The 283,083-nt window shown below is 40.1% G+C and overlaps 8 protein-coding genes and 2 long non-coding RNA genes across 10 annotated transcripts in view; 6 read left to right on the top strand and 4 right to left on the bottom strand.

Moving 5' to 3' along the window:
- Positions 1-1,508: 1,508 nt before the first annotated feature.
- Positions 1,509-16,031, bottom strand: LOC116706414 (uncharacterized). Its single transcript, XR_004336229.1, has 3 exons — positions 15,895-16,031; positions 10,450-10,452; positions 1,509-1,521 (listed from the first exon to the last, which is right to left on the bottom strand). It is a non-coding gene; the product is annotated as an uncharacterized LOC116706414 (long non-coding RNA).
- nudt14 (nudix (nucleoside diphosphate linked moiety X)-type motif 14) lies at positions 11,730-36,963 on the top strand. The gene is made up of 5 exons (XM_032543232.1): positions 11,730-11,956; positions 22,012-22,055; positions 27,061-27,125; positions 28,863-29,163; positions 30,936-36,963. Exons 1-5 carry the CDS (start codon positions 11,876-11,878, stop codon positions 31,183-31,185), a joined length of 741 nt encoding a protein of 246 aa, XP_032399123.1. The 5' UTR covers positions 11,730-11,875; the 3' UTR covers positions 31,186-36,963.
- A 12,458-nt stretch (positions 36,964-49,421) lies between these two features.
- jag2b (jagged canonical Notch ligand 2b) lies at positions 49,422-102,141 on the top strand. The gene is given in 26 exon segments (XM_032543094.1): positions 49,422-49,804; positions 50,596-50,898; positions 71,867-71,921; positions 76,696-76,953; positions 78,148-78,208; positions 80,253-80,383; positions 83,354-83,473; positions 84,488-84,601; positions 86,174-86,287; positions 88,190-88,236; positions 88,398-88,596; positions 91,464-91,511; positions 91,514-91,600; positions 91,691-91,849; positions 92,668-92,781; positions 92,958-93,071; positions 93,265-93,378; positions 93,968-94,084; positions 94,763-94,790; positions 95,354-95,439; positions 96,836-96,949; positions 97,090-97,205; positions 97,776-98,033; positions 98,145-98,276; positions 98,805-98,955; positions 99,099-102,141. Coding segments are annotated over 26 exon segments (3,657 nt in total). The 5' UTR covers positions 49,422-49,729; the 3' UTR covers positions 99,641-102,141.
- A 15,813-nt stretch (positions 102,142-117,954) lies between these two features.
- On the bottom strand, positions 117,955-135,936 carry LOC116706633 (uncharacterized). The gene is made up of 3 exons (XR_004336288.1): positions 135,797-135,936; positions 119,514-119,517; positions 117,955-117,965 (listed from the first exon to the last, which is right to left on the bottom strand). It is a non-coding gene; the product is annotated as an uncharacterized LOC116706633 (long non-coding RNA).
- A 484-nt stretch (positions 135,937-136,420) lies between these two features.
- On the top strand, positions 136,421-156,529 carry esr2a (estrogen receptor 2a). Its single transcript, XM_032543569.1, has 9 exons — positions 136,421-136,605; positions 144,459-145,272; positions 146,720-146,886; positions 148,188-148,304; positions 149,072-149,371; positions 151,801-151,939; positions 153,745-153,878; positions 155,655-155,838; positions 156,082-156,529. The coding sequence occupies exons 2-9, from the start codon at positions 144,875-144,877 to the stop codon at positions 156,287-156,289; spliced, it is 1,647 nt and encodes a 548-aa protein (XP_032399460.1). The 5' UTR covers positions 136,421-136,605; positions 144,459-144,874; the 3' UTR covers positions 156,290-156,529.
- A 2,598-nt stretch (positions 156,530-159,127) lies between these two features.
- On the bottom strand, positions 159,128-252,847 carry syne2a (spectrin repeat containing, nuclear envelope 2a). Its single transcript, XM_032543624.1, is given in 123 exon segments — positions 159,128-160,289; positions 160,407-160,468; positions 166,009-166,200; positions 166,284-166,412; positions 167,289-167,465; positions 167,550-167,752; positions 167,872-167,998; positions 168,147-168,283; positions 168,937-169,005; positions 169,800-170,088; positions 170,746-170,937; positions 171,319-171,456; positions 171,611-171,793; positions 172,390-172,540; positions 173,120-173,310; positions 173,688-173,850; positions 177,215-177,381; positions 178,519-178,677; positions 181,048-181,203; positions 182,585-182,683; positions 184,938-185,135; positions 185,280-185,511; positions 187,048-187,142; positions 187,878-188,025; positions 188,347-188,501; positions 188,734-188,847; positions 189,080-189,262; positions 190,379-190,568; positions 191,161-191,294; positions 191,533-191,697; positions 192,467-192,622; positions 192,713-192,868; positions 193,269-193,445; positions 194,631-194,780; positions 195,808-195,990; positions 196,335-196,467; positions 197,510-197,709; positions 198,235-198,366; positions 198,499-198,669; positions 198,938-199,123; positions 199,642-199,734; positions 200,041-200,241; positions 200,376-200,507; positions 200,821-200,907; positions 201,283-201,424; positions 201,538-201,641; positions 201,912-202,349; positions 202,924-203,001; positions 203,503-203,604; positions 204,591-204,692; positions 205,007-205,189; positions 206,338-206,460; positions 206,770-206,955; positions 207,750-207,887; positions 208,148-208,330; positions 209,052-209,183; positions 209,279-209,422; positions 210,277-210,427; positions 210,509-210,768; positions 211,533-211,733; positions 212,259-212,403; positions 212,528-212,862; positions 212,982-215,019; positions 215,353-215,594; positions 215,720-215,875; positions 216,873-217,043; positions 219,839-220,281; positions 220,284-221,592; positions 221,692-221,862; positions 223,852-223,981; positions 224,319-224,455; positions 224,570-224,899; positions 225,093-225,196; positions 225,199-225,256; positions 225,934-225,962; positions 225,965-225,985; positions 225,988-226,047; positions 226,050-226,127; positions 226,130-226,245; positions 227,033-227,221; positions 227,657-227,929; positions 228,683-228,734; positions 228,737-228,789; positions 229,307-229,512; positions 229,760-229,963; positions 230,089-230,190; positions 230,322-230,489; positions 230,812-230,970; positions 231,201-231,351; positions 231,462-231,541; positions 231,543-231,621; positions 232,040-232,884; positions 232,973-233,123; positions 234,017-234,183; positions 234,417-234,537; positions 234,961-235,076; positions 236,034-236,355; positions 237,445-237,599; positions 237,714-237,869; positions 238,215-238,349; positions 238,847-239,626; positions 239,718-239,876; positions 240,403-240,570; positions 240,877-240,978; positions 241,100-241,237; positions 241,469-241,621; positions 241,772-241,962; positions 242,107-242,203; positions 242,936-243,104; positions 243,277-243,389; positions 243,588-243,752; positions 243,927-244,064; positions 244,165-244,278; positions 245,019-245,108; positions 245,675-245,775; positions 245,981-246,180; positions 246,771-246,967; positions 247,218-247,310; positions 247,391-247,468; positions 247,638-247,733; positions 249,953-250,014; positions 252,229-252,333; positions 252,663-252,847. Coding segments are annotated over 122 exon segments (23,067 nt in total). The 5' UTR covers positions 252,305-252,333; positions 252,663-252,847; the 3' UTR covers positions 159,128-160,081.
- Positions 252,848-254,177: 1,330 nt separating this feature from the next.
- Positions 254,178-256,992, top strand: atp5mj (ATP synthase membrane subunit j). The gene is made up of 4 exons (XM_032543571.1): positions 254,178-254,440; positions 255,633-255,756; positions 256,160-256,180; positions 256,859-256,992. Exons 2-4 carry the CDS (start codon positions 255,633-255,635, stop codon positions 256,870-256,872), a joined length of 159 nt encoding a protein of 52 aa, XP_032399462.1. The 5' UTR covers positions 254,178-254,440; the 3' UTR covers positions 256,873-256,992.
- Positions 256,993-258,820: 1,828 nt separating this feature from the next.
- Positions 258,821-273,886, top strand: gareml (GRB2 associated, regulator of MAPK1-like). The gene is made up of 7 exons (XM_032543567.1): positions 258,821-259,201; positions 262,118-262,258; positions 265,731-265,861; positions 265,959-266,124; positions 266,885-267,735; positions 270,109-270,278; positions 272,284-273,886. The coding sequence occupies exons 1-7, from the start codon at positions 259,090-259,092 to the stop codon at positions 272,891-272,893; spliced, it is 2,181 nt and encodes a 726-aa protein (XP_032399458.1). The 5' UTR covers positions 258,821-259,089; the 3' UTR covers positions 272,894-273,886.
- On the bottom strand, positions 273,455-278,091 carry hadhaa (hydroxyacyl-CoA dehydrogenase trifunctional multienzyme complex subunit alpha a). The gene is made up of 4 exons (XM_032543623.1): positions 277,955-278,091; positions 277,649-277,815; positions 276,344-276,488; positions 273,455-273,494 (listed from the first exon to the last, which is right to left on the bottom strand). The coding sequence occupies exons 1-4, from the start codon at positions 278,089-278,091 to the stop codon at positions 273,455-273,457; spliced, it is 489 nt and encodes a 162-aa protein (XP_032399514.1).
- A 2,258-nt stretch (positions 278,092-280,349) lies between these two features.
- Positions 280,350-283,083, top strand: part of hadhb (hydroxyacyl-CoA dehydrogenase trifunctional multienzyme complex subunit beta) — a 9,810-nt gene continuing 7,076 nt past the window's right edge. Inside the window, exons 1-2 of the mRNA XM_032543568.1 lie at positions 280,350-280,414; positions 282,945-283,017. Of these exons, the coding sequence (XP_032399459.1) occupies positions 282,951-283,017 (67 nt within the window). The 5' untranslated portion in view covers positions 280,350-280,414; positions 282,945-282,950. The remainder of the gene's footprint in view (positions 280,415-282,944; positions 283,018-283,083) is intronic.

The following is a 283,083-nucleotide window of genomic DNA, read 5'->3' as shown; positions in this document are numbered from 1 at the left end:
TACATGTTCTACTCTTTCCTATGACAACCAAGTTGGCAGTTATCTATTGAAAACTTTATTGGATTAATTATCATTGCGTGTATTTGTATCTCAAAGGGTTAAACCAATGATGAGCCAAGAATAACACTTTTTGGCTCATCTGGTATTGCAACAACAGATAATTTAAATGTATGTAGTGCTTTTCAAGGACCCAAAATGTGTCTTACAGTAGAATTAAAGTCACACTTAAAATATGGGTTTTTATAATGAAAGTTGTATTTTAAATCTCATTCAAATGGTCATTTAAGCATAACCTTACCTTAGCAAATTAGACCTCCAACGAACCTCCTGTGTCAAATGCTGTACCCGGGTTGGGCTTCAGAGGGCACTGTGGGCCTGTAAAATAAAAAAATAAAAATGCAATTCCAATGCCCACTTGGGTTTGTGAGCCATTAAAAATAATAGCTACTGCTACCACTTACGTACTTACATCCTCTCATCACAGAAAATTGCCTAATAGTGGATATGAGTTGATATACTCAATCCTGCTCAGATTGTTTCATTTCATGGATTTAAAATAAAAGAAGATAAACATAAAATTGACATAATTTGTGCAAAAGAAATAGAGAGTTTAGAGACAAGATTTTCTTTCCTAATTTGTTTAATCATTGTGTGACCCTCTGACCTTGAGTTTGGCAACTACTGGATAATATTAGATTGAATGTAGGATATAGATTTTAAAATGTGTAATTCCGAGGTAAGAATAAACAGTGCTGTGAGTGACAAATAATTTTGTGCAGTACCACATTTTGGTGCTGTAAATGTAAACAACTTCGTAACAGAGAACATCAGACGTGGTTTCGTTCGTGAACTTTTGCCTTTTTGTTTGTTTTTAACAACGTTTCATACATTTTCAGACAAATAGACAACCTTTTAATTAACCTTTTAGCAGTGATGCACCTCGGCATCGAACAAAGAAAACTCATCTGTGTAGACTGGGCTCCGACTCCGATAACCAACATAAACCTGATGATATTTAGCTGTAGATCTTGCTGCTGTTAAAAGCTCATGGGCAACAGCCAAGCATGACTGACATGGACAGCATCCACAGGCCATTGGAAAGGTCAAACAGCCAGAGACAAGCCTCTGAGATGTGTGTGTGTGTGTTTGTGTTTGTGTGTGTGTGGGTGTGTGTGTAAGAAGCCCCGACGTCAAAGGTCAAAGTGGACTTTCCAAACGGTCACCCTTGAGTGAGCCGTCAGGGAACATGAGTTCCTCCGTCCCTCCCCCAGTAACAACGGCTGCTGTCAAAAGAGATAGAGGACTCACAGGGTGTCCAGGCGGGGGTTTGGTTTGGCTGAAGCGGCATTTGGGTCACCTGACCTCCGCCTGGGGGTCATCTCAATTCCATTTCAATCGATCTGCTGAAGAATTTTTTATCATTTGCAAATGTGAAACGGAATCATTCATTGGATCATCTAGACAACACAACACAAACAGGTATTAGGTTTTTACTCCAGATAAGTACATTTGAATTTTTGTCTTTGCAAATAGCTTGGTAGTGTGTGGTTGGGTCATTGTCTTTTCCATTAAAAAAAAAAAAATACTTTCTTGGTCTGATAAGAAAAACTCAATCAAAATGCACTTATCAGAGTGAAAAGTTTATAAATGAAAACATAATTTTATGAGGATTTGGACTGTTTAATCTCTATTGCTTTTCTTTTAGCAAATTGGCATGCTAACATTTGCTAACTAGTGCTAAATCCTTTTCTTGACTTTGGATATTGACATCACAGTGGCTAAACCGATTTTTCCCATTCAAAGTGCATTAGAAGAACCCGTCTCCGTTGGTTCTTTTACAGTTTGAACTGTGAAGCTAACCCTGGCCTCACTCTTACATTGTTAGTTTATATCAAGAGATACAGGACGCTGGGAACATAGCGATGACGCCGCACTAAACACAAAGTACAGATGAGGCTGATAGGAATTTGTCCTTAGATATTTGGACATAAGTTACATTTTATGACAAAAAATTGGATGAAAAGAGTTGACACAAAAAGTTAACACAAGTCAGTCAGTATTACAAGAACATTTTTGTGGCAATCCATTAATAGTTACAGCAATCAATGTTATTCAAAACCCTAAAACATCAACCTCATGGTGGCGCTAGAGGAAAAGTCAAGGGATCACAAAGTCAGTAGGATTCATCCTCTGAGTCTGAATGTCTGTACAACAGTTCATGTTATTTTATCCAACAGTTGGTTACATTTTCCGTCAAAATGGTTGCCCGATCCATAGAGCCATGCTGCTATTGTCATCTACATTTATTTTAAATTTTTTTTACATTCTAACATAAAAGGGAAACCTGTAAAACAGCTATGATCTCAACGCTGCACAAAACAATGAGTTGCAAAATGACATCAACTGTCTGGATTAGATAAACGTGCTGTTGGAAGGGTGGATACAAAAAAGTCAAAACACAAATTCATAAACTAAAGAAGAAACCAAAAAAATTAATAAAACAAGAAACAGAATCCCTCCAAGTTAAATAAGTTAAGACACGTGTATTGCCTAATGATGTAAAGATAATATCCACTTGACATTAAATGCATCATAAAGTACCAAACACCTTTCTGAGTGACAAATGTAACAGTTTATTGTGATTTAGGTGAAATTAGATGGCAACACTCCGAATGTGTAATTCTGTAAAGGGGGACATTGGGCCTCATGTAACCTGGCTCAAATCTGTTTATCCACAGATCCAGGAGCAGTATTTCACCCGAGTAACCTCATCAGTGTCATCCACTGACATCAGCAGGAAGGGAAAGCTTTAGAATGGTATTAGGAATTGGTTTTGGAAGATGGAAACATGCTTTAAGTTTTCCTTTGTATTAAAGTCCACTCATGACCACCTGCCAGACACACTGCTGGATATAAAGAAAGGGAAAAGAAAAACATAATTTTACATTGGCACGTTATGATTGCATTTGAAAATAATACCTAAAAAAATCCACAATTGAATCAGCATGGAATAACATGTTAGAGTACCAACAAAATGTTTGGTCCATTGCAGGACGTGGAGCGCCAACATTCAGCTGCGGGTCCTGTTTGGATAATTAACTTATTAACTAAAAAGATTTGGAGACCTAAAAAATGGTGTTGAATTATACTTCCATATGAATATAACATGGGGTCTCCCAAGGCTATATTCTGGGATCACTGTTGTTATATATGTGACCAATTACAGAAAGAAAGAAAATACTACAGGTACCAATGCTCCATAGTCCAATTAGTAAAAAAATGAAATATGGTTTTCAAATGAAATGCAAATGAAGCATATGAATGTGCAGAAGCTCATTAGCAGAGTTTCATTCTCAGTCACTGAAGAAGGTCAGAGTTCAACAGAGCTCATTTGCAGTGAACCAACAGCCAATGCTGTAACTGTAATGACAGACTGCCAACACCTCCGGCATGAAGTAATTTGCCTTCATTGTTCCTCCCATCCTCTGGCCTTGGTAGCCATGTTTGTTAATAGAACAACTCAGCCATGTCTTATCGTAATTATCTCACAGTGCTGCTGGGAGTCCAGCTGTGACAGCTTCACTCGTACAGTAAGAAAAAAGATAAAGGCAACACAGTCTAAACAAAGTGTTGGGTTCCACAGCAGCTCCAGAGGAAAGGGCTGTATTGAAGCCAAAACACAATGGATTATTCCTAAGGCATTACTGTATATTCACAACACATAATACTTTCACTAGAGGTCTGAGAATGAGAATGAAACTGCCTGTTCCCAAGGTACACTGGAGTTTATTTTAATCAGCCACTGGATATGTAGAAAATATGCCAGTTTTTAATGTGTGTTCCCACCAGATTCATGCGGTTAATTATTTTTTTTTTTAAGTGTTTTTTCAGCAGATTAATTGGCATTATTTAGCAGATAATGTTGCGATCCGAAAGGCCAGTCTGTATTCTACAATGGGAGAAATTGGTGTCACCCTGTTAAGCCTAAATATCACTGGTTGACATTTTTGTTTCACTTTATATAACCTTGCAGATACCAACTTTAAATGTATAGAATAATCTAATAGAGTACGGAGATCTGGAGAAGCACAGACGGGTGGACACTTTAGTTTTATCCATTAAAACAATAAATCTTTGCTACGTGGAACCTGTTTATACCCGGTCAAGAGCACAGGTGCTGTTTCCAGAGGCAAGTGGTTTCAAATTTTCAAACTATTTTCAAAAGCCTATTTATTTTCTCAGGACCTCTTTTATCAGACTATATTTGAGATCAGCTCAAACAGTTATCCCAGGAGAACAGCAGGGGTTTCAATAATGACTTAACAACATTTGTGACCAACTTCATAAAGGTGAGTTGTTTTACTTGTTCATCTTAAATCATTATTCATGCCAGAAATAGAGTTTTAACACTTAAGCTACAGTTATTTATGCTTAGGAAGTCATTGGCCCGCTGATTGTATTATCATTCCTATCAGGCACACATCAATCACAGCCATTCTCACATCAAGGTGGTGCTTTTAAATACGACTCCCTCCTCGCTGATCCCTGGGACACTCTGCTCTGCTCACTGCGGCTGCTGGCAACGCTTTGCCTCCACCACCCCAGCCTCCGCCTTCCTAGTCCAGAGTCCTAAAATGGATTTCAATGCCTTTCTTTGGGCACACTCTTGTATACCAATTGGGGTTTTCTGCATGGCGCTCCGTGTTTCAGCTTAGCCTGCTGATTGGCTGGTCCAGGGAGCCATCAGCGCCAAGCATAACTGTACATAACTTCCTTTTGTTGCAATAAATGGTTAAGTCTGAGACGAGAGTGTTCCTGACTGAAAACAATCTAAGAAGAAATGGTTCGTGACAAAGTTAAGAATTCAGTGCAATAAAACAGTTTTCAATGAATTCAATCAAAACAGGTTCAATGAATTCTTTCAAATTAAGGTTTAATGTCATTCATTTTATGGAACCGATACAAAGACAGTGGATGAGCACACACTTTTGAATTTTATATTACTTAATGTTGCTGCATCATTATATGTTTAACATATTACTCCACTGACAAAAAGCATGGCGTGCTGAAATATGGGAGACTTTCTGGTGTGCCCCCCCCCCATTAGATTGAATGTTTGTGTTTGCGCATTTGTCTGTGCATTGGTAGTCTGAAACAGAGACAAACAGACACATGTCTCTACACAGTTGATTTCAAATGTCACTGTCCATGCTACTGTCCTGTTCATCAGTCCTCCCTACTTCCCATCCTGCACTGCTGTAAGTCTTCTGTTGTATGTTACCTTGATGAGGGGCATTTCAATCAGGGGACACATTTTGCTGCAGATATGCAAAGATTTATTCTACACATGCATAATATGAAATGTACAGGGTCTTTAGAAATTAGATTCCATTGTTACAAAATCATTTTTAAAGGGGTAGAGAAGCTAAGACATATCCCCCCGATGGAGTCTAGACACTGGTGATGGTGGTGAAGGAGCCCGGGGACGAGGAGGGTTGCACTTATGTCTGAAATGACAGCTGACTGCAGAAGAGAGAGAAACAGATTTAAAGCCGAGATGTAACGCTGTGATTGGCCCGTGAAGTTCATCATTCATCTGGGTGGAGGCAGCTGATCAATTTAGGAAGAGAGGGGATTGAAGTATTAGAAGTCTTCCTGAAAGAATTTGCACTGAGCTTCATTAGAGGGCGTCTTAATTGGTCCTTCCAGGGAGGTAATTAGCTCTGATGGCATGTGCTCCTATAGTGATGCGAATGACAGCCACATCCCACCCCTCACCCCGATACACACACACAAACACACACACACACACACACACACACACACACACAAGTAAAGACTATGTGACCCAAGAAGTTGCCACATTCTCTGGCCATTCTTGGGAGAAGACAATAGGTCTGCCTTGTTAAAATAGGCTCTCTCTCAGCAGGGGGACACAGCAGCTGTCCTATAGTATCAAGATTCAATGGTCCAAGCGGCCTTACAACCCATCCAGCCAAGAGGTTGTTTTTTAAACTGGTGTGTGTACATGTTACATCTCACATTAGCAGGGAAATACAAAAGAATTGTTAATGTAAAAGTTAATTAAGTTAATTCACTTCACTCCATGCTGAAGGTTACACAGCATTCCGACCTGTTGAAAATTAGATATAAAGAGATACGATATGATGTGAGTTATAAAATACACTTAATCAACATTAATGGTTACATGCATTTACTGCAGCCAATTCAAAAACACTACCTTTGCATACCTGATACACACAGGGGTTTCAAAGCGAAGCAGAACTTGAATACATCTGAAAAACTCTCCATATACACAACATATAACCAGGGCCACTGATACCACTGGGTGTTAATTGAGGTAACATGCATAAGACTTTGATATAATGTATAATGTATTGTTTTGTGTTTGTAAATGAAATATGTACAATTTGGCAGTTATCCTCCTTAAAAAAAAACTTCAGTGTCTAAAACCGACAGGCAGCTTAAATATTAACAATATTACTGCATTATTATTCCCTCATAAACTCATTTTAAAGAACTATCTTTTTGTCCCCTGCTCCATCTTTAACCAGTGACTTCAGTGTAACCTCCAGCTGAGGTAGACTGAATCCAAACTATTCTCTGCCACAATAGCTTCACTTAGTTTCGGCCAAATTCCATTTCAAGTCTATTTGTATCCATGAAAGACAACCAAATACCAGGAACCCCAGGAGCACAAAAGCAACAAGGGAACAGAATAATAATAGCTTATTACTAAAATTATAAGGGCTTGGATCTTGGGAGAGGAGGAGGAGGAGGAGGGGATTTCACTTATTACTTGGAAGAGAAGTACTGATGAAGCTGACTGGTCCAGTCCATGTGCCAAACACCCGGCTGTGTTGTTTACCTGTATAACTGTTTTCTATGCACCTCTCTGGGTCCGATTTTTGCATTGATCATTGCCAATGAAAATTTTCATGAAGATACAGTAAAGTTGATATACGGTACTGCAAGCAATATCTGCAGAGTCGTTTTAAATCTTTTGGGGCAAGTCACCAGTTGTCACGAGCCAATCGAAAGTCTTCCAAGTATCTGCATGCTGAAGATGTGCCAAATGACTTGTAATTTGGATATTTTCTGCTGTACTTCACTACTTCACTACTTTGTGCTGTAGTAGTGTTTTCACATTGTTCATAGTAAGTCGTTTCAATGCTTAATTATTGGGTGGTGCTGTGGTAAGCCCTGTTGTCTCACTGCGTTCACCATCTTGTTGCTAACGTTCTAACCTCGGTATGTCCTGTTTGGTGATGAGCAGGTAGTGTTTCCTCAGTTTGTCAGAGCTTTTTTTGTTAAAAACAGCTTCCTGCAGAAACAACGTCCATGAGAGCTGTGAGAGTAAACCAAAACAATAAAAAAGCCATATAACAGGCCATAAAATCTGACTTGAGTCCAAGTTTACAACTCTGAATGTCTGTAACAAAAACATTTACTGAAATATACCACAGTGTTACACCTTATGTCTGATCAGTTAATGTGTAACTTGATAAGTAGACCACCGTCACCATCGTGTCTTCCTGTCTTCACCATGACTCCTCCATCAACACACCTCCACCACACAAGATGTCGTTGCGTTATCAAGTGCTCCTTTGACACATGACGCTATTTTGAAATCCAAGCTCCCATGGGAGGATACGGGAGCTTCTCCTGGACAAGGCAAGTGGCGGCTGAACGTCCAGACTGCTGGACGGGTGGATACCGGCCATCTTGACCCACACCCCGAGACCGCTAACAGAGGTACAGCAGCCACCTTGGCTAAGTGCATTCTCCGAGCTCCTTGCCCAAATCCCTGCTTGACCCTGGCTGATAAACTATGCTATGGATAGACCACTGGGGAGTTTTCCCTTTAAAATAAGGGTTAGTAAAAAGTTTCCACAACATTAATAGTTCTATGGGCTACAGTGGTCCATGGTGTGGGCCATAAAACCCATATGTTCTTTCCATTTAACTTAGCATTTAACTTTAACTTAGTCTTTTATGTATCAGTCAATGTCATTATTATGTATATAAATATGTATATACATATATATGTATATATATATATATATATATATATACTGTATATTTGTAACCAATTTCCAAAATATGAAGAAACCTCATCCAATTGTTCTTTTAGAGTTTATCTACATCGCATATACGTTAGGAGATTTTAATTATTATTATTAGGACGGAATTTAGAGAACACACTAAAAAAGTATCACACATAATAATGAATAACTAAGTTATTATGGATTGTATACCAACAAGTTGAAAAGTATTGAACTGTGGTAAAATAACTGTAAAAGTCATGATTTGATGAAACAAAAAAGCAGAGAAATGAAAGTGAGATTGATGGAGATCGTTAAAAAAAGAGACAGTAAGACATAAAAAGACACTACATGACAGACAGAAAGAAAAGGTTCGGTGGCTTCAGGAGGCTCCAGGTTTGGAGCTGAGCTAAGCCCGGTGATGTCTGGCCTGCATCAGCCGCCTGCAGGCTGTAATTGGCCGTGACTGTGAGGAGCCTGCATCCGCGTGTTCCTGGAAGGATGGGATTAACACGTTACTGGTGCCTCACAACCTGACTGGGGAGCTGATAAGCCTTTAGGAGGCCTTTCTGTGGTGATGCTCAAATGAGGCCCAAGAGAGGAATCCGTGTCAGGAAAGTCCTCCATGAAATGAGAAAGGTTTTACAGTTCTGCTGCTGACTATGTTCCGCTGAAAGAAGTCCAGATGCATTTTGGAGTTCACAAAGAAGTGTGTTATACAGAGGTTGTTTCATACAGAATGTAAAAAGACAATACTAAACTTATTATCCAGCAGAAAGGATACAGTCCTCTCATGGCCAGTAAGCTACATATTGTCATTTGCTTTCTTCTCGGCTGTAATTTTATTGTTGAATCAGTCCCGAAAAGTCCAATGTACCAATGTGGTGAAAGTGACTAAGTGCATTAACTCTAAGACTGTATAATTTTGAGGTACTTTACTTGAGTATTTATATTTTATGCTACTTTATACTAGAAGTTATTGTACCTTTTACTCCTCTATGTTTATTTACAGCTATAGTTACTGTTCAGACCCAGATATGGTATACAAACATAAGATTCAATTATTAAATGCAATGCATTGTTAAAGTTTAACAATGCCACACACACACACCACAAACACACACACACACACACACACACACACACACACACACACACACAAAAAGAAATCTGTCTGGTTGAAGTCTATGAGTTGTTAGCAGTCACATTTCCCCCTAATATTTCACAAAAACCAATAAGAAAAGTCGTGTATCAGAACTTTTTTAACTTATTTCCTTTCCTATTTATTTGTCACATGAAAGTCGCAGAAGTCCTACATCTAATTGAGCACAGATTGTCTCAAATGAACAAAAAGTTAAATCTGAAAATGACAATATTTACAGTTACCAACTCCAAATAAAGATTTTATTGAGGAGAAATACGTGTTTTGACAACAGGCACTATTCTTTATGCATTAGTCTTATTTCATCCCCTTATTCTTCTGCCATAGTTTCTTTGTGTTCAGCAAACCAGAGCAGTTGACTCCTGTACAATGCTTCAACTCCCTCCGTCTTATCGTGCCCTGCAGCTTGGCTGGATTGGGCAATATAAATTGGACGTGCCCAGAGGAGAGACGCCGGTTCCTCTTTTGGGTCCGCACATTGTTTCGTCTAGGCCAGTATTTGGTATTTATTCAGATGTAAATCAGCTCGCAAAAAGTGTTACGTCCTGTCCTTGTGTAGTGGGCGGTGGACTGGGGCTCATTTGGTGGAGGAAGTAGGCCCGGTTTAGATAGGAGCTCTGCAGATTGTTTTCCATTATAAGGCTGTTATTGATGTGAGGGGGTGACATCATGCAGCCTCACCCTTCAAGGCAGGGTTGGTGAGAAAGAGCACCCACACCCATTTCTACTTCATGGCTCAGCACAGTGAGGACGCTGGACTTCTCATCATGTTTTGTATAAAGCTGTGTTGTTGGTCATTTAAAGCTGCACCCCCGACTCAAAACAGTGGCTCAGAATCAGCTGTCAATCCCAAATCAATTGATAAATATTACATTGTCATGTCTGTCATGTTGTCGAAAGGAATAAAGCAACATTTTGGGAAAGAAACTTAGTGACGATAAAGCCAGTTAGCTTAGCTTAGCATAAAGAATGGAAGCAGGTGGAAACAGCTTGGCTGGCTCGGTCCAGAGGTGACCAAATCCTCCTACCACCTCTGAAGTCAATTAATTAATACGTGATATCGCGTTTGTTCAATCTGTGCAAATATCAAAGTCCAGAAATGACACACAGTGCTGGACATTTTTTTTGGCCAGGAACAGTAAATTCCTTGAGTCTTCAATAGTTGCCAGGCAACCTGTCCCAGCCAGGAAATTGTCTGGCAAAAAAACTGCGAGTGGTAACAATCTTCTCTTACCGAAATCTCGGCAAGGAAGCAAGGAAGTGGATTTCCCAAAGTGCTGAACTATTCCTTTAATATTTTTCTGAAGTTGATGACATATTGAGGGGAAAAATTCATTTGAGTAGTTTGACAAAAAAACTATCTTACTAACTTGCTTTTTCTGATGCGTATAACTGCATCTCATCTCACTGTCTTAAATCCCATGAGGACCAGTTTAAAATCTCCACATAAAAGTTTGTAGGTAGATCTAGATTTTTTCCATGGTAATATTTATATAATATAGATCAATTATCAGTAAATAAGGCTGTATTTGAGTAATGGTCTGTTGAAAAACACACATAATGCAGATTTTTCATCATAAAAAGGCTTTTATTTTATACAATATGTGGAAACACAATTTCAATGCTCGAAAAAACCTACACATTGGTTTGTGTTACATTGATTTTGAAGGAAAATAAAAATACTTTCAGCTTGTTCTATTACAGAATAACACACAAAACACTAAACATGCTGTCCTTGATGAATACCGCACTCCTCCTTTTCTAATTAGTTACAGTTACGTCACCTTTAGTTGACCTGTGACTGAGCCAATCAGTGTGATGTTACAGACACCAAAAACACAGGGACGAGATGCAGCATCATTCCATCGTCTTCGTCGTTATTTCTTGGCTGTAATCTGTGTTAGATTGTGTTCATTTTATTTGCACAAACAAATAAAGTAGACTACATACAACAGATTAAAAAAAGAAGACATATTATTGAGGCAGAAGAAGCCTGAAAGGCTATATGGATCATTTTATTGCAGACTTTTTGAGGTAATGCCGAGGATACAGCCCCCACTGAGGATTTAAATGTGTTGTTGTTGTTGTTGTTGTTGTTGTTGTTGTTGTTGTTGTTGCAGTGGATCTGTGCATTAGCAAGATCTAGGTTCAACGTCCCCCTGCTCTGCCTGTGTCTGTGTGGCCCTAAATCACCCATAGGTGGGAAGTACTTAGGCTCAGTACAATAGGTCTACTTGAGTAAATACCTAGTTACATTCCACCACTTATTGTATGTATGAAACATGCTATGCAAATAATAACAATAATATTAATAATAACAATAAAAGGCTAAATTAAAATGGCAAGCAATGTTAAAAGACAGTTTGAATTTATACATTAAGCAAGTAGCTACAAAAGAGAATAAGTTAAACAAAAAGTACCCTTTACTACTGTGTGTGTGCGTGTGCGTGTGCGTGCTTGAATTAAGAGAGAGTCCATTCACTTCCCTCCATTCCTAATAGTGTCCCTTTCGCTTTCACCTCTCATGCCAGAATCACAGTTCAGTCACATGTCCTCTCCCGGCTTCCGTAGACATTCCTTCACTGTCAATTCTGTGCGGTGTTAGACAATCCTCGGTGAGCCAACAATCCAGCTCCAAGTGTAAACTATGGAAGAGATTAATAACATTGAAGTCACTCCGTGCACAGAGTCCGACTATCTGAAACCGCTCAGGGTGCACTATAACCAGGTGAGTTATTTCTGTCTGAAAACGCTTGATACAGGCTGCAGGATGCTGTAGGCTAGCCCAACCCCCCATTCATTTTGCAGCCAGCATGCTAGCATAACAGAAAGGCTAAACTGACCTTAAACACAGACGTTGACCGGAACAATTGCTGTTACTTTGACCACAATGACTAAACAACCGTGTTGGCTTTGTTTTCACGGACTGTGTGTTTCTGTGTTTGACATGAACCGGAGACAGCTAAGAGACAGCTATACGTAGCATGCTAACGGTAGCTTGCTGAAGAGGTTATTAGACTGAGCATCACGTTAACGTTAGCACATGCTTTGCATTAGTATAAGGAGGTGTTGTTTACACCGTTTACCAGTGTTACGTGACAAGGAAACATGTTTTCCGTCTAATTAGCAGGTCAGGTGAGACTTGTTGTTCCCAGCTATCAAATTGTGGTGTTAGTAGCCTATCTGTGGGTCAGAGGTTCAGGTTTACACTGAGAGAAATTGCCCATTTATACGTGGAACATTGAAGAAGCTTGCCTGTTCAAATCCTATGGGAATTTAAATAGTTGAAAATACTCCAAATGTCTGTTTCCCTACACAAAAAGAACAGGTCCAGGATATAACATGAATCACTGCAGAGAAATATGCACATAGCTAAGGACAGTTTTTTTTTTACACTGTCTCAATCAATCAATCAATCAATCAATCAATCATCAATTATTATTTGTCACATGAAATTGTACGAGGTACAATTCCAGTGAAATGCATCAGCTCCTTAACTTGTGCATGATTCATCATTAAGCAGAAGGCGGCCGTCAGCTCGGCACAGAAAAAAAAGAGTCACCCAATTCACTGGCACTCGTACTCCAGGAACCCGCCAAGTTTCTGTGAAAGGACGCCGCAGCTCCTGAAAACGCCCTTGAAAGTGATGCAGGCACAGAGGCCATCTAGCTCACCATCCGACGCTTGCACACAGGCCACCAGGATGCCCAGCAGAGATGGTCTTGCTTGTCCACACTGTCTGGATCATAGCCATTAGTAGTAGTATTAGTAGAAGTATTTTTATTTGGTGATTAATCACTTTAATCTTGCTTGGTTTTTCCACACCGTTATGCAGATGAAAGTGTGAAAGGGTAAAAAGATAGATTCCTAAAGTCATGTTATCAGACAAGGAGATAACCCGGAACGGCACAGCCCTCCAGAGCAGATATGCAGAGCTTCCGTTATAGAAATAGGAGTGGGAGATAAGGATCTTTGCCACACAAACACATTTTTGGCCTTAAACTACTGCTCTTTTCTAAACGAGTGGGTGGTTTATTTGTCTCTATTTTGGCAAGACTTGTGGATTTCTTTAAGGTGGTTTTTATTTAGACATGTAGATCAGTGCTGATACTTACCACGTTACAGATCCACATTAAATATAGTTTCTTTGTGATTATAAAATGTAGAGTTTTTTCAGCTAATTCCATTCATTTGTTTTCGGTGATTCAGTTTTTAATGCCACAGAAAGCACTGGAATATGTTACCTTACATGAGGTAAAAAGATTTAAAATTGGGTAAACAAGAGAGCCGTGGATTTGGAATCTGTACCGGGAGGAAAATATCTTTCTTCACATGTGTTTATGAAAGTGTAGCCTATATTTTATATGTTGGCTGTATATTGCATGTTAATTTAGGTTTGGTGTAGATGTTGGTGGAGTTCATTTTGTTTACTTGGACATATTGACGACTGTATATTGCCTCGCAGTGTATCGGCTCATTAGAAATGAATCACTTTCTGATATCAAACGTCTCCTCTTATATGCTTTTTTTGTTCTTGTTCTTCTTATATGTATTCAGTAGTCCTGTAGACCGACTTTGGCACATTCATACTAGCATATTGTTATATAGGGCTTCATTGGTGCACGTGTAGTCGCTATTCATCTATTCATTCATCTGTCTGTCCATTTTTAGCTGCCTATCCAGGTCATGATGGCAAACAGGGCGTGCACAGTGGATCGCCTGTGACCGAAATCTCGTTAACTGTATACTTTTATCTCAGAAGATCAAAAGCTGTCAAATTTCACATTAGCTGCCTAAGCATGGTTAACTCGGGCCGGGCCAATGGCCCGGGGAGTATTTGTGGCCCCCTACTGGACATCATAGTTAAGTGTTAGTGCGGCCCCGCGTTCTGAACTTTGTCTTTCGCATATTATGCTACCGTAGTCTCGGACAGTGTAACGTTGCAACTACTAAGTACCTTTGTGCAAATGCCTGAGTTGACAAGTGATGTCGTGTTGTGAAAAAGCCAACCTATCAGATCTAGGGTTAAAGCCCGGCAGTTCCGCCCCTTTTGAGAAAAGGGGTTTTTGGAATACTTGATGTGGCCCACCTGACCCAGACTCTACTCCAGGCCCCCAATTAATTGGTTTGAGACCCCTGCCTAAGTGGTGCAGCAAATGCTTAATGTTGTGAACTGCAAACTGGAAATTGAAAGGCACGAGATAGTGATCCGGCAACATGAGTATACTGCTTTAGTTTGCATTTTGCATAGGTTCATTATTACAAATATTAGATTATTTTTTTAATATAGTCCACATGCTAAACAGAAAACGCGACGTAATGACTGTGTACCCTGATCTCCAGCAAAGTGAGAAATGCTTCCTCACCCGAGCAGAGGCTGCCTCCAGAATGAATTTATCTTTAGGTTTCAAAATGTTTGTGCAGTTTCTCTGTTCCTGCGTTATAGACTTAGCTTCTGTTGTGTAAAATCAGGAAAATGACAGTGGTGCAGAAGATGCATTATTGTAATACTCACTGCTAAAATGCATTACTTTACTGTGGGTGACTATTTAACCTGGCCATTGTACACCTTGTACTGGCCATAAAGTACAGTTAATTTCAACAGTACATACGAGATAAAGGCTATTTTAGTCACAAAGGGCTGGTAATCCAAAGTGGAAAATACCCTTTAAACACAAAGAAACAGCAACTATCTGTAATTTGAAGGTGCTCTTTTGTAGTGTTCCGCTTAATTTAAAGAAACTCAAGTACCAATGCGCCCATGTTAAGGGGTCTTGTGTTTTTTCCCCCCCTTTCAATTTGGGGTTTACACCTGTGACAGCGGGGGAGGGGGTTAAGCATGTCAAGAGAATGGCGGAACGGCTAAGACAGCAGATGGACAACAAAAGAGATGATGGTGGACTCCCTCTCTGTCCTGTCCTCCCTTTCATCCTCGTCATCTCTCCTGTGCAGCTCGGGGGGGGGGGGGGGGGCGCTGGGTTGGTCAGGGATTCCCCACAAAGGCCTTTCAGTCAGATTGAGGGAGCATCTCTTCCCCAAACCTTTTATGTTCATCGGTACATCTGCAGCTTAGCCACTGGCCACTAAAACCTACATACACACACACAGAAACACGCTCTATAAGTAGATAATGTCGTGTGAGAGGCTCTCTTCATCATTAGTTTTTACTGGTGTTTTGTCTCCTCTCCCTCGCGTCTCTACAAAGCAGGTAATTGTCCCTCGTTGACTCTGGGAAACCCCTCTTATCTCTGTCGCCTTGTGCTTACATTGATTCACAGACTGCTACTTGGAGCAGGATAATTACCTTCCATTTATTCATTATAATGATTTGAATTATTCATCTGGAATTATTTATCTTGTATAGCTTACAGCCAGTGGCCCTGGTACTCCTTCAATGAATATGAAATCCATTATGATCTTAAAACACACATTTTCCCCCATGAATAGTTATTTATAGGCTCCAGCTTGAATCATGGGAGTAAAATGAGCCTAATTTGTATGAGTGTGTCTGCAGGTGGAGACCGGATTGTCTGCATGTTTTAAAAACTTTGGTTTAGGGCATGGTGATAATTCAGTATGACAATGTATTACCTGTGTGTGGAAATGAGTTCTTGTTTTGCCCCGTGAACATTCCTGTATGAAGTAATGAAGAAGAATAGAATTCACTAGGGGTGTGCAAAAAATTGATTCACATTTGTATCGCGATTCAAGCTCCACAGATTAAAAATCAATTCATAGAATTCCAAAAATCAATTTATATATTTTTTGCTTTCTCTCGTTTTTTATACTATCACATAGGAAAAGTAACTAAATTCACATACTGTCAATTGTTTTGTTTTTTAAATAAAATACTAATTTTATAGTCTTGATCCCCTATGGGGAAATTACAATTTACACACAGGCCTGAAATACACACACATACACAGGTCCTATACATGCACTAATGGAAGGATGTCAGAGTGAGTGGGCTGCAAGTGCTAAACAGGCGCCGTGAGTGGATTTGGTACCTTGCTCAAGACCACTTTGGCAGTGCCCAGGAGGTGAACTAGCATCACTGCAGCTACCAGTCCACACTCTGTACTTTGGTCCGTATGGGGACTTGAACCAGCGACCCTCCAGTTCCCAACCCAACTCCAGACGGACTGAGCTATTGGCACCCTAATTTTCTGAACTGTGCACCCCCAGAATTAAATCACAAGTGCTAATTAGCAAATGTTAGCATGCTAAACCTAAGATTATGCTCATGATAAACATTATACACATCAAGGTGTTAGCATGATGACAGTATGACAGTATGTCTAAGTACAGCCTCACAGAGATGCTAGCGTGGCTATAAGCTCTTAGCATTGTTCCTTGATTACTGACTTGACTCATACCCCCAAGGTGTTTTACCGGGCGGCCCAGGAGATCCTTTTATTCAAAACTTTTTAACTCATCAAACTTTTTAACTCATACCCACTATGTTGCAGGCTGCTGAAGCAAAGTGTAATACATCTTTTGTACGATATAACTTATAATAACCTCCACTTTGCACACCCAGTGAACATCCACTTCACACATTGTATGCATGCACGTTTAAAAGGCATACTTTATTTTTTAATTTTTTTTTACTTTCACCTTTTATATTAGGCCTAGTAGTTGTGTTTTGATATTTGATTCTCTGTTCAGAGGTTTATCCGCGTACTGCTGCAGACAAGTGAGTTTAAAGTATCTATCTATCTATCTTAAGCAAACAGAGGTAAAAAAAATCTGAAATAGGCTGTGGTCAATTCCTCCATGTAGTATCTCCGTCAGTTTGCCTTGACAGGACTAACATGTAAACAGACTTGATGGGATTTGAGGTCTACATGCTTTCTGTGGATTTCACTCGAGGACACAGTCACAGGGGTGTGTACTTGAGGAGTGTGTCCTTGACACTCTCTTTGGCACTCGTGGGTAGGAACCACTTACCAGGTGGTTTTAATGCTGCAGATCTGTCCTTTTGCCATTACTGGTCGATCAGTTTGGGCAGGTGCAGTTGCTTTTTGTCATTGTCATTTTTCAACTCTGCTGATTATTAGTTCACTGGTTCTAATGTGTGTGTGATAGCCCAGCTGCCTTTGTTCGGGGTGGTGAGAAGACAGACACTGGAGCAAAAAACAGAAAAAAAACTGGAGAGCACATGTTGAGATTCAAAGAGTGCTATTGTATTTGAAGACGGTAGTTGATTTTTTTTTTTTTTCTTTCTGCTGCAGCTGCCGGCTTGATAGTGTATGAAGGTGTGTGAGTGTGAGAGATGGTTATTAGACTTTAAGCACATAAAAGACCATACATCCCTCCCTACAATAGGCATTCACGCAGGAGCATGTCATTTCTGATGCCCAAAGCCAGAGGGACCACATTAATTTCAAGGTCCTGTGTAGCCTGTTCCTGCTTCTCTCTCTCTTTCTCGCTCTCTGTCCGTCTCCCCATGGGCTAATCTCTCTGTCGTAATCCTTGTCAGCCATGATTCTCCTTCTCCCCTGGGCCATTCAAGCCGCTCCCGCCCCCCTTCTCACAGCAAGTGGCCCAAGTAATGAGGGGAACCCCACCATCTGTGAGTGGTGACAGGATACTAGAGAGAGAATGTGTGTTTGTGTGTGTGAGAGTAATTTTACCTTGTATAGTATATGGTTGCAGGAAATAAATCCTCTTTTTCCGTATTTGATCAGTGTAATCACTCATTTCCAAATGAATTGTGAACTTTGATATGACTACTTCAAACAAATTAGACCATAATCAAGATGGTTGTTAGTCTTTCTCTTAGTTTCTAACTGATATTTACTGGTATTAGGTTTGTCTTTCGCTTTTCTGAATAGATAGACCAGGTATGGGAAGTGATTTTAACATCATCAACTTTTTACACCTTCAACTGCTGTTAAGACAGATCTCTCAAAAGCTGTACCTCCCATTTACGCTGGAAGGACGCCACACTCTTCCTGTTTGTGCTGTAAAGCAATCTCACATTACGTCTATTCAAAGGGCGCCAAATTTGATCTTTTTTCGCTCTGTTTTGGGTTTATATTCCCTCTAAGCTTGGGTTTTTTCACTCTTAAAAAAATAACTTCTGGAAAAGAGTGGATAAATCTGAACGTGAGTCTCATGTGTTTGTGTGGATAAGAAAACAGCTGCACAGACTGGAAGTAAAGTTAAAGGTGACCCATGACAAGGTGCTTTTTGGTTGCTTTTATATAGACCTTAGTGGTCCCCTAATATTGCATCTGGGCAAATTCTCTGGGCTTGCAAAGCAGAGAAAGGGGAGGTTACCTTGCCCCTTATGACCTCATAAGGAGCAAGATTCCAGATCGCTCCATCTGAGCTTTCATTTTCTCAAAGGCAGAGCTGGATTTCCAGGGCTCAGTTTAAGCCATTTCATTTCTAGCCACTGGGGGAACCATAGGCAGGTTGGGGGAATATTAATATACACTATATATATAATAATGTTAAAATACCTCATAAAGTGACATTTTCATGCCATGGGACCTTTTTAAGAACAGAAATCTCTCTGTTTCAGCTAAATGCTCACTTTACATGCCAATATACGAAATCACACACCAGGTTACAGCCAATATTGAGCAGTAACACATTACTGTAATGTGATTACTGTTGTCAGTTACTAGGGCTGTAACAATATGCAAAATAAAACCAAAAACAAGACACGCAGCTCCACAAACCTGTGTCGCGGTTGGAGAAGGGGGGTGACCCGGCAACACTAACGGAGGTGTAACGTTACGAGTGGCCGCTGTTCGGGTGCCTGGGTCTTTTTCCAGACGGTTCAGTGAACTCCCGTAAGCGTCCTTAGCACTGGAGTTAAGTGCTGACCGGGCAGGCTGCTAGCTGGCTGGGGGCTGGCTGTGGATATGTGTCCCCGGGGCTGTAATGATAATTGATGGCTGCTAGTCGTCTATCTATACAGTTAACGTTACTGATGAATTCGTGGGTTAGCCCAGAGTTGTTAACCGTGGTCAAAACAATCATACTAAAAATAAATGAGCGTGTTGAACGGTGTTGTACTGTTATGTGTTTCACAAAGAATTACATGCATACTTATGCATATATTACATACAGCCAGCACCTTTACAGTAGGCACCAAAGCACTTTTCCTCTCCGGTCTCCCTACATATATTCGTTCTGTTTTGTGTGTGTGCTGTACTCTCCACAAAGTTCATTTTATTTGCTAAACATTTCTTAAAACAGTTATTTAAAGAATATCAAGAATTGTCCCAAATATTCACATGACTACGTTACTATTATCAGGGTATTTTTCTCCAAAAGTATCCTAGTTATTTTATTATTTGCTTTAATGCAAATTATAATGCAATATATGGTGTCCGTGCTTTGCAGTAACAATCTGTTGGATAATATAAACTGTAGTTTTTTTACATATATAGGACAGCCCTTGTGTACATCTATGTTTAGAACCTGCATGAAAATACCCCACAATTTACCTGTAAAAGGTTCACTGACAGAAAAAATGCTCTGTCTCATACATTATTCAATAAGCATGCTTTACTAAGCAACAAGCCACAAGAAGTGCATATCAGCCTCAGTCACAACAAGTGATTTATTACACACACACACACACACCTTTACTCACTAGTTTTGCTTTCACCAAGCAAAAAGCGAGAGCGGTGTGGCTGGCTTGGCCTTAAGGAGGAACGATGGTGTGTAAGACACTTGTACACTTGCTGACCTGAAAGGTTTTTGATAGAGTCATTTTACTAGGCAGAGAATATTTATGACATGACTCTACAGCGAGGAGTTTTGATTATGACAATTCCTTACTAATAGCTGACAGCTAGAGAAAAGATACCTGCTCCTCACTGCTGCGATCTTTCTGGCTTAATATGTAAATTCCTGCAGTATGAGCCAGCGCTGTTACATTATGGACAATTGAAACATTATGAACAGAATATTTCTTAATATAAAAGACAGAGAAAAGTGTTAGATCGGCAGATTAGAAAGGCTGAAATCAGTGAATAGTTGATATCTTTGCTTGATGAGTGACTTAAATGTTGGTGCTTAGTTTTCTGACTGTCTGCTTATAGTTTCAGCACTATCTAAGCTTGTTGGGGTTACACATTGATATGCATATCAACTTCAATGTGGCATACCCACTGTAAGTAGTGGTCAATCATTGAATCAATTTTAAAGATTAAAAAGGTTAGAATTTGCAATTGTTTAGGACTAATATGTTTTATTCAATATCAATATAGATCTGTCACAGTACATGTTAGCTATACATTGATAAATATGTATGCTAGAAATGGTGACAAAGATTTATTTTTTTTAGACCAAAGTTAGTTGTTTGATGAAGAGTATCTTTTCAGCTCTGTATTAAATGTGCATATAGTAGGCCTTTATCATTGACACTGACATAATAGCTGTTAAAGGTAATACAATTGCAATACCATAATGGAACCTACACAAACGTTGGCGTCATGCTCTCATTTCACACCACAACATGATAGTTAATGATGCATGAACGGCATTATGCTAGCTTGGCTTCACATTGAGGCCCTGTGGCTGTGACCTGTTAGGTCACGCACTGCTCCTTTGACCATTTGTTGAGATTATTCGAGGACTGAAAGAATGAGTATTTTTTTTTATGGATGATATACTGTATAAAAGTAAATTTTGTTGATAAATTAGGCTAAACTGCATTGTTGTGTGTTCTTCACTGTTATGTTATTAGCTTTGTAAATAGAGGTAATAATTCTGATATCCACTTGAAATGCCACTTAACTAAATGTATGGAGTGCAGGTTAGCCTGTTGTTGATGGAAGTCGCTGGTCATAGGGCTGTCTTGTCAGATGTTCCTGACATTTTTCTCCATGCTACTAATTTCTGACTATTATTGCCAATGTTTGCCGTAAGTTGTCTATTTAGTTAGGCAGTCACATCAAGTGTTTATTTGGAAGCACATCAAACATTGCTATTTTTCATGCCAAGTGTTGGCTACTGTTTTAAATGTTATTCATTATTTATGAAGTTCAACAACGTCATGAATGGTGCATGCACAATGCTTTTTAAGTTGCATCTGCAGATGTTTTGGTAAAATGTGGTTTGAGATATTACTTCAACATGCCCAAGTAAGCATCAGTTGTGGGCAGTGTTGGGGAAAATAGAGTTTGCTCGTTACTTCTTTAAAAAGTAATCCGCTGCTTTGCTTAGTTACCCCCTATAGAAAGTAACTTTTTACGTTACTTGTTATTTTTATGTTACTTTTAGAAGCAGGCGTCTCTGGCAGAGACTGAAGTTAATTAAAAAACTATCTTTGACCATAAAGTAGGGCTGGGCAATATATTAATGTTGTATCGATATCGCGATATGAGACTAGATATTGTCTTAGATTTTGAATATTGTAATATTGTAATATGGTAAGTGTTGTCTTTACCTGGTTTTACAGCTGAGAAGGCAGTGTTGTCTTTCAAATCTGTCCCTGGGAAAAGTAGTTAAGCCAAATTTTTAGTAGTAGCGCGTTTTTATCTGGAAAAAGTAGTTACGTTACTGTAATGCAACACTGGTTGTGGGGCAGCAGATTGCCTCTACAGTAATCATATTAAATAAATTAACGATGATTTGACATCCCGCCATACAAGTCAAGCGACAAAAGAGTCTAACGTTTTGTTACATTGAATACACACTGTGTACACACATTTGTATACACTCTGAACACACAGTGTTTAAGGACTATTGAAATAGTTTGGGTTAGTATTAAATTCTATTAACAGATGCTGTCTATTTTGTCTTATTCCCTCACAGAATGGCACAAAGAAATCCTGGGACTTCATGCGAACCCATGACAGGTAAAAACCAATTTTATTCTCTACTGTTGGATGGAAGCTGTGCTCCTATCTACTCTTATACACACACACACATACACACGTACACACACATTGCATGGCACTGTCTTTGCGGGGACCCGTCATTGGCATAATGCATTCCTTAGCCCCTTACCCTAACCTAAACCATCACAACTAAATGCCTAACCTCAACCCTCACCCTCACCCTTATCATAAAGAAAATGGTACAGCTTGCTGCTGAGCTGTCAAAACCATGTTTCCCACAAATAAAACCAGCTCACTCAGGATGGGTTGTAAATATTGATTTAGAAGCAAGTAGTCTAAAACAGAGTAAAGTTTGGTTTGCATAGCCAAGACTCTATTCTTTGCCTTTTTATTTGCAGGATATTTGTTCATTTTAACTGTTGTACAAATTTCAAGAGAAGTGGTTTCTTTTCAAACAAACAGATAGAAACAGACACATTTCTGGCGCACCATGTAATATATAAATGTTCCTGTGTTTTGTGCACAATAAATCAAATAAGTTGTATGACTTTTTACTTGTTTTTTGTGTGTCCTCTTACCTGTAGCCATTATCAACACCTCTCACCCATGGTACTTAGATACTTTCTCAAGCATCTTTAAATGATGCCAAATACCTTCAGACAGTCAGACCAAAACAGACCTTGTTTTTTGGAAACTGGCGCCTTGTTATTCTACTTGGCAATGGCAGTAAATGTCTTGAGCTTCACAGGAGGCACTTCAAGAGAAATATCACACATTTGTGTCAAAACCCCAGTTCCTACTTCCCGTTCTGCCCGGGGTACCATAATGCCCTGAGGTAAGTCTCAGGTCATTTAAGCCCTCTTTCCTCCACTTCTAACCCCAAAGAGAGGTCCCTGTGAAAAATAGTTCCACTGAGACAAAAGCAGTAAACCTCAAACATGTACTTCCTAAAGAAAATAGCCCAGGGGAACACCGAGCTTTACCCCAGGTGGAAATTTTGCCAAAGTGTTATTCCCCCATCTACCTGTATTCAACGGATCCAGGATTGTTTTTCATTTTTGTTGAAGTGTGCATAACATTATTTTTCTTAGCAGGACAACACTTCTTGTCATATTTCAGGAGCACTAGAAAAACATTATGGAAGATAGATTTGTGTGTAACATACTGTAAAATATCCAAAAAAAGATAGTCCTTTGCTTGTTCTTTAAATGCTTCCAGTGATCAGTTTGTTGTGCGCCTCTTCTTGTCGGTTTTGAAACCCAAATTACTGTTCCTTGTAGTTAAATGACAGTAATTTGGCTGTAAGTTTCACAAACATTCACCTGCACCAGGACTTGTGATTACTCATTAGTTGGTAATTTGTAAGTGGCAGGATAGTTAAATGTGGGTCTGTACGCTTTGGTGAATGTGGCCATTCAGATTTTTTACACCATCCATTCATTCTCCACCACTTATCTGGTTATGGGACCACTGACAACATAGTAATCAAGGTGGCCCAGGTGTCCGTCTCCCCAGCCATGTCCTTAAGCTTCTCCTTTGGATTCCAAGGTTTTTGCAGGCCAGAATACTTTCAAAGGGAATTGTCTAAAAGCATCCTAATCCTATACCCAAACCCCTGAATTTTGCTCCTTCCAACATGAAGGAGCAATGGTTCGACTCCAATCCTCCTTCCGGGCTTAAGACTCACCTTTACGGACTAGGTGAGGAGTGTGAAGGAAACTTCTCTTATTTTAGACACTTTCATCTTCAATCTAATTAATTATTAATTTACTACACAGAGCTCATGGTCATAAGTAAAGCCCTGGAGGGTAGATTGGTATTGCTGCACCTTAAAAAACATAAAAAATACACCAATGCGCTCATTGATCTCACACCACATCTTATCCTCATCATGCAATACTGGAGGGACTGGAAATGGGTAAATCACCCATTTTTTTTAATCTCATGTCCTAGACCCAGTGTCCAACTGGGAGTTCCTGACCCTCAATCGCCCTAGTGTGCACTGGAGGTCACAGCCTGATGAGGCCAAACTGCATCATTGGCAAAAAGCAGAGATTAAATATTCAATTCTCCGCCCACCAAGAACTTCCTTCACTAACTGCCACAAATGCAGAGCTTTCAAGATGTCTTCAAATCTACAAAAATACACAAAAGCTGGATGGGAATCTCCCATTGCTTTGTTTTTTTGACACCTATGTGTTTATGGGATTGTTTGCATACTGGTGCTTGTTATAACTGGAAGTGACATTTAATGACAGCCGGTATTTTTAGTCAGCAAGACATTTAAGAGGCCATGGACGTGTTCATTTGTATGTGTGAGCTCTTGCTGAAGTCCTGCTCATTCCTTTGTTCACTTCCATGCCTTTCACTTTAAAGAGTTTGATTATGTGTATGTTTGAGTTTTCATCTATCCCTAGCCAGCTAGTCCATGTTGATGGTACACATTATTTTGTGTTTCACGCCTGGGATTACATTGTAAACAGAGTAACAGAATCAGTTTAATTTCCCACTGGTAGGTTTAAAAAACGTTTTTAGGGAATCTCAAAGATAATTTAAAGGAAATAAGATGCACATTTACCCAAAATTAAAGGGATATTTCACAGCTGGAAAGATGAATATGTATTAAATTGGGTTATTTATGCAGTAGACAGAATGCACTTGCTTCACTTCCCTACAAGTCCACTCGCAAGCCACGTCTACCGAAAACAGACATAATAGACAGTCAAGTCAACTCAAATGTGTTTTACCTTGCCCAAAAATGTCCAGAGGCCATTTTTGTTGGTCCTGCCAAGCACCATTACATCAGTTCTGGTGTGAGAAGATGGATTGTTTAGTGCCCAATTATTTCCTTGTACAACAAGGACCTGATGGAAGTGTTAGTGTCTTAATATCATAAGCTTTGCAGCACAACCTTAGTCCTGCTCCTCTTGTGTCTGGCATAACCCAGTTTCCCGCTGTCTAGCCATAAGCCCCGCAGAGAAAGCTTAACCGTGCATGAAAAGTCCTGAGCGTCCGTTTAGCCTGCTTCTTGGTTTAACCATTAGGGCATTTTTCTTCAGCGGGAAGCTGTAGAACAGCTGTAATGGTGTGGAACAGCACAACAAGAGCCAGGCGTGCCTCAGGGGACAGCTTCCATGCCTCAAGCCTATGTATTCCACTTTTAGCCCAAATCTACCACATTATCTTAGCCATCATCCATACTTCTACTCTACGGTGATACGATATCAGCCCTGCGTGACTATCTTTTACAGCTGTAGGCTGTTCGCAAAATATGTGAATCCCATCTTTAAATGTGGTGGCTACTCTTTTTGACATGATCAACATAGGGAAGAAGTGATGGAGGGATGTGGATGAACAAGTGATAGAGGTTTCTTAGCTGGCTGAGCCCAGAAACAAGGCCCTTAAAATGGACAACAGGCTTTTTAATCAGCAGCCGAGAATGAATGTTTTCCTACTACACATCGAGAAGCTATTGATCTAGTGTTGTTAGGCATTTTTTCCCCCAAATGTATACTTGTGTTAACATAGGCTTCAATCCCCAAAAGCGTGATTTTAGTCCCAGTCTGTGTGTTTATGATCACCAGAGCCTTAAAATGCTTGACGCCCGCGTCAGCTGACATTCTTACATATTGTTAGAATAGAACTGAAAAATAGACATTGGACTTTAAATATCTGTATTTAAATCTGTATCAGTCCAGGCGCTGTAGCTACACGTAGAAACAAGTTGTAGCAATGTCCTATAATGTCCTGTCACCATGGGAAAGACAGGGCAGGGCTTCCTGCCCGCCTCAGACACATCCGCTTTCCCAACACCGACCCCGGGCCTCAAGTCTCCACTGGCAGCGCTCACACACAACACAACACAACAGTGAACCACCTGTGTGTGTGTATACAATTCACTGGGTGCCAGTGGTGAAGCATATCTCACCGACCTTCCTTCTTATTTATCACCACATCCTGCTTGTTGAAAGTCATTGTTTAAATCTGGAATTATGTATCCATTAATTGGTGTTCCATTTTGCGGGGATTTTAGTTTCAGTATCATTTTTTTGTTTTTGTTTCATCTTGTTTCGGCATTTAGTCAATCACACATTTTAGATTTTCATCACATAGTGTAATGCATAACTTTTACAAAGAATTCAGTTGACAAAAGCGAGTGGTTTAGGGCAACACTGCATCATCTCATGCACATAGCGCTTACGGGACGTGCCATACATACAGTTGTTGTCAAGCTGAGGCAGTTGTCAGCCCTCCGCTTTGCGTCAGGCCGTACAACGCCCCTTGGTTGCGATACAGTCTCAATTATATTGTGCAGCGTCGCTGGGAAATAGGATAGTGGTGGATCTTGATACAGGATGCGTCTGGAGTATTGGTTAGCATTAAAACAATGGGCAGGGGTGTTTTGACATGTGTTACACAACCTTTATTTTTTGTTAAAATTTAGCCCCTTGCTTATGCTTTAATTTCAGGTAGTTTAGTCAGACTTTTAAGCCTCTATTTTGAGCCCGAATTATGCTGTCCACATACGCGTTGCCACAAGGGTCCGTGTGACCTAAATTTCTGCCGATGTCCAGTGGCCCAGTTTTTGGATATCTGCCCTTTTACTTGCTGTCCAATAGGAACTGTCCAATAGAAAGATAAAGTAGACGGGACATGGTATTCTGATTTAGAGTTTCAGTTAAGGGTTAGCATGTCCATTCATCTTAACAATTTTGTCATTTTTGTGAAAGGGGCTTGTCCTTGTGGTTTCTAGTGTTTTCTTATTTTGTCAGGTTGATCTGAAAAACGATTCAGATGCCTTGAGTACTTCTGGACACCACCATCCCAAAATGCTGGATGTTCCTCAGACACTTGTTTTAACCCAGTAACCCTTGACCCCTACTCCGTGACCGGCTGCTCTCCTGGGCACACATTCTCCTATATGCTGGAAAACATTACCATGATGTATAAAAATGGATTTAAAATGAGAAAAAGTTGCATGATTTTACTTAAACTTGACAATTTTTTTCTCTTTACCTTTTAGTGTATCAGTGCTGATCTTCAACACCAGCTCACACTGTTTTGTCCTTGTCAAGCAGTTCCGCCCAGGTATGTTTTAACCGCACAAAGCAGGAGACTTTCACTGTGCTCTGTAATCTAGTTAATTCATTTTCTTCTTGTCCCCCAGCTAGATCTAGATTGCTGGATATCCTGTGGGCACTTTCACTAAAAAGGCAGTACATTACAATCCTTGTTTATTCTACTGGATCTTAGTAACAATGCACACTCATAAATAGACCCCAAGAGGCCCTGTTACAAAGCAGCCTAACCTCCTTTGTTAGAAGTCGCCAGGGACTGTTCCACACCACAGTGTGCTAAATTCAAGGAAGTCTGGGCATTGATATTTCTTTTTCCTCTCCTCTCTCCTTGCTGTTCTAAAAAAAAATCCTTTATCTAAAAGAAATCAGTCTGTTCACAACCCTAGAATGCCATGGTTTTTTTTAACAGGGAGTGTACGATGTGTTGGTCAGCTTATTGGTTTTGAGCAATAAATGTTTAGCACTATTAAAAAAGAAAAAAAAAGAAATAATGCTGAAAACCCTGATGTTGTACTGATTTGGAGGATTATATCCCGATTTGGTACAGATTGTCACAAAAAATCACACTATAATCTTTTCAATTTCAATTCTTTGCAGCCCTAGTTTGTGTTTACTAACCCTTACCTGGATTGGTTGTGGCTCCCTCCGTTGCGATTGTTATGCTAGTTGTGGATGATTAACTCCACCTGTGTGGTGTATTTGCCTGTGCACACACTGAAGATGGGCTCCACCCGAAACGTTCATTGTGCGGCAATAAAAATCTGAAATTGCAGTGCTGTCCTAGTAACTATTGAATTGATATTTCCAATTTAATCAACAGTGTTAAAACATTTTACCTGGAAGCTTTCATTAATTAGCATGCATCCTGTGGGGCTGCAACTGTTACAATTGTTGAAATGTCAATTAGTTTTCCATTTAAAGGTCCCATATTGTAAAAAGTGAGATTCCCATGTATTTTTTGACAACAAATCACCTCGAGGTGCTATATAAATACTGTGAAAATATCAAAACCCCCAGTCTTCAGAGAAATGCACACATCCCATTTTCAGAAACTGTGCCTTTAAAGGGGCCGTCAGGACTTTTTTAACGTTGTGATGTCACAACTATACTATATATAGGTAGAAAGTGCCGCTACAGTGTTGTTACAGTGTTGTATCATTTCACGGCTAAAATGACGGTGGAGACACTTCAAAAGTGCTGATGCAGAAGACCTGGAAATGCTAACCAATCAAAGCAGACTGGGCTTTTTCAGGAGGGGGGGCTTAAAGAGACAGAGACAGAATAATGTTTTTTAACATCAAAGCAGGTAAACATGTTCTAGTAGAAACACAAAATACCAGTATGAACCAGATAAATGAACATAATAGGTCCCCTTTAATTAATGAATCATAGTCTTTAAAATGTAAAAAAAGAAAATAGCACTTAGCAATAGCAATTTTCAGCAGCCCAATGTTCAACATCTTAAAATAGCTTTCTTATATCTGACCAACAGTCCAAAGCCCAAAAAACTGCAAATCCAGTTTAGGAGCTAGTAGTAACTCAATGAAATGTGCCCAAAATGAAATTTCTGTAACATGTACAGTATATATCCTCATCCTTAATTTTAAGTCTTTGTTAAGAAAATGTTTTTGAACGGTGTGGCAAAATTGATTTAGATAATCCAAAAAATGTTAAATAAAGATGTGTGCAAAAATGTGATGAGAATAATTTCAGGGATAATAATATTTTCTGTCTTTTCCACCGCCAGCTGTATACATGTGTGAGTGGGAAAGGATCAAGACGCAGCCGCCCAAGTCTGCTGAAAAAACTGAGGAGGGGGCCTCCGAATCGGCCGCTGCAGCCCCCGAGTCTCCGGAGGGCCAGTCGGCCTCAGAGGGGGAGAGCTCTTCACAGTGGCCCCCGGCTTCAGCAGGCATCACCTATGAGCTCTGTGCCGGTCTGGTGGACAAACCCGACCTATCTCTGGAGGAGATCGCCCGGCAGGAGGTGCTGGAGGAGTGTGGCTACGATGTGCCTGCCTCTAAACTGAAGAGGATTACTTCCTACAGGTTAGCTGATTGCAGTGGGAAATATCTTAGATGAAGTTAAAGTTAAGAAATTCTATTTGTAGATAAACTTGACAGAGGCCTTTTACTCACGACCGGCACATTCCCAACACAAAAAAGTTTTAGGACAAGGATTTTTATCGTCTTTGGAACATCTGCTTTAGTCACACCCACTGGATTTCTCGTCCCTTAATAACTAATATCCCGAGGTCTTTTTTGATATCATTTTCATTTACAATTTCTGAACCTCCTTGAGTTCACTCAGCAGTAACCCACATTTGCAGATTTGTTTCCATTTTTTTTCAGTTCAATTCCAGCAATCAAATGCTTTTAAAAAAGTGATAGTCCATTCCAAACCTTTTATGCATCAAACACTCACCCCAGTAGAGTAGAAAAGCTCTTCATGGATGAGTTCCTCAAGTTAGTCATTTTCATGGCGTTAAGGTTATTATAATATAGTTTTACAGTCCACTGTCAACGACTATACTCAGGATGTAGACTGGTTCCAGACCTCCTCCTCCTCTGAATCGCTTTTTAAGCAATTCAGCTGGGTTTGGTGTTGTTTTTGGTTGGAGTATTGCTTTAAATGTAGCTTTCTGAATGTCCACATAACACGATGCACCCAAAAGTAAAGCATTCACTTGATATAAATCCAGGGAAGTAAGAAAAGAAGAAAAACTACAAGTGCTGAGTTTATGTAAGCTGGAAAGCAGCATTCATCTTTGTCAACATATTATTAGCTCACTATATCTTGACATAGACACAGAAGTTTCAAATTCCAGGAGATGAACAGTCCCACATTAAACAGCAGCAGCTGGACACCTTTGACTGACAGCTCTTATAACTGTGCTTTTGATTTGACTTGAACACCTCCTCCGACTTTGTTGGTGTTGTCTATGGCGGTTGTTATGTGTGGGCTGCTTCCATTAAATAGATGGGTATCACCTTAACCCTCAGGACCCCTATGAGGGTGGTTTTGACTGCAGCGCATGGTGTGGTGAAGTTCTGTGCTAATAGTAGGCAGTCTGAGGTCAGTTTAGTGTAAATGGCAAAGAAGCTCCTGGAAAATCCTGGTGTTTATGTGTGTTGTTTAGCATTCAAAAATCAAATTCTAAGCAACTGGGGGCTAGAAATAAAAAAAAAAACTAAAAAAACATGGGTGTTAACCAGGCAGGTAAGGTCTTAACCCTCATGTTGGGTCAAATTTGACCCGTTTTCAGTAAAAAAAGAAAGAAAATTGTCACAAAAAAATGTGCCATCAAAATAAGTGCTGAAAATGTCAACATTAAAAATATCAAAAAACTCAAAAAAGCACCCACAACATTGAAAAAAGTGACAAAAATGTCAGAAAAAGCAAAAAAAAAATGTATGGTTGACGGGAAGACAACACAAGGGTTAAGAAAGACACTATCACGTTGGATTATGGGAACTGTAGGGTCCATGGTTTTAGGAGCTTGAGCCATAATAGAGACTAAAACTCGGGTTATTTCTGTCTCTGCCACACAAATTTTGTAATGTAATTTTTATAATTAAAGTCTCTTGCAAGTCTCTTATTTTATGGAATTGACAACTTGAAACACTGATTCATTTGGAGAAAAAAAGAGATCCCAAAAAGTAGGGTTTTGTTTTGGCACTGGTAGATCCGGTTATCTTACCCAGTGTTAAAGTTGTTTCATGATATCAAGCCCAGTTTAAAAATGAGATAAATAATTGCACACATACTGTACCTAGATACCAATTTATTATTTCTTTCCCTTATTTCCCCCCATTTACAGGTCGGGCGTAGGTGTAACAGGCGCCAAGCAGACCATGTTTTACGCCGAGGTGTCTGACGACAACTGTGTGAGCGCAGGTGGAGGTGAGCCAAAGGAGGGAGAGCTTATCGAGGTGGTCAAAGTCCCGCTGCATGAGGCCATGACGTTTGCCTACGACGAGCGTATACCCAAAACCATGGGCGTCATATTTAGTTTCATCTGGTTCCATAATAACATGTCTCCCAAGTACAAGATCTCCACCAATGTGTAACTAGTATTAACCAACCCTCTTTATACTGTTTATTCCAAATTAGATCAAACACAGGCCCAGCACATCCACACTTCCCCACATGGCTCTTCATCCTGTATTGCCTTTTTGCTTATTGGTACATGATGAAAGGTGGGCCCCTTGTCTCGTTGCCAACAGGTATCTTTAGGTTTTGTCCCGTTTACCTTTTTGAGTTTCAGGTGGTCTTAATATTTTGTCATAAAACAAATTTGCCATAGCTGGTTGTCACTGGCACATTTATCTCTTCTTGATGATTTTTTTTTTAAAGTCTGTTAATCATTTCATTTACTTTGCCATCTGTTATAAATGGCTGCATATCACTGATTTCCTTTGCCTGCCCTTGATTAAAGGAATACTCCACTGCTTTCAGTGTAGGCTCTTGAATGTTACTTGTATTTATAAAAATAGTATAGTATTTTAAATACACCTGATACTGGCTAAGAAAAAGCCATTTATCAATCTGCTTTTAGGCAAATTCCAACTTCTTTCAAGCATTCATACAACACCCAGCATTCATTGCAAACTCTGGGATGCAGACCAGCAGTGTGATGAGCGGGTTAGCCTCGGTTTGCTAACATTTTAGCAAGTTAATATTTGCATTGGAGTTGATGCAAACAGTTGCCTAACAAAGTGTGCCAGAGGACATCTGCATTTAAAATGACAATACACATCATATGAACTATAACTACCTTTTTGTACTGGTCATTACTTGAACCATTAAAGATATAGATAATGTAAAAAAGCAGAATGGTGGAGTATTCCTTTAATCCGTGATCCAGTAATGCAAAAACTATGCTAGTCAATGGTGGGGCCTTGCAACAATTGAGGTGTTCGGTGTGTTTTAACCACCACTTGTTCAAGCACGCCTCAGTTTATTTCTCTAATCCACAGCCTTTAAGCAATACTTATCATAGTAACCCGTGCTAAACTATCACTCAGTGTCAATGGTAGAGAATCTTTACAAAGTCAAGCCAGTGGACATATTAGCAGGCTTTTTCTTCTACAGGTGAAGTTAGGTAGTCTCACACATCACCGAAAAAGCATTCAGCTACCCATCCCTGCACCAAGGGCCTAATCTCGGTTATCAATTTGTCATTTTTCTCAAGCACAATCCTGCAATGAGTTACCGGTATTTGGCCTGCAACATGCCAGTGAACAGTACTGATTTTACTTTTTGCGCTTTGAATGAATTGTTTTCTCTCTCTTTTGCAAATTTCAAAATACAGTAGAGAAGACACTGTATAAAGGCTAAATCCTCCATTTGTTTCATCATTTTTGTTACACTCGAAGTCATTTCTAGAGTTCATTTCAAACGGTTACATTTTGAACACGTTAATGCCCTTGGTCATAATTCATTTCGGCGGTTCTGTGTTGTAAATCTCGGATTGTCATTAACACGCAAACCTAATCTCACAAAGTGAATCTCAGCAGCAGTTTGCCAAAATCTCAGGTCCATATAGTCAAAGTTTTGGTCATATTCAGGTTGGATCTCTGGATGTGATGATGACCAGCATTTTATTATATTATTATATTTCAAAATCACTTGCGGTTTAAAGGCGGCAACGTTCTTACTATATGTTAGTATTTTTCTTCATTCCAAAAGGGCTGGTACTTCATTTAATAATCAATATGTAAAAAAGAAGAAATTTCCCCACCTTGTAGTTTTCCTAAAACATATGCAAGTTTTAAACCAAGACAATAGTGTTTTTAGAAAATGACTGCTCACTTCCAACCCATCTCATTATTTATAAAGAATTACAGGTAGATAATTAGAAAAGTACCCTTCTTGGTGCACCTGCTAAGTTTTGAAGTATGTGAGGAAAAAAATATAGCGAGTACAAATAAAATCGTTATTTTAAAAAAACAAAAAGAAAAAAAAACGGCCAAAATAACTTTGTTGATTTCAAGATAAAACGAGAAAGTGCTGTATGTTAGAGTTCTTTGTAAGAGTTCAAAGGTAATAACACTTTGAACATATTGGAGGTGAAATCTTAAACCTGTTAGCTAGTCCCCAACAAAACCACTTACTGTTGATGCATTTGTCTAAACTGACAATCAAATGTGAACATTTGACTTCTTTTACCCATAAAACTTTGTGTTTTTTTGGTCATTTCCATGGGTTTGTTAGGTGTATGTACCTTTCCATCCTAAATCTCACAGAGGTTCTCTTAGAAGAGGACTGAGCATCAGTTTCAGGCACATCGACGCAGTTATCTGGTGCTGCTTGATTTCAAACAGTTTTGTCTGCATGAAACAAAATGAAGAATTTGAATGAACCAAAATAAATATGTGTTACACACCGAGTCAACTATTCGCTCCCAGGTCGTGTAGGAATATATGCAGAACCGGTAAGCCATATTTATCTCCCCCTCCTTTGCTCTCGTTGAGCTTCTTTGTCCTTCCGCCCATCAAAGATCATTCCTTGATGTAGGATTTTATATATTTGCTCAAACTGCTTGAATCATTTTTACTTTGTTTATTTTCTTTGCAAAAGGAAACCCGACTCATTTACGTAATTAATTTACATTCTTACAAATTATCACCGAAACCTGATGTCCAACACTAAATCACATTTTCTGTGTTATTGATATCATTTATAAATTTGGATGCAAAATTTCCAACATATACAAAACTACAGGATGTCTCTACTTTATGTTTATTTATAAGTTTGGAAAAAAATTGGAAGCACGTTGGGAAACCCATGAAATGACCAATGGACAACTTATGTGTAGAGTAAATTAGAAAAGGACACACATTGTAACACTAAAGGGACTTTTAAACAACATTTTCTTAACAACTTAATTTTTTTTTTTTTTTTTTGGGCACTGTATCCTCATTAGGTCCCTTCCCCTACTTATTTCCTCCATCTTCTGCCATGTGATGTTTTCTCTAGTCTTAAATTGAATAAGGTCTAAGTGAAGTTTAATGGACAACCTTACTAAAAGATTCCCAATGGTGCTCAGTTTTCCATCCTGTCTAGTATGAGATGAACCCATCGTGGAAAACAATGAACATGGTCACTTTTTGTCTTGGAATAACTTATTAGAAACTTATTTGTTGCCCACATTTAAAACAGGTTAGCCATAATCATTTAAAAAAAAAAAAATCATCTTGTGTATTTAAAAAGAAATCTGTTTGCTGAAATGAGGCCAACTGCTTCTGATTTGGCTTGATGTAAAATGTGACAAAGCCATCTTAACTTGTAAGGCCAGTCTGTAACTTCATGTGCCTGTCAAATGTGGAGAATTGCCATGTGACTTCTCTTTTGGCTGAAATAGTTTTTCTATTTGAGGAAAGTTATAGCAAAAACACAAAGGCTTTTCTTTGCCTTTTCCGTTGGCTTGTCACTGTGGGCGGCATCAGCCAACAAACCAACCCCGGTACATATTTCTCCGCGCTTTCCCTCCAGCTGTTAACTGGAAGTCGAGTGCATTTAGTGAACATCACAGAAGAATTACAGCAGCCTTACTCATTGACAAAACAAAAGTGGCAAAACAATAGATGGCAGCTGCAAGTGGGAGGGATCAATTCTAACGTCTGAAGATGTTGTGATTTCAGCTCGCTTGTTGCAGAAAATTCAGTTGCCAAAAGACACAACCAGCGTGGCAGCACTTCAGGTTCAGCTGGTCCAGCCAGCTTCTCTACAGAGGCAGTGAAAGATATGATGGAAAGTTCAATTTACTTTTATTCCGCCTGTGGAGGCTAAACTCACGAGTTGATCTGTTATCAGACCTCCAGTCTATTTTATACTATTTTTTTATTAGTTTTTATAAGCTATTCAGATGTGTCTGGCTATGTTTTTATAATCTAATTTAGTTTTAAACCTATGTGTTTGAGGCCAAACACTGAACTCTGATATGGTCGACTTTATTCTAATGGAAGCCATGTAAAGGTCGGTAACACTGGTGATTGGCAGTGTTCTTGGAGAACTTAAAGATAAAAGTTCAACCTTTTAGAAAATCTCCTTGTTTTTTGTTGTTTTTTTGCTGAGAGTATTACGACAATATTTAAACCACTCTCATGTCTGTACGGTGAATATGAAGCTACAGCCGGTAGCTGGCTAATGTAGCTTAGCATACAAACTTAGCCTGGCTCTGAGAAAAGGTTACAAAATCTGCCAACCCGCACCTCTAAAACTCAGTAATTACCACAAAAAAGTGTAAACATTTTTTTAATAGGGGATCAATACCAGACTTGGCTGGTATTGATCCGTGACTGCTTTGGTTGCCTGGCAACTGATCCTGGCAGAGAAAAGAATTAACAAATAACCCCTTGTGAAGTGAAGAAGTATCTCCTTTAAACTTTGGTTTTTGTATGGATTAAACAAGATTCAGTTTGTTAATTAGTGAGCTTTAGCTGTTAGCTTTGGCTAGTTGTTTCTAGTCTTTGTGCTAAGCTATGCTAAACGGTTGCTGGCTGTAGCATCACATTTACTGTACAGCCATGAGAACGATATCAGTCTTCTTATCAAACTCTCGGCAAGAAAGCAAATAAGTGTATTTCCCAAAATTTTTGAATTAAACCTTTAAGTCTCCCACCGAGCGACAAGCCCCTTTACGACAAAAGTAAAAGCACTTTTGACAGTCCAGAGTGAGGTTGCAGACTGTGCCACTGGTAAGCCATATGCTACTTCTATTGAATAAAACACTAATATATGAGGTCATTAATGGTTGTATAATTCATTATTTCCTATGCTGGATATTAACCATTAGCCCAGCATTGGACATTTCTACCTCCATCACTCAGGCACATAGCGACAATATGTTGTGTCCGTTTGCTCGGCTCCAAGGCGCTGACATATCAAATTCTCAGCAACATGTCAGAAATGTCAGCACTCAGTTGTTCTCTGTGACTGAATACTTAATTCATTGGTACCAGACTTTTATAGATGTACCCCCATGGCTATGCTGTAGTTGCTTCTTCAACTGTGATCCTTTTTTGTTCTGTTGATGGTTTGTGCACTGTTTGACAATTTCTTACTGTATTTTCAATGATCATGAGCTGAGCAACAGTTAATCCTGAACGTGTTTTTTTTAAAGGTGCTATGTGTAGTATTCTCTAATTACTTTTAAGTTGTAACTTGAGCCATTGATGTGGCCGTTTAGACATGACCTCTGGTGATCGACTCAATATTGCTTTGTTGGAGAAGGAACTTTTGATTTTGGATAAAGTCGGTCGCGTTTGCTTCTTTATTGGCAGACTGGTAGCTGAATATTCAGAAGCAACACGGGGAGGATAATCAGATCTGCTGCTGTCATGCTGTTCATAGTGACTTTAAAGTGTAGCACATGTTGTTCTCTTAGGTAATGTAATATTCAGTGAAAATTCTACACATAATACCTTTAAGTGAAAGAAGTATTATGATGTTTTCATGGTAAAGACCTGAAGAAATTTGTCCAATTGTGATTTTTTTATTTTTTTTTATTTCATTTCTGGTGTCTTTCACTGAATTTGTGTTTTAAGAAAAATATTTTCTGGAGAAAAAAAAAAAAAAAGTACAAACACGAACATTGCAGTTTTACGAATTTATCATGTATTTATTCTTTATTAAAATTGTATACTCATTGTGGGCAGTGTTTTCTGTAAAGTTTCAATTTTGTTAATTTATTACTTAAATGTTAAATATTAAAAACTTTAAAAAAAACATGACACTTGGTACAAACATACGGTACATATTTAAATATGATACTTTGCATGTGCACTAACTGTGTTGGATTAAACTGCATTAAGTTTAAATAAAATGGGTTTGATGCCCAAAACTTAATTCTTTTGTCCTGTAATTATTTAATCACTTCACTTCATAGGAGAGTTTACCAGAATGTTACAGTCACCACAGATTAAGGTTAGTGGTATAAGAGTAGTAGAAACATGCCACTCTTATTTGGTCGTTAAAATTTAATTGCAGGTCATATTAGGAGTGTAAAGTATTACATATAGTTCTTGAGTCTTGCACAGGTCCCCTCATTAATAAAGGAATATTCAAATTAGACCACGCTTGATATTAACTCCCCTATTTAGTATTTATAAACACTATATGAAACTTTAATAATTGCTGTATAACACACTATAATGTAGCTGTAAACTGATATAGGTTTAATATCAGCTATAACCCCTGTAAACAACAAGTGGAGGCTCGTGTAAGAACAGAAAATAAATGATAATATAGTAAAGCACAGTTGTTATAAAACAAAATATGTCTTCATAAGACATCAAGGAAGAAGCCAAATACATATAAAATGCCTTTAATGCATCTGGCACATTCTTACTGTAACTTCCTGAAGAAGGCTGAACACATTGAAGCTGTTTTTTATCTTATTCTATTCAGAATGTGGCAGATGTATTAAAGGCGTTTTATATATATTTTTTGTAAAAGACGAGTGTCTTGGCTTCTTCCTTAATGTCTATTGGATTTGTTCGTGCCCCCTTCCAAAGAGCACGGCCTTTTTATCACTAATTCCAAGAAGCTCTCCAGTCTCTTCCGTTCTTCACGTCTTCATAAGTAGACGAATATTGTACAATAATAGACACTTCTTTGTCTTTATATCTGCTTACAACAGCATTATAGGGTATTATTTACTATTAAATGGCTGCTGGGGGACTTAAACTAGTGTTTGCATTAAGTGGTGAAACAGTTGACTTCACTTCCAAAGGACACTGAAAGAACAGAGCTCACCAAGTACTCTGTGATTGACTAAATATCCCCAGCACTCTACCTGCTGCTTACATGAATCTGTCAGCAGCCCGGTGATACACATCATCTCTCTTGAGCAAACATCCTGATTAGAGATAACCCAGAGCAAATGTAAATTCTACAGACCATCTAGGTGGGCATGTTGATTTATGGTTTCCCAGAAATGAAATGAAAGCGGGGGTTCTCACATTTAGCCAGAGAGAAAATAAAAACTGCTGTACTGTAGAGATGATTTCATCTAGCAGAGGTGTGTACGAGCGCGAGTGTGAGGACACCTGAACTACATGTTCTTTCTCTCACAGTTATTGTTACAAAGACAAAAATGACTCGTCAAACTGCACATTGTGACGAGAAGTCTTCGTCATTTTATTTTACTTATCAATAAAAAACAGTCTAATATTTGCTTCGACTTTATCGCTAAAACTTGTCTGCCAAGCATGACTATTTCTACATCACTTTCACTTTATATACTTTTCTTTCTTTTTTTAAATGCCAACGCCACACATCTGTTGCGATCTTAAAAGCATGTTGCTTGGCAACCAAATGACAACAGGTCACGCTTACATTCGCCCTCCCACTTTAGTCTCAGATCACTCTTCTCTGGTAATTCACTCTTGCAAAGAAGCACACTATAGAGCAACCAGATTAGATACGTGACAGGTTTTTATTTCATTTTCATGTGTAGCTTTTGACCTTGATGACATTAAGAAAGAGAAGAAGAGAATCGTTTAGCGCTCTGCTTCTTTGCTGAGTAGTTCTGAAACGCGAGTCAGTTGTGTTGATGTTGTGAAGTTGAATGCAGGGTATCAGCTTAAAAATATCTGCAGTTAGACATTTACACGAATATTAGGGGTCATTTTAAGGTTCTAGATTTGGGGTTTGACAATCACTTCGCACCATGAAATGCAGAGGGATCTGATTTTAGAGTATTGGTTTTTTTTCCACTTTTGACAGTTTGGGACATACTCCTATACGCTTTTAAGAGCTCGTTGTAATGACTGATACTGCTTGTGTTTGATAAAGGTGCTCTAAGCGATGTCTTGCGTTTTTAGGCTAGAACATTTGTTGTCACATACCGCGAACATCTCCTCACCATCCGCTAGCCGCCTGTCCCCAGAACACACTGGAAAAAAACCGCGGCCTCTAGACAGCCCAGGCTCCACAATCGCCATTAAAAACAATCTGCGCCATCCTGTACCACGATGCATAACAAACAATGTTCCTGGAGACTGTGGGGCCGGCAACCTGTAGCTCACCTGAGACCTTGGAAGTGGCCCGGGTTCGAATCCGACCTGTGACCCTTTGCTACTATCACTACCTAAAATAAGTAGACAGAGACTGTGTGTATAGCAAAACAATTCTGTTAATACATCCTCCCCTCATCATCCATCTTTAAAAAGGATGGATGGATGGGGGCTTAAATTGTGTCCCTGTTGCTTTGAAACTGGACACATGGGACGTCTCTCTTCTCCAGAGACCATCTGGATGTGTGTGTGTGTGCGTGTGTGTTACCACAGCAGATGGATTACCACCCCTCTGTCTGAATGCAGTCCATTCACAGGTGGGAGCTACAACCTGCCATTTGAATGAAAGACAAGATCCAGCACTGCAGTGAGAGGAGACACTGCTGTGCACAATACCAGAGTGATTCCAGCACACTCAGTCGCACTCTCCATCTGTATGCAAATGAGGTCTTTTACATATGGGAAGGTGTGCTTTTTAACCTTTGTCAACCTTTGTATCTTAACAAATCTACTGTATGTCATCTGCAGACATAGTGTTCATGCACTTTGATTTTCTTCGTTTTCTATTTTTAGTATACTTAGCAGCGTTGCCAGCTGACAAGGTACACTGGTGATAAGTTATTGAGTACATTTACTTGTTTGCTGTACTACGGTACAATTTTAAGGTACTTGTATTGTACTTGAGTATTTCCATTTTCTGCTGCTTTACATTTACAGTATCGGTCATTAGTTACTCTGCAGATTCAGATTATTGATACAAAATATAAATCAACTAATAAATTATGGTGTATTATTATGGATTAAGCTTTCAGGCAGCATATTTATATATATATATATATATATATATGTATATATGTACTTCAAATTAGCTCCAGCTTTACCAGCTGAAACATTAAAGTGATGAACACATTAATGCATCACTAATTGTGTGGTATTGGGATATATTTATTATTCTGAAATAGACCCTTCCGCATACTGGGTACTTTTACTTGGTACGTTAGGGGTTAGGGGTTAGGGTTAGGATAGGGGGATTTAACCAGACTGCCCCCGGGTGCAGTTTTTCTTTGGCCTATAACTTTTGACAGGAATGTGCCAGAGGTATGGCAGTAAGACCTACCCCCCAAAACCACTTACTGGCTTTCCAGTGGTGCCAATCTGAGAGTTTTGGAAGGGTGGAGGGGGTTTTTTTTAGCCCCGTTTGCACCATTTGAGTTTGACTTACAACACAAACGGAAAACCAACAACCCCAACCACACACACCCCAGAGGGGGCCCAACAACACACACACACCACAACCAAACCACCAAACAGGCGAGGGCGGAGACTCCAGAGAACACGTGACAAGTGGTGCCTGGAGCAAATTTCACAATTTTCAAAGTCCGGAGTGTTTTGTGTCCCCGTGCCACCAAGCGACACAAAGGGGTTTGGGTTAGGGGTTAGGGGTTGGGTAGGGTTTGGGTTGGGGTTAGGGTTTGGGTTTGGGGGAGGGTTTGGGGGGTTTGGGTTAGGGTGGGGGGGTTGGTTAGGGTTAGGGGGGTGGGTAGGGTTAGGGGGGTTTGGGGGTTGGGGTTTGGGTTTGGGTTAGGGGGGAGGGTTGGGGTTAGGGGTTGGGTTGGGGGTAGGGTTAGGGGGTTTGGGTTAGGGGTTGGGGTTGGGTTAGGGGGTTAGGGGTTTGGGGGTTGGGGTTTGGGGGTTAGGGTTAGGGGGGGGGTTAGGGGGGGTTTGGGTTAGGGTTGGGGGGTTGGTTTTTAGGGTTAGGGGGGGTTTGGTGGTTAGGGGTTTGGGGGGGGTGGGTTAGGGAGGTTGGGGGTTAGGGTTAGGGTTGGGGTTAGGGTTTTGGGGTTGGGGGGTTTGGGTTTGGGGTTTGGGTTTTGGGGTTTTGGTTTTGGGTTGGGGGTTTTGGGGGTTAGGGTTTGGGGGTTGGGTTTTGGGTTTGGGTTGGGTTAGGGGGGTTTGGGGAGGGTTTTGGGTTAGGGTTGGGGTTTGGGAGGGTTAGGGTTGGGGGGTTAGGGGGAGGGGTTTGGTTTTGGGGTTTGGGGTTAGGTTAGGGGGTTTGGGGAGGGGTTGGGGTTTTGGGTTGGGGTTGGGTGGATGGGTTGGGGGGGGGGTTGGGGTTAGGGGTTTGGGGGGAGGGGGGGTTGGGTTAGGGGGTTGGGTTTGGGTTTGGGTAGGGGTTTGGGTTGGGTGGGGTTTGGGGGGTTGGGGGGTAGGTTAGGGGTTGGGGGGGGGGTTAGGGGTTAGGGTTTTTTAAAGCAGGAGTTTTTCTTTAAATATTTTTTCCCCGTAGTTTGCTCCCTTTTCCCAAGAAAAATCTGCAAAACCCTTTCCACCTTGCTGGTTGCCTCTTGACCCGCTCTCTAAGGGTTTTGGGGGACCCCACAATTTTTTGATGTTGAAAGAGTTCTTTCTTTATGTGGCTAGTTAGTTAAACAAGCTAACTGGTATCGACCTTTTTTGGGTACAAACCCCTTAAAAATAACAGTCCCAAAAACAACTGACTGAAAAATCTGACCAGCTCTACGAATAAACCAATTTTTTCGCGAAGTCTCTACGGTTAAGGTTTTGGTTTGGTTTAGGACAAAACAATTGGAGGCCCGAAGTTTGGTTGGTTAAAAAAGGACTTTGCACGTAGGGGGGCTTTTGTCATGGTTTGAATAATAACCCCCAGGTTTGGTGAGGGAAGAGCTGGTTTTGGCTGAAAGAACCAGGTTTTGGGGTATAACAAAAAAAAAACCAAGAGTTTGACCCTCCATCCCCCAACCTTATTCTCATTCAGATCTGGGCACTTTATAAAATCATCCTTTGTCCTTTGTCGTGTGGCAGGTTTTGGAGCATTTTCTGAAAAAAATGAAACTCTTTTTAGGACGTTCCTTTTTAAAATTACTTGTTACTTGCAACCCTTTTGGGATCCGTATTCCCCAAAATTTTAAAAAACCCCCCCCATGGTTTAAACCCAAAAAATTGTCTATGTTTTCATTCCCTTGATGGGGGATGCTCTGGGCTGCAGAAAGTTCCGCAGAAGGGATGGATTTCCATTTTTTTTTGCTTTTTTTATTTCGAATTTTAAAATTTGGTAGTTTATGAGGGCAAATTTTATCCCTCCCATCCGCATGCTAAAATGGGACAGTTAGTTAGACTATCAGATCTGTTTTCCCCCGCACAACTATTTTGCAGCGGCTCTGTGCGGAGTTTAGCGCCGGCCATGACGATGCTCAATGGTTTAAAGAAATGCCATTAAACCAGAGCACGTTCTTCCTCCCATCCCCGAATGCTATGTGGAGTATCCAGACCCTCCCTTCAGCATGCTTTGGAGGAGGGCCTGGCAAAGCAAGACAAACCAAAGAGGGAAATTACAAAATGTGCCAGAGTGGGTTTGTTTTCTTATTCCTAATGATGCTTGGAAACTCACACCCTTTCATATTTATCCTGCTGCTCTTTGAACAATAGCATATACAATTGAATCTCCTGATCGGATGAAGTAATCAATCAGTTTTGCTTCTACCTTTTCAGCAAACCGTCACTTGAAATTACTACAAGATGTGCTACTCTTCTCCCTCCATATCCCGAACAGTTAGGTCATAACCTTGGATTAACATGGCATAGTGCTCTGAAGAAGAGCAGGAGGGGACTGGTTCAGACTGATAAACAGTCCTTGACAGGAACCAGGTTAATACCCACAACCTGTGTCTGTTTTAACCTTGTGAGTACTTATCAGTGGCGTATATTTACGAGGTCCCGGGCTGTGAATGCTGGGGTGGATTGGAAGGTTTAAAGCAAGTCTCCCCTTAGGTATCGCCATATGTGGAAATAGTCTTATCTGCCATATTAACACTGACAAGAACATAAATCTGAACAATGTCCTGCAAATCCTCTTTAATAAGTGATTCATAGTAATAAAGACGGCAGGCAGCGTTTAGGTAATCTGAGCATCCGATATCATCTCTCACAGTTTGGTGATAGTGGTGGGGAAGAAGCAAAAACAAGCAATAATTTAGGTCCAAATGATCGGTTAAGTTTTAACAATAGAATATGAACAGTAAAGTATTAAGTGTTGCCATGCCATCACAGAAAAACACACAAGAGGAAAGGGTGCCTTGAGTAAGCAACCGTTTTGTCGTCATGTGTCAAATATCTAAAAGGTTAAGTGGGGACTGCCACTACTGAAATCAGTTCCAAAGAATGAACAGGAAAAACAAGACATAAAGTATGAAGTACCATTAAACCTGCCCAACTGGTTAACATTGTAACTGTGGTTTTTCATTCTCAAAAACGTGTGTGTGTGTGTGTGTGTGTGTATACTTTGTGTGGGTTGAGTATTTCACTGTTCGCCTACTGTTATTGAAACCCAACAGTGTATTTCCGGATAGTTTAGAAATGTCTGTCACTTTTCCTCTTCCCTGAACAGTAACAGACTGGCGTGTATGAAATATGAGCTATCCCCATGAGAAAACACAAGGCATACAGTACTATCAGCAGAGCAGAACATGAGGGTATGATAGAGGTACACTTTGGTGTCTGTGGTGACTGACATGTCTCATCTTATCGCGGCGGAAATGCCCTTTCTACACATTTGATAGCTCAGTCCACCATGGGAACCGAAGGAAAAAAGTGGGTTAACTAAAGTCGCTGAAACACTAGGGCCTCATTAATAAAAAAACTTGATAACTTTATGGATAAAGCAGCAGATAAAACACAACAGAATCTGTAGCTACAACACTTTTTTCTCACCTGAACAGTAAGGAATATAAGGTATAAATGCAAGAATCATGTGTAAGAGATGATATGCTTTTATCTGCAATATCTAGATTTGTTAAAAGTGCAGAAGACAAATAAACTGGACGTCCGTCAATTCTGGTTATTGATTTGTCTATTCTCGCCCCATGGTCCCTTTCATTGCAATATCACAGATATAATAAACAAGGACAAGAATAATGAACAAGTAAAAAGATGTCACCAGATACCAGGTTTGATACGTCCAGTGACTAATTTGTTACGAACCCTCCCTTTTCTGCCTGCTGTTGGCTTCTTCTCTGGCTGAGCTGGCAGTCTGGGAGGGCTCGTTAGTTGATTGGTGGACACCCGCTAGGCCTCAACCAAGACTATTTATACAAGTCATGTCTGATTGTCCTCTCTCTGACTTTTGGTTTGTGGTTTGGATGTGGTTTATGTCTTCTGTTGCAGTTGTCAGTCATCCACACACTACTGATACCGTTGATTCAACACATGTTTTGACTCTTTTGTTAATAGTTCTCTAGTTTACTTTACTTTATAAAAAATTAATTGGCATTTTAACCTGTCCGGTCTCCCCTTTTTGTCACGTGTTGAGCCTGTTTGGGACAAATTATAAACATAATGGGATTTCTGAGATGACAAACCTCATTGAGCTTTAAATTGACCTTTTCCAGCGAGTCACATACAAAGACATGTTTTTTTCTGTTTTATGATGACAGATGAGTTTAGTTTGGGTTAGGTTGACTATTGAGTTCATCTAACAGGACATGTTCCTGTAAAATAATGCGCGACGTGTAAAACAGGACTCACTCTGCGTGGCATTTTGGTATGAAAACTTTCATCACGTATATTACAGTAAAATAGATAAACCACAAAATAAGTGATCAAGTGTCACACCTGCCCACCTCTAGTCCATACAGATGATGACTTTAATGTTGAAATATGTTGTCCGCCAATCTAAACAGGAAATAGAAGAATAGTATTTTGCATGGTGATAATGATGTGTTTCCAGAGGAAGGGTGGAAGCCAGGAAAGAAGTTCATTCAATCATGGTGAACCATAGAGGTCACAAAAAGAAGTAATTCATTATTCAAAGCCTCTTTTAAAAGGCATATGTGTGAAGGCATAAGACATAGAGATTCACATCATCCCCCCCACCCCTCCGAAGGCCACCAGACACACATACTGACTCCCCAAAAGATGCTTAAAGATAAAAGAGAATCGACCCGGCAGCCGTATGTACAGAGACCGGAGATCTGAAAGGAGAAAAGCCATGAAAAATGGATGAGAGAAGAAATCCACTTCACCTCCCCCCTGGAGGCTCACAAACCCCCCACAGCGCTCCCACTCATAATCCCTTCTCCTCCTGCACACACACACACACACACTCCTCTCTCTTTGCCTCACACACACACGTATGCAAACCGGAGGACAAGGTAGTCACACACCACCCTAGGCCCTTTGTTAGTATTCAGGAGATACTATAGTTTGGTGCTGTGTCGGACTAATGTTAGTCTCTTAAATCTAAAATCTAAAATCATCAACTTAAGGTATTTTGCATATTTCCTTTTGAGTTTCTTTTTTTTTGGAGATACATTTTTAACATAAAGGCAAAACGTATCCAGGTTTTATTCTGGTGAATCACTCAGGCTTAAAGAGACTCAACTAATTTCATTAGTCATGGTTTCAATAGTGAGGCTCGTATTAGTGATGGATGAGGTCTAAATGCATTCACAGCGCATTTTCAACCTAATTTTAAAAACTTTCGGGTAAGCCAAAATGTTTAAATTTTTATGGGCATTAAAACAAAAAAAAAAAATTAAAAAAGGTTTCACAAAAGTATGGGGTTTTTAGATTTTTTCAAGGCAGGCGAATCTATACCCATGCTAGCTCTTTTGAGGCTTTTCTTTTTTAAAAGCAAAAGCTCGAAGGACAATGAAACATCCGAAGTTTAAAGGGAATGTTTACCACTTAGTGTGTTTTCTCTAACGTAAGCTAATTGACAACAATGGGTAAATTTTTTACAAAACACCCACCCAAAGTTTTTTCAATCCACCGAGGGGAAATTTAACCCTTTAGATAGATAAAGATAGTAGGGTAAAAGATGAAATTTGATGATAGATAGAAATAGACAGACAGATAGATAGAAGATAAAAGATAGATGATAGATATAATAGATAGAGATAGATAGATAGATAGATAGATAGATAGATGAAGAAGAAGAAAATAGATAATAGATAATAACAGATAAAAGATAGAAATAAATAGAAGATAAATGATAGAAGATGATGAAATAGAAGATAGATAGATAGATAGATAGATAGATGATAGATCTTTATTTTCCCAAAAAAAGGGAAATTTCGGGTTAGACTGTATTAAAATTTTGTCAACCAACCCATTTTTCTTTAGTCTTTCACAAAAAAAAAAACATTTTAATTATGGGAGGTAGAGGAAAGGGTTTTAAGGGGTTCCTGGGGGACCAAATTAAAGTCAAGTTCCATAGCCAATATCCGTAGCCAACTTGCCCTCCCAAAAGCTACATCTTTGCATGGCTCAAAAAAAATGTGGTCAACACTAAAATGAAAAAACACCCTATCCACACGTTTCCCTTTCCCACCGAGGCCCCTTTCTGGGGTGATCCAACTTAAGGCACTCAGGTACGGTAAAAAGCTTTGGAAATTTCCGTCAAAGCGTTAAGTGGCTTAGGCTTCAGCGGCCCCCTTTTAAGGCCTTCTGAGGGGCGGGCAGTGCCGGGGAAAAGGGAGACAGGCATGGGGGTGGGGAGGGGGGGTCGGTCAATACATTTTGACGGCAGTCCTTTGTCTTCCTTGCAGAAACAGTAGTAGAAAGCGGTTTCAGTTGCATTACTCCCTGAGCAGCGTTTTAAAAAAGATTTGGTCTTTTTTTTCCAGCCCATTTATTATATTCATTCACCCATCGTTTTGTATTCATTTATGCATGATACAGCTTTTTATTCACAGGGAAAAATGGATAAACTTACAAAGGATGGTTTTGGTCTAAGTTTTAAAAAAGATGGTACAGGGCACGGGGTTGTGGTTGTTTTTTTCTTCTTTTCATTAGGATGTGGAGAATGGTAATGTAGGAATGGGGGCACAGTCCAGAAAACTTCAGTCCATTAAGAATAACATATTTTGGCACTCTGGATGAGTCAGGCCTTTGCTGAGGAAGCAGTAAAAATGTCTGTAAATTTAACATTAGATACTAGGATAATGCACTGTCTAGTCTGAGTGCTGGTCCACCTATAAAATAAGCTGTGTCACCTTTTACTCTTTTGACACTTGCATGCCTTTGGAGGTGTCAGATATAAAGACTGAGTGAGTAACAGGTATAGGCGGTAGAACAATACACAGTTTTTATGTTTGAAACAAAAGAAAGATAGAACGCACTACAGCATGCTTTGGGAAATGTTTATCACTTCCAGTATAATGGGCTCTGTTGGAACTACAACATGCAAAAACACTGGTATGTTCCTTTTGACTGGGTACAGCCACAGTAAACATTTGGCCATCTGTCAGCAAGAATCAGCCTGACAACGCTGCCAGGTGATGCAAATAACTTCAACTGAGACAGGAGGCTTGTGCAAATGTTCACATCTGTCTTTGTGTATGTATGTATGTATGTATGTATGTATGTATGTATGTATATATGTGTTGCGGCTGTAAGCAGTCCAAATACAACTAGTACTGCAGTTACCAAATGTATAATTACTTTGTGTCAACATAAGTGCGTTAGTGCGGCGGTCAACAGAAAGTGTTCGCTCCCAGGCTCACCCCCTCTCCGTCAAAGCCCAAAAACCCAAGTGAACAGGTTAAGCAAACAAATGTGTTATCACTTCCGCTCAAACAGCGATGAAAACGCCCACCACCTACAACATAATCAATAAATAATAGAAATGAGACCATAAACAACATACAATATGTGGCTCATACAGTATGGATGTATGGATGGATGGATGGATGGATGGATGTAAGTATGTATGTAGGGATGTATGTATGGATGGATGGATGGATGGATGTATGGATGGATGGATGGATGTAAGTATGTATGTAGGGATGTATGGATGTATGTATGTATGGATGGATGAATGGATGGATGGATGGATGTAAGTATGTATGTATGTAGGGATGGATGTATGTATGTATGGATGTATGGATGGATGGATGGATGGATGGATATATGGATACATGGATGGATGGATGGAGGATGGGAGGTAAGGTAAAAGGCAGAAGAGCACTGGTTGCTGGGGTCACCAATACAAACAAGGATATTTTCAACCTGTGTAATACGGAGATCAGCTGAAGGCAAACCAGCTGCAACTTCCAGTGGCATGAGCAGTGGGTCCAAATAATATAAATATGCTGTAGTTCTGTATCTTTAACACTGTGGGACAAGAGGAGATATTTGGTTGATGCAGCAGCAACAGCATACTGCAGAGAAATGTTTAACCAAAATGTTTGAATTTGAATAAGACAACACAAGACTGGGAACTGGTAAAATTGAAATATGTTTGAACAAATGTATAAAGTGATAAGTATTTTGCACCGAGAGTAGAGAATAAAGATTAACCTTTTTTTGCCAACAAGTTACATTCAATATCTCACAGATGATGGAAAAAGCAGAATATGAACAACAGAAATGTGTGACATGACTGCATATCTAATTTGATGTATCTAATTTCTTCACATTGCAGAATCATATTGAGAATCAGGTTAAATGGGGACTGATGCGCGGGCAGTAGAGGGCGCTCTAAACTGCTGCAATTTGTGGGGTTGAATTGAGGAGAGCTTATTAATAAGTCTAGTCTCGTTACTGAAAAGGTGGTGTGTTTTAGAGCCAGTTTTACTTTCAGCAGCCATTAATACTGCAGGAAGAGATGAGTGAAACCATGTTTGTGGCAAGAGGCTTGAATGTATTGATATTAATCTCTATCGTCAAGTAAATGTAGTTTTTGCAGCATGATTATAATTCATCATTGCATCATTATAATTAAAAGCAACCCCATTGAGAAGGGCAGTCCAACTGGCTGCGACATGTAAGATACAACATACTAGGAGGCATTCAGAACCAATGTTCCGTGTAAACTGTTAATGTAATCTAAGATGTAACCATATTATCATAATCAAATCCAATGAGAGTCACCAGCAATTAGTCCACTTTGACCTCAGAAATTCAGTCTGCTTGTGGGACTATTTTCTTTCAAGTTATGTTAGATTTGAATGATTTGAATATAATGACGGCTGATATAAAAACAAGCACACGTTTTCTACATAAAGACTGTAATTAAATTCAAGACAGCACTTTTGAGTATATTAATTTAAAATAATAGCCCTACTTATCAACATACCTTTGCGGGCGCGTTTTAATTAAAGTGGACCCATGCTTTGTTCGCATGCTGTAATGCGGTTTGTCCAAATGAAGCTCAATACAAACCCAGCATAGGCTGATTCAAGTTTTGGGAGGAGGAAGAGCAGAGGGGGGGGGGAGGAGAAGGAGGAGGGTTAGTGAGGGGGGGGGGGGGGGGGGTTATACTATTGTCCGCCCCTTAATCCGGTTGGCTCAGAGACTGCCCGCAGGCCAATTTGTAAGTGGTTTGCGGAGCTGCCAATCAAAGCAGACATCCTCTCCTCAGGCTGTGGCCACGAACATCTCAGTTGCTGCGTGGAGAGATTTGACGGAGGGGCACTCCTGTGCATGGACCATCACTGTTCTGCAATCCGCCGCCTGCTCAGCGTTTTTTGTTTTTGCATGTCAGGAGAGGAGGAACTCGTCGCCGGGTCCGCGGCTGTTTGTCTTTTCGTATCGCTTCTCCCCTCCGATGTCACTCTAATTAACCGGAGGCATGTGGAATCGCACCGGGATTAACGTTAGGAATTGCTTGCCAATATTGTGCCTCCTGTTAGCGTTATGGACAGAGGTAAGACTGCTGTTGTTTTTATTTCCAAAATATTTCATTCTGCTCTACGTAAATAAAATAAATGTTTGAAATTGCAAATGTCAAAAGTTGGTGGGCGTGGGCAGATGTAGCCTATTTGCTCTCCGGCGCTGCATATTCGCATCACATTAATCGATAATTGAATTACGTAGCCGTCAGTTGTGGAGCATGTGATCATGTTACCATGACAAGATTGAAGTATAAGGAATTGATACATGCTTCTCTCCATTTTGGTTACATTTCTGAGATCCCTTTACGTTTCTTTTTTTGAGAGAGCGAGAAAGAGAGAGAGAAAATTGGGCCTGAACCAAGAAGTTGTAGGTTAAGTTGCATTTGTTTGTTATATATATATATATATATATATATATATACACACACATACGTGTGTGTGTGTGTGTGTGTGTGTGTGTGTGTGTGTGTGTGTGTGTGTGTGTGGTGGTGTGTGTGTGTGTGTGTGTGTGTGTGTGTGTTTAAATTGCATTTCATCAATTGGCTGCTGCAGTGGTTAATTTGCCGTCAGAGAGTAACCTGATTGGCTAAGACACCAGCCTGCAAACTAGCCTGTTCACCCATTCATGATGCATCAAATTATTTTGGAATTACCACCCAATCTGCATTAAGGTTTTAGAATGACTTTTTAATTGGAGTTCAGGCTCTGTTTGGCCAGTTGGCCATTTTTACACCCCAATTTAGGCAGCCCAAACAATGCCAAGGTTGTAAATATAGGCCTATGTTTAAATTTGGCCTTTTTTTTTTTTAAATGTTGTTTCTAGGTGTCCCAGTCAACCGGCTATTTCGAGCTGCAGCTGATCTCCGTGGAGAATCTGAATGGCGAGTTGGCGGACGGGGAATGCTGCGACGGCACCAGGAACTCCCAGGACCTCCGCTGCACTCAAGACGAGTGTGACACTTACTTTAAAATCTGCCTGAAGGAGTACCAGATGGAGGTCACCACCAACGGCCCTTGCACGTTCGGAGCTGGATCTACTGAAGTTCTTGGTGGAAATATGTTTTCTATTACAAACGCAAAGATGAACCCAAATAAGATTTTGATCCCCTTCCAGTTCGCCTGGCCGGTGAGTTGTGATTTCTTGGCCCAATTAAGCCTACAATGATGTTTTCTTGCCACGCTCTTCACTGGAGAGAGCATAAAACCAAACCCCTTTTTTTTTTTTTTTTTTTTTAAATTGCTCAATTTAATGTTTATGCTTTGTTGGGGAACACATCATATATGAATGGTTTCGACTCACTCTCCCATTCTGCATACATCCACAATATTACACTGATCTGGATAAAAGTTCACACTTTCAGTTATTTTCTCTCATTGCAAACCAGTGCTGCAGGTAACAGTTTCCCCTATAAATGTTTCTTTCCATTAAACATTGGATCTATATAACATCAGAAAGCAGTGGACAATGCAGTGCACGCATCACAATATACTAATCATCAAATGTCTTCTTTTGTCAGACCAACAGTCCAAAACCCACAAAATAATTTCCTTTACTAACACGTAAGGCCAAGAAACATAGCAAACTCTTAACATTTGAGAAACTGGAACCATTACATTTTCAGCATTTCTGCTTGAAAAGTGACTTATTGACTAATCCTTGCAACTGTAATTGCAACCATCTTCTGCTGCAGAAGAAGAATCTACAGCTCTGCAGTGGAAGGCTTGCCAGAAAGAACCTGTTTTTTAAAAAGTAGAAATTTCGTCCAAAGAAACTGCACTTTAATGGATTTACATTGATGCCAAATTAACCACAAATCCTTTTGATTTGGTTTTGCTTTTGGTTCAAGTGTATGCGCCTTTTGCAGGGAAGACAGACTTCCTTACATGAGGATTCTTAGCAGCATCCTGTCCTTGTTAGAATAACACGCATTACAGCTAAACGATTGCGTGCTTCACAAGGATCCGATTGCAGTTACAGTGGTTCAGTGTCATCTGGGTCATTTTTTAAAGTTGCCCTGATATATGAGGTTTGGCTTTGTTCCAATCCACCAGCTTGCACCTGCCAAGGCCATGATAGGGTAATTAGACTGGGGGAAATGCTTTGATATGTAGAACCTGGAGGGGGAACTCTGGTTACTCCTTGTATGGAGAAGCGGTTATGGCAAAGCTTTTACTTTCTGGAGAACATTTGCTGATTCATAAGGGTTTTAAGGGCATTTTCATCATCATGCAATGATTCATGACTTTGGTTTATTAAGACTTTAGGATTGGTTCACATTGCTCACTACTGTCAGTTTTATGCAAGGCGATGTTAAGCAGCCAAATCATTAAAGGAGTCTGGTGTGACGTATGAGAACAACATGTACCTTATGGAGGTGCAGCCTGGTTGGAGGTGTTGGAAGGATGCTCCAACTAATTATCTGATCTAATGAGTGAAATATGTGTTTGATGCCTTCGGGCAGTAGTTCAGTGTGTACTACTGGCTGGTTTTAACACCTCTTTCCCCCCTCTGCACCTCACAGCTTCCTCTCCTGCTGTGGGTGCCAGGTGGCCCCTGGTGGCCCCTCCAGGGCTATTAAGCTCCTCTGACTGCAGATGACTGATAGCTAATGGATTAGGCATACGGAAAAAAGGTCCTATAGCACTGAATGTACCTTTTTTTTTTTTTTTTTTTTTTTTTTTTTTTTTAATATGACCTCTACCTCCTGTTGCCATTGAGTTTAGGTGAATCTATTAAATTATTTTGGACAATGTAATGTTATAAAATAGCATTTTTTTTTTTGGAATTAAGCTATTGTCATGTTGTTGCTTGTTTTGTTTTTTTTCCCCAGATTTGTAATGTTGTGGTCAAAGGGACTGCAATGGGAATGGTAGGCAGTTGTGCAGACCAAATATGCACTTTGTATTTGGAAGTAGAGATGATTAGTTGATGGACAGAAAAAGTCATCTGCAACTATTTTGCTAATTGTATTAGTATTGGTCTTTAGTTTTCTTAGCGAAAATGGCCATTTTGTAGTTCCAGCGTTTTAAGTTGTCACAGTTTTTTGGGGGGGTTAGATTGTTGGTTGGACAAAACAAGACTGTTAAAGACACAACTTTGGACTATAGAAAATTTTGATTGTAAGAAATTTACATTTTTACAGACAAAAATCCACAGAATAACTTCTGAAGAAATAATTGTTGGGTGCAGCCCTAGGTTAGATTTGTTTCATTCAAAAACTGAATATCTCTGGGTATTTAGTGATAGGTCAGACAAAACAAGTAGACTACAAATAACCAACTGAGTAATTGATTCATCGAAAAAATAAATACATCAAGTTGCATACAGTCGTATTTTGAACAAAAGCTGATTAAACTTGATTTCGATGATAGGTAGGTCCAAATAATGAGGAGCTCTGTGTACTGTTCTTGCAGCCTTTTGTGTTGAAGGCATCATGTTTGATTCAGGTTTTGTCATTGTGTATTTGATGATTTCAGGGTTGCCCGCGGCTGTTGAAGGCGGTCCCCCTTTAGTGAATTAACAGCCACCCTTGCTAGCGTTTTTTAAGCTTCAGTGGGAAATGGCAAAGGTGTGATTTCACAGAATAAAAGCCATGTATTAAATGAGGGGGGCTATTGTTGAGACCATCGGGTGGGTTAGGGGTAACGGTTACCTCCTGATCTAATGCCAGAGCTACATGTATGTAAAACGCCACACATGCATCACATAGAATATTAACCAGTGGAAGTCTCTTATTGGACTCATTGACTTGACACCTCAAGGCAGAGGTGAAGAGGGCTATTCTGGTGTGTTGTCTTTCTGTTAAGTGGTCGGGCTGATAACGGTGCACTATTCCAGTGCCAGATGTCACAACAAGCCTGCTGCACTTGCTGTGGCGTTGTCACTTTCCTCACTGAAGAAACAAAGATGCAGTGTACTATTGGCTGTGTAATCTGGACAACTGCCCATTTTAAGCCCCAATGGAAACTAATGAGGGCTGGACTCTTCTGTCGTCCTGAGACCCAGCGTCTGAGACAATCGGCTAAAATAAATTCAGGAGTTATTTTACTAGGTTCCAAATTTGGAAATATTACATTTTTTGTAACTCATTAAATGTCAGTGTGAACAGATTAAAGCTGGATGGGTTGAATATCTTTCCTACAACACTGTGATTTTCAAATGGACCTTGAAATCTTACGTTGTGATAATACCCTTTTGATGCCTTAATTGCCTGAATAGGCACTTCTTAAATTCTCAAAGAGCACTTTTCATCTTCCAGTCGAGTGTTGTGCAGTCGTTTTGCAACAGTGAAAATCAGCCTGCGTTTCTGGGAAAGGCTGCTTCTTCTGTGAAGACACAGACATCATAGCCTCCTATCTTCTTGGCCCAGTTATCATCACAGTGTGATGCAGTTGCTAATGGCTGATTTTACTCAGATTGCATGATGCTTAATCTTTCTTTGGAAGTCATCCAGTGATTCCCTAGCTCTGGCTTGTCTTGCCAGGAAAGAGACTGACTATTGATTAGAGCCCAACCGATAAAGGATTTTTAAGACCGATAATGATTATTTCAAAATCCGATATGCCGATATATCGGCCGATATATATTTTAAAATAAAATCCAGTAACTCATTGCATAACAAACAGATTTCCCTAACATTAGTTATTTGTAGTTATTTGAGTTCTCACTAAAATAATGACAATTTGTTTTTGTCACAACAGAACAGAGGAACATCAAAATATATTAAAGTTCTTATAAATAAAATGTATAAAAACAAATGCAAACAAAAGATGTGAAACTTAAAGTCCTTTGAACAAGAACACATTAACAACAAAAATCAGTGTTGTCAACAGGGACGTTGTAGAGCGCCCTCTGGTGGACAAACTACCCAACACTACGCACATAACATAATTGAAAGTCCGTTTTTATTTTTTCAATACTCATTTATCAGAATCATTTTTTTGTCATTATGAATGATTCTGATAAATGAATATTTAAAAAAAAAAAGAATCAACCATTATAAATGCCGAAACCGATAGATCAGAAAATGCCTAATATCGGCCCGCCGATATATCGGTGGGGCTTTACTATTGACGCTGCTGCCACCTCTGACTTCCGCCTATAGTCAGTGTTTCCCCACAGATTAGAATTTACAGTAAATGCACACTGCTTCTGCTTTCGACGCTGAGGGAGTTGCACTTTCACGGAGTTTGAAGAATGTTATTGAGTATTTAGCGTTGATTGATGAAAGAAACTAGAGGCCTGTACTACAAATCCAACAACAACTAGTTCAATCTACCCAGGGTTTCCAAATCCAGCAGCACGCGCGTTCACATAAAAGAGGCGGTGTTTGCACAGCATGACCAATCACAAACATCTACCAGAGCTGCAAAATTGACATAAGAGCAAACTATAATTCTCCATAAATATGAAGAACACAGACAGTTTTACAGGTGAAAACCCCTTCCTAAAACAGGCCGGAAAGCTATAAAAAAAAAGCAGACGCTGTAATTGCGTGAATCACAACGCTTATCAATATCACTTCTCCATCAGTCAGGTCCAAGATCTAACCATAATTACACTTGTGCTTTCCATAAACTGTTGTTGCTTCAGCCTATTTCAGTTTTAACTCTGGCATTGGGAAGAGATCTGAGGGCAAATAAAAAAAAAAAATATTAAAACATAATTCAAATGTGCGCATTGGCAACACACGGCTCAAGAAGCCGACCTATTTGTAATCTTGTAGGCTAAACTCACTCAGCCAATGTTTTGAATATGTTTTTATATTTATGTATTAATTTAAGGGAAATCACCATCATCAGACCCCATTTAAATAAAGGCCCAGCTGATCTTCTAAGAACGGTGACGCTGTTATTGACCGAGTATTGATTGGTCAGTAGGCGGTGCTTTTACACCGGCTGATCTATAATCTCCAATTTAACCTGCTCCCAACCAGCTTAGGTGTTCAGCATAAGTTACCACGGCAGTTTAACCTGGTAACAACTGATCCAACATTGCGATACAGAAAACCCTGGGTTGAACCTGAAGTTACTTCAATAACGCCAAATCTTGATTTGAATTATAGGCCTCAGGCTAGCTAAAAACTTGTTTACTGTTTTGAATAAGATTTTTTTTAAATCTTTACTTATACATTGTCTATCTACGTATAAATAGTGCTGATATTCTAAGGAATAGTTAATTTTGGGTAATTAAGCTCATTTGCTTTCTTTCATGACCTTAGATGACTACCACTCGCATGTCTGCCAAAAGGACAGAGGGTAGCTGGCCTGGCTCTTTCTTAAGTTAGTATACAGCCCTGCTAGCAGGTCTGTGAGGCTATACCTTGGCACAACGGTGCTCTTAGCTAAATGCTAATCTGGCTCAATGTATGTTCATTGCTGGGATAAAGCCTGACATCCGGTGCGTCTGTCACACGTCTATTATAGACGAATAGATAATCAGCAGTGTAGCCAGACCATACCCTGGTAGTATGGAGGTGGGTCTTGTAATGCTAAATGCTAATTTTGCAGTGGCGGTTCTACATTGAATTACATACACCCCAGGCAAGACCCTCTTTGAGGGCGCTTTCAATGAACTAGCTTAATTGCCTTGTCAACTATTTGTCCAATATGCCTACTGCCGCATTTTAATGTTGATTTAGAATTCAAGTGTCGACATTACATTACGAACGAAGCTTCAAAGTATTCACTACGATCAATTAATCAATTGATCCGACTCCCATAAAAGAAAATAAGTATATTTTTATTTTTTTTAAATGTTTGATCTACTTTTTTGAGAAAAGTGTTCAGATTTAGGTTATTCAGTGTCAGTACTTTAGTATGTGGATCAAACTGTACCATTGTGGCCTAGCTGATTAAGTTTCCATTTTGTTGACCTATGCTGTGTAAGCACTTGGGCCAGCTAGAGAGAGAGAACCTCCATTTGATCACTAATGAAATTGCCGGTGGAATTTCTTTGCCTCTCTCCCCGGTCCCCAGCTACATTAACCGGACATCCGTTTGATGTGAGCCTGCCTGTAACTGGATCTGCTCTGTACTTGGATATGTCCAAGACCTCCCTGAGCTAGTAAATAGATGCATGTAGGCTAGCTGATCTGCAACAGCCACCAACCTCAAGAAGCTTGAACTGTTGAAGATTTTGAATTAGAATTAGTTGTAGGGATGTTTTAATAGACAGTTGTGACAATTAAAATCTCTATATTCCTGTAGTGATCTGTGATCAAGGGATGAAGTGTGTTTGCTTATTGCTCATGCACTCGCTTGTGTGGCGTGCTGTCAGTCTCATGAGGCTGATCATCTCAAAGTGTGGGGTGTGGACAATCTCATTCACAATTAAACGACTAGTCAATCTGCACCGACCTGCTGAAGATTGTTAATCTTGGAACAAACCCAAACTATTTAAATTGTTTTGGCTTGCTGCTCTGCTCTTGCTGTTCTTTTGAATTGTTGCAAAATACTGTAGAAAGTGTAAATCTTTCCACCAGCACCATACTTAGTTTTAAGAAGTAGGACAAAGGCTTTAACAGTAGCTCATTCAAAGACTCTGCACACGTACTGTAGGTCTCTCTGCCTGAGGCTAGTTGTAGTTTGGATGTGCTAACACTTGCTGAACCTGAGGCTAACACAGGCTGCCATGGTTAGCCACACCTGATGCGAAGCTTGTCAGAGCTGTTGCTAGGAGATGGCTACATAGGCCTCTTGTAAACAATTATCTTTCCTTTCTGTGGCTCCCTCCCCCATCCTTCCTTCTCTGGTCCCAGGGCTGCAGCGTTGAAAACCACTCGCTTGCCGGGTCTCACCTGTGATTCCACTCAGCTCCGTATTGATTAGGCAATTAACTAGTCGGGCTGAGCTGCCAAGGTGAAACAACAACAACAACATTTTCTAAGAACGGTTTTCTTTAGCTAATTTTTAACTTGTTTAGCAGACAAGAGTATAACAATTGGCACCATACATGTGCATTAAATGATGTCTATAACAGCTCTGGCAAATGTTAAACATAGGTTGAAACATATATTTCAGGTATGCATTCATGTATTATATGATCGTGGAGCTGCTTTTATAGTAACATCGCGGGTCTTTCTGCAGCTTTCAGTCTCTAAAAGACATGCTCACCCTAACCTTAGACACAACTAACAAATAAACTAATGGTCCCTTTTTTGAAGTATTTAGTGCTGGAATTTATATTCCTGCCTTATGACTAACTGGATTATTAAAACATCTATCCCACTCTTCAACAAAACTGATTGCTAGAATAGTGAAAGTTGATACTTCGGTCACAAAGACTGCGATCATGCAAACGCATTGGTCTGTGCTTTTCCAATAGTGCACTTTTTTTCAAGATCCGACCTTTTTATTTGGGTTGAAGTTTTTTCCTATCAATGATGGTCAATCGTCACGTATATGGCATAAAACACACTTGTTTTTAATTTTTATTTCAAGACCCACTAAAGGGTCAAAGTTCTCAATTTACTACTTGTAGTACTTATTGTATACATTGAAATATAGTGTTTTAATTGTGGTGCTCTTGATGACCTTTTTTGTCCCTTAACATACCCACATGGGCTTTCTACACATGTGCTCTGTATTACTCACAACATCCTCATGATTGAATAGCATTTCATCCTAACCAACAGTTGCATTGTGTGAGACTTGGTCAGACAATTCGCTCACGGCTGGACAATATGACCATATATATTGTCAAAACAATATTAAAAAGTTTATATCTCAATGTTGAAAAAACAGCAGTTTGACACTTTATATTTTGATCCTTGCACATTGATAGGGCTTTCATTTTGCAAGAGTTACTTATTAAAATGAGAAAATACTTACTGAATTGGTCAAGTATTTAATGCACACAGACATAAATAGGCTTTACCATGTGGTTATTTCATAAAGTTTATGTTCTTTGACTTACCAGAAACATGCTAGATTGTTATCGACATATGAAATCACCTATATCTGGATAGAAGATTTCATATCACCCAGTCCTTATCCGCAATGACAGTCAGATTTCTGCAAAGAGCAGATCATTCATTCAAAATGTCATGCTCTTCCTTGCCAGAATCAATCATTAAAAGTAACTTGAAACTTTGTGCTGTTACATCAAGTACTTCTCATGTTCGCTATAGTGTATAGTCAGTGAAGGAGTGAGAAGAAAGCCACTATCACTATAACCCCATGCCAAAATTTCTTCCCAGCAAAGCCTTCCCCCTCAGACATGGCACGTTTTGTATCTCAGAAATCTGATGTACTGTTGCCTGTCGTCAACAGTTACAAGGCTGACAGACATCTGTGTTTTTGCTTCGCTCATCAATAAGATGCAGTGTAGTAATGACTGTGTGAAACCTGCGTGGACTGAACTCTTGTCATTGGCATCTGACTCTGACTACATTCTTGATCTAAAATGGTGTTTAGTGTTATGGTGTTGCAAAGGAGGCGAAGGCAGGGATTTCCGTTAAGAACACTTTGTTTTGTTCATCATGTGATTTCACATAAGTTACAGCGTGTATGAGTGGGAAATAACTGCTTTTAGGGTCCATTAATTAAAAGCTCTTTTTTTCTTCCCACTCAGTGCCTCGGATATAATGTTTAACTTGTGCGCCCAAGTTTGAACAAATTTGTTTGGAATTGACTGTTTTGTGGAAGTAGTTTCACATTACTTGTCTGAACCATTTTTAGTGTCAACCACCATGAATCTTCAACCTAAATTAAATCTTTTTAACTTTATTTTCATGATTTGGACTTCTTGTAATGCAGTTAGCTGTTTTTAGTGACTTTCTACTAATTTTGGACATATTCCGCCTGTGCCAAAATGCACCAGTTTCCCTCTGGTGCTGTCCTACTTACCTAGTTCACTTGCAAAGCTGCTAGTCCAAACTACATCCAGAGGTTTGTGTATATCAACAGTCTCGTGATTTTTTTCAGCATGTCTATTTTCAGGGCTGTGGTCAAGACCACCTAGGTCCAAGACCAGGACTAGTCGAGACAGTTACAAAGAGGTTTGAGTCCAAGACAAGACAGAGTCCAAAAAGGTTCAAGTCTGTCCAGGACAGAATTATGTCTTATGCAGGACAGTATCAAGACAATAATTTTGGGTTATTTGTTATTACAAAAGCAAAAACAGTGTCACAGCACCCAGGATTTTTAAGTTTAGCCATTCCCCTTGATATCATATAATCTAAAGAAAACAGAATGACATACAGTGATACCTCATAAGAGCAGTGTTAGAACTGCTACAGTAGGTAGTAGTACTGAGCATTTCAACAACTAAAAGACATGCATTGTCAGAAAATATTCAAGTTTGTTTAAACAATGAACAGAGTGTAATTTAATATGTTCATTTTTATTTGAGAGAATTTTAAAAATCTGTCGGGAAGTTGTTTTGGGAAGGAGCAGGTTGGGGCACACAGCACTCAAGATGCTGGAGCAAAATCATTTTTATGTACAGGCTAACTATAGCCAGTTGTCTTTGTGTGTAACGTGAAAAAACAAACACCCATCTCCTAGGAGCAAAGCTTAATATTTAATTCAATAAAATTGTTGTACAAAAGGAGCACTAACTCCACAGGTTTTATGTTGACAACGTGGACGCAGATATAGGAAACTCCGAAGGCAGTCGCAATATTTACCTAGCAGGCTAGGCTAACGCTGTTGCGCAAACGTCAGCGTAGCGTTAGCTAGCTGTCTAAACTTGTGAAATGCCGAACAACATCACCGCCTAAACTGTGTTTCTCTTTCCCTCCAATATTATAATAAACTTAATAAGACACCTGGACTCGGTCAAGACCAAAAGCCATATTTAGCAAGACCAGTGTCCCAGACTGGACTTGAGTACTACAGCCATGGTCTATAGCCAAGACCGGAATCGAGTACTACAGCCCTGGTCTATATCCACGACCTTCTGCTTCTGGGATTGCTTTATTGGCACTGAAAATTTCACCACGACAGTTACCTTAGGCTTTCTTTGTGTTGGAGTTTTAAACTCCGGTCAATTTTCAAGGACTATGGTTAACTGCTCCTCAGATATCTGCTGGGTAAATCAAGAAGCTGTCAAATCTGAGTTTTCTCTTTCACGACTAAAACAACTTTTGAGTGTACACACGTAAACAACTGTCTTTTCCAAGGCAATTTTGCAGAGGCACCAGGCCTCTGTGTGCCGCTCATGCCAATTGTGACTGGTTTAAAGAAATGTCAATAAACCAGAGCACGTTTCACTCCCATCCCGGAACGCTGTGGACTAGCCAGACCCTCCTCCGCAGCCCTGTGGTGGAAGGGCTGGCAATGCGAGATTAGCTTTCAGCTTACTGGTCTGTTACAGTGATTGGTGACTGAAAGGTAGCGATGATGGAGCGAAGTGTCTTATGTTTAATCTTTTGTTGTGGGGCCCTCTTGCTTTGTTGGTGTCCATCATGTCCGTTCCCTCCAAATGCACGCTACCAACAAAGGTATACAAAAGCAAAATGAATGAGTATCCTGTAACAACAGTGTATGAAAATACACTTTTTGTTCAGCTTAGCGCCTCACTGCAAACCAAAGTTTAAGTAAACTACTGCACTGGGAAAGCCAATTTGAATGTAAACCAACATTAAAATTGGTTATAGGCTGCTGTACTGCAATCAGCATCATGAGGACCTTAAAGATGATGTAATGTGTAATGAAGGTCATGTGCACCTGGTTTGTCCAAGAGACAGGTTTCTTGCTTCATGATAAATTTACAGCTAGAGGTGTGAGATGTGATGATAATTACAGATCGACCCCCCCCCCAGGCATTGCCACCGTTTAGCAGTCTTTTATTGGCATAGGTGGAAAAAGTACTTAAACATTGTACTCAAGTAAAAGTACCAGTACTTTAACGAAATATTACAAGTATACCTGCACAAGTAAAAGTAATAAGTAGTTCATTTAAAACGCACTTTAAGTAAAAGTTACTTACTTACGTTTTTTTTTTTTTTTTTTTTTTTTTTTTTTTTTTAAACTGTAAAACGGGGCGGGGGAAATCTCTCCCATGTAGTGAAAATAGATCAAGGGGTCATAAATCCCAAACTATTTTGTTTTTAATTAAGAAAAATCTATACAATGTATGAGCATCCAAACACATGAAATAACACCATAACACATGTCACAAATGGCATTTCATGCTACAATCTTCTCTAAAAAAACTGCGCTCTCCCTTTTACCATTCACACTGCTGATACATTTGACTAAAGTTCACAACCCAGACTTGCAGCTAGCTTCTACACACCTAAGTAGCCCGTATGAGCTAATTAGATGTATTAATTTAGCCAGTGTCGCATATACATTGTCCTATGGGTTGCTAGTGCTAGACAAAAATTAGCAATGCCACAAAAAATGTTGTTTTGAGCCTGGTAGGCAGCCTACATTCGTCACTGTAGTGCAGGGGTCATTTTTCCAGGCGCCAGAATTTTTCTAAGCAGATACTAGGAGGCAGTTCACTGAGTGATAATGGTTAAAGTCTGGGATTACTGAAACATGGCTGTAGTGTGCAGCTTCCTGATTGGTGGAAAATGCAGAAGGAAACTGTTGTCAGGTAAAAATGTCACTGTCAAAGAGGCTGAAGTGAAAAGTTGACACGGAAAAGCCCAACTTAAATGATGAATGCACTGATAAGCAGGCTATGCATTTGTCTTGTATGCCTCGTTTGCAATGAAACAATGCTGTTGCAAAAATAATAACAACCAGCAGCATCCTCATCAAGAATGGAGAACGCCAACATAACAATTGCGTCATTCACATGCATATTAAGTAGCCACATGCATCTGTTTTGGTCTTGTAATACATCCTTAGATTTATCAATCCAGCGGAGAGGATGGTTCGTATAGCCAGCAGACAAGTAATTAATAAGAAAGTATTATTAAGTAATAAGAATTATGGGTTTTTATTTTAGCTGAGCTGTACTAGAGAATGTTCGGCTAAAAAAAGATCAATGATGCTGTTTTGCTCTCACTTTTCTCTGTGAAGTTTACTGGAATTTATGTGGAGTGAGCACTAAAAAAAAATAGCCTTTTCAATGCTGTTCAGTAACTTCCAAAATAGCCTAAAAAGCGGCCATAAAAAGAATTGTGATGAGCTCATAACCCTGCTTTGTGAAAATCATGATATATTTTTGCCATATCGCCCACCCCTATGTACTGTACAGTATGTTCTAATTATTTTACTATAGCACCACATCCTTTGCTGACATCAAGCCCCACGATGTGACAACCAAATAAAAGAAGGGAACATGTTCTCGCTTTCAAAAATACCTGAAGCTGCATGTTATATTGACATTTGGAGGATGTTGCGCAGATTGTTTAACTTGAAACGGGACCTTTTTTTTATGATGGTGCAGGTATTCCTATGGGTGCATTCATGTTTTAAAAGTAAAAGTGTAGCTGCGAGTTGTGCGTATTATATCTCTGCATTGACTTGTGCGTTTGAAAACAACGTTCCTTCCATGTCGCTGTGGACCGCTGCGTCCCCTGCCTCTTGTTAAATGAATGGGATGCAGGTGCTAGAGGCTCCTTATGGGGGTAATTAAAGCATGTCATTACATAGCAAGTTAAAATGTCACTTTACGGTTGAACCTGTTTGAAATGATAATGGGGCTTGGCTGGAGACGGTGCTGGATTGCTCTCCAGTCAGGCTGGATCAGCAGTTAGCCTGTCAAGGTTCCTGTAGCATGTCTATTGCTTTAGTAGCTATTTGACTTAAGGCAGATTAACTTTTGAGGAAGTGACAAATATCCACTATTGTTTGAAACCTTTAGTTGTTTACTTCTTATAGAGCTTCAAACATGAATCGATAAGTTGTCAACTATTAAATTAATCGCCAACTATTTTGATAATTGATTATTGGTTTGAGTCATTTTTAATGAAAAAAAGTAATACAATTGGATGATTCCAGCTTCTTAATTGTGAATATTTTCTAGATTTGTGAACTGAATATCTTTTTGAATTGTGGGCAATAAAAGACGTTTGAGGACGCCCTCTTGGACTTTTTCAGCATTGTCTGATCTTTTACAGACCAAACAACTGATCGGTTAATCGAGAAAATAATTGACGGGTTAATCAACAATGAAAATAATCATTAGTTGCAGACCTAGTTTCATAGCACTTTTCATGTGATGAGAGGCCCTGAGCGTAAAAGGTACTGTGGCTTGATTGTGTTGTGATTGCCAGTCTTGTCAGAGTATATTTTTAGAGGAGAAGGAATACTTCCATGTTTTGATACAAGAGCAACCTGTTCTTGATTTTAAGGAATGAAAAACTTTGTTCGCTCAGTTTGGTGCATCATTTACAATTCACGAGTTACGCGGTTTGTTTTTGAATAAGTGGGTAGCGGTAAATTACTTGATGTCAGTTTCGACACATCTATTGTTGGCATGTGAAATCATTTAGCTTTTTTTATGCAAATGCGAATGTGTTGGTGTTTGTCTTGCGTGTTGCATACTCTTGGATCATGCTGGTTAATTAGCACCAGGAGGGGAGGGGTTTGTTGTATTGGAAGTGCATGGGTAATGGACTCTGTTGGCATAGTAGCAGCATGCTCAATGGGCCTTGCGTGTGTGTGTGGTGTGTGTGTCTGTGGTGTGTGTGTGTGTGTGTGTGTGTGTGTGTGTGTGTGTGTGTGTGTGTGTGTGTGTGTGTGTGTGTGTGTGTGTGTGTGTGTGTGGTGTGTGTGTGTGTGTGTGTGTGTGTGTGTGTGGTGTGTGTGTGTTGTGTGTGTGTGTTGTGTGTGTGTGTGTGTGTGTGTGTGTGTGTGTGTGTGTGTGTGTGTGTGTGTGTGTGTGTGTGGTGTGTGTGTGTGTGTTGTGTGTGTGTGTGTGTGTGTGTGTGTGTGTGTGTGTGTGTGTGTGTTGTGTGTGTGTGTGTGTGTGTGTGTGTGGTGTGTGTGTGTGTGTGTGTGTGGTGTGTGTGTAGGGCCCGGTGTACACCAGCAAGCCAAATGCCTAGCTTTCAGTTCGACATCTCTTGGCACACGACTCTGGCAAACAAGTTGTGTGCAGCCCCCACATCTTCACCCAGCAGAAATATGACCGCTTTCTCAGCCACACGTTGTAGCTGTAGAATATTGATGTTGATATAGAAATTAATATTGTCTTGAGGTCATTAGTCAGTGGTGCTTGTCTTGTCTGCAGGCTTCCATTCAAATTTGACACCAAAGAAATCAATATTAATACTGGTTTGTCTACTTTCTCTCTCAGCTTGCATTGTTTTGTATGAGTTTTGATGCACTGGCACGTGGTGAAAACAATGGGGTTGGGTCAGTTGCACATACTGTCCAATAATTGCAGACTGTCCCTGGTATTTGTTTGGGGAAAAGGCACACTGGTTGTAGTCAGAGCTAAAACGATCGGTCCCTAACCAATTTGTCACCCGACAAGAAGTTAACTGATCTCATTCAATCAAGCAAAAACTGCTAAATGTTAAGTAGTTCAAGCTTTTTCAATGTGAGGATTGTTTTTTTTTCCTGTTTTCATATACTGTAGTTTAAATGTACTGTGTATCTGGATATCATCAGTACACAAATACTTGACAGTTTATGACACAATAATGAAACTTGGCTATGAAACAACAGATCGACGATTCGACCAAACTGAGGGCTGCGAACGATTCACACACACACACACACCACACACACACACACACACACCACACACACACACACACACACACACACACACACCACAAACAAACCCTGGCGCACACACCAGACACCAGCCACTACCTTCTGTTTACTGATAGCTAGCGATTGCCTCAGGCTAATTAATTAAAATGGCGATGTTTGGCAGCCAGCCTTTCAAAAGAAAGCACAATGAAATGAAATGTTAACCGACCGTTGACCGACAAGCAGGAAACGGAGTCTCATTAAACCCGTCCGGGAGGCTCTGACACGTTAAGCACTCCATGTCCGACTGTAGCAGTGTATGTCCAAGCCTGTCTCCGCCACCTCCATCTGCAGGTTGTCAGCTGTGTGTCTGCCTGGCAGAGTCTCGGACGGCCGATTTTAACTCGGCGGTTCTCATCGATATATAGTTTAATGCGTCACGTAGCTCTCCAAAATCAGAAAAAACACAACATGCTGGTTCAAAGTTAGGACTGACAAGTTAATTAGCAGTTAAGAAATGGATTGTATTGCCCATTTACACTTGTATCATGCAAAAGACATTAAAAAAAAAAACCTTTATAAAAAAACATTAATTGCAGTGTCCGTCGTCGTATCACAAAAAAAATATCGTTCATTTATTGTTATTGAGGTAAAAATGCAATTCATTGTGATTTTGATTTTGGGTCATATCGTGCAGCCCTACTAAATGGTCAAAACAAAAATAATCATCAGAATAATTGATTTAAAAAATGCAGGCATGTTTCACTACAAGACATCAATCCTTATGTAGGATGCTCCGATGTCTTGTCTGTGTTTCAATGGTGGAACAAGCTCAAGGATACAAAATTATAGAAGTGAAGTGGTGGTTAATTATCATATTTATGAGTGTTATTTTGTATCTAATGCATTTTAATGGTTTTATTCTACATATGCAAGACTGTTGAGCTCCAATTCTGTCTACCTGAAATCCTGGGACAGGCAAAGTACAAAATTGTTAAGTACGGATATTAAAAAGGGTCAAAAACCTTCCAACGTGTACTTTTCTGCCTGCCAACATCATCACCCCATTTGCAAGGATTTTGCCACTGGAGGTCTTTGATCCTTGTCTCTGAACAGATTGAGGAGCTAGGCTGAGAGAGAGTGGCATTTGGGTCCACCCTCCAGGCAGACGTGATGGGGAAACTGGTTCAGCTCACAACTACCCCCATTGGAAACCTCTAAGGTTGTGGTCTCCTAGGGTATCTAGACTTTATGACATTCAACCTGTCCGGTGTTAATGCTTTAATTAGCCTCAGTGTCGTGGGAGTTAATGATATCAAATTATTTGGCTTCCAGTTAGTCAGCTAATTAGAATAAAAGAAGCAACTGGACGTTGGAGAGTTGATTTAATATATTTGTATGGGATCTCTTTCATCCTACTCATGGGACTATTATTCATTACTTCCCATTAAGAGTGATGGAGTACCGCTGTTATTCATTCATAATTTCACTACTAACTCCAAAGATCAGTGTCCAAAGAAGGTAGAAGGTGCATTTTGCCCATGCACTGTCCTTCCTATTCAGCAGAGAAGGCGTAGTTTGATTGCCCTGTTGAACTAGCGTTGTAGACTCTGCCAGAGTAAAACCAAAAGCTGGGATTGACATCATAGATTAATGAAGATTACATGCAGCGATTACTGGCCACGGGATGAATCGCGATGACCTCATGTCCCATCAGAAGGCAATAAATCAGGAGATGTCAGGGGAACTCTCCGTGGAGGAGTCAAGAACTGTGAGGTGGACATTACGGTCACCTAATCCCGATATGGGAACATAAATAGCTCAAGGTTACAGAGAGGGCTTTTATAGGCGGTACACATCTGTGAATTTGCTAGTCATTTTATGAAAGGCAAAAAAAAAAACAGCTCTTACTAGGAATAATTCAAAGAGCTCAATCAACATTTGAGGTCTAGACTTTACCCAAGATGCAGTAATGAGTCAATCCAACCTCAGATCCACAATGTGGATGCACCCCTCCATTGATGCATAATTCTTGGCAGATTTAGATCTCCCATGGGATTACACACCAGGCCTGGATATCACATTCTTAGTATTCTTCGAATGCAAACACGCACATCGTCCCACATGCAGAGGGCTGACCCCTCTTTTGTAATAGAAGCGTGCAGATCCCATGCTTAGTGACCCCAACCTGCCCCAGCTTCCACTTCCCACTGCCACCTCTCCCTATTCCCCGTCTCTTTCTTTTATTTCAATGGCCACCTTCCAATGACCCAGCTACCCCTCATCTGGCGTGGGAACCTACACCTGTGGCTCTCCCCAGGCATCACCACCACATACTCTGCATTCACTAAAAATGGCATTTTTGTGTTGACTTGAATACCTGAATTCAATGAATTGATGAGGTTTAGTCAATTTGGTTCCTTGCAATGCAAAGTTGGCACTTTAAAGCAAACACAGAGTCACTGAGTACATGGCACATAAACATCCAATTTTTTTTTTCACCGTGCCCCCCTTCTTGACTTGAAAACTAGGATTTCTCTGAGTAAATCCTCTAATCCATTAGGGGAAGGGTTGGGTTTTGGAGATTTGACTGGCAGGACGATTCTTCTTGGTCTCGGATGAAGCATTTCACATTTTCAAATGTAGCTGATGTGTTGTTGTTTTTTTTAAATTGAGAAAACGGGCTGGTTAATGAAATTAGGATATTTCCTGAATTGGATATAAGACATAAAAAAAAAAAAGCTACCAGTGGTTCTTTTACTTTACCCATGCAACTGTCCTGCCCAGGCTCAGCAGCACACATGCTGACACTAATTGTCCTCATGCTGACTGTGTCTCTTCATGGACAATGGTTTTGATTGGGATGGGGGTGAGTTATGATGTTGGGACAAGGGTCTTTGTTCAGTAGCCTTTGCCCGTTCCCTCCCCCACACCTCCCCTTTATCCCCCTCCCCATCCATCTATCTTGTTCCAACCATTTGGGCAGCTGTCACTTAATCCAGCTAATCACAGAGTGGGATGGTCTGTGGGAAACCAGACGAGTCCACAGCTTTGCTCAACCCCAACATGCACTGAGTCGGGAAACTATTTACCCAGACAATTACAACATGTCGGCATGCAAGCAAGCTTGGATTTTAGGTAAACCCAAATATGGCAATATGGCCACCTGTTCTTTCTTTGATCTTTCGATTCTGCCTCATGACAAGGTTTGTCTGTCACATTTGCATAGTCTGAAGATACAGGCAGGCGTTATTCCAAGATCTCCTGCCACTAATTCATTCATTGCTACTCACAGTTCCTCTTGAATGCATTGGCGTATGCATACACACACCCCCATGCTCAGACTGGGGCAGCTAGCACCCACCCCCTTTTGTGGTGGGGGGAGGGGGACTGGTTGGAAAGGTCAGAAGCCGAGCTACATTTCGTGGGATGATCCACGTTCATGTCAAATAATACATCTTTGAGGCCGCATCTGTTATGCGTCTGTGGTCGTATGGGTTGGCAGAGTTTCCGGAAATAGCAGCACGAGTGTCGACCCTTCGCCAAAACCCCAAGACTCACTTCTCTCTTCCGTACCCCTTACCTCTTAACTACAGCTGTACATGTTACCCACCTCCCCTACCCCAGCCTAGTTTTGGCCTCTCATGTCTTACTGGTAGCTACAGTCTCGTACAACTGTACTCCCACCCGCCCGTGTCCAAACCCTGACTGAAGCCCTTTGGCTCTCCCCTATCCTGTCATCTCCTATCCCCTTCTCTTGTCCCATGTGGTCTTCCCCAATAACACTCCCCTCCCCTTCCTCCCGCCACCACCCACAGCCAGACAAGCCTACTTAATCCCATAGCCCAGCAGCAACCAGCCTACCAGCTTGTTGGTCCCCCAGATCAACAACACAGACTGAAACACACACATTTTCCAATCCCCCTCCCTGTGATTTGTCTTTCCCGCTTCATTGAAGCATTGAAGTCCCTTAAATACATGCTTTTTTTTGTACTACCCCTCCCAGGACAACATCCTATCAATGACATTACAGTAGAGGTCATAGCGGTCACACTGTGGCTACTACAACTGTCACTGGTGGTGACGTAATGAGTGTTATTTAGGTCAGCTGGTTGCCTAGCACTGTGCCTTGCAGCACACCAGCTAGATTACTTACTGTGTTGATGGTTAGCTTGCTTAGGTCGTGAGTCATGGTTTTAAGAGCAATTCCCCCCCCTAAATTGACAAAATGTAATTGTTTTTAAATATATAAATAAAATGTAATCATTCAAATGCTTGTTGTATTGCAAAATAAAAACATAATTGTTGTACTTGAGGCACAGTGAGGCGTAAATCAGAAAGGGGGCTGCAACTAGTTATTATTCCTTTATCGACTAATCTATTTTATACATTAATCAATTACTCCACATTAAATCAGATTTAAGCCAATAATTGCCATCTCATTTTACCAGAGCTCAAGGATTTGTTGTGAACAAAGAGTCCAAAACCAGATATATCCAATTAAAGATCATATAAAACCGAAGAAAGCAGCAAATCCTTACATTTGAGAAACTGAAAAAAAAATGGTTTTGCCTAACCTTGTTAATTCCTTTTCTGTTCATCCACTAATTGATTGATAAACACATTTTCAGCACAGGGTAGAACTAATTTGTCAATGCACCACTACTGTTCTACTGGTCAACTGTTATACTCATAATCCCCTTAGCTGCTGATTTACCTCAGTCTGAGAACCAAGGACAAAGCCAGGCAGAGTTCATCTCACACAGCTAATATTGGCAAAGTGACCTTCTTAATGAACATTATACCTGCTCAGGCTTTATTATTTTTCCTCCTGAAAATGTGGTAGAAGACCACCTGCCTTTAACATTTATTGATTTGTTTTATATATTGATTGTGGAAGAGGAAAGCTGAAGCCGATATAAGAAAGAGACACCGGAAAACTGGTCAGAGCGAGTTCCAGTGGTGGGTTGTCAGAAAACACAGTGTCCAGTCAGTGGGGAGAATGTCAACCATCACATCTGGGTTTCAATTATACTGCTGCGTTGTTAAAGGGATAGTTTGGATTTTTTGACGTGGGGTTGTATGAGGTTTATCCATAGTCGGTGTAGTAGATGGCGGTCAGCACGCCCCCAGTATGAAGAAACAGGCAGAAGTAACACGGAAGCTAAGCAATGTACTGCTGTGGACGGGGGCGTGGCTAAACATATTTTAGACATCTAACAAAACTCCATATCAGTTTAAGTGTTTGCAGTATTTAGAAAATATATTTAATACATCAGATTTACCCAGTTGCTGACATTGAATGGTTAGAAGATGTCAAAGGAATAGTTCAGTAGTTAGTAGTAATAGTAGTAGTTTTCCATCTTGGAAATGGGCTGTGCTGGTTAAACTAAATGTAATGTAACATGTCTATAAGTGAGCTTTTGAGGTGCTGTAAATTAAGATTTCTCTTTATCTGCTTTTGCAAGATGTGTAAAATTTCTGCATTGGAAATATTGAGTAATTTCAACTTGCACCTTCTGTGGCCCGGTTCTTCAGTTGCCTGGATTTTTGTTTCAAAGCTTCACTGTAGAGTCATCAGAGTATGTGCAGGTTCAAACTACCACATTGCATACTGAGCCAAAGGAAAGTTGGTACAGCCCAGGCTGTTCCCTTGTGTCCTCCTCTCTCTCGACATCTCAGTCATGCAGCTTCTTTTGGCTTCTTCCCACAGTTGTACTTACCGTATCCTGCTCTCTTATCTTTGAATCATTGGGTTTCATTGGCAGCGTAACTCAATCGCACCTCCGAGTAACGGGGCCAAGTTGCATAGTCTGTAGTAGCAATGACATCGATTTTTGCATCATCCGCGTGCGTGCGTATGTGTATGCGCGCGCTGATGCTTGTAGAAGAGTTGCATGACTGGCTTTAACGAACATCCACGTTATTCTTTCTTCATTATCAACACAACCCTAACTTCTTCATAAATTTAGGAACAAAATAACAAAGGGTCTGTTGTTAAATGTTCCTTTTTTGTAGTGGAGAGTAAACAAGGCATTGTGCAGTCATTAGCAATGAAGTATTTAGAAGATATTAGAAAGTAAAAACTTGCCATATCATATTTAGTCCAGTGAAATGGAAATGTTGGACTGTAAGTGAGCTGGGACTAGTTCCAGTGCCCATTCACAGTAAAGGCAGCAGGTGGTACAGTAAATTGTTGTAGTGAGGTGTATGCTCAATAGTTGCAAATGTTATGTTTCTTTGTGCTTAATAATATAATTCCTACCATGCATTCACTCTATAGGTCAACTGAAGACATTGTTACTCTAATGGACAGCAGTCTAATTGCTCAATAAGGCTTGCTGGCACTGAAATGAGAAAACTCTTACACATTGCTTTGGATCTGGAGAGAGAGAGAGAGAGAGAGAGAGAGAGAGAGATGCTATTTTGTCCACATTTTACCTGACCTATTTTTTCTTTTTTTTCTTCTTTCTCCTTCCCTCCAGCGGACATTCACCTTGATTTTAGAGGCCTGGGACTGGGACAACGGCACACGAAACAGTAAGTCTAAACTTCACACACATCTTAGTGCCTTGGCTGCTATCTGATTCAGATGGAAATAAAAGTGGACATGGTTGCCAACAAACATCTTTCATAACTGCTTCGAACATGTGAATGTGATATTTTTCTTAGTTTTATTTGATAGTAATGGAATATTTTTGTATTTTTTAATAGGGATGTTAATAATTAACTGTTAGCCCGACAATACGATCTCTTTTTTTTATTATTTTTTTTTTTTTATAATTATTTTAATCAGTTTAACAGTTAGTTTTAAGTCATTTTAAAAAGTTTGCTGTATGGTAAAAGAAAAAAAGGCTATTCAGTCGAGTTCCTGACTGCTAAGTGACTGGTGTTTTAAGATCTTTTTTCCTGTTAAGTTCACGGCCCACTGCTGGAAGGTGCTCACAGCGGAGGGCTTCATGACACGATGTTGAGGAGGACTGGTGGGTTAAATTGGCCGTCGTGCACACAGACACACAGCTGACGTACGCTGGGCGTACGAACGCCTCTGGAGCAACTAGGGGGTTAAGTGTCTTGCTCAGGGACACGTTGGCTGGTGTATTACAGTGGAAATCCAACCCAGGTCGCCCACACCATAGGCATGTGTCATACCCACTGCGCCACCCCAACGTTTACCGATCATTAACCGTTGACCGACAAGCAGAAAACGGAGTCTCAGTTCACCGTGTCCAAACAGCTGTTGGCTTGTAGCGGTGTTGATGTTTTGTGCGCTGTTGGACACATGTAGCCACTTTCCTGAAACCGCTTTCGGGATCAACATAAGTCCACAGCAGCCCGCGGCGTGTATGTCCGAGCCTGTCTCCACCGCTGCCATCTGCAGGTCAGCTGTGTGTCTGCCTGGTTTACGCTCGGACGGCCATCTTAATCAATATAGTTTCATGTGTCACGTAGCTCTCCAAAATCAGAAAAAAGAGGAGCTTAAAACGCAACTTGCTAGTTCAAAATTGGGATTAGCAAGGTAATTAGTAGTTAAGAACAAGATTCTACAGCCTATTTACATTTTTATCATGCAAAAGATGTTTTGAAAGCTTTGTAAACCCAGTGTCCATTGGAAAAATGAAATTATCATCATCGAGGTAAACTGTTGGTCGGACATAACTGTTATGTCAGTTTGGTCTCTGGTGAATTCTTTGGGACGTTTTTCATTATTCTGTGACGATCCATAGACGGAGGCATTAATCCAGTAAAATAACCTGCCGTTTAATTGACAATAGACATAATTGCTGGTTACAACAAGTTGAAGTCCTGTTCACAACTTCAAATCAATTTCATCGTGTTTTGTGTATTAAGGTTGTAAATGGAAACTTTCTGCTTTAACACTAAAGGTATACAGGTTGAAAAGACCCAAAAGACGCTTCATATAGAAAACTTTTCTTGGTTCTTCTCAGTTATGTCGGCTGTGGCGGTCAGGTCTGACCAGCTGTATCCTGTTTTCCTTTGGTTATGTCCGCTGGGTGGACTCCTGTATAACCCCCTTTTTCCCGTCTGAGCAGTAGCCCAGTCTGGGAGGAAGAGGACCAGTTGAGGACTGTAATGTATGTGTTAATGTAGCTTTTTATCTGTGGACAGGCTGGCATATTTCACAAGTCTCTAATACCTTTCCTATGCATTTAAGCATGTACAGGAATTTATATTCAGGACCATACTGTCCTCTCCAGTCTAAACTTGCTCCTTCTTATTTATATGAGGTCATTGCATCCTGTTTTGTCCATAACATCAAACGCACTTCCACTCGCAAATGCAGACAATGGAGAAGAAATAGATTTTGACATCAGAGCGCTTTGATTAGACTTGCATGCCTTGTGTAGTCGCCGTTTCTCCATGTGGGCCCCCAGTAATTGTGTACATTAACAGTAATTAGTTTTGATATTTCTGATGGATGTAAGGCCTCAATGTTTCTTCAGAAACCGTCCAGTTGATTTTCTGCCAGCTGCTTGCACTACAGTCTCAGCCAAATTGCTCTAAAGTGGCAAAATAGATGCGTTTCAGATTTAAGGATACAAAACCTAAGAATCACATTTTCAGCACTTCCAACTTGATTTATTTTACTGGCATAAAATGAAGAAGGGGACACCTTTGTTGCTCTTATCTCAAAGTATAGTAGGAATGTGATAGACTTCGAAGCTCACGCAGGTTTGATTCATTCTGTGTTGGATGTGGTTTAAAAACAGCAACACTAGGTCGCAGACATCAGCTGACTTCAACCTTAAAGTCATCGGTTCAAGAAACACAAATGTCTTGAACAAATGCTTCTTTCAACCTCGCTGGGAGATCACAAGGGAGTCTGCTTGCTTCTGTAAGGTCACACTGCTCCAATCCCAAGTCCGGACTCACGAACTTCGGTGCACGGTTCTCGCAAAATTCATCAGGGCTTAGGGTTGTCCCACTGTCGAATTTCAAAGGGCGTGAGGGTGTGAGTACACACTTACCGAGCCCTTTTCGTGACTCTGCATCGTTGCAAACTTCACCGAAGGGAATTACCCACAGTTCAAAGCAGTGTTCCGTTCACCACAGAGACCATAAGGAAATCCGGTAATTACAAAGGTAAACAACAGCACGGCACATGACCACGGAACGTGTGGAAAGCAGCAAACTTAAAATGAAAATACCCAAACCGGCAAGAGTCAGCAACATCTTTGTTATTAAATGTCACCAAGGTAACGTGATCTCATGAAGTGCTGTCCCAATCCCAGTTATACTTGTCTGAGCCCATGTGGCTTCACACACTCACTCACTTAGCACCTGAGATCAATTAAGTCTGTGAGTCTTTAGTCCTCAGGGCTCACTTTGGGATTGGGCCAGTGAGTTGCAGTAATGATTGTACCCTTTGCTTGGCAGGTGGATCGGACAGGTTGCGCTCATATTTTTTTTTTTTTTTTTTTTTTTTTTTGATTTGTCAGGGCTTGGTTTTTACAGTTTGTGGTCAAAGACATGTTTGAGATATAGACTATGTATGTATGAACAAAAATGTCCCTGTGACCAATTGTTGGCTGGAATGGCCAGTTTTGAAAATGCACTTTTGAAAATGCATGTCATTATTTACTTTGACCCTGTCCCTGTTGTCTTTCTTGCCATGACATCCCAAGTAAAACACTTGCTATGTGAGTTGACAATAAACCCTTGAGGGGATTTGTTGTGGCTGAAACGAGACATGAAAATCTTGAAATAAATGACCCTGTGCATCTGTAAGAAGAATCTGGAACTTGGTCTTTGGTCTGAGTCAGCACCAGCCTCATGTCGAGTCAGCACCAGCCTCATGTCTTGTCCTGCACAGGAGCCTACCAGTGCGTTGGTCTGCCAGTGAGATTTCTCTCCTCTGGCGTCATGTCCTCCGGTGTGCCTCTCTTCCCTTCCCCCTTGTGTTCTCAGGAAAGGCAGCCGGCTGTTTTCCTTGTGTTTATCGAACAGGAAGTGGAGTGGACTGGGAGGCCGGGCTCGGTGTTTAGACACCGAGGTAGCGGAGCCCGGCTTGGGCCCGGAGCCCATTGTTCTCTATCTGGCAACTGCCGGGGGTTATTTCTGTTATTGTTGCCTAATTCTGTCCGACATTGTGTCAGTCCCCCAGCAGAGGTGTGTGTGTGTGTGTGTGTGTGTGTGTGTGTGTGTGTGTGTCTGTGTGTTGTGTGTGTGTCTGTGTGTGTCTCCCTATTTCAACAGAGATTGTTTGCCAGCTTCGATCCCACTGTGATAAAGATTGAATTCCTTCTGGAAGCCGGTGCTGCAGTGAGCCCCACCGAGGCAAACAATGTTCAATGCAAGCGTGCTAGAGGCTAAATGGTTGCAACCTCCCGACATGATGGTGCACATACCGACAGCTCAGAGGCGCCACTGATGTGGGCCATCACCAGAAAATAGATCAATTTGCAGACAATGAATTTCAATTGCACACTTAAAATTCACTGGGTACTTTTCACACATGCACACACACACATAATGTGATATCCAAGTGTCTGTCTGCTGAATAAGAATGCACTGCACTGGGAGTGCCTTTACATCAGAATAAAGGAGATTCCACATCTTTGTTCTGGGGCCTTCTGAGTTCTTTTGAGTGTTTTGTTTTCATCCTTTGGGGAAGATGGACAAAAACGCAGTTGTGAGGACTCGTAGCATTTAGCTATACGTTAACTTGTGTCATGTTCTGTGACCGATTTTGTGGTTTTCTGCTGAAAGTCTTAAAATGCTATCCCATCCAGATCCTGATTCATGTCATCTTCTGTTTAATTCACTAAGTTGACAACCAAGCAAACCTCTTGTGCAACCTGCAACAACTGTTTTCTTTGGGCCACTTGGGCGCAGCAGAAACAAGTTGTTAGCACAGCATTGACATATCGTCACCTTTTAAAGTTGATATGGCAAACGTTCAGCAAACAATTGCTCATTTACACATCCAGCAATTCCAAAGCAACATTACCTTTCATTTGGAGTCATGTTTCTGGCGACCCAGGACAGAAAAATCCTTTAATCAGAATTTTTATTATGCCAAAAAATAATGCCAAGACTGGCTCGATTGGACCAGAGAATATGCAGTAAAAACAGATCAGGGGATGCTGTTGTGAAGTTAGCTTTAAGTGATGTAATTAAGTGTTTCAATTGGAGAAAGCACTGTGCAGGACTCAGTTTACTAAAAATAGCCTTTTGCTAATGGTCAAGCACATTTCCTAAAAAGGAAACAATTGAATGTGAGTAACCGGCTAACTGGACAACAGCTCTAAAAGTGACCTACGACTGATTTGTCTTCTGTTTTTTGTTTCAGTTGATGAGGAGCTGCTTATCGAACGCAGCATTCACACTGGAATGATCAATCCCGGCGACCCCTGGCAGACCATCCCGTACGACGGGCCGGTGGCTCGCCTCGTCTATCGTATCAGAGTGCGGTGCGATGACAACTACTATGGCAACAAGTGCAATAAGCTGTGTGTACCACGTGATGACTACTTTGGCCATTATCGCTGCGAGCCTTCAGGGGCCCAGGTGTGCCTGGATGGCTGGATGGGCTCCGACTGTAGGACAGGTGAGATGCGATTGTCCCACACAGTAATTATAAACGTTCATATAGACGTTGATGTTATTTCTTTCCGTCAAGCCAATCCCACAATGCACCAAGCAGCCTCAAAGCATCACAAAGATACTGTGATCATCTTTCTAGAGATGTAACGATTATCGATTTAGTCGATCGACGGAAGTTCTTTTCTGTCTTTCCGATTAATCGTGTTAGTCACTGAACAAAGGTGCTTTTCTTTGTCGTTTATGATTAGTAAACTGAATGTCTTTTGGGTTTTGGACTGTTGGTCAAAAGAAAATTAAAACCGATCACCTTTTGCGGTTGGAAATTTTATCAGGCATGTTTCACTATTTACCTAATTCATTGACAAAATTATGAAGAAATTATTGAAGAAAAATAATTGGATTAATCAATACTGAAAATAATTGTTAGCTGCAGCCCTGCTTCTTTCTATCAGAAAAGTGGCAGACTTTGAAATGAGGCAAGTAATTGAAACATCAGGTTATCTAATGACCATTATCAATAAAATATCAAATAGTTTCAGCCCTATTTGTGAAAAGTGCTCAGATTCTTTGCTGTAAGTCTAAAGTTATGTTATTTACATTGCATGAATATTAAACATATCATGTAAGCTGATGTGCACTTATTTGTCACATCCACTCAATTTCTATATTCTTTAGCAATGCATTAGAAAAATTGAGAATGCACAATTAGCCAAAGTTATTGTCCAAGTCCCATTTTTAAAACCAACAAATGCAACGTGCGCTGCCTGCTTATGTTGAAACAGAGCAGCGTTGTGCTTGTGGGTGGTGTTAGATGGTGGGGGGCCTCAATAAATCACCCAACTGACCTTAGAAGACGAAGGGTGAAAAGAGGAGGGGAGAGGAGAGGGGCTGGGTTGTTTTTAAGAGGGGGTAGTTGTACATGCAATTCTCCTTCCCCCCCCCCCCGCCTTGGTCAGGGTGCCATGAATTCTCACGTCTTGTTGCACTTGTTAGAGAGATGGCAAACAAACAAGCTTCTCCTCCTCCCACCTTTCCATATCGTTGCCTCCCTTCTTTTCCCCCCACTTCTCGCTGGCCCTTTTTATGTTAAGTGAAATGTATGTTTTTAATGGAAAGTAATTTAATCATAAATGTCTCCTCGATGTAATTTAAATTGTTGTTTTTTTAAATTGTTTCTCTCTGTCTTACTTTTTCTCAGCGATCTGCAAGCAAGGGTGCAACCTGTTACATGGCAGCTGCTCTGTCCCAGGGGAATGCAAGTAAGACTGCTTTTTTTTGCTGCTACGTTGTGCTTAGTCATATTATACATGCAGTTAGATTTGTTGCTTTGGTCTGTTTGTAATAGAGGTTTCTGTAACGCCATATGAAAAAGGATACTGTCGTAGTGTTAGGCCAAGCTGAATGTGTGAACGACAAAAAGAACGATGGATATCAGATGCCAAACGGAGGCACCTTCACTTGTTGTAGCCTGTTTTTTTAATAATGTCAGCCTTTTTCCATCCCTTGTGGGCATCTCCATCTCGTTTTAGGAGAAAAGGGCAATGTCGCACATGCCTTCTTGTATTTTTAGCCACCTAAAATCCTCTACAGAATACCAAGCACCTCATCAGCTCTCTGCTGCTCGGACCGAAGAAAGCGAGTCGTTGGTGTGTGAATTCGACCACTGGTAAACGTGCTGGGAATTGTCATATCCCCTCCCATCCCCATCCGCATTGCAGTCCTCCTTGAAGGGCAGGGGGCAGGAAAAGAAATTAATATCCCACTGTGTTATGTACATTTCCCAAAGTGGAAATGACAGTCAGATAAAGTGACGTGGAATGGCCCCATAGGTCTGTGTTTTCAGGATGTGGTGCATCCCGTCGTCATTTGTAAACCCCCTCCTCCCACCTGCCAGATGGAAAGAGACTCTTCTTCCATTATTAGGAAACAGGGTTTGGCTCGGAGCCGAGGAATAACAAGGGGATGACCAGTTTTAGGAAACCGCTTCACATTTTTTCGTGTCTGCTTCAATCATTGTCTTTATTTAAGTTAGCAGACAGACAACGGAGGGAAGTAGCTTATTCTTTCCGAAATGTCAAGTCCCAGTCAACAGGAAAAGTGACATGAATAGCAGAGCAGCAGTAAAGAATCTTCCTGCAGTGGCACGAATTTAATAAAGCCTCAGGTCACAGAAAGCTGGTATTTAATCCATTGCTGTCTCCTTTCATTGCTTTTATTTCATCACAGTTTTATGGGCTTTACCTCGTTTGCCACAGGCTTTTAAGAAACACAAAAGCTGGTACGTGCCTGTTGTTCCGCTACTGCATTGAGGCTTTTCATTAGCACACATTAGGCTTGTTCTGACTTATCTGTCAGAGGCTTGCCGTGTCCCAAGCCTCTGACGAATCACTTGTGTAAGCAATGTAACACATTTTTTACCCAAAAAAATGTCAACGTGCCAAGATGTTGGAATCCAACTCGGAAGAAACATCACGCCCACACAAGTAAGGGGCTGATGAGTATCACAATATCATTATGGCCAAGAATTGAACCACAGAAAACCCCTTTTGATAACTTTTTTTTTTTTTTTTAAAGGCAGTAAGCAAGTCTCTTTGCCAAAGTTCTGTGTTATTGGTACATTGCTGTCAGACCCTCTGAAGCTTATCTTCTACAGTGGAAGAAACGTGCCAAATATTCACCAATGTCGTCCCCCCCCCCCCCAGCCTGAGAATGACAGAGATATCTGAAGGCCTCGTCTCATGGAGACAGCGGTGCCGTCTGCAGGAGACTCAAAATAGCAGTCAATTGACAAGACAGCTGGCGCGACGACACCACAGCCTTGGAATAGCCGAGCGCTGCCATGAAGCTGCAGGCGCGTGCACGTATTCACTGTATACACACAGTTGTCTCCAGCCACTCTCTCTCAGAACCACCGCGCCACCCTCGTAGCCCTTCAGCCACAGACTCTAACCCGAACATGGGAGCCGCTGGAAGTATTCTTAACCCCTCCTGCCCTGGAATGTCACCCTCCACTAAGATTAGTTGGCAGGAACTCGTGGCATAGGTTGAGACGAGCAGATGCAGTATTAGGTGTTTCCACTGTTGGGCAGGTTGCACCCTAGGGCTCGAATCAGCCACAAGTGGACTCTCTTTGTCCCTTTTGCATATTTAGCAGCTTCATGGTTTGTAGTGCCTGTCCCACCAACTGTATGATAAATGCATAAAACAACTTCAGTGATAGGTTTGGTTTTGAGAAGTGTATTGTGGAAGCTTCTCAATGGACTCACACAGTGACAAAATGATTTATGTGTCTGTGTTTGACAGGTGTAGCTATGGCTGGCAGGGACAATTCTGTGACGAATGTGTGCTTTACCCCGGATGCGTCCATGGGACCTGCAACATCCAGTGGCAGTGCAACTGCGAGAGGAACTGGGGCGGACTGCTGTGTGATAAAGGTATGGAAAAGTTTTAGTTTTGTTTTTGTTTCATCGCCTCCCACACAAGATGCTGGCCGAGCATGATCCTGCACGTTCCCTCAAGCTACCTCAAGTCACCTGGGTTTGATGAGTAACAAGTGAGCAAGCTCCTTTAAAGCAGATATGAAACAGAAAAAGACTTTTGAAGAAGAAACATGTCACCATGTAGAAATCTGCAAAAGTAATGCTACTCTGCCATTAGTAGGGTTGGGTATTGTTTGGATTTGTTTATCCAATACCGGTGCCTGAATCCTGTTTAATTTAGCTTCTAGCTAACGGTAGGCTAACATAATGTGCTACTTGTGGCTCTCTAACCTCCGTTTCAGAGCATCAGAGGGGAGCGCAGGCATTTAAGTGGCACTGAAATTCATGTTGCTATTTGGTCCGGTAGATACCATCATTAAGGCCCTGGTGCCGAATTAGCACCGGGTTTCTGGTACCCAACCCTAGTCATTAGCTATTGAAATTGGGGTGTGTTTATACTCAAAAACACTTTTGCCACCTTAAAGTACAGTGGGGTTTAAAAGTTTCTAATTTGATCACATCCTGTCACCCAAAGCTCATTCTCAGAGATAATGAATTGATTAATCAAATATCCAATTTCATTGTTTGAGTCAGTTTTCAGCTTTGATAACAAACGTTCTCCTGTTGCAGCTTCACAATGGTGAAGATTTGCGGCTTTCTCAGTTTTTAAGTGACCGTAAACTGAATATCTTTGGGGTTTGGGCTGTTGGTTGGACAAAAATCAAGCAATTTCAAAAAAAGTCACCTTAGGCTTTTAAGAAATGTTCTTAATTTTTGGACATCTGACACAGTAGATCAAACAATATGTTCTTCAGGCACTCTTAGGCCCTGATCAGACAGAGTGCTTTTTAGCAGCCTGGAGCAGCTTTCTGTAATTGCTTTCAATCAGAGTGAAGCTCTTTACTCGCTGCTTTTGTTTTGATGAGCGCAAAACGCTTTTCTGCTCTAGGCGCACGGCTCACGTTTTTGCAGGAGTGACCTGAATGCCTTAAATTTAAAAAAAAAAAAAATAATTAAAAAAAAATTAAACTCAAAGTAGAAAAGCCGCCAACACCACCTGCGTTTTTTCCCCCCCCATAGTTTAATTGGATGATTTGAGAGCCATTTGTCTAGCAGCAACAACAACAACAAAATAAAACTGTAATTCTAGGCTTCAACAAAAAAGGCGGTGCGGTTGCGTCTTGCAATTTCCAACCTGCAAAAAATTGGATCCGTCTGAAATGGGCCTTTAGGCAGAGTAGGGAGGTTTATATAAAAAGCCTTTTTTGTAGTCAGGCATTGTGGTTAAAACTGGTTTCAAGCTCTAATGTTATTCATTCAGACAGAAATGGTAAAGGTAAATGTAGTATATCTTTGTTTTGATTAAAAACTTGTGTTCTGTCTGCCAGGTTTCAGTGACTCAATCATCAAAATATTAGATAATGACACATTTTTTTTTTAGAAAAAATCTTAGACAATATGTTTTGCACGTTAACCTATAGAGTAAAGTATTTTAAAAAATGTAAAGTATTTATAAGGTACCTTAACGTACCTTCAAATGACGTCTAAATTCTCTCCTCGTTCTCTCTGACGGGACAACAGCAGATGGATAGTTTTACTGCCTGTGTGATCCGAGCAGCAGTGACACTCGATCCCCCCACGTCCCTCCGTCACCGAGGGCTCTTCGGGGGATGAGAATGGGTCCTAAGATCTCCAGTGGAGACAGATCCCTTCTCTTTTATTTACCAGCCTTTAAGGTGACCTGAGCCTTTAGGGTGACCTGGCCTTTGGCCTAAGGATGGTGCGCAGGGATCAAATAGGGTTTTGTTCTTTCTGTAGATGGGGAAAATAAAAAACATCAGGAATTGAAGAAGAAAAGGGATAAGAGTCTAATTAAGTGATAACTGCAACTTAACCAATCATAATGAAGTGCAGCAGAGCGCTTGTGAAAACACTCTGTGCTCGCTGTCAAAGCTGACAGCTGGTACTCTAGACTGAGTAGAGATCCCAACAAGCTTTCTGGGAACTCCCAGCACCAACAGGATAAAATGGTGGAACAAGCAAATAGTTATCTCCCGGGGTCGATACAATTTAACAAAGTCTGGAAGTGTGGAGCGATGAGGCTGAAATAAAAATGAACATAAATGCATAATTTTCATCACATTTCTACATCACTTTTATTTGTTTCACGTTGCCCCATCTTCGTCTGCAATATTCGATAACACTAACATAAAATAATGGCTCCCAACTGGAGAATTGGCGTGACCAGCTGTCTATCTTGAGGCTCCCAACTCTTAATAGTCACACAAAGGTAGTAGATGGGAACACATTCATTTGTATTTTTTCTTTATCTGATTTTCTGGAAATTTGGTCAAATTCTGCTCCCCATTTGAAAGGACACCTGACTAGTGTCTACAAATTTACCAGCCCCAGCTCTAATTCAGTCAGACAAGGGGGCGAGGTAGCGATACAGCTGCGGGGCGGCAGCAGCAGCATTGGCAAGGCAGCGATGGGGAAATATGCAGCTTAAATGGACCGCCAAATTGAGGGGTTGTGTTTGGTAAATGATATGGAGAGTGAAGCATGTCGCGTGTGTGTGTGTGTGTACAGTGGTGCAGCTCAAGTTGAATGCCTGAACTAGCTCACAGGCGTTGCCCCATTTCAGTACTACAGATCTCTCTACTAGATCTCTAATGTGTCCGGGTTGGCTCAGTTGGTAGAGCGGGCGTACATTTACACGCAGAAGTCTGACCTGTGACAATTTCCTGCATGTCTTGCCCCTCTCTCACCTAGCTGCCCTGTCCATTAAAGGCAGAAACCCCCCAAAAAAGAATCTTTTGAAAAAAAGAAAATTAGATCTCTAATCTAATTTGGTCTAAAATTGGGTGAAATACTAATCACTGAATGAGTGTCTTAGTGTCTCTAAATGTTTGTCTCTTCCTCCAGATCTAAATTACTGCGGTCGCCACCAGCCCTGTGTCAACGGAGGAACTTGCATGAACACCGAACCAGATGAGTACTACTGTGCCTGTCCACAGGGATACTCCGGCAAGACCTGTCAGATAGGTAAGAGAGAGAGAGCCCATGCCAGAACCTGCACCATTGTCTTTGAAAGTAAAACATTCACTGTAACTCTGTGTACATAAGTGTTTTTAGCTCCAGTAGAAGATCTAATGTCAGTTTAAACCCTCACGGCCATCTCATCAACATTCTCATGCGCGTGCCGGGGTAAACAGGAGGCAGCATGTATACTCCGGCCGTTGCTGGTAGTTGCCATGTTAACGTTAGTAGCTTAGTCTCAGATAACGAAAGGTCATGACTGATAAGACCCAATCAGGTGGCGAGACGTTGGCACCAGTGTCGGTGTTGCCAAAGGTCTCTGTTTTTAGGCCATTGAGACAACAACACAACCAACTTTGGGTCCTTTAAAAAGTGCTATACAAATTCAATTTTTTATCATTATTAAATCTGCAGATTTCAAACCAAAACAAGGTCAGAAGTGTTTTCAAATGTCTCTGGTTTAGGGGCTCGGAAACATCGAAGCAGTATGAATGTGAGGTGTAAATATAGCAGCAGATATTTATTTTTAAACCAAAACATAGCAATGTAAATGTAGCCTGTGTGGCTCAGTATTTATGTTCCATCAAGATGGGCCTCTTGTCATGAATAATATTTCTTTTTTCCGCTTCATTTTCTTCATTTTACCAAGTTCAGTTTGAACATTTGCTGCATTTCTAACTAAAAGAAGCAATTTGAAGACCTCATCTGGGGCTCTGAGAAATTGCTATGGTTATTTTTCATTACACTTTTATTTTAGATTTTGTGCATTTAACAAATAATTTAGAATGAAAATAATGGTACAGTATACAGTACATGTTTAAAGATATAAAAAAGCTATGCTAGCATTCATACCAGCTTTACAATGTATGTAGCATTTGAAAAAAAATAACAAACGTATGCCTATATTTAATGTACCAGACATGAGGGCTGTTCTACAGGAACCTAAATCTGTAATCTAAAATACAAAGCGTAATGTCTTTTTTTTTCTTCTTTGAACACCTCCCTCCCTCCCTCCCTCAGCCGAGCACGCCTGTGTTTCCAATCCTTGCGCCAACGATGGTACATGCCACGAGGTTCCCACAGGTTTTGAGTGCCTGTGTCCGCCAGGCTGGGAGGGTCTGACCTGTGCCAACAGTGAGTCGCTGCATTACTTTTAATCATCTCCACTCCTTCCACTCTGATACTTGGTTACATCTTTTACTCTCAGCTAGGGCTGGTATCAAATTCAACACTTTTTAGGTAGTTTAGGTGTGCGATTGCCCAGGCCTGAGTATTGATCTTGACTGGCATGATGTGTGGTCTAACAATCCAGAAGTATCAAGCAATCCAGACCATCAGCAGATTCACTACAATCTCATTCATAGGACATATCTCACCCCTGTGAAAATGCATCACATGAACATAATTAACAGCCCTTTATGCACTTTCTGCCCACTAAAAGCTCAAGGTACATATCGTCCCTTAAACTGGGGTTGATCTCCTATTGGTCAGTCCTGGACCAATATTGCATCCAAAATATCTGCCCTGATTATTGATAATGTAACTGTTACTGTTTGATTCTGAATGATATGTCAGCCCTCCAGCTCTATAAAACTCAACAAAAAAAAAAGAACATGATTGTAACCCGTTCATGACATGTTCACCTCATGACTTGTCTGTTTGTACATGGACCCTTAACTTTTTGGATGTCATATACATGGAGCTCTCCATGGCTCGCATAAATGGCGCGCCAGGAAAAACTTTGGACACTCGGCTCAGCATTGCTGAATCTTTGAAATCCATACTGTAGACTTGTGCTGTACCCTTCTTGCTTCTATATGTGCGTGTGTTTGGTCCCCTTTGTCTTATGCCAGTCTCCCTGTCAATGCCTCTTGTTTGTGTGTTTGTCTGTGTCTTGTTTCTGTGTCTTGTTTATGAGCTGCAGACATCTTTCATGCTGTTGTGTCTCCCTCCTTCCTGTATTTCCTCTCTTTGTTTTGGTGTGGAAACATTTGGTCGCAGGGAGGAGGAGGTGCACTGTGCTTTTTTTTGTATGTGTAGTGTACTTTTTTGTACATTGTCATCTGGACCAATGCTTTTGCTTAAATAAAAAATAAATATTTGATCGCAAAAAATACTTCTAGGCACCACTAAAGTATCACTATAGTATTTAAGTACTTCTACAGTAATGAGTGTCAAAAAAGTGCCTTGTCAGTTAATATCCAATTTTGATACCTATGAATACCTCATCAGCATAAGTGAGCCAATGAGCATGCAGCATGTTTCTATCCAAGATCTAATAATGTCTCTGATTGGCTGTCAAATGTAACACGTCGTAGAGGCAAGCGGGAAGAACTCTGTTACGCACAGAGACGGGGTCACATCGTATAAGCTGAAAAATAAATTGGTGCCGTAATGTGTACTTTTGCAAATTAGTTTTTTATGAAATGTAAAAAAAACATTTAGGAACCGTTGTCGAAGTCAAGTAATTGGTTTCACCAGCCTTATTCTCAGCCACTTTGTTTTCCTCCTTTTCTTCCAGACAATCTCTTGTTCAGCATCCACTAACTTCCCTCCAGATCTAAAGCTCTCCTCTCTCTCCTACTCGTCTTCTTTTACCAACATCCTATTAATGGCTCAAAGTCTAACTCAAGTCAAGTACTTACTTTTAAATGTGGTATGTTGTTAAAAATGACCAGAGAGTGAGTTGAAGTGTGTTGTTCTCAGATTTGGACGAGTGTGCCTCCAGTCCATGTGCTCAGGGTGGAACATGCATCGACCTGGAGGACGGCTTCAAGTGTGTGTGCCCTCCGCAGTGGGAGGGAAAGACATGCCAGATAGGTGAGCTTCAGATTTTCAATGTACCCATGCCATTTCTCACTTTTTATTTGAACCTTTCACCAGATGCTGTTAAAAAATAATCCTTTTGGCAAACAATTTCTTTCTTTAGAGACACGTGTTTTTGCAGCGGGTTCATTCCTGTTTATTCCTCAATGACTTTATGAGCTACTAGTGTGTCTATATCCGTCTGTTTGTTGTTATTGCTGGCGGTGGCATTTGGGATTATTTATTTTTATACCACTCCGGTCTCCACAAGCGGACGTGACCGGCTTTAAGCCAAGAAATGGATTACGTCTGGTAAACAAAGTTAGGTTGTGAGTGTGTTTTTGTGTTGGCTGGGGGGGGGGGGGGGGGTAGGAAAGCGATCCCAAGAGTTCAGTGTCATCTTACCAGCGCAGATCTCAGCTTACAGGCAACCATGGGCCTCCTGTCTTACCTGGAGTGCGTGCGGTGCTGCGCGCGTGCGTGTGCGTGCGCGGTGCGGTGCGCGTGTGGCGTGTGTGTGCGTGGCGTGCGCGTGCGCGTGCGTGGTGTTGTGTGTGTGTGTGTGTAGTGCGTTGTGTGGTGTGTGTGAGTTGGTTTCAGAGAGAAGACAGGTGTGTGAGTGAGCACAGCAGGACTCCCTGCAGACTGCCCCCCCCCCCCTTTTCCCTTTGAATATTTGAGCAGCGGTTCTTTTCTTTGTTGTAACACTTTTGATGTCTTTGGAGGTGGTGAAGGTTTGGGAGTGAAACTGTACTGTTTGCTGTTTTCTCTGAGGCTTTTCGGGATGAGTACTGTGAAACGACCAAACTCATCTGCTCTGTCGTTTGTGAAATAACAAAGAAAAATGAGGATAATATTGGGTAACTATGTAATTCAGTTCAAGTCTGATGTTATACACAGCAGGGAATACTACTAATCACAAACCAATTGATAGATTCATTTATAGTGGAAATAATTATTCGCGACCCTAAAAGTTATGCATTATTGATGAATTGAATAATTCTCTATTAACAAACCCTTGAAAATTAGAGGAGTAGTCCAACGATTTTAGTATTGCACTGACATATTGTCTTCGGGACTCACAATGAACAGATATTTGAAAAAACTGACAAAATTAAAGCAACAGAGGCCGAGGTGTTCTGACTTTTAATGTCTAGTGTTAGCTTCAAAAACACTGGATCCTACATTTTCCAATATATGCAACCAATAGCATCTTTTCTCCAACACAGGCTTTATGTTTAAAATGTCCCCAAGCGCAAGCCGTGATAACTAACCAATTGACATCATCAGGGTTTCAAAGGTTGGGTTTTCTAGTCTCTCTTCTTTCTTTGTCCTTTCCTTGGTTTGTTTGAATTGATGGATTCGGTCTCCTTCTACTTCCTGCCTTTACAGATGCAAATGAGTGTGCTGGAATGCCCTGTGTGAACGCTTATTCTTGCAAAAATTTGATTGGCGGATATCACTGTGACTGTTTTCGGGGATGGTCCGGACAAAAGTGTGACATCAGTCAGTATTTCCTTCCTATTAAAAGTCACTTCTAAATTTCTGCCCTTCCACTGACGTCCTCTTCCTCTGGCTACTTTCAAACGCCTCCTCTCACTTCCTGGGCTCACAACATAGGTATAGTTTAGCGTCACTTGCTTTCCCACATGTGGTAACCCGTTTCTTTCTCTCATTGGCAAACTGAATTATCATGACTGAACTTGCATGCCCAGTTCCCCTCATCTGGATCCAATGCATGCTCAGTTACAGTCTATACAAGGTCTATCTGACACGCTCTCTGCTTCACTAGTTATTTCTTTTTCAAACTTTGACATTATCTGTGCACATTCCACATTGTAGATTAGATAAAGCGATACATATTTATTGTTGTTGTTCATAATGTTTAATAATAAATGTCATTTTCTTCCTCTTCAGATATCAACGGCTGCAATGGTCAGTGCCGGAATGGCGCAACATGCAAGGTATGGATGTTTTAATTTGAATTTATATTTGTTTTTTTGCTTTGGCACCGACATGAGCCAAATTGGCTTGGAGACGCACCACACAGTTCGTGCACAGAAGACCCACTGAACTTATTTGTTTTTACCATTGGACTCTTCATGTTTCTTTGTTTCTTCTGCAGGAGGGCCCGAGGGGTTACCACTGCCAGTGCCCTCCAGGTTTTGTCGGCACTCACTGTGAAATCCAGAGGAATAAGTGTGACAGCAGACCATGCCAGAACGGCGGCCGGTGCCACGCCGTGTTGGACGGCTTTGTGTGTCAGTGCCCACCACAGTTTGCTGGACAGCTGTGTGAGGTGAGTCTCGTGTTCCACAGTCCACGTTGGATTGGATTATTTTGGATACAGTGACAGGTTATAAGATGGTGGTAGCCTTTTTGTGTTTTTATAGTGTCTAGACTTCAGTAGTGACACATTACATGTCTGAGAAGAAACCTCTTTTTTTTTTTTTATGAAGGTCTACAAACCAATCTTGAGACACCAATAGTGTGGGGGGTTTTCTGGTTTCTGTGTAAGACCTGTTAGACACACAATGAGCCTTATGCAAAAACATGTTCATGTTGTTATCCTTAACCTACTTTTTTTCCATGTCAGATTCACCAAACTCTTAATTTGGACAAACTTGTTGTAAATGACTGATTGCTACCGGTTCATGACTAGGAGTGCATTGGTGAGATTTGGTCATTAGCCAAAGGGTTACTTGACAGCCATTTTGATTTTGAAAATCTACACAAAGTGACTTGTAATGCTGTGCAAACTGCAGTAGTCAGTACTGTACAGTGATCTAAGCCAACTGTCCATTGCCAAATTATGATCTGCTTAAAAGTTGTGTAATATGTTCCCAGTCCAATAAGCCAAGCCCAGGTTTCATTTCAAATGATCGTTTTGTTTCTTAGAGACACTACATATCAGTGTCCTTGCTGCAGCCTTTTTCTATTTGAAGTGTGTGTTAGAAGCTAATGTAGGTTAGCAGGGAGGAAACCGACACTCTACTGCATCTCTCGGGTCCTGAATGGAGGACATTGCTGGTCAGGAGCCAATCCTGTTTTAGCATTTCCACTATAAATATGAGCCTCTCTGAATGAGGTGATGCTGGATTTCTGCCCGCATACTACAGAGCTGCGATGCCTGCTTTGGCAGGGCACTGCCAAAAACTACAACGCATCCTGCATCATATTTCTCCTCAGGTCCACAGAAGTACGGATTGTGTAATGGTGAAATATTTGTTTTGCAAAAGACGATTAACACCCTTTGAATGGTGCAAGCAGTCATCAAAAGTCAGTTTTATTGCACTGTGCATTCATGGTTGACCACAAGTAAGTGGTAAGACGTTGCCTCATGGATTTCTGCTACAAATTCATTCTCAACCGTCTGCTCCAATGAAAAATGTCTCTTGTGCTGTGAACTTTTCAAACAGTTCACTCAATGTGCTGAAGATTTGTAGGCACTCTTGCCCTCAGACACGCTCCCCTGACCACACACATGCAAATAGTAAAAAAAAAAAACAGTATCTGTCCCTGGCACTTAAGGTAAAATAAACGGTGTAACCGCAGACTTCACCTACCCTGTTGCCCTAGTATAACGCTGATGTTCAGCACCTTAAATGGCAAATGGGAGCACGGTAGGCTTCGGTTTACATAAACTGAGGGATTTTCACTCCAACCTCTGTATTGCTGCATGCAGAAATGGCTAAATATGTCACAGTGGCCTCCAGTTGGGTTCTTTCTGTGTCACGGTGGTATGACAAGTGATTTATCTTTATTATATTCACTCTGCATGATGTTGGACCAGAGTCAATATTTTCCCTCATAATGGGATATCTTTCTCCTGCTTACTCAGTTTTCACTCTCTCCATCTCCCTTCTGCCAGGCTTCTGTCTCAGAATAATCTTGCAAGATTAAGTAGAGCACAGATGTAAAACCAAAAGCGTGGATTCCCTTGATGGGCTTAGGGAAAGTTTCTGAGGCTTACTTTGCTCTTCCACTTACCTTCGATTTGTTCTGAACGGCAGCAATGGCTTGAGTCAAGCTAAGCTGCTCACCTGCACGACTTAAGATCTGCTTTTTTCTGTTTTTGGTTTACTTGCATCTTTACTTGTTACAGTCCTCACCAAAGAACCATTTTAGTGAGGTGTTTGGTAAATTGAGTTTGTGTGGCATCAGCAGCCTCTCACTTAACACAACTACTGTCCAAGTGGCCTTTGGCGAGGCACCGGACGCCTTTTTATAAAGTAAAAAACCCTCCCTCTCTCCTCCCAAACCCATCCCTTCGACCTATTAAATCAAATACATATTAATTTCTTACACTGCACTTTAACGTTAATTCTTGTATTTGTATATTATTCTATTAAAGCCTGTTTTATTTTCATGACTGTTTTTAACTGCTCTTTAATTTTTTTTTGTAAAGATCTTTGACTTGCCTTGTTCCTGGAATGTGCTATAGAAATAAAGTTGCCTTGCCTTACAACCTCAGCCTGTCAGTAGGTTATCAGGGGATAGAAGCCACTATAGTGCCTGCTTGTCTCAGAGGAAGTGTAACTGCACTACGATCCTTTTCACTTCGGCATTAATATCAAATTGCAACAAACGCTGACTGTGTGAAAGTTATGAATCGTTAAACACACTTGCAACCACTTTATCAGCACTGTCGTGACTCGCTGTGACTTAAACAAATCTGCAAATCTGCAAAGCCGACGGGGGGGGGCTTCTCTGTCAACATGCAGAGAGAAAATATAAGCTTGCGCTTACTCGCTCTCAGGTACTGAAATTTGGCACCCGTTGAGTTGGTGTGTATCTGTCTATGGTAGTACCGGTGTAATTCGGTCGGTACGCAAAAAAATACAGAATTCGGTACCCAAAATCTGGATTTGTGCAGTTTTAAGTGGCATTTTATTAAACTCTAGTTTTCGTGTGTGGTGTGTGTGGTGTGTGTGTGTGTGTGTGTGTGTGTGTGTGTGTGTGTGTGTGTGTGTGTGTGTGTGTGTGTGTGTGTGTGGTGTGTGTGTGGTGTGTGGTGTGTGTGTGTGTGTGTGTGTGTGTGTGTGTGTGTGTGTGTGTGTGTGTGTGTGGTGTGTGTGTGGGTGTGTGTGTGTGTGTGTGTGTGTGTGTGTGTGTGTGTGTGTCGTTTTTTTTTTGGTGATGTGCAATGCATATATTTGTCTTGTGATTGTAGGTTGTGGCTGGTCCCTAGGATGTTGTGATCCAAACTGTGTGGAACGGGCATAGTGCCACAGCATGACCAGGACTTCTACTGCGCGTGTGCCGAAGGCTACGAGGGAAAGACATGTGAACGGCTTAAGGAGAACTGCCAAACCACCCCCTGTCAAGGTGACCAAAATCATCGGCAATGATGAAACCGTATTGGACAAACTATGTCAGAGAAAATTAATATATTGGATTTTCGTCTATATTTTGAAGCGATTGACAGCTGCACTGTTGCTGTAGCGACCAACGACTCAGGAGTGCGGCACATCTCTTCCAACGTCTGTGGTCCACGAGGACGCTGCATCAGTCAGCCAGCGGGCAACTTCACCTGCATGTGTGATCCAGGTTTCAGCGGCATCTACTGTCATGAAAGTACGTAGAGACTCTTAACTTGAGATTTTTTTTCATACCCACACTATAAAATTTTGGAGGGGGGGTGGTCTTTTGCCAGCAAAATTAGTTTTTAAATGGAAATGTCTACTTTAAGTTCATTGAAAAAAAAACATTGAACACGTTTTTTTTTTTTTAAATCCTTTATATTGTATTCCACACAACAACACCGATAACGTCAAAACACATTTATACCAATCTGGTAATTTTCTTTTTAACCCCCTCCATAATTTAGCATTTAATAATAAATGGTTTATAACACATAAGAATGTTGTTGTAAGCAGAAGAAGTAAGAATTTACCATATTTTATTAATGTGATTTTAAGATTGGAAACATGTTTATCACATGTGGAAAACCATTTCACATCTGAACATTTATAACATAGCTTTAATCATAACTAATGATATACAGCTATTGTCAACCAATATAATTATAAACACTTAGCATTTCCTTATATTTTCTTACAAATGCAATGACATTGTTGAAGTGTTTATAAATGCTAATTACGGAGGGTTAAAATTAAGTGTTACTGGGCGCCCAGATAGCTCAGTTGGTAGAATGGGCGCCCCTATGTAGAAGTTTACTCCTCGACGCAGCGGGCCCAGGTTTAACTCCAACCTGCAGCCCTTTGCTGCATGTCATTCCTCCTCTCTCTTCCCTTTCATGTCTTCATCTGTCCTGTCAAAAAAAGGCCGAAAATGCCCCAACAATAATCTTAAAATAATAATGAAGTGTTACTTAGTTTAGTTCTTCTGAAAGTGTTTTGTCTATCTAACCTTTTTCCCCCTCACTCGATCAGATATTAACGACTGCATCAACAACCCCTGTGGAAACGGAGGGACCTGCATTGACGGAGTGAACTCCTTTCAGTGCTTCTGTGCTGACGGCTGGGAGGGTCGACTCTGTGACATCAGTGAGTCCCTCTCCTCCAACATAATTCACAGCAATTATTCATTTTTTTTCAGCCAGTCTATGCAGCCTTCAAAATAGATAACGGTGGTAGAACTTACTCAGTTGTTGATATATTTGAGCTAAATAGAAGCAAGTTTGGTAACGATCCAATCATGCAAGTCTTCCACCTTCCTCCAGATGTCAACGAGTGCACACACAATCCGTGTAAGAATGGCGGACGCTGCGTCGACCTGGTGAACGACTTCTACTGCGAGTGCGCCAACAACTGGAAGGGCAAGACCTGCCATTCACGTGAGTTACATGTTGCCTCTGTGTTTAATGTGCGCGTTTTATTGTCATGTTGTGGCCCCATGCTTACACATCTTTTCTATATTTGTTATATTATCATGTATCATATCATAAGAATGATCCCTTCTTACTGATGCTTTGATTAGTTTTATGAAGACTGTGTGTGACCTCAGTGTTTCTCTGTGATCCTGGCCAGGCGAGAGGCAGTGTGACGCAACCACCTGCAGTAACGGAGGCACTTGCTCCGACCACGGGGATGCCTTCCGCTGTGCGTGTCCACCTGGTTGGGGAGGGAACACATGCAACACAGGTGAGGCCTCAGGATGGCATCTATCACTGAACCTATTGGAGATCTGAGCTGTGTTTCAGAGGTCTGGGACCAGGCTAATATAAGCTAATACTGTACATGCTAAAACTGTGTTCAACGCCAGATTAATACAACTGGTTACATTAAAGGATACTGTATGGTTAAAGTTTGGCTATCAAATTTATTCAGATTAATGGGTTTTCACCGGCATTCACTCTACAGTATAGAGTAAGTATATGTCAAACAATCCATCTTAGTCATAAGTAGGTGACTACCTCTAAGAACAAATTCCCAGTATATCAGCAACTCCTTACAAGCCTAATATTACTGACTGCATATCACAATATTATTGATTCAAACAGATTTCATGGTCCTCAAGCAACAATTTAAATGCCTGAGTTTTGGTGCAACATTTAAGGTTAGATAAGGTCAAGAAAATAGCAAAAATGTAGTTGCATGTTTTATTGCTAAAGTACTGTCATATTGGATGTATGGTGCCAGTATGCTGTTTTTAGCATACTGTTTTTAATTTTTTTTTATTTCTGTTTTTTGGATCTGTGATCTTTGACTAATGCTTTCTCTCTTCCCACAGCCAAGAACAGCACATGCGCCTCCAGTCCTTGTTCCAACGGTGGAACCTGTGTGGGAGGAGGAGACACCTTCACCTGTATCTGCAAAGAGGGCTGGGAGGGCCCCACCTGTGGCCAAAGTTAGTTCCTATATGTACTATATGTATCTTTGCATTTAACTGACATGAAAGTCACCATGCTCACAGCTATAATGTATTGAAGTAGGTGCTAAAAGAGTTACAGGAACTGTGGTCAGAGGAACGTAAAAATCCCCAAATTGGTCCAGTCGGAACACAAGAAAAAAAAGGCTTCTAGGAATGATATGTTCTAGGAACCGCAAAAATCCCTCTGGTCGGAAAGCGGCTAATGGTATTCAGGCCCACAGTAATAAAGTAATAAACCGACACTTGCTATGATCTCCTGACACTCTAATATAGCCAAAACTGACCAGCTCACATGGGATGTGATATTCCAACATTAATGTACCATTTTATGAGCTTGGCAAGTATCAGTTGTAATAAAATAGGAATGTGTGTTTATTAGAAGATAACTTCAATATAAAAAGAGTGACAGGATATGTATTTCAAATCATAGCTTCCTAAAAATCCTTATACATTTAGGATATGGTAGGATGTTAGAACAGCAGCAAACATTAAAACGTGACAAAACGTGAACTTAATTTTGGACTTACTAAGCTGAAGAGTAAATATTTTATCTTGAAAAGCTGTACATTTTATGAAGGCAATGAAAAATGACACACATATGGCACTGTAACAACTCAACACTAAATGTCTCCTTTTTGTCATTCTCTTCAACAGATATAAATGACTGCAACCCTCATCCATGGTATGTATGGTGTCTTGCCTCACACATTATTGTGGCACAGCCAGATCCCCCCCCCCCCCCCATCCCTGTCTCTCTCATCTCCACACTTCTCACAGACCTCGCAGGCTGAAGGGGTGAAGGGCCGCTAAAAGCAGTGGAAGTTGTCGTTAAATCAAGCCTCAAAGGGGCATCTCTCAGAGGATGGGGGATTGGATATTGAATAGGATAGAGAGCTGGGGAGAGAGGTTTTTTGGAGGTGGGGGAGACAAGAGTCCCACCTACCCCATTGTGAATGCAGGTGGGGGGGGCATACGTGTCCATTCTTCCCGTGCGACCTGGGGGGGGAGCTGGGCTTTGAGGAGGAATGGAAGGAGAGGCATGATCAGAGTAGGGGAGAGGAGGGACTGGACACACCAATTAGCATCTGAAAGGTGGAGGCTTGTATTGATGAGTTGAATTGAGCCTTGTGACCACCACAACCACCACCACATATAGACACACCCACACACAAAATCGATGTGCTTTGTTGCAGCTGGAACAGATGTGGCTCTTGTAGAGTTTTTACATTTCTTCCCTCTCTTCAGTTACAATGGCGGTATCTGTGTCGATGGAGTCAACTGGTTTCGCTGTGAGTGCGCTCCCGGTTTCGCCGGACCCGACTGCAGAATCAGTGAGTAGTGACAATGTTACTTTACATGCTTATTGATGCAGAGCAAACATGCAAAACCCCCGAATAAAAGATTTAAAAGATTGATTCTTGATCTACAAGACCCTAACACAGCAATAGTATGATTAAGAGCATGGGTAGGTGGAGTAAGGGAAGACTAAAGGGAAAAGGGGGGACAAGAAAGAGATGGACACTTTGACACCTAAATGTAAGACCAGGACGCCGCCCTCTCCCTTTTTCTCTGTCCTTTTATGCCACAGGGGCCAGAGGTCATTCCTCCTCCATACTCACACAGTCACACAAACACACACAGAAGACAAATTACCCAGTGACCCTTGAATTCTTGTTCTCTGGTCTTTTGTGTCGGCCGGATAGCGTTCACCTTTTCTGTCAGGCTTGAATTTGAGAATTCTCATCCAGACTGTGAATGTGAAACTTGGGTGACAATGGCCAGCGTTCCTAGTGATTTTGGTGGGAAGACACAATTCATATGGGTCCCTCAAAGAGTTGCTGAAATTGGTAGTCAAACGTGTGCACAATTTACTTATGTATTTAAATGAAATGTGGTTTAGTGATTAAAAACATTTTTCATGTCAAATTCAATTTTGGTATAAACAACCTATCTTGACAGGGCTTAACTTTTAAGGGAGTTGTTCAAAGTGTAAGCTACTCTGTCGGATTGTAAACTGCTTCACAAAAGAGGAATGGTTTGCAGATATTTCTGAGGTCAAAGTAAATGGCATGGCATGTTGTTTTCATAAACTTTGTAACACATTATCCTGTTAGCAAACAAGCTAACTGTAAGTTAGCAAGCTTGTACAGGTAAACAGCCCAGAACAGAAAATATTAAAAGAGGCCCAGAGAGCTATTGACTGTGCTAGCATGTTCCAGCTGGCTAACATGTTATCGGCTTGCTAGTTTCGCATTGCCAGACCTTCCTCCTCGGTGCTGTGGAGGAGAGTCTGGCTAGTCCACACAGCATTCCGGGATAGGAGTAAAAAAATGTGCCCTTGTTTATTGGCATTTCTTTAAACTAATTACAATTGTCATGGGCGGCGTTAAGCACCAAAATCAGGAACTCATGAAGGAACTTGTTTTGGTGGAACATGTGTACGTTCAAAAAGTTGTTTAGTCATGCAAAAGAAACTCAGATTGGAGAGAGAGTAGCTATCTGTCTGGGTTTACCCTGCAGAGATCTGAGGAGCAGTAACCTCAGAAATCCACCGCACTTTAAAATTCCAACACAAACTAAACAGAAGGTAACTGACATGGAGCAATTTTGCTGTGCCACCTTGACTGACCAGTGTGAACGAGCCTATACTTAGCTATAAAGCATCATTAGTTAAAAATGTTGAGATCCGAGGCCTTTTTAAATGTGATAATCCTCTTCCCTTCACAGACATAAACGAGTGCCAGTCTTCACCATGTGCCTATGGCGCCACCTGTGTTGATGAGATCAATGGTTTCCGTTGCATCTGTCCGCTTGGAAGATCAGGAGCCCGATGCCAAGAGTGTAAATACATCTCTAATCTACTCATTTATCCACTCCATCATGTAGTTAATGTAGACAAAGTTTGTACTCCATGTGCAGAATGCACTCATTACTACAGACTTCCTGTTACAGAAGTTTAACATGTCTCTGTCTGTCTGTAGTTATAGGTATTGGAAAGATTTGCCACTATGCTGGGCTGCAGTTTCCCCATGGCAGCCGCTGGGAGGAAGAGTGCAACAGCTGCCATTGCATCAATGGCAAAGTGGATTGTACAAAGGTAACATGGCCCTTCTAATAAACGGTGCCAGCAAATATCTATTACTCCTAACTTACAAACAGCAAGGAAAAAAACAACCAGTACAGAGCTGTTTGAGACAGAGGAGCTTCAGTTCAAACAAATGAACAAACTGGCTGAGATTGTGAAAAACAGTCTGAAATGTTGCTTAGGTTAGTTGTTGTAGTAATATGTTCAATTACTTTGTTGTACTCATTTTGTGTTATTTTACTACGTGTTCATTTAAAAAAAAAAAAAAAAAAATAGTTGTGCAAAATTTTAAGTATCAACTAACCACTCAACATCACAATCATTTTACTAGAAACATTTTCAGTTATGCTGTGACCGTAAATGAGATCAAAGCTGAAACAATAACTTACCATTGGCAGAAAATGGTATGGACTATTTTGATAATCGATTAATCGAACATTTGATGTTCATGCTGCTGAGTCTTAAGTGATCAATCAATAATGAAAATGTTATTTGGGTTACGGTTCCTGTGTCATGTCACTCCTATGTGGGAAAACTTAAAGTAACGTGTTACCGAATATTTTGTTAACTCTGTGACACAAGGTGCTGTGTGGTCGTCGTCCCTGCCGGCTCCAGTCTTCAGGCCATGACCCGAGACAGCAGTCCTGCCCGACTGGACAAGAGTGTCTGGAGCACAGTTACCTCACCTGCTTCAACCCCCCTTGCCATCAGTGGGGGGTTTGTTCCATGGCTAGACCCTCACCTCCACAAGCAACTACCAAATGCCAGCCAAACACTGGGCATTTGGACAACAGCTGTGGCCGCATAACACTCGTTTTCAACAGAGACAAAGTACCACCTGTGAGTCATCTCTTCACAGAAACCCTCTCCCGTTGCAGTCGTGCTTCCACATTTTCAAGCAGGGGTTTTTGTTTTGTTCCTGATCCAGTGTGCGTGTGTCTGTATATACAGGGAACAACAGTGGAGAACATCTGCTATGAACTGAGGTATCTTCCTGACACCCGAAGCTTGGCAAAAGAACACGTCCTTCTCCTGCTGTGTGACCTCTCTCATTCAAATCAAGATGCTGTAGAGGTGGCTATAGTAAGTGAATTTTCCAAGTTAGTACGTTGTTCTATTCTTGGCTTAGCACACTGTTCATTATACTCTGTACTCTGCACTATAGTTTGTATAGATAGTTTGGCTATTAAAATTACCCCATTTTGGCTTAGTAGCACCGTGTCTGAGGCCATTAGGTCTTATAAGCAGTTTTGCCCGCACAGTTTCAGTTGGTTGGGACCCAAATTCCCAACTAACAACTAGGTCTGCTATTTGGCAACTTGGCCAACAAAACAGTCAACCCTGTGATTGTTCACAACCTTGCTGCACAACCTGTTGTTTTCAATCAAAAGTTCTCACCTAAAATAAAAGTCAAAGTGACATATGTTGTCATTAAAGGCTGCAGAATCCTAAATTAAGTTAAAGGAATAGCTTAGACATTTTTGAATGCACTTATCACTTGCATGCTCTTGTTTGCCTCCTCTTTGTTTTTGTTTTGGGTGCATGAACTTTAATGCTTGTTTTCCAGCTGGTTTGTTTCATTTCTTCCATGTTCTCTGGTTTGGTTCTTAGTCTTTCCAGCCAGAGGATCTACCAGACCACAGTCTAATCCAGGAGGCAGCCAGTGCCATAGTGGGCAGCTTGTCCAAGCCACATAACAGCTCCATAATGCTGGCAGTCATTGAGGTCAAAGTGGAAACACAGGTCATGCCCCAGTCAGTGGGTGAGTAAAAATAATTAACAAAGGTGTACCACAAGGGTTTGTTGTGGACCCCATTCAGTTCCTTATTGGTGACTTCTCACTACTTCTGCTGATTACTATTCCTTGTCCTTCTTTCAATCCCTTGTAAATCTTGATGTCAACAGATTACCTGGTGCCTCTACTTTGTGTGGTTTTCTGCTTGCTCTGCCTCTTCTGCACCATCGTATGTGTTTGGTGGACACGCAAACGGAGAAAAGAGCGTGAGAGGAACGCACGATCAGCAGACGACGACAACGTGAACAACCAGTGGCAGCCACTTCGGCCAGTCGTGGGACGTCAGCAGCAGCAGCAGCTGAAAGAAAGCAACAGGGACGCCGAGCAGGAGCGCAAAAAGCTCATGGGCCCCTCCTATCGGACGTGTGATGAAGGGGAGGAGGAGGAGGAGGAGGAGGAGGAGGAGGAGGAGACGGAAGGCGAGCTTGAGCTCGAAGAGGAGTGTGGTGGAGCGGAGGCAGGAAAGCAGCCGGTTTATAAGTACTCTAAAACTGCAATGCAGTCCAGTGGGGGAGTGATCTGTACCATGCACAGCTCCAGTTCACCCCTTAAAGCGCCCCACCGGACCAGCTACAGCCCCAAAGACAACCGCTGGAAAAATGTCAGTGCTGTCTTGACTAGTCAAAAAGACCTCAGAGACCATTGTGTATAGGAAATTTAAACAAAGTACTCGCAATGTGGAATGATAGAAACTGCAAGGCAGTAGACTATTCTTATTTTTTGATTACCTTTGAAAAGAAAAAGAGGCTTTGTGTTTTATTAAGCCGTTCTTTGTTTTCATGTTTTTGTCACTGTCACCTGAAATAATTTTTTATTCCCGAGGCTAAAGTACAGTGAACATCCTTATTTTTTTTTTCTTCTGTTCACTTTTTTTCTTTAATTATGTACAGAAGAGCTGAAATGTAACAATTTTTCAGGGGGCAAAAGAAGCTCTTTGCAATTTTTGTTTATGGAATTGTACCATTTAAAAAAACAATGAATCATCGAAAGGAGAAAAAACAAAAACCTGTATAAAGATTTACTTGTTTACAGATGATTATGATTTTGTTGAATTGTCAGCGGGGTCCTGTTCAGTGTCTGTAGGGGAGCAGATACACATTAAAGGGACAGTAAAGGAAGGGTTTTGAGGGAAATGGCCTGTTGCAGCCACAGTTGCTCTGTCTCTTTCCAGTTTTGCCCACTGATCCACCTGTGGCCGTCATGCGCCAGCCTTACCAAAACACTTGGCCTGGAGGGGAGAGGGGACAGAAACCCCAGTGCCTACTATGTGGCCTTCCATTTTTTTCTCCTGTCTCTCAGTTGTCTTGGCTGAAAGCTCTGTTTGAGGATTTTTTGCAGTATTTGAGTTGGTAGCAAGTGCCTTTCTAAGAGCCGTGTCGAGGCTCCAAGTCGCGCTGCCCAGTTTGACCTCCGTGTTCTCAAATCTCAAAGGGATATAAGTGTACATCTAGAGTTCAATTTCACAGCAACACCATTCAAGGTATTTGATCAAAACAGAAATGAATACTCTGTATATATGTGTAAATACTAAAGGAGTCGCTGTGTATATTTGAAATAAGTAACTTAAAGACAAGTCACACATTTTTATTATTATTATTATTATGATTTAATTTTATTATTATTATTTTTTACAACGCCATTCATTTTATTTATGCCAGTTGAATTAGGCATGTTTTATGACACTTCATATCCAAAGTCCCACGGTTAAGAACTTTTACAATGAGGTACCATCTATGAAGGAATTTCTGAAGGGTTTATAAATTGTTAGTAATGAGGACGCATTTCTTTTTTTGTGACTGACTGTCACATCAACAGTTGTGGCTATCTCTTTATGGCAAATCAGTGATACCTTTAATTACCATAAAATAACTGGCTAAAAGATAGAAAGCTACTTTCATTTACAATTTAATAATAAAACTATTTTTTTCTGGCTATATGTGGTACAACAATACTAAATTTGGTCTCAGGCTTCAGCTACCTTTTGCACTGTAATTCTTCTACCAGCATGGCAATATTAACCAATTAGTCTATGTCAACAGTTGTTTGACGGCAAGCATTATGGATAGTTTTTGGATGCAAAAAAATCCAAATTCTTTAGCACTTAATTTTCTCTATTAAAAAAAAAACTGAGGAAAACCTGTATTAGCTAAATGTATAACTGATTAATCCGTGTTCTTATTATTTCATAATTGCATCGTGAAACCGATTTTTAATATAGTCATAAAGGGGAAGTCAAAAATGTATCAAATGGGGCAGGATAGTTCTGTCACACTGCTATTTAGAGACTGACAGTTGCCAGTATGGCCACTCCTCAATCCTTGATGTACCAGTAGGTGTTTTGCAGTAGGTCCGTTTTTATTTACTCTATTAGAGGTATCACTGATTTTGGTTGTTTATTCAGGATTTGGTTAACAAGAAAATTCACCAGTAGCTTTTCGCAGGCAGTGTTGCAAAGCTGCCAACATTATAGCCTTAAAAAGTTCTCAAATCATTTCTAAACCCATCACAAACCCTTTTCTTTCAGGTGCCTTAATGTAATGAGTAATGCATTATATTTGTATCATCTTTTTATGTTGGTTTGTTTTCAATATTAAGGAAAGTAACTTTAAAACATTGTGTGTTGTATAGTGGCGTGTTTTATTCGCCTGAGTAAAGTGCTCTCCTTGTCTCACTTTGCTGTCATGGAGATTTCTTGAATAAAACACTTAATGGAGGATTTGAGAGAGAGAAAAAAAAAAAGTCCACTACGACTCTTTTGAGTGTCATGAATGTGGATGTCAGTCGGTCAAATGTGGACATGCATTAGCTTCGTGTTTGGTTAAAAGGCTTTAATGAAGGGAACAATATTTGCAGTTGCAAATGTTTTGCTACCATGCAGGTGTGTTTTTTGTAGTTACCAACTCAGTTCAAAATGACCCCTTTTTCATATCATGTCATTGTCTCAAAACTGCATCGTATTTTCTGTAAATGGGACACAGCAAAATATAGAATTAAAGATGCATCACTGCTGGTGTTAAAAGATGAATATGCATATTGTATACATTTTATTCTACAAGTGACAGTTCGTTTTATACAAAGTTTTCCATTCTTTTAGTGGATGTTTCACTGTTCTAATTAATCATCCCAGTTATTTATTAAAGCCGTTTTGTTCAAGTTCTTGATTCTTATCATGTCTGCAACAATAACGGAGAAGCCGTCGTTAGCAATGAAAATCTTAGGCAAAAAGGAAATGGAGCATGGCAAAACATGGTACACAAGTAAAAGCAAAACCTGAATCTAAGACAAAATAGTAAAAAATATAGAGGGCTATAATATGAATAACGTAACAAATTTGAGTAGACAGTATTGCAAAAAAAACTAAATGGGAATATTATAAATATACATAAATGTATAAACCGTCTGTTAACCCTTGTGTTGTCCTCCCCGGTCAAAAACAGACCAAATCTTGACATTTTTGTCCCTTTTTCAAACTTTTTTTTTTTTTTTTTAGTTTTCACTAACACCACCTTACTACCACTAGTTTTACAGTACTTTTTGGAATTCATGGTAAATAACCATTTTTATAGAATTATACCTAACATTTGAGTTAAAAAAGCAGAAATTATTAATTATTTAGACTAATAGTTAAGATCAGAGGAACGTACAGATGAGTTTAGTCAGGAATGAAAGTGATCAATTGTATTTGCAAAGACCGTTGTAAGGAATCCAATCCATTTTTTGTGATAATTTGGTTAAAAAAAAAACATATTTCAGATATAGACATTTTTTTAAATGGGTCAAATTTGACCCGAGGACAACAGGTGGGTTAAACACTAGGTACAGTATATAAAGGTAAGGTGACGGAATAGATTTATATACTTGGTTTGCAGTACACAACATTGGAAACACTCGCTGGCGTGCTGCATATCCATATACCAAAATGTGTTGACATTGTTGACATCTGAATTCATATCACAATGATCTAAAGGTCCACTTGCGCTGGAAATATCGTCCATATCCGACAGCCTTCATCAGCAGATGGAGTTTGCTCAGTGGTCCTGGTACTGTAGATGTTCAAACTTTTTAGGAGCTTTTATCCATGTTTAATAATCAAGATGATTCATTCTTGACGTTGACCTTGGAAACAGCAGTTGACAAACCGAAACTAAAACTAATTGAAACTATTGTCATTCAATATGGACCAGGTGCTACACATGTACTGCTTAATCCTATATGTAAACTAGAGCTATACCAATACCGGTATCGGAAAGTACACAGATCCAATACCACATAATTTAGCCCCAAAGAGAATCTACTTTAAAGTAGTTTATGTTTTTTTCTGTTATGACTGACTGTCAAACTGGATGATGAAAGAAGGTTCTGTGGCATTTATTATTTGTGTTTGTTCATGTTTCACAAAGAGTTTAACCTGAGCTAGACCGACCATAAAGATAGAAATCAAACCACATACATACAGGGATGGTAGTATACAGTTGTTAAAACAGAATAAAATATATGACACACTTGTATCTGATCAGTACTTGGTATTGGCAAATACCCATGTTCATGTATCAGAATCGGTATCAGGAAGCAAGAAATGGTATCAGACCATGTCTACTTGAAACTATACTTTTAGAAGTAAAAAATAAAATTTGATGTAGTAACTGCATTAGATAAAACATAAGAAATTTTGAAAACATGCCGTCAGCAGATGACAGTCAAGACAGTTAAGTACAATGTCACCAGGGCTTAAAGCTGCAGTTTTCATTATCGTTATGTTAATAATTGATCAGCTGCACCAAGTTGATGTTTTCACAGTAAAGGCTCATCCATAAACCCACTGTACACTACCTGTCAATCACAAAACAGCAGGCAATATGTCAACTTTAATGCTAACTAAATTTGCACCTAGATTGTAGCAAGATAAAGAGCCAGATTTTTCCCTTAGGAGTTGGTGGAGACCAAAAACAGAGCTAAAAGCAGACTGGATGTTGGACTTAACAACAATCAGAGGGACAGAAACAAATCTACAAATGAATGCCAATGTTTTTCCTTGCCTACTGGATGTGTAACTTCTTGCTAACATGTATCACGGCTGCTACTGAGATTTCATTATATTTTACCTACTCTCTGCTTGTTCTGAGCACAATTTATTAACAGTATATGTATGTTTAATGCCTCAGTTCAATTAACTACATTTCACCTAGTTTTCATTACTGTTTAAATGGTAAAATTATAATTTAAAAAAAACGTAATAGTAATAAGTATGTGTTTGGAAAATGTTCTGAAAGGTCATCTGACCCCATTCACAAAAAAACTAGTTTTCTCACTTTATATGAATATTTCTTCAGTAGAAAATATTTCCAGTGGAAGCAGTTCACGGTAATAATTTTGGATCATTCAGACCAAATGTGATGCTTCCAGTAAGATTTTCAAATAACATCTTTCAGTATTTATAAACAAAAATAAAATTGCAATCATCTCCATAGTAAGGGTGTAGAGGAAGAGATGTTAGGGACAAATTAGACATCAATTCAGCTCTGCTCAGTTTAATAGCTCAATTGCAGATTTGTTAATGTTGATTCTTAACTAAATAGTCTTATGTGTATTTACACATCAAATCACATCAAGATTATCTCTCACCCTCCATCTGTTGCCACTCACACAAGAATAACAAACTTCTGAAACCCTACAGTCCTTGCCCTTGCCCTCAGCTGTGAGGGCTGAGGGCGGCCTGGATCGATCGATCCAATAACCTCACCAGCCTCCGCGCCATCCTGCCATCACTCTCCACTCTCGCTTCCATCACACCAATAGAACCTCATCTCCTGTTCTGGGCCGATCCGGTCTCCGCCAATGGGAGGCTGGCGTGATCATCCTGGCCATATAAAGATGTGAATGTTTCATGAGTAATGGTATAATGCCGTGTGGAGTGTTGGTGGGATGGGACACTTTTCCTCCCTGCTCCCATGGGTGCCCCTGGCTGGCGCTAATAGGACCTTCCCTTGTCGGAAAGGCCGGATCGACTTACACAGCTTTGTGGAAGTGATGGATTTTCAGTGTTAGAGAGGAAGAGAGATGATGATTTTTATGGAAATACTAAAATGCAGATGACTCTAAATTTACTTTAAGAAGGGTTTGATCCTGTAGTCCAAGCCTCATTTCACCCTGTAAAGAGATTTTAACGACTTGGTTATCAGAATATTGTGTGTTCTTTCTGCATGTGAATTGCTTATTGGTGCTTATATCTGTATTTGTTTAATACTGTATGTAGGTGACAACTCTTACTTAGGGTGGAGGCCCTGACTATTAGCAGTGATATATTAAATGTCCAGCATTTATTGGTCTGTTCTCAATATGTGATTTAACTGGTCAGAACATCACACCACCAAACCTTAAGTTATAGTTCAGAGAAATGCAGATGGACTGCACTATGGTTCTCCTCAGTGTCTTGATTTATTTATTCTGATATCAATTATTAGCCTCATTGGGCTTCTCAATCTGTAAAGCATATGAATTTAACCCATCAACATTGTAATGTTTTCCCCTCTTTTATGTCTTATAATTAAGCATAAAACCCTTTATTTATTGCCATTGCTTGGTACAAGGTAGATGTGTGATGCCAAGTTGTCTTTGTGCCTGTCAGCATCAGTACCCCCCACTACTACACTGAACCCAGACTGCATCAGTAAACCGATACCAGATTCCAAAAGTGGCTCCTTAAAACAAGCCAAGGACATCTTGGTACGCTGCATTTGTAAACACATAGTACTACTACACTGAGCTCAAAATGGCTGAAGGTTGCAGTCTCTTTCATACACACAAGCACCTACACACTGCAGACAGCAGTACACTGACTGACTGTGAGATGGTATTTTGTGTGTGCTCCTGCTCTCTGTCATTGCTCTGTACATCTGTTGATGTGGGTCTTTGGGACCATCTGACAGTGGAAGCAGCTGGGTGACAGGATTTTAGGCTAAGCCCTCTGTCCTCACACAACACACACACACACACACACACCACACACACATACACACACACACACACACACACAAAGTTACAAACCAAACATGGCCCTCATGGGACATCAAGCCAGCACGTGTTGGTGGGCAGCGGGCTGCAGCTGGCATTGTGGGCTGACTGAGGCAGAGAAACAAGCCACAGTGTACTGACTGTGTCTGTGTGTGTGTTGGCTGGCACTGCAGGTCTGCCTTGCCGCTGTATTAACCCTCACACGTACCCTCTGCACCAGAAGGTGATGGTGGTGGTGGTGGTGCGGTGGAAGGGGGGGGGCAGCTACCATTTTGGCAGACGGGAGTGCAACTGTGATGAGTCGTACATCGCTATCTGGGACAACTGTTCATTGTGTGTGTGTGTGTGTGTGTGTGTGTGTGTGTGTCCAAATAAACAAATGCGGGAGCGGGTTAACTTAGCAGTTACACAAGAGAAATGAAAAGAAACAGAAAAGTATACATGAATTTGAATTAAAACAAATGGGCAAGGGCAGGAAGCCCTTCATTATAATCAGTTATGATAATCACAAATTTAAACAAGAAATGTTTAAATAAAATGTCTTTTATCCATAGCTGCAGGTAACATGTGGACAATGTACAGGTGTCATACTTTTTGTTTAATCTGCAGATTCCTCAATTAAGTGATCATTTGGAGTATAAAACGTCAGCAAATAGTGAACTCCCATGGTGGTGTCTTTAAATATATTTTCAACCATCAGTCCATACCCCAAACTCAAAGAAAACAGAAAATACTTACATTTAAAATCTGGCGAATTCTTGCCAGTTTTGCTTAAAATCGATGTAAATGATTAATCAATTATCAAATAGGTTGCTGATAAATTTTTGGTCGATCAAATGGCTAATGGTTTTAGCTCTAAGGCATAATGGGCAAAAGCCTGCCTGTGCATTGGGTTGATTTAGAACCTATTATCACAACAATGCTCACTTTTGGGGCTTTGGGTTCCTTAACAATCAATCTTTAAACATCAATCTTTAAATAGTATATTTAATGAATGTAGTTCATTCTTCTACTGCTTGTATGAAACCTTAAAGTTTTAATATAAAAACTACTTCTGGTGTTTAGTAGAGACTACAAATCTTCTTTTAATCAATGAATCTGACAGTGACATATTGATGCTACAAATGTCAACCTAAAAGGACTGGCCTTTTTTTCCTCCCTGCTGTGACGCAAGAAGATCACAGCCATGGAAGTCATTCAAAACACACATGTTGGAGTTTGTAGGGCAGACGGAAAAGTCAAAGGTCATAGGAGAGTAAAAAACTGTGAATTTGCATCAACTCCCTACTTCAGTTACAGCACTTGTCCACACTTAGACACACATATTCATGCAGTGGCATGATGCCACGCATGTGTACTCGTGGTCGTTTGGATATCTCTTTAGCAGCTGGTGGGAGAAAACCAAGCATGCCCTCATATATCGTGAACATACAGTATATAATGCACACACACATGGCCTATGTTTACATAGACAGATGGAAAGATGGTGTTCTCAACAATGTGCTTTTTTGAGATTTCATCATATAGTTTTCCTTCCTATGTTTTCCTTCACATATTCCATGCATGTCTGTTTGTACTGCACACGCTCAAGTGACAGTGTGCAGTCTAACCCGACACCCTGTACAGTGATATGCAAGGTCAATTTGCACCTCTCCCAGCATGACTAACATAAGGGGGTGTAAAACAGCCTCAGGAGTTACTATGACACAAGTTATAGTATGTACAGTACAACAAAATCAAAAGCTACTAAACATATGCAGAGTTAGACATCAACACTGACGTTATCTGTTTTCATACATTTGTTAACCCAATATCGGAGGACAGTATGGCACAAACATCTATGTGTCTAGAAAAACACTTAAGCATAGTAGTGTCCATGAGAGACAATAGCATTATCCAAAGTATGAATAATTTTCTGAGTAAAGAATAAAGTGTGTTAAATTTTATATTTATATACCTTTATTTAACCAGGAAATGGCCCCACATTCCTTGCCAAGTGAACAGTAGGCCCCTACCACATAAAACACAGTTTTATAAATAAAATATTTATAAAAAATAAAACATAATGACCATCAAAGTACAGGAAATCAAAAAGATGATATAAGATTGATAAAGTAACTGAATATAAAGAAATACATATATTACTAGTAGGCTATTACTTCTTTTTAACATTCTAATAATGTAGGCTAATTAAATTAGGCTTACGCTAACGCTATATATTAGTTGCAGTAGACAGGTGCTATCAGTTACTTTTGATACTTTTAACGGTAACGGAATACTGCACTAAGTACAATTTTGAGGTACATTTAGACACTACTTGTATATTTCTATTCTATACCACTATATAGGCTATTATTTGCTTTACTACACTTCTTAAGGCAATGTTGTACTTTTTACTGCAGTACAATTTATTTGTTTGTCTGTTTATGTAAAACCATTTTTTCCTCTGTGAAACGTTATTGCATGTTGCTTAGTTTTAGACAGAAGTCTGCATTTTTCCACTGTCACTCAACTGGTCCAGACCAAGATGGCGGCAGAGAAGCCGGATGCAGAATGTACGTAACGTAGCAAGGTTATCCACCATACATTTTTTAATTATGGCGGGCTAATTTACCGGTCGAAGCCCACACTTCAATACCTCCTGCACTTAACTTAATAACGTTAGCATTTTAAAAGTCAAGCTAGCCTGCTTGAACTTTGATGATGTTGCTACAACACGGCATTGTGAAAGAAGCTAGCTTACGACTGGCTTATGCTACACTCGCTAACGTTAAGCTAACGTTAAGCTAACGTTAAGCTACCTGTTTTTAGTTTCCCGTTGTGCTGACCGCACTTTTCCAAAGGATTGACTTTCTGCTGAGATGTCGCGGTTCACAGCTTCACTCCACCCAATGTAAGTGCATGCTGCTTGTGTTGACGTGCATACGCCTATTGTAAATCTATGTTTTGGCTCTGTTTAGTCGTGTTAATGGGCTTGGTTAAATATCAGTAAGATGATTTATGGAAGGTTAGGCACTAAGCTAACAGAGCTGCTGACTGTTGGTCTCTTGTAGCTCTGCTTGAGTCTTGGCCTAATTTTGTTGCTTGTGGCCAGTATTTGCATCTGTATTTCTTGTTAAATAATCTCTTGTAGCAACTGAGACGTTTTTTTTAATTATTATTATGGTTTGACAGGTACATTCTGATACTTTAATGCGGTTTATTTACAGTGTGTTGCAAAATATGATGATTAACTAACCTTACTTTTAATTTTGCTATGCTCAGTGACGGAAGAAGTACCTCTTTACTCATGTAGCTAGCCAGCGTATAAGTAGCAATGCAATAGTGTAAAAATAAAAAATAAATAAAAAAATACAAGTAAAGGTCATGCATTTTTAGTAAAAGTACAGTAAGTATTAGCATCAAAATATACTCAGAGTAGCCTACTCAATATGCAGAATGAACCATGGAAACAATAGTTAAAGAAATTTTTATGTCACAAGCCACATGTTTTATTACATACACAAATAATTATAGATCATTGTTGTGCAAAAACATTAATTGTTAGATCATTTGGTATATCATTAAATATTTATGTCCTCATATCCCATTTAGAAACATACCTGTATGTTGTGTAAGATAACACAAGTTATAGTAGCCTAACACTCTTTAATTACCATGGAAAAACACAGCACATTGAAATTCAGTGTATTAGGTCTAGGGCGTTGAGAACTTGTTGCATCCTGTTTTGCGTTTGACATACTGTAGGTGGACAGTTGGTAATAGCAGCACGTAGATGATGAGAGGTTGCTGTTTGATGTTGATAGACTGACACGGAATGTGTAGGCCTAATAGTTTATCTGCGTTTGATGCACAGATTCACCCTGTCTCACAACATGTCCCCTATTGCGGTGTAGGAATGCAACTGATTTTTTTTCATTGTTGATTAATCTGCCAATCATTTTCTGAATTATTCTATTAATGGTTTGTTTCTCTATTAAGAAGCTGTTCTGTAGCTTTTGGTAATATACCATTGTCTTTATCAGCAGATGGAATGAGTCTACTTGTCATGATGTTAAAATTTGTAATATTTACAGTATATATATATATTTTTAAAACTTATTAGCTTATCTCTCCTCATGGCTTAAAAGCTGAGGTTCATCTGCCGCTAAAGGTCATGTGACAGATGGAAAGTTCCACACAGTGGAGTGCAGTGTGTAGTTCGGTGTGGCGTTGACTCGTGCAGATCGCTCTCTTTCGCTGTCTTTAAAAAAAAAAAAAAAAAAGAAGAAAAAAAAAGCGTTGTGAGCAGAAAGCAAAACCTAACTTTACTTTTAATGATATTAAACAAAGCAAAATGTTCTTCACTTATCTTAAAATTGTCATAAATCAATACAAGAGCAGCCTACTTCCTTGTTTACTGCTGCAATGAAACACTTGGTCAAACTGTAACCTCGGTTCTCTGAGTAAAGACTGTTTTTCCACTCATATTTCTTAATTGAAGTTTTCTTTAAAATATTGTGGGCAAATCTCATCTCGTCTAATTCTTGTGAACCAAGTCTCGTCTTGTGTGCTGAGTGTCTCATCACACCACTAGGAAAAAATAATTTTGAAAATGTACAATTCACAACATAGTAAACGGCCTAGAGCTGCTGTTGAAGAAGTAAGTGGACCTTGAGTGGAGATGCTCGCATAGTAGTGTGAACGTTAGTGTGGATTAAGTTTTGGTAATGGGAAAAGCACAAATTTATTTTACTTTCTACTGTACATTTAAGCTCATATTTGCATATTGGAACCCCTCCTATGTGACTCATCCTTGACAGGTTTGCCCACAATAAGTACATAATGATTGTAATATCACACATTCCTTGGTTAGTTCGGGCATGTCACAGAAATATGTTGCCTAAAGCCATGTCAAGCATAGGTTAGCCAATTTGTTTGAACAATAATGCTGAATAGAAAGTGATTAAAAGACATTAAACATAGTGAAACTATTGTAGTTCCGATCCACACCTCAAACTTTTTACATTTAATGAGCTTTTATTCCACAAAATAGACTGAATGACAATTCATTTTTTGTAGATTTTCTTCACATTTAAATAGTGTATTGCAGCAGTTATATGTTTGCTTGTGATTCATATTTTATTTGATTAACTGCAGCATGTAGCGGCTTGATGTTTAGCTCAATTTTATAAATCTAAGACAATTCTTGAACTTCCTGCAATCCCTTTAGCCTTACAATGTAGGTGTCCCTTTTAATGTCCAGCTAACCAGCACACTGACTGACAGTAGGGCTTCAACCAACGATTGTTTCTATTTTCATTTGCTTGTTAAATTTTATTTCCTGACTAGTGGCTGAATATATTTGGGTTTTGAACTGTTAGTTGAACAAAACAAGATATTTGAATGTTATTTGTTACGTTAAGCATTATAACTAGCACCTTATCAATTTTCAGACTTTTTATGGACAAAATGATTGGAAATAAGCCCTAAAATCAACTGGGAAATGTGTTGCATTTTTTAATTTTAACAATGAGTCCATTCTCAAAATGGTAAATCAGCTAGCCAATTAATAGATTTAACAGTTCAGCTCTAGATCACATGATTTATTTCACAAAAAAGGATTTAATATTGTATGATTTCAGTCACAGTTGTGAAAATACACTTTATTTTATAGGATAGAAGACACCATAAGTATTAAATATACTGACAATACTCTTAGTTATAATTAAAAATGAGAAAACAATTTTGGAAACCGTTCCGAACTGAAACCAAAAATATTTTAAGGCCCTGATCTCAAAAAGCAATGCAGTTATCACTGTGGAGGTCTGATTGTTTACGTGTTTTTTGTTTCTTGTGTTGATGGAAAATGGGGAAAGTGACGCTCATCCGAAAAAAAAAAAAAATCAGAAACCCATTCGATACTTAAATCAATTCTCTCAACTTGACACTTGGCACACACGACCTTAGATGGCTGATCAGAGGTCAACTCCATCTGTAGTCAATCAATTCAATTACAAAGCCTGAGTGAAAGGATGATTGAAAGTTGCAGGGGGAATCCCACTTAAAGATAATTGATTGCATTCTTTAAGGCCTATAATCCTTTTCATCCATTTAAATGTATGGGTCCAATTTACATTTTGTTGCAACTGTCGTCGTTCAGTCATGTAAGCACCCTCCAGAGAAGATGCTTAATAATTAGACTTCTTTAAAATGTATAAATCTAGATTTGGAGTATTTGTGTTGGCAGGAATTTGGATTGCGGAGAAAATCCCTAATCGAGGTTTTGTGAGGTCATGCTAGGACTCTGCATTGGCATTGAGCGATAAGGGCACAGCTGGGAATAGCTGGTAGATGGATGTGTTGTTTGGCAAGGTTCCCGATGTCACAGTTTGTATTTTTTATACATTTTATTTATCAGAACTTTAATATATTTTGACGTTTCTCTGTTCTGTTGTGACAATGAAACAACTTATATTATTTTAGTGACAACTCATAAATAACCACAAAGAACTGTTAGGGGAAAGCGTTTTTTTGTAACGCTTTTTTGGATTTTTAAAAATATATCGGCATATCGGAATTTTAAATAACCAAATATTCGTATCGGTCTTAAAAATCCTTTATCAGTCGGGCTCTGCAAGAAACCCACGTGGTAGGCTACACTGTGCGCCCGCGCGCCAACTTCAGGAGACTCGGATTAGGCTGGGAAAGATTAAACTCATGGTTGCCACGCTGTGGTAATACACCGTGGTAATCATTATATTTTATTTAAATGTAATTGTCATCATCAACATTTTTATTGTGGTTTACTGTAACGCCGATAATCGTTACATCCCTACACTTTGACGCAGCAACCGCACGTTATAATCGTTCGGATTGCGGAGAAAATCCCTAATCGAGGTTTTGTGAGGTCATGCTAGGACTCTGCATTGGCATTGAGCGATAAGGGCACAGCTGGGAATAGCTGGTAGATGGATGTGTTGTTTGGCAAGGTTCCCGATGTGACAGCTGACTTAATAAATAAGACCTTTTATCCTGCAGACGAACATGTGGCCCGTGCTTTTCTAACAGACAGACGGTTTCTCTGCTGCTGTGGACCAGGGGGGAGGGGAAATGTGACCTGCTGTGGACCCACCTTCCCTTAAAGATCATTAAAGCTGATATCTATAGTGCATTAACTCAGTTTTAACTGGTAAGTTGGGCTCAGGGAGGTATAAGTAAAACCCACCTATATATATTTTTTTATTTGCAGAATTTCGACCCCACTAAGAGAGAGCAGGGCCACGTTCAGTCTCTGAACAGTGTGCACTGTTGTGAAACGCTGTGCAACTGCTTTGAGATCATAGACTGTAAATATTAAGTCTATGTTTGAGATCTGTTTTCTCTCGTTTGGTGGGTGTCTCTAGTTTATTAGCTCAGGTCACAGGTGATACCCAATCAGCAGAGACGTGTCTGTAAACTCGTGGTAATAAAAAGGCAGAGTGCTCTCTCCCTGTGGGGTTGAAAATCAAGATGTTCCACTTAGCGCTCCCCCTAGAGGCCTGGAGAACTTCCGCTGTGTAATCTGGATGTTGTGGTTTTCAAGAGGTTTTCTTAATTTGCTTGTGTTTTGTCTATTTGCGTGTGTTTCATTAAGTTGCACTGCGTTGGCCCCTGTCGGCCACCGTAGGTAAGCGTGACCCTGTCCCAGCTTTTTGGAACGTGTTGCAGGCATCAAATTCGAAATGAGTGAATATTTGCAAAAAAACTAAGTTTATCAGTTTAAGCATGGTCTTTGTAGTGTATTCGATTGAATATAGGTTAAAAATGATAAATCATTGTATTCCGTTTTTATTTACGTTTTACACAACGTATTAACTTCATTGGACTTTGGGTTTTTAAAAAAAGAAATATATAGTGCTATTAAACAGGGAAAAGCAGCTATTCCTCATGTTGGAAAAGCTGGAAACAGCTTTTTTTTTTCTTCTCTCAAATGTCAACTGCAAGTCAAAAGCTTGATTCATTTTCTGTCATTTAACTAATGTATTAATCCATCAACTAATCATTTTAGCTGAAAATGTCAGCTACGTAGAAGGAAGAAAAACATCCCAGCGATTGGTAGGTTTGCCCAAAGCAAGCTAAGTGTTTTTTCTCCTTTTGACCTCTTGAGAACAGGCCTAACCCTCACCCTTAACCCAATTTGTTTCTAATTCACATCCTTATTATAACCCATAACCTGTGTCCTATTCCTAAACGACTTAATTGAACAGGTGAGGACTGACGAAAAGTTGTAATTTAGGAGGGTTTATTTTCTGTATCTTTTTATTGTGAAGACTACTCACACAGACCCCAGTCTCAGTCTGACTGAGTTCCTGTTCCCACCTACCCAGAGATCCCAGCCCTGGAGATGCTGAGAGAAGAAAAACAAAAACAAAAATATATATATATATATATATATATATATATATATATATATATATATATATATTTTACAACATTAAAGGCAGGCGGCATTGTCACAGCACAACTGTGTGTCCTACTTTGTTTGATAGGGAAATTGGATCTAGACTTGAGAGGGGAGAGTAATGCGGTTAAAGGCATCATGAAAAGCCAGCTGTAACAGGATTTTATCCTCTGTGGAGCTCCAAGTGACTGCTGCCGTGAGGCAAGTCATTAGGGAAAATGTGCGTGTGTTTGTGTGTGTGTTTGTCTGCCTCTGTGCTGAGACTGTATGTAGAAGGTTATACATTCTTCAGAGGGTGAGTTTGTGAATCTGTCCCCACATTGTACCTGGGGGAGGGGCAGACATGTCAGAACAAATATTTAGATTAAGTTTTCACTTATACTCACTTTGTTGTTTGACACACCGTACTTCCCGGTCACTGCATATTTAGAGCTAAATAAATGCCCATCAAAAAAATACATCTATATAATATTTATTTTTTAAGTATTCATTCATTTGCGTCATTTATAGTGACAAAAAAAAGATTTTGATAAATGAATATTTAAAAAATAAATTAAAAACGGACTGTCAACCTTGTTATGAGTGTAGGCGTTGCATAGTCTGTCCACCAGAGGGCGCTCTACAACATCCATGTTTGCAACACTCTTATTTTTTTTATGTGTTTTTGTTCAAAGGACTTTAAGTTTTATATCTTAAGTTTGTATTTTTATTCATTTTATTTATCAGAACTTTAATATAGTTTGATGTTCCTCTGTTCTGTTGTGACAATAAAACAAATCATTATATTATTTTAGTGAGAACTCATAAATAACTACAAATAACTGTTAGGGAAATCTGTTTTTGTTACAAGTTTCTGGATTTAAAAAAAAAAAATTGATTTTTAATTTACCAAATATTTGTATCAGCCTTAAAAATCCTTTATCAGTCGGGCTCCATTGAAAACTGAATACTGAAACACTGGCCCATTGTAGCTGGGGTCTGACTTTAAGATCCTGGAAGATTTATTTACAACTTGAACATGACGTTAACTATATAGTTGTATTTGACGTTCCATGTGAAATTGGATGTGGTTCTGAAATATAAGCAAACAATAATACAATAATACCCATTAAAAAGCATCTGACGTACTATGAACATTATTTACCAAAACTAAATAGTATAGCCACCAGCGTATAACAAGAAACAATACTAAGACTTACATTCATTCCTCTGTCGTAGTTCACATACCTGTAACATATTGCTCTGTAACCCAAACTGAGAATAAGCCACGTCTATTACAGCACACATATCCATAACAGAGTAAACACTGTAATGCACCTTTAATAGCTAAGCATGTGGCTCCACAGGCTTGCCTGTCTTCTGGTGATTGCACGTTGCTAGGAAACAACCTGAATATCAACACGTGGCTGCTCAGTAATATTAAACAACCTGCACATCTATCAGCAATGCAATAAGAAACAGCAACAGCAATATTATCAAGGCATATTCTCTCTCTCTCTCTCTCTCTCTCCTCTCTCTCTCTCTCTCTCTCTCTCTCTCTCTCTCTCTCTCCTCTCTCTCTCATATATAGTATGTAGTATGTACTGTATGTATGTATGTATCTATATGTGTGTGTATTATATATATTATATATATATATATATATATATATATATATATATATATATATATATACACACATGGTATATGTGTATATATATAGTACGTGACATTTATTTATTTTATATATATATATATATAAAATAAATAAATGTCACGCCCGCAACACGGCTGAACTTACGTTCTGGGCTACTACCCACATCAGTTTAACAATGAAAAGCAAAAAAAAACATACAGAAAAAAGTCTGCAGCTACCTTCTGTCCCCCTCTCCTGTCTGATCGCAGTGCGACGTCAGGAGCCTCGGTTGAAGCTGTGAAGGATCAAACGCAGGGTTTCCACACCGAAAGAAGATCATTTTTTGGGGCATTTTAGGCCTTTAATTGACAGGACAGATGAAGACATGAAAGGGGAGAGAGAGGGGGAGTGACATGCAGCAAAGGGCCGCAGGCCGGACTGGAACCCGGGACCGCTGCGCCGAGGAGCAAACCCCTACATATGGGCACCCGCTCTACCAACTGAGCTATCTGGGTGCCCAAAAGAATATTTTCAATGAAAATTGTAATTGTTAGGTCAACATTTCTACCCTGGTTTACATGTAACGGTTACATCCCTACAACCAGTAAAGCATTTTCTGTTTTGTAGACATGGTCGTTATTTATCCATCTTTCTATTTATTTAGTTATTCATTTATTTATGTTGTGCCAGTCCAATATGACGCTCATGATGTAAACCTCGTGTTGTAAGAAAACTTGTTTTTTGACTTTGTTATGAATCTATTTTAATACGTTTTCCTGTAACTTTTGTAATTTTACATCTATAAAATATCAAAATTAATATCGATATTGCAATATACCTAATCAATATTGCAATATCACATTTTGTTAATATCATGTAACCCAACTGACGACCCACCTCCCTTTCTTATTTTTAAGCTAGAAGCTATTACGGAAACATGTTTTGCTGAATGCAAGCGTGTGTATTAGTGGGCCACGGTGACTGTTCATATGCGTGTTCGGTGCAGAACAATTTTAATAGCTTCTCGCCAAGGTCAGCTCCTTCGCTGTGCTATGTGTGGAATGAGTGAAGGCCTTTGCTTGCAGTGCCTTCAGCCAGATCCAGAGAGTTGCACTCTTTGTGTGGCAGCCCGGGTGGAACAAAGACATTTCCACTGGAGGAACTTTGGGTTCCTGTTGATAAGGAGGGCAGCGTTGTGAGTCCGGGCCGTGTTTATATGCTTGTGTACAGTGGGGATCGGCGGAGCAGCAAAGGCTTGCACTTTCCAGACAACAAGTGGTGGCTGTATAAATAGTCACCCTTGGAGAAACATCAGAGGGAGAAAATTCCACCCAATGATCACAATATTGTGTGCGTGCTGAACTCAAACGTGACCTTTGAAACCAGCCCACATTCAGAAATGTCATTGTCCTTGACCAAATGTTGGTAACTTTACAGATTAAAGGTTTTTGTGCAAAACTTGTCATTTATGACCAAAGTTAGCAAGGTTTTGGGTATTATCACGGTATTTGAAGTGTGTTCAATGCCTTTAGCAGCAACTTTTTTCCTGCACGTTCAGCAGACAGGATAACTATCTTCAATCAACGGTCCTTCAGCATTCTTATAATAACCAAAATATGCCCATGTGTTAGACTTCTTCAGACCTCTTAGAGGGCTGATAAATGTCCTCATCGCTTCCTTGCACCTTGATTCCAACTTCAAGAAACTAGAGCCCGACCGATATATTGGCGGGTAGATATTATTGGCCATAATTGGCATTTTCCTATTTAAAGAAAAAAGATTTTGATAAATGAAATGGACTGTCAACCATGTTATGAGTGTTGGTGTTGCATAGTTTGTCCACCAGAGGACGATCTACAACGTCCCGGTTGGCACACTGATTATTTTTTTGTTAATGTGTTTTTGTTCAAAGGACTTTAAGTTTCATATCTTAAGTTTGTATTTTTATACATTTTATTTATCAGAACTTTAATATACTTTTACGTTCCTCTGTTCTGTTGTGACAATAAAACAAATGATCATATTAATTTAGTGAGAACTCATAAATAACTACAAATAACTGTTAGGGAAAGGCCATTTTTTCCATTTTTCTGGATAAAAAAGAAAACGCCAACTTCAGGAGACTCGGATTAGGCTGGGAAAGATTAAACACATGGTTGCCACGCTGTGGTAATACACCGTGATAATCATTATATTTTATTTAAATGTAATTGTTATCATCAACATTTTTATCGTGGTTTACCGTTACACTGATAATCGTTACATACCTACACTTTGACGCAGCAACCGCACGTTCAACCCCGACCTATGGCCCTTTCCTGCATGTCGTTCCCCCTCCCTCTTCCTTTTCACGTCTTCAGCTGTCCTGTGTAATAAAGGCCTAAAATGCCCCAAAAATAATCTTTAAGAAAATAAATGCCCATAGTTAAAAATGGCCCCGGTTTAGCGTGGGACAGTATTAGCTCTTGATCCTTATTCTGTTGAGACCACTATGTTGTATCCAACCCCTCTGATGACATTCACACACTGTCTGCTGCCTTTCCTGCCCACTTATTACGAGCTAATTGCTAGTACGGCTGAGGAGACAAAGTTGCATCTAAACTGTTCATTCACTTATCCCGGTGGTGAGACACAAGCTTTCATGTCCCATATTCCCACGGTTGGCTTTGGGACTTTCCAAACTCTGCAGACAGCTCAGGATGGGAAATTTTCAGCTCCGCTACATTATCAATTGGCTTCATAAGCAAAGCCTGAAAATCAGTTTTTTAGTTCAGTGATGCGATTGCTGTCTTCACACACACACACGGATTGATCCAACTTTGTGTTGCTGCCTTGCCCCTCAGCGTCTTATATCAATGCACAAGTTTTTCACTCCAATTGTATTCTTGATGTGCAGGCACATATGTAACAAAATATAGGAAATGTTTTACTGCCACAAACCTCCCGAAACGCACAGAATGAAGCTCTGCATTCACTCATAATCTGAGAATGTTTTAATTTGTGCTTCAGAACATATTCACTGTGAAACAATATTAGAAGAGTCTTCCATTCCTCAGATTAACTGCTTTGTAAGGCGCTCCGTGTCTTCATTCACTCTCTAGCTCGCTCGACAACCGCTCGCCCCTCTCTCTTTGAGCGGTGTGTTTCCAAACCGTAAAGCCATACTCTCTGCCTGTTCTACCTTTTTAGAACCGTGATAAAATTGTATCCATAGTGGGCACCCTGATAGCTCAGTGGTTAGAGCGGGTGCCCATGTATAGAGGTTTACTCCTCGACGCAGCCGGCCCGGGTTCGAATCCGGCCTGTGGCCCTTTACTGCATGTCACTCCCCCTCTCTCTCCCCTTTCATATCCTCAACTGTCCTGTTATTAAAGGCCTAAAATGCCCAAAAAATAATCTTAAAAATAAATAAAAAAAAATTGTATCCATAGTGTGAACATTGCCTCAAACATAAACCACAAACGTTACTTTTGCAACCAAACTTCAGACCGACAACTATCAGCTGATATATTTGGTCAGTATAGATAAATATAATCATGCGGTAGATGTGTTCATGAATTCTTAGAGAATAGAATTGGTCCTGACCCACTATCATCCAAACAAATCTTACAACTATTTTATGTTCATCTTTGCTACATAGTGTTTAATGTAACTAAATGTAAAGAAATGCTATAATTTGCATTTAAGGGTGATGAGATCAATGCGTTCATTTGTTGTTTTTTTTTTGGGTAATGTATTAAAGTTCTTAAAAAGCAATGTGTGAAGGGAAATGGACTGGACTTCAGTGACACCAAACCCACATCTGACACCTGATAAGGAGCTTGAGCGTAGCATGGACACCAGCAGGCATGGAGCCAAAGATACTCTGTGGCGGCTCAATCGCGATGAGGGCTAAGAGTGCTGAGAGGTGAGAGGCATGTGTGGAAAGGGGAAAGGCTGATGTCTTCACATTAAGCCTATCAAAGGTTTCCTATGTGTGTTGTGTGTGTGTGTGTGTGTGTGTGTGTGTGTGTGTGGTGTGTGTGTGTGTGTGTGTGTGTGTGTGTGTGTGTGTGTGTGTGTGTGTGTGTGTGTGTGTGTGTGTGTGTGTGTGTGTGTGTGTGTGTGTGTGTGTGTGTGTGTGTTGTGTTGACTGCAGTCATTCTGTAGCCTTCTTTCTCAATGATTAATGCATTTTTAATGTTTTATCAAATAATTTCTATTAAAGAGAAGAACTTCCACTCTCTCGATACTTCCGGCTCCTGAACTGGTTGCAGTTCCACCCGAGTTCCACTGGGGGTGATCGCAGGCTAGTGCAGAATGAATGGTGTTCTATGGAAATATACCCATCAAAATCCACTTTTCTCAAGATATAATTTGAATGTTGCATTCAAAAGAAGAGGCTAAGAAAATACAAACTGCTGGGAGTTAGATGTTTTGTTCTAAAAAGCCTTTTTAAAATGTAAATAATGATATACATCATAGGGCTTGAGATACTGGTTTACGGCAAGCGCTGAGTCACTTCCTTTTTTCTCTCGAGGTATCGACAACACAGCGGACAGGTTAGGCTCTCAATGTCAGTTCACTCTGACATTCTGGTTTCACTTTGGATGCCAGCAAGCGGGATCTCTGGTATTAATCAGTCCTTCAGTGACCAATCAGCATTCATTTGCAGAATGCTAGCGTGTTATGGGCAACAACGACTCAACCTGTAAGAAATTGAAAGGACATAAGTACCCGTTCATTCAACTTTCAACCTATAATCCGTGTTGAACTTGGAAAAGCTACAATCAATTCTGAGATTTCTCAATGACAATCAGGCGATAGAGACACATTTAGCCCTCTAGCTCCATAGAGTCCTATTCGTTTTGCACTCGCCTGTCATCACCCCCAGTGGAACTCTGGTGGAACTGCAACCCAATAAGGTACAATGGGCCTTAATAGGGAGTGATCATCATTGTCATTTGGATGCTTATAAACCTATTTGAAAATAAGACCTTCTACAGTGTACATATAAACAAAATCAGACAAAACAGTTGCATCCTTCATAAATCCTGTGCTGATTGTGTTTTTTGTTTTGTGTTTTTTTACATCAGGGACCTGGATTATTTAAAAAAAATAGATACTTGTCAGTGTTTTCCTAACAAAATACATTAAATTATCAGTCCGTTAAGTTTCTAATTCACTTTTATTTACCAGGTAAAAGGACTTCCACCCAGTGTTTTTGTTCCCATTTTGAGTGATTTGTGCCTTCGTGTATAGTATTAACAATACTCCTTCCTTCAGTGGCTGTTTTGATCCTTGCTTATTGATTTTCTCCACAGAAGGAGTCAATGCAGAGATGAGCACTACTGCTGCAGCAAGGAGGGTCAGTAAGTTTACAGTCTACACACACACACACACACACACACACACACACACACCACACGCACACACGCACACATGCACACATCTAAAGAGACAAGGAGGCAAGAAGGAAGGTTTCTCTCATGGGGAGCTGGTTTATTTTTAAACCGTGACCTGGCATAACAAAATGAATGTAATCTTATGTAGAGACTTACTGTAATCTATGAGTTTGCTTTGTTGTCTCTCTGTTACAAATGCAGATATTTTAATTAAAGAGGCGTCGTGGCTATTGGATTCTCTCGTACAAATTGCAGACTTCACAATGGATTAGTTACTGGTATTCAAATTGACCATGTAAACTAAAAGAAGAGAGTGGTAATCTTTAACATAGCCTGAGGCATCTTAGCCTGTTTAAGTACCCCTCCATTACCAGAAAATACAATGGTCCATGACACACAACCAGCTCACTATACAGTCAACAAAGAAGACTAGCTATTAAAGAGATAACCGTGGATGGGAAGGACCTGATTATGGTGTAATGATCAAATTGTAATGAACAGGTACATATAATCAAATAGTTGGTGCACAGATTGTTCTGTAATTCTAAGCAAGTAGCTTTATCTTTGAAGTCAGCAGATCTTGTTAGGAGTAAACATAGTTTTCATCATATGGCTTGTTAATTGAGCAATTTTGAAAATGAAATATAAGCTGATGCAACATTTTTGAAATAATTTCAGAAGAGCAACCACGTCTCAAATCTCCTGCATGGATGACTTTCAGTCGCGGCCTGCCATCATTTAACCTGTTTAACCAGTTGCGTTCCATCTAGGCTTAATTTCTTCGTTGCAAAGCTACCAGAGTTAGTTCATTTAAACATTAGCGCACGCATTCCCACAGGTTCACGTTTTTGTTACGTTGTATACATTTGATAGTTTGGTTTCACACTGCAATGATGTGTGCACACATGGCTCATGGTCAGGGAGAGTTGTCGCACTAAGCTAGTTATGTCAAATTGTTTAAGTAGGTTATTGAATTTTCTAGGGAAAAACCCTACGCCTGGTGGGGATCTTTAAGTAAACTCACAGGCTTTGAAGTTTGTATTAACTTTAGGACTTGCAGATGGAGAAAAAGCACAATAATACAACTGTCAACACTCTCATGAAATCCATCAGCATTACTGGCAGGCAATTTGTGTGACTGCTCCTAACACACAGTAAGACTTCAAACTGGAAAAGTAGGTGAATAAGATAATATCTATATGATGTAATAATGGCCCAGGAAGTGAAGAGGGTTAGCGGTTTGATTCCTGGCTCCAATCCACAAGTCAAAGTGTCACAGACTAATACAATGAACCCCATGTCACTCCTGATGGATAGGCCAGTGCCTCTCATGGCTGCCAAGATATTTGTCTGCGGTATCTAAGCCTAACCCTTTTCTTTGAACCATAACTTTATGGTGAAACAGGTGTACTTATGCATTTGTGTTGTGTATGTGCTCTCTATCAACAACAAGTTTTGACCAGTGTAGCGCTTGCCTTGATCGTCCAAGACTAGGCAGATGAAGGCAGGGCTGTCAGTACTACTCCTGCTAATCATCAGTCAGAGGAGGATAATGATGTGTAGACATGACACTAATGTGAGGAAGGAGAGCACTGTCAACGTGCTGCCACGGTACTAGCTACCCATGCCTATACCGACCCCTACTGTTGGAAAGCGGTCTATACAAATTTCCGCCACATCTTTTTCATTGTCATATGGAGGCTAGAGTTGATTTTACACTTAAAATATTGGATCAGTTCATAAAATATGACATAATGTCAAAAGCCCAATAGGATGTCCTCAGATGTCTTGTTTTCTCCACAACTCAAAGATATTAAGTGCACTGTTATAGAGGAGAGAGGAAAGTAGAAAATATTCACATTGAAGAAGCTCAAATCACATTTTTTCATGAAAAATGACTCAAACCGAAATAGTTGGCGATTAATTTATTAGTTGACAACTAATCGATCAATCGATACATCTTTGCAGCACTATTTAATTTAACATTAAAGTGCTGTTTGCATGTTTGCACCAGTAGTAATAGTAATCCAGTAATATGTTATTTTGAATGCATGGACTTTTACTTGTAATGGAATATTATCACAGTTTTACCGCACAGTGTTGCTCAATCATTACCCGTGTCCCAAACCAAGAGCACAACAAACCTCCTAATTAATGGAGCGTCCAACATTCCTGGCTTTTATACTGGCACACAAAGAAGGCCTTTTTGTTGCTCAGCAATAAATCAGTGACTGCAGTTAGTCAGCGACACTTCAACACAATGTAACAGTGATGTTTCTGTAGTGGCCACAGCCACGGTGACGACTTAACAATCACACCATTTCTGACCTCCTTCGTGTACTGTTGCACTAACCATGAAATCAAGCATGAAGAAAGGTTAACCGTTAACCAGCCGCAACATTAGCCAATCAGCAAACACACAGTCTCTTCATCTTAACATGTCATGTAGATGGATTAACCAGTGTCAGCAAGAAAGTGTTTTTTACAGAAGCCATTTGTAGAGACTCTTTTTTTTATACGTGGTCTGAATTAAAAAGTAGACAAGACATGCAAGTCTCTCCTGAGTTAATTTGGTTTTAATCTTGTTTACCAAACCAAACCAAACGTTTCATTTGATTGGGACCAGAGCAACGAAGTTTGGGTGTGAAAACACCTTATACTGTATTTACCCTTTCAAATATAATAGAATCAGTATACTGGTAAGCCGCTAAAACAGTAAATATTGGTAATGATCCTATTATGTCAGGATTACGTACAACGTATGTACATCATGATCTTCCCAAATGGATTTCATTATAGAGTCATTCCTCTCAGCTTTGAGAGAGACAATGAAATACTCTGATTCAGAATCAGAGTAGATAGAATATGTACAGGCTTGTCATCACAGTATGTAGGACCACTGGTGAAAATGTATTTGAGTTCTGACTTCAAACTCAGAATTCAGACTTTGTTCTCAGAAATCTGACTTTATTCTCAGAAATCTGAGTTTAAAGCCAGAAATCTGAGAATAAAGTCAGAATTATTTAAATTATTATTATTTATTTATTATTATTAAGGTTACTAACTTAACTTGTACACCTGCAGTTTAAGTCTCAGTCATTCCACTGAGTGCGAGTTGTTATCAGAACGGGCAGATGGCAAAAGCAGCAAATCAAATCAATCAAAGCAGCTGGTTAAGTGCTGAAAGTGTAACCAAAAAAGAAATCCAAAGGAAATGTATTTTAATACATCCAAACCAGTTGGGATGTTCTCAGTATTAAAATGTGGAGTGCTCTGGGCCCATAAGTAGAAGTACCAATACTTTAATGAAACAAGTACAAGTGAAATCACCTATCTGAGGAATTACTCTAGTAAAACTAATAAGTAGTTGATTTAAAATGTACTTTAAGTAAAAGTTAATTAGTTACATTAAAACAAACTGTTAAACAGGGCGGGGGGGATCTCTCCCATGTAGTAAAAAAAGGACAAGGGGTCATAAATCCAAAACTATTTTGTTTTTAATAAAGGAATCATCTATACCAATGCTTCCCAAACGTAGGGTCGGGACCCAAAATGGGTCGCAGGCCCGTTTTATTGGGTCGCCAATTGGCAGAGTCCAATGCATATCAATCTTATGTGAATGAGCGTTCTTTTTTGCTATACTGGTCTGTTCAGCTCAGATGCTGTTCGGGTTTTTCTCTTTTCTCTCTCTCTCTCTCTCTCTCAAAATGAGTTGAGAAAGGGGTGAGACACAGAAAGGAGAATAAAGACCTTTTCTGTTTTTGTTTACTTTTATAATGGAATAAATATACTTCACATACATTTATTCATGGTTTGTTCCGTCTTTTGTCCAGTTTAAAAATGTAGATGTTACAAGGATTCATGGTGTATTTTTGTAAATTTGGGTCCCGGGGAGACACCAAATTTCTCTTTTGGGTCTTGAGCTTAAAAAGTTTGGGAACCACTGATCTATACAAATGTATAACATCCATACACATGTAATAACAACATAACATATGTCACAAATGGCATTTCATACTGCAATCCTTTCCACAAAAATGTAGCTCTCCCTTAACCATTCACACAGCTAATACCTTTTATATGACAGTAAATTCAAAGGCTTATTTAACATTTAAATTGGTGACAATTTTGGTGGGGCGAAACCTATTCGTTCAGCCAAGACTAATGTTCACAGCCCAGACTAGCAGCTAGCTTCTACACACCTAAGTAGCCTGTATGAGCTAATTAGATGTATGTGAATTAATTTAGCTAGTGTCCTACATATGCTGTCCTAAGGGTTGCTAGTGCCAGACAAAAATTAGCATTGCCACGACACATGTTTTGCTAATTGGCAATTTGCTACTAATTGGCAAGGCTGCCACTTCCGTCACCTTTGGCAGGCACAGCTGGCATTGCATGATGATACTATTGGTTCTCTTGATTTCAAATGAAAAACAGTCTTTCAAATGTGTCCAAGGATTTTTTGCGTTTTAGGCAGCAGAAATCAATGTTCCAGCTAGCGTTTCTACTGCAACAGTCTCTGAACCGTCATCGCTCGCCTGATCCACCTCCATCCTTTTCTTAATCTCCTACAGAAAGACTTGGTGCCTGGTAGGCAGACTAGGTGCTAATCATTCGTCACTGTTGTGGTTTCGTTACTCAAAATTTATTGTAATGATTTGTAATGTAGCAAATACTTCACTCAAAACTTAATCAGGTATATTTTAAGTTATCGATTTAAAAAAACTACTTGATAAATACAAAATACACAACAAAACTACTCTATACAGTAACGTGAGTAAATGTATTTCATTACTTTCCACCTCTGTCTGGGACGTACGCACTGAAGCAAACATCAGTCTTTAATAAGAGGTCCATTTGGTGTTATCATATCCATTTAAAAAAAAAAAGAAGTAATTGTTTCATAGATTAATTGAATGGAAAAATAAAAAGATAAATTGGGAAAAATCTTGTCTGTTTCATGTAATCGTGAACAGAATATATTTGGGGTTTGGAATGTCGGACAAAACGAGACATTTGAAGAAGTCAACTAGTCCAAAGTCAACGGAAACTATACCCCTACCCCACATATATAATTTAAAAGATGGCAACCAGACCAGTTATTAACGACACTGCCAAGAGCCAAAATGAACTGACAATCAAATCCACCAGATAGAGGTGCCGGTCCAGGTAGTCAAAATTGTAATTGATTGATTTTCTATTTTTTGAATGCCTGATTATGTGTTTTTAGAAACAAAACATTTTAAAGAATATGTCAGAATAAGTGATAAAGTAATGAATATCTATATAAGGGGATTGTTGAGTGCAGGAGCAGATGTGAGGACAGAATCCAGCTGGGGGGAGGAAGTGTGGGTGTCTGGTGACAGAGAGCTGTCTTTTCCATCAGCCTCATTAGTTAATTATATTGTCAGGGATCCCATTAGTGTTTTTACAGTTCACTGAACTCCTCCCTTTGTATCAACATCTAGTTTTTGTGTGTGCCTTGTTAGACAATATAGATGTCTGTTTGCCTCATGAGCATGCAAAAAAAATACAGGCAGAGATTCAGAGGTCTGGAACAATAATAAACCAGCCGGGTCCTACCAGACTACATATCATTTGTACAGAGAGTCTGGCCACTCTCCATTGACAAGTGTTAACTTCCTTGAAGGCGGGTCCTCTGTTGAAGTTTAAAACTATTGGATCTGCCCAAAGCCACTCTGGATCCGCCATAACCAATCGCTAACGTTTTGTCGTGACGTGCAGTATGTTATGCAGCTAGAGGGGAGACCGACAAGGCTTATATTTAGCATTAGTATTGATAGCCCTAGCCAACGCCTTCACCACTAGTAGAGCAAGATGGAAAATCAGACTATTCCAGAGCCCTGTGGGGAAGGGGGGGCCACAACATCATGGCCACCAACAACGACTACTCAAAGCGCTTTTACATCATACAGGAAACATTCACCATTCATACACGTACGGTTGCCGTACAAGGTGACATCTGCTCATCAGATAAACACACACACTCCGATGCGCAGCAAGGACACTTCGACGTGGGACTGCAGGGCCACGGATCGAACCATCAACCTTCCCATTGGCAGGCAACCGCTCTACCACTGAGCCACAGCCGCCCCCTTAATTTCTAGATATTAGGCAGCTTTACGACAATGGACTGAATGGCTTTGCTCGCATCTTTCTGGAACTACGCTAGCACACGGCTTCAACGTCTCAGCCACTCTCTCTGTTCGCTGATTGGATCGGTAAAAATTTGGCCGGAGAAAACCCAAGAATATGCCGCAAACCTAGACAATGTACTGAAGGGAAATGAATATTGAGCCAAAGTACATAGGAGGGCGGAGCCAAGCTAATACTAAACTACACTTCCCTTACACACACACACACACACCACACACACTGTGACTCCCTACAGACTGAGGTACGGCCACCCTCCAAGACTTGGAGATTTGTTATTGTGGTCAGAATTTAGTGTGAGTGAGGAAACTGCCCACTAGGGTGCACTGTCATTCTACATATAAACATTTAGACTCAAGGACAAATATCCAAACAGTTTATAAGCTTTGTGTGTCTTTATAATGCGGAATACTTTTGTTTAATAACAATAATGTATCCTTTATTAGTCCCACAAGGGGAAATTACAATGTATAACACATACAGAGATGTCAGAGTGAGGTGCCCCGAGCAGTTGGGTGCTCAAGAGCACCTTGTGCCTAGGAGGTGACCTGGCACCATTCTAGCTACCAGTCCACCACCATACTTTGGTCCGTACGGGGACTTGAACCAAAGACCTTCCAGTTCCCAACCCAACTCTCTACGGACTGAGCTACTGCCACCCCAAGTGCATTTTGCACTGGGCCAGTAAAAACCAAATAAAAAGGAAGTGAAACAAAGCATGTTCAAAACAATAATGAACATTAAATTTTCTATGACAAGACAGTCAGACCATGCTCCAGGCCCATGATGCATATTTGAGGGTAAAAATAACTATTCTTTTAATAATACTTGACTGTTAAATACTGCTGTTAACACCTACAGCTTAATAGATGCCTATAGATAATCCGTCAAACAGTAAAAATGATTGTTGTTTGGAAGTCACCTCTTCTCCTTGACTTGTTTCACAGTTTAACGTTAATTAACATTTGTGATAAAACTTTTGAGAAGATAGCTGAACAAAAGGGAACTGATAAGTGCCTCTTTTTCATTTTTTTATTTTTACGTCTCAGTGTAAACACAATTCTAAATATGCAGTCTTTTAAGTGTACTAATAATAAGTTGTAGCACTTAAACTTTGATGCTTTATGCTAAAGAGATCAGCAGAATTTATATCTGGAATTATGAAATAATTAAAATAATGACCCTTTTTCATTTGGCACCTACAAAAACAGATACATAGACATGTTGTCGACAAGAATAATCAGAAACAATTAACTTTTGTCCATGTCTAAAGATAAAATCACCAATAATTGGTAAAAGAGCATACAGCTTATTTTGTTCTTTTTAATTCTGCATTACTTAAAAGCTCAGGCACCAAGAGAGAAATGCTTTCAGCAGCTTCCAGCTGTCCAGCCTGCATCTTAACATTTTTGGTTGACTCGCTGCTTTCGTAGTGTTGTTTTCGGCCGTTTTCAACGAGAAAGCTCTAAAAACCAACTGTACTTGCTCAGCAACAAACAGAACACTAGCTGGTGGTGAACATAGTGGAGCATTTAGCCAAATAGCCAAATATTTCGCTCAAGAGTTGGTAGAAACCGAAAACAGAGCTAAAACAAAAGTGAATATTGCATTTGCCAATTGGCCAGAAATACAACTCCAAATGAATGATGCCACTCCATAACTGTAAGGCTTGTTTCTGCTGACACCGAGTGGTCAGACTAGAAAAATATAGTTAGTGCAACTGGAAGCAAGGGGACCTTTTTATCACTCCCTTAAATCTGCAACTGTCCTTCTGTCGCCTTCCTATTTTTTTCACGAGTATAATAAAACATTTTGTATTTATGTTTTTGAAGCCTCTGAACCAGTAAGCCCCATTTTTATTTGACAAAGATATGCGCTTTAGGAAAAAAGGCTGAGGCGAGTCTTTAGTCTTGCTTATGTTCAGGGCCTTCATACTACAAAGTGCACCAGTGACTACACTGCACACTTTGTGTCTTCAGGACACAAATAGAACCAAATCAGCTACTAATGTAATATAATGCCTGTGTCTGAACCTGCTGACTTGTCTCTTGTGTTGACCCGAGTATGAAACAGACTAAACTGTGGCCAATAGGCTTTTAATCTGTCAAGGAGCAACAACTCATGAAACTAAATAAAATCATCTCAAGTCTCCCATTCACTTACAGGATTGTGTGATTCATGTGCAAAGTAAAACTAGGCCACAGTGTTATATGGCTTTTAACTTTGTTGGGAGGAAACACAATCTTGATGGAGTTGTTTCTTATTTGAACCGAGCAGACATTGGCATCATTTTGTAATGAGATTTTATAACTAACTCATATTGAAGTCTTTCATTGGAAAATGAATTAATATGTTGGACAGATGTGGCTTCACTGGAGAAGAAATAATTAGGGTTTTATTTTGTGTGGCTATATATATTTTGAACATGCACACAAAGAATGAAAGGCAGAAGAAATAAAACCTCACAAGCATTTTTATTCTCTGCTCATTTAATGTCAAGCCTCTAAAAAATGTACCCAAGCTTATATACAACCTAGGGAATAAAACAGTATTTTTAAAATTCAAAGTTGAATAATGGCGTGGGCTGTGTGGTTGCTAGCTTTAATTTTCTTCCATCCAGGATGGTTTTAATTACTTTTTAGAAGAGCAGCATTACTCCCACATGATGTGTACCAGGAGAGAATGCCAGGCACGGTGCGCTCCCAATAAATAATATCTGCAGCCTGTTAAGGAAACCAGCCGCAAAAGATCCAAGGGACTAAATGTTAGCGAAGCGGGCTCGTGACCAGAAGGTCGTCAGTTCAATCCTCCGGATCAGCAGGTTAAATTAGTGTACGCAGTTCTTGCACCTTCCTCATTAGCTCCACTGAGGTTCCCTTGAGGAAGGCCTTTAACCCCAGCTGCTTCACTGCAGCTGCTCAGTGGCCGGCAGACTAGACTTTGCCGCTTATTTATAAGAAATACTAGCCACTTAGCATGTTTATCCTTTGACATCTGCGGTAATAATTCCACTCTTATCTATCCTGAAAAATCTTGGTGTTGCTTACTTATGCTTAATAGCACATGGATGAGTACAATATAAATGTTTGATATGTTGAGCCACGAACTAGCTGTAAATCTGAAGACATAAATCTCAGCGTCGTCTGACCTTGACTCCTCGGATCAAAGTAATTCTCCCTTTTTCTGTTTATTCTTTCTTTCCCCACTAATCACTTCATCTTTTACTGTTCTTTTAGTTTATAAAGTGTATAAAGTACCTCCATTACCAGCCATTCCCTCTATTCTGGTTTCTATGGAGACTATCCTTCACCACAGTGCATAATTTTGGCCTGACCATAACCTGCTTCTCTACTGATGCTTTGCGCTGTGCACGTCTGGCTATAGTCAACTCTTTCTCCTAACTACACATCATAATTAAACATTGTTACATTGTAACAATATTTATCAAAATAAAGCACAAAAAATAGTTTAAAAAAATTCTTCTTCTGGCCATTTGAATTAAACCCAGCTCAATAAATCACAGCCAAGATACAGAGAGCACATGAATGCCAAAGAGCAAATACAATTGTCATGATAAAACTGATTTAAAAGATGATTCTGGTTAATGTAAGCTTGAGATCCTCCTGATCATCTGCAGCCTTTCGACACCGAAACAGTCAGAGAGGTTGCTGGCTGAAGATCAAGGTTGCATGCACGCAGATAAAACCTGCCCAAAATCCACATTTTTGAAAGGCCTTTTAACCCAGAAACTCTGGAAAAGATATTGAGCTAGGGTAGATATGATTCTATAACTCTTAGTGTAGGTAGAAAGTTTCAAGAATTGTGTTCATAGTGCAACTAGTGTTTTTCTGGTTAAATTAGGGTCATGACAGGGATAAAGGTACAATGAACTATAAGGATTTCTAATCTTCTGCCCACACAACATCCCTGTATCTAAAACCACCAGTTGAAAAAACCAGTTGAATAAATTTTGTCCCTGGCTCATCCCTGCGACGATTAAATTACAAGAAGTAAACACTTTCCCACACTGGGTCAGCATGTGAAACCAGCTACCCAAAATGCAAAGCAGTGCCCTCAGTGTCACCTCATGTGCCAGGTTGCCACAATAAGAGCAACCACTTCCCACTCTCACTTCTACAAAGCTGGCAGCATGTGATGCCTGCCATGTCCCATGCCTTCATAGGTCAGCATGAACCTCTGAACTCTGGCCAGACCCTTCCAGCCTGGAGGTCAGGCAGTTTTTGACTCCTTGTCTTGATGCTTAATGTTTGTAAAACAGAGATTGATGTGTTTGTTTATGAACTTATTGACAGATTGTTTGTGGGATGCTTTTAGGGCCAAATAAGAGATTGGCACTTACATTTAGGATGTGTAATAGTGTGTCAGTCCTGGGATAATACTGTCCTATATAAGCTGCAATGCTGATTATCTAACATCTTCGTCACAAGCAAATGTAGCCAGCAGTGAAATGGAGGGCAGCTCTTTGGGGTTATGAGTTTTGAAGAGGGGCATAACCTTCTGTGTTCCTCTTACTGATGGATCCATCTCTCCCTGGGCACAGAGGACTTCTCCTTTCTCTATGCCAGCTGTTTCCGCACCAAAATCGCTTAGTCCTCCCACCATCATCTATTGCAATGCACATCAAAATTGTGCCTATTATGTAGTTGCTGCTATCATGCAATTTCACATCAATATTCCCATCAGTAGTTACTAGTTAAAGCCGTTCCTTGGAGCTACTTTCTGCATTTACTTTTGATAATGTCCTCCCCCAAAAAACACCCAAATAAGTTGTTTGTTCAAGCAGCGATTACAACTCATATTTACTTTTATAGTGGCGGCGCTCTCCTAGGCTAGGTGATGAAGTATAGGAGTGCCAGTATAGGAGCAGCAATTTCCGCGTAAGGAGGCAGGTCGGGGTGACGGTTAATCAAACAATGCCAGAGGTTGTCACATTTAAAAATCAAATTAAACCGTAAGTTTTTTATTTTTTTTATATATAGATATAATATTTTTTGCTATTACATGGCATTGTTTTGTCATTGATTACATCCCACTTTGCAACACAGTTATACAACAGATACCTTATTTATTGATATTTATGAATTTCAGTATCGATCGATCCAAAGAATCTTTTGTACCTTAAAACAATGTTTCCAAGATTGTTTCTCTGGTTCATTAAGTTCTTGGAATGAGACATAAGAATAATCACTAATAACGGACAATTCCGCTCCCAACCTGTAGGGGGAACAAAGAGAAAAAGTGCTTTGGTGCCTACTGGAAAGTTGCTGGATATGTGTATATATATATATATATATATATATATATATATATATATAGAGTAGTAATAATACACCTTGGGTACAAAAGTACAAAAATCATTTCTTTAATCATTTCTGCTGACAGGTATCTTTGTGCCACAGCAGTAAAGTGGCGAGATTGCTAAAGGGACTGGGTCCAAATTTCAGTAATGTTCCTTTTGTTATGTGCCATCATGACAACTGAGGGTTAAAAGGCCAATTTTAGAGGCAAATTGCTCCTTCAGGTCCCTAAAGATGGGAGCAGCCACAGGCACATCTCCCGGCTCAATTTGCACCTTGCAACCTGCCGTGCACTTATAGGTTTGGCCAGAATGTAAAGACTGTAGTCCATTACCTGGTAATCTCAAACGAGCTTCGGAAGACGGCCACAAAATGTAATCACCAAAAGTGGATTTTAAGAGGTGAGAAATGAGCGCATCGTTATTCTGCTGAATGGTTATCTCGCCAGGTGTGGCGTAGGTTCATGACTGGGAGACTTTAATTTTATTTCTTCCGAGAAAATTGCAAGGGTGAATACGTTCTGTCTGAAGCGCGCACGCACGCACGCACACACACACACACACACACACACACACACACCACACACACACACACACACACACACACACACACACACACACACACACACACACTCTGTCATGCTGCCTCCTGGGAGAGAGCAGGTGTAGAGGGGGAGTTGAATCTGGAGAAAGTAGTTCCAGGTACTAGAGCTTATAAATGGTGCATTATGTTCTATATTACTCTAATTGCAACAAAACATTCTTGCTTTTTATATTCTTTCCTCTAAGGTTATTGCATCTGATCCGTAGCTCTGGTGAACCTACAGATGCACATCACTGTGGCATCACAGGGACCCGGTACATACACGATGGGAGAGCTGCATTTAGCAGAAACCAAATTGACACGTTGATGTAGAAGTGCCATAGTACACTTTGTACTGCAACAGAAAGTGTTTATCTTTTTGGGGAGGAGAGTGAAGTTGATGTAATGTGCCATTAAAAGTACATTATGTAAAATCAAAAGTGTTTGGTTTGGTTTCCAGGTACACATCTAGAGAGTGACATAAAAGCAAAGTACAAATCTCAGGTGAATGTTCATCCTGTTTATAAAAAAAGAAAAAAAAAGTAGTCCTGTATTGCTGTAGCAGTGCATGAACAAAAGCAGGGAAGAGGAAGACTGCTAGCAAGCCAATATGGATGGTAATAAAATCAATTAACATTTAATTGATTAAATCTGCTCTGCTTTATTAGAAAAATGTTTAGATGCATAATAGGATTTTTTTTAAAACAAACCTTTGTTTCTTTGCAAGAAGTTGTTTTTGAGCAAAACATTTCTGGTTAACAATTTGAAAGATTTGCATATTTGCTAATTTTTTTGTATAATTGTAAACATATGTTTATGTTTTGGACTGTTGTAAATGCCACCTTGGGCTCTGGAAATTATGATTAACATTATTTTATATTCTTAATGCTGTATTGAATAATTGAAAACAAAGGCCTACTTGCAGTTATCTGTATACATTTGTTCCGTATCCACTGCTTTAACTTAACAGTAGAGTACATGTGTACATCCCCATTTATGCATTATGGTGATGGTCTCCAGTTGGTGAACCTCATTTGGTCAACAACCACCAGTATTTCTGGAAAAGAAGCTTGGGTTTTCTGCAAAACACAGTAGCTTTATAACTCCAAAGCCCTTTTATAACAAATCTAAGATCAACAGAAAGCATAAGAAATAATCAAGCATTATGTATTTCTGCCATTTCCTTGATATTATTTACAAAGCAAGGGAGAATCTAAGTTTAGCTTGATTTAGCCTCCTTGATTTTGCACCAGTGTTAATTGAGTAATCGGCCTTTGTACGATCCCTTACTCTTGAAGTAATAGTAGGAATAGCATTGCTTGTTTTTTTTGCAGCTCCTTGCCGCTTTTTGCTGCCTTGGCTGAAGAATTGTAAGCAGTTTCCTCTCTGGACTCCTTTCTAATGAGCTCAGAGGAAAGCAGAGGTCAGTCTTTCACAGCACTGCTCAGTGAGCATCGGCATTTTAACACCGCTCTTGCCCAGAACTCTGTAAGGCCAAACGTGCCCTGGTGGATAACCCCTGTGTTAATACTGTCACTGATGTATGGGAAAACGCATGAGGTAATTGTAAACATTTCAGACAATAAAATGTTACTACAAATGATCAGTTTGCTATGCACTGACTGGTACCCAAATAACAATTTTCAAACTTACAGTGACAGTATATGCTGTGATTATGGACACCCTCAAAAATGTGCTCTTAGTGGACAGAAATATTTAGTCAAATATTTAAATACCAATCATACAAAATGTGTTTTGTCCAGATTAACTGACCAGTTTATGCTTGTGTCTGACTGGGAGTAGTATTGAACTAAATAGCCACAATTAGGATTCACTTGGTGAAACAAAGGTGTGCTCTATTCTGACATCATATGGCCTCTTCCTCTAAGCATATACTCTTATATATATTTTTTTTTGTAGGCTGAACTGTTTTGTAGGCTGAACTGTTTTGTAGGCTGAACTGTTGAGGAGGCTGAACTGTTGAGTAGGCTGAACTGTGTGCTTTCACAGGCATGTGGAACTTGTTGTTAAATTTAGCTGAAAAAAATCATGCAGTGCTTTGGCAGTATTGATACATTGTCTTCCTTTTTAGATATTTTAGTAAACAAACAAACTATTTATGTAACTTTTAAAACAATTTTTAAATTGGGAGAGGGTCCTCTTCTATGAATGCATGTTGCACAGCAATGTTTCTACTGTAGCCCAGAACAGACAAACCAAACACAGGCTCTACAGAGAGCCTTGTCACTACTCAATCGGTTTGTAATTTATCCGCTGACCAATAGTCTGTCCTGACCGTAACCCAGAGATGTTCACAAGTCATTTTTTTGGAAGTCCAAGTTGAGTCTCAAGTCTTTGAGCTTGAGTCCAAGTCAAGACTCTCTTGTCATCTGATCCGTCCCTAGCACTGTATCGTTAAATCTTATGAATTCAAAGCATATCCTGAAGCTACCCTCCGTCCAGTACAGTATCAAAATCCGTTTATGGGGTCTACTTAACACATCCCTCTAGCCCTCAGACCTGGTGAAATATTAACCTAAGTCTTTCACATCAATTGGATACAACTATAAAGAATAGTTGCCTGTTCCCAGCAATAGCGCAACACTTTGCAATGGTTAGTTTGTTACCTGTGACAACATATATGATGAATGTCATTTCTTTTTCACATTGCAAGTGACTCATCTATTTGGGTGCGTCTGCAATCTGCAACTCACCGTTGGATGCCAAAATCATTCTCCAGTGATTAGAAAAGAACAATACTCTTAATTTTTTTTTTTTTTTTACATTTCATTATGTTGAGGTTGATGTTAAATGATTTCAATAACCCAGCAAAGTGGTCATGTGGGAGGATTTTATTTTGAAGGTACTGACCGGATCTTGAGCATCTTATTCTGTCTGACTTGACACCATTTCCGTGAATGCAGCTGGGGGTTTGCCTCCGGGCTGTTATATGAACGCAATCTGACTGTCGGGTAACTCACTCTGTGATTGGCCTTTCTGCAGCTCAAAACAGCTCCCCAAACTATCGATTTCACACTTTACCAGCATGTGACACTGCATCGGGACTTCATTTTGTCAGACTGTCTGCGCTTGTTGTTTGTGGAAGAAGGGGTAGGAATTTTTCCATATTTATTAATACAATTTGTTTGTGGTTGTAGTATATCAAGTGACGTGCTGCTGACAGGACCGGTATTATGGTGACGTCTTAACTGTCCCACTGATTTATTAGCAAACTTAAAGCTGCAAGCAACAAGTAGAAGGCCTGTAACTGTGTGTATGAAATAGTTTGGTTAATAGGTGACAGAATAAAGTCCTGCAAGAAATCATAACACAACAGTTAGATTTTAGTTAATCATTTCTAGATATAATCTGGACAAAATCAGCATATTGAAAACTTGGTATACAAAGAGTGTCTGCAAGATGGATAACTGCAAAAATAACAAGGGATCATGTGGAATATGAGTCATGCAATCAGATCATACTGCTAATAAATATATTTCACCCAATTATCTCCTTAATCATGTTTTCCTGATCTTATGATACATCCTTAACCACATTTTGATATCCACATTAATCCCTGATCTGATTTGAGGGTCATTAATGTGGTCTGAGAATCAGGCTTTTTTTAAAGAGTTACTGTGAATGTTAGCCCACTTCAAAAAGTGCTTATCTCGGTGTAAACAAGCGGCTGCTATCAGCCAGCTGCTGTGATGCAGAGGAGCTCACAGAAAGAATTCCCTTTTCCCTTGTACATGGGATGTTGGATCACTAAACCATTATCCAGTTCTATTATTTTTGTTTAATAGTTGCACAGTGCTCTCGTCAAACAGTTGATTGCATTTATATTGCTTATTTTGGACATAACAAAACAAAATGGATAACTTTAAAAACAACAAATCTTTAGGTTAAAGTACAGGATATGTCTAAAATACTAAGGTGACCAAACGTCCTCTTTTGCCCTGACATGTCCACTTTTTACGTACTGTCCGGGGTGGTGTGTTTATAAGTTCATAAAAAAGTCAGATTTTTTGCTGTTTTTAATGGGACCATAAGCGTGAATTTAAATTGACTGGCGCTTTGCACACAGTACTACGGTACTTTGTTGCGTGACGTAATTCCAGAGAGGCTGCCTTGTGGGCAGCTCTGCGACGCGCACATACAGGGAGCAGATCAGACAGAGACCAGATCAGACAGGAAGCAAATCAGACAGGGAGCAGATCAGACAGGGAGCAGATCAGACAGGGAGCCCATTCAGGGAGCAGATCAGACAAAGAGCACATCCAGGGAGCACATCCAGGGAGCAGATCAGACAGGGAGCACATCCAGGGAGCAGATCAGACAGGGAGCACATCCAGGGAGCAGATCAGACAGGGAGCACATTCAAGGAGCAGATCAGACAGGGAGCCGAGGCGTAAATGCAGCTACACAGTTGAACTGCAAAATTATTTCCAAGTAGACTACCGTCCCGTTTGGGACAAGTGGGAGGCGGATTGCACCGTGTGCAAAGCTGGCGCACATGTTTCAGTGTCTAATAAAGGTGCTGGAGATCTCAAAGCTCACATGGACACCGAAAAACCTTATCTTAGTAAACTGAAAATGTAAGAGATATTTAGTTGAAGCTGGATTTTAAAGCTGACACAGAATAGGTCATATTTAGAACATCATTTCACATTTTATTTATTTGAAAAGAGAGCTCTTCTTTTGTTACAGATTTTATTTTATTACCTAAGTTATTTTTGTACCTTTTGAGGCGAGTGTCCTCTTTTTTGGAAATCAAAATATGATCTGCCTAAAAATACCATTGTTTGTAATGAGAGATCTTGATTAAACTCTGTGGTTATTTCTGTGGACTGTAGTTACTGAATGTTTTATATTTTATATATATTTTTAGTGGTGCATTTTGTGTCCTGTTCAGTTTGTTCAATCAAAGAATGTGATTTGATTTAGTTTGTTTTAAATTCAACTAGTAATTTGTCGCATTTGAGCAGGGTACTGAAAGAGGAAGAAAGGCAGAACTAAGTACACTTTAATATCGGTTTATTTATTGCAAGTAATATTGTTAACGTGATTTTCAACGGTATGACGTATTTCCTTCCTATCGTGCAGCCCTAATTACAATGTATTGAGATGTACATTAGTACTGTATATAGTGCAATGCAGGAAATGCATACAGTATACTATCACGCTGCCTTTTATATTTACTATTAGTTTAATTAGTCTTTCAAAAGTAACTGCAGTAAATGTAAAGCATAACTTGAGTACATAAACGTCTCTGTCAACAGGACAACATTCAGCAGTGTGGCAAACAATTCAAATTAGATTTTTCACATTTTTTGGTGCTAACCATGGCACGTACTCCCTTTCTGCTTGTGTATATATATATAGTAAGGGATGGCTTCTTTCTGCAGAGCTGGATCACATCCGTTTCCGTCTGATTTTAGGGAGGCAGATTTTTAGGATGGGAAAACGACATGGCCTTGAGCTTTTGTGTAAAAGGCATGCACTTCTGGCTTGTGACCAGGAACAGTTTCGTCACTTCAGATCTTTATTTGGCTTTGACTTTTGTGCAAAATTTTGGGGGGGGGATAAATGGTTTGTGTGTGTGTATTAGTGTATAAGCTACATGAATGTTTGCTAATTTAATAAATAAGTAAGGTCCCTGGTGTAACTACATATTTATCAACAACAGAATCTCTCTTTTTGACATAACCCTTTTCTACCAAGAACAAAATATTTTGTTAAGAAATGAAATGAAATGAATGAATGAATGAATGAATAAAATAAATCAATACAGCATTTAAACTGCATTGACTTCGGCTAAGTATAGCTAGCTCGTGAGATAGGCTAAGCTAAAGCTAATTACCCACATTGTCATGTTTCCTTCAGTTTCAAAATCTGTTCTGTACTCAGGATTTGAGTTTGCTGTATCACATAAATAAGACTAACTACATATATTATAATAGCAAAAACAAAGCAAACCTAGAAAACTGCTAAAAGCTATCTAGCCTAGCTTAGCAGTAACTGACACCTCTGACTCCTGTGGAGTTCATGTGATTCAATGTGGTTAAGATATCACATATAGTAATTAAAGATATTTTTTTAATTAGTTAAAGTCATTTGTGCAATAGACAAGAAAAATGGCTATTTTATTTGTAGACGTTTTTTTTTTTCTGTGCTCTTTAAAACAAAGATTGCAGTGTCCAGTTAAAAGTTCCTTTATGCAAGGTCTGTTACAATTTTCAATGACAGCCTAAAAAGACATAAAATTACATTACAATCTAATTACAATTTTACACTTTATAAATCTGTTGTACAGTTTAAGTAAGAACCTTGAAACTTTGTTTTGCAGTTGCTCTCTGCCTTTGATGAACAGTACAATAGCAACATGTTTGTGTGAGAGTGTAAAATTGCCGCTGATATAACTTCTGGCTCCCGTTGATGCCTGAATCCCATTGGACGTGTGTTGTGGAGTTCTGCGTATTTGGACGTCAACAGAGTTGAACTTTTACTACACAAGCTGGTGGAAAATCAATGTAGTGCTTGTTGCTATGGCTTACACTGCTTTTATGTATTTCATTAACATTTTATATGGGTTTTTTTCTTTGCCAGTGTGAAGCCCTTCAAATTGGCTCAGTGTTTAAAATGTGCTATATAAATTAAATACAGCTGCCTGGGCTTACCTATTAGAAATGATGGCCTTGCTTTGTGTGTAATTGCTGTGATAGCCCTGTGAGACAGTAATGGTTAGAGATAAGAGGGCACTGAAACTGGTTGTTGAAGTCTTTTAGTAACATTTCCCAACTATTATGGTGCTCTCCATCTAATTTACATTCTATCTAATAACATTTAACACACAGCTGAATCATATCGTATGGCCTATTTCTTAGCATCTGCTGTGTGTGTGAGCTTATGTAATTAGAGCAGGATGAGCAGTTGTGTGGGGGAGAGTTGGGAGGTTTTCTTTCACAATGAGCTTCCAGCTGCTGGAGAGTGGGACAGTGAGGAGGTTTTGAAGACAAGGTCAAAGCTTCAAAGGAAACCAAAAACTCTTTCACATCTGCTTTTACCCACAAATGGTCATCGAAGCCGCTAGATCTTGCCACAATGTCTTTTCTCTTCTCTTAAAGTGACATCATTTGTTTTAGCGGTCACTTAATTGGTAACAGACACAAGGTCATTGGAACAGCGCGTTTTACTTGTTTATGCGTTCAGCAGCATCTTACCTGTAAATTCTTTGACATCCTCACATTGATTGTAAAATTCTCATTTCTGTTGGCATGTTACTGATTGCAGGGCAGCATATGTTGATGAGCCAGGGTATTACTTTGTAGGATTGTTCATTCCCAATGATTCAAGCAGAAACAGATGAGCTGGCAGGCTGTGCTATTAAACCTCATACAAAATACCTCAAACTCTTTGATTTCCTGGCGTTTCATCAGTCTAGATGTCAGGTAGGAATTGATAAACCTATAGAAGATGGAGCTAAATCCATCTTCCCACTGCCAAGACACACTCTGTATTATCAGCCAGAAATGGATCCTTTGTGAAACCAAATGTCAAATCAGATTGCCTTTTGAGCTGTCGTAGCTGCCGAAAATAATGTACTTTCAAACTGTTTATTGTGTGAAAAAATCATCACAACTGTAAAAACAGTGGTAGTCTGAATCTAAATAGTTTCAAACCCCTTGTGAATAATTAGCCTCATTATCACACCACACTAAATTTATACTGGGTATTTTTTTGCGTGTGAAAATGCCAGTGGGATTTTAGACACCTAAAAACTGCATTAGCTGATGTTTTTAGACACTTTTTTAACAGTGTAATAAGCTGTAAACAGCATTGACACAGTATCATCTTCAACAGTTGAAATGGTTTATTGTGTGTCAAAATTGTTATATTCTTATGTCAATCTTAAGCCATTTGTCTGTATTCTTCAATTGATAAATTTCTCACCCCACACATGCATGGAAGCATGTTATTTCCTCTTACTTATTAGTTCTCCTCCAAAGAAAGAGCACCCGTGGTTGTAGGGGCCACTGTTCAGAGTCTGAGATAAATGTAACAATACTGTGTCCAGTTTTTATATTTGACATGGCTTGTCATAACTTATACTCAAGAGTTAGCAGTCAGCTGGCGGTATAAATAAGATAGTTGGAAGATTGTTGAAGATGAAAATAATAATCTGCACACTTAAATAACATTTCCAAGTGTTTTGACAGCTGTAAGAGTGATTTCTCCGGTAACATTTTAATGTGACCATAAAAATGAAAATGAATTTGGTGCTTTCCGCGGGTATCGAAAATAATGAATGGTCAGGTCGCCTGTACTCGTTGCTGCTTTGTTAGTTTAATTACTGCCAGTTTTTAGTGTTGCTCATTTTACGCTTACAGCACAAGCCTCCAACTACTTCTACGGATTATCAAGTTTCATTGGCAAGCCAAACCAAAGCTTCTCTCAGCCATTTGGGAAGATTAATTGACCGTTTTTGTTCTGGCTGAATACTAACTTCGAGAAGTGACCACAAATGTGGAGACAGTGTGTACCACCTTTTAAATAAAGTTAAACTCCTGTCACCCAGGAATGATTAACTCTGATGGATTGGCTTTATCTTATGTCATAAGAGTAAACCAACATGTCCTTAGACTTTACTAGTGTTTTTGTTGTATATATTGATTTACTAGCTGTCTCTATCTACAGTATGTACACACATGCATATATAGTTCTTTAGACACTGCAAGCCTCTAAAAGAAGTAATATTCCACCTTGTAGGGATAAGATATAAATCTAACTGGATTTTCACTCTAAGCAGCTCTAGTTCTAACAGTGTTAGTCTTGTGGGTCTAAATTATGGACATGATTATTTTGAAATTCATATCATGATTTTTGCATGAAATATATAATCACTAGCTGACAAAATCTAATCTAATTTTTTTTATATAGAAATGTGAGGGGGGGGAAAAATATATATTTCTTTTGGATTGTTGTTGGTTGTCTTAAATGGAATCATTTGCATTTACTAAAAGGATTTGAAAATTCTTTATACTTTTTATTTTTACTCAACTAAAGAACTACAGTTTTAGGTATAAAAGTGTAAAAAGGGACTGTCCCGATCTATCAGCACAGGCATTTATAATGGCCAATAAATTTGTTTTGTTAATGTGGCTTTGTTCAATGGACTTTAAGTTTCATATCTTAACCTAACTTCATATCTTAAGTGGGAAAGATAGTAATACTCCAAGTCAAACTAGTCTAGTATGTGATCAAAGATATTATATAGCGGACAAGATAAATAACTGCCGTTTTGCTGAGGAGAATGGCGTCACTGTTTTGATATTTGGCATATATTTGGGACTTTTTTGAAAAAAATGTAAATAGTTTGTGCTTTATATGAGTTATGTTTATTATGTTTAGAACTGTTGTAGACAACACAAATACTTGTTTAGCATTGCTGTGGGTGTAATATCAATAAATGTATTTATTATCATTTTTATTATTTTATTTGTCTTAAGGCTCCTTCAACCAGTTTTAACATTCAAGTGACCTTACTGCAGCACAAATATTCTAATGACCTAGTTTGTCCTGAAATTTTGTTTCATATCTTGACTGTAGGCAACAGGGTTGATGTTTTACCTGCTTTTTTAGAAAATAAATGGACAATGAACTGTAAAAAGGACTTTAGGTCTCTGAGGGTTAAGTTTGTATTTTTTATTCATTTTATTTATTAGAGCTTTGATAGATTTTGATGTTCCTCTGTTCTGTTGTGACAATAAAACAATTTCTTATATTATTTTAGTGAGAACTCATAAATAACTACAACTAACTAATGTTATGGAAATCTTTTTGTTTTGTAACACCTTTCTGGATTTAAAAAAAATAATATATATATATAAATATATTTATATCGGCATATCGGATTTTTTAAATAAACAAATATTCGAATCGGTATCTGCCTTAAACATTCTTTATCGGTCGGGCTCTATTTGGTACCCAACCCTATTAATGAGTGGCTCATAACTTGAAGTAACATGGTATTTTAATTTTTTTTGTTTGATTTGTAAATTGTCCAGTGTGGCAAGTAAATTTCTCTTCCACTTGCCCTAAAAAAAAAATCCACTCGTCCAGGACAAGCCTTAATGTCAAGCCCTGATTAAAATGTATTACATAATAGACAATAAATGCAATCATTTAAAGGTGAAAACATTAGAATATCATATTTTTTATTTCTTCAGTTTATTTGTAAGGGATTAGTACAGAGAAGAGACGTACAGAAGCAGTGTCCGACTGTGCAAGTGTAAATAGCTGAAGCTAATTTTCAACACCAGTCCCTTGATGGGCATTAGTAGTTCAAGTTATCATTATGTTACACTTTTAAACTGGACTATATCTGTAGTTCTTTGGCAACTTTAGGACAGGATTAGCAGTCACAATGTTGACATTCATCTAATGGCCAAAAGTTAATTTACCAAAATATGTAATCTCTTGAAAAATTTGACAATCATGTCATTATTGTCCAAAATATAGTCTCACTTTGCCAGACCCTCCTCTAAAGCGTGCTGAAGGAGGGTCTGGCTGCTCCACACGGCATTCGGGGATGGGAGGACAACCTGCTATGGATTATTGGCATTTCTTTAGACCAATCAGAATTGTCATGGGGAAGTTAAACTCCACTGCAAAAATAGTCGTGCGAGAGAAAACTCAGATTGGATAGTCTAGCTAGCTATCTCAAATTACCATGCACAGTTCTGAGGAGCAGTCAACCATAATCCTCATAAATCCACTGAATTTAAAATTCCAACACAAGGTAAGTAAGGAAACGGAAAATACATGCATATAGACTATCCAAAATATAAGAGCCTGGCTCCCAAGCTCCAATATATCTGAAGTTCTCTGGCCGTAGTCATAATGAGATATTACAATCTGTATTACAGTATTTAAACTTGCATGCTTTTCTCTCCGTCTTCCAGGTGGAATGGCCCGGCACACGTCTGTCTCAATCTCTTTCCACTGAATGATGGGAAACTCATGGCTGGATTGAGGCTGATCACTGAACATCTTCCCTGCTGTGTTCGCTATCCTCTGGATCATTTCACATCTCTAATTCCATCTGCTCACAGCGAGCACAATATAAATCACAGTCGGCAACAGGTTGGATAGGAGTCATCCGTCACCCTTGGAATTTGCAATGTGAGCTAATGAGTAAACCTCCCTCGGCCTGTGTAGGCAGTTGTGCTGGCTTTTGCTTTTATTTTTTAGGGCCATTACTTATAGATAATGTCATTAACTCAGTAAACTCGAAACCAGGAGAGAAGTCTACCCTAGACTCGTATTCTTTATCCATGATGTGGTAAATCTCCCGATACTGAGACCGTCCACAGTTGCGATGGCTGCTGCTTCCTCTTTAGAGAAGAATCAGCCCCTCCTCCAGCTCCAGGAGGTGGACTCTAGTCGCGTCCTCGCTCCAGTCCTCAGCTCATCCTCTCCTAGATTGTCCCTGGAAACCAGCCAACCCATCTGCATTGCTTCCCCTTACACCGAACTTGGCCACGACTTCACCACCATACCTTTCTACAGTCCAGCTATCTTCAGTTATGCCGGTCCGGGCATTCCAGATACCGCCTCCGTCCATCAGTCACTTAGCCCCTCTTTATTCTGGCCCAGTCACGGCCACGTGGGGCCACCCATACCCCTGCACCACTCCCAGGCTCGGCCTCAGCTCGGGCAGCCAATCCAGAGTACATGGGTGGAGCTGTCGCCGCGGGACGCTGTCTTTACAACCAGGTAGGATGGGGTATCACTACCTCACTAGCATACTGTTTTTACTATCACCAGAGCTTACTCTTCATTAGTATGGCTGTAACTAATGATCATTTGAACTATCACTTAATTGATTGTTGGTTACTTAAAATGCACGTGAATGACTCAATCTTTATGTTCATGTTTTCATTCTTGATGATGGTTGTATTCTGGCCCTCATGACCCTTGATATAGGACTAGGTGTAAATTAAGTAAATTTGCACAATGATGGTATTAGTACTAGGCCCAATTTTTTTAGGAGTACCAGTTCTTCTATAAAATAGGATGAGAAATAGTATTGTTTTATTTCAATTCTATACAGCAATGTTGAATAAGGTGATACAAAACAGTTAATGAGATGAGTTGAAAAGTTACTTTGTGACCTTCAAATGCAAAAAGATCACTTCTCATTTACATTATTTTATATGTGAGTTTATATTATACTAAGCATAATTTTGCCGTGATGACTAGATTGTAACATCATGACACAACTAAAAATACGCCTCATTGTGTGTAAATAGAGGTGAATAAATATATTCGTTTGTGTTGAAACAGAGTGTAAGTTCCGTTGCGGGGGCGGGGGGGGCCTGACCCCACTGCTAAAACAAATCCTAAAGGAAACACTATTATAGTTTTCAAAACGTAGACACCATTCACTATGATATGATATTAATAGCGAGGAAAAGCAGTCGCGGTGCTGTTGACATTATACTGTACTTCCTCTGAGACAACCAGGAATAAGAGTGCTTTCTGTGCCCTGGTGACTGACTGACAGGCGGAGATTTTAAGGCAAGGTAACTTTATTTCTATAGCACCTTTCAGCAGCAAGGCAATTCAAAATGCTATGCATAAAACATTAAAAAGCAATTTAAAAACAGTCATGTTGAAAATAAAACAGGGTAGAAAAGAATATACAAATACAAGAATAAAAGTTAGTGAGTAAGAAATGAATAATTCAATTTAATAGGTTGTAGGAACAGGTTTGGGAGGAGAGAGGAAGGGGTTTTATTTTTGTTTTTGTTTAATTCTTTAGAGTGTAAAATATTCTAAATAAATAACGTAGTAGGTTTGGACTTATTTTTACAACTGAAATATTTTTTTTGTATTTACAGAGGGAAAGTATTGAAAAAAGGTATCGTTGGGTATTGTAACTGAATTTCAGGTACGGTCACTGCTAAAAATGTGAAAGGTACCCAACCCCACTAGCTAACCAAAGAAGGAATAGGCTGAAGCCAAGGCTTATTTTTGCCTATCCTATCCCAAAATCCCTATTTTAGCTGAAAAAAATCTGCAATCTGGTACTACTGATGTGATAATGATTTATTAATATGTAACATGCAACACACTTCAATAAACTGCTTTGCATGCTGAGGCCAGATTTCTTATTCCATGTGTGTTTGTCTTGAAATGATGACTGAAACTTATCTGTTAGTAAGAGTGTGAAGAGGAGCTCTCAGGAGAACGAGGAGGCGGTGGTGTCGTCCGGCGGGAAGGCAGACCTCCACTACTGTGCTGTGTGTCACGACCACGCCTCGGGCTACCACTACGGCGTCTGGTCGTGTGAGGGTTGTAAGGCCTTCTTCAAGAGGAGCATCCAAGGTGAGACACAAAAACATGCACTTATCTTCCGGGGAAACAAATCACTGGAATACCAGCTTTTCCAAAGTTCTTAATGTTCAGTTTTTGTGAGACGGTCATATGTGTTCAGTCAACTCTGTGGTCATAGATAAGGCCGTTTGTGACCCTTTCCACCTGAAGTAGATGTGTTATAGCCACGCTAACATCGTGTGTCTCAGGATGGCAATATTGGTCTGTCGTTCGGTCCACCACTTTGGTCCAGACTCAAATTTATTTACCGCTATTGAATGGACTGCGAAGAACTTCTGTACAGTCATTTGTAGAGGAAGAATCGTACGAACTGTAGAGATTCCCGGACATTTCATCCAGCGCCGCCTGCAGCTCAAAAGTATACCTTCTCTAGTAAAAATATGTCATACTACACACTCACATCTAGATCTAAATCTCTGGATGAATTGGCCCATAGTTCATTGTCCTGAGGATAGATCCTACTGACTTTTCTTCTAGCGCATTAGGGTTGGCCATATGTGGTTTTGTGAGATGAGTTGTCCACTATTAGATGGATTGGGCGGCCGTCCGTATACTGAGGGTTACTCCTCGACGCAGCGGGCCCAGGTTTGACTGCAAACTGCGGCCCTTTGCCGCATGTCATTCCCCCTCTCTCCCCTTTCATATCTTCAGCTGTCCTGTCAAAAATAAAGTCTGAAAATGCCCAAAAAATCTTTCAATAAAAGTATTGGATGGACTGCCATGAAATGTGTAACATAAATTAATGTCCCCCTCAAGGTAATTGTAATAACTTTATAACAATCCCTCAACTAGAAAAAATGATGATTCAATGATTCAAGGCCTCACATCATAAACACGTGCACATCCATGCATTTGCAAAACTCTCACTTGTAATCCATATTTATGAGCGCCTATACTTTGAATAACATCACAAACTAATAACCCATGAAAACATTTTCTGACATTTCATTCATGAAATGTGAGTGTTTACTGCTGAATCCCAACGTCTGAACTGTAGTTTCTGACTTGGACAGTTTTACTAGCGTGTTTACAGTTTAGGTGGGGGCTTAAAGTGATCTCAAAACAAAAGCAAAACAGTACAAACATGTCACCAGCGTCCTTCAGCATGTGCTCGGTTAGCAGTGAGACGCTACTAAGCTCTTGTGGAATTCGCAGGAATGTGTCTGTTGCTCTACCAGACTGTTGGGTCCTTAAAATAGCCTCAATTGTTGTCTTTGTCCCTTCCCATCTATTTTACCACTCTACCTTTCCTTTGTCCTCATCTTCTCTCTTTCTTCTTCTCATTGTTTCAGGACACAATGACTACATCTGCCCAGCAACCAATCAATGCACTATAGACAAGAATCGCCGTAAGAGCTGCCAGGCATGTCGCCTTCGCAAATGCTGCGAAGTTGGTATGACAAAGTGTGGTAAGGGTTTCTTAGTCTTTCCTTTTTTTCTGCTCCAAAGGAACAATAAACCGTAACTAGACAACGTACTGTATCGTTACTTGCTTTTGTTATTATGATGTCATCTACAGTATGAAAATGGAGGTGATCACAATTTCCCCGTGGCCTTGTTTGTTCTAGAGTACTTCCCTTCTTTTCCCAGAGCACAACTCCTGCAACCAGGAAAGGTGGTTCTTTATTTCCATCTACACTTAATCTGTTTAACAGCTGCATAAAGTGAAGGAGATAGCCGTTTGCTGTGGGGCATTTCAAGTGACCCACACTGTATTCCTCTTTTTGAGTTTTTAGAGTTTTAGCTCATTGCTAAGCTGTCCGTCCCACAACTTTACTGTTTTGGTTTACTCTTTCAGTTCTCATAGTGCCATTTTAGCCACACCAGGCAGCTGTTTTCAGAAAAGAAAAGCTCTAAAAACCCACTGTATACTACCGGCTCGGCACCAAACCGCAGACAGACACAGTTGGCAACTAGCTGGTGAACAAAAACACAATAAAAAAGAGAGTGACATTCATCAGGTTGTCAGAAACAGAACTCCAAATAAATGCTAATGAATGTCAATATCTGCAGCATGTGTTAATAAGCAACTGTTTGCTAATACCTTATGTACCATATTGTGATGATATGTCAATGTTGTGTTCACAGCTTGTTTTTGCTGGCTCCTATTGCAGGTAAAGTAGAATTTAAAATCAAGAGGAAATCAACAAAACAAAAGAATATTTCTTCATCCCAGGTATGCGAAAGGAGCGTGGAAACTACCGGAACCCCAAGACGAGGCGAGTGTCCTCACAGGGCAGAACCAACAGACCAAAGGCGTTAAGCGGACCAGCGGTGGTTTTGTTACCCGCACCCCACCCTCCTGCACTGACCCCAGAGCAGCTGATTGGGCGAATAATGGAGGCGGAGCCGCCGGAGATCTACCTCATGAAGGACATGATGAGGCCGCTGACTGAAGCCAACGTCATGATGTCGCTCACCAACCTGGCTGATAAGGAGCTGGTTCACATGATCAGCTGGGCCAAGAAGATTCCAGGTGTGTGTCGGGGTATCCAGGGTTCCTTTTTAAAAAGCCTAATGGAAAATGACTGCTTGTTATAGTGACCATACATTACATTACATTTGTTTGGCAGATGCTTTTGTCTAAAGTAACTAACAATAAGTGAAACCACCAGAGGTGCAAAAAGTACTAAAATGTTCACTAAAGTAACAGTACCAATACTTTGATGAGCTATTACTTAAGTTCAAGTGAAATTACCTATCTGAAAAGAATACTCAAGTAAAAGTAATAAGTGGTTCATTTAAAATGTACTTTAAGTAAAAGTTACTTAGTTACATTAAAAAAACTGTGAAACGGGGCATGGGGGGGGGGGGGGGGGGGGTCTCCATGTTGTGAAAATAGGACAAGGGGTCTGCTAGCATTTCTACTGAAACAGTCTCTGAACCATCGTCGCTTGCCTGATCTTCCACCACCATCTCGATCTCCTACAGATGACTCGGCGCCTGGTAGGCAGCCTAGATGCTGATTCGTCACTGTAATGGTTCCGGGCGCCATTGTTTTTCTTCCTTTCGGTTTTTCTTAGACAAAGCTTTTTGTTTTTTACTCACTAACTGAGGGGATTTGGAATGTAGCGAAATACAATACTTCACTCAAAACGTAATCAACTACATTTTAAATTACCGATTTTAAAAACTACTTGAAAAATACAAAATACACAACGAAACTACTCAATTCAGTAACGTGAGTAGATGCATTTTGTTACTTTCCACCTGTGGAAACCACATACTGTAGGAGCAAGAGCTTACTGTAGATATCTTTGTTTGTATTGTGGGTGACACCGTTTCTTCGTGCTACCGTTAACTGTTAATAACGAGAAGTGAAATGTGCATACCATGATTAACCCTGATTACACAGTGGAATTGTCCGTATTCTTACATTGGCAATTAATATAGTAGTATGCTAAATATAGAACTAGATCTACAGAGGGATTCGCTTAATAGTTTTAGCGTAAAGACGTTTTGGTTCAGTTCAATTTGTTCAATCAAAGGATGTGATTTGATTTTCTTTTGTTTGAAATTCAACAATAATTGGCCGCATTTTAGCAGGATACTGAAGGAGGCAGAAAGTCAGAACTGTGTACACTGTAATATTGCAAGTAATATCAATATTGTGATATTCAACAACGTAATCACACTTTTCCCTCATAACTTGCAGCCCTAACGCCTAGCAACACCTCTAATGCATACTAATGGGCATGGTGTGTCTCTTGGTGGCAATAAATAATTAGTTTACAGCTTGTTATCCCCCGTAAAACCACATCTTAGCTTTTTTCTTACATTTCTGTTTGTGTAGGAATTACAATGTAGGCAACAATATACAACATGTTACTTTTAAACTTTAGAGGTGCTTCGGGGGCCATTTTTCACTTTGGGACGAAGCCAAGGTAACTGGTATTACCTGCTTTCACTTACAGTATTATGCTAATCTGCCCTTAGCTCTAGCTACATACTTAAAGGTGAACTATGAGTTCCTGCATGGTTTCTGCGCAATTTTATTTTTGTCTAAAATCGTAGGCCTCTCTCCTCGATCTGCTAGCGGCCCGCCCTCTGAATACACCGTGAAGAAGCCCGGTCTCAGGAGACAACACAGGGGGCGTAAACGTCAAACAAACACTAGGGGCACAGCCTGCGCACCAAAACACAACAAACCACTCCAGCCAATCACCGACAAGATGGTTGGGGTCGGCGTGGGTTTTAGTGACATTCAGTTAGTCATGACAGTTACAGAAACATGGGGGGAGGGGCGAGCTTGCTCTGTTTTGTGTTTTGTTTTGTCGACAGAAGTGACCATGCAGCAACTCATAGTGCACCTTTTAACGCACTGAGTGTGGTTAATAGCTTTTCATCTAACTCTCATAATTTCAAACAATTCTTTCATAACTTCTGCATTGATGGTTACATCAGAGTGACAGAGTAAAGCTTTTGACCAAAATTGCATTCAAACTGTAAAAAGTCAAATGTTAGACGCATAACAAAAACCTCAAGAATCCTCTATCACTCTATCACTTTTATTTTACTTTAAGATTATGCAAAATACCTTTTTAAAAATGCAGCAAAACTAAAATTGCTTTAATGATATTTATATAACAATGTTTTTTATGCCCCTCGTCTTTTTTACCATCCCCGCAGGGCAGCTCAGTCTGCTGTACAACTGAGTTAATGACTTTGTTTTTGGCCAGACACCCTAATTGTCTCCACTTTATTTAGCATGCGAGTCAAGTCTGCGGCGCGCCGATTGATTCGGACTGCACAATGTGGCAGGTCGTGACTTCAGGTGATTTTCAGCCATGGCTTAGAAAAAAAAAAAAAAATTCGGAGTCCCTTTCTTGTGCTGCAGGCAGACAGTATGGCACAGAAGGCACCGGCAGCACACAGTTCCATAGTATTTGATCTTCCTTTCCTCAGGGTTTGTAGAGCTCAGCCTCCTGGACCAGGTGCACCTGCTGGAGTGCTGCTGGCTGGAGGTGCTGATGATCGGACTGATGTGGAGGTCAGTGGACCATCCAGGGAAACTTATCTTCTCCCCTGACCTCAGCCTGAGCAGGTACCACCGCCAACATCTCACATATCTGCTGCACCAGCTTGGTTTGAAGGGAACGTCTCCCATCATTATTGTGGTTGTTAGGTTGAATATTACCTACCTTAATAAAAGTACATATAATTACAAATGGTTATTGTGGTCATAGTAGCTTGTTTCAGCCTTTTCCCATCATACCCAGTGTTTATTGCAAACGCATTGTCGTGCGATGTAAAAACTGGAAACTTTAGCCAACGACAGGATGGCTAACTCACTTTGGTACGACGCTTGTTTTGGGATTGCCTCATGCTTTCACAATCCCGAAATGTCTGACTGTTTCTGTTGATCATCTCTAAAATGTAATTCCTGAACATATCTTAGTCACAAACCTTAAAAAAATAGACACTTAAAAGTTATAATTCTTTAGATTTTCATGTAATCAAACCATGTTTGTGATACTTTTGATGTTTGTTTTTTTCTTTTCAGCTGTAGCCATTCAAGGCATTCATATATTGTAATAACCTCCCCTTTTTCATTGTTAGTGGTAGAGTTGTCATTCCTGCACTTGATTCAAATTTCCTTTGCACAAGTGATTCACAGGAAACTGTATTGCAGCGTTGCTGTTGTATTTCTGACGAATAAGCTGCTCAAAGAGCGTTCGCCGGCTTAACTTGTTGTTACCACAGTTTCCATGGGTGTCACCAAATCGAGTAGGACTGGAATCTTAAGCATTTCAATAATCGACATCAGTATTAGCCTTAAAAACACAGTACACTATGTGCCCCAGCTCGCGCCTCTGTGACACTGAAATCACTGATCATCCACCTTCATTTCCTTTTAATGTGGGAGTGGTAACTCGTCCACAGCGCTGTCTTAGAAACTGTGACCGAGCAGCTCTGCTGTATTGCTTTCATCTGTGCTCGCATTTGGTTTCAACGTCAGATATCTGCTGCTGCTTCTAAATCTGGAACAAAGTGTCCTAACCAATCTCTCACAACAACACTTCCTTTGTGGTGGCTTTGTTTTTAATCACATCATACCTGCACTGCAGGGCACGCTCTGCAGCCAGCGGATCATTAGAACTAATATTTTCCAGTGTAGGAAGAAGTATTATCAGCAAGTATTATACGTACGTATCATGCAGAAATGCCCCTTTTGTATTACTAGATCGTTGATATTAATGCACCAACATCTTGTCGGCACTTAGTTATTGTAGTGCATCATCACATTTTAGAAACATGTTTGTTTTTATTCTGAAAAGATGTTATTTTGAAAAGTAACTACAGACAAAAACTGTTGGTGATAAACAATATTTTCTTCTATAGTATAAAGCAGAATAAAGTACCTCAAAGTTGCACTCCATACAGTACTTGAATGAGTAAATGTTAAGGGTGCACGATTCAGAAAATGTCACGGTTTCATGTTGATTTTTAGGCTCAAGAAAACGAGAAAAAAACGAGTCTTTAATTTAAAAAAAAATACACAGGATGTACATGTAGTTACTTTTCCCATGTGGTTATATGCACTCCATTACCAAATGAAAAAAGAAAATATGAATCGATTTTTGGAGTTCTATGAATCAATTTTGAATCTGTAGAGCTTGAATCGCGAATGTGAATCGATTTCTTTGCCCACCCTAGTATACAGTATGTACTTAGTAACTTTCTTCTCTTCTTTCTTCTCCTTTACAATAGGAAAAACAAGTTCTGTTTTATTGACATCTTTTGCATCTTGGTGAAGATTGGAACATCATGTCTGCCTTATTTGCCTAAATAATAATATAGAGTGGGGTTTGATAAATAACTAGTTGCGTTTGTGTCTTCGTATGGTAGAGAAGAGGGGAACTGTGTCCAGGGCTTCTCGGAGATCTTCGATATGCTGTTGGCCGCTACTTCCAGGGTGAGAGAACTCAAGCTCCAGAGGGAGGAGTACATCTGCCTCAAGGCCATGATCCTCCTTAACTCCAGTAAGTAAGAGAGAGAGAGAGAGAGTCTGTGTGTCTGTGTGTGTGCGCGCTCATTCTCTAGTAAGGCCTCTTTTTTGCAGCCTGTGTCGGGTATTTCATTGGTGTCTATGCGTGAATCTGCAGAGGGTTGGCAAGGGGACCGGCTCAATAATTTACCAGCGAAAAACCCGAGTGGGAACACTGTGTATAGCTTAGGTCCCTGCTCTCGTTGGTTCTGCTGAGTGCTCGGAACAACAGGCAGTGCCTGTCTGGGAGGAACGGGGTCAGAGCCTCTGTGGTGAGCAGCTACAACGCAGAGTAATTACCGTCCGATTAATGTTTCTGTTTTCTTTTTAATTGCCTCTTTTTTTTTTTTTTGTCATTAAAGTATATTTTTTTTTTTACCAGTAAACATCTTACAAATGACGACAAAAAGCAAAACCACAAAAAGGCAGTAAAAGCCAAACTTAAAGCACGACACCCCTTGTACCACTCTAGTGTTTGTGATTATATCAACTGCAATGTCTTTCAACACATGCTTAATGTATTATGTAATATATGAAAAGATACATTAAGAAATAGTCCCATACTAAATTCCCTTCAATGTTGTTACTCCTGGCAATCAAATATTGTCTTAGGATGCAGTCTCCGTCATCAGTTGAGTCCGGTGTGTGAGCCGCAGCGTGTGTGTGCTCTTCCAGTTCCTCAGTATCAGCCTTGCTGCAGGGATGAGGCCTGCGGTTGTTAGTGCACGCTGTCCTTTGTTGACTCCCTGCGGCAAAAGTGTGCGATCTCCCAAGAGACAGAACAGTGGTTTTCTGGTGACCTTTTCCCCAACCAATCTCTCAATTTCCTTAATACTTCTTTTCAGAAAGGTACGCAAAAATATACTGTTTTCTCCCATACACTTCCAACACTTTTTGTCTTCTACTACGCCCATTCTGAAAAGCTTCATAGGAGTATATTAGTATCTATTTCTATCTGATTTTGAAATAAGTACATTTGCTTCTAACATCCCTAGTGGCCCTGCCAACCTTGGAAACTATATTACACCAGTTCTCCTTACCTATTTCACACCTTAAATCACTTCGCCATGTTAATCTAAGTTTCTCAGAGCTCACTTTGTTTTAATTGCCTTCTAGCGTAGTCAAACAGGGCTTACTGTATATTTGTGCACCATCTCTTCCATTCTAGCAAAATTGAAAGGTTGGACTCTGTTTGACCTTTCCCAACCAGAATGTAAACACAAAATGCTTTCACTATCTGCAGAGTAGTGTACACAGTACCATTATCTTTACTTGGGATCATTCTCAACCAACTAGCACGAAGATTGATGGTACGCAACTATAAACAGAAAACTGACCCAACAGATAGGGTCCAATGAAGGATGCAATGAAACACCTGGAACCTGAGGAAATGAAATTCTCTCTGAGAAAAACCAGACATACAATATTCGGTGACTTTTTTTTGACCATTTCAATTATATCAAGTAGATAAAGAAAAGGAATATTTTTTTTCCTTTTCTTCATCTTACTTTTTCTTTCTTTGTTTTATGCTTTTTTGAAGTTATTATTGTTATTATACTGTGTCTGTACATATGTGTAGATATTTGTATGTGCTGTACAATATTACTGTAAGACAGTAAATACAGTTTTAAAAAATACTTTGGAAATGGACCAAAGTAAGGGGAAACGGATCGTCAAAAAAAGAAAAAGTAGTCGGACATGAAAAAAGGTTTTCATTGAAGCATTACCTGTTGGTTCGAGCCAAAACGTCTGCCTTTTTGTGTGTTACCAGACATGTGCCTCAGCTCGACAGAGGGCAGCGAGGAGCTGCAGAGTCGCTCCAAGCTGCTACGACTTCTGGACGCTGTGACGGACGCTCTGGTGTGGGCCATCGCCAAAACCGGCCTCACCTTTCGCCAACAGTACACCCGCCTCGCCCACCTGCTCATGCTGCTCTCACACATCCGCCATGCCAGGTAAAAGGACTCCATGTCATAATTGTTCTGAATCAAAGACGGCTAATCTATGTATTCATTAAGCGTTGGAAGAAAATGTACCCGGCTAATACTGATTTTGTGCACTATTATTACACAAAGCTGCTCCCATGTGACTCCCCATCATACTCTTGTAATCAGAAGTCATTATGCTCACTGCTGTGCCACAGAGAAACCGCCTGCCTGCCTTCATACCGCTAAAAATCTTTCTCTCCAAACGTGCAGTAACAAAGGCATGGACCATCTCCACTGCATGAAAATGAAGAATGTGGTGCCTTTGTATGACCTGTTGCTGGAGATGTTGGATGCCCACATCATGCACAGCTCCCGTCTGCCTCACCGGCCTCTGCAGCAGGAGTCCGGGGACCGAATGGAGGTTCCGGCTCGGCCACACAGCTCTCATAGCGGCCCCTCAAATACCTGGACTCCCTAGCAGCACTCCGGAGGTGAACCACAGCAGTCGAATGCAATGAACTGTCACCGCGTGGCACGAAACTAGTTCTGACTGATGAGACGTTTTACTGGAACATTCTGCTGAATATTGTGAACTCTAGGTAGCATAAACTTTGACACACTGCACACTTATTATAGGGAACTTTTGAATGTTAAGATATCACTCTGCAGACGGACCGAGCTTGCAGTATTCTGTGCCTTATTATCCCCACATATTGATGAAAAAAACTGTTAGTAGCACCAGTTCTCGCTCAGATGTTCATGTAATATGCCACTGCCATGATTCTCTTTTGTTGAGCAGATAATTTCATACCATATTCATATTCATATGTTTTCATTGTCTATGTCTGGTATTGTTCTAGACACAGAGATAGTGTGTGTAAATAACAAACAAACCAGACCCCCGCTGCTAAAAAAAAAAAATCCTAAAGGAAACACTGATTTAATTCGCTGGATTAGACAAACATTCCCAGTCATTTAACCTGTAAGAGTTTTAGAATTAAAGAAATTCAACTTCATTTGAATGGATTATTTTTCCATCTAAAGGCTGTGACACACTAAGCTGACAATCGGCCGTCGGACAGTCTGGCGAGGTCTGTCCTGTCTGAAAACGTCAGGTCGTCAGTCGGCCGACCTGCCCTGCTCAGTCGGACGGCAACGCCGGCAGTCGGACTCAAACGACCAATCTGATTGGTGGAGTGTTACCCCGGAAACCAGGGGCGGGATGAGCGTGACTAGAGTCTCTCAAAATCTGTCGAAAATCTTTTAAACTGATCTTTCTCAATCTGAAATCTGAAATCTGAAATGAATTCAGATTCAGCAACTGCAATGTAGAGTTGGGCAGTATCAACATTTTGAGACCGTCAAACCTCCTCCCTATTTTACCACGGTATACGGTACTACCGTGACCAATTAAAAATGATGACATAAGGCTCAGGCGGCGTCACCTAACTGTGGGCTTGTGCCGACACCGTTCAGAAACAGAATCCCAAACACTAACACTGAAACACCTCGGCCTTCTCATTAGGTCCGAACCTGAAATGCTGCCAGACGGCAGAAGTCGTGTTCTTCTTCGAGACCAGGTCACTCGGTGGGCGACTTGCCATCTACCCCCCCCCCCACCACACACACACACACTTTTATGTGATGACAACCACCCATAAGCATTTTTAGGCATTAAATAAATTATATTTAATATTTAATCCTTGTCTCCTATATAAGTGTATTGCATTTTTTATTTTTTATGTCGGTATTGAAACAGATGTCGTTGCTATTTTTAAGACCCCGGGGTATACCGTGTTACCGCCCAACCCGACTACATGGCCTATTTCTTTCTTAAAATGTTTTCAGAAACACGTTTTGGTGAACTATTTTAATAAAATATGAGATCGAGTTGGTCCAATCAGCTGCTGGTTTTCATTTTTGGGCAACGATACACATTAGCGCCGCCTGCTGTCATGGAGACGTGTTACATCTCGTCGCTTTGGCGTGATCCGAGGCAATTTTTTGAAAAACTCGGGGAGAGGGTCTTGCCGAGGGTCGGCCGTCTGGTTGGTGTATCAGGGGCAGTAAAGAAATCATTTGACATTTTTGTAAATAAGCTTGGCTAGTTTCTTACTGATAGTTTGATGAGAAGATCGATCCTACTCTCCCATCTTTGTGATAAATATGTAGCTGGATCCTGCCGCAGCTTAGCTTAGCAAAAAGACGGGGAAACGACTAGCTATCAGCACCTCTAAATCTCACAAATTAACATGTTACGTCTTGTCTGTTTAACCACAACCAACGTGACTTTTATGGTTTTCTGTAAACATTAAACAGATGAGATGTTAGTGAGCTTTAGAGTTGCTGGTAACAACGCTAGGCTAACCAGCTGCTAGCTGTATCTTCATAATTAACATGATTTCGATTCGCTCATCTAACTCGGCAAAAAAAAGCAAGCAGGGGAACTATATTTCCTAAAATGTTAAATCATTCCTTAAATACAAGATTACACATAACTTAGTAGAAACATTAGAATTCTTTGTTAGCATTAAGCACCCAAGAGAAGTACTAATAGCTGTTTTATCCTTGTTAAAATGAATTGAAGTCTATTTTTTACTGTTCAGTACAGTAGCAGATACCCATCCAGCTTAGACTCGAGGCAGAAACGTTTCCCCGAGGCTGAAAGACTGGAAACGGATTTGAGAACTGAAACCAGCCGTTCTACAGACCTTCTGTTGGGCGCTTTACACCACTTAATTGTCCAGAACATTTCAGAAAAAACATAAGCACTATTGGTCTTAAGACATAATTGCACTCCTGTTGAGTTTTTGCTTGAAGGAAAGGAAATCATTTTTATATGTTCAGTGATTGTTGAAAGCTGAAAGCTCCAGAAAACAAATCTTTTCTAGAATGACCTTAAACGTAAGTGCTCTTACCTCGGAGTAGTTTGTCAGTAGTTGGATACGTATGTGTTGGGTGTGGCCTAATCCAACCTGTTTAATGGAATAATTTTGGCAATATGCTTATTCTCATCTGACTTTCGGAGTGATACACATAAATAAAACAATCGTTTACCAAAATGAACCATTACTTTTACGTTTCAAGGGGATTTAAGATATAATTTCAGCCCTAAAAAACAATCCGTTCACTGTTTTGGGTTATTGATTTTCAAAGAGAAACTTTATGGGGTTGATTCTTGTTCTGATTTGACCTTTAAAAAAAAAAAAACTTCACTAAACAAAGCATATACTGTATGTGTATGTCAAAGGTATATTTATATCATTTTTTTTCATTTTTTTTGCAAATTGAGAAAGAATATGCTTTGAGTAAATAGTTAAGACAATCGGTGTTTACTACCAGAAGATTTGGAGCATAAAATCAGTGTTTGTTATAAATATATAATCACATTTTGTACATACACATCATCCTGCTAAATCAGTGTTTCCATAGTGCACTGGGAGTCTGCTTACAATCTACGCGAGACAAACAGCATCTAAAAAAATATGTATATACATTTGTGTGTATAAAACTGCCATACTTTTGTACGGTTGGCTTTATAAAGATTACAGTCAAATTGAACCAGACCAAACTTCAGTCTAACACACAATTAGATCGAGCATGCACTTTGTTTGCAGGGTGAAGTTAGACAAAGTCAAATGTCAACTGTTCATAAAATAGCATGTAAATGACAAGGATAATGTATGCATTTGAAATAAAAATAAAAAAATCTGATACTGATGGACACTATTATACTGTATTTTTGAGCTTTTAGCACAAGTTCGAGCAAGAGAAAATCTAATCTTTCTTCGTTTCCACCTCATTATTATGCAATGGAATATGTACGCTGGCTTCTACAGTAGCTGAAGGATCTGTAAACTATTGTATTATGCCTCTTTGATGCCACTGCTACAGTATGTAAACCGCTTTACCCCTGTCACAAATATCAAAACAACACATCTACTGTGTCCCCCCTCACCAGAAGATCGCAAAGCTCTTTGCATTATTAAACTAAAATATCTGCATTTTTGTTTACATGTGGTGTTTTTACGGATTCAAATGCAGTCATATGGGTGGTTTTGTTCGTGAAATAAATAAAATCTGTTCTCAGATCAAATCTTGAAAAACCGTAATACAGTTTCTGCACTTTGGACTTTTTTTTTTTTTTTTTAGAAGACAATCACTTCATCAGCTTAACATATCAATATTACATGTTTGTTCACTTGGTTCAGTGTGACAAAAAGGTGATTGTTTTGTGTTTCTCAGCATGTTCTTCCCAGCTAGATTTCCATCAGGTGGGTGGAGGGCCATTGGTGTAGTGTAACATGGGGTAGAAGGACCGGGCAAAGTTGTTGGCCCCAGTGCAGCCAGGGTCGCTCTCTGACTGGGGAATCAGACAGGGGAGGAGCAGGAGGAACAGAAGGAGGAGGTGGAGAGGGAAAGCAGCGCGAAGGACCCGGTGGAAGAAGGAACGAGGCGGGGAAGCGTCCCTCCTGTCTCTGCACGACACACAAGAAACTAAGTTTATTACTGGATGATAGAAAATACACAAAGCAGTAATATCCATACAATCATTGTATTCATTATAGGTAAAATACTGATGTCTTTCTGCATACCTTTGAGTAGAGGGACTTTTCTTTGGATCTACAGGGGCGCCGTCAACTTCTGATTCACAATCCTGTATTCATGAAAAATACGTTCGTTGGGTCTGAAGCGGTTATATGCCAAAGTTTATTAGTTTCATTAATTGCATCGGCACTGAGTGGGATTCTCCGTGGTTTATTCATGGAATCCTGCACGACTGACTCCTGAAAGGAGAACCGCTCACACTGACTTACTGCTGCTTGATAACAGTAGGCAAAGGTCGCACTTTGAGAAACTATGTTCTATAATATGGATGTTTTTGTGACTATACTATAATATGACTTCATGACATTTTTATGACATACTATACTATCTTTTTGTAATACTTTTTTATGACGTAGTATATATACTTTGACATGTTTATGACATACTATAATACTGTTTTTTAATGAATGTTTGTGACATAATATACTATATATGACATTATCTGTACTATGATCCTTTCTGTCTCTAGTTACATTTACCAAGGAGGAACATCTAAACATCCGATCCATCCAACTCCGATCCAATTCATTAGTCAAACCTTTTTATCCAACCAGAAAGTTTCGCAGAGCTTTTAGCCGGAGGAGCTGCAGCGTTCTATGGGATTTGCGGGAAATGAACCGGAGCGCTCGTTAAACTGCGACAGCTGGGATTTCTAACTGCGCTCCTGTCAATACATCTGGCAAAGGTCTGCTCACTGGCCAACAACATGGACGAGCTGCAGCTTCATGTATATAAAGCAACCTGTTGCATTAATCATTCAATACTTATTCCAGCATATTTGCATTGTGCACCAACTTAAAGACAGTATATGATGTTCATTATTGTATTGTTTGTATAAACGAAACCTATAAAATAAAAAAGGTATACAGACCTTTTTTATTTTATAGGTTTCTTTTTCTTCCGCTTTGTTGTCCTTTCTTTCATGCTGACTTTCTATTTTTGTGTAATTACATTAAGAGCAATAAATCCCTTGAATGTGTATATATTCTTGGCCAATAAAGTTGAATCTGAGTTATCTGATGGCATAAAAAATTCATTCAAAAAATATCATGGTATAGCATGTTGAAAAAAATTCTAGTATGTCAATAAAAGTCATAGTATAGTATGTCGAAAAAAGTCATAAAAAAGTCACAGTATCGCATGTTGAAAAAAGTCATAAAAAGGCATAATTTAGTAAGTTGAAAAAATTCACAGTATATATAGTATGTCGGTAAAAGTCATTATGGTATTTCAAAAAAGTCATAGCATTGTATGTTGAAAAAAGTTATGAAAAAGACATTGTGAAAAAAGTGATAAAAAAAAGTTAAAGTATAGAATGTGAAAAAAGTCCTAAAACAGTCAAAGTATAGTATGTTGAAAAAGTGATCAAAAAGAAAAAAGTAAGAAAAATTAATAGTAGTATGTCGAAAAAAGAGTCATAGTATAGTATGTCAGAAAAAAGTGATAAAAGAGTAATAGTATAGTATGTTGAAAAAAGTTATGAGAAAGTCAAAGTATGGCATGTCAAAAAAGTGAGAAAAAATGAATAGTAGTGGTATGTTAAAAAAAGTCATAAAAGTCATAGTATAGTATGTCAAAATATGTTATAAAAAGTAATTGTATTGTATGTAGAAAAAAAGTCTTAAAAAAGTCATAGTATAGTATGTAGAAAAAAGTCATAAAAGTTATAGTATGGTATGTTGAAAAAAGTCATAAAAGTTATAGTATGGTATGTTGAAAAAAGTCATAAAAAGTCATAGTACAATAGGTTGAAAAAAGTGATAAAAAAGACATGGTATAGTATTTCAAAAAAATTGTAAAAAGAATCTTAGTATTGTATGTCAAAAAAAAGTCATATTATAGCACGTCGAAAAAAAGTCATAAAAAGTCATAGTTTAGTATGTTGGAAAAAAAGTGATAAAAATCATAGTCTAGTATGTGGGAAATGAGTGATCAAAAAGAAAAAAGTAAGAAAAAATGAATAGTAGCCTATAGTATGTTGAAATAAGTCATAGTTTAGTATGTTGGAAAAAAGTGATAAAAGAGTCATAGTATGGTATGTGGGAAATGAGTGCTCAAAAAGTCAGTCATAGTATAGTATGTCCAAAAAGTCATAAAAGTCATAAAAGTCATAGTATAGTATGTCCAAAAAGTCATAAAAGTCATAGTATACTATGTTGAAAAAAGTCATAAAAAGTCACATGCATGTCAAAAAAGTAATGAGTCATAGTATAGTATGTTAAAAAAAAATTATACAAGTCATAGTATGGTTTGTCAAAAAAATAACAAATAATATGTACAAGAAAGTAATAGTATACCGAAAAAAGTGATAAAAAATTCATTGTATTGTATGTTGAAAAAAGTGATAAAAAAGACATTGTATAGTATGAGAAAAAAGTGATAAAAAAGTTAAAGTATAGCATGTGAAAAAAATCCTAAACAGTCAAAGTAAAGTATGTTGAAAAAGTGATCAAAAAGTAATAAAAAGAGTCATAGTCTTTTAGTATGTCGAAAAAAGTAATAAAAGTTATAGTACAGTAGGTTGAAAAAGTGATCATAAAGTAATAGTATAGCATGTCAAAAATGTGAGAAAAAATGAATAGTAGTGGTATGTTGAAAAAAGTCATAAAAGTCATAGTATAGTATGTCAAAATATGTTATAAAAAAGTCATGGTATAGTATGTTGAAAAAAGTGATGAAAAAAGTTGTAGTTTAGCATGTCAAAAAAGTCCTAAAACAGTCAAAGTACAGTATGTTGAAAAGTGATCAAAAAGAAAAAGTAGTAGCCTATAGTATGTCGAAAAAAATCATAAAAGTAATAGTATAGTATGGTGAAAAAAGTTTAAAAAAAAAATCATAGTATAGTATGTCAAAAAGGTCATAAAAAGTCATAGTGTGGTATGTTGAAAAAAGTGATAAAAATCATAGTCTAGTATGTGGGAAATGAGTGATCAAAAAGAAAAAAGTAAGAAAAAATCAATAGTAGCCTATAGTATGTTGAAATAAGTCATAGTTTAGTATGTTGGAAAAAAGTGATAAAAGAGTCATAGTATGGTATGTGGGAAATGAGTGCTCAAAAAGTCAGTCATAGTATAGTATGTCCAAAAAGTCATAAAAGTCATAAAAGTCATAGCATAGTATGTCCAAAAAGTCATAAAAGTCATAGTATACTATGTTGAAAAAAGTGATAAAAAAGTCACATGCATGTCAAAAAAGTGATGAGTCATAGCATAGTATGTTGAAAAAATGAATACAAGTCATAGTATGGTTTGTCGAAAAAATGAAAGAAAGTCATAGTATAATATGTCCAAAAAAGTCATAGTATACTGAAAAAAGTGATAAAAAAGACATTGTATAGTATGAGAAAAAAGTGATAAAAAAAACTTGTAGAATAGCATGTCAAAAAGTCCTAAAACAGTCAAAGTATAGTATGTTGAAAAAGTGATCAAAAAGAAAAAAGTAAGAAAGAATGAATAGTAGCCTATAGTATGTCGAGAAAAAGTGATAAAAGAGCATAGTATAGTATGTCGAAAAAAGTAATAAAAGTCATAGAATAATATGTTGAAAACAGTGAGAAAAAATGAATAGTAGTTGTATGTTGAAAAAAAGTCATAAAAGTCATAGTATAGTATGTCGAAAAAAGTCATAAAAGTCATATAGTGTGGTATGTAGAAAAAAGTCATAAAAGGTATAGTATGGTATGTTGAAAAAAGTGATAAAAAAGACATGAAATAGTATGTTGAAAAGAATTATAAAAAAATCTTATGCATGCCAAAAAAAAAATAAAGTCATATTATAGCATGTCAAAAAAAGTGATAAAATATTAATAGTATATTATGTCAAAAAAAGGATTAAAAAAGTAATTATATAATATGTCAAAATAGGTGGAAAAAGTCATAGTATAGCATGTTGAAAAAGTAGAGTATAGTATGTAGAAAAAGTCATAAAAAGTCATAGTATGGTATGTGGGAAATGAGTGCTCAAAAAGTCAGTCATAGTATAGTATGTTGAAAAAATTAATACAAGTCATAGTATGGTATGTTGAAAAAAGTGATAAAAACGTCATAGTATAACATGTCAAAAAAGTCATAGTATACCGAAAAAAGGGATAAACAAAGTCATAGTATAGTATGTCGAAAAAGTTATAAAAGTCATAGTGTAATATGTTGAAAACAGTGATAAAAAAGACATGGTATAGTATGTTGAAAAAGTCATGAGAAAGTCAAAGTATAGCAGGTTGAAAAAGTGATCATAAAGTAATAGTATAGCATGTCAAAACTGAATAGTATAGTATGTTGAAAAAAGTCTTAAAAGTCATAGTATAGTGTGAAAATGTTTAAGTCATAGTATATATTTGAAATCTTAAAAGTCATAGTATAGTATGTTGAAAAAAGTCTTAAAAGTCATAGTATAGTATGTTGAAAAAAGTCTTAAAAGTCATAGTATAGTATGTTGAAAAAAGTCTTAAAAGTCATAGTATAGTATGTTGAAAAAAGTAATTAAAAAAAACATGGTATAGTACGTCGAAAAAAGTATGTAAAAATCTTAGTATCGTATGTCAAAAAAAGTAATAAAATAATAGGATATTATGTCAAAAAAGTAATAAAAAAGTAATTATATAATGTGTCAAAAAAGGTGGAAAAAGTCATAGTATAGCATGTTAAAAAAAAAATGTATAGTATAGTATGTAGAAAAAAGTCATAAAAAGTCATAATTTGTCAAAAAAGTGATAAAACAGAGCCTTGAGCCACCTGACCTCCGCAACATCGACTCTCCCCCCTGTTCAAAACTAGACTCAAACCCACCTGTTCCAGCTTGCTTATTTGTAGATACACTGTTCCGGTCATATTTTTATTTATTTTTGTTTTTATTTTTTATTACAACTGTTTATACTTTTCCGTTCCCTGTTTCTGTCTTTTGTTGTCTGTAAAGCGACCTTGAGTGCTTAGAAAGGCGCTGTTAAATAAAATGTATTATTATTATTATTGTTATTAAAAATTTCATAGTTAAGTATGGTGAAAAAAATCATAAAAGTAATAGTAAAAAAAGTTTTAAAAAATCATAGTATGTCAAAAAAGTCATACTATAATATGTGAAAAAAGTCATAGTATACCGAAAAAAATGAGAGAAAGTCATATTATCCTCTGTCAAAAAAAGTATTGAAAAAGTCAGAATATGTCGAAAAAGTGATAAAAAGTCCATAGTTAAGTATGTGGAGAAAAGTCATAGTATTTTGTGTTAAAAAAAGTTTAAAAAAAATCATAGTACATATGTCAAAAAAGTCATAAAAGTCATGGTATGGTAAGTTAAAAATAAATCATATAAGTAATAGTATAGTATGGTGAAAAAAGTTTTTAAAAAATTGTAGTACATATGTCAAAAAAGTCATAAAAGTCATAGTATGGTATGTCGAAAAAAGTGATAAACAAGTCATAGTATAGTATGTTGAAAAAAATCATAAAAGTAATAGTATAGTATGGTGAAAAAAGTTAAAAACAAATCATAGTCTAGTACGTCAAAAAAGTCAAAAAGTCAGTATAGCATGTTGAAAAAAGTCTTTGTATTGTGACATAGTAGTATGCTGAAAACATTTGATGGTTAAACTCTCACCAGACGCTGTTGGAGGGTGCTGAGGTCTTCCTCCACCTGCCTCAGCAGCAGCTTTAGTTTGTTCCCCGTCACGTGGAGCTTCTCCTGGGCTTCGTAGCTGTCCTCAGCCCCGTCCTCAGGCTGTAGCTGAGACCACAGAGCCTGGAGGGAGGCCTGCTGATTCTGCCTGCCCTGCAGCTCCTTCCGCAGATCCTTCAAACCACAAACATAAGAGATGGTGGCGGTGCAGCCTAGCAGAAAAGTGAACCTTCGACAAAACAGGATTGTCTGCTTACTGTGAGCGTGCTGCAGTGTTGTTGCAGGGCTCGGACAGGTGCGTCTGGGTCTCTGATGTCCACTGCATAGCGTCTGCTCTCTGCGTGGGCCAGCCACAGCAGCAGAGAATGGAGGGTTTCATTGAACTCCTGTGAGGACAAGGGTAAAGGTAATCAGAATATTTTCTGGTATGATACGTAACATGACTTAGGCCAAAACTCATTTCTCTGTCTTACCCCTTTCCCATTAGTTTTCGCATTCATGTGAGAGTAAGGGCAATACTCCTTTTGATCAAGAGGTAGGGCTAAGGGTAAGGGCTACATACCCCCTAAAACCAAGCAAAGACGCGAGCTTACTTGAAACCGAAGGATACCCAGAATACACTCTGTGACCGGCAACAGTGGCTGCCAGATCAACCAAGGAGTCCCATAAAGTATTTTCGGCTTAAATAATTGATTTAAAAATGATGACAATCTTGTTTTGTGCTCTACGCAGTCCTGTACATATATATTTGCAACCATGTTCTTATTTAAAACGTTTTAAAAAATTGCTATGCTAACGCTAATCGCTAACATTACACTGCGGATTTGCACAACAGTCTCGCATTTCTCCACCTTGAATGGACTCCATGCATGTCTACAGTTTTAACCATTAGCAGAGAATTTTGTTTGATATCAGTGCAAAACGATAGTAACGTAGTTTAACTCCAGATTCTATGAGTATATACACAGACACAGTTGCAGACGGCATCTTGGAAGTTTGTGATCGATACTGTATGGTGACGTAACCAAGTGGTGTCTCATTTCATGAGGGGTATGTTTTTACCCCTAGCCCTTACCACTCGGTTTCAAGGGCCAAGGGCTAGGGGTAAGACGAAGGGGTGAGGGAGGGGGTAAGAAAGAGAAATGAGATTCACCCTTAACATCTATACTTATACTACAACTATGGGCATCCCTGTTTGAAGAAAAAACACAATACTTGAGGCTACATTGTATATTAATCTCCGGCTGATCATTGCTTCTCACCTGGCAGCACATCAGTGTCTTCCTCAGACTGTCGTCCCACTGCTGGAGGCCCGTACACGCTCTGCTCCAGTTTCGGTTCATACCAACCAGTCTCTCCTGTAGATCTGGAGCTTCCTGAGCTCGCAGGTTGACGGACAGCATGATGGACTTGTAGCGAGTAAACATCCTCTGCATTTCCTGCAAGACAACATCCACAAATATAAACACAATAAAAAGCTAATACTTATCATCAGATCTGTAGTATTTGGTCTTAAATTTCACCTTTAGAGCTTTGGCTCTGGCTGCCATGTCCTTAATACCGGCTGCCGGGTCAGACTGCTGGAGGCGCTCTAGCTCTGGGGTCACGTTTTCTAACCAGGAAGTGATGTCGTTGAGGTCAGATGTGAGATTTTGGGGCTCCTGAGAGCTGGCGTGCAGGTCGCTCCTGGACTGAGCCTGGAGCAGCTCCCAGCGTTCAATCACACCTGGGAGAGCCCAAACATTTACTTACGTAGGAGTTTGTGTTTTTCTCAAAACACATTTTTTCTACAGTTCAAGACATCTAATCTTTTCAACCCAACTGATTATTCACAGCGTGTCTCACCTGACTGTTTGTCGGAGGCAGTCAGTCCTGTCAGACCGCGCTCCTCTGGCTGCTCCTCATCATCCAGAATCAGCGAGACTCTTTTAATGTCCTCAATGCTGCCGCTGCACTGAGACATGAGACGCAACTGCAGACACAATAAAGACACAGTTAAACTGACAGCTGGAGCTGCAAACAAGCTGCACACACTGTCTGAATCATCTGCTCATATTTCACAGTTATTGTATTCTTTCCATATCCGCCCAGTTGACTGGTATTGCTTTTACTTAACGTACATAGCCCTGCTTTAGGGGGGTGCTGGTGAGGGTGGGTGGAGCCTCAGTGTGGCCCTCTGAGTCCACCTGGAGTGACCGTGTTTCTGCATCTTCCTGTGATCGCCATATTGGAGACTCGTGTACGGCCATGCTTGAAACTGAAACACAAGGAAAAAGAAGAGTTTAACCACCAATTCCATCTAAAAGTAGAGGTGTTTTAAAATTTGAAACAATTTAAAATTCTGCTGTACAAATAATTGTTTTAGAAGAAATTGTGATTAACAATGTTACTGTCTCTTTCAATCCAACTTAAAAAAAATTGAAACATGCAGACACTGGAAGAAAATTTACATTTATGATCAGTGATGACAACTACCATGTTGTAAAATTTCACTTAACAATTTATTGAATTCCATAGCCAAGTAAAGATGCCACCCAAGCATAAATCATCAGCCCCAGGAATGGTGTAATTGTTGACATATTTCAAATGTTTGTGCATGAAGAGATAGAGTTTAGAGAACCAACAGCAGCTGGATACCAGTTCACATCAGTCCTTAATTAAGGCAACAACTTTAAAGACTGTACAAAAATGATGGTAAAGAAAAAAGCATAGTGGATAGGACTGGAGTGGGTGAACAGAAGGATGTATCAAACCACAGCTATGTGAAGAGAATTCTCAGAGCAGCACAACAAGCATATAGTTGCAAAGTGATATATGAGCTGCTGGAAGATGTTTGTTGGAAACTTATTTCACCATGAAGAGCCGTGAGTGGATTTATTAAACAAAAGGAGAAGATGTTCTTTTGCCTACCCAGTGAGGAGGCGAGTAGGGCCTCTGGGGCTTTGACAAATTCCTCCAGGCTCTCAGTCAACTCCACCTCTGGGAGGAGAGAGGGGTCAGACTAGAGGCATAAGGATGTCTAAGATTGTGTGTGTGTGTGTGTGTGTGTGTGTGTGTGTGTGTGTGTGTGTGTGTGTGTGTGTGTGTGTGTGTGTGTGTACACACTAAATTCCACCCTGTTATTAACCTTCCACACAAGCACAGCAAAGCCACTCCCCATTAAAGAGCATCATTATGGACTGTAATTAAACAATAGCTCTAATGCGAATCCATCCACCTGCTGTTGTGTTAGTCGCAATCTGCAGCTGTCAGGAATACATACAGTATGTACAGACGGTAAGTTTAGCCACAATAATGGCTAGACAGATGGACAGTCCGGCAGAAGAGCTGGAAAGACAGACCTGCATATCCACCCCCACCACTGTTAAGCTGTGCTTACATCTCAGACAGTAACATATGTCCATGTGTTCACCCCCCCTCCCCTTTTTGGAGTCTGTCAGAGTGGGATGACGTGAAGGAGGGTGGGTTTGTATGGGAGAGAGTGTATGTAAATTGGATTGCATTTTATCTCTCTTTTTTTAGTTTTACCATCTTAGAAATCCCATTAAGTTAGATGTTTAACACATCATTTTGCTTTTACCAGCTAAAATGAAGTAATCCTTTGTTACGTAAGGAATAACAGCCGTCCACTTGTAGTGGATGTGGTCCGTAATGTGTGAAGATGGCGTCTCCGTTTTATGACCTTGTGACATTTAAAACCCTTACAGCAATAAAAACTAGGAGAAGAGTGTGTGAACTGTACCATGAATCAATATGTTTTTCTGTAAATCTACCTGATAGTGCGCTGAAGAAAGTTCTGTCATCCTCATCTTCTTGCTCCTCCTCATCATCTTCGTGTGACGATGACCCTCCAACGTCTCCGGTGTGGTCCCACTCCAGCGGCAGAGAGTCCACGCTCACCGGTGTCTCGCGCCCAGAGCGCTCCAGCGAAGAGGCCAGCAGGTGGGTGGGTGTCGCCGGGAGGCTACCTTGGCTCTTCCCCAGCCATGGTCGGCTAATCAGCTCCAAGCTTGACTCTAAGGAAAAGGTGGTACCAGAGAGCTCCGGTTCTTCTTTGATCATCTAAGGTGAAACAATAGCAGGTATTTAGCCAGATGTGTAAAAAATAAAGTTCTGTTCAACTCAAAATGCTTTAAACAAACTCTAGGAAGTCTGGTCAATGGAGTCCCTCCTGACAAAGGCTTTGAATTGTTAATCCCCTATGCTTCATAGCACAGCTCGAGGTCCTCAGGGCAGGGTTGTACCAGTTGCTCAACCCTAACACTTTAAGCAAAACAAACACCATACTTGTGAACCCTATGTGAGGAATCAGGAGCCCTGTAGGACTCAGAAGTGTAACTGGAATTTGAAAATAATCATTTGTGAAACATGACATTGCCACCATTTATAATCTGCATGCCAGGATTATTTTCAAATCACCTTCGTTAAACCGGCCCCATGCTAGTTAAATCCGTAGAACGCATTTTCTTAGATTTTAACTTTTCAACCTGTTTTGGGTTTAAAAGTTTTGAAAGAATCATTTCTCAAAACTTACATTTGCAAGTCGCTGGATCTTCAAAGCTAGCTTAGAATAGCAGAAGGTGATGTATGTATGTAAAGCTATGAACTGAATCACAAATGAACTTCCTTCCTTGAATTTCTTTGTTTGAAACAATAGCATAAATCAAGTTATGAATGGAAGAATGGATGTAGCGTATGTGTGTGTGCGCTCCCACTCACCGGGGGCTGGCTCAGGCGCTGGTGGAAGCGGACCAGTCTGCTGAAAACCTCCTGGCAGTAAGAATGCAGCTCCTCCAGCTCGTCCTCTATCAGCGCCGCATCCTGCGGTGAGCTCTTCTGGATCAGACCCTCTCCAAACACTATCAGTCCGTCAATGCGCTCTGTGTTCAGGGTGATCTCCTTCTGGAAACTCTGCAGGAAAGACGGTTGGATGGTTGGATGAACAGAGTCAGGAAAATAAAAGAAGAATGTTTCAGAAAACCCGGAGAAACCAAACGTGACAGCTAATAGTATCTGTTATAGAGCTCTGGCAAATTAACTAAAGTCAAAACATCCTAAAAAATAGTTTAGAACTGACTGAAGCCCGTTCATTACCATCTTAACATGCATCTCTTCTGATGGCTGTAAGATGTAAGCACCAAGAGAACTTGCTGAAGAAATATTTCTTTCTATGCGACATTTTGATCTTAATAGTTTTATAAATTTTAAAAATGTATAAAGGCTTAAAAAGAGATCTGTTTGTTTAGTATCTGCCTGTTTGTGACCATCTGTGAGGTTACAATATGTCCTCACATTAAGCTGTTGGATCTTGTGATGGACGTCACTCTCTGAAAAGTGTTCGACGTTGGTGAGCTGCAGGTCCAGCTCGGTCAGCCACACCAGCATGCTCTCCCTGGTGCCTTCAAACTCCTCCCTCTGGCTGGTGAAATGCTGAGAGAAAGGGAAAAAAAAGATTTATTAGAGGAGAGGGTGATTTATTCCGGCATTTTATGACTGAGGGGAAGAATGTAAATTGTGGACACTCTGGTTCATGGTCAGCGCCTTAAACCCTCGGACATGTCATACCTTCTGTCCTTTACTGTACCTTGAGTCTGCGGAGGATGGCGGCCACCCTGCGGTGCAGGGTGTCCCAGCGGCGGTTGCCTTCGTGGACCATGGCTTTGAGTTGGCTGGCTCGGTCGGTGCGGTTCTCTCTGGCCAGGCGGCGGTACTGGTTATTGATCAGTTCCAGATGGGTCAGCCGTTCATGAACCTGCCTTTGGAAACCCTAAAAAGAGCAGAGGAACCTTGGGTTAAACCTTGTTAAAAATAAAAAAGGCAACAGTGCTCCAAATATTAAAACATGTGATGTGAACACAATGAAATGTTGTATGCCATTACATGTTTTTCTACTAGTTGTATGAAACTCACCATCCTCATAATATCAAATAGAGCAGAACAAACCTTTTGTTAAATTAATTAGTTGGTCTGTATCAATTTTTTACTTTAGACATGATCTTTATTTGCTTGCTGTTGAAAGACAAATGCAATAGAGAAGAAGAACCAAACACATATTTAAATAATTTTACAGACACCTGAATAATTGTGGCAAAAAAGATATCAGAGACAAGGATTGGTTACAGAGTAAAAGTGGTTATGAAACAGATGTTTTGGCAGAGAAAAATGGCGTCCTGACAGTTTGAGGATAGTTTTGGTTGTGCAAGAGCAAAAAAATCCCTCAATTCTGTGGAATACCCAATTCAAATGAATTCATGAATTTAGTCACTAGAATATCATCCTGAATGAGACTATTTCACAAAACCAACAAGCAAACACAAACAGAGCTACTTCAAGTCTGTTCCGTCTGCCGACCTCACAACTGACCTCCAACTTCTTGAGCTCTTCCTTGGCGACGGTATAAAGGACGTCTGCGGAGTTGGGGTTGGCAGCGGTGCGCTCGGCCATCTTGAGCCAATCCTCAAACTGCGAGTAGTCATCGAGGAACTTGCACCAGAGTCTCCACGTCTCCTCGATCCTACAAGGAGACATTGTACTGGAGTTAGAGTTACTGCATGACACTACATCCCTGGATCTTTAAAAAACACAGACATTATTAATCATCTTCAATCATCAGATTAAAAAAAAAAAATTTAAATCATTAATCTCATGAATCAATAATCTTCATTTAAATAATTAATTAGATCATAAATGAATTCTTGGCTGCAAACAGATATAGCAGATGTAAATGAAGTACTGCCTAACAACCTCAGATTGTGTTTATGGAAGAATCAGCATAAAGAATTTAACTGTGCAACATGTAGTATATATATTTCTATATATAGCAATATCAGCAGTAACAGTGATAGACAAACAACCCAAAAAAGTTCTCTTTTTGTGTAACATCTGTAAAACTTGTTTGCATGTAGGGAATGGTGTATGCTCCGATCGGACTGAGTCATATGTGATGAAATGTGTAAGGACACCATGTAGTGTGTGTGTGTGTGTGTGTGTGTGTGTGTGTGTGTGTGTGTGTGTGTGTGTGTGTGTGTGTGTGGTGTGTGTGTGTGTGGTGTGTGTGTGTGTGGTGTGTGTGTGTGTGCGTTTTAGCTCCTACCTGAGCCTCCTTTCCAGAGCCATGGCACAGATGGCCCTCCAGCGCTGGTCCAGGCTGTGGCTGGTTTCCTGCAGGGAGTCACTCTCCGCCTCGGTGCCGCCAGCAGCATCTTCGTCCCGCAGCAAAACGTCGCACAGACTGAGCACTGACGCGACGCCCTCCGTATGCTGCTCAATGTCCCTCTGCAGCTCCTGGACGGAAACATGGACGGACACAAAGACGGGCATTGCATCAGTCCATACCAGAGAAACCATGTGTTAAACTTCAGTCCACAGACATACAGATGGAGGACAGGGGCTCCCTGCATGAGACCACCCACTCCCAAAATTAAACAAAGGACAGGTATGAATTATTTATTATAAAGAGAGACAAAGAGTGAGTGGGAGTGATAGTGTAGCAGCGAGTGTAATACAATGAAACCATTCAAATAAAGGCAATAAAGAACAAAAATATACAAAAGAAGAAAGCCAAGAAAGCCAATTTAAAAAAGAGGTAACCTTAAACATAAATTGGACTTTGACAAACTCAGTGTAAACCACTGGTGGACAGGCTTAGTGTTTGTGTGTACCTGCTGCTCGGCCAGCCTCTTCTGGATCTCCTGGTGGTGACAGACGCTGTAGGTGATGGGTTTGGACTGCTCGGCCTCAATGCGAGAAAGCCACGAGCGAAGGTTGCTCATGTTCTTATCCAGCTGCTGCATCGCCACCAGAGTCTCCTTCAGCTTCTTCACCCTAAGCACACACACAGTTTTATAAACTGTATCATCCTAAATTCATATTTGGTTATTGTGTGAAGTAACCCAAATCTAGCCAACAGGTTGTCAACCCTTTTGGCTGGGACCCTTTAAGGTGAAGTTATGCAGCCATGGACCATTGTCCATTGCATTGTCCTGCATACTGTATGTGTATGGGTTATAATCAAGTTAAAGGTCCTGTTGACCAACTGCCCTGCTTTGCTTGTTAGCAAGCCATGATGTCTCTCTCTTTCTCATGGGCGGTCAAAATTGACCTCATAAGGAGCAAGATTCCAGATCAGCCCATCTGAGCTTTCATTTTCTCAAAGGCAGAGCAGGATACCCAGGGCTCAGTTTGCACCTATCACCATTTCTACCCACTGAATACAGTTGATACAGTATTAGAGGACCACTAAGGCCTACTGTATATAAAAGCATTCAAAAAACAGCATATCACCTTTAACTTGAGTTTAACCCGTACCCTTACACTTATAATAAATACATATAATTGTGTGGCAAATACTCTTTCCTTCTGGTTTTCTACACTTTTAATTGTCCCCGGAGTGCTCATGTTTATCTTGCAACAACCTAGGACCGCCCAGTTTATTTTAAAAACACAAAATTAAAGACAGAAAGACACAAACAACAAAGAAACTAGTAGCTAAATCTAGTACAAAGCATCTCTTCTATTTGTATAAGATTAATGTTTTGCGATTAGCCCTGACAAATAAATGTAAATATAAAAAGAGATAGAATGAAAAAGCACGAGAGATAGAAAAACAAAGAAAAACAGAAAGACAAAGAATGAAAGACGAAAAGAGAGAAGGATAAAGACAGTAAAAAAACAAGGAGACAAAAAGAATGAAAAGAGAATGATAAGACAGAAACAAAGAAAGAAAACACAATCAGAAAGAAAAGAGAACACATAAAAGGAAAAATTAAAAATTAAAAAAATAAGAAAACGAAAGAAAGAAAGAGAGTTTAGGTCTTTAAATTCTCAGGTATCTTACAGCAGAACTTCCAAAATCACCATGGCAACTGACCCCCCCTACACGTCGCGCCCCACTGACTGGTGTCATAGCAACGCTTGGGACAATAAGAGCTCTCTTCTGAGGCTTAAAAGCCTGAAGTGTGCCCCTTTTGGGAGTTTGAGTTAATTTCCCCATTTGATCCTTCCTCTCCTGTCGAGGTCCAGCAGGGAGACGCTCTCTACCAAAGTAAAAAAGGACTAAAAACAGCTGCGAGTGTAAGTGGCAGGCTAAAAAAGGGATGAAAGGGCCCCAACTACAGATGGTCCGATACCATTTTTGCCTCCTGATACTGATTCTGATACCTTAACTTGCGTATCGGCCGATACGAGCACTGATCCGATACCAGTGTGTCATATATTTATAATGTTTTAACAGCTGTATACTACTATCCCTGTATGGATGCGATATGATTATATCTTTGTCAGTCTGGTTCAGGTTAAACTTTTTGTGAAACATTAACACAAACAATGAACGCTTTCTTTTATTATTCAGTTTGACAGTCAGTCATAACGGAAAAAGAACTTAAATAAACTACTTTAATGTAGATTTTTAAGGGCTTTATTACCGGATCGGTGCATAAACTCCGGTACTTCCCGATACGAGCGTTTTAGGCAGTATCGGAAGTGATACCAATACTGGAATCGGTACATCTCTAGTCCCAACAGATGCAAAAAGGCAATGTTAATGGTTAATTATGAGTGTTTTTTAAGTAGATGTATTATATAGCAGCTTGTGTTAAGCCAATATTAAACAATCATGCACTGACAAATGTGGCATATTTTGTTGAATGTAAAAAAAGGACTTCTTAAAAAAATTGGAATTAAAAACTGCGTTGAAAAATTCAATTGATTCCAAGTTAGTTCAAGTTCAGGAATTACGTATAGTCAGTGGAAATTTGTGTGTTAAGTTAATGTGTCTTTATGTTTATGGCCATGTAATGAAGACATAATAGAGTCGGTGTAAATTCTATGGAGAAAAAAGACTGTTCCCCTCTGCAGATACAAGTATCCTTGTCAACTAAATTGTCTCTGTGTCTCTTTCACTCCCTCTCTACCTCTGACAGCCTAACAAAGGCCTGCAGCTTCATGCGGAGGCCCAACAAAGACACAAAACCCGGTCAGGGGTCCTCCCAGAGGAAAAAGGACAAGAGGAGAATGGACGGAGAAAAACGGAACAGAAAAGAGTCTGTAGAAAAGTGAGGATATATGGTTGGAGTTCACAAAGTACAGTACCAAAGGAAGGCATAAAGTTCCTCAGAGAATAAACTCTTTCAGGTTACTGAACATGTGCTTTTTACATAAAGTACATGCTTGGACTTAGATGTGATTATTAAATTGCATGTAATTAGTTGTTGCTAGCTGCCCAAAGATGCTTGGTGTGGATGCAATCCAATTATACAGTGGCAGCTTCTATGTCTTAAAATAAGTGTGGTAAAATGTAATGTAAAACTAATTGAAGGGCTATCATACATTCAGGTATACTTTGTCCACTTGGAAAATAAGTGCTGCTTCATAACTTTTTCACATTTTAAATAACTGATGTTAAAGAAATGTTAAAGGTCAAAAATTCAGGGTTACAATATGCAACATCTTGCCTGCCTGTGCTCAAGCCCCCACTTTGAAAATCAGCGATTAATGCATGCCGACAGATCCATCCCCTCCCACCCTCCTTCACGTCATCCAACAGTGACAGACCCCAAAGGGGGGGGGGGGGGAGGACATATGGTGCTGTCATAGACGTAGGCATAGCTTAGCAGTGGTGGGGTGGGGGTGGATGTGCAGGTAATGTCTTTCCAGGTCCTCCACAGGACTGTCCATCTGTCTGAGCAGGGGGGGGGGGGGTTGAATTACAGTGGCTGAACTTACAGTCTGTACATTAGAAGCTGTGTATTCCTGACAGCTGCAGAGCACCACTAACACAACAGCAGGTGGATGGATTCGCATAAGAGCTATTCTTTAATCAAAGGCTCCCAGTTAAAGCCGTTCAGTCTATAATGATGCTCTTTAAATGTGGAGTGGCTTTGCTGTGAAAGGTGCTTGTGTAATGAAAACACACACACACACACACACACACACACACACACACACACACACACACACACACACACACACACACACACACACACACACACACACACCACACACACACACACACACACACCACACACACACACACACACACACACACACACACAATCCTTTGAAATGTCCAGAATTGTTTGCTTTCCTTTTGGGGCTTTGGAAAGTGCTTCATTGATAAAAAAAAAAAAAAAAAGACACAACTAAACTATTTCGTGCTAACAGCTCGTGTGACAGCTCTGGCTGCTCTCACCTGGCTTCGATGTGGTTGAAAAGGTTGTGCCACCGCTGGTTGACCTCCTGCAGTGAGCCGTGGACCTGCGTCTGCTTGGCCTGGTCACTGGCTAACAACAGCTGCTCACCTAGGTGCTTCAGATGGCTTTTATTCTCACTGAACAAGTTGATTTCCTCCATACAGTCCTGTGGAAACATGACATTATAGAATTTGTGCTGAACAAAAATCAGGAAAACCTCACAAACATCTATCCAATGCAGACCAAATTCAAAGTTAAACTCTTCTGATTTGTGTATGTATTTCGGTTTTATAGTAAAAGAGGCCGATTTCAAATGGAGCCTTCTTCAGTAGCGTTATTATGTACAATACGGATGTGCATTTCAGCCGGAGTAAAAAACACAAATACCCAATTACCAGCATAACATGAGTAAACTGCATATTTTGTGTGCTCATTTGGCCAATCTGTGATCCCTATAAGGATGAGAAGAAAGCATCTTAATTTTGACATAATCATGTCTAGTACAGCTTTTAATGACCAACAAAACACAAACATATGGATTTCAGTTCAAGAACACACCTCCCCTGCTCAGTGTCCCATTAATTCACCTTGCCAAACACCTCTATGCCCTGGAGAGGTCCGTTATCATCAGGAAATGAGATTTGTCATCTCCTCTCAAGTGCCACTACTTCTCTCCTCTAATCTAACAGCTCTAAACAACGGCTGTGCTACATTCAAACCAATTATTATCTTGTTGACTAAATGAGCATGCTTCATGATGAGACAGGAAGGTACAAAAGGGTTTCAGTCACTGAAAGGACAACTGTTGTGTGTGAACAAAGGGCAGCACAGCCATCCCATTCCAGGCCACCATCTGTTGTAAACAGCATAATTAATGTTGCTCATGTATGGATTTTAACCAACACAAGGGGTGTCCATGCCCCAAAACATTGGTTTATTGTGGGGATTACAGCATGTCTTATTTATCTGGAATAATGCGCAAGTTGTATCCTTTATGAAAGGTTTCATAAAGTGCATACAGGAACTTTCCAGCAATGTAAACTCTTGTGCAGTAGTCATATTTGAAGTAAGGTAACTTACCTCCTACAGTATAACAGTCCAATTTCATTCAAAAAATGCAACCAATGTTATGTCCTGATGTATTATTGTGTGGGATCATTGTACAAATATACTACAAAACAATCATCAATCAAGAGTCTACCCTACAGAATCAGATTTAACCCTACTGTGTCTGTTGGAGTTTTCATATGAAAACATATTCTTCCACATGTTATATTAGGAAGACATTTGTTCAATCTCGTACCTTCTTCAGCTTCTCCACCATTTCTTCAATGCTCAGATCTCCGCGGTGGCACACCTTGTTCTCCATCTGAGTCAGCCAATCACAGAACTCTTTATTCTTGTCATTGAAGATGGTCCAGGCATTGAGACGGTCTGCGATTTCCTGCCTGCGCAAGGATACCTGGGAAGAGTCAAAAGTGGCATTCAGCAACTTTGCACGCTTTTGCCTGTTTTGACACATGTCAAAGTATCAAGTAGTAGTCAGATAATCACCATTTTAGGATTTAACGTTGACCACACAGGTGTTGTTATACAGTATATTAAATAAATTAAACTGCCTGGTGCAATTTCAAAAGCTATTCAAATACTTCTACTGATCCTTCACTTACAAGTTACTAATACTGCATGGAAACTGAAATTGTAAACGACAGATAGCAAATAAGTGGTGGTTTAATATTCACACTAGAAACTGTTGATGCCACATTCTGCTAGTCTAGGGTAACCAGATGACCAGGGATTATGGTGCATTGTCACCAAGCACTAAACATGATTTATAGTTTCCAAACAAACCATAAAACTGAAAACATTTAGAGCAATAAAACTAATGTGTCTCAGTTATAAAATGATGTATTTTCTTTGTAGCTGGGAACAATGGCATGCAAAAAGGTTTTAACTGTTTAACATGTGCACAAACAAAAGATACATTTTGATCAATCCAGTCTGAAACAGATTGATTTGTTATGATGCTTCCTGGTATGTATCCAGGATACTCTGACCTAATTGTACTACACAACAGTACATGTTGTAGATTTGAGCGTGATGCAAAGGACACATAACCTGGTAAATTACTGAATAAAAGCAACGTTCAATACAACACATTACATGGTAAAAGTCATTAAAAAGATGAACTGAATATTAAGTAGACTTAGTAATCAACTGAATTGAGAGAAATCCCCAAGGGGCTGTTTTACAAAATTAACAAGGTCCATTTTCCTAATGACAGCTTAATGCCATGAAAACACCCGATTACATAGCTGAGGAGGGGGCCGATGATCTTCTTGAGGCTAAAGGGCTTAGTGAGCCCACAGGGCTCGTTTGAACCAACTATTTTTTTTACTGCTCAGTGGCATTTATTTGCTTTAAATGATCCTCGCTTTGGTTTTAATGTACTAACACTGTGCCTTTTGGACTCTGGAGAATTCAGGGTGCACTGTGAGCTTCTGTCACCCTGTGAGGACTTTGTGCTTACCCCGGAACAATAGAGCCTGTCCCTGAATCCCTTTAGCCCAGCCAAGCCATCTGCTCAGCAGACCCATTCCAGTGGCTTCCCCCAACTACAACCTGTTAACTATGCGAAGGAAACAATTGTGGCTCAGATCCATGCCCTGTGGCCATGTCAGGAATTAATAGGGATGAAAAATCGTATGTGATTTATCAGCTGAAGTAGTCTGTGCTTTTCTCAAATAACCTAAGTACAGCTTGCATGTAGGCTTTCAAATTTGATCCTCAACACTGAGTAACAAGGTAGGTCTTTCCTTGAAGACATCTCATGGTTTTGGTGACATTATATTTTATGTTTCAGGTTTGTTTGGGACAAACACAAGAAAAATGAAGTAGTTAGGATGGGAAGCTACCATGACTTTACAGATAAAAAAAGACTACTACATACAGAACACCAACCCAATTAACAGAAAACACACTGGCTGCTGTTGCTGCGTCTGTGAACCCCAGTAACTCCTGCCAAGTCAGGAGCAGGTGGAAGCCGCCAGCCTAACTGGGGACCCAATTAGCATGTCTGCAAATGATCCCATAACCCTAATAACTGACAAAAATGTCCCGAGCATGGCATAACCGTTGCTTTTTAAAGAACAACAGTGTGTTTGTGTTTAAGCCTGTACATTCCTTTAGGAATTTGAGTCTATACAGTCAAGCTACTTTCACCAATGATGCAGTTTCAGAATTACCAGCCTGTAGCATTTGAGACTGTGATTGTTCTGTAAGCAGTGCATCTGAGCCAGGAGCTAATTACAACTTGAAAGGGAGTCAAGTTAAGTGACTTTTTCAGAAATGACCCATACAGTATGCATCTAACCAAAACAATATGGAGTTTGGCACTTTTCTAATAGAATGTTGAGATGACAAATTAACAAGACCAATTAAGCTGACCTGTATGGGGGAAAGTTGCTAAAGTGTTAAAAAGAGGATGAGATGTTATAATTTTCTCTCTATGAATGATCATGTTATTCTTTTCTCAAACAAATGAGAGAGAGAGACTGTGTGTGTGTGTGTGTGTGTGTGTGTGTGTGTGTGTGTGTGTGTGTGTGTGTGTGTGTGTGTGTGTGTGTTCAGCCCCAGTGGTGCAAAGGCTTTGTGCTGCGTGCTGCTGGTCACCGCCAAAACTGCTGTTAGAAACATTTCTCTCCTTCTCTCCCTCTCTTCCTCCCAATCATTCCTCTCCACCTGCACCACGTACAATCTCTCACTTTCTCTGGTTCACTGTACGGCCTCTCTCTCTCCCTCTCTCTCTATTTCTTTTTTTTCCAGTTCTCACCTTCATACACAGCTCTTCCCATTGACTGTGAAGTTGTTCCAGCTGCTGCTCCAGCAGAACCGAGTCACCGGCTGCAACGTACTGAGACAGGTCCTTCTTCATGGTGCCCAATTCCCTAAATCCACTGGCCAAACGCTGCAGAGAGAGGTCTGTCTCCTGCATAACACAAACATAGACAGACAGCCGGTCAGACAGCCATGTACAGACTGCATGCACACGCTTCTATACCTCTTTCTCGCTCTGACCGTCCAGATTAAAGGGCTGTGGACGGGACAGGGGAGGGTAGAAGGGCTAAAAAGGGGGAGGGGAGTGAAAGCATGGGGTATTAAATAAGGGAAGGGGGGGGGGGGGGGGACTTTGGGGCACTCTGGTGTGATGGGTGTGGCTATTGATGGAATTGAGGGGTGGAGGAACTTTGGCCAGCTTTCAGTGCAGCTGACCCCAAAGAGATTCATGCTACACATACACATTGAACACTGATTAATAATCTTTAATGTAATACAATTTTTCATTTGCAATTTCCATCCCAAACCATGACGTCTAAAGAAAGGTTACACAGTGAACCCTGTTGCTCAGCCTCAGTGTCGTTTTTTTCTGCAAAGACAAGAATGGATACTGAGAATTTGGGCATTAGATGGCAGGTTTAGGGCTTTTAGCAGGAAGTTCATCGTAAATGGGGTCCTGCTCTGTTAATACAATGCTTTTTTGGAGACTGTCTCTGTGTGCTGCTAGATGATTGGCTGGCAAACGTTTTAGCCGCAGGGACATTGCTTGGATTTTAGAAATACTAAGGTCATGAGTCCCTAATGGCCAACAGCAGAGACCTCAGAATAATGCATTTGTATTTTTTGTGAACTGTATTTACAAATATAAAGATCTGTTCTTGTTTTTGTTTTTTGTTGGGGAAATAATGCCAGTGTAATGAATTCACTTTTTATTAGGTTTAAAAAGACATAGTCTAATCATCATCAGCCTGTAAAATATCCAGTATGTGTGTGTTTTAAAAAAAACTGTATCAGGATGTACGCCACCTCTCAAAACATCACCATAGTGGTAGTTGTGACCCTGTTAACCACTGTTCGAAAAGTAAGGAAAGAAGAAACTGTAAGTACTCTGGCAGTTATAATACAGCCGATGTTAAAATAATACTGTTTTGAACTACTTTTCTTGTTTCAACAGTTGGCAAAGTCTGTAAAATTGGAATCTAATTATAATAAAATCCTTATTTGTTTTTAGATTTCTCACATTACTTTAAATGTGCTAGTGCGCTTCAACCATTCAACATAGGAGTGTATGCTATATTGGCATGGAGCACCAGAGCCACCAATCTATCGTGCCAGGGACAAATGGATCATTTCTGTGCCAATGTTCTCTAATTCAGGGGCCAGTTAATAAAGGATTTCTTCCTTGAAAAATGACAAAAATACTTCCTTCCATTATGTGGTAGTAGACATAGCCAAGGGCTGTAATTAATATATTTTGGATTCCGGTAGTTAGGAATACAGTTGAGGTTACATATTAAAAAGCTCATAATTACCTGAATGAGTTTCTCGCCCTGAGAGTCCTGCGGTGACTGTTTCAGCATGGTGTTCAGCTCATCCAGTTCAGACGTGATGCTGGTTATCCCGCTTTGACACTGAGAACACAGAGGAAGGAGATCTCAGGGGCGAGTTTAACAAATATCTGACACATTTTGATTAGTAACCAGTAATGTTTAACCACAAAGCGCTGCTATGAAAACCTTAACCTTTGGGGAACTACATTTTGAAAATCTCATCTTAATCAATCACTGCAGAGGTAACCTGCTTTTATACATGCCATATTATAAAGCTATAAACAAACCCAAGCATACTGTAAATCTTTTTAAGTTTTTTTTTTAATTCTCGTCAAAATTCGTCTTTCTCCAAAGCACCTGTCTCATGAAACAGATGTGTAAAGTATTCTTCTGTTCTGGTAATATACCATAAGTTATATCATTAAAAAAATATCTTTTCTGTCGCCTTTGCAGGTGAGGGAAGAGAAATTGTGCATCCTAAAATCTGTTTGAAGTTATGTTAAAGACAGAATTGTACAATGCTATCTCTTTTCTCAATGTTTAAATATTTCCACAAATATTTTGTGAAACTAAATCATTCATGCCAAACGCCAAAAGGACCAAGACTGCTTAACTTAAACATTTTAGTAACTAAAGTAGGTATGGTAAGTTATGGTCATAGGCTCAAAAAAATCCAAACAACATAAGAACAGCACCCACAACACCTTTCTTTTCCTATAAATCTAAATTCACTTGACCATGGTACGATGACCAAGTTGGTCTCTTGCTTGTCAATTCTACTTTGTGCATCAGTGTTACTCTATGTGTGATCTTTGACATGTTGCTCAGAGGGATTTCCCTTTCCCCGGGTGGATCCTGTTTAGCTTAAAGGGGTTAACACAACTTTCCCTGACCTGACTGGGCAAACATTCAGTTTCTGTATTTAACAAAGCTCATTAAGATGGACGGCAACAGTGCTCAGTTAGAGCTTGGAGTGAAAAGGTGCCATCATTTAACTAAAATATCAGCAATGGTAAAGTAAGTTAAAGTTATTTCTGTCTGCCTGCTTTGACCAGTTATTTTGATAGTATTTATTAGATTCTAAGTACGTCCATGCCGTCCTGTATGATACATGATCACCGCTCTGTACAGGGATGGATGAAAGATGAAAGCAACACTAGCAACCAGCAGTCACTGGATGTAGATCAAGGATAGATTTCAGCTTCTCTTTGATCCCTCTTGGCTTGAGGTCAGTGCAAGGATAACAAACCAGGCTGTGTGTGTGTGTGCGCGCGTGTGTGTGCACGCGTGTGTGCGTGGCGTGCGTGCGTGCGTGCGTGCGTGCGTGCGTGCGTGCGTGCGTTGGGTAGGATCAAGTCCTGGATATGGGTCATGTAATGCTGACCCCTCCTACTCTCTTGTTAATACTGTAACACATGCTCTTCTTTTGGATTTTGTCAGTCAAACGCTGTAGTCCTCGATACACTAAATTTGTCCTAAAACAACTATTTTAGAACAACTATTAACTATACTATTATTTGTACAGTATATTCTGATTTGCCGTTAGCCATGAAATTATATAGGAAGAGGACAATCCACAAGATCCCTTCGCTGTAGTTTAGAGTTCAATTGCATCATGCTGTTCCTTTATTGAGTTAAATTAATGAAAAGATATATTGGTAGGATTATACCATGTTAATTTATTTGTATTGTTTTGTTTTGAAAAGCTTAATGTTTTAGGTTTTTGAGCTCTTATTTAGTTGTCAGATTACATTGTATAAAATGTGACATTTATATTTTCATAGCAACAAATACATGTAATCAAATGTAGTCTATATTGACAACGTTCCACTGTGCTGCCGGATTTTCCACCAGATGTCCCTCTTTTTAGGCCAGATGTCCGTCACCTTCCGCTTTCTTTGTGCTGGCATTCTAAGCTCCGGTGGATTTCTGAGGACTATGGTTGACTGCTCCTCAGATCTCTGCAGGTTAAATCCAGACAGCTAGCCAGACCATATGTCCAACCTGAGTTTTCTGTTGCAAGACTAAAACAACTTTTAAAAGGTACACACGTACCACTAAAACAAGTTCCTTCACGAGGCTATTTTGCAGCGGCACCGTCATTGTGTTCAGGCTTAGCCCCGCCCAAGATGATAGTGATTGGTTTAAAGAAATACTATCCCGGATTGCTGTGTGGACTAGCCAGACCCTCCTATGCAGCGCTGTGAAGGAAGGTCTAGCAATGCGAGACTAAGTCAAATATTAAATAAAAAAATAAGACTTTAATGTTAAATATTTTTAATTGGATTTAACATAAAAAACGAGTGTTGATATTTGATGGAAGTATGACTGTTACCTGAACAGTTGTGCTGACCAGGTCTCTTCTCCTCTCCAGCTGCGAGGTGGTTTGTTCCCAGGCCTCCTGTACAGCCTGGAGCTCTGACTGCAGTCGGCTCTGACACTCAGAGTCTGTCATGGTTTCACATAGATGTCTGCCAGCCTGCAGCACCCGGCTGTACACGGGGGAGTGTAGACCCAGAGCGTCTTTAACACACTTGGAAAGATGTTAAGATTTTAACAACTTAATATATTAGATTTGGCACAAAATTGCACTTTTCTGCAACAACAAAGTCAGATTTTTGTTTATTGATGTAGGAAGATGTCTGTACACTGTACACTGTCAACCATCCCCACTAACCTGGTAATCATCCACGTAGCTTTGTAGCTGATGCAGTGTACACAGAGTAGGTCCAGCTGGAGGCAGCAAAGAGTCAACGTCCCGCAACAGCTTCCACAATAGTTTCAAGCCACGTTGGTAGACTCTCAACTGGCTCACTTGTTCCTTTGTCAAAGACCTGCGCTGGCTAGCCACAGCCACAGAGTTAAGCCAGCCCTCCCTCATGCAGGTTACTTGTGCCATGAGTTCAGATCTGTAAACAAGCAACACAAAAGTTGCTTTATTATATTTTGGAGAAAAACTATGGTACCTGCTGTAAACTGTTGACATCTGTTGCCAAACCTGTTGGCATCCATCCAAAAACATGCAATGAGTTCAATATAAAATGGGGGAATGAGTGGAATTATTCAGTTATCTCTATAAGGATATGTAGAACTTGAATAATACCTTTCCTTCCAACATAAAACAAAACAAAAAATTACAAGTAACAGGCAACGGCTAAATCAACACAAAATCAGCAGGATTTTAAGACTTAACGCTTTAATAGCAATCCTAGCAAGAGCAGCAACTTTCCTTTAGCTCCTTGTTATTAACTTAAATCATTGTTACTAACTTTGCTCCTTGTTATTAACTTAGCTCTGGGGAGCTTATTCTCCGGAGTCCTTATAGGTTTTATTTGCCCAGGAGTTTTCCTTGGATCAGGGTGGCACCTAAATCATGGTTGCAGCTGTTGCCCTGGCCCTGGTTCATGCCTTGCTATGCCCTGCTAGTCCAGCTAAGCCCTTCTACGTCCTGCTAGGCCCTGCAGTACTCTGTAACACCCTGCTACACCCTGTAATCCCCTGCTGTGCCCTGTTACGTCAACTACTACAACTTCTATTTCTAGTTGTAGTTCCATTATCTTTATTTGTGACTATAAATGCCTCAACTGGCACCGTCAGACACCACCTACCAAGAGCCTAGGTCTGTCCGAGGTCTCTCCCTAATAGGAAGTTCTCAAGTTCCTCACCACTGTCAATACTGTAAATACTGGAATTGTTGGGTGTTTGTAAATTATAGAATTTGGTCTAGACTTACTCTATCTATAAAATGTATTGAGATAACTCTTGTTATGAATTGATATAAAAAAATAAAAATGAATTGAATAAAAATTGAAGTAAAAGATTTAAGAGGTTTTTAAGCATTCCAAAGACTGTAAAAAATGATTTAAGGAAGCTTTGGGGAATTAAATTAATGTAATAACAAAACAGCTACACACACTGCATTTTGTTGTGTATCCTACCTAGTCCATTTTTTTTGCCTTATCTTCTCTCCCCCTTTTTAACAGAATTTTTCCTTTCAAATAACTGTCATGGTGACATCATTGTTGTCATTGTCCTATTGATTAGTTGCTGAACATCAAAAGAGTGGGTCTTGTCTAGTTATGAGCCTGTAAGAAGCAGACCAACCTTGAACCTTGATAACAAATAGAAGGAGATAAGTCGGAAGAAACCTAGAGTGACAATAAAATATGGCATCTTTTATGTGTGTTCATAAACTATTGGTCACTAAGAGCTATGGGTGCCATTTTGGTGCCAATATGGTATAAACCGAGGAATGTGCTAAACTGCTAAATGCTTCAATCTTTCATTATTCTCCTGAAAGGAGATAGATAGATGACGGGAAGAACCAGGGGAAACTAGGACTTAAAAGAAGAGAGATGAGCCGATGCTGTACAGACAGTATTTTGGAGTCTGGAACTAAAAACTCATTAACCGTATTATTATTCTAAGATTTTTCCATCACTCACCTTTTCTCTCCTGTTTCTGTTTCCATGGAGTTGACTGCATGGCAGAGAAGACCCTGCAGAAGCTGGTGTCCAATCATTATTTCAACCTCAAGCCTCTGTGGAAGAGAGACAACAAGAGAGTGTCATACAATGATTTCAGACAAAAAAAAGCAAGATGTTTTAAATTACACACCATTTGTAGAGTAATTAGGACATTTTTTCTGTTTTAAAATTACATTCACTATTTAAAACAAATGGCACTTAAGCTTCCTAATGTTCTGCCATAATCACAGCATTTATGCTGATGAGGTCATTAATTCAGCTGCCTTAATTACTAAATACTTCTTTGTAAACATGCTTGTCATCTAGCAACACGTGGGCAGAATACAGATGAACAGTTTATTTAGAGTTCAGTCATATCAGCAGATGCAGGGGAAGGAAAGCCTTTAACAACAAAACACAAACAAATAATTCAACACTAGTTTTCCTCTAAAAAGTTAGAATAGCTAGGAGCGTTAGCGCTGATTTTAAAGGTCTTATATTGTGAAAAATGAGATTTTCATTTCTTTTTTATTAAAAAGCAGGTTGAAATGCTATTTAAATTCTGTACAATTGTGATGTCACAACTCTACCATATACTACATGTATAGGTAGAAGGTGCCGCTACAGTGCCGTGGTAAAAACAGTACAGGTTTATTCAGACAGAAAGTATGAGTGGAAAAGAAATGATTTGGGGTTTCTGTTAAAACATGTTTACATGCTTCAGACACTGGTCCCAGTTGTTTAGATACCAATCTAATAAATGTCCCTGAAAGGACAGAAATGCAGAGAATCTGAAAAGTGTATTGTACCTGATGGACGGTCAGCATCTCTTGGAGGCTGGAGAAACTTTGAGGTTTTTTACACATTGATTCCTCCTCAAGCTTCTTCTGGATAAACGACAGGTTCTTACACTTCTCCTGTAAGTCCTGGGAGCGCTGGCCCTCAGCCTGCAGGGCTCTGGGGGAAAAAGGACACAATGAAAGACAACTAACTACAACCAGAAGCCTCAAAATGGACATATCAACTGTAATCCACCAGAAAATTGAATTAGTCATTAAATCCTTGAACATCTTGTAATACAACACATAGGTTCTGAATTTCTGCACAAGGCCAGAATAACTACAATGATTTTAAAGGCTCCCACAAAGAAGTATACAGCTCTTATTTTCAGCTAAAAGTTTTGTGAACCTTCAAACAGCAAAAATGAGAAAATACACAAGCCAATTGCACACTTTATAGATTTATATTTGTGCATCATTTTGATCTGAACTGTCTCACCTGTTCACGTCAGTCGTACGAGTCAGGCTTTCAACCCACTGCCTGCTGAGCATGTGCAGTCTCTCTGTCTCATGGTTGTTAAGGGTCAAATATCCACTAATTTCACTGACGTCAAACAGTAATTGAAACAGATCATTGAGTTCCAGGAGAACCTGCTGCCAATCCAAGAAATAAAAAAACAAACAGAGAGCACATTTTCAGTTTACTGAGGTCCGCCTCAAATACAAAATTGAGACACACTGTGTCTGTGTAACCAAGTTATGACGCACATTGCAGTTTATGCCTCATGTTTCACTTAACATTCAGCTCTTTGTCACAGTTTGAAAGACTGTGCTTTGGAATTAAAGAGGATGCTTGGATGGGGAAACAAAAGGAATTCTGACAAACCTTCACAGATTCTGTGTCAGTCAAGCTGGTCTTAAGCTTATGTTGTGTGTTCTGTGTGTGCTTTTCAAGGGCCAGTAGTCCAGCGTGAAATATGTTCTGTTGCTCCAAACTCTCCTGCACACAGAGAGAAATGTGATAATGTTAATAACATTTCAAATGAAATGTCAAGGAAACTGGTCTCCATTCATTAGACACTTGATGAATTAGATTTCAAGTTGATAGGTAGCTATTTGTATTAGTCATTGCACGGATGATCTTCTATCAATTATTGAACAGTGACACAAAAACTAAGAATATTTCTGCAATTGTTGTAAAATGAATGTGGTGTTTTAACTAATTTCCTCACCTGAAGACTTTTCTTTTTCCCTGACATTGCCCGGCTCAGCAGCAGGACATCACGTGACAGCAGTCTGGTATCTGATTGGATTAAATTTGTGACCATTGATTCCAGCCGTCCAATGAGAGGCTTGGAAGCTGCGAGGACATCTCCCACACAGCTTTGCAAATCCTCAGCAGCATCCTGCAACGTCTGGTGTTGAGAGCGTGAGAGTATTATATGTCACTAAATTTAATTAGATTTTATTAATAAGTATTTCCTGCTTTCCATCATCTTTCCAATGGTTTTCATCAATGTACCTTAAAGACCTTATGATCACAACATCATTGCTGCTTTTTATCCTCTTGAAAAATGGAAATCTTGTTTTCCAAAAATTGTGACGCAAGTATTCCAAATACACCTTTTAGTGAATTTTTGAAGTGGCATAGAAATGGAAAAAATGACATGAAGGTTTTTTTTTTTGCACAATTGTGCAACACAACACATAATGCAACTATAAGTACATGCTGTCCATTTTTTTTTTTTAAATTGGAGACCAGTGATTGGGAAACGAGTGAATTCAACAAAAAATAGCATTACTGTATGAAGAACAAGTTATCAAACTGGTTCTGTTTGTTCTCAGTGACCTTTAACAAGAAAAGAAATTAGTTTCCTGTAGAGAACTGGCAATAGCTACATCTGAGCCCTGTTTGTTTGTTTATCTGTTTAATTTGAAAATGTAAATAAAATATGAAAGAAAAGAAATTAGTTTCAAATACTTCAAATACAACAAATCCTCAAATGTTTAGGAGCCCTGAATAGAGGTACAAAGATGTGACATACTTCTAACATTTTGATATAATCAGTGATTCGGCATTATTAAACTAATTTGAAATGCTAAATGTCAAGATCAAAGGTTCATTTTATTGTTAGTTGCTTAACTTTCATATATGTTGATAGTTTTTTAACAAACAAAACATAGGTATGTCACCTTAAAACAGTTTTTTTTGTTTTTTTTAAATACCTTTAAAATGTTGTTACCGCTAAGTAATTGTTACTTACTGTGTCCTACTCAGTATATATTATTACACAATTATGTCCTTAACAAAAATGTTTTGTATGCATGTTATGTAATTTGTTATCAACAGCCAACAAATGCATTGAAATCGGCCTTGAAAATAAATAAAAAATCTGTCAGGTTTGAATCTTTTCCACATTGCAAGAATGCACAGTGGCATTAAATCAGCGATAAGGCAGCTAAATAATTCTCATCAACAATCACAGGACTTTGGTGGACAAACTTGCACTAGACTGCACATTCCAACTTACCTCCACTGAGCGAACCATGGTCTGTGTGTCTTGCTGGGGTGAAGATGTCGACAGCTCCTCCCACTGATGCCACAGAGTATGCAGGCGAAGGGAGCAGCGATCAGACAGGTGAGTGTACTCCTGCCATAGGGAAAGTGTCTCTCCAGTCTTCATGTGCTCATCCTTCAGCTCCTGCACCACGTCCTTCCACCTGAACACGATAGATTATTACTCTATAGTTTATAGCAATGATATTCCAATTACGGGGTTGCTCCAGTCTCGCTGGAAATTCCGGCAGATTTACCTCTTTTCGGCCAGACGTCTGTTGTCTTACGCTTTCTTTGTGATGGAATTATAAACTCTGGTGGATTTATGAGGACTATGATTAACTGCTTCTCCTAAATCCAGACAGATAGATAGACTATCTGTCCAGTTTTCTGTTGCACAAATAAACAACTTTTGAACGTACACATGTTCCACTGAAACAAGTTCCCTCCCGAGGTTATTTTGCAGCGGCACAGTAATGTTGCTTAGCACTGCCCATGACGATTGGAATTGGTTTGAAGAAATGCCAAAATACCAGAGCAAGTTTTTCTCCCGTCCCGAAATGATGTATGATCTTCCGCAGTGCTGTGGAGGAAGGTCTGGCAAAGCAAGACTTATTGCTCTATAACTCTATATTGTTTTGTGGGCATACAGTGTGACTACAATTGTATAACTGAGCTATACATGACACCAGTGATGAGAGAGACGTTTTTGTCTTCTTCAAATTAAAATTGTTTTGGTAATTTCAGGCCACTGACCGTTTGCATTCTCCTTTCATCTGATCATTCAGCGCCTGTGCTGCTCCATGATGAAGAGTCTTTACAAGGCGCTGATAGAATTTGTCCATGGACGCCAAAAGCTCTTCCTCTTTTCCGGCCTTCTCCTGGAGTTGCTGTGCACAAAAGAAATGCCTTTTGTATTTTCAATTCAGAGGAGCATTTACTCACCCAAAAGCTAAGTACACTGACTGGCAAGTACTGACAGCTTGACAGCCTTGAACGCCCACACCTTTAGTGAATTTTCAAAACTAGATGGAAGGCTTTTAACTTCATACAGTTACAAGTGGCTGGCTGGTTTTAGAGTAACTGAATCTGTAAAGCCTGTATATGCACATGTGTACTTCTGTTCACCTGGAGGGAGTCCATGTGTCCTTCTGCCTGCTTCAGTGAAAACAGAGGCTGATGCAGCAGAGCACAGCGCACCCTGGTGGTGTGCAGAGAAACCTCCCTCAGATTTCTCTCAAAACAACTCCACTCCTCCACATTCTGCTGTAGAGCTGGTCTCAGAGCTTCCATCTGCAAATTACCACAAAGGACAGGAGGAGGTTTGGAGTTTTTGATGCAGCCTCTCTGACAGTTGGTAGGATTTACTTAAGATTGTTTAGGACCACATTCCTTGTTTTAAAGAAATATAGCACTTTACTGTTACTTTGCTTGAATATAAAAGATGTAAGATTATTAGCAAAAAATCATCCAGGTATAATTTTTATTGTAATAATAACGTGCTTAATGCTAAAATTATAGATAACTCGTATTATCAGAAGTTTGAGGACTCCACTTGAGTAAGATGTGTTGGTTAGGAGTTATTCAGGCGTAGTGGTTTGTACTTGGCATGGAGTTCTATGCATTTTATAATTTTCTGTTCTGAACGTCTTTTGGACTATTGCAGGTGAGAATATTGCATACTTTCAGATTTTAGCTGTACTTATCCAACACTTTCAACACTTCTTATGAAAACCTGTACAATAAAACCAAAAAATAAGCTGAAAAATGCTGTGAAGAGTATCATTATCAGCAAACCCTTGTACATTAATCATTTGCCATTTAAGCCATTTTTCATATTAAAATACTGATTAGCAAAGCTTAAATGATATGTTATATAAATGTTTGTATAAAAGCTATGCAAGCATGGGGCAACATATCTTGTCATTTCCAAGAGACAAGTGGATTGCACATTTGTTTATCAGGAAAGGCATCATAAATATCTTGGTAATTAACTCGAATGAACGTTCTTCTGGCTCTAATTTATCCATGTCTCTGATTGCAATGACAGATTTATCTTTACCTGTTGACTAAGATCCACACAAGCATGACAAACACTCTCCGTCCGGCCAGAGAAGGCGATATCACAAGGGTGAGCCTCTTCCTTTTCAACATACACTCTAGTGGCTTTCAACTCCTGCAAAGCTGCAGCCACCTCCTCCACTCTGCCCACAACAGCCTGGAAGAAAACAGGAGTGGCCTCGAGATTAAAGGAGAGCAGCAGTAGAGACAGTTCAGACATACGTCTGCTTACATCCTGTTGCTGTACCTCCCACTCCAGCAGAGCCCTACGAGCCAGAGTTTGACTGCTGGGCTGGCTCCAATGATTCAGCTGCTTTTTCTGCTGTTGTATCCAGCCGTGAAGACGCTGTAACCGCCTCTCTCTGTCTGCACAAGTGTGATGCATCTGTTCAGCTTCCCGAGTCTAAGAGGGCAAACCGAACCGAGGCTGATTAATGTGTAAAAATAAAAATATAGATAAAAAAATGTTACGTTTACTTTAAGCTACTTTGGAGATTCACACAGTACAAGCTTTTTCCATTGTTGTTGGCATAAACTGAGTTATGTTTGTGACTTGAATAATGGGTTCCAGTGATTATATAAACCATTAGCTAATATTTGTGCGGATAGAACATACTGAATTTGACCTTTTAATGGCAAAAAACACTTTTGATTTTAGATTCTTTGACTTGGTTGTATGGAAACATGCATCCTAGCCAATACAAGACCAGAAAAATAAATAAGGTTACAGTTGCATCATTCAATTTCAGATTCTACAGGTTGTGGCATTTTAATGTACCAATATTGGTAGCTGAAGAACAGACCTGGTTCTCCAGCTCTCTCTGGAGGAGTTGCCACTGCAGTCTGTGAGCGCCAAGTTTCTCTGCAAACATTGTGCGTTCGGAGCGGAGAGGCTGTACGTCCACTCCCGCCCCCTGAGGCCCAGACTGGCACAGGAAATCGAGAAGGAGCTGCCCATTGACCATGCCTGCCTTTAATTCCTGACACAGAACATTACAGTACATAAAAGTTTGCATCATCCTCCTCTATTATATCATAAAGGTACCCTTTAATTTACTACTGAATTCCATTTAAATTTAATGTGACCAAAATCTAACTAGTTAATCTCAAAGAAAACACATATTGTAAAAATCAAGCTTTCATTTATGTTTCGTTGTGCAGAAAAAGGTTGTTTGATTTATCTTGTTGACTTAACATAATGCGTAATGTTGAAACACAGTTCCATTTAAAGGAGAATTCCGGTCAATTCCAACACGTAGGTCTTTTGTTTGTAATTTTGAAACATGTTTTTAGCCTCTAAACATGTTCAAAATGTCATTAGAAGTGCCTACCCATGTGAAGTGATTCCTTCAGAGTGAACACAGTGAATCTGACTGCTGTAGATGTGAAAGAAATGCATGAAATTTCTGCTAATTCAGCTGTGTATAATTCCTGTGTCGATACTGCAAGGAGTACTTCGGGACCGTCTACAAACACAGAAAAGAGATACAAACATATTTTCAAAAATAAGCAAATGCTTATTTTGAGGAGGAGACAAGTTATAATTGAGGTAAGTTTGGAGACACTACCTTATTTAATCATTAAATTGATAGTCTACATCTTTTTGCTTTTATCTCTTTTCTGTGTTGTAGTTTGTAGACGGTCCCTAAGCTCTCTCACTGCCTCTCAACACCGGAACTAACACAGCTGAATTAGCACAACTTTCATGCATTTCTTTCACATCTCCAGCAGTCAGATTCACTGTGTTCACTTTGAGGGAATAGCTTCACATGGGTAGGCACTTTTAATGACTTTTTGAACATGTTAAGAGGCTAAAAACACGTTTAAAACTTGCCCTGTTCAAGCCTGTTGGGTGTTAACTCTAGCAGGAAGATAACTCGGTGTAGGCAGCACCAATTGGTTTCGTTTTTCTCTCTTCTGACAGCACTCCAAATTTACAAACAACAAAGCTACGTGTTGGAATTGACCGGAGTTCTCCTTTATGGATGAACAATTTGTAAAAAAAAATATTTTACCTATTCAGTGAATTTTAAGCAAATTTCTCAAAATTTAGTAGATGGGCAACATTTAAAAAGCCCCCTGACATTGACACAACCATCACTTAAAACCACTCAGGAAAGGGATTCATAGAAAAAATTCAAAATGGGCTATGGACGTTGGATTACCTGGTAGTGCTGCAGGATGTCAGCGATCTGAGCAGCATCTTTGGCCTCGAGGACTGTGTTTTTTTCCGTGTTCAGCTGAGCCTGGAGCTTCTTCAGCCAGTCCTCCAGGTCAGACAGCAGCTTCACCGGTGGCCATGCTGCCAGCAGCCGCTACCAGACACCACACAACAGAAAGGAAGAGGGATTTTAACTTTACATGAAAACATTTTTTATTATTTCATTCATTCAGCTAGGTAGTCATACAGTACTTTTAATGTGCCATATTGTGCCTGTCTAACTCATTTAATCCTTCTTTGGTAGTTAAGATCTTTTCTTCCTTTCATCCTGACTAGCTTTGACTTCATATTTCATGCACTCGGTCTGACCTTGGAAAAATTGCTTTTAGTTCACCCAACTCCTGGAACAAATTACAGCACTTTCTTAAAATCAACTCAATTGTGCCTCATGGACCATTTATAAATCTGTTTTCAAAACCTGCAAATTTCTACTTGTTACTGCTTTACATAATTGTACTTTCTTTTGCATACCTTTTATCCTAATTGGCTCATTTTCCAATTCAGAATGTTTTGTTGTCTTTCTCTATTTCTTATGATTGTACTTTCTGTGTTGTTGTTCTGTTTTTGTATTTGTAATCTGACTTGATGACATTGAAAATGAGTCTAGCCGCTTAATGATCTCTCGAGGATATATAAAGGTTGAATGAATCCTCTCCTGGGGTGATTACTAAAAGTTGAACCTTTCTAAAGGTAAACCTGGCAGGACTAGCATAATAATTATTATGATGTAGAATGTCTGGTTCCATTCACTGGTGATAAATGGTGAGGAAGAAATAAAATTGGCCTTCACCTCTTTTCTTTGTCCTCCCAAATGTTCTGTCCTCAATCAGCCCAAAACAGATTTAAACAGGGTTTCCACTCCCCTTCACTTCAGGGGATTTATTAACGCCTCATTATTTTTTGAAAACCAACAGAAGCTCAACGGAATTTAGAGCAGTATAATTTAATGAAAAACAGTAATGATAAAAGGATATTTGATGCAATAAAGGTTGTAGATCATGCTGACCATTGCATCATTTATTTAAGGTAATTATTCCACAGTGGAACTATTCATCTCACAGTTATGGTGCAACCACTGATTTTTTCTCAGCAAAGGTAAAAGCTCTTTGTCTATACTGTACCTGTTGCAGCAGGTCTTGTATCTTAGACAGGTCAGAGGTCAGCTGACTCCAGTTGCCGTCCAGCTGGGCGAGCTGAGCTCTCAGCCCGGGACAATCAGCTTCGCTCAGGTGGAGCAGCCGAGCGGCTTCCCTGGAAACAGACGCCTTCTGCATTGACATGGCTTCAATCTCCATGGTGAAGTCCTGGGGGATGAGAACAGAACCGGTGGTTGCAGAAAACATGTCTAACATGTGTGATTGATGCTAAACTGCTGACTGGGTTTTCATTTCAGCATCAACCCCGTGCATCCTTAGCTACAATCAGCAGCTGGTAAAGTCCATAATAAATGTGTTAACACATCTCTGTTTTAAACATTAACATTCTGAACTAATATGAGTGCTGATAGTGTGTACATTATTGTAAACAAATCACCAAAAGGTCTGAGGAAACATGAAAACTTTTTTTTCCCTGGGTGACAAGGCCATAGTTCTAGATAATAGTCATTCTTTTGATATATAAATGTGCTGAGTAGACATGAAAGGCTTACCAGCAGCTTGATGAGATTGTTGTGAATAGACTCCTTGTTCAGGTCAGTGGTGTCGGCCAGGTTTGACCAAGTCTTCTGGTGTTTGTTGGCATCAACCAGCCATTCACTGACCGAGGCAAAGTCAGTTTGGAATCTGTGGGGAGGATGAGAAAAAGAGATATCTCATCCAGTGGGGCAGAACATGACTGCTCCCTACCAAAGAGTGAATAGAGGACTTAGGTATGGGTCCAATACTGCTAAACAAGACTGTAGATGGGTTTTTTGTTGTTGTGATGTCATGGGCAAATGCTGGATATAAATAATTCATTCCCCATGTTTGTTTTTCAGGTGGCACATTTCATGTGGAAAGTCTGTGTTTCACTCAAATTTACTGACTAGGGCGACCGGGTTAGCTCACTTGGTAGAGCGGGCACCCGTATATAGAGGTTTACTCCTCGATGCAGTAGGCCCAGGTTTGACTCTGACCTGCAGCCCTTTGTTGCACGTCATTCCCCCCTCTCTCTCCCTTTTCATTACTTCAGCTGTCCTATCAATAAAGGCGTAAAAATGCCCAAAATACCTCTATACCTCTAATACCTCTAATGGAATAGCCTCAAATAGTTGCATTAAGCCTGTAGACGTGTGCACATAGAGATGTCAAACTGCGATGGATTTGAATGTAAGCTTGCTCCTTCTCCAAATGGACCTCACTGCAACACAATTTTACTCAAAATACTTTTGTTCGTTTTCTATCGTTTTCTAAGGAGAACGAAATTCAAAAGCCAAGGAAATGTGAAAGAAAATATAAACCTAGATTATTGAGATTAAAATTCTCACCATATCTCACTTTATGGCTAAATCTAATTTTAGGACATGAAATTAAAACTAAAAACAATGACAGATTAAAGTTTTAATCTCATACTAAACCTTTAAAAAGACTGAATGTTGTATATTTTAACATGCATACAAATAAATACAAAACTCAGTATCTTCACATTGCAAACCCTAAATGAAACCATATTTTTACTTAGTATGTATGAATAAAATCACTGATGGGGTGGTTCCCCTGCTCAGGCAATAATTAAAACTGCCTGGTTTACATTGACAGATAGTAAAGTCTTCTACTGTTAAGATGCCAATATTCTGTATTCATTTCCAACATAAATTGGAACTTGGTATTTTTGAGCCGGTCCCACCTGGCCCGGCTGTCCTGGAGATCTCTGCAGCGTTGAATCTCCTGCTCAGTCCACCGGTAGGCGCTCTGCCATCGCAGCTCCAGAGCGCCTCCTGCATGACCGACTGTGGCAGCTAACTCTGGCTCAGTCTGCAGCCTCTTCCCCTGATCCAGGAGCAGTCCTACAACAACTCTGCTCTCATCCAGCTGGACCAAAGTTTGCTAAGAGAAAAGGAGAACCAACTGTGTGTATTATGCTCAGTTTACTTCAAACTCCGGAAGATTCTTTTGACAAGCCAATTGCACACCAACATTTGAAGAGACAGCATGACTGTTGAGTCAATTATGAGTACAATTTAGTTTGTTTAAGTACATTAACATGAATTTGGTAACATTAGCAAATGTGTCCTTAAAATCTAAATAAAGTGGAAGGGTTCTTTTTTAGTATGTTTCACACAAATGTTCAAAATAAGCTCATCATAGCTGATGGAGAGACATCAACACAAAAAAAGGAAAAAGCAACATGTTGAGTTTTAAACAAGTGTGACAAATGATTTTTCTCAGCTGGAAGAAGTTTCCCCCCCCCACCCTCACTATGCTCCCTTCACCTTCCCATAAAGTTACATTTATCTATATATACACAACAGTTCATGCATGTTCTCTAGAGGCTGTTTGAAGCATGCAGGGAGATGCAGATGAGACAACAAACACATTCAATGTTTGTGAGCAACGTGACAGGGTTTTTACCTGGCAGGCATCTTGTCGGTGCTGTGCTAACCCCTCGTCGTCTCCCTCGGGTTCCCCACTGCTGATGAAAGCCTCAAGATCATCCAGCAGCCTCCCAAGTTGACCGCAATTATCCTCCCACCGGGTCCACTCCTGCAGCGGGTCCAACCACAAACCCACACATCCATTTTAACAAACACCAAAATACAACACATTTCCCACAAGAACATTCACATGTGTTTATGTATGAATTCATATGTCCCTCAGCAAATGTGCACTACAAACCTGGATCCTCCTTTGAGAAGCCACTTCCTGTTCCAGAGCCTGTTGATGCAAAGTTTTGGCTCTGACTTCCAGCTGTACAAGCTCATCCTCCTGGGACTTGAGTGCTTCTGGCTCACGTTGAAACAGATGCTGCACGAAAGCTAACTGAGACCTGAGGACCCGCAGGAGCTTCTGGATCACCAAGAGACCAGATTTATGACAGAAGTGATGTTAAATAATTGTACCATTAGCCTTTTATGAATTAAGTAGGAGAAGTGAAAACAGACACTGACTGAGGTCCAAATAACATTATGCAAATTCAAATCATTAGTTATTTTAGAACTGGATGTCTCTTTGAAAACCATCAAGAGGCTTCTACACACTCTCGGAAAAAAGTGGCTTGTTTAAATCAAGTCGTTGACTGCCTGTAGAAGAACTTGCTGAAAGCACAGTGAAATACCTTGTGTCTGCAGAGAACGGCTTGAAGTTGGCTGTGGTTGTGAACCTGGCTCATCTGCCCCGCTGTTATACATTCTTCACCCAGTTCCAGGAGGCGAGTTATCCCCTGAAGCAAGGACCGGGAAGCTTGCTGTAGCTCGGCCTTTTCCCCTAGACTCTCCCTCAGATGTCGGCCCAGCACACACTGCTGAGAGATACAGGAAAAGCACAAAGTTCAAGGAAAATACTATTAACTTTTGAAATAAAGATGCTGAACCACTCTTACTTTGATGTTAGTCTGTAATTAGGACTGATTTAGCCATATTTTACCGGCTCTTTTAAGGTAAGTTTGTTTTCTATTTTCTTAGAAGACTGAAATATTGGCCATTAATTACGACACCCACATTAGTTAGATATTTTTTATTCAAATTTCTCTTTCTCCATTTGTCATTAAAGCAATAATCATAATGCAGCAGTTGTTGTCTTTATTTTGTTAATTTCTGCACTTAGATAGCAGATAAGCCTTTCTTGTGATGAAGCATGCAGGGAAATGTAGGTAAGACAACAAACACATTCCATGTTTGTGAGTAATGGGATATTGTTGTCAAGACAGTTAATTAGAATGATTTAGACATGCGCTGTATTTACCAGGCATGTTATACTAGTGTTCATACAAATGCAAATGTGCATTAAAAATCACACAAAAAGCTACAAAGCACTGGTTACCTCCAAACTAGGAGCATCCTTTATGCTGGGGAACATCTCATTTTGTCCCATTTCAAACTCGTCCAAAATACACAGCTGGTTGGAGGACCGCTCCTATGTGACAAAAAAGTACTATGTGTTAATAAAAGTAGTCATGTGTGCAGCAGAATTGCTTTATTATCAGATTATTAATACTGATGCACTGAGGTGTGAGAAACATTTTTAATGCTGTGGATGGTTGAGGTAATGCTAATTTCAATGACGTTATATGCCGTTAGGTTATTTAGCTTATAAATAATAAATCACATCCAAAGTCATAAAAGCCTGATTTAAGCCCACAAACATTTGTAATGGTAATTACCGCTGTGATATAATAAACATTCAATATATCAAACTCTGCTACTGATTTGTATTTCAAACCTGATGTTGGTATGTGTGTCCCAAATGTTCAATCAGCTGGTTGTTGGAAGAAGTAATGACCAGCTGGACTGTGTGTAGACAATCCTGAAGTGAGGTCAAACAGTGGAGAGCTTCTGGTTTTTCTCTCAGAAGTGCAGCTTTGTTCTCTAACTCTACTTTACTCAACAGCTCAGCCAGAGTCACCAGCTCAGTCGAAACACACTACGCAGGAATTTAGTCAGAAAAGCAAAAGTGGTGCGGTTAGAGGGTGGGCTATCTTTTTAAACCAATGATTTTCATAATACAGAGCCACCAAAATGTGCAGTTATTAATGCTTTAACATTATGGGCTGTCACCTCCTGCTGTAGCAGCCTCAGTTGTGGGTCATCTTCACCAGGAGTCAACAAAAGGTCAGTCAAAGTGTCCAGACAGAGGAGGACCTTCCGCACAGCAACGTACAGCTCCTCATTTACACCTGGAGAGTTCACCTGGGAAATAACCAAACGCACGTAATCACTGTCACTCAACGTAATGTTGTACTTAAATGATGAGATGTAAAACTGATTTGAGTTAACAAATTCAATCTTCTAAATATGGGTTGCTGTTAAGGTATAATATGTTAAGAAAAAGAAAATACATCCATATAGCTTTGCATGTTTGCACTTAGCAAATTGTGGGACAAATTTATAATTAAAAAGTGTTTCATTTAAAATAGTCAACAATCTCTGCATCTGCCAACAAGTCCTTTTGATTAGGAACACACATGTGTACTGAGATTAAACCTGTGGTGCTTGTACACACTATTTGTCTCAGCATGGTGATGGACTCATGTGTCCGCTGGAGAACAGCGGAAGCAGATCCAGTTGATATTGGCTCCCTTTCTGGGTCCTAAACAAAAACAGCAATTAGTAGTTAAAGGGAATGCATGGAGGGAATAATTGGACAGAAAGCAAGGAGTTAAAACTACTGCTGCACTCATTCTTTTCCTATCAGGACAAATACAATCCTCTCCTCCTTTATTACAGTTCCAGCTTTCCAAAGATTTAGCACACTGTTGCCCTGGAAACCGATGTGATGGTGAAGTTGGTAGCCTAGCATCCCCTTCTTAGATTTTGCTATTATGGTCCCATCTCACCCAACATCTGCATCATGTATCCTCCAATGCTGAACTTTTAAAAAGAAAAATTTAAATCAACTTGTCTTAACTTTAGGTTACTTGCGTAACCCCGGTTCTCAGAGGAGCTTGAGTGAGACTTTCCCTACCTTTTCATGAGTTCCTCCGTCCTCTGAGCTGATTTGATGCTCCTCCTTAACTTTTTTCAAAGTGGTCAGTTTTTGAGAGATCTGGGTATAAAGTCGACTCCACCTCAGCTGCTCCTTGTCATCTTCCTCATGACCAGCCACGCTAGGGACCAAAAGCAACACAGAGTATGCCTGAGTCTATCGTCTGCTATGTGTGAGTTGTAAAACTTACAGTCATCAATTCCTGTGACTGACACTGTTTTTTTTTTTTTTTACCTCATCAGCTCCTCAGACAACTCCTGGACTTGTTGGGATTCTTCCACCAAACCACTATGACTGGTGCCGACTTTCCTTTGCTCCTTTAGCACATTAAGAGTATCCTGGACAATGAAGAGAAACAAGGGAAAATGCAAACGAGCAAATATATTCATTGTAATTTCTGTTGTGTACTATTTTAATGTCTCTTATAGGAAACATCACATTGAACAAATTACATTCAGGGTTTTACCAAGTCAACAATCAAGCTTTTACCATTCTCTTCATCCAAAGATAGATGTTACTGGCTGGTTAATATTCTACTTTTTTGTTGAAAGTGAAAAAAGTTGGAAATGTATCTTAAAGAGAGTCTCTTTTCTTTCTCAGACACTTACCAGATCTTGATTGGGAGCTAAAGACGAAGACAGTTGTTTGTCTTCTTCCTCTATCCACTCATCATATCTTCTTGTGGCAGTGAATGGAGTTCTAGGTCTTGCAGGAATCAGTCTTGTGTCTTCCACTGCAGTTGCTGCAAGAAGGGACTTTGCAAGGGTTTCATGTTTTGGTGATCCATGTTGACAGAGTGTGACAGCAGCAGTAATCTCATCTTTAGCTGCTGGAATGGCTGCAACGATGAGTGGCTCAGCTGTCACACTTTGAGGACTAAATGCTTTGTCAACGTTGGAATCCATTGTTGTTAATCCAGTTTCAACATTTATGGATCCAGACTCTTTTCTAACAAGCCCAGGGTTCACGGATAAAAACCCAGGTTCGGCACCTTTTGAGCTCGTCTCCACTACAGAGGAAAACTGACCAAGCATACTCTTCAGCGCCTGAAAGACAATCAAGATTAAAGCTTTAGTGCTTAACTTTTTGATATTAATAGATGTTGGTTACATTCAAGCCATTGCCAAATAAGTTGCTACAAAGCTAATAAGGACTATCAGCACAACACAACTCTTTCTGTATTTCTCAGGGTGGCTACGTTCAGAAGATTGTGGCGTCCAGTTTTGTATCTTGATTGTGGCGTCCAGGCTTGTGTCATGTGGACGTGCAGACAGTTTTTTTGTCATTACTAAGAATTCTTCATGAGGGCGACAGAAACTACGCACTCTAGCTTTAATTAAGAATTGACTGAAAATTACCAGTCTCTGTAATAGTCAGGGAAAAAAGACAAGGGCAGACACATCTTTGAATTAAAAAAAATCCATCGTAATATGTTGTTATCATCGTTACTGACAAAATAATCTATCTGAATAATTGTTTACTTTAACCATGAGGAAATAAATACAATAATAAGAAAGGCTTTTAAAAAACACAAACATTTAAATTTAAGGGTTTAAAACAAATGTGAGGAATGTGCTCATCAAATCAAACAAATCTCTGAAGTGAAAAAATGTTATTTACCTTCATTTCTGATAGTGGCTCAATTTCTGAAACATCATCATGTTGCACATCTGAAGCATTGAGTGTTTCCTCTGGGTCCTAACACATGAATCGTATTAATAATATACAAATGCAAACGGCAACCCTGTGTGTGTGTGTGTGTGTGTGTGTGTGTGTGTGTGTGTGTGAGGACAGGTTTCTGAGGAGGAACATATTTCAAGCAGCTGCTTCTGACAGAGTGGATTTATCCAGTTACAAGACAGCTTCATATAAACATGCAAAAATCTGCGGAAATCCTCCACACCATAGGAAAGAGAAGCAACAATTGAGTTGAAAATTATGAAGTGAGTCAAAATGAGGAAGACATTTTGAGTTTCATTCCAAAACACATGGCATTAGTATAGTGCGTATTTTCAAAATCCTTTACCACGTTTTAAATGTAGCTATTTGTGAGGATTTTGATTGGTCAAATTCTGTGATTTTTCTAATAATAAAGTTTTATTTTTACACTGTTAAGTGTGACATTTTGGAATGAAAGCCAAAATAAAAGAGGTACCCAGAAACATGCTCTCCTGAACTGTAATTATATTTCAGATTTACCTCTGGCATACTGCTTGTTAGTGTGTCAGAGGACGAAGAGTGACAACTCTCGTTTTCCTCATCCTCCTCTTCCTCTGAATGAGAGACCTCAAAAGCTTCCTGCTTTTAGTGATAAGGGTGAATGATACAATCAAAACTGGGATTTTAAAAGGAAATGAAACAAAAATTGTATTTCTAATGACTACACATCCTTCAAAGATCTTAAATACCTTTCCTTCTTGTAATGTTTAAGCAATTGGTGAGAAGAGTTGCTTTTCAAGATGCATACTACCACAACTTCATTAGCACTCATCCACTCACGCACTATTTACCATCTTTCATTTTTTCATTTTATGTGGAAGCTGATTTTAAGTACTTCTTATGAAGCAATTTCCAAAAGGCTTGACTAATGGAGGCTAATAGAGAAATGTATGTTAAGTTCCAATACATGAATTTTATTGAAAGGATTGTTACATTTTTGGAGAAGATTTATACCAAACAAATAAATAAATAACTTCACCAGGAAACAATTTTTTTTCAATTGCTACGTGCAGTTTTGAAGTTATCTTAATGGGATTTCACAGCTGTGCTACTGATAAACTGAGTCCAGAGGATTGTTCTGTATGGCATGCAAAACATACAATATGCAGTTTGCCACTCATTGGGTTTGCACAGTGGGACAATAATAGAACAATTGCTCAAAAAAAAAAAACAATGAAGGATTTTAGTAGAGTCTGCCTTGCTACTCAGTAGAGTGGACGTTGCATGCTTTAGGGAGACAGGGCTGAACCAGGCAAGTCCAACCGATTTCAGATTACAGAGGGAATAAATTATAGTCACCAAGCCTAGCATTAAGAATTCACCAATTTTTGATGTCTCTTATTCAAAATACATCTTTTAAAATTCGGCAACCAGAAGGAATCCTGGACTTGGTGACAGTCACTTTAATTTCCCAGAACAGTTGTCAGAATCAGCAGAAAATGATTAAAGAGGAAAGGCTTAATTGGTTTAATTAGAAGATAATTCCAACATTCAAACATCACACTGTTATTGTTTTAGCTGGTGTGTGATGATGAATTCTTCCTTATTATGATCATGATTATTATTACCTGGACTAGGCATCTATCTAGCAGCTGCATTTCTTCAGGAGTAGCAAAGACTGCGGTCATGTCAAGATCCTTACAGGTTTCTTCCTTCTCCCTAATCTTGTTCTATGTCAAAGAAACAAGAGAAACAGAGAGAGAATGGGACAAGTGACAATAACGGATGAAAAACAAACAAGATCAACACAATGGTTCCAATAACACAAAGATACAGAACAAATTGAGTGTGTTTTGGAAGGAAACATTGCATAATAATATACACTTTAGCAAAGGTTCCCTGTTGCTAACAAGAAACATCCTTGATTGCTTTATTTATGTCCAGTAATATGTCATTGTATGCATTCATGAAATACATTTCCCCCTGTCTTCTGCAGTAACAGATCAAATAATTTGTGCAGTGGCATTCAGACTTCATGCACTACCTCCAGCAGTGTGGCTTGTTGCTGGGTGAGTTGTTCCAGCTCCTCAAGCGGCTGCAGGAGCAGTCTGGCTTTTGAGAAAACCAGCAGGCTCTCCTCTGCTGGCTGTGGGAAGTGAAGCTCTCCTTTGCATCTTTCCATCTCCTCCAATGTCCTCCGCATTGACTGCACGTTGGCCAGGATCACCTTAAGGTTGAAACAGAACCAACTGGTTAAGACAGACTTTTTGTCATTTTAATAAAATACTAAGGTTAGACCTATGTAGTAGTTGGCTGTGATATAGTCTGAATCCGCGATCTTCCACATCTGGGATTGCTCAGTTGCCACCGGAAATATTTCCGTATGTTCTTCTTTTCAGCTGGATGTCCGCTTTCTTTCTTCTGTGTTGTAATTTTAAACTCCAGTGGATTAATGAAGAGTATGGTTAACTGCTCCTCAGATCTCTGCATGGTAAATTGAGACACATAGCTACACTATGTGTCCAATCTGAGTTTTCTGTTGCACAACTAAAACAACCTTTGAACGTACACACGTTTCACCAAAACAAGTTCCTTCCCGAGGCTGTTTTGCAGCAGGACCGATTGTGATTGGTTTAAAGACATGCCAAAAAACCAGAGCATGTTTTTCTCCCTCTTACTGTGGAGGAACGTCTGGCAATGTGAGACTAGCTGCAATATAAAACCTTCTATGACAGTCATGTTGTTGTTGTAAGGAAGGTGGAAAAACTGCAATTAGTTACCCTTATACTTTAGAAAACAGAACAAATGTTAAGTGTTATAGTAAGTCTGTACTGCCAGGATTTAAATTTGGAAGCATAGAAAAAGGAACCAATATATGTTATATGGTTGACTGACACATTTGAAAGTCAGGGTGCATTACTTTGCTCATAAAAGCTTATTTTATTTTTATTTTAAATCCTTATGAATCATCAGTGATTAACTTATTTTACATAAACCTGAACTAAAAAAGTATTCATTCATTCCATCTCTTAGTTGCTAGCTTGGTCAAACAACAAAAATGCTGTTCCCTTTATTTTAAATTGTTTTCACAGGATGATTAGGACTCTGCATGAATAGTAAATTGATATAAATGTTTAAAAAGTAGTGTCCCAGTGATCATATTTTCATTTTTGAACACTGATAAATCAGTGCTGTCTGGAAGTGTCCTATTGTGCTTCAGGGCAAAAGAGCCATTCCAACATACAGTACATGCAAAGCCTCCCTGCAATATACATACAATCAGTCTTAAGTATTTGCACTGCTGTTTGCATGTTCTATGTGTGCATTGCATTTAAAAGAAATAAGAAGATATCAATTATAAATGCACTGTGTCACCTGTCGATTGTGAAGATGCTCCGTCAGAGTAACGCTAGGGTTGTCGGCGGAGGATAAAATCGCTCTGATCTTTGGAACATTCTTCTCCATGATCTTCAGCTCTGTTTCTATTGACTCCACCACCTGAAATGAAGATTGCCAGCAAGTTGTTCAGCGACTTGTCCAGTAACTCTAAAATCAAGACTGTTTCACATGCTAAACCTAGAGTACATTAATATAACTGCTCTTAAAACTGTCTTGTGGATCAATGTGTTTTCAGGATGCTACTGATTGCATTTCTCTTGATTTAATATTATGTAAAAACCATATAAAATTGGAGCCCCTGCTGTGCACGCTATGTAGCCACAATATCTTGTGTCTACCTCGGTGTCCTCTCACTGCAATTTAGGGTAACTAACAACCTGAAATTCTTCTCTTTCTCTAAATGCTTACCACAGCAGTCTGCAGGAGCTGCTGCAGTGGCTCTAGAATCTTGCATTGCATTTTGTGGACTTGTTGGTCATTCTGGTTCAACCGCTCCTCAAGGGTGCTCATGTCACACACAGCAGAGATCTCATCCAGGACGGGCTTGAAGTCTTGCAGAGTGTGTCTGATCCTCTCAGAGTCGTCCAGGACCAGCTGTAGTACAGGATTTAAAATGAAAGTCATCATTACAATGACATACATTATGTGAAAGTGCTTGTGGATACTGTGGTCCAGGGTTTCTCCCAGTGTATTGCAAGCCCACCAGGTCTAAGTTGCCCCCCACCAGGCCTAAGCCAATGGAATTATTTTTTTATGTATTTTAAGATGCTTTTTAAAACTAATTACAGTGGACGCCGGGGTGGGCAACTTAGAAGTAGTCCTATTTTCCAATTTCCAGTTAGCTTTTAGCATTGACTTAATGTAGGGCGCTATTAAATCTGTCTTATAGCTTTTTTCTTTCACAGTTTCGTAACTCTTTCCGTGATTCTATTATCACAGAAACTATTGGGCTCTACATTAATGCTCTCTGACTGAGCCCAATTGGGCCCTTGTTGAAAAAAGACCCTTGCCACCAGGCTAAATATCTCTTCTGGGGGAAACCCTGTGGTTAATTTTGAATTATGTATATTAGGGTGACTGATGAAGCCTGACATGTGCAGTAGGAAATAGCAATGAGATAAATTAAAGACAACTATAATATAGGTTGGGTGGCAAACATAATGTTATTAAGGAATAAACTGTTAAAATAAATAAATCAAAATACAGCATGTACGCAGGGTGTGCAAAATGACGAAGTATCAATGAAAACACATCACAGAAAATGTATTTCTAGTAAAACAAATGCACAAAACAAACAGACATATTTAGGATGAAATACAAAACAAAATATCAGAAAAAAGACAAAAAAACAGTGTGTGTTTGTTTGCTTGGTACATGGTTACACTGACCTGAAGGGAGTTTGCATGATTCTGGAGGCCTCTGGCTGTTGTGAAGGAGCAAGGAGTACTGAGCCATGACTGGGCCTCATCCAACCAGCAGGTGGCGCTGTGTAGAATGTCTTCAAACTCCTGAAGGCAGGCTGGGATCTGACAACAGAGTAGAGAAAAATACGTGAAAGCTTTATGAACACAATTATAGAAGCCACTTCCACAATGATGTAACTTATTTTAACTTTTTTAACACAATACAAAACAAAAAAACTCGCAACATGAACAAATCCTCCCCCTTCAATGTAGTGCATTCCCAAGATACATAATAAGTCAAACCAACGGTTCCTGTTCCATGACCTCACATCACCACATTGCCTGCATTCAAAACAGTGTGAATATAACATAGTATTCCTGACCTTGCTGAGGAAGGCGGTGCGTTGCTCGGCCATCTGCGATGCGTTTTGGTAGCGCTGCAGTGGTTGGGTGAGTTGGTCCATGAGTAGGTGGGTTTGATCAGGGTGCTCCTCCGCAATATCGTGGACCTCGCTCTCCAGGAGCATCAGACGGCTGTGCCAAGCATCCAGCTCATCCCACACATGCTGGAGAACAAACAATGCATGTAGTAGCTTTGAAGTGACAAGTAATCCTGGTCACGGGCTCTTGGGAAGCAGAGGCTGTTTCAGTGGATTTGTTGTAAAGTTGTGTATTACTTTTTTACTGGGAAGTGATCATTTGGACACTGTTAATCAGCCATTTTATATTTAGTATTGTATTAGTTTTGTAATCTATCTACACTGTAATTTTGATTGTAGCCTGCATACATTTGCACAATAGCTAACATATCTAGTTGAGGTTAATATACTGTAAGTGGTTGGCAGCTGTGTGTGCAAACATCAGATTTGTATCTGTATGTATGCCAACTGTTCAAAGTAAATGTGAAATTCAAAAGTGGTGAATGAAAAATTGTCTATTTTATTATATTGGTAAAGAGTGACTGATTCAAAAGATAAATAAGTTAAAAACACATTTACAAGATATTCATGAAGAATATTAGCTTGGAAATCCAGACCCAAATCCAAAAGGCCTCTGGCCCGCCTAAAACTGATACAGTGATGTGATTGGTGCATCTCGGCTACAAGGGTATAGTTAATGAGCAGCATTCCTCAATGCCAGAGTAACTCGCTGAGCAAATTCAAATTGTGCTCTCCAGGGTAGAAGACTACAGAGACATCCATTTCTGTGTCACAAACACAGACACAATCATAAACCAAGATACACACACACACACACACACACACACACACAAACACACAAACACACCTTGAGTAGATTTTGAGCGTCATTGACTGTTGGACTTCTTTGCTCCAGTAACGCTTTCACATTCTCCAGGCCAGAACCCAACTCCAGCACTTGACTAGCCTGTTTCCACACCGGGTTGCTCTTCTCCATGTGCTGCAGAATGACCACATAAATACACATTTAAAGAAATGTAACAGGTTTTGGTGGGAAATAGATGTGACACTAGGGATGAATTCATGTCCAGTTACCTTCTCCTCTTCTCTTTGGACAGACAGCTGGACTTCTTGTAACCTTCTGCTGATATCAGCTGGTATCTCAGCGTACCGACTCTGCACACTGTCCACGATACACTGGAGTTTGGCCTTCTGGGAGGACAACTCCTGTCTGAGCTTCTGTCAGTGTGGAAATGCATGAAAATAAAATTAGAAGGACAAGAACTATGAAAGACTGAGAGACTACAAGAGGCGGGGTTTAGCTCTAACCTCCTATCTAAATTAGTTTAGATAATTTTCCAGTTAAAGGTTGAAGGTAAGCTTACAGTAGCCCCTCACAAGTATAGTATGCTCTTTGTGAGGAGGATGACAGTAAACACTTTAATGCTGATTTCTCACAAATGAGACAGTTTAGACTGACGTTGACTTGAAAAGACCACTTACGATCTTTAAAGGTGCTGTAGGTAGGATTGCGAAAATCCAGGGCTTAGCCAAAAAATTTGAACATCGACAACTTCTCTGTGGGCAGTTAGACACCCCCCCTGGCCCTGATTGGTGCGTCTGAACAGGGAGCGGTGGATTTTAGCAAATTACACTACAGGCTGTAGGTGGTGCAAGATGAACCCGATTTTTTAAAATACCTGCTTCATGTAGTTCTACTTGAACATAGGGTCAAAGTTAGTTTTGTAAGTCTTACCTACTGCACCATTAATCTAATTATTGAAGCTGCATGTGGTCTGCAGCTATAACTGAAAACACGGGCCTGTGAACAAAATGTATATTTCTTACTGGCACTGCGAAGAACTTAAAAGCAGATCCTGATGTTAAAAGACATTATCATTAAACATTACATAAAATTATAACTTTTAACTTTACAATTTCATCACTGATAAATTACTAAACATACTGTATACAAGTAAAATAGAAAGACACAAGTTTTTGTCTGTCATTATTTTGCTTTTCAACTGCATTCTTGTAAATGTCAAGCTCCAGTTTTCAAGCTTGGACTATAAAACATAAAAAAGGAGCCTGACCTGTTGTTTGCATGGATTCGAACAAGCTTCCAGTAAGGAAAGATTGGCAAATATGCGTTTCTCCAACTCTCCTATCTCCTCTTGGACTTGCTCTCTCTCTTTCTCCTCTGCCTGAGCTGCAGCCACCACCAGCAGGTTTCTCTCTTTCAAGCTGTGGAGTACAGTATCAAATCAGCATCTCTGACATTAATCAGTAATGTCACTTTCCACATGTATATTGAATAAATCCCACCTTCTGACATTCTCTTGGATCTTCAATAGTGTTTTTCCAACAGGTCCGGGGCTGATGGGCTCCTGGGAACTAGATAAGCTCAGGGCGTGCTCCAGTCGATGCGCCAGGGACGCTAAGGCCTGCTGCTCTTGCTCCAGCCCGGCCTTTTGCATCTCAGCCTGAGCCAGAAGCTCCAGGGGTTCCTCTTGAGTGAAGATCATGGTGGAGGAGTCAGGAACCTCAGCCTGGAGACTTGCTAAACAGCTGCAACACTGCTCAATCTAAAGAAAATGGAATTTAAAGGAATGCACCACCATTTGTTAAAATAGGTTTTTATCACGGTCTGCCCTAGCTGTAGATAGTTGGGCTAATGCGTTTTTCCTCTCAGTGCATGGATTGTTTTAGTTCTGTGCAACACCGGCAGCGCCAACACTAGCTTAGCTTAGTGAATGGAATCCTATGTTGCCGGTAAGCATGAGTAAAAGTGAGCCAAAAAAAAAAAAAAAACTAATTCCTTTTTGTGCCCTGTGTATTCACAACGAGTACAAATAGTGATGCATATTAAGACTAGACAATTTCCTAGGCAGACATTGATTTGGGGCTCTATTGGGTGGAAGTACAGCCGTAGAACTGTCGGTGTTGCACCGAAATACAACAATGCACGCAAACAAAAAAATGTGTTGGCCCACCTATCTACAGCTAGGGGAGAACGTAATAAGCACTATTTCAACAATCTGCAGTATATCTATATTTACTTTTCTCTGTGCTTTTTGTCATGCATGTTATGCTGCAATAACCTAGTTCTGTCTCAACAATAGAAGTCACCTAACATAGTGAAACATTTCTAAGAAAATAGACAAAGTGGGAACTCTGAGAGCAGCTCTAACAAATAAATAACACACACTGTTGCTTGATGAAGCACTAATCCTTCAGTTCTGTAACCTCGCACACATTTAACAGTCGGGAAATTTGAATTAATCTAAGTTACATTAGATGATGTTTAGACGCAAAAGCCGTAAAATGATTTGTTGTTGGTAAAACTCACACTTGTAGTGATGTCTTTCCATTCCTCTCCTCTCTGTTCTGTGTGTGCCATCAGGAGGCCGACACCACGGCGTAACGATCCCCAGCGCCTCCAGAGGGCACCCAGCTCGCCGTCCTTTCCAACGCCACAGCCCTGCATCGGACATCCAGCTCTCAGTTCATCTATCTTACCTGCGAGGCTGCGCAGACCTCCCATCAGAAGCTTTATGGGAACAAGAAATGAAGCTCAGATTAAAGTTTGATTCAGGCAGTAATTCTTTTACATGTACCACCTTTTTGGTCAAACCTTTTCAGTGCATTCCTGTGACAGGTTACACCAAATAAGCAAAGTGATAGCAGCCCTGGGATACTGTAATTAGGCAAAGAGGTGCTTTAATAACTAAATGTTAAAATCAGCATGCCATCCATCCATCCATTGGTCAGTAGATGGATGCATGGCGCTAGAAAAGAATTCGGGGATCACCACAGTTAGCAGGATTCATCTTTTGGTGCTCATGAATGTTTGTAAAAAAAAATCTCATGGAAATCTATCAAAACCTTTTGAGGTTTTTCAGTCTGGACAAAAGAGGCATCCATAGAGAAATTATGTCAGCATGGCTTAAAAGATAAGAAGTGTAAATTGTCAAAATCTATGACATCCAAGGTTTAAGTAGATGCAATACATGAAGACAAATGCATGTTGAGACATTAACTATTCACCTACAAAATAGTACTGTGTCAAACCTACCATTGCTCCTTTTCGTTGGGCAACACATTTGTCATACGAGGTCACTTGTTGTGCAGCACATTCTGAAAGCTTGGCTTCAAACCCTGAAAGACGTTGACGTATGTCTTCATGGCACTCCCTGTGGCTTTGTTGTCTTATTTCACACCTGTGAGAAATTTGTCATGTGGGTGTTTTGACTTTGTTAACAACAACAAGACAACAAGAAAAACAGAAATCATCATAACAAAATCTATACGGAAACCCTTCAATGAGGTAAGAACAGCCAGTACCTCTGCAAGGACTCCAGCCTGAGCTGGGCTTGGGCCTCCAGCATGGCTCTTCCCACCAACAGCTGACTAAGGACACTGATGTGGAGCTGCTCAGTCTTTGGGCGGGACAGGCAAGGTTGTTGGGGCACCCGATCCACAAGGTGGCAGATATGAGCCTGAAATCCCTCTTCAAGAGCTTCTAGCGCCTGCTGAGTCTGTCTTTGTTCCTCAGTACAGTCCAAAAACCCTCCAGGGGCTGATAAGAAGGTGGCTTCGGCATTATGAAGGAAGCCTATTGCTCCCTGAGCAGCCCACTGGTAATCTTTCAAGGATTCTCTCGCCTGGCATAACATCTCCTGTTGGACACATGTTACATGATCAAGCACCGTTTAGAGAAACAACACACAAAAGGCTCAACTGTAGAGTTAAACATTCTCAATAGTAGGATAGATTAATCCTGAATATTTAAGCTTACCATCTGTAAATGGCACTCCTGCATGGTTGCATTCCTGAGAGAGTAAAGTTCCTTGTAGTTCTTTAAGTTAATTTTTTCATTCCGTCCCAGACCTTCCAACATCCTCATCCCAGACTCCATATTTCTCCAAAAAATCCAAGTCCTTCTTAGTGCAATATCTATGGCTTTTTCATCTGGATTTACTGGTTCAGCTCCCTCCAGCTCCACCCTTGTTGTTAGGAAAAGATCTATTAAGGCAGGAAGCTCGGAGGAAAAACGCAGACCAAGCAGAAGCTTGGTCTCTAGGTTTTTGACATCATCTGAGACAGAATACTCCCAGGAGACTAATGTTTCCACAGTGCGGTGAATCATCTGCCTCTCTGAATTAAGCTCAGAGGGGTGTAACTCATGAGCTATGGCCTCTAACTGGTCCGCTGCTTCTTGGCACTGTGTCTTCACCAAAGGAAGTTCGACCAAGAGTGTTTGGCATAGCCTGAACCTCTCACCCACACTGATTGTTTTATCTTTGGCTTGATGTATTTGCTCCTTGGCAATGTCCTTAGATTCGTCCATTTGGCTCCTCAGGTGCAGATATTTTTCTTGCTCAATGGCATTAATACTCAGAGCTTTGCACTGGTCCTGCAGTTCCCCAATTGTGCACAGCAGGGACCTTCGTCTGGCCTCATGGCAGTGCCGAAGCTCTTGCACTTGACACTGATGTTCCATTAGCATATGCTTCCAATGTACAATTGTTGAAAGGATTTCCAGTGTTAAAGGAAACCTTTGCTGATCCAAATCTGTGGAGATTTGCTTTAAGCTAGCCTGGATCGTCGATAACTCTTCATCTGAGGTAATTCGTTCATGAATCAGCTCCTCTAATTCCCAGCTGGTTGCTTTCTCATGAGCTAGCAATCCTTCTAATTCTGTCCAAAGGCCTGAAAGTCTGTTGACAAGGTAGCGGCTCTCTCCTGGACTCAAGCATTCAGCTATTTCCTTGCAACTTTCTGCCATTGCTTCCACCAGTTGTAGTTGGCTCTCTATCTCAACTGTGGCTAATTTGTGACTTTTCAGCTCGCTCTCCAGCTTTCTGATGTCAGCTTTTGAAACATTGTCAACATGAGTGCATGGGTCTCTTTTGGCATGTGTTTCTGCTAACCAGGCATCTATGCTAGCAAGCTGGCCTAACAGTTTCTCTCTCTCCTGCAAACCTTTCTTCATGGTGTCAAGAACATGATCCAAGCTGTCAGAATTGGCTTTATACAGGTCTTCAATTGTCTTCAATACTTGGGCACTTTCCTTCTTCTCCACATCAGAGGCTACATCTTTCATCTGCTCAACTTCCACTTGCATCTTGGATCTTCTAAACCAAATATCAGTCTGAAATTTCTTCATCTCGACAATCTGAAAACGAGCCTCCTCTGGGAAAAGAGCTAACTTTTTCCCAGTAGAGATGTGTATCTCTGCCTGTTTGGCCCAAATGATCAAGTCATGTAGTTGCTTGTTGATCTTAGCTGAAGAAATGCCGCCACAGCTGTATGTAAAAGTGTCAAGCTTGCTCTTGGTGACTTTTAGCAGGGACCCCAGGTCTTGAAGACTATGTTTGATCTCATCCCTCTCTTTCTGACCCAGAGAGAAATGGACAAGATTATCTGACTGGGATTGTAAGTGCAGATAAAGCTGGTTGTACAGTTTTAGGTCTGTGGTCAGACAAACAAATTCTAAAGCACTTTTGCTGTCATGGCTTTGGAAGGTGGATTTGCGAAGAACTTCGACCTTGGCTTTAAGCAGCTCGGCCTCTTTTATTAGAAGGGAGGATTGAGTGGTGGAGCTTGAGGCGTGCTGCAGAGCTCTTTTGATGCTTCCTTCTAAAAGCCTCCATTCCTCCTGGACATCTCCAAGCTGGGCGAGAAGAGCACCTGAACTCTCAGCGTCGCTCAAGTGGACTGACAATTGACTACTTAACTGGAGGAGCTCGTCCATCATGTCTTTTTTCTGCACCATGGTTTGCAGCAGGGCGTTGAGTTTGTTAGCTTGAAGAGCACTGCTTCCCAAAGTACTTCTGAAAATAACCACAGCAAAAGAATATAAATGTATCGTTTTTCAGGTACGCAAATGCAATGCTGTGCAAAAATTGTTCATGTTTGAATTCAAATGCCAAACAAATACACCGTCCCCCCAATCTCCCCACTTCCAAGTGATTTACACGCATGTATTAACAGCCTATGGTATGAACACCAGATTTTTCGTCAGCGCACAAAGAAAATTGAGAGCTAGGTGACCGTGAGAAGGTATTCACTGGATTTGACAAAAAGTGTATTGGATTAACATCACTTACTGGACCTTTAACGTTAACTGAATTAAAAGCTCACTTTTACATCAAAGGATTACTCACAAGCTCATCCTGTCCTTTTCAGCTGCTACAACTTCCATAAAAGCTCTGGTGATCTTCATCTGTTTGTGATACTGTTTGACCAGATCCAGCTGTGCTGCTTTCACCTGCACAGTGGCAGAGGCATCCAGCTGTGCAGCACTCCACTGTCCTTCAAGTCTTTTCAAGGCATCAGGATCACAAATGCTGGCACCACTCACGCTTTTCATAGTAGCCACTTGCTCCTGCACACAACGCCTGTAGTCCTACGGCAAACAGACATTTCTGTGCATTATTGTATATTTTACTTCATTTAGGAAAAAAAGTCAGTTACACCAAAATGAAGTACATTTTCAGAAAGAAGGGAAAAGAGCTAAACAAATGTTCATACCTCTGCTTCCTTCAGTTGTTTGGCCACCGCGGCAACATCGAGTTGTGCTGGTTGATAACGACATGCCAGAACTTTTTGGACAGTTCGTACCAATCGAATCTCTGGTTCACACAGAGAGGACTTCAGGTACCAATTCAAATCAATGTGTGGGGTCCGCTACGATTGCAAAGACAATAAAAATGGGTGATAAACTATTCAAGAAACAAAAAGCCGTTAAAATACTGTATGTATCTGCTGAGTATTTTGATGATTAATTGAAAAATAGTTTGGTCTGGAAAACGTCCGAAAATACAAATAAATGCCTGATTCAATTTCCTCAAGCACAAGCAGATGTCTTCTCATAGCTTGTTTTGTCTGATCAACCATCCAGCACCCACAACATATCAATTTACCACTACATAAGACAAAGAAAAACAGTAAATAATTTGGTATAATTGCCTGAAAAGGGATTTAATTTAGTGATTACTAAAGTTGCACTAATTTATGTTTTGTTAGTTTAGCATGTTTAGTTAGTTTATGCTTAGTTTGCTTGGTTTACTTTTAGTCATCTGCTTTTCCAAGGTTATACATGTCCTCATGGTGAATGGCCTTTCCAAAATTTAACAATGTCGCATTGGCATCAAAAAACAGTCAAACTGTGCAAGTGACAGACTTTATGCCGTGAGTAATTAGACCCATTAGGGACCCTGCAGGAAGTCATTGTATCTCATAGGTCCATCCTGTGGAGCTTCCTGTCAGCAGCATCATGGGAATATACACAAACATCCATCATAACACTGCTTCTCTTATCTGGTCTCTGTTTAATGCAATTATAATTGACCTCTTTTCCTTTTTGGATACTTGAAGCTACTGCACTGTTAAAATCAGAAAACTCAACTCATTTCTATGCCCATTAAAAATATTGTGCAACCACAGACATCACATCAGTGCACTGTGAATTAATAATCATTGTTTTTTGTTTACTTTAAGTCCTCCAATCAGTTCAGAATGTAACCTTTTTGTACACACACACACACACAACACACTCTAAAGTTCAGACTGTGACAAATCAGTTTTTAACCCACCACAACATGTTTTGCAACAGTAGATCTAACTTTAAGAAAAGGGCAGAAAGCAAGTTCTTCTTCTTTCTTGTTAACCAGTTGATACTCACATTTATAATGTTACTTCTTTCCACCAAGCTCTGGATCTCAGACAGAACATCCTGTATGGTGGACCTGTGTTTGTAGGACTCTGGTGATCCACTGGTTGCCTCCCCAGCCCGCAGACCAGCTGTCAAACCCGGCGCTGTCCTCTCGGGTTCCATGCTTTTATGGATCTGACGCTACATACACAGAAGACAGGGTGGTGTCACATTCTAGCTTCCTTTTTTCCCCGTGTTTGTCCACAGATAATAAGAGCATCCTGTTCTCTTCCTGCTCTACAGAGGTAAATATTGCTATGTTGCCGGTGGCTCGGCAAGTCAGTACAGTTAAGACAAGAATGTGCCTAAGCAGGGAGCAGTCTGCCCCAAGGGAGAAATACTCTAATTCATCTATAAAGGGATTCCTCCCTTGCTTCTTTTAAGGAATAAGTGATCTGTTATAACTTGGTCAGACAGGGCAAACACCAAAACATGACATGAACTGCTAGGTTACTGAATTACCAACATGGGGAGGTGACTTTTGAAATATTTTGAGCAAGGTGTGCCTGGGAGCAGTGCAGCTAGAGCGGGGAGAGGATTTGAAAAAGTACAGCAGGCTTCTGATTGGCTTCTGACATTTAGCAACAGTGCCACATGATTCGGAGGAGTTCAACAGCTCACTGTGCATTAATTCATGGCTTTCTGACTTTTCTTTGGCTGATAATTTGGCACTCGTAACCTCCAATTCTGTACTAACAAACGCCAAGGGGTGTTCTGGCAGCGAGTCCACCACTTGAGAATTGTTTAAGACACAGCTCTTTACATAGTGGATTTTTAAGTCTGTCTCATCTGATTCAGGACTCGATAATATTGTAAAGAGTTCACATTTATTCCCAGGAATATTTTAAGCTTCTGGGAGCTGTGAATCACAAAGCTCTGCCCTCTGTGAACATGTGAGTACATCTGGACGTCTGGCTCCATCATTGTCCTGTGTTTGGAACTCAGATAGCTCCAAGTCGAACACTGTAAACACTTTATCTGGGCTTTTGAAATATTTTGAGCAAGACCAACGACGATCAAGGTAATGATTATTTCTTCCTAAAAGCCTTTCAACTACAGTCCGAAAGAAGCATTCCTTAATGGGGTATTAAAGTGAATACCTCTCATATATAATCTATGAATATTTTATAGATTCTGGACACTATATTAGTGTACCTGTATTTCCGGTTAAATCTCAAGCAATGGAAGTTGTAAGATATATTTTTTTTCTATTTTCTATTCTATTGTAACTGTCCCTTTAATTATGATCACTCTAAACGTGCAGCTTCTTCACTTCCCCAATGCTGCATTCTTTAACCAGAAGTCAAATTCAGTCAGGACATTTATAATTAGTTTCAAGTTCAGTATTTGGAGGAACATTTTTGGATACTCAGCATTCATAGGGGGAAACAATGTCAGCTTTTACAGAGAGAAGGTGCACTGTTATTACTCAAAATAATCACAGGTTGGCTTAGCGAGAAATTCCTCAATTCCTTTTAAGCATGGTGGCTCGTACTTTTAAAAACATCGAATGACTGAAAGGCTCTAAATCTACTTTTTACGTGCCAATCTGGTTTTAAGTGGTCCCCTGATGATAGAAATGTCAAAGAAAAGAGCTTAAAATGCTGGAATGCTTTGATTTTTTTTCCCTGGTAGTGAATATAGGTACTTGCAGTGCAGGCCCAGCTGTCATATTTCTGCCTCATCATCTTTATTTTTGCCTTTTTTTGGTTTCATACCTAATGTTTTATGTGTCTTGGAAACTGGAAAAGGATCCTTTCTGTATTTTCCATGTTTTCTTTTTGGTAGATTTTCTTTATCACAACTAAGGGTCTAATGTTGGAGTGTTTTCACTGTTCAAAATGCAATTTTGTGTTTTGTTGCATACTGTATTGCATCATTTTGTTTTGTGCAGTTAATAATTCATGCTGTGCAATAATCAAGGCAATATGCAATATGAATTCCATCCAACTGTCATGAGAAAAAAGTTTCTTCCCACTAAATGAATAATGTTCCTCAAAAAGGTGAAACCCAAAACTGTTGGAATGGGCTTTGGCGAAAGTCTGACATTGAAATGCCAAATGGTGGGAGGAATAAATACTAACAGCAACTAAGTTTAGTATATTTTAGGATAAAATAACACTTGCAAAATGTCAGGAAAACCAACGTATCACTGAACACACCCTCTGATTGAAGGTAAGATAAGGAAAGAAGAAGGGTTTGTAAATGTCACAGAAGACCCTGTTTGATAAGTGTAATTTAGGAAAGAAAGAATTGTGGATTTAGCCGGGGCATCTGGCCCTTCAGCCAACATAGGTGACAAACCTTTGTCTACTGCTCAAATTCATTCAAAGTTCAATAACCTTTGCTGCTCCGATGATTTTAAAAGCTGGACAGCAGTCATCAATGATATAGATTTAGGAAATTGTCAAGTTATATTTCAGGATCTTTTATAGGGCATCCTGGTGGCTTTAAGGTCTACTGGCCACTGACCATAAAATCGCACTTTTGCATGTTTGAGTCTAGCTGTGACATTAGCTGCATTACCTCCCTGTCTCACTCTGTCTCTGCCTTCTCATTTCCTGTTAGCTCTCCATTGTGTACTACTAATACAGGAAGCTAAGATGGCACGCTAAACATTTAAAGATTTATCACGATCAAGTTAATTCTAGGTACATTTGAGGGGTCAAAATTATTTACAGGATGAATTTTCACATTATCCTCTTTGTTCGTTTTGTTATTTACTGCATAATTTGTACTCTACAAGAAGAAGCAAAAAAAAAAGTGTTCACTAGTGGTAGACATAGGCAACAGGTGACAAACGGCAAGTAGCCATTGCTGTTTTGTGAGGGGTCATAATCCAAAATGGTTTGGGACAAAAGACTAATTCTGAGAAAAAAAAGAAGTAAAACTCAGAGGAGGGTAAGTCAAAAATCCATTATTTTTATGACATCTACCTGTCTCTGTGTCACCTCTGTGTCCTCCAACGATGCTGGTACCTTCCATTTACTTTCTTCAAATAGCAGCGTAGCTTTGTTTCGTCTTTCTGGCACTTTTAAAAGTTTGGACTTGTGTCGTTCATGGTCACTTGCATCTTCTGTTGTGTCGCCCTCTGCCATTGCCAACTGCCCTGAACCTGTGCTCTGTGCAGTGTCAGCAACAGGCAGCTGTTTAGCAGGTATCTGTGTTTCAGTCAAGGCATCTCTCTCAACAGTGCACGAGACGGAGCTCACTGTTTGCTCTTCAGCGTGACAGAAATACGTCGTCTCCTCTCGTTTGACGTACAGAAATGTGGTTCCTGCAGCGCCGGGGAGTTGACATTCAGCAACAGTGCCGGAGGAATTCAACAGCTCACTGTGCATTAACTCATGGCTTTCTGACTTTTCTTTGGCTGATAATTGGCACTCGTAGACTTGACCTCCTCCAATTCTGTACTAACAAACGCCAAGGGGTGTTCTGGCAGTGAGTCCACCACTTGAGAATCGTTTAAGACACAGCTCGTTAAATAATGGCTTTTCAAGTCTGTCTCATCTGATTCAGGACCCGGTAATGTTGTAACGAGTTCACATTTATTCTCAGGAATATTTGATGCTTCTGTGAGCTGTGAACATTCTGCCCTCTGTGAACATGTGAGTACATCTGGACGTCTGGCTCCAACACTGTCCCGTGGCTGGAACTCAGGTGGTTCCAGGTCCAACACTGTTGTAAACACTTTATCTGGGCTCGCGCTGATACCCCCACGGTATTTCTGGGTTTCTTGAGCATCCGTAACTGCCTTACATGTCTTTGATTGTACTGCTGGATGGAGGCTTTTCAAGTCTGTTTTTTCTGATTCAGGACTGATTAAGAGTCCAGATTTCTTCTTCTTCTTCTCAGAAAATCCTTTACTTGAAATGCCTCTAACCTTTGCATCACAAAGCTCTGCTCCCTGAGAACGCCTGAGTGGATCGGCATGAACCTTTTCATTTTCCTGCATGTCCTGTGGCTCCATGTCCAACATTATTGAAAACACTTTCTTTGGGGTTGCACTGAGGTCCTCGCAGCGTTTCTCTTGTTCCAGAGAATCGCTAACTGCCTGAAATGCCTCTGATTGTGCTGCTAGATGTTCAGGCACATTTTCAGGGGTAGAAAGAGGGACGTTGTCAGGCTTTGTCGCTGGGGATCCAACCAGAGGGGTGACATTGTCTGTCCTTATATCGGATAACTCAGAGTCTTGGGTTGAGGCAATGTCTTCTTGCAATGCTTCAGTGGTGTCTTGCCGATCTATTAAACTCTTGTTATGAGTGATTAAAGTGCTTTTTCTAGAAATGATCTTGTGTCCACTGCTTAAAGGGCTGCTATCAGTGTTCAGTGTGCCAGTACCACCTTTTGACACAATGTAAGTCTTTGAGTTTATTTTTGGGGGAGTTGATGTTAACTGTTGTGATTTGAAAACATCTGTAATTTCTGCACATGAGAATTGATTCTGGACCTCTTCTTGGGCTGTTTCCAACGTATCTTTGGTTTTAATTGTGTTGTCATTCTGATCACTTTCAGAGTTTTCCTCGCTGTGTATTGCTGACGGAGAAGCAGGAGGAAACATGGCCGCAGTTCCATCAGGTGAAGCTAAATAAGGTCTGTCACTTTCATTTCTAAAGGGTTCTTCAGCAACTCTGCCTGTCAAATATTTGTCCAACTCCACTTCAGAAGGAACTTCACTGATCTGGGAAACCTGTTAAATTGAACACAAATACAGTATTTACCACATAATCCATGTTTATCATTATAGTTAGGCTGGATGGGACAATCCTGTGGCCGAGGAGAAACTCACCAGGCATTTAGATACGTTTTCGATTGCAGGTGTACTTTCACTGAGAGCATCTGAAGCACTTTTCTCCAGTTTCTTTGTCACGTTTGCTCCCAAGCAGTTTAGAAGAAAATCTCGCTCTGTGAGCACGTCACGAAGACCTTGTTGAAGCCACAAACCCTCATCCAGAGCTGTCTATGAGAGCACAGATAGATATATCAAGTTAAAAAAAGACTTTAATATAAGTGAAATATACTGTACATTTTAGAACTGAAGTATTCAAGGTAATAGCAATGTATCCTTTATTTCTCTCTAAACCACAAATGTCAACCTCATGGTGGCGCTAGAGTAAAGCCAAGGCATCACCAAACTCATTAGAATACATCCTCTGGGCACCATGAATGTCTGTACAAAATGTTCCGACAATCAATCCAATAGTTGCTGAGATAATTACTTCAACAATGAACCCCGAATCATATATAATTTATAAAATGGTTACACATACAAGTTGAACATTTACATTAGTTTGCATTTTGCCGTTAATAAATGGTTGAAAAATTATTTAATAGACATTGGTATACAGGACTGGGAAAATCAATTAGCAAAGTTGGAGTAAAGTTTTTGGCAGCAGGTAAAGCTGATGGAAAATGAGTCACAACATGTTCATGATCTTTAGTAATGCCAAAGACCAAACCTTTGACAAAAGTTGCCACATCCTCCCTGTGAGGACTATCTGTTGTGTTCACCATGTACCAGACAGAAGAGAAGTAGTTTTATTTAAGAGTAGAGGATGGACCCGTGGCATTTTAAGAGCAGCTCTACATAAGATGTTAAAGTCCTGCAGGGTAAAATAAATCATAGGTTTTTGTCCTAAACCAGATATAGTAAAGGGTAATAGTCTTGGTCTTAACACAAAGTGAAGGCGGAGATGGGATTTGATAGCTACAGATAATGAGTATACTGATGTGGTTCATAGGTGGATAACGAATAAAGGATAAGGATATTCTACAGTTTTCTTATTGACAAAAAGATCCCATGAAAAGACCAAATAGCCCTCAACCAATGTACTATATACTCCTGTTCGAGTAATGTTTGCTAAAAACTACTGTGCCCAGCTAGAAACTACCACATCTTTTTTTTTTTTTTACTGAAATTATCCACGTGACCCTTTTTTTTCTAAGCAGATTTGCATCGTCTTTAGGAATCAATGTACTTGGGGCTGAGAGTCTGTTGGGTTTGAACTTTGCATGGCCTTTTCTTACAATAAAAGTAAAGAATAAGTCAGCATTGTCCTTCTTAAAGCTCTTAGAGCTTTAGGGGGCCATTTTATCATCATTTTCAGGTCCATAATTGTATTTTGAGGTTGTACCAGAATAGTTTTACAAAAAGAACACCATATTTTGTTGTACTGCACATTGCTGCAGATCCTGTTTTCACCCTGTGTGTTTAGGTCTCTGTTTTAGCTACAGAGTGAGACATCTCACTTGTTTTAGCTACAGAGTGAGACATCTCACTTCTATACTATCTAATTTTGGGAGACGCACATGCTCAGTAGCTCGCTAAGATCCCATCAGCTAGACAACTCTTTCTCCAGCTTTGGAGTCCAAGGCAGGATTAGCTGGGAGACTTCTTCTAGATGAAGAATATCTGCAGAACAGGGACATGGAAGTAGGTCTTTTGAAGATTATTCTGAACTAGTGTGTGTTGTAGCAGTGTTTTGGCATTGGGAACGAGCTAGCATGCTACGGTTTGCCACCTCGTCTTGGCTAGTGATGTAGAAAGCCGTGCAGATGTTGAACAGCTCACCCAGAGACTGAAGGCAGAGGAAATTCAAAAAACGTATCTCACTCAAAACAGCATGGAAGTTTTTTATCCAAGTTTGTATGTGTGTGGAAGCACCAGAGCCACAAAATAACACCCCAAATCCCAGAAAAAGTGATTATTTTTATAATATGGGCACTTTAATAAAAAGGATTACATTTTTGATAACATTAACTTCTTTTTATTTCAATTTGTCTGTTAAATTACGCAACTGCAAATACATCTAATATCAGATTTTTTTTTTAAAGAAGAAAGTTTTTTAAGCTTGTTTTATAAATGTGAACTAATTGTTAACATTGTGGGTCTTAATACATAGTTCAATAGACTAACAGACCAACGTGTGGACACATTGGTGAGTTTCACCTGGCTGGGGGATGTGGGTTCAGCTTGTAGTGTTTGGCTCCAGTTCTGCAGCTGGTTGATGACCTGTCTCACCCTGTTGGCAGTGTTTTCGGCAAACTCCTGCTTACTTTGTAGAAAAGTGGTCCTGAAGCTACAGCGAGAACAGATGAGGGAGTGAGAGAGAGAGAGAGATCAAGCAATGAGTTTGGGAAAACGTAATGAGTTGAAAAACATAGTTTTCTCTTTGAATAATTACACTGGAAATTACTTTTCTATCAACCTCTCAACAATCCCAACATAGGCCCAGACACCTCAGGCTTTTTTTTCCTGATTTGCAGAATTAAACAATTACATTTTGAGCAGCATGTACGTCCATATACTGTACCTCCATTCAAGCTAATCTTAAAATAAACAAAAAAAAGTCACCAGAATACTCTAAAATTCTATGTAATGAATCAGATTTTTTCTGATAGTAAATAATGAGGTACCTGTCGAGGTCTTTAGCAACTGCATCAACAGTTAAAATGACATCTGCAGGAAGCATTTCTTGCGCGATGCTTGAATCTCCTGTCCTTCTCAGGTTGTAAACTCTTGCAGCCAACTCTGTCAGCCTGGTATCACAATCCTGAGAGAGTGGATATTTATTTGATGCTTCTATGCTTCCATATTCCCCCGTTAACTTGTTGTACACTTATTATTTGGGGACACAGCGACATTTTATATGATCTTTCAGCAATACCTGTATTGTATACCACTGCTGTTTGAGCTGGCTGATTTCAGGCAACACTTCACGGATCCCACACAGATTTTCCGCCAGGTCTTTCAGAGCCGTTTGTACACTGGTGACCTCTTCCTTCACTTGTTGAACTCTCTGGTTGCTGTTTTCTGTGAGCAGTGCCAGCTGTTCTTTGATGCTGTTGTCTAGTGCCCTCTTGTGGTTTTGGAGGTTGCTGACTTGCTGGGAGAGGCTGGCCTGAGTCTCAGCTGTGGTACTGGCTTTGATGGAGTCCTGGAGCGTTACAATTTGTGAAAGGTCTTTTTCTATGTTGGTTACTTCTTGTAGCAGAGCCTGAGAAGTGCAGAGAGCGACAGATAAACAGAAATACAATATGGGTGGCTTAATTTTGGGAAATTCACAAATTCAATCCTCCCACTTCATAAAATAAATGTCACGGATTAAATTCAGAAGGAATGTGAAAATTAAAAAAAAGGGACAGAGCTTGTTCATGAATCATCGGATCAGTTTACTCAACGGACCTCACCTTCAGAGCTGGTACATCAGGGATCCGTCCAGCTGAGCTTTCTTTCTGGGTTTGATAGTCTGACATTCTTTCCTGCAGGGATGTCAATTTATAGTGGCAGTCTGCAGTGACTGGCCAAAATGTTCCTCAATACACACACCTTCATCAAGGCGGGAACACACACCCTGTTGACATTTCAGGCACACCAAGCAACAGTCAGATTCATGTCCTGAATGTGTTCATTTCAATTGAATTTAAAGTAGATGTTAACATTAGGCTACATAAAGTGAATATTGTTTGAATATTTTTTGTTACAACTGAATTGTTAATGTTTAAGTTAGTTTACATTAAGTTCAATTTACTTTTAGATAATTAATAAAATGTATATCCTATACTTTAACTTGTTGTTTACTGTTAGCTAATTCTTTCAGTTAAAATACCTTCATCTAATCAATGTAACTGTTTACATTACATTAAATTATGTCAAGTAACTGGTAACTAGTTTTTCTGCGATCTAAACGGCAACACATTGGTGTTACAGCTGTCTCAGATTAGTGGGAGGCGCGTGCCGTGCAGTAAGCCTATTAGCAGTAGGTTGGCTGGTTACTGTGACAAAACATTTACTAAAGATCAGCATCTCACCAATTTGTACTCACATTTCTATGTTTATTTTCCTCTGGTGGATGTGTTTTCGTTTTTAATCAAATCATAATTTATATTTTGCCAAATTAGTTAATCTCTCATCTATAATCTTTCCATGTACTTCCTGGCCACTGCAGTAGAGCCTCTTGGGGTACAAATACCCCTGGTTGGGCATCACTGTACTAGAACATGATTATCACTTGAACAGGATCAGATTTACCTTCAGCTCATCCATCAGTGATGACCAGCGGTCTCTAGCTCAGCCGAGGAGGATCTTCCCAGATGGCGTCGCAGGTTTGTGCACCCAGCACCCTCCTCTGTTCAGCCAGATTGGTAAAGTTACTTGCAGGGATACAGCTTCATCCTGCAGTTGACGGGCTAAAAGGAAGATTTGCCTGCGCTCAGAGGAGCCAGCCAGGGGAATAAAGTGGGGAGCTGAGCAGTTCTGTGCTGCAGCTCCTCCACTCCGTGGCAGGCCTGTTGTCTTTGGGCCAGGTAGGTGGAGGTGAGGTCTGGATCAGCTTGTAGAACACTGAAGCACCAAGAGAAACAAAAAGAACATAACAGGCCATTCAGAATCCATGCAACACCTTACCAGGGCAGCTGATGAGAGGAGTATTTTGTTTCGTAAAGGTTGTGCTTAGTTAAAGTTAAGTTAAAATGGTTTATAGATAGGAGTAAATTACAGCAGTGGTAGAGAATCAAGTTAAAGGTTCAGATAAGAGGGATGATGCAGCTCTTAGTAATAAAGAGCAGATCCAGGGGTTGAGCCAGCAAGTAGCAGATGAATAAAGACTACAGAGACGTATGGCCTTCCAGACAAACTGTGTGACATTTTAACAAGTTTACATGTTCAAAAGCAGGCTGGAGTGGCGTTGAAGATCAGAGTAGAAACAATGTACTGAGTATAGAGGCGGGGGGCAAGTGGAACCCAAGCCAGGCAGTTTTACAGACTCTGGCAGCACTCAGACGTAGGGATTTTGTAAGGCAGGCAGAGCATGGGAGTGGGGGAGTGGTGGAGTGGGGGTTTGGACTAAGCCTTCTACAGCCTACTGTACATGGAACAAAGCATCAGCAGCTGGCAGGAGGAAACTGGTAGTACAAATTTCAGAGATAAGAGGCTGCTAAAAGTGCAAGATAAGTCTCTCAGGCAAAGCAGGACCAGTGGATGAGTTGGGAACTTGTAGAAAAAAAACTTGGTGGAGGAAAAGTGTGGTGCATTGACGCATAATGTGCTTCCATTTACTTAAAAGCTTAGTAAATGGATAGGTGAGGACTCAAAAAAGACGGTCTCAAAGGTTTTATCTGGCTCCACTCACCTGTGATAAGGCTGGACTGACTGGAGAAGGTCCCTCCACTGCTCCTGTGTTTTCTGAATACTTTCCTGAATGTCCTGTTTCAGGTCGTCTCCATTACACAGTCTGTGGCTCAGCCAATTTCCAGTAACTCTGAGCTCTTCAAGGCGAGCCTCCCCCTCTGCCGTCACACCTACCACAGCCTGAAATACATATTAAATGTGTTTTTGTTTAACAATAAGTTACAGCGCAATCACACCGATCTGTCAGTGCAGTGCACTGACACTGACGAGCGTGTTTCTGATTGTCTTTTTTATCCGTGCATTCAAATCCGCCATTCCAAAAGGTTTTCAACATCAACAAATGGACACTCCTTATTGAAGAACAAGTTTAAACAAATGTAGATGAAAAGAAACACGAGATCTGTGTGGCCACACCCTTGTATGACATTACACACCACTGTAACAACTGTCTTTTAAAATGACATACAATATGTACAAAGTAAAAACACTTGTTATTTCAAATACTCCAATATGTTGTCTCATTGTAGAATGACCAAATACGTACTTAGCTAACGTGATTGAGACTAAAGAAGTTCAGATATGCAGAGAAATTGAGCAGCTCATTCAGTGGTTATTGTTTTCTTACTATGGGACTCTGGATACCAAGTTTTCACCATGTGGAGAGTCAACAGCTCGTCTCAGGTCTCCAACCCAGGATTGAGTGGACTTTAAAAGAGTTTGAAACACCTCAACGTCCTTGCTCAGAGAGCTCTGCTTCTCCGTGGAGCCACACAGTACTTTGGTTTGAAAGTTGTGGTATCGTTCCAGCAGTTTGCTGCTCTCCTCCACCACAGCACACTGCTGAAGTGTGCTGCCTTGTAAGGATGACACAAGCTGATTGAGGGCCTCCGTCCTCACCCTGCAGGGGAAAAACATGGGCAGTTTAATGCTATTCACACTTTCAAATGTTAGTAAGGAGACTAAAACTGAGCTTTGTCTTATTCAGGTTCAAAATATCAAGGATGTAATAGCATGTTTTTATTATTTAATACATTAGCAGAGGGAGCAGAGGGACTGACACAGAGCCTAGCCAAATTAATTAACTTTATCAGTTGTCAGGCAAATAAAACTACATCAAATCCTCTGCATACTGCCAAAATCGTGGTCGATAATCTGCCAGGGCCAATAATTGGTCTATCCCTAAATGATATACCTCGATCTACAACTTTCCAGCCTTTTGTGTGACAACACACAGTCATGTAGTTAAGGATGAGTCAGTTTTAGGAAATAACAGGCTGTACAACCTCTTTCATATCTGACTCATCAAAATCACAACACTGAACTCCTGCAGGCTGTTCGAGCGTGCTTGGTTAGGTCTTCCTACTGCAGATCTTTTTTTTAACTTTCCTTCTACAGATTTTAGTTGTTACTTACGAATACCTTCTGGGTCTAACGGAACACATTTGTATATACATTATAAATAAAATGTTCTATCTTTTGAGAGATGTTACTATCAGTTAGTGAAAATAGCTGTAGGCACTACAAACTAAATATGCAGACTGTAAGAGTGCACAGTGTCTGACAACATACATAAACATAAAGTCTTGATCTCCAGCACAAGATTTGCTTATTTCCACACTGGGCATTTATCTGAAATCAGAAAACAGTTTACCTTTGTTGAAGTGCTTCCTCATGCAGGAGACTAAGATCCTCCTCCTTCGCTGCTTTTCCTCAACACCTTGCAACCATTGTTTCAAATGCTCACCTTCCCTTTGCAGCCTACAACACACACAGTATCAATGCAGGCATGCACTTTACACAGACCCATATGTACAGTATGCATATTACACTGTAGAAGTGACACAGTGAGAAAATAGGTTGGCTGCAGAATAAAAATCAGACTTTAGAAAACAAGTTGAACTTGTCCCTCTGTGTTATTTTATCTCTAGAGTTTGAACTCTATGAATCTCTACTTTTTGTACTCAAAACTTATATATTACAGTATAGAGTTTCAAGGATAAATCTGGTGATAGTCAGTATTTTTCTCAACCTAACCCATAAAAAAAGACCAAAACCAACAATGAAATAATCTTATAAACTAAGTACAGCCTGTATGAACGAGCCGCACTGTTGTGACATGTTCCTTAATTAAAAAGAAAATGGAATCTTCCAACAATGTGTGTTGTGTGATGTGTGTATGCGTGTTAAATGGTTGTGAAAAGACAAGAATCAACATTTCTGTACACATTCCATAACAGTTTTGAAACATGAACTTGAAACATGAACTTGAACTGACCTGTCCAGAGCCTGTATATTCCTCCCAGTCTGTTCTTCCACCTCAGAGAAGAGCTGGTGGGTGTTTCTGACTTTATCCTGCAGCAGAACCCCGTCCATAGACAGATCCCGTAGGCTGGCTGGACTTGCTATGGAGGCCATAACATGCAGATCCTCCAGCAGACTCTCTGCCTGCCCATCCTGCGTCTGGAGCTCAAAAAGTAGATCCTGTAGAGGAAAACAAGTTACTGTTGATTATATTTTAAAGCATCAATTATCTAAAACCAGAGCTTTGCTGTCAAACTTTAAATCCACTATTTGTAGAATGTTTATGTGATTATAGCTTCTCTCAAATTATTTTGATAGTAATGTAAATATGCTTATTTAAAGTGTAAAATCACACGTTTCTCAGTACACTGTACAGGTGCGTAGTACACTTTGTAACACACAAAAACTAAATTCAAATTTTATTTACCTTGAGTTTTGCAAGGACCGTTGCAACATCTGAACCACTGAGAGTGAGAAGGGAGTCCTGAATCTTCCGGAGGGAGTTAAAGCATTCAGCCATCCTGGCTGTAATTTGTCCCTTAGCAGCCACCATCTGCCTGTTAACATCCTCAGCTTCAGAAACAAGCTCCTTCAGCTGCTCTATCTTCTTCCTCATCTGGGTCTCCACAACCTCGAAAACAAAGTCAATTATGAGATCTGCTGTAACACCATCTGATCGACTGTTATCGGTCAGCGTTGTTTCAGCCTGAAACAGAAACACCCTAAACACACTACAACAAAAGCTACATTTTGTACCTGCAGCTCCAGAGGTGGCTCTGTGCTTTGAAGATGCGCCTGAATCTCAGTGACTCTTCGGTGGAAACGCTCCATATTCTCCTCCTGGTTTGCAATCTCATTCTGGAGACAGTTAGAGGGGGACGATCATTGTTTAACGCAACTGTAGAATATAGAGAACACTTAACCCCCCATTTTAGCCCAGACAGGTCCAAACCTGAGTATTACAGAATGAAACACGGAGACAGTTTTACCTCCAAGGCCCTGATATTGTCCTCCGTCTGAAAGGATGGAGACTGAGCAAATACTGTGAGTTTATTGGCAGCCCAGCTCTCCACCTCTGCTCCCAGCTGGAGGACCCCATCCCACAAAGTCAGGCCAATGCGTAGGTTTTCAAAGTGGGAATCTGTTCTTTCTGATATCTGAATTTGAGGAGAGGTACTTTTGATGAATAAACAGTAGGTAAAATGCAGAAAAAATACACTCTTAATACAATATTACGCAAGACAACCTGAAAGATATTACATAATAAAAAAAGATTAGAACATTAAAAAGGCAAAATGATTATTCAAAAACTAAAATATTCTGAGACAGGGAAAGACAATTATTGTAGTGGGACATTGTGAAAACAAACACAACCATATCGTTTGATAAATTGAAATATAAAATAACAGTCATGGAAACAATAAAAGCAAATCTATAAAGTTTTGTAAAAAATGGCGAGTTGAAAGTGACTGAACTCACATCCAGCCAGCGGTCCATAATAGCATCCGCTTCATCCTCAAATGGAATGATGGTGCATTCTGGCATCTGGCGTAGATGAGCGTGAAGCTGCCTGCACACAATACGGACCTCCTCTATTCTGTCCCCGAGACCAGTCAGCTCGGCTTTTATTTCTTGGACCTGAGAAACCACACACACGTGCACATTCAAGCGCACACACACACACACACACACACACACACACACACGACATATGAAACACACTCAACCAAACAGTAACTATCATAATGAATAATTTACCAGGGACACACAAATGATTTTTGTAAGTTTGAGTTGTGGTTGACCAACACTCAAACTTACAAAACACAAGTCTTCCTTAGTGAACCTGAATTAAACAGAGTGCGGTGTACCTTAGTGTGCAGTCTCTGCAGGTTGTCTTTCCCCATGTAGGAGGCTCTTTCACTGATGGTGCTTTCTGCCCTCTGCAGTGTCCCACTCAGCTCCCCACGGATGCTCTGAAACCTCTTTAGCAGCTCTGTTAGGGCGTAGCACCGCTCCAGCCTGTAATGCATGTGATCCATAACACGACACACACATTTACCAAACTCAGCAAAGCACTATATAATTCGGCATAGCAGTACATCTTAAATGACTGAAACCGCTCCCTTTACCGTTCAGTTACAGCTTTTGTGGCCTCCTCCCAGACACCCTCCACCTCTCTGGTCTGACTCACATCAGGTATTCCTGACTGTGACAGATGCATCTTGTATGTGCTGCAGCTCAGCGAGGCGGCCAGCAAGGCGACTTTCCAACTCTGTCAATGCACGTGTCCTGCAGGACATGAAACAATCATTAGTGTACTGTCCCCCATGGACAGAGGAAACAGAAGAGAGGTGTGAATGGAGGGTACTGACATTCTACACCATTTTTTAAAAGTCATTAGTGTTTTATTATAGCACTCAGGAAATTCTTGCACAATAAAATAATGTATAACATGATTAAGTATTACGATTTTGATGTTGTGGTGCAGCTATGACAAAAATATTGGCATCTTTAAACATCAAGGAACTGTTGCAATAAGCAGATATAGAAATGTGTTTATTGTATGTATGAAATGTAATGAATAGAAATATGTATTTTTTACTTTAAAGCTGTGTAGGGAACTCATATTTCATATCGTTAATATGATGGACTGAACTCTAACAAACCCTAAGAAGTATTTGTTAATGGCCCCAGATCAGTGTTGTACCTGTGTTGCAGAGCAGGCAGGGTGGGCTCCTGTAATCTCAGCTGCTCAGCTGCTTCCCTTATCTCCGTCAGAGCGCATAACAAGACATCTCTTCTCTGGACGGCATCCCCTTCAGACTTCCATGTTTGAGCCTTGTGCTCCACCGCCCTTTGAGTCTTTGTATCACTATCTCCTTCCAGCCTACTCCTTTTGGCCTTCAACCCTGCCTCCTCTTCCGTCCTACTTGGAGTGGGATGCTCCTGCTCCTGTGCTCCCCTCTCCTGTGTTGAATCCTCCCCAGTCTTTATCTGACGTATCTCTATTGGAGTCGACTCCTGGATTTGCTCCCTTCCCACTGGAAATAACTCATGTTTTCTGCCCTTCTTCCTGGCTCTCATCAGCTCTTTCTCGACATCCACAGTTTGCTGGGACAATGATATCACCACATCCTGGCATGTCACTGTTGCACCATTCATGATCAGAGTCATCCCCGCTACCTTTAATGTGCTGTCAGCACTATGCGATTGCTCTGCAGCAGTCCGCAACCTTTGTTGCATTGCTGCCTGCCAAGACTTTCTCTCCTGCTCCCAGTCGGCCTCATTTTGCTGTCTGCTGGGGTCCTGGTTGGCCAGCAGGGTTGTGATCTCGGCCTTGACTTCCCTCACTGTGGCCAGGAAGTGATGCAGAGCATGGGCAGCTGACTGAACCTTCTCCAGCCGCTGTCTGAGCTGCTCAAGATCATGGACACTGTTGTGGGGAGCCTGGCAGAAGGATGAAGGGGATGTGGCCTGGGGCCCTTGTCTTTTCTCATCGGCTCCGCTTTCCGATAGCTTTCTCATTTCAGACCGCAGTCTATCATCCACCTCCTGCATAACACACAAGGGATGAATAATAATGTTTGGATATTTTACTCTCTAAATTGAAGTGTTAGTTGTTACAATAGATGTACAGTACCTTTAAATCAGATACCAGTCCAGAATCAGCCAAGGTAAAGGAGGAGATGTCCACAGACTCTCTGATGATCCGCTCCAGTTTTTCTGTGATCAGTGGCATAAGATCATCTGAAGACTCCATTAGGACAGGAGCTTTCTCTAGAGATGTCATCCTTACAAAAAAAAGTAAATAATACGTTTTTATTACGTATAGTACTAAAATATGGTTACTGGTAACTCCATCAGCTGAAAAAGATAATATAATATATTTGAAAGTTCCAAAACACCTACTATACTATAAGTACCTTGAAGTGAGATACTTAAATTCTTGTTTCCAAGGTCAAGAATAACTGTTAAAACTAAAACTGAGTCAACATGGACGAGAAGTGCACAAACAACATGGAAATCTGAACAGCTATGTTTCCATGAAAACAGGGAGTAAATATGATGTGATATGATCCAAAGCCCTGGAACGGCTACCACATGGACCTTAAGATGAAATGTTTTGAGGTCAAAAATGAAGTTTGAAACTAATTTAATTTTTATAGCACAGTTACAGTCCTTGAACTGAATTCTGCAATGATCTTTTTCCAAAATAAAACTCAATACACTCAACACAATCATACAATATAGCGGTTGGGTTTAATTTATAAAACCAATAAACCCATTATTATGTGTCTATCAAAAATATGGCTTCTACTGGTAAATTTACTGAAAAAAGTATGTTACAAATGTGCTTATGTCTTCACAGATTAGTCGATACTTTTAATTGATCTAAAAGTTGCACTGTGTGTGCTGTGTATTCTTTAAATATAGACTAATTTGAAGTTGAGTAATGTCTGTTTTTCTTTGTTTTTCTTTAATTGTGTCAGCTATAATTTGGTAAATATATGAGTTGTATTTTGTGAAGCGTTTGTGTAATGTGTAATGTATAATGTTTGTGTATTGTGTGTAATGTTACGCTGTAAATTGTATTGTCACAAAATAGACTGCAGGACCCCAGGAAGAATAGCTTCTATCTTATGTTGAAGCTGATGGGGATCCAATTAAACCAAACAAACTGTACCTGCTCTTTAGGCACATTTGCTGTCCTCTCCACTCCTGAGTCAGCTGCTCCCAGTCTCTTTCCGCTTCCCACTTATCTTCCCTGGTGATCAGATGGGAGACCTGGGATAGCTGGGCATACTGGAGCTCAAACTCAAACCATAGTGCCTCTGTCTCCTGTTTTGAAGTCTGTTGAAAAGAGAAATGATCACAAAGCAATCACTGCAGTAATTTGATATTGTGAAGTGAGACCTTGAGAGCAAATAACTGCTTAACAACGGTTTGGTTTTTGGTTGAAGGAATGCACCAAGATGCAAAGAAGCACAAGTGATACACAGTGTTAAGAGAATGATTTGAAAAGGTGACATTCTAATGGTATCCACCATTTGATAAATGAGCTGTTCAGTGGTGCTTCAACTTGCCTGTAGTTGCTTCTTTTTGTTCTGCAGGGTGGAAATGGTGACAGGTTCTGGGAGAAACTCCGCCAAATGTTGCTGGTTCTTCTTGAGTTGAGACTGAAACACCAAGCAGGACTTCCTGTACCTACAGTGAAAGAGTGAAAGACATTGTTTCAATATCACATTCTCTGAGACTGAAAGGCTAAAAGGGAACAGAGCCTGCTGCAACATTCGTGGCATCAAGATCATCTCACTAATGTCTGTTATTTCACTACTATTTTACTCTACTAAAAACAAGGTACACGGGAGACTGTGATGTCCTTAGAGTATTCCTGAGGTTTAAATGAGATCAGACCAGTGAGACAGGCAATAACATGCAGTACATTAACAACTATATAGTAAATATCTTTTACAAACTGTTGCTCTCAAATAAGACTGCTGATCCCAATGACTTCCTTAAAGTTTTGGATTATGTACTTCTGCCCTAATCTGTCAGTTTTAACTTTAGCTCACATGCTGACAGTTCTTCAATCAACAGAATAATAACAACTTGGATAATAACCCATACCTTTCCAGTACTTCCTGTTCAGGGGACTGCTCTTCCTGTGGTGGGGCGGCTGTCTCTGGGATGACGGTCCACTCTGCCTCCTGCTTGGTCTCCACAGTTTTGCCCCTGACAACCGCCTGGGAGATGAGAGAGTGGCATAGTAACAGTCCAGTGAAGAAAAGAGGAAAAGAAGGAGCAGCAAGCCTATCCAATTACTGAGGATTAGTGCAGCTGGTACTGTGTCTTATACAGGTCAGCCACACCCAATGACAACGCTGAGTTTTTCTCGGACCAGGAAGACTTAAGGAAAAGCCACTTTAAATGCAATGTGTAAAGTAAATCAGATTGATTTAGGTTAATTAACATATGCAACATACACAGTCTAATATAATTAGCTTTATACTCCAAGCCACATCATGGAATTTTACATAGCATCACCATTTCACCAGTGGTTGCAGCAAAAATCTTTCTTATGTTAACTTCAAAGCTGCACAGTTAAAATGTTGAGATAACTGAAAGAAGTTAGGTTCCGGTTTGCAGGCAAATTAAGAAGCAAAATCACAACTTCCTGATTGGCTTAATTTATGATCTACTGTGGAGTTCAGACACTGGTGGCCAGTCCTATTCACATAGGAAACCACAACCACTAGTCATACTTATCTCATAATAATAATAATAATAATAATAATGATAATACATTTTTAATTTTTATATTGCACATACTTTATATTGCACACTTATATTTATACCGTTTCTCTTTTTACTTGTCTTCTGTTTCTTTTCCTTTTTTCAGAGCCTTGCAACAAAATCTCGCTCAACTGTATATGCGAATGTGCAGTTGAATGACAATAAAGTCTAAGTCACAAGCTATAAAATACAATACAAAACTTGAATGCAATGTTGACATGAAGGAAGTGGCCATTTAAACTGAAACATGGAATCTAAACATCTTCTAAATCCCAGTGAGTGTGTGCTACATCTAAAGAAAAGTGGATTGAAACCACCTCGACCCACACACTACAAAAAAAATGCAAACAGATGTTTCAAAACAATAAGTACATCTATATAAAAGCATCTATGGGCTATGTTCCTACCTGTATTTGAGTTTGGGTTTGCTGGTTGCTCTCTGTGATGTGCAGCAAGCGAGCTTTCCGCAGCTGCTCTTTGACTCGAAGCGAGGGCTTTAGTTTCCCCCCCGGCCCACAGCCTCCACGTCGTGTGGGGTCATCCCCACTCTGCGTTGGGACCTCCCGAGCTCGCATTTGGAGGACATCACCACAAGGCTGCACAGACACAGCACCGCACACAGGTGAGAGGTCTTGTTGTGGGCCATCCACGCTTCGTTTCTGTGGGAGATTGTCGGCTGACGCGCCAGTCCTTCTCAGCGGGGGGGTTCCCCGGGGCTGCCTTCCCCTGCTGAGTTACAAAAGGTTTACCAGGGGGAGGTCGGGGCCAGTCAGTTAGAACCCCTCAGTCCTACAGGAATCTCTTTAAGATTAACAGACTTGAAGATTTACAGAGCGACAACTGTTAATAATAAATAAACGATTACACTTTACTTGAAGGTATCTACATAAGAGTGACATGAGTCATAAACGCTTATGACATAACGCTTCTTTTAGCAAGGGTCATTCGGGTTTGTCATAACAAGTTAGGGTTTGGGTTCATGTGTCATGACAGTGTCATGTCGCTCTTATATAGAGACCTTCAAGTAAAGTGTTACCAAATAAACTATATGCTTAAAAAAAAAGATGCAGTTAAACTTAAATTCAGTTCAGAGTTTATACACACTGTAAAATAAATGATAATTTAAGAGAAAAACTTTAATGCCAAAAACATTCTGTTCTATGATAGACAATTAAAATTAAAGTTTCAGTAACTGAAATCTGTTGTTCTTCCTAATTAGGAAGAACGAAAGACTTTAGTAACCTACCAATAAGTAGCTTTAGCATAGCCAAAACACAATTTAAATTTGAAGTTTCCTTTCTGAAAAAATATCTTTCAACTTGAATTTGGATTATGTTATTGCACTTGAAATGAGCTCAAATGTATGTACCAAATACTGTACTTACAACATTAAGAGTGGACTTTATGGGAGGTCATTCGAGGCCCTGTTTGGTGAAAATCAATCACTTAACTTTCGAGACCACTTGACATGCTGTATGTCCAAAACGAGAGGGGCAACTTTACCCATGATCTTCTCGAACAAAGAAAGGTTTGTAAAATGATTTTAAAACCATTGCATCATCAACACAAATATCCGTCATGTCGTGTTTTTTAGGGTGCGTGAAGTTAATCTTTTGACTTGCAGGGGTTGTGGTACATTGACAAATTTCGGCCCTTTTTGTGGTATTTTTCTCAAAGCCTCAGACTCAGTCAAATTTGCTTGCTTATCAGAGGAAACACATACGTGTGTTGAAATACATTTCAGAGAGGCAGATTTTGTAAATGTGGTCATGTCTAATATATTACACATCATGATGTATCTACTTAGCATTATCTTACAAGTCAGATGGGAGCACTGTGTCACTGGATTCCTGTTCTTCATCTGACTCCCTTAGTTGGTCTGTTGCTTGGCAGGAGGATTTCCCTGCTGCGAGTGTATCACACAGCCCTTGGAGTGATTCGACGTCAACAGATGCAGTTCCGTCCATGGCAACCTGGGAGTAATGTATATGTAACCCAAGTATCTTTTTGATCTTTTGCCCAAGTCCGACAGTTTGCCACAGAGCACAATCAGATGTTAATGCCATGTTACACAGTGAGGACAATACCTGTTGCGGCAGCATAGAGTCATTGTCAGTCGGGTCAGTGGCTTCGTGCAGAGCGTTAGTTTGTGTTTCACATTGCACAACAGAAAATGACTGCTTCCCCTCTCTGATCATAGACCACAAGATAGGAACAAAGGCCGCCATTTCACTGCGTACATCCTGAGTGTGACACATACAAAATGTAAGTGGTGCCAGGTTAATCACGGTGTATCATAGCCATTAAGGGAACCAGTAAAATGCTGAACTAATTGGGCTCTTCGGTTATGAATATGTGCTAGAGTGTTAGAGTTGGGATAACCCAAAAAGTAAGACATTGTAAGTTAAACAGTTAAATAAAACCTAACTGGAATGGATATTGTTGATTATTTCATTATTTTACAGAAATAGTTTGACATTTGGTAAGTTACACTTATTGGCTTTCTAACTGAGAATTAGATGAGAGGATTAATACCACTCTCCTTTCTAGTGTGTGTAACAGTCTTCTGTGTACAGTCCCTGTCATACCTCCCACTGCTTTCTGACGGAGTCAGAGAGGAGCATCAAGTCCTGGAGTTGGGGCCCAGTGCAAAAGGTCCCCAAACACTCCACAGCACCCAGGAACTCATCGAGGATGGCAGGCTGCAGAATCTTTAAAGCCCTCTGCACAGATAGAAATAAAGCTGGACAAACATGCGCAAACAAAACAGCCAGCTGTGCAAAGCAGAACACCACAGACCTATAAAGAGTGTGTCCTAATTCTGAGATTTCATTTTGAGCTCCTAAAGGCCTGGATGTTGTAGCAGGAAACTTATCTGCTCTGGTTTAAGCATTCGATAAGCATCACATGGGTAGAAAGCTGGTTTTACACTCACTTTCAAATGTCACTAGCAGGCGCAAAAGTGGATTTTTGGCAAATGATGAATAAATGAGTTAAGTAAAATTTAAAACAATATCTGCAATCCATTCTTACTTCAGACTCTTTCCTTTCAGATGTTTGATTAAAAAAAAATGAAAGTAAATCACTGTGAATCATACATTCACTTTGGTTGATATTGTTGTTAAAAGACTTTTAACAAGATGGATAGAGAATAAAGGATTTCAGAGATAATAAAAAAGGGTTAGTGATGTCCTTCATCATGTAACATTTAAAACTGTACCTGTTTCCTCTTGGCTTGGGACTCTGAAATCGCTTTGCCCCCAAATAACTTGATGGCTTGCTGGATGCGTCCTTGCAGGTGAAACCTGGCCTTCTCCAGTCTGCTCCTCGCCATTGAATGGGCTTTTAAATGAACTTCACTGCGGACCATAACCGGTGGCTGGGGAGATGTTTTAACACTCTGTACAGTGTTTGGCTGCCCTTTTATTCTGGATTTCAATGTTTGAGGTTGTGAGGGGGGTGAGCTTTCCTTTTCCTCTGGGACTGGACTTCTTACATTTTTAGACAGAACTGGACTTTTTGGACACTTTGGTCCAACAGGAGTTTGGGTCAAAGCAGGTGGAAGTTGGTCATTTTGACTCAGACTTAAAGCTTGAGCGTGGGATATGGAAAATGAGGGAGAGTGGATCCTGGGCTCACACTCAGCTTCTTTTACAGTTTGAGCAAGAGGAGAGTAAACATAAGGTACCGGTTGCCTCAACGGTTGAGGCAGCATTTGGATTTTAACATGAGGTATAACAATGGTTGGTTCATCCTGTGTGTTGGCGTGCTGGGTTTTAGGCCAACCCTGGAGACCTCTTGTCCTTTGTTGAAGCATCTGTGATGGAATCTGAGGTGATCCCTGGTTTGGGTCCTGGCTTTGCAGCATAACATTCCCAATCTGGTCTACATGTTTGGTTTTAGCCACAACAAACAAGCCTGCCTCTGGCTGTCTCTGTGTCTGATGGGCTGTTTCAACATGTCGCAGAAACCCAAGGGAACTAAACATTCCAAGAATCTCCTAAAAAAGAAATGAAACAAATACAAATTGCATTGTTTTATAAGAACAGTTGAAGAACTGAAAAAGGTTACCATACACTGATCTTACTCACCTGGCAGTGGGAGACTGCGTCTGACATCCTGTCCTGCACGGCAGAGGTACTGAGGTTCTGCACAGGAGAGGTTTTCTGTAACCGTGCCACAAGATCCGGCAGATCCTGTCCCTCAGTTACAACCTGATTCTCCAGCTGCAACCCTCGAGTGATCAGCACCTAGAGAGGATTATATATTCTACACTGTGTTATCTGTACATTATTGTTTAATTCTAAGGACCTAAATCTAAGTTTACGGAGATAGTGATGCTTTATATTTGCCCTAAAGTCACACCAAAGGCACGCTTCAGTGGAATTGGGGAGGCCACCTTTTTATTATTTCCCCTGGCACATAAAGAAAACCTTTATGTGCATAACTGGCAACATAGCCAACAGAAAATTCATGGAAGAAAAGTGTTGCGCTACTGCTGTGTAGTACCCACACAATTTACAAATAATCACTGGGAAACACAGTGTAAAAACACAACAAAAGAGAGTGAAAAACCATGAGAATCTTAATTATTATTATTATTGTCAAATCTGGGGACTGTTTCACCAAATTGACACTATTTGTTAAAGCAAATTTTGTTTCACTGTCAAAACTAACACTATACCTAGATCACTATAAGATCAATTAATAGCCATGGAAGAGACCTATAGGACTCTGAAATGTATTAGCAATTGCACAAAGTTTTGGTTTGCTGACTTTGGCTGTAGGCTCCAATGCAGAGCGCCCTCTGTGCTTTTTCTCCTTCAGGTGCTGGTAACAGTCCAGAGCGTCTGTGCTCCAGTGGTCCAGCTCAGCCAGACGGCCCTCCAGCTTAGACACAGCCCGCTGCAGCTCTCCGCAGGTCCGCTCTGCTTCAGCAAGCCTCTGTCACACAGATACGAACAGTTAGCACTGAACCCTATCCTTAGCCGGTCATACTACAACCCAGGAGAGCAGCTCTATGTCCACAGGATAACATGTCAATAACAAATCTTCTCAAACATCAACATCTCAACTGTTGTACAGTAATTGTAACAAACCCTACAACCGCAGTGTTTCCTCTTTCTAGTCTTGTCTCCAACACTTGTATGTGTGTTCACTGAAGCTTTAATGAAGAAATGAATTTAGAAGAAAGAAAGAGGCCTGTTGAAAAGCATCACGGTAAGTCAGAGAGCTTTTGCAGCAGAGTACCTGTGGGAGAGTTTGCTGCAGGTCCTCTGTGTGGCTTCTTTGAAAGTCCGGCGAGGGACCGAGAGAGGAAAGGTCCGCCTCGGCAATCTTCTTACTCAGTAGCTGATAAAAAGAAGTTAAAGAGAGACTACGTTAGGCATGTAAAAGTAATTCAAAACCGTTCCTATATTTTCCAGCTGATTAATATCTGCTCATCCATTTATTCATTTGTAACTTAGCCAACCAGTAGTTTCTGCCTGTAAGCCTTCAGTGGGACTGAGGCCACCTCCAGTGGCTGCTGTAGTAGCCAGCTGGCCTCTTGGGTCAGCGAATGCACCATTTGAAGATGCAGAGGACCAACAGTAGGCTCCAAGGACACTTCCTAAGAAAGACATGCTTCGTGATGAGCAACCTTTGATTTATTATTTATTGATGTCCGTATGTCCTGTTATCCCTATTTCTAGAGTTACCTTTGATGTCACATTCAAAATAAAATAATAGGGCTTGATCTTATGTGAAGTGTGAAAATCTTTTGTATTCATAACATTTTATCTGTACAGTCATGTTAAGTCCATGTGGCTGTGGAAACAACAGTGAGAACTTGCATACTTACAAACATTGTCCTCTTCATGCATTCGGCCCACTGCATGTTGACCTTCCTGAGTTGCTCGGCCAGAGCAGAGCTGGTTGAAGATTCTGTCACTTCGATGAGCAAGTTCCCCGCCTCGTTTAACTTAGCCTGACATGACGTCCACTCATTCATGTCCTGCCGTAACCAAACCAAAAGACAACAAAAAAATTACAAAAAAATTGACAATGCAGTTTTCAAACACTGGACTTCATACTGTAGTGAGAGTCATGAAGGAATCTAGAGTGACAAGTAATTCATTGACAGAATTCCAGATAAGAGGTTTACTTCGGTCTCCACAGCAGGAGACATCTTCTGTGCCAGCCATGTCTGTAAAGAAGTTAGGCACTGGCTGTAAGTCTCCCACGCAGAAACCACTCTCTCCATCGTCCCTCTCACAGCCGCCACGGCCTGTGTGAGCAGTTCAGCTTCGCTTTCTGCTTCCTTCACCTGACGTGTCACAAGATGGGAATCTTCACCTGGGGAGAGAAGAGTGTTCGGAGGTCAAGTCTTGCCTCTTAAAAATCAAAATCTATTATCTACACACAGTAGTTCACAACAATGATTAAGCTTGGATTTTATGCTCACGGACCTCTTACAACTGACACACATGTAGCTCCTACCTAGCGCTGCCTTGCTGGTGTAAGCAGCCGCTTTCTCCTTCAGGGTTTGAAGAGCATCCATCAGAATTAAAAGCAGGCCTTGGCGCTCCACTGTTTCCTAGACAACAATCCAACAGAAGTGATTATGTTTGCTGGTTGTTGTTTTTAAGTTGTCAGTTGACTCACTAGATTAAAAAAAAAACAATTTTTTTTTATACGTTTTTTTTTTGCATCTGTTAAAGAAAATTATGTTCCGTTAAGTTTTGTTAATCATCTGAACATTTCTGTGTATGCATCTGTTCAAAAACTTTCTCACTGATCTATGAGCAGTGACATACAGTATTTAGAGTTTTTTTGTGACATATGTAGTTTTGTTGCTTACTTTAACAGCTGCAGGAGGCTTGAGACTAGTTATGGAAATCTGTATGTCAACTGAGTAAAATATATGACAGCCTGTCATTGCAGAAGGAGACAATATGTCTGAGTGACCATTAAGGAAAAAAAAGCTAAATACATTTAAAAGCATGTCATTGGCTACTGGAAATTGTTGACAAACCTTTTCATTGGTTTGTAAAAATATTAATTTGGCTGCTTTCCAATAAGCGTAGACTTCTTGTTATTATGTATCCCTAGGTTCTTTGGAAGCTATGGGGTAAAACGGAAGTGATGAGAAAACTTTTGCTCTGTAACTTCCCTGTAATTAATTCTCTGTAATTAATTACATAAAACCTTTGCAATATATCACTTTAATTGTCTTGGTGTTTCTCTGTCTTTCTTTGTGTTTTGGTGTTTGACATCACTGAGAGGGCAGAGAATTTCCATAACACATCTGATACATTCAGATACATACATGCCAGTCCTGCAGAAGCAGAAGCACTGCCTCTTGGGAACCGTAGGGAGCTTTCCAGGTCTGAACCTTAGCATTGATTCGGCCGAGGAGATCCAGCACAGTGTGACGGGATTCCTGGTGTTCCAACTTGATCCCTTGATATTTGGCTGTGACCCGGATATTGGTTAAGCTGTTTTCAAAATAAAGAAGGAGTTAATGCATTATTTCATCATTTTGTTGGAACCAAACTGCAAACAATTTTAATACAAGGGACTAAAAGAATTATATCTTTCAACATCCATGTAGGAATATTGATTTTGATCAAATTCAGGAATTCTAGAAGTTGTAATTATATCACGTACCGTCTTTTGATCTCATCAAACTTTTCAAGGGGCACTACTACGTTCCCGGAGTCATCCATGTTGTGGTAGGTATCCACGATATTGACATGGTGGCTCATCTCCTTAAATAAAGTCTGACAAAACCGCAAACAAGTTTATTAGAAGATTCATGAAACACCTCAAAATATTGTTATGTTGTCTGTTTATGTATACGTTTGCTCCATTCTTGTTCCAGAGTTGTTTCAGGGTTTTAAGGCACTTGAAAACATTTTAGATTTGTGATAATAGGAAAGATCCCATTTGTTTTGCAGCTAGAAAAAATAAAAAAACACCTTTTGCGTGTCTCGTTGAGCTCTTGCTTCTTTAGCAGCGTGTGCGTGATCTTTCCCTCCTCCTCCCTCTTCTGTTAGTGCTGCCTCCGCACGCTGCAGCCACGCGACAACTGAGTCCAGAGGAGGAGGAAGGCTCGAGTCCAGGTCTGCTTTCCATCTCTGCAGCTGGGGATTGACACGCACATACACACGAAACCTTGTCATTCAAATGTAGTTTAATGAATGCTCTGTACGCATGGCTCAGTCCTCTGGAGAGAGACAAAGGAAGTGAATCAGCAGAAGCCATTTTTCAGACTGAAAGAAAACTTGGGACCACACATTCTTCGCGTTATTCCTCACCTCCTTTTCCAGACAATCCCACGCTGTCCTGAGAGCGCACTGCTCTTGGCTCAGCTCAGGGCAGCGTCTTATGGAAGCAAGGAGGGTCATCACTGGTCTCCTTTGCTCAGCGAAGGAGCCAGCGAGGTTCTGAAACACCTGATGAAACACAGAAGCAATTTCTAATCACTGTACAATACAAAAGCTACACACCGATGAATGTTTTTTACCCCTGTGAGCTCTTGTGCTTTGTGCTTACATGGTACTTTTTTGCAAAGGTTGATATCTCTGTAGCCGTCCGTGCCTCTGACAGTTCCTCGTAGGCTTGCTGCAGCCAGCAAGTCACCTGTAGCGCTCGCTCACTTGGAGAAACCTATGTTTTCAAAATTTTAATTTTAGTGTAAGGATCGACACTTCTGTTTTAAAGGTGCATTATGAGTTGCTGCATGGTCACGTCTGTTGACGTTCCAAGTCAATTTCAAACAAAACAGAGCAAGCTTGCCCCTCCCCCCCATGTTTACGTAACTTTCATGACTAACTGACTAACTGTCACTAACATCCACCCCCTCCCCCAACCATCTTGTTGGTGATTGGCTGGAGTGGTTTGTTGTGTTTTGGTGCACAGGCTGTGCCTCAAGTGTTTGTTTGACGTTTACGCCCCCTGAGCTTTTCACAGTGTATTCAGGGGGCAGGCAGCTAGCAGATCGAGGAGAGAGGCCTACGATTTAAGACAAAAATAAAATTGCGCAGAAACCTTGCAGGAACTCATAATACACCTTTAACCAAGGTATAAACATGTAAGAGGTTTGTGCTATAATCACTGAGACCTATGAGATAACCTTTAACTAGGTTTCACCTATATGGGAACAAAGATTTTTGCTCGCTTGAGCTGCTGCCCCCAGAATTTGCCCCAGGCGAAGCCGTTTTTGACCCCTAGAAACAGCTGCGGGAAACCATTTTTCAAATTTAAAAAAAGTCTTTTACAGGAATAGCCATGCATCTTATTAACAGCTGAATTTGTCAATTCAATTTGCAGTATTATTGCAAACCACAGAGTTAGAGGAAGACAAACATGAACTGAAGGAGGATATCTGTGCCTGGTGCATCAGCTACCTGATGTAACGATGAGACAGCAATTGCTGGAGTGTAGTGAGCGGGCGAGTTCACAGGTGAGAGAGAAAAGGGCTGCACCAGAGGAAACAGCTACACCCCCGCCACCAGAGGAGAACAGAGAAAATGAATAAGTTTAATGCAGGAGATTGTTGGGTCGAGCTCTAAACAGGGAAGGGAAGCAACATGAAACAGTAGCACTATTACTAGAACTGCACAATTTATCATTATAAAATTTAAATCTCGATTCACCCATTTCATGATTTAATTTTTAAATAAAGCCAATATTTTCTTCTGTGAGGTTTAAACATGGACTGTATAAGACTGTATAAAATAGGTTTTAAAGCACTCCCAATGGCTGCACTGCTCGCCCTTCTCTTCATTGAAGCCTCCATGTTTTCAGGTTTGTGGCAAAGAGCAATGTGCTACAGGTGCCAAAAACAAAATCTATGTTTGGTACAGCCAATTTGTTTTGTCACGGTCAAAAAATCGTGGCAGAGAATCGTGATATCAATTCTAAGTGAAAAAGCCATGATTCATATTTTTCCTCGAATTGTGCAGGCCTACCTATTATAGGCCTCTGCAGTTACTCAAGTTTAAAGAAGAGGTGTGAAAGTCAATGTGACACTGTGATTACAAAGAGTGGTTCGATTGTCTACCTGCAGGTGGTCGTCAGGTGCCGGCATGTCGTTGGAGTACTGAAGAAACTGGGCCACATAAGTCATAATGGACTTCTCATCAGGGTCGCTAACGTCCACATCTGAGGAGCAGGTAAATACACAGAAAGGCTTTATTGTGTTACAGTGTGGCAGCAACTCAATTGTCATTTTCAATTTTAGGTGTGTCTAATGTAATATATTAGGAAAAAAAGGGGGAAAAAAAACTGCTTTTTCTCAGTGCTTACTAAGAGCAGTAATTCGTCAATTTGCTTATTCACAAGATTTTTTTCACTTTCTCCAACATACCCTGGGGATCCAGCAGGCGGGGGATGTGGAGCTCCCTCTCGGCCAGGTGAAACGCCTCCTCCAGGTTCTCCTGGTTGCTTCTGCACCGGACCAGTGAGAGATCCGCCAGCTGGGGTCTGAGAGAGCACAGGATGGCCAAGAAGGCCTCTCCACTCCTCCAGCTCGACTTGAAGTTCTTTACACTGACGGAGCAACCAACCCTAGAGCGAGAAAGATGGAAAAAATAATTAAAAAGTGACACTTTTATTTAGACCAGCAGAATGTATCAACAACCAAGAGGGTCTGAGCCAGTCCGTTGTGTAGAAACAGCAACACTCACGCCAATGAGCAATATAGTTTATAAGAAGGTTTTGCATATCTGCGAACTGTGGGATGACAGAAGACAATTAAGTCACGCAAACACAGGGAAACATGCAAACCCTCCAAACTGGCTGGCGTTTCTCCTGTAAGGAAGCAGCATGATGCCTATTACAACTTTCAGGTTGCCAGTGTTGAACAATGTTTTTTTTTCCAGATTTTTTTGGGGGGTATTTCAGCCTTTAGTTAACAGGACAGTTGTAGACAGGAAAGGGCGGCGAGAGAGGAGGAATCTTGCAGCAGAGGGTCGCAGGCCGGATTCGAACTCTGGGCCAATGCGGCAAAGACTCGGTACATGGGTTGCACGCTCCACAAGGTGAGCTACTACGGCACCCCAAACAATGCTTTTTTTCTGTTTGTTTTTTTTTAACTAAATTGCAAACCTGTGACATGCCTTTGTATAAAGCATTCACATGTATAGTGGATAACTTACTTTTGGCATTGGTCCCTGACCCACATGAGCAGGGCCTTCTTGGCTGATATTCGGAAGCGTTTGTGGAGAGGTGACGTCCGACCTGCAGGGACTGGACTAGCTGGAACTGGGCTGCCAGACCAGGAGTCCAGGCTGGTCAGAGAGTCGAGCGAGGAATGACAAGAACTGTAGGAGAGAGTGCTGGCTAGCTCCTCGATCTGAAACACAGACAGTGAAACTAAATATTGGCTATCAAATTAGCAGTATCTTATCTTTATCATTCTTAAAACGGTTCCTGCATAGAAACCAGTGCCGTGCCCAAGTATTTTATTTGAAGTAAAAATAATATTTTCACAAGATGCTGCTGCTTCTGTTTCTCATTTTTCTTCTGTTTCTCTATCTACTATTTGTCACAATAGCAGTAGCAGATTAATAATGTTTTGGCATGAGTTTACCAATGACACTCACGTGACAGTGGAGGATGATGGTCCATATGAGTCCGAGGATGATGGAGGGCCGTCCGTCTATGATATCTGGGATGTTTATGTTCACCATTTTGATCTGCACCAACCGATCCACAACAAATGTTAATAAAAACACACTGCAGAGTCAGATGCCTTGTTTGTTTTGTGGAAACTTACAGATTTTTTCCTGAGAAAGTTCAGTGCTGTCTCAATGTTGGCCCTCTGCTGGAAAACCCCTCGGCCCCTTTGTCTTTTCTGTGGAGAAAAATTACAACATCAAATTTATTGTTTATAACAATGTTAATTTGGGTTCTTTTTTTTTTAACTCGCCAATACTTTTCTACTGATTAAATATATAACTCTGGGAGGAATTTGGAATCTTTTTAACTGACTAATATATCAAAAGAACATTGCAGTAACTCACCATAGGTTGGCCACTCATCGCCTCCAACAGGTCAAGCAGCTGTGACCCATCTCTGAGGTCAGAGAAGAGGTCCGACACGAATGAGGGAGGGCATCGCTGTAACAACGCACAAAATTAAATTTTAATAATACAGACAAAGGACTAGAGGAGTTCAGGTGGAAAGTACTCTTATACAGTAGGAAGTAGCTTACAAAAGCATCTAAGCTATGCAACAGAATTCTAGCCATGAAGCACCCAACATATTGTCAATTGTGCTGTGTTCATTAACAGCATCTAAACCAATGTATCATTACACCACATTCATTTGGGGCCTTGTACAATATCAAATAGATGGCATAGCTGTGTATAAATAACCCTGGGTCATACTTGGTGAGAAATGTGTTGCATCATTTTATACAAAACAGGAAGTCATTCAGGGTTTCCTGATTTTGTGGTAAAAAAAGTGAAAGGCTGATGGAAAGAAAAGGTTTCCTTTAGTGCAACAGGAAGCAAGTGGTTTATGGGAAATGTGATCTACATTGTGGTAAACACAGTACTGGGTATTAACATTTATTTTGCAGTGACATGATTTTTTAGTGCTACAATATAGCTCCTTTACAAAAGGTCAGAGCCCACAAATTGTCCTTCATCCAAAACTTGCAGCCGTGAAACTAGTGCAGGGATCTTCAACAGGGGGTCCGGGACCCCTAGGGGGTCCTCAGTGTCAATGCAGGGGGGCTCCAAATTAGTCTTAATTTCTGTACTCGTAAGTCTTAACATGAATCTAACATTTTATTTGCAAATATGAATCCCCACTGATGATAGGGTTACTGGCCTATAGGTAAGGTAGTCACAAAGGTCCTCATCATAAATCATGCCAACAATTTTTAGGGTGTTTTAATAGCTTAATATTCTATGCAAAAAGTGTGTGTGTGTATGAAAGTTTTAGGCTGCTCTACATGTTATTTTAGGCCCACTTTTATACGCAACTTCATTTTATACAATGTATGTAGTAAGAGGTCCCTGCTCTGTCTCTCTTTCAGTTAAGGGGTCCTTGGCTTAAAAACCCGTTGCAGACCCTTGCTGTGGTGGATTCATTCAAATGTTTCTGGGTCAAAGCTTTAGCAGACCTTGTCCTCTAGACATAAAGGAAGTATCTCCTGCTGGGGGTTGTCAGTGGTTGGTGTAACAGATGGCAGTTTAGGATCCAGTGATTTTTAGAGCGCAGTCATATGGACATGAGGTTATGAAGAGTTGGCTGGATTCAAATTACGTGCTGTTCTGCTTCACTCAACCACTATTTATACTCCAGCCGAGTGTCACAAGCAGCTCAAGGTCTCTTTACAACAAGAGCCATGGGGAGCTGCTTCACTGCAGCGGAAAAAATGTAATGTCCGTAACACTGCTTTAAGCGCCCATAATTTAATACAACCCTATTTAATACAACCCTATTTAATACAACCCTATTTGCCTGAAGAAGACCCAGTAGGGTCAAACCGTTGCCTTTGTATTAAATTATAGGAGCTTAAAGCAGTGTTGTGGACATTACATTTTTTTTCACTTTAGTGTGTCTCGTTTGTCCTGGACCTGGCAGAAGGTGGGATGTGCACACAATTACTTTTACAAGATCTTCTTCACTGCACCTCACTGTCTCAACAATGAGTCAGCATGTCTACAGCTTGCTTTACATCATTTACAGACCTACCACAGCATGATGTCATGTAGAGTTCTCCAAAATATATTTCTTTAACATTTTCTTTTCCAAATAGAGCATATTAGCAAGCAGTTAAACTATGAGCATAATATATGCACACATGTGAACAGGTTTAGCTTGTGAAATCTTTCCAAATTAAAGGGAGGTGCTGGAAAAAATCGAAGACAAAATATCTCAAACCTTTACTGAAGCTTAAGTGAAAATAAAAAGCCAACAGGTAACACATTTAAACTATTAAGAAAAATAAGGCCATGCAATACATGCAAAGCATTTACACGTCCAGCCTTGTCAAGTTTTCTCATCGGTCATTTTGTGCATCACTACTCCAGCCTTTCTCTGATAAACTCACTAATATACTCCAACTGCTATAAAGATGATCTCCAAAAGATGTATCCTTTTTGACAGCTGAATGAAAACCTTTGTGTGGGAGTGTCTTTGATAACGCACCGGATCTTAATTTAATAAAAATCCGCTCTTTGACATTACCTACAGTAGAAATATTGCTTTGAGAAGGGAAAAAGAGATTTTAGCCATCCAGGACCTTTTCAAATGCAACAAAAGTTTCCTATTAAAGTATCTTAAAGCATCTACCATCATACATGAACATGATTTCTCAACATACCTTAGCGAGTTGAGCATTTATCCAGTTGGTGAATGTTCTTTTCTGAATCTGTTCATGCTCCACTGTTGAGGAAACAGAAAAAACAAATTGCCAAATTCAGAACAAGATGTTTTTAAAAGAGCTGGTTTCTGATTTCTGGCCTTGATACACTTGTGTTGAGTACTGGATACTAAAAGATGATTTTGCTTGCTGTAGTATTCTGTAAATTACGATTTCTTTAAGGGTTTTGGAAACTTGTGTTTTCTGGCAGTAGCAACAAGGTGTACACAGAAATCAATCAGTAAATTCAAATAAATAATAGTATCCCTTGTTAGTTTCAGTCCCCTTAACATGGCAGTTTATGAGTCACGTCTTATTTTGGCCCACACTGGGCAACGTGACATGCATGCAATCACGTTTTGCAAACAGCGAATAAGTTCATCAGACTGAATTATACAAAAGCTCCACTCATTCATAATTAAAGCATTAAATCTAAAAGGCTTGTTTTTTTTTATTCTGTAAACCATATTGTTTCAACTCCAGCTGCACTGAAAACTCCAACTAATGCAAACAAATGCAAAGAAAACACACAAGTTCATTACAGTATATTCCTAAAAAGAAGCCCGACTTTCTGTGTCCTCATTCTGTAGTCAAATCAATAATGATCCATAAATGTCACTCGACCAATGGGAACCCTGAGCTGAGCAGTTTGGTCGTAAGCTACTCACCAGCCTCAGAGGACTGAAGGACTTTTCGACCCTCCATGCTTAGAACTAATAGTCAATAAATCCATTTATAATGAGTGAAGAATCTACTTTAACCAACGTATAATTGCCTTCTCAAACACTAGATGACCCCGAGTGGCAGACATCCTCTTTCAGCTGAAGTAACCGGCTACCGGCCTGGATCTGGCTACAAGACGGGATGGCTTCCAAGACAGTGACAGACATAGATACTGAGGCTGACACACACAGCAAATATACATAGAGACACACTCACAGCAATGATGAAATCCAAGGCAGACATAGGCACACACACACAGTGAGGGGATTTTGGTCATACATGGTTCTTGAGATGTTCTAGACCAGATCCTAAGCTTTGTCTCAATTTGCCAGACCATCCCCTACATGCTGCAGAGCTGCTGAGGAGGCTCTGGCTAGTCCACATAGCGTTCCGGGATGGGAGAAAAACATTTTCTGGTTTATTGGCATTTCTTTAAAACAATCACCATCATCACGGGCGGTGCCAAGCTCCACACAGAGCCACTGCATGATTGCATTGGAAGGAACTTGTTTTGGTGGAACATGTATACATTCAAAAGTTGTTTTACTTGTGCCAGAAAAAAACTCTGATTGGACAGATAGTCTAGCTTGCTGTCTGGATTTACCCTGCAGAGACCTGAGGAGCAGGTAGCCATAGTCCTCATAAACCCACCAGAGTTTAAAATGCCAACACAAAGAAAGCAGAAGGAAATAGACACCGGCAAAAAGACATGGATCCAGCGGAAATTCCTGCAGCACCGGAGCAATCCCGGAAATGGAACGCGAAGGATATAAACTACCAAAACATGAAGCTTTTACTATATGTAACACTAAACATTATTTCCTTGTTACAGTATTACAGAACAGAAAGCTGAAGGTTATATTGGCAGGCTAAGTGGAGTAGATGATCACCAGGGAACACATGGATACTTTGGTATTTCCATCACAGGAAAAAAATTGGTGTTAATTATTGACTCAAAGTACTTTATCTATTATAAATAAAATTGTCACTGTTCCTGCAGAGTGAACATGGCTATGGCTACAAACAAGCTGTTGAGTCTATTTTAGACTCAGTCTGCAGTTAATGGGAAACTTAATGTTTTGTCTGAGGCAATCAGAAAACCACACAGTCACTTTCAGATATATAACTCACGCTTGCCGATATCAGGTTTGGCTATGAATCATAATAAGTCAGTGTGCTCTTTGTTTAAGAGCATGCTAAGGCAGGCAACTCTTGAGCAACTTAATCACTCAACTCCACCCTGGTTACCTGACATGCCCAGTACAAACAGCAGGATTCCTTGAGTCATAGTACAAATCTTACTTTTAGAAAATGTGTAAGTACATTACTGATTATGGATGAAACTGCAGCTGTGTTTAAAAGCCCACTATTTTACAGCATTACATTATGACAAACTGTGTTGACAAAATTCCGCCAGTATTTTTTCAACGCATTTCAAAGTTTGGCCACCACTGAGATATCCCACTACAGCACATGACATCCCAACATGTGTAAAAGCACAGGAATAGACTGACCTTGGAGGAGCATGTGCACGTTGTCAATGTCCAATGGAATGCCTCCATCGTCTTCCTCTGCTCCACCTGAAGCCATGTAGTCTCCAACCACCGCACAAAATCAACCTCGGAAAGGACCAGGAGACATGGATTAGTAAATCATCAACTCAAGAGGTCTCCACAATGCCAAAAAGTGCAGTGTCATAGTTTCTTCCAAAACATTTGAGTTAGCCGCCACCGCGTGATTAGTCACGTTAAGAACTCGCCCATCCACACCCTTACATTACCACCCACACACCACACACACACACACACACACACACACACATGCAAACACATTCAGACAAAGAGCTCAAAGAGGAGGAAGAACTGTGCTGTATGGAAGCAGCCAGTCGGCTACCACACTGCCATAACGCAGAAAAAATAAATGGCTTGGTCACAAATCTTTAACATACCTGTAGCAGCGCTGAAGTGACTGACGACAGCTAGTGCATACTGTGTTACAATGAAGAACCCAGTAGAGTGTGTACCATGTCCAACAAATGTCCTCAGCTGTGTCCTTTCATATTGGCACAACTCTGCAATGATTCACTGTGTTGAGTCCCTTCAAATAGGACTTGGCCTTAGGTGCTCATAAATGAAACAAGGTGCCTCTTGCCTATTGGAGTGTGAGGACAAACAAGGGTGGAAAGTCCCGCCTACGCTCAAAGAAGGCCCAAATCCCTCCTGCAGCCTCTCGTACAAACTTAGCATCCCTTGGCTAAAGAGTAATCATATCCCAGAGTTGATTCGTTTGGTTTCCAGCTTTGTTTGCACAAGCAGATCCTTGTTACTGGCATTTCAGGAAACACAAACACAACAATGTCTCTACTATATCTCACTTGCCTTTGATTTTCTTGTGAGCTAGTGCAATAATCTAACAGTTGAGAAACAAGGACACTGGGAAAGACCTTTAGTTTGATTCATTAATATGAAACTGTTTCAGGTTCCTTTTAGGGGTTATGCCAAGACTCTGCATTATATGGTATTTAATAAAAATTCACTTCTGCTTTCACTTTCTCAGTCTGTTTCATATTGATTTTTAGCAATCTTTTAAGAAATGCCCACTCACTTGAAGAGAAACAGGTTGCCCCAACAGTGGAGCATGTTCCACAATGACATATTTACCCTTGAGAGCAGTGCCAGTGTTTTCACTATGGTGAGCCAAGCTAGTGGACAGTCTGTGTGCCACGTAGCAGCTGCACACTCACCTCAAATTCACACCTCTGTTATGACAGCGGCTCAGGCACCAAAAAGAAGAACAGGATATAAGATTGAAATGTCCCAACATAACATCAAGTTAGGAAAAAAAAGGTTATTGTAGTGTATGTCCACTGTGCTTAGATGTAGAAAGCATAATTAAAGGAAACTGGTCAGCAAACTCTTATTAACCCTGACATGTCAATTTTGCATGTCCCTATTATAGGGACACGCAAAATTGACATGTCAGGGGTAATAAGAATTGTTGCATGTCTCTATTTGAAATCATAAAGGCTCAAGTGTGCCACCAGAGTAATTATAACATCAGAGACCTATAAATTAAGTTATATTAAGTTATACTATAATTAATTAATTTAAGCAGGTTATAAAATTATATCTACATTATCTTATTATTGTATTAAATGTATGAATTTGATTTTGTGAGCTAAACCCCAGATTTCAGGTTTAATCAACAATCCATTATTTATTGTTAACTTTTGTATATTGCCTAATTAATTTTTGTGCACAGTCTGCACAGAACCGTCCAGCCTTTTTTCCTTTCTAAAACAGTTATATGGGACATATTGGAAAAATGATTTGTAATGTGATAATATGAAGTGTCTTACTTGACATGTGTTTTCCCTTTTCATGTGTTTATTGGAAGCACCAAACACGTCAAAGCAAATTCTATGCAAGTGAAAACTTACTTGGGCAATACATCTCATTCTGATTTAAACCAAAATAAGTCACGGGAAAAAGATGTACTCGGATTAATGTATGGGCAAGTCCTCAAGGTGGAGCCAAGAGATAGGTGGATGGAACATCGTTAATGCGTTAACCGTGTTCCTCCATTTGGTGGCGCTACATACCAAAACATGACTGAAATACTCCTCCGTTGAGAGAAGAAGAAGAAGTAGCAGCTTTCCCACACGACTTTGACGTTAAGCAGCAGCGTCTGTCCTGACCTTCTCACTGCAGCGTGACAAACTGAAAGGTAAGAGAAAGATATGCGCTTATTTAGTAAAGTTGCTTCATTCATAACAAAAACTACAGTAGTTGGCTTACGTCAGCAATTTAAAATGAAGCTATCATCTCTATTTACTGTGGTTGTGTGTGCTACTTTTGCAGGAGTACTCAGCAAGCTAACGTTAGCCTATTGCTAAGGCTAGTTATAGTTCTGCTTCTACAGCAGGTGCTAGCCATTCATTGATTAAAGTAGTTGGCTAGGAAGTAAAGCTAAATGAAGACAATATAAATCCGTAATGTCTAGCTATATGGCTTGTAAACCGTATCTTCCATGGTTTAACCGACGTGTATACATTTAGGCTAACGCTCGGCTGACTTGAGGTTGTAGGGTTAACATTAGCCTAATACGTTACCTTCTGTAAAGATAAGTTATTAGACACGTCAATGGAAAACCCCGATGTCTCTTAACATTCTACCAGTAAAGAAAAGTGAAATGGTGCCTCCTCTTCTGATGAGCATCTCCTAGGTGGCCAAAGTCATTAGCTAGGCCTGACACAGCTGAGGGTTAGCATTCAAGCCAAGGCAACTTTATCTATATGGTACATTTCAAAGCGCTTCACATTAAGCATTTAAGAGTAATTAAAACATTAATTAAAGAGAATAAAAAATAGTTTTGTGAACTACAGTGTTGTCGTTCTCGTTGTTTTTTTTTTTTTTTTTTTTACTAGTCAAGGACACCTTACAAGATAGAGAACACACTGTGGACTTGAAACAATTTTAAGTAGCCTATTTCTTTTACACTTCTGTAGTCTTAGTTATGTGAAAGAACAACACAAGAGATATGTATTAAAGATGTTTAACATGTAATAAACTTAAAGTATTATTATAGTAAGAGTTATAGATTTGTTAAATTATAACAAATCTATGAACTATTATAAACTACAACTGTAAATGTATATTCACTCTGGAGCTGTTTGGAAGAGAGAAAATCTATTTAAATGAATGAATTTGTAAACTTTTCCCGTATCCCCCTGGCAGAGTGCCACGGACCCCTCTTTGAGAATCACAAGTGTAGAGATTAATGCACAACACGCTGGCTAGGTTTGGCTTTTGTTCCAGTCAAAAAGAATCCAGAACTAAACTGCTTGCTATATGAAGTTGTTATATTGACCGAGAACATGAGCACCATTTTGAGAATATGCCGTTGCTTTCTCCCACAGATGGCTGGACGCGCGTTTGCAAGTTGGTGGGGCAAGATGAGCCCTTACTACACTAAGGCATACCAGGAGATGTGGGTGGGCATTGGCATCATGACATACCTGTACTACAAAGTTTCCTATGGAGGTGAGTTCGAGAATGATTTGTACAGCATGTTGAAAATGCAGCTTCACTCCTTTTTATGCAAAATGAATGTGGAGTGATGTAGCTGGTGTTGTTTTGCAGAATATGACACATGCTTTCAAATTTGGCAGCAGTGTAGTTGACACAACTTTAGTGGTTGGAAAAGATTGAAAGCAGAGTTTGATGTATCTGTAAAAATCACCAATAACTATAGCACATCAAAGGCAACTGTACTCGGTGTCCATTCAACATATTTAACATAAGAATGCTGAAGTTGGAAAAAGGTGTGAAATAAATGTGGCTTTCATAGTGCTCAATACATGTAAGCAGCTGTCGTTACTTAGAAATATTTGAAATGCCTGGTGTCTCAGGGGTTTGCGTTAATGTGTGTTTCTTTCTATTCCAGGCAAGAAGGCTGTGAAGGCCAGTAAGTAGCCAAACATTTTGTTTATCATACTATATAAATACGGTTGGGCAATGATTATACTGTGAGACAATACCACCATCAGATTTTGCTCAGTAGCTGTCCCTAATGACTTCTGATCGTTGGGTGTTTTGGCCATTGTCAGCAATCAATGAGCAGAACTGATATGTGCAATTTTGAGTTATTTTCATTAAAGTATTTAGTTAACTGTATTACAGTAGCGAAACATACTTATACCCAGCTATGGTATCTATAAGCACAATATTAGAATGTACCTTAGATTTGAATGTGTTGAGGGACCAAACATAAGTAGTAACACCACTCTTGTGGACTCAATTGATAAAATAAAGGCGTGCTCATTTTAAACATGAGTGGTTAGGTAAGCATCAGTCATTACCCTGTATGTCCTGGGATCCTGCAATCACTGTTTGTTTTTGATGGAGAATCGGCGCAGCAGTGAACATTAGGTATATTACAGGAAATAAAGGCTAGAAAATCACGTCAGATGTGCAACTGCAAAGGTTTTCCTCTAGATGTCACTGACAGTTGGTTAGGCCAGTTATTACAGATGATATATTGGTGCTGGAAGAAATTCACTAGTCTCATTATTCCCATGCTTGGACAGGGGTTATTTGATTTGTCATTAAACATGACATTTTTTGTGCTCCTCTCTTTCTACAGAGCCTGCCCATTGAGTTTCCACCATGCCGACTACCCCTCCACCTGCTGTGAAATAAGGCCCAATCGTTAGTCCAGAAGTCCAGCTTCATATTTGAATTTTTGTTAATATGGTATAAAGTTGCTATCCAAAAATTAATTTGTTGGCTTTTGTTATTTGTGCATTGTTGTGGCTACAAAGTAATGCCACATGAGAGCTCATGCATTGAAGACTCTAGGCTGAAAAGGCTATTAATAAAATGTTATCAAAAAGGTAAGACAGTTGACATAAGGCCCTTCTCTAAACAAGTGGGAGCAGGTTAGTGTTCCCACAGTATACTGCATCTGAATTTTTGTGACTTGCTCAATGAAGCATCCACAGTTAAGGATGGGAGTTATCCATATTACATACCTATAAACTCATTCTATAAACAGTTATTACATCTCTTTGGTTCAGTCCAGATTATGTAATCATTTTAGACTTTTATTTGTGTTTGCCATATCCAGTTGTGATAGAATGAGTGAGCTATTAATAGCAAATGAATCACAGTTTGGGTTTTGACTAATTGAACCAGGAGAATAAACCACATGACTGAGTGGGTGTGGATGGTGACCGGAAAGCCAGACATTACTAATTTAACCAAATATTTGTGATGGGATGAGCCCACTTGATAAGATAACTGCATTTGCACACTCAACCCTAATTTTACATTAGATATTTGAATAGTGCACTAATTTACAATGGTACATTTAACACCAGTTATATAATTATTTCACAATATTGGTGTATAGAAGATGGTATTACCTAGCCGGGTCCTACTAGACTCATACATAGCATTTGTACAAAGAGTCTGGCCACTCTCCATTGACAAGTTTAACTTCCTTGAAGGCGGGTACTCTGTGTATCCTGCTCTACCTTTGAGAAAATGAAAACTCAGATGGGCCAATCTGGAATCCTGCCCCTTATGAGGTCATGAGGGACAAGGTTACCTCCCCTTTTCATTGCTTTGCCTGCACAGAGCATTTGTTCCAACCATGAGAGAGAGACATCATGGCTTTCAAACAAGCCAAGTGGCGATTGATCAAGTACATACCCCAGCCTCTATGTTGCCCCCCCCTCCTCAAAAGCTACAGACGGCACATACTGAAGAAAGCTCATTGTTACTCGCTGTAGTGGCTGTAATTCTGCACCAGAGCTGACATTTGGGAAGAGACTTTCAGATACTATAGTGGACCACTAGGTCTATAAAAGACCTTCAGATACAGTATTGGGGACCCCTAGGTCTCTAAAAGACTTCAGATACGTATTGGACCACTAAGTCTAATAAAAGTACTTCGATACGTATTAGGACAACTAAGTCTATAAGGCTCAGTACAGTATTAGGGACCCTAAGGTCTATATAAAGAGACTTCAGATACAGTATAGGGAACAACTAAGGTCTATATAAAGAGACTTCAGATACGTATTAGGGACCACTAAGGTCTATATAAAAGAGACTTCAGATACGGTATTAGGGACCACTAAGGTCTATATAAAAGAGACTTCAGATACGGTATTGGGGGACCACTAAGGTCTATATAAAAGAGACTTCAGATACGTATTAGGGGACCACTAAGGTCTATATAAAAGCATCCAAAAAGCACCATGCCATGGGACCTTTAAGTACATGTTCCTGTTACATCCCACCCAATTGCTGAACACATAGGCTATTCTCATCACTTGCTTACCATCTCCAGAATTTCTGGGCTCAGTAGGCCAAATGTTGAGAAATCCTGCCTACAAAGTCCCTGCATGTAGATCCCTTTCCACCCACACACCAGCTCAGATTAACCTCTGTGGACAAAGTGGTGCAATAATTAATGTGGAAAACATGAATATCAAGCAAGCGTGGGAAGATAAAAAGGAAGGCTTCTTAACATCTGTGCTTGATATATGAGCGCCATTATAATGACAAACTCTACAAAATCAAAGTCTGACTGACTTTGCTACACTCTAATGGTTTATATGTGTGGGGGGTGCTCGACAAACACTGAATGACAGAGAGGAAGAAAGAGAGAGGGCTCGCGCTCCCTCCCACCGCTCGTGCGCACCGACTGTGACTGCGCTCCCTCTCCTCCATTCAAACATGGCGAAACTCTTTGCCATTATACCGCCGCCACCATCACCTTCCTCCAGTTCATCGTCATCACCCCCACCATCATTATCTTCACCATCATTATCACCGTTATCTCCGGTAGCGTGATGACCCGGGAGGATGGAGAAGTTGTCGGCGAGCCTGTCGGAGATCACTTGGAGCCCGTTGGCGCTGCCGCTGGACGCGGTGGTCAGCAAGTTCCGTCTGCCCACTCTGGTCCGACTGGCCCACGGTAAGAGACTCGCTCCTCGTCGTTTCATACACCAGGGTTAAAGTAGGCTAATGAGAAATGGCGGTAAATATGGTTTTACAGTCAGTAAAAGAGGTCAAACATTCAACGAGGAAAGTGTGTTTCTTGGGTTTTTAGTATAACGACACCGGGGTGTGAGAACAAGTGTAGCAATTTACTGCAGAGTATCTCAACAGTGTCAAGATTGACAGGAGAAATGTACAGCTTCCGGTCAATGTTTTCAAAATAAATCTTTAATCGTTTCCGTTGTCAATAAGGAAAACACTTCCTGGAGATTCACTAACATTTTGAATATTAACATTAATAAATATTATCAGTAATCAGTAGCTTAGAGCATAACCTAGTTGGGAATAATGTTGACGGAACAGCCATTGGCAAAACAAATTAAACTACCCTAGCTAATTTAGGCAGACATTTCGAGAGTTGTAGGCTAATAGTTTAAAGCAGGAATTTTAATGAATATAGTTAGAGTACATAGATGGTTTGTGTCTTTTAAAAAACCCTAACGGTAATACAAGACAGTTTTCTGATTTGTTGGGGCGGTCAGTATAAGCCGCTTGAGCTGGCCTACCATTTTTGTTTTTTTTATTTTGGCTGACGGGTTCAGCTTTACAGTGCATGAATTAGTCAGATTACATTTTTTCTTAAATGAGCTGTGCTGTTAAAGCAAATTTGTCATAGTCAATCAATCATAAGGTTTTTTCATCACAGGCAACATTTTGGACATTATTGATGTAGTTTGGCAAAATATTGGAGAAGCCACTGTTGGTACTGTTGGCCAAAGTATGGAATACAATAACACGTTTTATACACTGGTCCAGCTGCCCGGGCACATTTGGGGCTCTTATTTTGAAACCAACACAGCTATAAAGCTGCGTTGGTTTCCGTTATTTTGATTAAATCTGGCTGTCTTGACACAGTTGCTCCTGGACGCCGACTTTTCTAATTCACACCAACCACTGAGTAAAATTTGTGCTCAGTTTTTCTGTTAAATGTTTCATGTTTTGCCGCCAAAATGATTCTCTGCATCCCCAGATTTGGTCTTTACTTTGGGAACGTCGACGGCCAAAGTTGTTCCTGTCCAGCGAGGGCCCGGAAAGCCACAAAGTATCTGTTGTGCTGCTGAAGTGCTGCTCAATTCTTTTCATATGTAAATGCTGTAATCTGTCGGTGAATGTGCTGAATACTAACGAGCAGCGACGAGGAGGGAAAACCTCCGACTTTCCTTCTTGGTCAAAAGCGCGCACCCGAGCCGTGGTCCCCGAAAAATACGCACCTTAGCCTACTTCTGGCCGCGCGCGTACATTGTAGAGCGAGAGAGAGCGAGAGCGAGAGCGAGAGAGAGAGTGCATACCCGTAGATGTTCATTAACTGCAATGTAGCGCTTGTTTGCCCAACCAGCCAACCCAGTAGGTGGTTAGTTATTTACAACAGGGCTTGATGTCAGCATTTCGTTTAAGCCTTAACCCCCCCCCCCCCCCCCATTTCACATTAACAACAACACACCAACAGTGTTTTATCTGCATGGAGAGACTGTGGTTCAGTGTGAGCGTGGGGGTGTAATTTAGTAGGATGAATTCATGAAACTTATGAACGATCCAGACTGCATAATATATAGCCATGATGGAAAAGTACATTATGCTACACAAAGGCAATTGATGTCATACATTAATGTCAGTTAACCCAAATCACATGAAAACGTGCTCTCATATAACCCATGTGGAATTATCTGTTGTTGTAACCAGCGGTGGAAAGTAATTACACATTTGCTCATACTGTAAACATCTTTACCTCAAACACACCTCAAAACTTGAACCCTATTTCTATTAATGTTATTTTATACTTCTACCCCACTGCATTTCAGAGAGAAATGTTGTACTTTTTACTCCATTTGACAGGTACCATTGATTTTGCACAATAAGCTTTTACATACAAAACAAAAAGATACAATGCATTGTTATAGCTTCAATCACCCAATGGTATGTACAGTTACTACTTACTTACTAAACCACTTTGGAAAGGAGCCATTCTGCATACGGAGTACTTTCACTGGTGATACTTAATAGCCTGAGTGCATGGTGCTGATAATAGTCGTGTACTGTTGAAGGTGGGACTACTATTATATTTTTATTGTGTGGTATTGCTACTTATTCTAACAGATTCTCGGCTTTTCACTTAGTTTTTTTACTTTCTGAGACAACCGTGCAGTCGTCTTCTTTTCACTGACTCTTTTTACATCCAGTATCTTTCTGACTTGTGGTAATTTGCGGCAACTGTTGACAGCAACGTCTGTGAGTCATCCAGAGTAACCATGTGTTTATGGAAAAAGGCATTACTGTTGGGTACAATTTTTGCTTTGAACATAACAACAACAAAAAGTCCCCTTCAACGCTCTTGGACGGTAGCTGTAGTCTTAGCGGTGGTAAAAAAAAAAAAAAAAATTAAAATGATCTGCTTGGCTCAATAACCGCAAGCCATAAGAGGGAAAATGGGTCTTTTTTTGTGATTTGGGCGAAGAAAAAAGATTGACATGTCATCTCATCGTCTGTCCTGTGTTTGTATTCAGCCATCAATCGACATGATTGTTAGATCAAAAAGTAGAAACAGCTATCAGTCAACATGGGAGTCTGTGAGTGTGAGAGTGAGACGTGTGTGTGGGCTGTGGGCTGTGTAATAGTGGGTTGCCAGTCGCATAACAGGATCCTGATGAGTAGGTTAGGGGTGGTGAACTGTCACTGATAGTGGTAATTACAGACTCTGAATCCTGAATGCATGTAGGTGTTGTGTTTTCCATTGCTTAGCTGCAGCCTACTGTAGTCTGACTTTAGAAATTAAAAACCTGTTTTTGAATTGTGTTAGTCCTAATCCATGTCGTCTGTTAATGTGTGTCTGTTGCAGGTGAATGTGTGGAGGGGCTGTCGGAGGAGGATGTGGTGCTGTTACACTCCTGCCGTCAGTGGACCACTGTGACTGCTCACAGCTTAGAAGAGGGACACTACGTTATTGGACCCAAGATAGACATCCCTCTGCAATACCAGGGTGAGCACGCACACGCACACACACACACACACACACACACACACACCTTAATAGTCCACAACCTAAAAACCGCAATTTCACCCTAAATTGGAATCTCTGGGGGTGAATAAATGTCCCAAACATTTTTTGTCACAAGGTCAACAATTTCCACTTGCTCTATGTAAAATAATGGCTGATGGGTAAAAATGTCCTTGCTTTGAATGATGGGGTTCACCATGCTCTAAAGATCCAGTCTAACTAAAACAGTTCTAGTTATATACTTTATTCTCATGTGAACCTAGTTCATAAGAATTTGTGTCAGTCCAGCTTAAATGCAACAGACACATATTTACAAAATAGAGGAACAGTCTCCTATTTGGTGATTCATCATAAACTTGGCAGAAAACATTCAAAAACGTAGACCTTATGACATAACAGTGTGACATAACACAGAAGCAAAATACCAACTCCCAGAATCAAGAAAGATGAGTATTGCATAATCGTCCCAATCTACGATTTACTGTCATTTTAACGGTGATATGGCACATTTGCATTTTGCAGGGTCGAGGGTTCAGACCCCACCAGGGTTGACTGGGATCTTTCTTCGTAGAGTTTGCATGGTCTTTCTGAGTTTGTGTGACGGCCCTCTGGTTGCTTCTTCCAAAAGGCATGCGTGCCAGGTATTAGAAATACTCTGGCATCTTGTTTAAGCCTTTATCTCAGGCCAGGCACTACAAACTCATGATTATGCAAAAAAAACCCAATTGTTTTTAAATGTGGAAACTGATTTGGGTGAAATTGGAAAAATTATGATTTCAGTGATCCTTTTTGAAAATGTACTGTAAGGGGTCACATTTAAAAATATTGATTGATGCGCAGCCAAATACCCACATCCAACCAGCTACTGTAGATGTGACCTTCCCTGGCTCCTCCTGGTCTATTGACCTGTCGTCTTCCTGCTGAATGAGTCCAGTCAGTATGATCTCACCGGAGCTCAATCCCCACAATCCCATTCAGACTGTCCGACCAGTCACATTATTCGCTGTGTAACTGGATCCTAATGCCTCCTCTTCATTCACTTCCTCCACCGATGGAGTGCTGATGTCACCTCACACTGCTGCCGCCTCGCAGGCTCCTTTTCGGCAGAATGAAAGAAAAACTTGGGAGGGAGGGGGTGTGTGTTGAGGTCATTGTCATTTTAGACATTTCCGCTTGCGGAATCACGTGACGGCAATTAATGGCAATATAAGCAGTTAGCAGCAAGAAGTAAACGGCTCAAAAGCCAACATATATACTGTATATGTAACAGATGTACTGACTCAACAGGAGCTCTCTTGGTTTCACTAAAGTAGACAGACTTTCATTATGTCCAAGTCCAATAAGGGATGTCTCAGCACAACAATGGCCTGTAGTGTAAACAGGCTTTCTTAAAGGGGCGTTCCAGTGATTTAGTATTACACTTCCATTAAGAGAAACACATAAGGAGCTGCCAAGAATAAGCACATTAGGAATGGATGATCCTTTGTACTGTAGCCTTATTTAATGTCTCACATTCTATGTCTCCTTCTCTTAAAGGTGGGCAGACACTGTACAGATTAAGCCCAATTTTAACCCTGAACCAAAACCAATTTTCTTCCTGCCAGACTGGTTCTCATTTGACATTCGTTTTAGGGGGTCACTGTTACTTGTCTGAGCCACCATGTGGCTGTTGCATGATCAGATGGACCTCTGGTTTGGCAGAAATCTGAGTGTCTGCCCAGCTTTAAAAGATACAAAGTAGCAGGTCCATGATTTCCTTCCACCTGTTAGGTAGAGGTAACTGTAGACAGGAAACTGAAATGGTTGAACTGGTGGAAAAGAGGCGTTACTATAACATAGTTTTAAAAGGTTTCAGTAACTGTAAGGGCTGCCATATGGCATTGGGATAGTTGTGTTGTTGGGGGGTATTTCTGTTGCCGGACCCTGCAGTATTCCATCAACCCGAACCAATTTTACTGATGCATTCCAGTAGCAAAGGAAAAGCAAGCCAAAAAGCCAATTTAAGTGTATGCATACTTTTAGGATGCTTTTTGTCTCTTTAAACATGACAGGTGAGTTGTTGTGGAATCATAGGCCACCGCCAGTGATGAGCTAATGTCTGTGTGATGACTTCATACAGGAAGTCTAAATAAGCTTATGAGGAGAGCAATATAGGTTCCCCCATGGGGATAGACAACAGGATGCTCCGTCCTTCTTAACCTCTCTCTGTCTGTATCCTCCTCTGTCCATCAGCAAGAGAGCCAAGGATGACTGAAGGGTAGAGGACAGAAAAGCTGAATGAAAGGGGTTCAGCAAAGCAAGTGGCGCCACAGCCACCCTGGTAATGTGGAACTGGTGGCCGAAGCCTCGTGTGTCGGGATTTAAAAGCCTGAGTGGTTCCGATTGTATTTCTTGAAACGTAGTAATAGCTTGTTACACCTCAGTTCTGTTAGGAGTCTCACTTCTTTAGGAGGGGTGGTGGTGGTGGGTTGTGTGGAAAAGTAGCACTTGCCGCTCCTTATCCTGGGGGTTGTTTGAATTGGAAGGTGGGGGGGTCGAGAAAGAGGAGGAGAGAAAGGGAGGGTGAGGAGGATTTATGAGTTTGGTATTCTGCTCTGCCTCCCAGACAAAAAAACTTTCTCATGTCTCTTTCCCTCACACACACATACATTTAGACTGTGAGAAAAAGGCGGATCCCTCGAGGGTCGTAGTAGTTAAATGCAATCCGATGAACTGGTAAATAAGAAGAAAGGATAATGGGATTTTAAAAAGGCTGATTAGGAGCCAATTTTGCATTCCTGAAATGGTCTCTACGCGGCAAAAAAGTGGCACAAACCAAAATAAAAAAAGAACAGTTTAAAGAACACAAACAGTTACTGGACTGCAACACTCGGGTGAAAGATTTACAGACAGAGGAGTGGATGAGGGAGGGAAAGAAAGGGTGAAAGTGTGTGAGTGTCTCCATGGTGATGTGTCTCTGCTCTGCGTGAGAATGGGGGTCCTTTTTTGGTTGCCATGCCAGCCCCGTCGGCTGTCGATTGGTCGAGAGCTGGTGCCAGGTCATAGGTCACGGAGGTGTCTTTGTATTCTTCTCGTCCAAACAGTGTCTACTACGGGTGTGTGTGTGTCTGTGTATGTGTGCGTGTGTGTGTGTGTGTGTGTGTGTGTGAGAGAGTTTGTAAGACTGTAGGAAGTCAAAAACAGAAAAGACAGAACAAAAACTGTTTAACCTCTCCTTTTTCCTCTCTCTCCTTCCTCTTCTCTCTTCTTGTCCTTCCTCCACCTTTCCCCCCCTTACCTTATTACCATATTCCTCTTTCCTCTGGGCTCCCTCCCCCTTATCCTTCTCTCATGCTTTCTCCACTTCCTTTTCCAACTCACTTCCTCTTCTTCCTTCCATCTTTGTACCCCCCTTTGTACACCTCCTTCACCTTTCTCTTCTCTTTCCACTATCCTGCTCCCATCATCTCTGTAGGGAAGTTCAAGCTGTTGGATGAAGACCGAGACGTCAGGGATCCGGTCCAGTATTTTTCCAGTGTGGAGGAAGTTGCCGGAGTCTTCCCCGACCGGGTCTTTGTCATGGAGACGATCACTTTTAGTGTCAAGGTTTGAGTAACATAAGAATATCTCATATGAATATATAACTTAAACGTTTCTGTCATGCAATATCCTATCCACGCACCCATACATGTGTCCGCTGCAGGTGGTTTCAGGCGAGTTCAGTGAGGACAGTGAGCCCTACAGCTTCACTCTGCAGGCTGGAGATGAGCTGTCACTCATGGGGAAGGCGGAGCTTCTCTGTGCCGCGCCGTCTAAGGACAAGACTGGACTGAGCGCGCTCTTGAGACGCCTGGGAAAGACTCCTCGAAGTACGTAAGGCTAAACTCTTGGGTTCTATGAGTCCTATTTCGGGGGTTGTTCATGACATGAGAATGACCAGGGTGTGGAATCAGTGACATCATTCGTAATACTGTCATTCTGGGGCGACCTCTAAGCGTAAGAGTGTGCATCCCATGTGGGCTGAGTCCTTTGGGGGGTGTCATCCTCTCTCTTTCATTCACCCCATTTCCCTATCTATCACTATCAAAATAAAAGTCCCCAATTGTTTATTTTGGAAGTGATATGGATGTTTTTGCTTTGATTTTCTATACATTGTGGTCACATTACACTTCCATCCCACAAATCCATCCATCCATCCATCCATCTTTGTCCGCTTATCCGGTATCGGGTTGCGTGGGGAGCAGCTCCAGCAGTGGACCCAAAACTTCCCTTTCCCGAGCCACATTACCCAGCTCCGACTGGGGGATCCCGAGGCGTTCCCAGGCCAGGTTGGAGATATAATCCCTCCACCTAGTCCTGGGTCTTCCCCAAGGCCTCCACTCATCCTACAAATATTCTCGCCCATTCACTTCTAAGCATGCATTGCCTGTTTCAGTTCCAGCGACTTGTATGTTCAACATGCAACCGTGCATTGTCAGCCTATAGAAGCAGTGATGCACTGTATCTGCAGATTAAGTAAATCATTCTAGTGCTTTCCATCACCATGCTTAGTACATCACGCTATCAACTCCTGAGAAACATCACTGAACAGAAGACCCCTGACTAATCCAAATGTCTCTGCATCCTCAGGTAAAACTCCATGCCTGGTGTGTATGAACCATCGCACCAATCAGAGCGTTAGCCTACCCTTTGGTTGCCGTGGACGCTTTTGCACACGCTCCCCTCTAGAGCAAGGCATGCTGGGAGGGGAGCACACGGTACGCAGCATCATCGAGAGGGTTCGCCTCCCCGTGAACGTGTCCGTGCCTTCTCGACCACCACGAAACCCCTACGACCGCCACGCGGTCCGAGAGGGCCACCGCTACAAGCTGCTCAACATCGTCAGCAAGACGGTGGTGCTCTGCATGGTACTCCGCCGACAGGAAGTCTCTCCCTCCCACTTCCTGCTGCTGCGCTGCATGCCCCGGTTCAACGTGGCCGAGGCCTCTGTCCACACGGCAGCGCTGGAAAGCCTCCTACTGCGACACGCATTCGACCCGGATGCCTACTCTCGAGCTGTGAGAGAAACCCGGCCAGAGCTGGAGTGTATGACAGAGGAGTGTGTGAGCCCGCGGCGCTCTCGCATGTGTGTGTCGGGTCAGGACTCCCTGGCACCGGCGCTGCAGCGCCTCTCCATGTGCGGGTATGGGGGCGGGGTTTCGGACAGCTTATCACAGCGCTGCAGGGACTCTTTGGGAGAGCGACTGGGGGAGGGACCAGGTGAGGAGCGGGAGTATGTGACTCCTGAATGGACTGAGGCTGAAATGAGGACCAGTGAGGAAATCCCTTACGAGGAACTCTGGACCAATCAGAATGCAGAGGGCTTGGGAAAGGAGCCAAATCTCATCTCTTTTCATTCGTCTGCCTCATTGGATGGATCTCTTGGTACCATGGTGACGAGAGTGTCCACCCCTCCACCCGTACCTCCCAAATCTGATGCTGTGAGTTTCAGTCTTCACCTCCTGTCCTTATTTCCACCCCTCTGTCTCTCGTTCCTCTTATCGGTCCACAACAGCATCCGGTTGTGAGAAGTCAGGATGCCTGGTTTGAATTATTCATACATTACAGCTTTTAAACCTCAATGGACGGACACACACACACACACACACACGCACACACGCACGCACACACTCACAGCCACACACAAATGCACACAAAGACATATCAGCAAGGATCTAGGTACATATGTGCTGGAATACAATAATTCAATAAATAGCACAGAACCAGTTGAGTCTTGATGGTAGAGTATAATACTGATGGAGCCTTTGGTTTTAAGAATGACCAAATTATTATCGATCTCACGATCGAAGACGGCCACAACCATTTCTGATGATCGGAACAGAAGACAAAAGAATGCGGTTGATGATTGTATCGGTACTGCACTTCCCTAAAATCGTTTGTCAATCACAAAGGGTGGCCGCTCTTTTTTTGTCTTAGAGTTTCAGTGAAATTAAGTTTTAGTTTGGGTAGGCGACACAATTTTTGGTCTGATCAGTTGGCAAGTGAGAATAGCTGGTAATTTTGCTTCGACAAAGTTACTTAAATGACAAATCAAAAAATTGTTGTCAATCACATTTTTTGTTTTGTTTACAGACAACACTAAAGTGGTACACCCTGCTCCTACCCAGCCTCATGGAGGGCTCAGTCATTAGTTCATTTATCAGGGTTTCTTGATGAAAAGCTAAAACTCATTCCTGGGGAGTTTCCTGTCTGTATTTTAAGTCACCTGGATAGCAAATTTGAACACCTCATAATAAATAAAATAAAAAAAAAAGAAGGGACACAACTTTGGCCTAATCTTATAGAGGAAAGGCACGTAAACTCAATCCAGAGTACTTGAATTAATAGCTTTAAAGTTCCAGTTGAAATTACCTGGAAATGTAAAATGCATCTGTTCCTACACAAAATGTCTTTGAATGCATCACGATGCAACCAAACAGGGAGTATTAGAACTGTAGAACTACTGGCCTTCATAAACAACACGTGGTGGTAACACTACTGTGGTACGTCACTTGATAGAAAACTCTTGTGACAGAAAAGGGAAATCTATTTTGTTTGACATATATGTGAACGTTGTGGAAATTTGTTTTTTGCTAAATGTGTAATATATGACGTGTAACTGAATTTCTTTGTCAGATTGTTGTGCCTACATTTTTTACATGTTTTTTGTTTTGCTTTTATGAGTTTAGGATTGTATGTGCATGTACATTGTTCTCTATCTCTATCCACTTATTGTTTCATGTTTCTCATGCTCAACTGGAGGCTCTTAAATTCCTCTATAAGATATATGAAACCATTTAAAAAACTAATTCTTTTTTTAAAAAGGTCCAATGTGTAATGTTTTAGCTGTTCATTATCAAAACCCGGTGTTGCCCGTTCACAAACTTGTCCTTCCTGAATATTTACCTTCATGAATAGTATTCCTATTGGAATTTTGATATTTTACATTTCCAGTTGCATGAACTGGGGTAGACGCTCGATATGCATGAGCCATCTTGAAATACGTTAGCTGGTGAGGGACATACAGGATATACTGCTCTGCCTTTTTGCGTTTTTTGTCTCTTTCTGGCCCCGGCAAGGTAGAAGAAGGAAACATGGAGGACCACATGTATTCAAAGTCCAAATTTCAGGAAGAGTTGTCTTCTTCTTTGCCCAGAAAAAGGAGATTGAAAAGAGCAAAGGACCGGCTTTTTGAAGCGTGAAGGTTACCGTGGCTGTAATACGTACTTTGAACTGTGTGGCGCGAGAGAGTTGATTGCGATATAACGCTAGATGGGAGAAATCCCTACACATTGGACCTTTAAACCAGGAAATGGTGTGTCAAATTGAAATCAAGGTTGTTTTCTTTGCTGATCTGTTCTCGCTTTGGAGTCATTAGGTTGTTCTTCAACATTAGTACTCACCTCCTAGTGTAAATGGCCTCTGTGTTTGTAAGGGGAACATGATCATGCTTTGTTTTGCTTAATTAACTTTTTTCTTTCAAAGTGACGGCAGCTAGAAGCGGTACAGAGAGTGTGTGGGTGGTAATGTCTGCTATGCAACTGGATTATACCTTGTCACACACAGCATTCTTCATTCCCTGATATTTAGCCTGCCAAGACAATGGTGTGGTGTGTGTGTGGTGTGTGTGTGTGTGTGTGTGTGAGAGAGAGAGCTTGTACACACACACCACACACCACCAACACACACACACCAAACACACAACACACACCACCCCCCCCCCCCCTTCTGAGAAGTTTTTTGAGTTAACTTTTTTGCTATTTGTAGCTCTCATTTTCTGTGTTGTGTTTGTGTGTATGCATGTGTGTGTGTAGGTGAGAGAGGAGTGTCGCTACTTGATCGCCCCTCCGGTTCCCCCTCGCTGCTCTAAAGGAGGCTCCATCTCCAGTCCGGTCCCAAGCCCTCCCGTCCCACCTCGCTTCCCCAAAACATCCACCTCCCCGAGACCCAACCTCTCCTTCTACTCCTCTGGACTTCAGGACAGGTAAATGTAAATGGACTGTTCTTATATAGCGCTTTTCTAGTCTTAACAACTACTAAAAGAGCTTTTACACAGTACAGGAACCATTCACACACTGTGGCTGAGGCTGCTATACAAGATGCCATCTGCTCATCAGATAAACACTTTCATACATTTACGCATCAGGGCCAACTTGGGGTTCAGTGACTTGCCCAAGGGCGCTTTGACATGGGACTGCAGGGCCAGGGATAGAACTACCAATCTTCCGATTGGTAGTTGACCGCTCTACCACACACGACTAGACCACGCTCTAGTCACAGCCGCCCTTACAGTGTGAATGTTTAGCTTCTACATGCAACAAATCATTATTACATTTATTTGGAAACATTAGTATAATTATGAAAGGATTGGCAGCTTTTCTTGGCCTCGACACGTTTTGGGCTGGGTTCACATAGACTGCGCAAGAAGTTGAGACAGATTCAAATTTTGCAGAAATGCATTTTGAGGCGGCGTGACAGTCTCATACAGTAAACAGTAAACCTCATGGCCTTTATCGCTGCCACAAAAAAGTTAAACTATAAGGGTCAAAAACAAAACACAAGCACTTTACTGCCTACTGCAACAAGCTCCAGCCCAAAACAATGGGTCTCTCTGGTTGATGCGCCAGCCATTGTTGCTTGCTGTACAATAGCCCTCGTTTACAAGTAAGATTGAGTCCTCACTTGGTTTCAAGGGGTATACAGCCCTTGGTCTTAGCCCTACCCCTCGTTCAAAAAAAGTAATGGGACAGCACTAGGTCTCACGTGAACGCGAAAAAAACGAGGGTAAGGGGTAGGGGTTAGATAGAGAAATGAGATTCAGACAAAGTCACTAGTCTCTTTTCTTTCTCTGTCTCAGTGAAATAAAGCTGCCTTTAAGTGCGGTCAGAAATGTCAAGATCTATAAAACGGTCTGAGGGAAAACAATAATTGTGAAGTATAAAGTCTACTTGTGCTACATCGGGGGGTAAAGAACACAACAGGTCGTCACACATATGGGCCATTTCAGTGACACTCCCACCGCCACACAACCATGTGACGAATCTCCGGATCGCACTCTGGATGTTCTTTACAGCACAAACAGGAAGCCACCAAGGATGCCACCTAATCTCACCCTTCTTGCTATTTATAGCAGATAACACATGAAAGTTAACAGGGACAAATAGTTCAAAACCTGCCACCTGCATTATCAGCACTGCAACTGGACCACAGACAGTTTGGAGATTCTGGTGTGTTGTGCTAGTGTAGGCTAAGCTAGGCTAGGCTAAACTCCATCTGCTGATGATCATGTGATATGATCGAAAGCTCCAGAGCAGCTACTTAACCCTCATGTTGTCCTTGGGTCTAATCTGACCCGTTTTCAGTAAAAAAAAAAAAATGTTGGGCACAAAAAATGGGCCGTTGAAATAAGCGCTGAAAATGTCAATATTGAAAATATCAAAAAACGTAGGCAAAAACTTTTAAAAAAGCACCCACAACATTGAAAAAGTGACAAAAATGTCAGAAAAGTGATAATAATGTTGAAAAAAAAGTGATCAAAACTGAGTTTTTTTCCATGGTTGACGGAAAGACAACACAAGGGTTAAGGAACCTTGTGGTGAGATTATTTGGTGATATAGTTAGTTGAAAAGGAAACTTTTTTTTTTTGTCTAGCTGACATAACCACGATCTCAATGGTATTTCAATGATAATGTTTCAATATGTTACGACCTGCTTAACGTTGAAATATATATTAAATACTGTTAAAATAATGGTTAATTACTAATTACTAGTTTGGCAGTTTTTCTTACAGGTCTAGATCACTTTTGACCTGCAAATCACAAAATAAATTCTTATCGGGATATTGTTGATATGGGAATATAACTATAAACTACACCCCAGTAAAATTTATATTATTTCAATTTTTCTCATGGTACTTACCGGTGTATTGAGTCATCCTGACTGATTCTAGAAGCTAATGTCACTTGCTAACGTCTCCTGCTCTGTTCCAGCTGTTCGCCCTCTCCAGATGCTTCCCTCTACTGTTACCCGTGCTCCTGGGCCGACTGCCCGGCCCCTAACCCTGCCAGTCCTGATCCAGCCTCTGCCACCCCTGTAGACAACACAGCAACCACAGCCAATCCTCAGCCAGCACAGGCCACCTGGGCAGAGCCGTGGGCAGATTCCTTCACCTCCTCCGGACCTCGACTGAGGCCGCCACCTCCACAGAGTAGATTTGCCCCCTTCGGGGCGTTGAACCCCTTTAACCGCCAGTCCCCTTGCCCCTCGCCTGAGCCCCCTGCCAACCCCACCACAGATTCCTCCAGAGGCGCAGAGGGCGGCGGGACGTCCACAGGGGTCACTGAAGGGTTGGGCCCGCCCCCTGACCCCACCTGGCGGCCTCCCGCTGACCTGTCTGTGCTGTCATTGGAGGAGGTGTCGGCCTGCTTACGGTTCATCGGCCTATCAGAGGCAGCGGTGGCGGTGTTCCAGAGGGAGCGGATCGACGGCAGCCTCCTGGTGCAGCTGACTGAGGACATCCTGTCCCATGACTTCCACCTGAGCCGACTCCATGTCACCAAGATCACACAGTTCATACAGGGCTGGAGGCCCAAGATCTAACGCGCACACACACGCGGACGCACACAATGTGCCTGTTGGCTACTGAGCCATCCTGAATGTGCCTTTCACTGTGACCAACTGGCTGCTGAGCCCCACTGACTGAAGCTGAGACTTTGCTAAAGGAAACCACGCCACCCTGTGGTCAAAGTATAAAACTGACACTTGACTTGACTGGATCTCATGCCAGGTGTCTCTGACAGACTGACTGTCTGAATCATAGACTGGGACTAGTTTACTAACAAAAGGCTACAACAGAGAGCTACATTATGAAGGTGCCCCGTTTCAGTCTGTCTTCAGGGCAGATAGTCAACCACATGTTCGAGACAGCTAAAGGTTTTAAGCACTATATGGATTTGTGTGGCCTTCATGCTGGGATCCCACATCATATCTGATATGAGGCGAAAACATGCATTTATTCAACATTAAAAATATAGGGGTGCGTTTTTGCAATATGAGGGGCATTAAGAGAATTACAGCCTCTATCGTGGACCAGTAGGACATGTAACCACGCTGATGTAACACTGGATCTGTTGCCTACCTGAGTCTCTTGCACAGCCTTCTTCATCCGTTGTTCGTCATCTGTGCATTGAGCTTCAGTGGCCTGTATTTGACATAAATAACAATTCTTAGGAGATAAAAAAGAGCTAGTTGTTTAAAGCTAAATGGAAAAAAAGAGAAATGCAGAAAGTCAAAAGCACCCAACGACATAATTATCGAGTTTCTGGTACTGAATGATTCAGTGAACATCTCTTAATATACAGTATTCTGTTTCAAGGCCAATTTGTGCTTTGGGACAGTGACATTTGTATTAACAATCCCTTTAAGGGTAACACCAGATGTCCATCTGTCTGTAGTCAGATACACAGATGTGTTGCCATGCTATAATAACATTTTTGAATGCCTCAGAAATAGAGTTCTCAAACTGTACCTCAGATCACTTGTTCAGATATGCTTGATTTAGCCATGCATAATAATAAATTAAATTACACTGAATGTGTTCACATTGTTTACTTCTTAATTACACAACATTGTATAAAACCCACCGATGGCTGCTAGAAAATAATAGGTCCAGTAAAGCATAAAAAAGCCTAAAAATATGAGGAAAGGTCCAAAGGCCCTTAGAGATGACACCAGTAAATTTGTTTAAGGATTATAATGTACCATCCGATGTTAATATAACTGTTGTCGTTGTCCAGATATTACATCATAAAAAAGAATAATTCAAAAGGAACATATCTGCCTTAAAGTTCACTTTTTGAAGAGAAATCTCCAATTTGACAACACAATATGGAAACGCTCTACAATAAGCTCCCAACTCGTTAGCCTGTGTCACAATTAGGCTATTGTTTGTGTTTCGTCAGACTATTTGAACTGGCAAGCTAATTCGTTAGCCTTGGCAAGCTAATTTGTTAGCCTTGGCAAGCTAATTAGCCTTTTGCTTATAACGAAAGGCTTAGAGGAAAAAGGCTAACGCTAGTTTAACAGAGGTTATCTGCTATAACGTCATGCGACGACAATAAGCCAAAGAAGCTTACATTTAAGGTGATTTTCCAACACAACTGACAGATAACTGACGTCATTGACTTAATTGGACACTAACCATGGCAACTCCTGCGCACCTGTGTCCCAGCCGCGTGCATCACTTTTTCGTGCCCCCTGGAAATGAAACTTTGAATCGTCAAAGTCGCGATGTGTTGTTTGCCCCTCTCGGACACCGTATGTTCCATACAGACACCCGCAGTTAGAGGAATAGAAGTTTCCCTCCGGCTCTCTAAATTAAATTGGCCTATATCCAGCGTTTAAAGGGCTACAAACAATACTTTCATGCAGATAGACCTACTGCTGATGATCCTCATGTTATACAGCCAAGGACTTACTTCAAGATGCAAGATCATCCAAGTTAGCCAGATAACTGTAAAAATGACAGTCTGTGTAGTAGAAATGTCAAAAGTCAGAGGCTGTCAGACAGACACACACTGGTCTACTCCAACCACATACTGTAATATTGACGTAGGCCTACTCTCTGTAATCATGTCAGTTGTAAGAAGAGCAGTGAAGGATTACATAAAAAAAGACAAAATTACCTCTAAATATCAGGGTTTTTTCCCCTCCTGGTGGATGTGTGGAGCTGGAGTCAAGAGGTTGAGGTTTATCGCAGATCCAGTACCACGGTTAGCTATTAGAGACATGGGCAGGGTGACAGGCCATTAGCAGTTGCAGCCACAACTACAAAAGACAGCCAGGCCCCACGGTTAATGACCTTTTACTCTCAGTACAAACATACATCTTTAGTCAATAAGTATTAATAAATACAACTTATTCCAGGGACAAATACAACCACATCCGAGCACAGCTCAAACATATCACTACAACTGTTAAAAAGGATGAATGGGAAGGCTTATGACATATTTTTTTTAAACTCAGATGCTTCAGTACAGTTACAATTCCTGCACTTAATCTCTTATTTAAGTAAAAGTACAGGAGTACTATCAGTAACATGGACTTAAGTACTTGTTCAGTATAGCAATGTAACTGTGACTGATTATTACAAATGTTATTATAAATAACATTGGATCTTTAATACTGATTTAGCACTGATGTGTATGGTATCTTGACTACTTTATATCGTAGAGAGCTTTATAAAACAGGTAATGTTGGTAGTTCAGGCCAATAGTTAACCTCCAAATGGTCACATGATAAATTAACACATTTATGTGTAAAAAAAAAATAATAATAATAATAATAATAATAATAAGGCTAAAACAAATCGTTAAATGGGAACTGTTTCTCTGATGGAACTGCTACCAACTTACAGACATCTGAAACTTGACAGACCCCCCCCTTTGTGTTTATTTTTTTAATTTATTTTTTTTACAATGAATTGTATTTTATAAGCTTCTTATGACCAATCGGAATCTGTAAAGTAACCAGTAATTGTAGCTGTCAGATAATTGAAGGAAAAAGTGAAGAAAAAAGTCAAACATGTCCTCTGAAATGTAGTGAAGAATAAAGTAGCCTGAGACTAAAATACTCGGGTAAAGTACAAGTACCTCAAAATTGTTCAATAATTGGGTAAATGTACTTTCCGCCACTGGCGTTACAAGTGAACTTTTTGAGTGGAGTAAATTTGCTAAAGCTTGTGGGTAGGGTAGTTTACCGCAAGGAACTCTTTACACAACTGAAATCAGATCAATAGTTTAACAATTAAAAAAGTCTACCTATATCAAACTGTGACTCCACGCACTTTCTGAATTTGACTCATTTAGAGCCATCAGAATAAAGAACTATCAGTACAAGAGGAATGAAATATAATAAAACTAGAAAAAAAAACTATGGTGCATACCTTCAGTATACCTTCAGCTTATGCGGTCAAGTCACATCCACTTGGACCAATATTTGTAATAAAACAAAGTAAAAACAGATATAGTTTTACAAGTTTGAAAATGCAACCATTCATAAAACTTCTTGCTGGAGTCTTTGGCGTGGTCCAGTAGAAGCTGGCAGGGTGCCAATCGGTTTCCATAAACATCCTCGAAACGCCTCATGATGCTCACAAGACGCTCTGCGCCCATCGAGTCTACGGACCTGAACGGACCTGAGTGCACATGGCATTAAAACAAAAAAATAGAAGAAAAAAAAACAAAAGTAGGATCAGTACTGACAATACAGAGAAAGCTGTGTACTTCAGGGCAGCAACTTTACAAGAGATATAGATTCCATTTTGATTAAAATGATCACTGATAACACCACAATCTCTAATTAAAACAACGTCGTCATCAGGCAGATGGCTAAGAGGAATAGTCGATATGTGAATGGTCTTTCATGCTTTCAGGTTGTAGAAACTCCTTTTTACAAACAAATGTTATTTTGTATGATGGGTTTGCAAAAAAAGTCGCTGTGAACCAGACTGATGACAATGACAATTGTAAGGGCTGAAAGAGACAAAGATACCGCTGAGTGATAGAATGAATCAGCAGTCACTGGTAAAAAAAAAAAAGAGGAAGATAACATGAAAATGTGTGCAGATACAAGGTGCACAATAGTCTACATCCTTGACGTTCCACTTCCAGGATTGCTCCGTTGCCGCCAGATTGCCTGCTGATTCATGAGGACTAACCATTACTAATCGTTAAACTTATGTCAGATCTCTGTCGGGTAAATCCAGACCGCTAGCTAGACTATCTGTCCAATCGGAGTTTTCTGTACTTTTAAACATACCCATGTTCCACCAAAACGAGTTCCTTCTGAGCCTATTTTGCAGCGTGCTTCGGACCGCCCAAGACGATTGTGATTGGTTTAAAGAAGAAGCCTTAAACCAGGGCAGGTTTTCTTCCCATCCCTGAATGCCATGTGGAACAGCCAGACCCTCCTCTAGAGCGCTTTGGAGGAGGGTCTGGCAAAGCGGGACTAAGTGCACAATAATGCAGCGTTTTACAAGCTGGAATGGACAGGCATGTTGCTTTATTAAAGCTCACATTTAAAAGAAAAGGTCTAGGGTTAGCACTATTGGAATATCAGCTGAACACACTTCTAATCACAGTTCAACCCTCTTTTATCTACCACTGAGTAGAGAGAACGCAGAGAGCCAAAAGAAAAACAGCTTCCCAAACTACATACAGTAGCATACTCAGAGACCTATCTTTCATGTGTAAAAAAGGTATTTCTGGTACTCTTTAAGTTGGTCTGTCCAAACTCACAAACTGAAACAATACTTAAAAAGGGAAATTCTAGAGACTTCCAGGGGACTTTACTCACCGCCTCCACCACCTTGAGGACTTTGTGTTTTATTGATGTCCCCGGACACGGCCTCTATCACTATGTCAGCAGACAGGAAACCAGATTCTAGCTGGACTGAGAGATTGGACATTGTGACGTCACGCTCAAATGATGTCAAGGCTCTCTTCTTCACCTTAGTGTCGAGACTGAGAACAAATACAGACAACATTTTTAAAAAACCACCTCAAGGGGGATCCCATTCCATTCTTCCGAGTCGTCGTGACAGCCACTTGCTTTTAACGTTTTTGGAGGAATAGCGAATGCTAAGTTGCATGTGCATCTTACCTTTTGTAGACCTGTTCATGTCCCCTGCTGATGCTCTCCTCTGTGGTGTCCTTTAGGATGACAGTCAGGCCTTTATGTACTGATACCTGGGATATACCAGCACCCATCAGCCCTGCACCCAGGATCAAAACACACATCGTACAGTCTTACTGCTGACATTGGGCCAATGTTGCAAATGTTTGGGGTGTTATTAACAATATTTCACTCCTGTGTGCAGCTCTTACTTCACTTCCTTCTCCGGGGTCCCAAAGTGTTTTTTTTTTTTACAAGTCACTTGACCATGGTAAAGGCCAATCAGAGCTTTGGCCTCTGAAGGCATTGCCAGCTTCCCAAAGTTCTGTGTAAGAGACAAAAACAGCCTTTATATAGAATATAGATACGAGAGCCGAGACCATGGCGACTTATAGTGCGTCCCATTTGTACTCAGAACTCGGACCTTTGACCTTTTCCCCGGTCAAAGTCAGAAACACCGCCCCTGATCTCGGATTTCTAAACTCGGCACTCGGACAACCTCGCAGTAGTCCGAGTTCAAAATCCAAAATGGCTGCCTCCTGTACCAACAGTTGTCAAAGCTGTAGTAACAAAGTTATAAACACTTATGTCTTCAAATTGAATTTATGCTCTCCAATATTGCTGTTGTGTTTCTTGCATATCTGCTCTTTGGAAATCTAATATGCAACTGAAAACAGGCGTGAGAGAACGCCTCAAAACATGATGTGCTGACTGGACGTACCCTAAATCAATGAAAGTCTTTGCACAACTAGAAGTGAGCAAAGAGATCTAATGAGATTATGGCAACTAGCGTGAACCAGGATTCATTCACTCTGCATGAGCCTCTTCTCCTTTGTAAGGGGAACCTGCCTGTTGGCGATTCCCTTGGCCACGCCCACTGCCACTTCCTAGAGGTATTCAATAGTCCTCTCCTCTGCAGGCTTCGTTCAAGGACCTGGAGATAAGAAACACAGAGATGGATCCCCTCCCACCCTCGCCTGGAGGATTACAGCAGTGTGGTACAGCAATGAAACAAAGTCACATGCAGAACACACCCAGAGGGTCCACAAGCTGGTGCACTAGACCCATCTTCTTAGCTCGATCTGCGCTGATGTTCCTGTATGTCAGCATCATATCCAACGCTTTGGGGAGACCCACACACACACACACACAATACTGAGGCAGTGTTTTCAAGACATTAAAGCTATAGTGCGTATTTTCGCTCTCCCCGATAGATATTCTTAGACCTCCGTGATCACGCACCACCCCTACCCCTTCTTCATGCAGTTGCTTGTAACCAAGGAGGACACAGAGGATAAAAAAACATGATGAACTCTTCAAAAGAGTTCAACAGTCCAAGATCCAAAACTATTCAGTGTAAAATGAGATAAAACAGACAAACTGAAACAAGAAATAGAATTACTTAAACGATTAATCCAATTTGTTAGCAATTATTTTAGTTTGTTTCATTTTTTTTTCCTTGACTGAGTGATTTACTAAATACTTCAGCAAGTAGTCTTCACAGATATTACCCGCAGTGGAATGAACTCAACTCCTGTACTTAAGTACAATTTTTTGGTACTTTAGTATTTCCATTTTATTATACTATACTTTTACTCCTCTACATTTATTGTACATTCTGCCATATGTACAGGACATTTAGACAAATCAAGCTGGTTTAGCAGCAGTTTTTGTGTGTGAGCCAAGTAAGTGTACGTTTGTGTAAAGCAAATTACAAAAAAGTTCTTGTGGCTGGTGCTGTGTGGTTCTGTGGGATGGGTAAGTTACAGAACTCCATATCATGTGTTTGTTAGCTTTACTCATAGTTACTTTGCAGATTTAGATTATGATAAATTATGATAGGTTAAATTATCCAACAATAAATGAAGTAATTCAAATGAGATCGAACTTTAAAAGCTGTTACCCAACAAAAATTGTGCCACCATTACAATTGTACAAATAAAAATAGATAATACATTATTCATGTTGTATCACATACCTGACAATGTGGGAGATTTTCTAGTCGCAAACTTGGAAAAAAAACTCCGGCTGCACGAACAACTGCCATCTCCGCCTAAAACTCTCGCAACAGGTGTTCAGCACACCGTGCGCTCGAATTAATATTCTGACCGTTAGGGGCGCAAAAGTGTCGATAACACGTTAAGGACCTCAAATCACGCTGAGATATTGCCGCCGCATAAAATGTTCTTGTAATAAAAACGTTATCTTTTTTAACTATTCTTGTGTTTTTCTTTAGAAAAGCAATGCAGTATATGATTCCGTTATTGTAATGTATGATTAAACGAGAGCAGGTATGTAACCATTCCTTTTTTTGTCCATGTTTCGCTCAGGCATATTTTAGTCAGCTAACACAGTGGTGGGTCCTTCAAAACGTAGTCCGCTGTGGCGCTGGTGAGGCTGGCTGTTAGGTTAGTGAGAGCAGCAGGGAACGACAGAACTCAACTATAGGTAAGCTACATCTGAACCATAACTATTGATAATAGAACTAGACAGAGGAAATACATGGTATGAACTCTTTAAAAGCGTTTCCTCACCCCAAGCATAGCGGAATAGATCGTATCACGATATATTTATGGAAATAGCTAGCTAGTTACCAATTGAATGGACACTTCAGCTAACTAGTAGCTACTTAGCTGACGTTAGCTTGCAGCTTGCGTCCAGCGTTGTTTTACTATTGACAGTGTTTCAGTCATGTTCTTTTGGTTGTTGTAAACGTTACTTTAAAGAACCAAGTAAAGTATCGATGCGTAGACAGTTATGACCCTGTTGAAGTCCCGTGATTCGGCATTTCTGTCTCTGTCATACTCCACTATGGGAATGTAGGTGAAGGGTCAAAGGCAGGGTAGGGTGTTGGGCAGGGTGACCGTCATACTGCCCTACATAATACAACAGAAATAAGACGTACATAAATAAGACATTGTGGTGTGTGTATATATATATATATATATATATATATATATATATATTTAATACGTACCAGAATAGAGCCTTAAATCCCTTTAGCTAGGTCTTTAGTTGTATGTCTGGTACGGTTAACGTTGAGGAGAAGAAGGAAAAAAATTAGACAAAAATCAGCTCCTAACTTGGGATATTATTAATTCGTAATGTTTTGTACTCTTTGCACTTCATGGTCTGTTCTTTGCACTATTAGCACATGCACTTTAACCACTCTCTGCACTTTATAATGTAAACTATGTCATGTTTTTTTTGTAATTTGTTGTTGATTGTCTTTATCTTTTGCTCTCTAATGTATGTCATAACATGTATTTTGTAAAAAAACTTCAATAAAGCCTTTTTGTAAAAAAAAAAAAAAAAAAAAAAGGTAACGTTGAGGTCGGCGTTGGAAGAAGTAACGATACTCAGCTCTTTTACCTAAAGTAGAAATGTAAACTCTAAAATACTTCCGTTACAACTAAAAGTCTTGAAGTCAAAATGTTACAGACGTATTAACAATACAGAAGCATTATTGTTTTCAGATACTTAATACTACTGGGTAGATTGATTGCATAGCATATCAAACTGCATGTAGACTGTATCATGCTAATATTATTAACTGATTGCCTCATAATTCTAGGGCAGTAATAAGTATATTTCTCTCTGAAATATAGTAGCTGTAAAATATGTAGTATGGAAATATGTACAAAAAAAATTCAGTATAGTACTAGAGAAAAATGTGCTTAGTTACATTCCGTCACTAGGCAAGTTATGTTTTTCTAATGATATAGAGCAAAGTAACATTGCATTTCCACAGTATCATATGGCGTGTGAATATTAGGGGTAATTATACGTCAAATGATCTAATCATATAAACAATCATGCAAGCCTTTACTGTTATGTCTAGGTAATGTGATTCAGTTGACCTTTTGCCTACAGAGGTAGATCTAGCGTAAGCCAACATGAGAGGCTGTGTAGTGTGGTGTTATGTCACTCAGCAGGCTGACCTGTCACCTAAAAATGACGGTAAAAAGGTATAGTCTCCATGGGTTAATGTGCTGATAAATATATAAAATAAGAACAGCATTGTGAATTGAGACAAGGAAAGCCAAGACTTTGGCAAACACTGTATAGGAAATGTAAGAACATGTATCAAAATCAGAAAAGTAAGTAAGTAACATTTATAAGGAATTTGACTAGATAGATGGTGCATGGATAAACATATTCAAAGGAAATGAATAATACATGATCTAACTAAGTCTTCTGTTGATAAAAGTACTGCACTATGTAAATTAATTTATAACATAGTGCACAGGCAAAATGCTGTGTCAATATGTTGCTGTAATTTCGGTCCTTGTGTTCTGTATGGAATTTTTATTCTTTTCTTTCCATTTAAATATTTTTCTCTCTTTTTTTTAAACAATTAAGTGAATTTGCAAATTTGTGGCAAGCATGTACAGCTGTCTTTAATTCAATGTTGGGTGGGTTTCTTTTACAAGGCCTCAGGTTGTTGTTTTTGTCATCTTTGCTCATCTTACAGCCTTCTTTTCTTATTGTTAAGCATTTATATTTGTACATATTTGTTTGTTTATGTAAATGTTTCTTATACATTTTTTATTTATATATTTGTGCATAAAAAAAATCAAATAAATGATATATACAATAGCATGATAAATGCACAGGTGGTAGGCTATATATAGTGTGCATTGGACAGGTTGTAATGCTATCTTATACAACAGTCTTGCAATATATCCTCTCTTCATCCAGTTCATACTGTTAGAGAGGGCTTCATTCAGTTGTATGGTTATTTTGGAGGATGTAGTTTGACTTGCTACTGAATTGTACTGCATTATACAGAGAGGTGTTTCTGTTATTACGCCTACCCCCATTGATAGAAATGTTTTCAGTCCAGTTTAAATTGTAGTCTGCTTTTTTCTGCTTGAGAAAAAAAAATACTGTTAATGTTATTTGTGTGTGTGTGTGTTATTTTATCACAACACTGTTTACAACTTTGTAGTAACAATTACAGTTTCTTTCTCTGTAGAACATAATGGCTTCAATGCTGCTGAACACGATGTGGAGCGGCTCTGTCCGCCCTTCCCGGGCGATGTGGTTAGGTATGTTTTCTTTATTATTATTTGTTTGACAGATATATGTGAAAGCTATACATACATACATACATA

Source organism: Etheostoma spectabile, chromosome 18, assembly GCF_008692095.1.
Source record: "Etheostoma spectabile isolate EspeVRDwgs_2016 chromosome 18, UIUC_Espe_1.0, whole genome shotgun sequence".
In the NCBI taxonomy this organism is placed as follows: Eukaryota; Metazoa; Chordata; class Actinopteri; order Perciformes; family Percidae; genus Etheostoma; species Etheostoma spectabile.
This window is presented reverse-complemented; position numbering and strand designations above follow the sequence as displayed.

Coding starts and splice junctions, on each gene's coding strand:
- nudt14 (XM_032543232.1), top strand. CDS start 11,876: ATGGAAGAGATTAATAACATTGAAGTCACTCCGTGCACAGAGTCCGAC. Junction 11,957..22,011: donor TCAGGGTGCACTATAACCAG/GTGAGTTATTTC, acceptor ATTCCCTCACAG/AATGGCACAAAGAAATCCTG. Junction 29,164..30,935: donor AAGAGGATTACTTCCTACAG/GTTAGCTGATTG, acceptor CCCCATTTACAG/GTCGGGCGTAGGTGTAACAG.
- esr2a (XM_032543569.1), top strand. CDS start 144,875: ATGGCTGCTGCTTCCTCTTTAGAGAAGAATCAGCCCCTCCTCCAGCTC. Junction 146,887..148,187: donor CTTCAAGAGGAGCATCCAAG/GTGAGACACAAA, acceptor TCATTGTTTCAG/GACACAATGACTACATCTGC. Junction 149,372..151,800: donor CTGGGCCAAGAAGATTCCAG/GTGTGTGTCGGG, acceptor TCCTTTCCTCAG/GGTTTGTAGAGCTCAGCCTC.
- atp5mj (XM_032543571.1), top strand. CDS start 255,633: ATGGCTGGACGCGCGTTTGCAAGTTGGTGGGGCAAGATGAGCCCTTAC. Junction 255,757..256,159: donor CTACAAAGTTTCCTATGGAG/GTGAGTTCGAGA, acceptor TTTCTATTCCAG/GCAAGAAGGCTGTGAAGGCC.
- gareml (XM_032543567.1), top strand. CDS start 259,090: ATGGAGAAGTTGTCGGCGAGCCTGTCGGAGATCACTTGGAGCCCGTTG. Junction 259,202..262,117: donor TCTGGTCCGACTGGCCCACG/GTAAGAGACTCG, acceptor TGTCTGTTGCAG/GTGAATGTGTGGAGGGGCTG. Junction 262,259..265,730: donor CATCCCTCTGCAATACCAGG/GTGAGCACGCAC, acceptor TCATCTCTGTAG/GGAAGTTCAAGCTGTTGGAT.
- hadhaa (XM_032543623.1), bottom strand. CDS start 278,091: ATGTGTGTTTTGATCCTGGGTGCAGGGCTGATGGGTGCTGGTATATCC. Junction 277,816..277,954: donor CATGAACAGGTCTACAAAAG/GTAAGATGCACA, acceptor ATTTGTTCTCAG/TCTCGACACTAAGGTGAAGA. Junction 276,489..277,648: donor TCCTCAAGGTGGTGGAGGCG/GTGAGTAAAGTC, acceptor ATGTGCACTCAG/GTCCGTTCAGGTCCGTAGAC.